The sequence below is a fragment of the Falco peregrinus genome, chromosome 5 (genome assembly GCF_023634155.1).
Source record: "Falco peregrinus isolate bFalPer1 chromosome 5, bFalPer1.pri, whole genome shotgun sequence".
NCBI classification, from domain to species: Eukaryota; Metazoa; Chordata; class Aves; order Falconiformes; family Falconidae; genus Falco; species Falco peregrinus.
The window spans coordinates 10,379,807-10,668,164 of record NC_073725.1 but is presented as its reverse complement, the minus strand read 5'-3'; the positions used below and the strand labels follow the sequence as shown (position 1 = coordinate 10,668,164).

The 288,358-nt window shown below is 42.3% G+C and overlaps 2 protein-coding genes across 12 annotated transcripts; one reads left to right on the top strand and one right to left on the bottom strand.

Moving 5' to 3' along the window:
• The first annotated feature begins 60,847 nt into the window (after positions 1-60,847).
• THRB (thyroid hormone receptor beta) lies at positions 60,848-222,140 on the top strand. 9 transcript variants are annotated; one of them, XM_055804952.1, is made up of 10 exons: positions 60,848-61,083; positions 93,254-93,283; positions 109,638-109,746; positions 170,440-170,504; positions 200,952-201,052; positions 204,835-204,982; positions 206,773-206,978; positions 210,148-210,294; positions 214,809-215,067; positions 216,536-222,140. In XM_055804952.1, the coding sequence occupies exons 4-10, from the start codon at positions 170,498-170,500 to the stop codon at positions 216,775-216,777; spliced, it is 1,110 nt and encodes a 369-aa protein (XP_055660927.1). In that variant the 5' UTR covers positions 60,848-61,083; positions 93,254-93,283; positions 109,638-109,746; positions 170,440-170,497; the 3' UTR covers positions 216,778-222,140. The 9 variants fall into 9 exon arrangements, with proteins under 9 accessions (XP_055660927.1, XP_055660925.1, XP_055660926.1 ...); XM_055804953.1 differs by lacking the exon at positions 60,848-61,083 and adding an exon at positions 61,195-61,289; XM_055804950.1 differs by lacking the exon at positions 109,638-109,746.
• A 38,027-nt stretch (positions 222,141-260,167) lies between these two features.
• NR1D2 (nuclear receptor subfamily 1 group D member 2) lies at positions 260,168-284,636 on the bottom strand. Of its 3 annotated transcripts, none has more exons than XM_055804986.1 (8): positions 284,331-284,636; positions 280,822-281,082; positions 278,754-278,842; positions 277,657-277,801; positions 275,311-275,930; positions 271,700-271,885; positions 267,655-267,865; positions 260,168-263,230 (listed from the first exon to the last, which is right to left on the bottom strand). In XM_055804986.1, exons 1-8 carry the CDS (start codon positions 284,344-284,346, stop codon positions 263,034-263,036), a joined length of 1,725 nt encoding a protein of 574 aa, XP_055660961.1. In that variant the 5' UTR covers positions 284,347-284,636; the 3' UTR covers positions 260,168-263,033. The 3 variants fall into 3 exon arrangements, with proteins under 3 accessions (XP_055660961.1, XP_055660960.1, XP_005234730.3); XM_055804985.1 differs by lacking the exon at positions 284,331-284,636 and adding an exon at positions 283,971-284,154; XM_005234673.4 differs by lacking the exon at positions 284,331-284,636 and having other exon boundaries at positions 280,822-283,138.
• Between the last annotated feature and the right edge of the window lie 3,722 nt (positions 284,637-288,358).

Below are 288,358 nucleotides of genomic sequence, written 5' to 3'. Positions count from 1 at the left end.
ATCTGGGTCTCTCAGTTGTTTATGTGAAGGGAACTAGTTCTGGACTGCTCATGGGCCTCTGCAACAGCACTTGTGATATAACTCTGGGTAAATGAGCTGTGTTTCATCAGCAGCTTAACTTTTTTGACTGATGCATTTTCTCTGCAGATCTACTTCTACAACTCTACAATGCTGAAAATTGCTCTTGTCTTCATCCCTGTACACATTCACTGTATATAACTCAGTGGTTGTAGACCAGAACCATGCATTGGTGCTCTCATTGCTTCCTCATCTGCAGATTACTGCAAGTTTTACATCTTCAGAGTCAAATTTGCTTATTTTGATTGGCAGCATCATTCACGTGGTTTTGTATTGTCTCTTGTAAGTGGAACTGAGACACAAGTGCAAATTCTACCTTATTTTGAGATCAGGCTGTTCCCCTGTGCTTTGCTAGTACGTTTGTTCACCAGAGCACTGTCAGAAGCCAATGGAAGGCAAACGCAGATAAAGCATATTCAGTAGTTAAGAAAAATTGTTTCAGGTTTTAGCTTGGCTCCACTCACAGCCTTTTAACTTCAAATATAAGAAGGAAAGGTCTTATATTTAATATTAAGTGAAAATGAAAACAAACACAGCTGTATCCCACAGTCTTTCTTTTATCAAATTACTTACTGTTGCAGAATCTCCTAAACCTTTTTTTATTTTGCTTTGCTGTTTTGGAGGCTGATCATTTTTCTTACATAGCTCTAAACACAATAAAATCATTTGATCCTTATGCTATAAGCCCAAAATAAGAACTTCTCCTATAATAGTTCAAGATTTTTCTTCAGACTTCTGGTGTTTCAAGATGTGAAGACAAAGGCAAGGCAAGTAGGTTGTTTTAATACTGCTTTGCTTTGTTTTGTTTTGTTGGGGGGTGGGGTGGGGTGTCGGTTTTTGTTTGTTGGGGTTTTTTTATAGCTTATGTATGACCTCTACAGACTCCCGTGATTATGACACAGACTAGAGTTTTTAAAGATCAGTCCTAGGGAATTTCTGTGTGACCATCACACAAAAAATGTGTTCTTAAGCAATCAGCTGTGTTATAATTTCCTGTCAAAACTGCAGACTCTGTGAATTTGCTGTGATTGCACTGCAGCAAGAACTACTGAGAGAGTCATGCAGCAGCCTGGATTTCAAGGAATTAAACTTAAGCAGAGAATCATACTTGCATTTTCTTGGTCTAAGCTAGGCCTGTTTGAAGTGATGATATCTGGAGAGAAAGGCCTTGACTTACACTTATGCTGAGGAGAAAATCAGCGTTAACTGCAGACTCAAGTGGTAGAGAAGGCAAGAGTTTCTTCAGAGAGTAAAGAGATGATGAGTGGCTGGCATTTGGGACAGGCAATTCCTAAGGCTTGCAGGGTGCTCGGTTGTTGTCTAGTAGTGTATAAGGGCAGCTAAGCTCTATGAAAGATGGAAGGAACATGGCCATGGACTTACTCTTCCTTTAGTTAGATTAGGAAAATAGCTGGGCATAAACGTGAAAGGCTGTATATGTATGGAGGTGTTATTTCTGTTCAACCTCAAACTCCCACTGCTTGGATCTTAGTTAATTGTATCATGGTCTATTTGCAACATCTCTCTGGGCAGTGTCCATGGGGAGTGCTGTTGGAACTTGCTTTAATATTCGTGCAGAAGGTACTGAAATAAAAGTTCTGATCTGAAGCCATCTGGTCCAAATTCTGCTTCTTCCAAATACCGTGTGGCGATGACCACAAAGCCTTTGAATCATCTGGTGCTCTGAAAGGGATCTGACTCTGTGCCCAGTGAACCACAATAACCTCCTTAATAAAATATGCAGTTGAAAACTTGAAGTTGAACTGCACCATGTATAATGCCCTTGCAGACTTTACACCATGCCAGGCCATTTTTATAACAATAACAGACAGTGTTTAAAAAAATAGGCATGCATGTACATTTACAGCTATCTTCACAGGAAATCTTACGTTTGTATTTTTTAAAAAATAAAATATTCTTTAAAGAGATCCTTTGCTTTAATCCATTTTGGCCTTGTGGAATCTCTGAGATTGCAGTGGAGAATCTAGTCTTTGGTGACATGTAATGAAATCTTCATGCTGAGGTAACTTTCTTGCTTAATAGCATGGTGGGAGAGAATCCATCATGTATTAAATCCATCTTTGTCTCTGTGGAGACATTCATTTTAAAGTAACATTTTAATCATGGCTGCAGCCTGCAGGGGAAAAAGAAGATACCCAGAGCTGAATAATGCATGTCCAACTACCTAAGGGGATGCTCTATTAACTCTGATTTACATATGACGGCTTGTTTGAATTTGTAATATCACCATTCAGATGGCATTTTGGAAAGGTGAAGACCTGGTATAGGGCCTACCATAATTCAAGGACAAAACGTAAAGAGTTTAAAAAACATTATTTGAAAGCACATCTTGTCAAAATAAGGCTGACCCCAACCACGATCACTTTTCTAATAAATCATCTTCCAGGGTCCTTTGCCTACCTCTTTGACTTAGGAATTGCTTGCCTGGATGTTCTTTACCGTGTCTGTTTTGATGGATCCTTGGCAATTTTAGGGTCAGAAATAATGAATGTCAGTGGAGAGTTAGAATTTAACAAACCTCATTGTAGGCACCCATTTCTTCTAGTCATTTTCTTACCTGATCCAATAGTTCTGTTCAGTTCAGTTTGGCCAGTTGTTTTGAGTTATTTGGTCTATGAACAATGTTCCTAAATTTAGTTTTCAGTAGTATCTCCTAGGTTTTCAGGGCTGTGTGCATAGAGGGAGACATCTTGCCATTCTGGCAGTATTTGTGCATCGCTAATGAGCTGTGCTGTAGTTCGGGAATGCCTGGTTAAATACTTCCCACTTGCTGGACTGGCATTGCCTTCACTGACAGCTCTTCAGCTCTGAGCACTGAACTTCCCACTCCTGCCTTTGTGAGTAATTGCCAGATCCAGTGCCACTTACTGCTGGGTAGAGGCAGCGAATGGTGCTATACACACACAAAATCTGATAGCTTATTCAGAATACTTACAAAGTAATCTTTATGAGAATATTTTCAGGATTTGTTTTATGAGCTGGAAGCAGTGAATACTGTTATAAATGTTAGCATATAACACTCTGAAAGGAATAATTGCAGCCCATAGTTACTTATGTTAATACTATCACATTATCTTGTGATAGCTGTGCAATTAAATGAGTCACCACTACGCCAAAATCTCATTTGTCTCCAAGCACCCCACAAATATGCTGCATTCACTGTCTGTGCTTCGGTCTGATAGCTTTTTAGTCATTGCATTCTCTTTGTGTTTGGAGAACAACAGAGCTGTACAGCCTTTGAAAAGATGGAGCACACTGTTTCAAATTTTATAATAGAAGGATATTAATTTAATGAATGGTTTTCCCAAAATATATTTAAGAAGATACTTTTCTGAATTATATTTATATAGCAAAGTCTGAATGTTAAAAGAGTATTTCAAGAACAAAACCACTGTTGTGAGACAACAAGCTGCATTCTATTTATCCTCTACTCTGACTACAGCCTGTGTACTCAGCAGCCTGCTGAAACAAATACCATTGGCACCCTTTACTCATTTTCAGGTATTCCCAGAAATACATGCAGAAGTTTTGTGCTGAGCAATACAGGAACATTTCAAAAGTGAGGGAATATTCCACCTGAAGAATGATCAGCTCTTGGTTTCTGGTAGGAAAAATAGAACAACAAAAAAGAATAGCAAACACAGAGAGGAAGAAAGTCATCGATGCGGGGGGGAAGCAGGATTAAGATAACAAATATGATTTGTCGCTTTTGTGTTACAATAAATGTAGCAAGTCTTTGGTGGAGAAATTGTATCACAAACGTGGAAGAAAACTGACAGAAAATAATTGCTTTCCTTGCACAGTGTCTCTTCGGTTTCTCTTCCTTATTAGAATATGCAGATTAATTTTTGTTTACTTAAAGATACCTCTCTGGCCTGGAAACACAGCTAGGCCTAAATGTGGTTAGCAATTACACAACTTCCACCTAAATCATTACAGAACCAGAACGTAGCCTTAATGCAAGTGAGAGCTAAGTACAAGCACAACAGCTCCTCTCCTGGTTGCTGTAGCAGCTCAAAAAACAACTGAGGAAAAACAAAGAAAAACAGTTAAGCAGTGCTTGAGAAAATGTTACCTGTGGCCTCAGGACAGTGTTCTGTTCCGGTCAGATGCTGTTAAGGTTTAATGGAACTGAGAAATCGGGAGTGGTACTTTAATACTGCAGAGTTTAATTGTGACCTTTCCTATTTAGGCAATATCTTTTCCCGGCTCAGGAATTAAATGTAGTAGAGAGACATCCTCAATGTGACATCAAGTATCATTCTCCCCCTGAAGAAATAAATGTGAATGATGAAAGCAGGAATGTGGAAATAAAAGTGTTACTTCCACACTTACAATGCCAGCTAGCACTTGTTACCAAACTTGTGAAAATAACATGATTTACTGTAATAGTTTACACTTGACTAGTGAGGTATAAAATATCTTTATCTTATAGCCATATAAACTATGGTTAAATTAGGCAGAAGAGACACACAGAGCAGTTCCCACAAAAGGATTAGGAAGATGAAAGTGTTAGGAATACAAGAGGCAGAAGCAGAACATCCTGTTCAGAGTATATGTTGAATGGAATGGAAGTGAAAGAAATTAAACCAAAAAGAGAATGAGGCAGCTCACCTCCTGGGTAATTCTTAATCCGATACAGAAGCTGATTTAGGCTGAGGCTAAACAAACCCTCTATTACCCTGCAGCATTTTGACTGATAGAACAGGGACCCAAAAAGTGAGAATGGTGAAATAACATGTGATTAGTCTGGCCACTCAGATTTGCACTGAAAAAACAAAAGCTTTTATTTAAACAGTGTAATTTCATTTGTATGTTCTCACCTACCTAATTATTTGCACTGCATACCAGAAATTTCAAAGTTTATTTTGCTTCATTTTCACATCTAGATTACTCAGAAATCTGAGGTGAGAGTGTTCTCTATTCTTCTCTTTGAGAGACGTGGGGATATTGAACTTTCCCTTCCAGATATGGGAACTGGTGGTACAAAAATAAAGTAACAAACTGAACAGCTGAAAACAAACTGAGCTGAAAAAACATCTCAACTGAATTATGCTTTTCCCATTTCCCTGATGTGATAAACCTTACACTCTTACAAGATCTGTCTTTTAAATGGAAAATCAAATGGAAAACCTCAGCGCTTTGGGTTTTTTTTATACATCATGAAATATTGAACAAAAAAGAGGTCATAAGCCATTTTGTTGACTTTATAGGTCTCCTGAGACTTCTTCAAGCTCTCTTCTTGATTGCTGCTGTACATCTGGAGTGAGAGTCAGCCAGAGACAAGATGGCAGGTGTAAGTTGCTCTTGGAGGTGTAATACATTTTCCTCCACAGCGTGCAAGACAAGCACTTCCTTTCCTGTTTCCACCACAATGATAAAGAATCTTTATGAGCCATGCTCTGGCCCCCAAAAGCTAATTGCATTTTCCCCAGAAGTTTCAATGTGACCAGGATTTCCTTATCTGAATTGAAATATGCAACTTTTGTTGTTGGATGGAAAAAAATATTTTAGGAACTAACAGGAAAAAGATAGTTTTCACATATTCTGAAGACTAAGCCACAGGAATCAAGAGTTTTGAAAATAAACACACGTAAAGTAAGATGGATGTGTACACTAAAATTAAAAACATCTATGTCTACAGCAACAGCAACCAAATTACTCAGAAAACATCATGTGAAAGACGGAACAGAAAGTTAGAATCCTTCACAGCATGAATGCTGCAAAAATCAGCTTTATTAGACTCAGCTTTTTCCAAAGAGTACCACCAGATGCCACTGTAGGAGAGAAAATGTTTTAACAGGCCCATGGCAAATGTGATAAACATTCATTTTCATTATTTGGGCACTTGTACATTGCTGAAATAGTATTTTCCTTCCCAGTATACGTGCAGCTTTCTTATATTAAACATTTTTCTTTCTATATAATCAGTTATTAATTTTACTGCTCTTGAAAGTCATTGGGAAGAGAAAATAATGCCTTGCAATCTAGATGTGACACATACTCAGCAGAAGTGCAATGTAAGAGTTGATGGACTGAAATGATTTCATTTTGCTTAGCAAATCTATGAGACTTCACTGTGCAATTCTGTGATAGTTAAATCTCTGTGGTGAGTTCTGATCTCACATTCCTTTAATTTATTTGCTTTAACCAGTAGTACTTTCAGAATGAACCTCTCTAAATTACACCTGTCTGCATTACTGAGTCTCCTAACATTTTTATAATTTTCCTTATATTCACAAAAATCTTTGCAGATAACTCTGCAAACCCTGAGAGCGAGCCCAGACTGTAGGAGTGGGAGCCCATCAGTCCTAGGTCTGCTGGCCAACTCAGTACCTTTCAGACCAGCTGGAGGGTGATTTACTCCGTGCTATATTATCTGAGATCTGATTGATTCTAATTTCATTGACAAGTTGGTCAAATTCCCTAAGAACAAAGCAGGATTCTGGGAGAAACTAACAATGTACAGATGTTAATAGAAATCATAATTAAAAAGAAATTCCAAAGTTATGAGAATTTGCCTAGGAACCAAAAGACAGTATCAAAGCGTATGTATCTCCTGTGTATTATTAAGCTATTATATGTTATTGAAATATGCAAATCATGGCTATTAAGGAGGAATTAAAAGGAGCAGCCAAAACAGCAAGAAGTTTGCAGGTGGCATGCTGATTATTTAAAGATGCTATACCAGAAACTAACAGCAAACATTTACTACTTAACAAAAAAGGCTTTAAAAGGACCACACGCACACAGAAAGCTGGCATGATTAAACAGAAATGTGAAAGTGGCTGTCAGAAATAACAGTCAGTCTTCAAAAAGTGGAAATTATGTTCAAATGAGGAAAACAGAAAAAAACATTAACTCTTCCACATTTAATATAAACCCTTTATAAAGTGGGCCAAAAATATTTTGAGGAATAACTTGTGATAAGCATAAGAGCTAATAATAAAACTTTCTCTAAACACATCAGAAGCATGAATTATGCCAGACAGTTTATAGGCATTCTATACTGTTTGGGATATAAAAGGAGTATTTAAAGAAGATAAGCCCAGAGCAGAAATGCTAAATGAATTTTTCACATTAATGTTCTCCATGGACAAGCTTGGGCAGGTTTCCACAGCAGAACCTTTTTTATGGGGCCAAGTCAAAGAAATTATCTTGAATTGAAGTGTCAGAGAAGAAATTTCAGATTAGATAGAACCAAATGGTAACAAATCACCTAGATGAGATCAGTTTTTCAAAACACTTCTAAAGGAAGTCTGATATATGTGACAAATTATTAACTGCAATGTAACTCAACATGTAGATTGGCCTCTGTTCCAGAGGAATGGAATGTGGTTAATGTGATGTTCCTTTTGTTTTTAAATTCAGGGGAACCTCAGGAATTACGGACCAATAAGCCTGACCTCTGCACCAAGCAAGATGATACCAACTGTGATGAAAAATGGGCAGACGTATAGCTAACCATGGCATAAAAAGGGAAAGGTGATAAAGCTTTTGCAAAGGGAGGGTATAAGGCACAAATTATCAGAGTTCATTGAAAGAATCAGCATGCAAGTAAATGAGAATGATTTGTCTCTATCATACATTATAGACACATTTCCAGAAACTTTCAGCAAGATCCTTCACCAATGCATGCTGAAGAAAACATACATTAAATAAAGCATGTTTTTTCAGGTGTTCATATGTAATTGAAAGAAAAACTTCAGAAATCAGGATAGGGAATGGAAGGGTAGCATTCCATTTTCATAATGGCAGTGGTTTACTCATAGGTGTTCTTCAAAGTTTTATGCTTACACCTGTACTACTTTACATTTTGAATGTTTTGGAAAATAAGTAAATGATGAAGTCATAGGATCAGCAGATGATACAAACCAAGATCCAACTGTGATGTGATGCAGAATGTTCTCTCAATATAGAGCAATTTGGCAATAAATGGCAGAAGAAATCAAACGTTAAATACAGGGTAATGCCCGTTGGGACAAAAAAGCCTCATAATTATACAAGTGCAGCTCTAAATAAGTTATAACAACTACAGGAGGAGGTGTCTGAGTTCTTGGAGAGCTATTGTATGCAAATATCAGATTAATACTCAGCAATGGCAAACAAACAAACCCCCAAAGCATTAGGAAAAGGAAATGGCAAATAAAGCAGAAACTAGGATGAAATTATAACCATGATGCAACTTACAGATCCAGATTTATAAATTTGACCCACATTTTGAAAACTGCATTTTTCTGGTCATGTTTATAAAAAAAAGGTCTAGAATTAGGAACAATAGTAATGATGCCAGTATGTGTGGCCAAAGATAAGGAACGGCTTCCACAAATGATGCAACTTAATAGAGTAGGGATACTTTCATTTGATTTACGAATAATTGCTTGGGATATGATGTAACAAAGGTTATGAAATTATTAGTGGCATGGGAAAAAAGAGTATGGAGGGATTCTTTCTTTTGTCTCACAATGTAAGAACTACATTGCTTGAAATGCTGTTTGTGGATGGTAGGTTCAAAACCAAGAGAAGGGAGTAGGTTTTATTTTCCGTTGCCATGGAACAGTAGCCGCTGTCTCAGCAGCAACTCCTGCTCTATGGAGATTGTAAAAAGCCCACAGAGACAAAAGGACATCAGATAAACAGCTAAACTGTACCTCAGTCAAGTATAAACAAATGTGATGATTGTCTACTGTTCATGAAAGATAGACGTTAGCTTCAGGGAGATCTAGTTGTGAGAGGGGAAAAGAAATCCATAGCCCTGAGGAAATGGTGTGTTGTGTTCATCTAAGAAGAGTCTATCAGTTGCACTGTTCAGTTTTACCACCTTTTTTTACAGCAGTCAAATCTCAGTCAAAATTGCCAGGTTCTAGGAAAACTAGGACTTTTTCAGTAAAATGTTAACCATTACTACTGAATGGGATGCATTCCAGCGAGGTTTTGTGATTTGTAACTAGATATCAATACCCAACAGACAGAACAAAATTCCTTTTTTACACAATAGACAGAAATAGGTCCTGCCACAGGATTTGTCCCATCCTAAAGTACAAGCCAGACGTGTGACTTAGCAATTTCCAGTGGTACCTGTCTTTTTGCATGAGTCTCACTAAAGACGGGGAACGTTCAAGTCTTTGGAGCACCATAGTCCTGTTGTCTTTGCTACAGTTAACTTGAATTAAAGTGATACCTCTGTGCATATTTTATGCAGATACTTTTGTTCAAGACAGTAGGAGAGGAGTTAATGCAACGTAGATTACCATTTAACTTTGCAGTGAAAACAACTTCTACAACCTAAACATCAGTCTTTTTCCCAACGTGTATCTCTGCATAGCATTTGTTTTTTCATAGAGTAAATGTTTTCTCTGGAAAACAAAATGCTAGACACTGTGAGATGCAGCCTTCAAAGACTAATTATGATAAATGTGTGCACAATCAGTGCAGGAGATTGTGAAGCTCTGCGCAGTCCAGAAACTATTTTAGATGGATTAGTTCAGGACCATGTCCAAGCTAGGTCCTGGGAGTTACTTATATTTTTATAGATTTTTAGCAATCACAGGTAAAGGATTAGAAAGTTATTGCTGAGACTCCTAGCTGTTTAATAGCTTAGTCATGATAACAGAAATAAAGTAGGATGGTATATGAAATGGCTTACCTCTGACACAGAAAGGTCATCTGGTTTTGTTAATGATGTAGTAAAGCAATAAACCTTGTTAGATGTGAATCTGTTAAATTAGAGCCTGTGTAGAATGGGAAATAGAAGTGCATTATCAACAAATTCACTGAAAAAAACATTTATAAGGCCATATTATGCTGACACCAAGCATTTTAATATAAGGTTAAGGTCTTATAATACATTTGATAACTATAATGGGACTTGCATGGAAAAATATTTAACTGTAATATTTAACTCAAAACATTTAAAATCCCAAAAGTATTATGGCATATATTACCACTATAACTTAAAATTAATGTCTATATGAGAAGTTTCAAGGGAAAAAGGGGCATTTTTTGACTAATGGAATCTTAGTAGTTCTGTCTCCTTTCACTTGTTCCTGCCAGTGAAAGACATAGCGAATATGAAAGAGAAGCAAATCATTAAGAGGTTTAGCATCTGAACTTCAGCTTTACTTTTGCCTTGCAAGCATAACATATCCCATACTAGTTGATGACTTTCCTGTGATCTTCAGAAGGATGAACATGAAAAAGAAAAAGAAAGTCCAGCTCTCTGAGCAGCCTTTGTCTAGCAAGCAATGTTCATATAAAGGCTGAACTGTGTTATTTCAAGCTGTAGTATACATACCTCACCAAGTAAGGGACCAGCCAACTTATGTAAAAGAATAACCTGCCTCTGAGCAGAGCTTATTAGCTTGGGCACAGTTCCACATTAGCATGTCCAAACAGCTTTTGGATTGAATGTGTCTTCCATTTTGCACCTTAGAAAATGAGCTAAGCTATTCCACAACTGTCTCCACCTGACTACATAGACATGCCTTTATAGTATAGCTTGGACCAAGGCCCTTCTCCAGCTTGCTGACACAAATTGGCTGTCAACTACTTCATTACTTCCCAGATAATGTGAAGCAGCCGCAGCAAGCTGTTAGATATCTATATTTAAATGAAAGTCACTAGATGAGCACTCAAGAACACATAGCGTAGTTTCTGAATTTTGTAGGTTCCTTAAAAAGTTTGGTGTGACAGTAAACAGCTTTCTCTGTTTGTTTACTTCCTTAGAATAAGGATTGTCTGAGAATTGATTGCAGTTAAAACTGAAGACAGAAAAAAGGTAGAAATTCCTGACATTAGCCCTATGGATCATCAGTCTCCAGTGAAATGCAGATTGTGCTTGGATGAAGTTTAGGAACTCTTCCCTGAAAAAACACATCTTCGTCTGCAAAGCACCTATGGTTCAGAAGAGAAGGACCATCCCGTTTAACAGAGAGCCTGCAAGGACTCTGATCTGGTGAGTGGCTGTGTTGCACTCCATAACTGTTGTGGTTCTAGAAGGCTTTACAGGGAACACACACCCTCCCAAATCCCCAGTTCTATATGCACGCACTTCAGTCTGTTATGCTGCTCCCCTGCCTTTCTTCTCAAAACTCAAAGCATTTTGGATTTGACATCTGGAATGTATGTGACAATTTCAGCATTATGGGGATATTTGTGTAACTGTGTGATTACATGCTACAGAGGAACTCGATGCAAGCCCAAAATGAAGGTGGCCACATAAACAAGTTAAACATTAGAAAGAAAAGATAGGGTTCAGCAGCCCAAAAAGAAATATACCTCTCAAAGAAATAGGAAAAGAGAAGCAGGGAAGGAGGAGGAAAAAACAAGAAACAGTTTAAGTAAGACATTGATTACAAAGTTGCTTCATTGTTCCTGTTTGGCTGTGCAAGATGAAGGGGAAAATAACTTTGCAGAATGCCACATGGGCATTAATATTGATGGCCTCATAAAAGTAAATCTGGGTTTCTCAAGAGAGAAGAGTGCAAACACTTCTTTGTCATTTAAAGCTGAAGTTCATGTGGAGGAGGGTCACAAAAGTCTTCAGTCTGTATCACAGCTATTCAATAGACCACAAAGTTTTGGCAATGTGCCTGCCCAACTGAGTGTGTCAGCGCTGCTTGCTGGGTTATGTAAGGGGGGATAGTGCAGCTGAGGCAGTGAAGCGGGAAGCCTGAAATATTCCAAAAGACCAACTGGGATTTCCCCTGCTGCTATTGTCACAGCATAACCACTATTTTTAAATTAACCAGTATACATGAATTTACTTGTCCTTTTCTAAACTCAGTCTGCTACTCAAAAAAAAAAAAAAAAAAAAAAAAAAGAAAAAAGAAAAAAAGAGGGGGGAAGGGGATTCAGGCAATGCTAGTGGGATTTTAAACACGTTAGATTTTAAACACACTAATTCCCTGCCTACCTGCCTAATGGGGAGAAAGCTGGAACACTAAGTAGCACAGCCATGTCTGCCTCATGCGGTATTGTGATGCCTGGTGATGGCGGGACGTACCTGGCTGCGATGCAAATGTGGTAGAAAGCCAGCTGAAGCTGGCAACTCTGCTTGCATAAATTAGAAATGTTTTTAGCCAGCAGTCTTAAGGGGATACATTATAAACAACAGAGGGGGCAGTGTGATGTAATTTGTTATTACAGCAGAGGGATGGGAACCAGGATGCCTTGATTTCCGGTGCTGTCCATATTACACACTGAGGACCTAGGCTTGCCGGGTACTAAATGTTTTCTGACTTAGGTTCTTGTCTATTTGGGATCTTGCTGTGTGGCCTTTCCACCTTCACCTGCTTTAGCTGAACACTTGGACTACAAATACAGTTTGAAATGTCGTTGGCTTGCAAACGAGACGTTTTGCTGAGTCATTGTTTCTAGGTTGAAAGCGTTGTGTACACAGACAAAAAGAGTTTTGAAAGCAATTTTTTGAGAACCTTGAGGTTCCAACAAGATACATTGTCATACTGCTTTTTTTGAGTGGTAATTGTATGCTGCAGTAACATAAATCCTGTGACACATCTCTTCAGCATGTATTTGCACATGAAAAATATACCAAACAATATTGGCTTTACTGTGGCTGAGTTGCTGAGGAAAGGACACAGTAATAAAGACAGTGAAGTGTAAAAAAGTCATACATTAGTCACATATGAAGCTAGAACTAACAGTTCCTGGACTCTGGCCCAGTGTACTTTCCCTTTGGCCAAAGGGTAAATTCGAGGGTAAAACAGAAATTAAAAGTTTAAACATGTCCATGGTTACTTGAATTCCAGGGTTGAATATGTGACCTAGCATATGCGTGACTCAAGAGATGCAGAGGAATTTGGGAGCATGTGGGGAGTACTGGTACATTCTGAAAAGTTATGAAGTGACTAACAAGTACTGCTTGCAAATAGTTGTTTTCCAGAGATTTATAATTTGTTCCATGATTTTCATGGCACATCTCATCATGATCTCCAGCTCCAGTCCTGATATCCCCATTAAGTCCCTTGTTTAGTCATTCCTTCTTCCCTTTCTCCTCCCTGACCCCTAAATCCTACTGTCTCCCTGTCATACATTTTTTACATTTTTGACCCAGTATTTCTTTCTTTCCACAAGTTTCCAGTTCCTTTTTCTACCAGGTTTTCTCTGCAATTTCCTCATGCGTCAACTTCACACTGATTTGTACCCCACACTTCTATCAGGCAGCTTCATCCTTTACCTGTAACAAAAAGGAAAAAAACCTGAGAAGATAAAACCCCAGGAAAAACAAGCTCTTGGTCCTGATCTGTTAAATCCCAAAGCTGCAACTGCAGGCAGAAAAAGGTCTGTCATTCTTGGCTGAGAGTATTGTTGCACCCTTTGGGATTTCAGGTGCAAAGTGTTAGTGAGTCCCTCCTGAGCACTGATGAAGAGATTTTTCAAAGGCTTGGACCCTTGTCAAGTTTCATAGGCTTTTCACTGAACACAGGAAAGGACATACCCATTGCACAGAAATTGTCCCCTTACAAATTTCAGATCAGTTCTCCAAGGTGTGAAGTGCTTCAGCTGTTCAGAGAAAAGGTTGTGAACAAACACAAACCCCTGTAATTTGGCCACGATTTTGTAGGAGACAGGGAGGAAGGAAGGAAGGGAGGGAGGGAGTGAAGAAGAAATCGAGGGAGAGAGGGAAGGAAATATGATTTGGTCTGCAGCAGACTCATGTGACTGTCTAAAATTCAAATGTGCAAAATTTTAATGGTAAAATAGCAAACAGTTAAAGTACTATTAAGTTACAGCAACAGAATATAGGGTACTATCATAGAAAGTGTCAGGCAAACTTAATCATAGCTGCTGCTACAAGCACCACGTCTTACTGCAATTCGCACATAGTAAACACAACCTTTTTCTGTTATAGTTAGGTTTTATATTCCTGAAACACATCATAGGTTGATATTTTTCTTGAATGCTTATGGCCAAAAATAACTTGCTGTTGAACCTCGTGTTTTAGTTGTAAGTTTACCATTTTAAAACTAGCACTGCTGTAAACAACAGAGGAATTAATATAATATTGTGGGAAATTCTAACTCATTAATGCACCGAGGTTTTGTCAGATTGCTAAATTCAGGAGCTTCAGCTATGACTTTAAAATAATTTGCTTTTCTTTCTCTGTGGGTCTAATTCTGCAAAGTATCAATTGCCTTCTATAAAGCAGCCCCCAAATGTGTCAAAACCTTGTGAATCAGGTTCTCTGCTCCTGGAGTACTGAGCCTCAATACGATTTTATTTGGATTCTATAAATGTCTCTTAAAATTCCAGTCTTTTGTCATTAGAATTTATGTTCTTGTATATTCAGATTGCAGACACTGTTTCTGTTGATAACTTAAAACTTTGGCATATCTACGAATAAAACATGCAGCATAATGCACTGCATACCAGATGTGGATTAACTAACCAGTGCTTGTGTTTCTAGAAATCAAGATTCAAAAATGTACTTATGCATAATCACTCAATATAGAAAATCGTATTTTAACATGTAATCTATTTAATCAGTCACTTGCCAGATCAAAAAACATAGTTTTATATGATAAATTAGTCTGTATGTGATAATTTGTATTTTTCAGATGTTTCCAGGTGCTTATTTTAAATGGCGTAAGTTTTTTCAATTTTTCCTTTCATCTGGAGGATCACAAAGTGCTAGACAAATGATAGCACTGAGCAGTAGAACACTTCTGCAATGAAATGTGGCATATACTCAGTGACAAGCAGGAAATCTGTGTGCCATTGAAGGACAGATTTAAAAACAACAACAAAAACCCAGCCCCGGATAGGTTGAAACTATTGGGATGATTAACTCCCTGGATGTGAACCTTTGACCCACCTTGTACCATTCTGATATTTTAGCTGAAGAAGTCAGTTTGCTTACAAAAAGGACAAGGTAGCGCTCATGAAGCCAGGTCAAGTCCTTAGCAGGGGCCCACTGTCTGAAGAACCCTGGAAAGCTCTGCTAGTGCCTCTTGGGCCCGACTTTCTTTATGGCAGATGCTGCTAGGCAAGCTCAGTTCTGAGTAGTCTTGCAATGTGAACAATCACCCTGCAGAAACCAGCGTTATTATTCTTTGTAATCAACAATTATTCTCAGTTTAATGGAGCTTTACAAATACGCACTGAAATGCATTCATTGCCATGCAGGCTCTCAAAATCAAATGGATCTAGCTGTGATGAAGGCAGGGTCTGCTCCTCTTTCTGGGGCAGTCTGTCATGCACTTTGAGAAAGGTTTTTCAGGGAGGAAAGAGTGGTGGTGTGGACAAGATTCTGGAACAGCTCCAAGCACAGCAGTACAGCAGGGCTGTCACATTTCTGGTGGCACCTGGCAGCTTTGTTAGACATCTTCATACATGTTGCTGCTTCTGAAACTAGAGCCTGGGTAGATGAGATCCCAGGGGACAATGCCAACACTAAGCTTTTTGCTACCTGACCAAGACTCCTGAGCTTCCCATCCCTCCCGATCCCATGGCCAAAGCCTGCAAATACTAAAAAAATCCTCTCTCCTATCCTTTCATCCAAAGCTTTTTAACTCCAAACTCTCTTTTCCACTGGCAAGTCTCCCATTCCTTCCAGCTTCCCAACTCGTCTCCAGCCCTGCCCCCAGCAAGGAGCCTCCTGCTCCATATAGCCTTTACTTTGTCCCTTCCTAACTCTTCGCTCCAGAGCTCCCACCCCACCATGCCACCTCTACTGCTCTGCCCATCCAGCCACTGCTAGTCCCCCACCTCCCGCACTCGCCTGCCCTCGCCTTGGCTGCCAGGCACACCTGTGCATGTCCCCTCCTTCCTCGCCCATCAGGAGAGGCTTAGCTCTTCTGATAGGGTTTCACAAGTGCAGGCTCCAGATGTGCTTCCTGAGACTCCTCTCTGAGGGCAGAATTGGAGGGTGTATTCTGGAAAAAAAAAAGGTGTATAAGTAACCCCACTGCCACATAAAAGGAGGCAGGAGGAACTGTGAAAAAGAATGGGGCAGGAAAAAAATCCACAAAAACCATGTATGTAGTGAGTGAGTATGGGGAGGGCAGAGATGGAGTTTCAAGACTTGAGAGAAGATCGCATTGGTATCAGCGACTGAGAGTTCAGGTGATTCTGATGAGGTTGGAGATGAAGGGAAGGAAACAGATGTGCTGAGGCACATCAAGAAGGTTTTGTTCTTGTAATTGTGGGGAACTGTGAGGGAAAGGTAGAGCTCATGTTTTATTTGCTTTCACCTAAAGCAGATTGAACAGCATTATCCTGTGCTGGAAGGGGAACGTGTTTACCCAAGGACAAAAGCTGTCATTTGTGGCATCCAGGAGATCTTGTGTTGGACACCACCAGCAGAAGTCTGCCGGATATGATGCCTGTCAAACACAAAAGCATTTGCTTTTTAAAACTGTCTTTATGAGCCACTCGTAAGTCTGGACAAGGAGAGATCTGACAGGCATTTTGCAAAGTGTCATGGCTGCTCATGCTTGGCACCAGCACACTCGTGTTGTGACACAGCTGCACAAAGCTTGCAGCTATGTCCCTGTGGCCTCAGTAGGGACAGATGATGATAGCCTCCTAATCCACACCAGCAGCTGACTCTGGATTCTTTGTTATGGATCAGGCAATCGCATGACTGCACTCGCTATATCTGTTGTCTGTATCCTGGTTATTTCTGTAGCTATAATCCTAGGTCTGTGTTGATGGCATTCAAATACCCTTTACACTGTAACTTGCCTTTTTTTGCTTCTGGCTTCCATTGTCGTGACACTAGAGGGTGACAAAGATCCAAACGAGAACCACAATGGAACCATTTAGAACTGGAAACTTGAAATTCAGAGGAATTTCTTACAACTAACAAGTCTTCCAGTACAACAGGTGTGAAGATTCAGCACTGCTAATAGCAATTTAATAGCAGCTAGTGACACTTAATTAATTGATTCTTGTTTGATTCAGACCAACCCTGAACCAGATTGTTCAAAATTAAGAAGGTGGTGACCAGATTTTCTGGGACAGAGTTGAAAAGCATACAGTGGCACTGTAAATTTGAAGTAGTGACAGGAAATCTGTGTCCTTAGAAGGTGTGAAATAGAGAGAAGAGGAAAGCATATCATCAAATCTAGGCACTAAAAGTACTGCTTCTGATAGGAACAGCAGTTTTCAGTTATAGGATTATACAGAAAAAGAAAACTTTATGTAATATTGCTTACAAATGTGAATACATTGATTAGGAAATGCAAAAGGTCCAGTTCCTGCCTTTACAATGCTGCGGAAACCAACCTCCTTTCCTAAAACAGTCCATGCTTTGCTACTGCATTTTTATGGATATACAATTTATTTTGCACATGAAAACAGGGTTTGGATTATCTGTTGATCTCTTGTAAACCCATACATGGCAAGAGGTTCAGGATGAAATCAACCATGTTTTCACCTCCAGATGCTGTAGCAATCATGTCAGGCATTGCATCACTTGAAAAATGGTCCACTATGTATGTTAAATATTTAAATAATTAAAAAATAGTAAGAAATGCTTTGTTGAGTACATTTCCTTAGCATTATTTGCAGATTCAAAGTAACTATTTAAGTGGAATTTGCATTATATTACCAGCTCTGTGGGCCTTATCATGAAATTTACTAGAAACTATAATGTACCAGCACTCAGAAATGTGTAAATCAGCTTTCACTTCTACAAAATATTTCCAGGCTGCAAGACAGTGGAAAAAGAGTGGGAAAAAATGAACCTGAATTTCCAGCATCTTAGGTGTAATGAAAAGAAACTTCCTTTGTTATTTTAAAATGTTATTTTAAAATGTCATTTTAAAATTTATTGTTATTTGGAATTTTTTTAGGCAGTCTTGTGATGTTTAGGCTCTTATTCATGACTCTTAGGGCTTGCTGTTGGCAATATGTTGGCAATATGGCATGCAAATGGCACTAGCAGGGATTGCTGACTCCAGTGAGGGATTTACCTCACCCTTCAAAAGGAGCAAAAGACATGTAAACCAGTCTGATGGAAACTTGGGGAACAAGGAAGAGATTTGGTTAAAGATTCTGCCTGCTTTAAGCATTTGGCCAAAAGCAATGGTATTTAGTGGTCAGAAGAGCACACAGACTGTAACGCTTGCTGTCGCCAGCATTAAGCCAGCACTTTGCCTAACAGAGCCAATTCGCCTTTGCCCTCCCGTCAGCCACTGCAGAAGTGCCCTCCTGGAGGATACAGCAATTTTAGGCAGATAGGCTGGGATGCCATTTGTGTGGCATCTGTGCACAAGACAATGTAAAGGTCAGAGAGAGGGTGTGTTTCCCCTGAGGGAGGAGGAAAGCCCCACACAGACTGTGATGTGCATGCTCCACACGTGGGATAGCCCCTGTGGGAGAGGGGCCAGTCACTTCCTTTGGGGCCCCATGTGCTTGCTGGGTGAAGCAAAGAGGGCAGGACCCTGATGTAGGGCATGGGAGTGGAAAAAAGGCCCTTCACATGCTTTCATAGTCCACCTTTTGCTTCAGTTTTCTCTCTAAAATAGTATCCCTGCCATAAAAGCTTTTCTAACATGTTTTGAGATCTTTATGGTCCAACAGAAACACTAGTAAAAGCTGGAGAGGAAGAACTTGCTGTCATAGACCTGTGTAGTCTGAGCAACAGGTCCTGAAATCATCCCACCTAACTGCAGGTGCTTAACCACCATGGGTGCGTTGGGGCTGTAGCTGCCTTCGGTCTCAGCGTGAGTGACTGGAGCCGTTGGGTTTGAACTGGCCCTTCTGACCAGTCTGCAGTTTGTCTTAGTGCCATGTTTCCCGCTGAAAGATGCACCAGAAAGCATTCTCAAGAAAAGCAGTTGCTTTGTGCAATCTTTTCAGTGTACGAGCAGCCCTGATTCTCCGTGGTCAAAAACGAGGGTGGAGCCACCCAGCAGCTGGTCTAAGAGGAAGAGGGGGGGTCGCCTTCACACACTGCAAGGACTCAGCCCTAGGAAAAGGAGGCAATAGCAAACACGGAATCACATAGATGGTTCGCATACCCACTGGCAGTTTTGGTGCAGTAAAGAGGAATAATACTAATATGCTCAAGATGCTGTAAAAAGAGAATCATCTGTATTGGTACCTCAAAGACTGTGTCCAAGGGAATAAAAGTGGAAGTCAATGAAAAGGAAGTAACTCAAAGCTCAGCACAGGTGGGGAGCATGTGATTTTGCTGTGACATCTGGGCCTCTGACTTCTATATGCGGGACACTCAGAAGAACTGTAGGTGAGGGATACCAAAATCGGGGTTAAAATAATGCTGTTGAGGACAATGGAAAGGCATTTGAGTTCGTTTTGCTTGCAACTTTTTTGTCACACTATTAGTTTTCTTTATTTTATTAAGCCACTCAGGCTATGGGTAGGTATGTGGACAGTTGTGAGGGATCTGAGGGGATCTGTTAAGAGTTTAGCAACCCCACAGGCTGGGATGAAGTGCTACCTGTGAGACTGCAGACTCACTGCTGGTGGGCAGGAGTGCAGAGCCATGTCCCCTCTTGCAGAGAGCAGATGGCAGAGGAGCCCCCCCAGGAGCCGGCTGTGGTCCAGTTCGCCACCCTCATGTAGGACTTACTGAGCCACTGATGCTGTTGTTGATGTTACAAAGCAGTAGGCCACCAGATTTTCAATGTGTGCTGTGGAAGTCTGGTTTTACTCACACAAATGGTCCCCAGGAAAGGGCTTTGCTGCCTTTGACAAAAGCCTCCAGTGGAAGGCAGGAATGCAACATCTTGCCAGTTTGTTTTATTCAACAAGCTTATTTTCTTTTGCCATTTAAAGGAAAATGCCTACTTCCTCTCAGACAGTTCCTGTCTGTGGCTATTCTGTTTTTCAGTAGGAAGATGGAAGGCTTTTTCCCCCCCAGTCTCCAGATATTTATCTTTTGGTTGCTTTCTCCTAATTCTTCAGTACTTACCTGCCAAATAACTGCCAGTGTATTTTTCTTCTCTGACCATTGTTTGTGAGGGATTAAAATTATCTGTATCTTGGCATGTAGAAATCTAGAATATTCTTCACCTTCCTCTAAGTGACATTATGCTTTGGCACAAGCTGCAAATTGTTCGTAGCATTATTAATGCCAGTGCTTAAAAAGTTTACCTAATCCTGCATAATAGAAACTATGCAGACACAGCATATTCCTCCAGGAACATAAAAAAATATAGTTCTAAAGAGATTTAATAAAGATATCAAGAATATATAATACAGAAAACCAATAAGGAGCTTGTAAACTCTGAGTACATCTGCTTTTTAGAATCTGATAGTAGGAAGATGATACGCTTACTGGTTTTGATTTCTACAATTATTTTAAGACTCCATCTATTTTTAAAATTATCTGAATAAGCATTGTGCTAAACTGCACATAATCTCATGGTGATAAATTTCTTAAATTCATCACTGTCATCCAGTCCTGTGCCACCAGCTTGAAAACTTGGATCTTCAGCTTGTAAGTCAAAGACAAACTCACTAAGAAGTTGTTTCCTGGTGTGGTTTACCTAGTGATTTGATGGTTAAAGTCATGATTCTTTGTTGTCATTTACCATTTGTCATCACTGTAGCCTTTGTGAACTGGATCTTCTGTGGTCCATAGTCTTCATGTTGCTTCAGAAGCATAATATATGTAAGATTGGCAAAGAGGATGTTGCCTGCTTTCAGAGAGATCCATAGAGGGAACAGAGCAGTGCCAGATTTGTGACCTCTCTTCTATCCCCTCGTTTAGGAGCATAGGGCAAGTGGATCAGGCTGGAGCGTTACTGTGCTCTACATGTGCTTTGGCTGCATGAGAGGTCTGCTAGGAACAGCTGCAGTCAAAGCACTTTGGAAGTCTGTAGCAGCTCTGGCTTTCGTAAGGGAGCATTCAGCAGAGCCGGGGGGGGTTGGGGGTGGGTAGGGGGAAGAGAAACAAAGCTGCTGCATATCCATTTTCTCCCTTTGCTTCTGCATGAGCGTTAAGTGCAGATTGCTAAGAGTGAAGGATACTGTTCCACAAAGTTGTCCGATGATGCTTTTCAGGATTCTGAAGTTCATGATACTACTAGATCTAGAGGTGATGCCCCCAGCATATTACAGATCCTTCTCTTAAGCAAAGCCAAAGGAGTAAAGAAATTCAAATATGCTAGAAGAAGCCATTGTGCAGATCTCATGGATTGACAGAAACATTTGGGAAAGTTTCAAAAAATGGGTGACAAGTACAAAATTGCATGAGCCAAATCCTCATCTGGTTAATATCAATTTTTTTTCTATGAAACTGAAACCTCTAGATTCATTAACACCAGATGAAGATCTGGTCCTTGTCTGAATTTTTCCAGGCAGGCAGCTATTACTTTTGCCCTCGAATACTAGCCCTATTCCTTTAATAAAAGAAGGCAGCCAAAAATTCAGAAATAAAGGAGAAGGATATGAGGGAAATTTCCAATTCAACCCAATAGTAAAAAGTTGCTTCTCCATAATGGTCACATTAAGATGGTAAATTAATTAGATCCTAAGTGTAATTGATGGCAATTGATATGATTGACTGCTGTCAATGTTTACATTTTGTTCAATGTCTGATGTTTTCAGAAGAGTATAAAGGCTTTAGTTTTACAAAGTAGTTAATATGAAGAGTTACAGAGTAGTTAATTACAAAGTTTATATTAAGTTTATATTAATTACAGAGTTTATGTTACAGAGTAGTTAATATTAATAAGAAAATGCGATTTCTTGTTTGTCCCTTGTCTGCAAGAAATAGAAAAATCCTGCTGGTTTTCCAAAAATAATTCCACTGAATTTTGAGAAATCTGGCTAGGGTCTGAAAAGTCTCTTTTTCATTAAAAAAAAAAACCAACATGGGGAAAAGTCAATTTTATTTTTTTCCCTGGTGATACTCTGCTGAGACTCTCTGAGGAAAACGGAGAAGTTACTGTGGTAACTGTACAAGCTGCAAGATGCTGTTCCTTGGAAAAAGATCTTTTTAGCATTCAAGGGACGTTTCTAATGCTTATATACCAACATCTTGCTTTTTGTAATGCATACCTTGTAGCTTTTAAAAGAGATATTTTGTGAATGTTCTTAATGCAAATCTAAACCCATGTATTTCGTCTAGTTCATATAAGCTGGACAAAGTTACACGGAGTCTTTCCTCTGCCTAGTGGTCTGTGTGAGAAATATTGTCTATACAGCATCTTATCACCAAGTGTCATCTACTGTGCTTCCTGTGTTACGTCCTGACACATATTCATCAGTATGTACATTTGGTTAGATTAATATACACATGTATTAGTGGATAACATCTTTAAAATAATGGGTTCCCGTAGAAATTCCCAGTACTCTTAGTGATCTGGACTGCATAGACAAACCCCAATAACTCAGAGTCAGAGTTGAGCCCTGGATCATCCAAATGCACAGAAATATGTGAGAAACTCTAAACACTGCATGAGTCTCTGTTGTAACATGTAGAGTCAAGTAAGGTCAGTGGAAGTTTTTCCCTTGACTTCAGTGAAACCAAGTAAAAAGCACGACAGACAGAAAGGAATCTGTGTATTTTATAGGTTTGGAATTACCCAAGGAATTAACTTCTCTGCAAAAATGTAACTGTTAAGCATCATCAAACACGTCGAGTAGTGTTCTCATCTCAAGCCCACATTATATCCAACTTTATCAGATACTGGTTTTTCATATTTTTTTTTCGATAATTAAATAAAAGGACTTTGTCTGGGAGTCTGAGTCTGTTAGCAGAAGGCCTCAGAACACAACAGCTGCTTGGAGGGGTTTCCTGAAAGGCTTTGTTCAAAGAGAATCACAGCCAAATAAAACATTACTGAGACGAAATTAGTACTATCTACAAAATAGGATGTTTAAGAAACCACACATACGTATCAGGCACCGAAGAGCTGATCACGGACAAGATAAAAGCCATGCAAAAGCAGCCAATTGTGTGAAATACTCCTACCCTCCCTGCCCGCCTGCTTTCCCAGGCTAATATCACACAGTCTGCCCACATCGTGGAGCAGGCTGAGTGGCAGTGATTAGTAATGGTGACCCTTCCAGGCAGAAACACTGCTTTGGACACCTCTCGTCTAAGCATCCATTTCCCCCTTAAAATATAGTAGTAGTGCAAACTCCGGATGGCTTCATGGACTCTCTGACCCGTATTTCTTTTTCTTTTTTTGGTGTGTATGGGAAAGAACAAAATTTCTATGAGAGTTATCTTATTTCTCTGTTTGGTTTTGATGGGGTTGGGTGTTGTGGTTTGTTGTTTGGGTTTTCTTGTTTGCTCTGATTTCTGTGTCAAAAAAAAGCCTTTCTGAGAATGGTTTCAGTGTTGGTCTCCTGAAGTGCAGTTCTTAAAGCAATACAGATGAAATTCCATCTGACAACCCAACCTACTTATTTCTGCATCAGAGAAATAAATGTAGGAGCAGTCCTTATTCAGACAAAACCCCAATAAATTGTGGTGAGGCTGCATAAAACACTGCAAGATTATTTCATAACTAATAAGATCAAAAAGCCTTTGGAATACGTTTACTTGGTAATTTGTTGCTAGTAAATGGTAACATATCAATAGCATCTGGTAAGATATCAATAGCTCCGCAAGGCCAACCTAGGCCAGGCTGCTGCCTGGCAGTCAGATATCTAAGCATGGAAGATAAGAGCTCTCCATAGCCTTAAAGTATTAACAGCTCAGGGGGGGAAGAAAAAAATATATTAAGACCTGAGTCTTCAAATTTACAATTTGTTGAAGTATTATGAGACTTTTGCAAGTAAGCTATGATATCACTGTGCTCAAGAAAGATACTTTTTCGAAGATCCAGCCCTGTTTCTAAACTTCTGTAGAATTAGTGACGAATGAGATGTAGCCATTCCCAAACTGACAATTCATTTGACTTTGTTTCATGCAGTGAATTCTTATTATTGGCAGGGAATTTTCCATAAAAATGGAGGCTAAAATTACATGTCAAGTCCTTTTGGACTATTACATATAAAATTTGGGATTGCTTACAGAATCTTTACAATAATATCTGCATATGATTAATACAGTTCTTCACTGTTGTCACAGATCTCTCTACAACTCATGCAAAAATGCCTCTGGCTGAAGTGCATAATTAATGGCACCATAAAATCTTATTCTATAATATCAGAAAATGATTTATTACAGCAGATATATGCATTCATCCAGAAAACAGTAAATTCTTGTATTGGAGGCACACTGTGTCAGATAAAGTATTGTGATACAATTATCCTTGATACCCTTCAGGTGTTTACTTGAGAACTTTAATGAAAGCTAAATGAAATCACCCTTTTGTACAGTTGCTTTTTTTATGTATTTAACTGGGTACATTAAATACAAAGAGAAAAAAATAAGGGTGAAACTTCCAAAAATTCTTGTCTATTTAGAGAAAGCGAGGTTTAGTCTTTAAAACACATGCATTAATAATAAAATATATAGACCAATTACAATTCTGATTTCATCATTATGGAAAAATACTGTAATATGCCCATTATATTCTGTGTTTTTTCCCCAAAATACTTATTCATTAATCATCACCCACAGTTTCAGTGTGGAAACAGGTGTTTTTCTCCATTCACTATGGTATATTTCAATCCCCATGAAGGAAAATCACTACCATAAGATAAGCAGTTCTACTTAGCAGTTCCAGAAAGCAACAAAAACTTAGTTTATTTGCCTTTTTTCATCCAAAGTATCTGAAAAAAAAATCTTGATTTCTAGGTCTATCATCTCAGGCAGAGTTTCCCCACAAAAAGTAAGTTTAAGTCTCTGAATATCATGTGCAATAGTTTGTTCTGGAGTTTAAAATAGTTCATAGAGTTACAAAAATGCCAGGTACTTACTGTCCAACACCACGGCATAGCAGCCTACTACTTCTTGTGATATTGCCTTTTCCAAAATTCACTGAAGTAAGTGGAAATGTTTCCACTGATTACATGAGTTTTGGAACAGATTGTATATGTCTTTGAGCTGGTTAAGGTTCTGCCTAAGGAAAGATTACAGGACTATGATTCTATTTTGAGAAATTAAGAAAATGCCTGTTTCAGGAGATTTCCATTTAACATTTCTTGTTGGGCAGCTGAGTACTCAAACAAGACTAAAAAAAAAGCTAAGATAAAGCAACAGTCATCTGCTTACCAGACTGCATACTTTTTTGCTCTGTCTTATTATTTTATTTTCCTAAATGACACATTTCTTTACAAATATTTAACACCTAAAAATATTCAAATGTCAAGGAAGAAAACTGAGGGAATTGTTTGACTAATATGTCAATATTACTAATACTTTTTTCAAATACTTAAAATGATTCAGTAAAGGTTAATTAAGTATAAGTAAATTCTGGCATTTGCATTGCAAGATTTAATTGACTTCTTTGACTTACTAATAAGTACTTCCCTTTTCTCATATACAGTCTGTCAGAAAACTGCTGGAGGTAAACTTCTGAAGTATAGAGAATTATCTGAAATTCATGACATTAGTTATGGGCTAATTATTCTGGCCTGTTTAATTTCAGTTTATTCCAACCAGTATTGTAATGTTCATGTTTTGCAATGATATCAATAAATACATTAATGCTAAAGCAATAAACATAACACATTACATTTATGGCAGGTCATTCCTAATGAAATAGATATAAATTAAATAACTGGTTTCATGTCTTTATGATTAATAAGTTATTATATAAAATGAAAATTGTCATTAGAAAATGATACATTTTTCATATGTCATGTAAACAGCGAGATTAATGTACAGAAATTCCACATATGGAGAGCAATCTGTCATTATGATCTTTTTCACTAATGAGTACATATGGTTTTTCCTCATGTTTTTTCTGAACACTTGTACCTAACCCACAGCATTCCAGAGCAATCAGATACTGTGGCAACAAGCCCACACCAAAAAAAGTGTAACTTTGCTTATACAGGGAAATGAAAACTTTGCTAGTGTGTGTGTGTGTGTGTGCGCGCGCGCGCAAAAACTTCCAACAGTTTTGAAAAAAGATCAATTTGCCATAAGAGGGATTGCAAAATGTAGTTGCCTGTGATAACAGAGAACTGGACTAGATGTCTCAGTCTTGTATTGCTATTTAGGACAAGTCTGATTTAGGAATAGAAAATATCTTAGGGGCCCTCTAAGAGTCAGCTGGAAAGGAATTGAATAAAGCTAACTACCGTTTTGTTCATTATCTATATGTAGGCAGGAACTAGTATGTTTGGCATATGTTAAGACTTGTATTCAATTTCTTCTCATGAATCGCAATAAAGTATGCCTTTATAATTACTTACGCATGAGTTAGCAAGCCATGAACCTCCTAAGAAGGAAGTTACTTTCTTCTTTTTACTTGGATGTTGATATAAACGGTATGGTGTGAATGGAGCCCAAGTTTTGGCATTATTGTATTGGCTGCTGCCACAGTTGTGGTACTACGTTGCCACAAGCACATAGGGTACCAGGGTCTGCCCCTGGAGAGCCTCTCAGTCTATGTGCAGGTCTTTACAGGAACCTCAGTGAAAAGAAGGCCCTTAAAAAAATCTAACATGCCGAGGATATAAAACTGTAGAGATCAGTTCTGTGATACAGAGGCTACCTCCTGGTGAGGCTGGATAAAAAAGAAGAAAATCTCTGTGGGTTGCCTGTGCCTGGGATCCCCATCAGCTAGACAAAGACTTTCCTACTCTCCCTCAAGCCAAGTCACACAGGGAGAGTTCCTGCAGTTCTGTTGCATTTCAGCCCCGTTCTTCAGGGCTACTAAGGAACCTGCAGCTGAGTAAAACCCAGAAAGGAAGAGCTTCTCTTCCAGCCAGCAGGTTCATGGCTAGGCTGTCTGGCATTGATCCACCAGCTGCCAGTGCTTTGGCAATAGCGATCTGTAAGACACTTCCTACCGAAGGTCTGGGATGAAAGGGAAGAGGGAAAAGGGGAGGTCATCAGTCTTGCCACAATGCTAACTGGAACTGAGGTGGGTATCCTGCCTCAGTGGACGTACTTCTGGACAGCACCTAGAAAATATATCACTCAGCTCTGAAGCTGAATCCAGATAAGCAAAAGGACGTAAGGCACGTCTTGCATGCTCATACCCTTGCATCACACAGAAAGATGATCTGGAGGAAATGTAATGTCATCATCTGGGGGACGAAACGGTAAGGTGTACTGTTGCAATGTCTGTATCAGTTTATTTCCTGTTGCTTTTACATAATGACAATATTTTGATAATGTTAACAACTTTGTGTGCAATTTTGTTACTCTTCACTCTTTATCATGTGTTTACATAGCAATATATAGCTGTTGCTTTTACGTAACGACAATATTTTGATAATGTTAACAACTTTGTATCCAATTTTGTTACTCTTCACTCTTTATCATGTGTTTACATAGCAATATATAGCTGTTGCTTTTATGTAATGTCAATATTTTGATAATGTTAACAACTTTGTATCCAATTTTGTTACTCTTTATCACGTGTTTACATAGCAATATATAGCACAGTCAAAACAACAACAAACACGACAGGAGTCCAAACCATGCATTTTTGCCAAGGCCATTGCAGACTTTATCTGCTTGCCAACAAGCAGTGAAAGCACACGCAGAAGTTCCAATGTGTACAGGACTCTCTCTGTTGTCTTTCCTCTGCATTTTTTGGTATGAATGTTCAGGCAATAGGTTGTAGTTCATGTTCTGATTATCCTAAGTGGTTGACCCGAAGGCTACAAAGGAACTGCTCTTTTGCTGTGTCCACTCATCTATACTCACCTTCTGGTGGGGTTTGAGGAACCATATCACCTTTTTCTTCTCCCTCCAGGCTGTCTTCCTCTTTCCCCCTATCCTGCTCCTCTCTCCTGTCTCCTTGTGCAGCTGGCTTGTGCCCTGGCCCTTACAGTGGGCCATCTCAATCTTTTCCTATCACAGCTGAGGGTCCTCTCCTTGCAAGCGTTATGTAGATGCCCTCCTACCCCAGCAAAAGATTGTTACCTGCTAGCTGAAGAGCAAATGGAGACAGAGAGATGGCTGCTGATGTTAGGACATGGTGAGAATTGGCCGTGTTGAAGGTGACAAGGCAGGCAGGCAGAGGTCCAGTCCCACACAGTGAGAGCCACTGCCATGTGAAATCAGCCTCTGCTGACTAGCTCTGCATTATCCCAGACTGTCTGATATCCGACCTAGTTTGTGTAAAGCTATCTGGAGTATCTCGCCTGAACTCTCCAATCTGCAGGACGGATATTCACCAAATCACAGTGTTTAGCAGAGCTGGGCTTGGACCAGGGTGTTTTCCAGCCCATCCCTTGAAGTGGCTGTGCCCAAGGCTGCTACAGGGAGAGCTCAAATCAGAGTGCTGCTTATGAAACTAGTTTTTTCCAAGTATTTTTTATCTGAACAAAAAAAAATATTTTCTCCCTGGATTGACTGATTTGTAGGGATAAAGTTAGACTTTGCCTTGTTCCTGTTTTCTTTTGTAGGTGATAGTATAGGTAACTGACCAAGGCATCCTTTCTCTAAAGTCTGAGCTCTTCATTAGTTTTGCAACACTGCTAGCATGAAGAAAGGAGTCCAGATTCCCCATTCATGCCCCAAGTATGTGGACTGGAGTTAAACTGCAAGAAAATGGGCTGTTTTTCAACGATCATTATAGCAGATTTTTCTAAGCTGTGCCAGCACTGTTCTGAAACTACAGCAGGACTTCATGATGAAGTACTTCACTACTAACTTAGGCAAACTTGACTGTAATAACAGTCCATACATTTTCACAGAATGAACAAATGCTGTGAATATTATATTCAGTTGTTATGTCTAATTTGAAGTCATGCCTAGAAAACAAATTGAATGTATCACTAGATCAAGAAACCATCAAACTAGCAAAGGTTTTTTTCTCACCAACTTTTGTCTGCAAATTTGTTACCAGTGATCCAGGCTTTAGTGCTTGTGTGATAGATGTTTTTATCAGCACTGGCGGGAAAGTCAAAAGTGGAAAAAATTACAAGGCTTGTGCCTGTAGCATTTTGGATTGACGTAAGATTTATTATTGTTTAGTAATATTAACGGGTTGACATCAAGAGGGAGATTTATTGGAACTGTTCTAATATCAGGATGCTTCGGCAAACACGAAAATAGATTTAAGACCTGAAGGGTATCCAGATTCATTTCAATGTCACGTGCAAGTTTGTCAGTGCTTTTTACTTTGATTTATCTGCTCTCTTGCTGAGTCCACAGTCTCCAGGACTGGCTCCTTGCTGATTGGGAGAACTGTTTCTATAATATTTTCATAAAACATAATTTCATTATTAAATCATTGTTTATATAATAGAAATTATAACAATATTTATGAATTACCATTTTCTTTAAACTACATAAAATCTTTACTTTTTTAAAAAAATTACCTTTTCTAGACATTTTGTAGCTGCACCAAGTAAACTACAAAAATACTAAACAAAGTAATGGTTACAAATAAATCTCAGCTGACAAAACAATGTATAAATTAGGCTATTATTTTATCTTCCTCTAATATATAATACAGGTTTCACATACCTTTCCTGTGTATATCTAGACTTTTCTTCTATAAAATTTACAGCTACAAGAACTCAGAAACCTCATGCAAGGATTATTTTTGTTCAAAAATTTCACAAACATCCAGTGATTATTCTCTTAGCTGCATGGAGACCTGTGAAATCAATGACCATTTCTGAAAATTGTTGCCTGTCAGAGATGTTTATCTAGCGTAGTTCTGGTATTTTCTAGCTTTCACCATTTCCCCACTATCTGATTTTCACTTCCACTTGAAATATTTTTAGAAGTTATTCTCCTATTGTTGTTGTGTTCTGTAAGACTGTGCTTAAAAAGAAAATTAGTGTTTTTCAGTGTTCTGCTCTGAGCATTCAGCAGCACCTTCACACCAGTTTCTCTTCCCTTGTACGCAGCAACAAGGGGAAGTAAAACCTTTTTAAAAGCCAAAATATGTTTAAAACAGCAAGAATGGATGGAGAAGCAGCTAACGTATGAAAATATGCTTGATATACTTAATTTCTGATCTATTGACCCAAGAAACAACATTCACAAACGCATTTAATGACTTGTTTCTTGTGCTGATGATCTAACTGAATTTATTGTCCATAAGTCCTTCCTTAAAACTCACCTCCACCCTTATGTATACCCTGACCTTTGCAAGGCGACTGGGTAGGGGTCTCTTACTTTATTTAGCCATCCGAAAGGCATGAGCATAGACTAAATGTAGACTAGTTACTTAAGTGCCTTCTGCAGTCAATGGACACAACCACATGCAGAAAATGATTCATCATGTCCTAAAATATGTTGGTTGAATGGCCCATTTAATGTACCTTTCTCTCTCCATGAACTATGGCAACAGCCTAGGCATCTAATACAAAATGCCTTACTTTTATACAGCTAAAGTTAGGTGAGATAAATCCCACTGCTGGTGTTTGTGTTGGATTTACTGTCTTGATTGAGATAGTCTTATTCTTTGTCTAATCTATCTTGTGTGCACTAACTATATATAATCTTATCTATTCTAGACATATGTTCTGGTTTTTTTCTCCTACACATAAACTTTAAGCTGCGTAGAATAGGAACACAAGGTAGTCCATAGGCTTTAACACCCCCCTCCTCCTCAAAAAAAAACCAAAACACAAAAAACAACAGAACAAAACAAAAACCAAGGAATAAAACTGGTGCCGATGAACAATCATTTAACACATATTCTTTAAGCAATCTGTAACTGGTAATTTACTCAGTAGAATTTATGACATCTGTTCATGAAAAAAACCCACAAATAATTTAAAGACTGGAAACTCTTACTCTTACAGTTAGTATTACTGAGGCCAATGGAAAAATTTATATAAATAAGGGTTTGAAATCAGTGAAAAGACGTGCAAAAATAAGAATTGCTTGCATCAGTAAGATCTGCTGAATTGAGTCTTTAATTTACCATCTGCAAATGTGGCCCGATAAAGATGTATTAAGAGTTGCCACCCAGCAGTTACAACTCCAGACTGTGTTATGTGATTGCCCATAACTGAATAAACGCATGGTATTTCTGAGGGATTGTGAAGGGGTATAGAAGACTGCTTTCTTTACTGCTCTTCTGGTGAAACTTCATATCTTTGAACAGTGTATAACTGCAAGCTACATTTATTCGTTTTCCCATTTTTTAATTAAAATTTATGAAGGTGGGAGCCAGAAACAGTATCTCTGGGTACATTAAATAGGAAATTCTTGGCACCTGATAGGATTAAACCTTTAACAGTGAAAATAAGTCTCTGCTCAGAATGACTAAGGATATAACAGCTTCTGAAGTTGTTGATTTAAACAATCCGTAACAACACTGTCTTCCTACACTAAACCTACTAGATTCTAACAGTCCCCATCCCCCTGCCCCATAAAATATATCCACTTTGTGCCAATTCTTGAGAGGGTCCTTCAAATACCATCACACCTAGCTTAGTCTTTTCTCAAGTTTTCTCATTATAATTCAGAATTTCTTAACTTTAGTTGGTTGCAGTGAATACTTTGGCCAGTTGGAATGAAAAGAGGCTTTGTTTCATAGAATCATTTAGAATCATTTGGGTTGCTCCATATGCTTGATAGTGATGCTGGAAGGAGTCTGAAGCAGACTCAGAAAGGGCAATTCCTTCCACCACATCACGTGTGAAGAAACAACCCAGAGAGAACTCCCTTCCTTACTGAGCGCAAGAGGCCAGACTGTGAGGAGCACTGAACCACTGCCAGCTCTCCAAATTTGTCAGCAGCTACTGTTCATCCTCAGCGTTAAACATGCAGCTGTACATGCTGTTGAGCACATCGTTTAAGGTAGTTCCATGGAGTAACTTCTATCAGCTATGACAGGTACTAGATACTACCCGTAATTAAATAAAAATATTAACCCCCTTGACTAGTTATATAGTAAGTAGTTTAAATATCATATTACTCAGCTTTGCAAGAAGAGTGTGTAAATATTGAAATGATAGGTTATTATCTGTGTGATTGAAACATCTACTAACGAATGTGTCTGTGTATTTAAGATACCTGGATCGAACTTGTATTTTTAAAGAGTTCAGAAACCTTGTACTTGCCTTCACAGGAACATTTTAAATCAAATATCTCACAAACTTCATGCTGATGGTTTTTACAAAGCAATCAAGATTACGTTATTGGGGAAATAACTTAGAATAGAATCATAGCACGATATAATCATTCAGATTGAAAAAGACCCTTAAGATCATCAAGTCCAATCAAGTCCAAACTTGGAATCTGAACTTGTTTATTTCTATTGCTGAAGAGGCATTTTACTTTTTCCATTGTGTGGATAGCTGGATCAGCCAGTAACGTCTACGGAGGACTATTGTCAGTGAAGTCAGTGGAGCCACTTTCAACCCAAAAAAGAATTTTTGGATCTGTCCCTTTTTGGTTATATCCAAACTGATTGAAAACTTTCAGTCTCCTGGGGCTGGGTATGTGAATTCATGACCAATTTTCAGTAGAAATGTCACTAATGTGCAGCCACATGGTCCCTAGCCCCAGTGCCCATGTTCCTGTGGAAACAGAATGGAGGTTCACCAAATGGAAAAGTGCTACTGTGCTCCCGAGTTCCACATCTAATTTGGGTGAGTGGACTACCCAAGTTCTGGGGTTCAGGCATGGTGCTGTGTGAGAAATGCATCTCTCTCCTTTCTTCAGTTTCTTTAAAGTCTCATGTTGTTGCCAAGTCAGGTTGTTTGAAATATGTTCTTTGGTGATCAGGTATTCCTTGCAGGACTATCTTATGTAATAATTTGATTGCTTTATATTTACTTTTGCATTTATAAATGATTCATCTATTTTTAATTGAGGTAATGCAGTTCCTTCTACACGGAGACATCTCCCTGTATACATAGGTACATAGATCGGTGGCAATCATAAAATATTCATAAGATTCTCTAGTTGTTTTTTCCTAGGCTATGAATCAGTCCCTGATAAAAAGGACTTGATCCTGCTTCTGTTTAAATCAACACAATAACTTTAAATTCCCCTCGGACAGAGGTGAGCTCATCATGATACTGAGAAAAGTTTATTTGACTTTATTTTCCCTAGCAAAATATATGTTTTGCTATCCTTCTGTAACACTGAAGTATTTGCAAGTATTTAAACTTTATTTAGGCAAAGCTTCCATGAATAGGGATGTCAATGTAGGACCTATTGACTTTTTAATAAAGGGGGGAGGGGGGAACCCAATCAAACAAAACCCTAACATATTTTGCCTTTCTATTAAAGAAAAGCAATAAACGATATTTCTCGGCTCCTTACCTGAACACCTCAGTGCACATGGGTTGTCCCTTAGGGCAGTAGGATGGGTGGAAATAATCCCAAGCCACTGCCTGTGTGAGTCTGGTTAAGGCTGGCCACAATCCAGCAGCCAAGAAGGCTGTGAAGGCTGGTCCCTCTGTGAGCAATCCAAGATGCATTATTGTGTAGCGCAGTACAAAGAAGGCTACAATCCCCTTGGTCTCTCTGACAAACCCACCATGGTCTTGCTTGGTCAATGGCTTGATTTGCACTCTTCCCTTACAACTTTTTATTTCTCCTCTGTCATATTAGGACTTAAGTATTAAAGTGGAATAACTTTATACTTTCCAAATTCAGTGCACGAAACTTCCCTGCCAAGTCCCACAAACAAAATTACAAGGTGTGGTGAAATCTTATACTTAGTAGTTATTAGATCTGTCAAATGAATCATACTTCTGGGGAATCAGATGTTGTTAAGATTTAAACATGCATAGCTGTAAATGCAGGAAAATAATATATCAGAATAAAAGTTTACTGTTTAGTGAATTTGGGCACATGATTTCTTCAACCTGTCCTGTACACAGAATGTAGGAATAACACAAATGTAGTATGACACAGATAATAGCTATCATAGCCCATGCAAAGCCATTATATGACAACTGCAATTTATAATTAATACTGACCCATCTCTTGTGGAAGGAGGCCCTTTTTTGGATGATTTCCAAGTCATTCTTTGTGTCCTAGGCACAGGCTCACTGCTGAGTGCTGCAAAGATGTTTTGGTTCAGAAGCAGAAAAGATAAAACAATGTTAAAAAAAAAAAGATTTTAGAGCATTTGATACACTGAAGCTTAGGACAGATTAATTTAGTAAAATTTACAAAGAAAAAAAACATGTCTTGAAATATTTTCCTGGAGTTCTTTTTATGGTTGAATTCATTAATGGATTTTCCTTTTATCTGTTCTGATGTGTAAAACAGGAGCAAATATATTACTGGGCAAATTTAGACAGTGTAAACAAATTTTTAAAAATGTCAGCAATTACTATTGGATTTCTCTTCATTTGCAAATTCAGTACTAGCTCTGAAGAAGAGACACAAATCCTATTTGTACTGTTTTTTAGGAGATAAAGCCCATTGCAAGAATTCCTTGTACACCAAAGCTTCAGATGGAAATGAGGAACACAGCCTAACTCTAACTCCTGCAAATAAGTGGGGAGTACTGGAATTGTTCAGCCCTTTGGTGGTATCTAGTGTCTGATTCAACAGCCACATTGTAATCTAAGCATGTGAGAGATCTCATTTCTTATCCTATATGCCGTATAGAGCAGGCTGGCCAAACCTGCCCTGGATTATTGAGGGAAGTGGCAAAAGTCCATATTCTGATACTTTTGCTAAGTTTAAGCGGCACCTTCTTTTAGAAATATCTCTCTGGAGCCTGTGAGGCTCTTACACATATCTCTGCTGGAAACTGTATGTCCATACCCCACCTCTACAGATCAGACAGCTCTGTGCTCCAAGGATAAGCATACAGCCGCCCACAGACTTGATGCAATGGCACCGTGTCAGTTAATCTGCTGAAGAGATGACATCAAACTACCGGGGAATCTTTCATCTCTTTCCTATGTTGTCTGCAACAAACAGGAGCAGAATTTAGTAGCCCTGGCTACCAGCATCCCACGGCTGGCAAGCTGCACTGTTGAGCTGGGTCAGAAGTACACCCGGTTTTAGCTGCCTGCTGCTGAGATCAGGGCTATCAGGTACAGCCATCAGTCTGCTCCTGTAGAAAAACCCCAGCCCAACCCAACCCCAAACTTTCCAAATCTTTTAAAGCAAAAGAAGCCTCACAAACAAAACAGTAAAACAATAAAAAGCACCCCTAATATATTGAACAGGCAACTACAGTATTTTTTCCTAGACACCCAGTACTGCAAGCACAACAGCTTTGAAGGACATATAGCACATCTATGAGATTTCATCTCTTTAATTATATTCCCTTTACGCAACAGAAAGTGACTTGGATTTTGGTTTTATGACTTTTCTATTGAGCTTAACTCTGACTAGTAAATTTCCTTCTGCTACAAAATGTTCTCTGATGCTCGCTATTGTAATAACTGCCCTTACATTGTCTGCTTCTGAGTGCATTGTGTTTTAAAATCCATTAACAAGAATGACCCTCCTTCTTCCTTGTTAAATTCATTAAACCCAAGAGACATAATTAGTAAAGGAAATACTTGTTTCAAGGAAATTTAAAGTTCTAAAGTTTTGACTTGCATTTTGTTTGTCTTCCATCTGATATCATTCCAGTATCTTTTTATTGGAAAAACAGCGTCAGGAGACCTTGATGATGTAGCTTGTATTTCCATTAATTCATTCTTGCCAGATAAATTATTGCCAGATCTTCTCAGTCACTGTCTTTATTAACTCAGTTAAATTTCTCCTTTGGGTCATTGTCCAGTAGTTTGTCCAGCTCACTGAGCTGCTGCCAGACTGAGGATCCAGTGTCCAGAAGAGTACTCTAGCAGGGAAGGTGATGAAATCGTAACATTTGTGGGATCACACTTTCTTAAACTGAGAAACAGGTTTATGAAAAACAGTCACTGCAGATGGATTTTTCTTAATTACAAAGGACAAAACAACTCAGTTTACTAGAATAATTCGTTTGGGTCGGACTAGTTGCTTTCAAAGTCGGTTTTCCTTTGGACACAAAGCTTCTATTCACAAGAACAACCACAGACCGCTCTGTTAGTGGGGGGTGGTGCAGTGTCCCTCCCACTCAGCAGGACCCATTGAGAGGCTTAAGGTTGTCTTCTTACTTGTATTTGCTACACAGCTAAAAGCTTCCTCCCCATCTAACTCTTCTTCCACCACGTTCTTACAAGTCTGCGTAATGAGATTAATAAAGAAAGCTTCAAAAGGTAACCAGATCAATAAGACTTTGTACTCCTGAGCTTTTGGTGGTGGTGAAGTAGGTGTATTCAGCACCCTCAACTAGTTCCCAAAAAAATCAGAAGTACCTGGTGCTTCAGATGGAGCCTGTCCCACGCACTACATAGCACCATAGATTACAAACCTATTTTCCAAAAAATGGTGCTAGAAAAATGACATAACCAAATTATATTTTTATATTGTTCCGCTTTGTTCCAGACAAAGCACATCGAATTTCCAAGTGGAAAGGAAAGCTATCTCCCTTCTCAGCCCTCATGTACTAACTTCCCAGTATTGGGCTCTATCAACTTGCTTAGAAGCTGAATGTCATTTTGGATTCTTTCTCTTGTTTTTCCAGTGTGTTGTCACCAGCAGGCCAGTTCCGCCCCCAGAAAAACTTGGCAATCACATTGTCTTCAGCAGCTCTACACACATGCAATGGATTCTGACACTGTACAAGAGAAACAGCAGAATCCATTTCACCTCCTCTGGTCTGCTTAGCTATGCAGAGCTAACAAGAGTGAAAAATAAACCCCAACCCCAACCCCCCCACCCCCCACCCCCCGCAAAAAAATCAGCATGAACACACATGAACTGCAGCAATAATGGCCAAATTTCTGCAGGATCCTATGGGAAGCTGCCCTGCCTCAGAAAGCAACAGGAGGCTGTGCCTATGGAACAGGCAGTCTCTCCCTTACCCACTTGGTCCTCTTCAACCTGTGCTGTTGGGTGCCTGGTCCACTCAGCAAGTTTGGACCTAACTTCTCCTTGGGAATTGGCCCACATTATACATCCATCTTGGCACCCATTCATCCTGCAGTCTTTTTTCTTTGATTGCCAAAAAGCATGCTGGTAATTCAGATCCACTGGTGGGTCTGGGATATGAATAGCTGGCCACTGGGAACAGTACGAGAACTTTATTGTCTTCCATAGCCCATCATAAACCAAGAATGATTCGCCACATTAACTGAGCTCATCTGGGATTTTAAATCCTAAGACATCAAGCCTTCTGATCCATTTCAATTACATATTTTTCTTTCCTTTGCTCTGGGAGAGGGGAAAAAAACCCCAACAACTTCATTACAGAACAATAAAAATATCAGGGGTTATCAAGAGGCAGTTCAGGGATTGTTCGTGGCCTGTCAGGCAGACTTAGGCAGTCCTTAAGTACATCGTCAGCACACCACTGAAAATAGGTCATTTCTGTATGTCTGTTGGGACAAGGAATTTAGCAGGTTTGTCGGATGGAGAGTTATGCAAACATAGTTAAAAAAGCAATGCTTATGTAGACTGCTTAAAAAATCAGATCCAAAATTTGCCGTTCATTCAAAAGCTGACCAGAGAGAGATGGGGAAAGAACACAGCTAAAAATTAAAACACTGGAAGATAGATGGGATTTTCTCTAACAGCGTGACAAAGAACTGACAGTGAGAGTTGACTCTTAGTGAATTCTGCTGTATTATGCTCTCAAAGCCATTAAAAGAACTGTTGAAAAATTAACGACCATGCAGGAGTTTGAGAAATCGCTCAACCGTGTGTTTATTTTTCAGTCCTGACACAGTAATCCACCATTTGTTTAAAATAACAGATTCCCCAGCAGCCCTATCCCTTATATAGTCTAAAAATAGCAATATTAATAATCTATCCATCCAGTTCTCTAACTGGACTTCTAGAATATTCATGTGCAAGACTTGTCTTACAAGCTCGCAGAAGAAAAAGAGACTGTTCTTCTCATAACTGCCAAAGCTATAGGCAGGTTTATGGGTAGTGCCATTGCTGCAGCAGGCCGGCGTGGAAATCAACTGAGCTTTGTCCTTCTGTGTTTGTCCTGGTCCAGGCAGGAACCTCCTCTGTTTTTCTCTACTTCACCTTCTCATGGTCTCCCACAGCCTTCAGTACCTGCCTGAGTATCCTTCAGCAGTTCAACTCCTTACTTCCTTGCCATGTTAGCAGCTAGTAGTTGCTAGCTTTGTTAGGTACGAACCATTATTTGTGGTGGAAGGAGGAGTAGCTCCTCCAGTCTGCCATGAAATTACAGTGGAAACCTGTATGGACAAGGCTGGGTACTGCCCACCTGCCCTGTTTTCAGCCAGTGACAGTTTCCTCTGTTCCTCTGTATTTACCCTTGTTCCTAACTCAGCCACATGTTTGTGTTTTGTACATGTAAGTGAAGTTAGTAGGAGGCTTGCTGCTAACTTCTGTGGGCCTTAAATCTAACCTGCTACCTACGTTTCTGCTTGTAATGTTAAGTGAAAGAACTCGAATTTCAGCAGCGCTTTCACAAACAGAGAGGTGCACACAGTTAAGATCACTGGTGTGAACTTCAAGCCTGTTGCAGTCCATGCGGTAGCTATTTTTTCACTATGCCTCTGTTTAGCCCACACTTGAGAAGAAAACACGCAGACACTGAAGTATTATTTATTTATAATCAACATCAGTTGAAAGAATTCAATGGTGGAAACTACCTAATTGTTTGTATCCTTGGTCACCACTATAAAGGCTGCCTCCAGAATGGCGTAGCATAGAAATAATATTATTCCTTCAGTCTTTTTCTCTTTTCTTTGTAACAGCCTTTTTGGTAATGCCCCCAGCCATTTGGAAATGTGGCAACAGTGCATTAAATAATATTCTTAGTTTTGAGGAAAAGCATGTGCTGTCAGTACTAACCTCTGTTTATTACCATGAAAAAAACACAGTAGCATGTCATGCAGATCTAATTTGAGAATTGCATGTTGAAATTATTATGTAATTTCTTCTGTTTCCACCCTGTTCAGATGTTCTATGACTATTCATGTGTGTTTTGGTTTAAAGTGTTTACAAGGTTTTGTTTAATTACTGTGTAGCGAGATAGTGGATACCGGAACTGATTTTACTTTGGTTCCGTACCACCATAAGCTTGTTATAAAGTAGGTTTGATTGACAGAAAATTCAAATTGTTTCAGTGGTCTTTGCTATGCAGACAATGCAGTGCATTCAGTTGCTCCTTAAATCCACTGATTTGTCTGGTTATTATATTTTAGCACCACACTGAAGTTGCACCGGAATTTATTAAAGTGGTAGTATTTATTGGATTTTGTATGTTGCTTTTAAATGGTTCCCCTTTCCTTCTCAGGGAAAACAAGAAGCAAAGGGAATTAAAAGCCTGCGTAAGAGCACAGAGGAAGATGGTGCAGTCCTAGTAATGCCACTTAAGTCCCTTGGCCTCAGGGCCATGCAGCTGCCCTTTGGATCCCCTGAAGAGAGCCACAGGTACGTTCTACTGTAAGCTGGGCTAGTGGTGATGCAGTTTTGCAGACCTAGCTTTCGATGGAAAATTTCCAGTGCACACATGGGAGGGTGCTGGGCAGTAAATACACAGATTTATTTTACATGCTCAACCGAGGCCTAATACTCTGCTCCACAGTAATTTTCCTACAGCATCCACTCATTTCTGTTTCTGGAAGGTTGAAGTATTACCTCCCTCTTGATATAGAGGTCCACCTGTAAACTATGTAAACTGCTTCGGGAAGAAGATGGAACATAATTGCTTTTCATCAAATATACAAATATATATGTATCTACTTATTTTAGGGAGTTTTATGTGAGTTTTTTTAAGGAATATAAATATATATACATGTATATAAATGCTTAGCTCTGAAACTCAGCTATGAGCGAGGAAACCAACTGGTCTGAGAAGCCAAACAGCCTGTGCAACCAAATCTAAGACTCTCCAGTTTTTTGTTGTAAGGCTTCAGGTGGGTGCTCATGATTACACAGAAGTCTACACATTGCAGCAGCTCCTATAAGAAGTGGTTTCACCAGTTTTGCAACCTTAATAAAAAGTCATTCTATCACAGACAAAAAAAAAAAAAAAATCCTATTGTTGAAACGTGTAGCATGGTTCATCTGTGTTTAAGTTGCCTTTAGGAATACAGAAAATTAGTGTTTTCAGGAACACCAGTCTGTTGCGTAGCTGCTTGTGAGATACCTTATACTGATGTGCTTGAGCTTCCCTGAGCAGGGAACGCTGCTACCTATGGAGCCAGCATGAACTGACCTTATGTAAAAGCATAACACACCCACGACACGGGAGACGGAATAACTGTCCTGGATGTTTGCAGAGCCACCTGAACTGAAATGAAAAAAATGCAGTAGTTCTGGAAAACACACCATACTATGTGTTCAGAAAGAATTTATGTTTCCCTTCAGATTATATGCTGAACATTGGTAGAATGGTCAGTGAGGGTTATTTATAATATATAGTAGTTGCAAAAATTATATCTTATTTATAAGAAATGAAAAAAGAAAGCTAAGTTAATAATGTGGTTAGAAAGGTAAGTTGGTAAATTAGCCTTACCATTTCAGACACCAATAGTCAAATAATTTATGAATAGGATTGAAACCAGTTGAAATACTGGATTTGGAAAGGCTTAATATCCTGCCCCAACCCGCCCCCCCCCCCCCTTTGCTTCTCTTCATTCATTTGCTCACACAGGAAAATACTAACGGGGGCACAGCCATAGGATAGGTAGCCAGAATTTCACTTTGCAATAACTGTCAGTAGTTTCCTCTTTTCTCCTTTTGCAAATGGATCCTCTTATCAAGTGGCTTTCCTGTAGAAGAGGAATGAGCAGGCTTTTTCTTTCTCAGCCTTGTTAAGTAACTTGACGTGCTTTTCCTTTGTTTGTTCGTTTCTGCAGTTCTCATTTCCAAGACATTTCCTGTGGGCTGCCCAAATGCACTTCAAAAATGAGAACTAAGTATATCGGTGCAGTATCCCGCTGTATGTTGGCTGTCTGAAGTGAAACAAATGAAATGACTGACCCATGGCTCTTAAACTAGTTGAGTCCATCCATAACTGTGCCAAGGTTCACACTGTTAATCTTCTTTGAAGCTCCGAAATTTAACCTTATTTTGGAGGTCTGGGGTGGGCTTTTTTTCACATCCCAAACCTCTTTGCCAGCCGAGCTCTGGTCTCGGCCCAGACAAGAAGATACTACCTGCAAGGTGCTAGTTTTTCTTGTTAGTCCAGTGTCAGCCTTCCTCTCCCAGAATCTGAACAGTTAATGTTTTTCTAGAAGAACTGAGCCAATTACATTTATAGTTTCACAGTCTCCCCGCCCCTGAGGTAATTTGCTGGTGTGGTTTTACCCCCTTCTTAGGTTACCTTGTCATAGGTTTTATTTGGTCCTAGCAGGCGTCAGGGTGAGAACTGAGTGCTCTACAAGGGCAGGGGAGCCCTTCCTTGGCTTTATTCTGATTGCCGCTTCAGTTGAGGAAAGAACATAAGACATAGTACTGTCTACAGTATTTTGTACTACACTGTCTACCAGTGATTTGCACACACTCTGATTTCATCTGAATGCATTTTTAACATGGGTGTTCAAGACATTAATAGACTACTTTTAACTTGGACCTCCCGAAATATCCTCACAGTGGTATTGTTACTGTGACAGAACATACTCCTACATGATCCTACTTGGTTAGCCTTAAAAATACTTTAAAAACAGAAAGGAAGAACAGAGTCTTTGTCTACAAATGCTGAAATCTATCTTCATCTAAAAGAAAAACTGTCAATGAATTGCCATGGAAACATTTACTAATTGTCCATGTAGCCTACAAAAATAGTAACAAAAAAAGGTAAGATTTGTCAAGAAGCGACACTTTGTGAGAGGTGACCTTAACCAGAAGAAGATTCTCAACAGAGACAGTGTGGCATAGCAAAGCCTTTTCTTCTCCAGATTCCCTCTTGCACATGAGATCACTTTGGTGTCTTCCCTAATGAGACCACATTCCCACTGAATAAGAGCAGTGTCACCATGTCCTTTGATCCCTACTTACAACCCATCCTTCAAAACACAGGGGTTAGTGGACTGTGACTTCAATCCAAAGTCCTGACACCCATCCATTGTCTATCATAGCCTTAAAGATGAAAGTAGTCACATTTCTCATACTTTTTTTTTTTTTCCATTTCTTTTTCAGTTGCTGTAAAAATGCTGTTTTCCAGTTCCAGGTGTGTATCTTCTAGGCTAGGTGTGATGAAAACCCACTCATAGCTCTCACCTTGTGGAATTTGCAAGGTAATTTAAAAGCTCACAGCAAGTCAGTGCTGTAAGTAGAAGCAGGGAAGAAAAAATACATTCATTTAAAAGTATGTTAGTCAAAAGTACATCTTGAGAAGCCCCAATAGTTGTTTTTGTTGTTGTTTTTGGGGTGTGTGTGTTTGTTTGTTTGTTTGTTTTTAAATAATCTTGAAGTACTACTGCCAGAACCTTATATTCACCATTAGTGCTCCATTGGTGAACCCAGGACTCATTTGGGCTCTTAAAAAACCACACATCGGGCCTCTCTTCATCTTTAAGCTGCTGGTGTTAATTGTCATGTAGCAAAGGAATCTATCCATTCTAGGAAGTATTTCTGTAGCTGCGTTGGTTTCAAAAAATCATGAACAGCACTGATTTTGTTTATGGCCAGTTCAGACTGCCGGCTAGCAGTGGAGTAGTTATTGATCTGACATGTTTGTGTACTACTCAATCTAAACAATTCTTTACTCATTACATGGGTCATTTAACATGGGCAGAAACTAGAACCAAACACAAGGAGTTGCTGTGCTTGCCTGCTTTCCCTCTCTCTTCCAGTACAGAGGATTCTGTTCCCTACCAAGTCCCTGTGTGAACAAACAAATGATGTCTTTTTAAAGCGAAGTTGATTCTTTACTCACTAGCAAAGCTATGGAGCTTAGAATTAGTTTCTGCTGTAAGGCTTTCCTCCTTACTGTGTCTGCAGGGAGTTAGAAGAAATATATGTATATACACTTTGCTTAAAATGAGATGGTATATAGAAGTCTGCCATATGGGCAGTCAGAACACGTATGACAGCATATTACTACAGAAGAAATCTTGAATAAAATTGCCATTTCGACCACTGCATGTCTAATACTGATTTTAAACCAATGAGCCCCCCTAAAATAGAATGATAACAGTGGAAATTTTCAGTGTGCTTTAGATCAGAAAGAAGTAATGAAATTGCTTTACATGTTCCTACTAGAAATGCCACAAGCCTACACTTCTTTACCCTCCGAAATCCATATTCTGAAACACGAACAGCCATGCTTTCCTGGAGGCACAAACCACCTCCTTTTTTTTCCTGGATTTCCTGGAGGATCACATAGAGGCTTAGTTAGTCTCCCAATACTACTTCTTGCAGATTTCATCCAGGGATCACCCAGAGGAAGTTAACTAGAAGGTGAGCGGCAGAGCTGGCAGCCTGGGACAGCAGGAGTGGCCCAGCAGAGCTGTGAGCTGGCCAGAAGGCCAGGCCATGGGTGAGCAGAGGCAGGCGGCCGCCCGGGGACAGGAGCTGTCCAAGCAGCCACCATGGCTTCACCAGATGGGAATCACTGCACAGCGCAGGGCTTTTCTCTTTCTGAAATTTTTCAACTCTTAAACCTATCTTCTCATAATGACAATGCCAGCAGAGTCCATGAAGTGATCTGCACAGAATTTTCTGCTCCTTTGTTTCTTCTCGGTGGATAAACCTTTTCATATGGTGAGCTGGCTGAGGCAAAGCTCATGACAGAAACTTTGGTCCAGATTGTTTTACTAGACACTTGCCTCGAAGGATCATTACACTACAGTTGCTGCTGGTTTAAAGATAGCTGGTTTAAATCTAGTTCCAGTATACATTGCACGGCGGCCACAGCAGTGACTGGCCAGCACATGACCTAGTGAGCTGGAATGCACCTTTCACCCTATAAACTTCAGCTTATTTTTTTTGCAAGTGTGGAGAGGGCATTACCCATGTTCAGCTTCTGTTGTGCATAATTTTTCTGCTAATCTGTTGTTATTCTAACTTCTCAGAATGTGTATCAGCATAGTCTAAAAACAATTGTCAAAGGAAGACTGAATAGCAAAAAAATATTAATATAAACCACACACATTTCACAGAAGCATTTGACAGTCTCTTTCCTGATTTATGTTGTTCTATTTTGAAGGAATGTGTTATGTCAAGGAAAATAATTAATATTAACACAACTTTGTATCCAGGTGCAACATGCATGGATGAAGTATGAATGACATGAGATAAAATATTCTGCTTGATGATTAACATTGAACAATGTTGCACTGAACAAGGAGGTGCCGAAGTTTTTAATATGAAGGCTGATCAACAAAAAATGACAGTGTGAATGATTAAACATTTTGGGGTTCCTGCTGATTCACTATCAGAAAGGTTTAGACAGCAAGACTATTAGATATTAAATGGCACAACAGCAAGATACTGAAGTCTTACTTGGCTAGTAACTTAGGTCTGTAGTGATCACTCAGATGTGGAAGACTGTCTGAAAAGGTCAACTAAAAGATTACTGAGCATGATAGTAATCCTAGGGTTAACAATAATATGCAAAAAATAATTCCAACAAGCAGCCTAAAATTCAAGCGTTGCTGTAGAAGGCAAAAGAGTGCAAAGAGATGAGTCAATCTCAATACCTTGGCAGCAATATGCAAGCCAGTGGGGATATCTAGAAGGAAATAAAGTCACAAATTGGCAAAGCAGCAACTGCATTTATCTGCTTAAATAAGATTCACTCCTTGAAAATCCACAACTTGGAGAGCAAACTGAATATTTAATTCATGTTATTTTCAACTTAACAGATGGATGGGAAAGCTGGAAATCTACCAAAAGTATAGATAGTCATCTAAGAAGCTTGAAAAAAAATAATAAAGGAAACCTTAAACTTAAAAAAATAGCATTTTTTAAAATAAGTGAACTCCTAAGAGATTTTCCAAAGTTGAACAGTATCTTATGTCAGATAGCAACAAAAAAAAAAAAAAAAAAAAAAAAGATAACTGTATCTGGGATACACGTTAGTAATAAAAGCGAAGAGTCTCCTCGGCAGAGGTGTCCCCCGGAGCAGGAACGCATGGCGACAGGGAGCACTAGGACACCCGCCGCGGGCAGCCCCGTGTCCCCGCGGCGGGGCACAGCCCCCGGTGCGGGTGGGGACACCGGGCGCTCCCGACCAAGGACAGCTCCCGGGGAGCGGCGGCGGCCGGGGCGGGCAGCGCCGGCCCCACACGGGCTGTGTGAAACCCAAGGCATGAAACCCCGGGGCGTTTGCGGGCTCCCCCGAGTCCGTACAACACCCCAACCCCCACACCACGGCGCGCTCCCTGCGGAGGGGTGACAATGCTGTGCGCATCCAGCAGCTGCCTCACTCGGTTGCACGGGCTGGCCGGGAGGTTTTCAGTAGATTCACTCCACTCAAGATTTTAAGGGCGAAGTCTGTGGGAGAAGACACGTCTTTTTTGTAAGTCTATACACAAATGGCTGATCTGGTCACTTTCATTTCTATACTTTCAAAAAAATTAATCACTGTAGAAAGTAGCGTGAGAGTCTATAAGGAAGCATGAATAGCAAACCTTCAGATCCTGCTCCAGACGTTGTTCCTCATTACACTGGGCCTTGTCTACTCTAACATACTAACCAGTTCTTCCCAGTTCTGGCCAGTTGTGTCTGCCTGTCTAGTCCTTTAGCACGGGAAAAATAAAACCGCATCAATACTAAATTCCTGTATAGATTAGATATTTCACTGCTGGATGGAACTATGGAGATTCCACAGAAAACAAACCCTTCAAATGTATCTCAAGAAAGGTCTTGAAGGCACTCGTCTTCCTGGATAGTCACCATCCTTCCTTGTGCTCCTGGATACATCACCCCTATTGAGCATTCAGATGGCTTCCCTTGCCCTGCTACATCAAGCTGAAGTTTATGTCCTTACTTGCCTTCACCTTGCTCCTTTGGCATTGATTTTTATTTTTTTTTATCACCATTATTCCCCTCATCTTTTGCCATGTAACAGTGCAGCCTCATCATATCTTTTGTTGGCTTATTATAGTCCTGGTCTACAGACCTTCTCCTATACAGAGCAACTGAACTGGGCCTAAGGGACGAAGGCGGTTCAATCACACCTTATGTATTTGTGCTAGCTGAAAAACTCTAACTTTGTATAAAAATGGATCAATGTCATTCAGTTCATTACCCCTAGCTATTTTAAAGCCTGTGTTTTTGTTCTCTAAAGCAAGAATGATCCTCCCTAGTATTTCTAGAATGCACTGAAACTTTTCTAGATAAGTTTACTACAGTGGCTTCCTAATTTGATAGATCCACAGGCATGATTTGGGGAGACCCTCTGCAATGTGCTACCAGGAGTCCGGGCCAAAGTATTAGATGATCTGAGTAGAGAAGCTTGTTTGCCCACCTGCACTATTTCCTGCTCAGGCCAGTTCATGTTTGTTGAGTTTTGCTGCCACTGGTTAAGCTACATAACTAAAGTAATTTAAATTTAAAATATGTAGCATGTTTTAGCTGGATGATGAAGAGTTGTACAATTTTTGTGTAATTTTAGTGAAGACATGTAGGTATTACACTGTATATAGGAGAAGTTAGACTTTCAGTCTATTTCAGTGTTAGTTATAATTATTAGTTATATAAAATATATTAGCTATAATCATTCTGTTAGTCAAAGAGATCTCAGTTGGCTTTGCAGGGTTGTAATTCAGTGGGAACATCTTTTACATGTAAACTGAGTCCATGATGCAGCAAGCACCGAGGCAACCAGCACATGCTATCACATTTCCAGAGCAGAATCATATTATAGAGGAACAGTGTTCAAGAAGTTTAAATGCTAACCGGGATGGAGCTTTAATCCTTTTACTGCCTTTGAACTGCACTTCTGTCTCAGCTGTGGTGTTATGAGGCTGTGTAGTCAAATTAATTGCATCCCCTAGCAGGAGTCACGTAGGTGCTCATCTTATTTATACATTTCTAATGCAGGCAACACTGTGATAGCTAAGCTGTGCTTTGACTTTGCGTGTTTTTCATTCCTTTTATTCCTTATTAGATGTAAAAAATGACGGTAAAGAAGCTGAAAACAGAAAGAAGCCAATTAAAACCGGTAAGGCAAATGGGCATGGATTTTGGCTGCTTCGTAGCTCAGCCTTCAAAACTGGCCGCTGGTGAAGAGTGATACGAAGGAAAAAAAAACCAAAACCAAACAAAATTAAACCCGAAACAAAATCCTTTGCAATCTGGAAGAAACGTGGTGTTCGGTATCCACTGGCTGTTTGGAAAACTACCTCCAGCGGGACGGAGCCCGAGCGCAGCCCGCCCATCTCGGCAGCCGCGCTGCCCTGCCCCGGCGCTGCAGCGCGGAGCCCGGAGCGGAGCCGCCGCGGGCTGGAGCGCTGCCGGCACTTTGCGGACACCCACAGAGTTCCTGCGCCGTTCGAGCTCTCGTTTAACACGATTAATTTCCCTGCAGTTTTGGCGGGGAGGGACGCGTGTCGGCGGCGAGCTGCCGCGGGGCCGCTCCCCGCAGGCGGACGGCGACAGGGAGGCGGCGGTACCGTCCCCGGCCGGGCCGGCAGAAGCGCCCAGGGGAGGCGGGGGGCGGCCGGGGCCGGGAGGGCGCGGGGGTCGGGCCCTCCCGCGGCCCCTGCGCTGAGCTGCGAGCGCAGACGGAGCGAGCGGCTTCCCCGACGCCCCCCGGGGCCGGCACGGCCTCCCCGGACCGCCCCTCGGGAGGGCGCTGCGCGGCGGCGGGGGCTCCGCGCCCAGGGGCGAGCGGCGGCGGGGAGCGGGGCGGCCCCCGGGCCGGGCCGGGCCGCGCTGCCATGACAGCGCGCAGCGCCAGAGCGGTCACCGGCCGCCGCGGCCCCGCCGCCGCCCGCGCCCGCCCGCCTCCCTCCGCAGCGGAGAGGCGGCCGCCCGGCCGGCCCGGCCCCCCGGCCCCCCGCCCCCCCGCGGGGTCAGCCGGGGACAGCGCCCGCCTCCCGCCGCAGGAAGCGCCGCAGCCGGCCCGGCGCCTCCCGCCCGGCGCTCGCCTGTGGCAGGTGAGACCCCGCGTCCCTCCCCGCTCCCCCGGCGGCCGCCCGGCATGCCCTGCCCGCCGTCCCCCGGCGACGGGGCCGGCGGGACCCCCCGGGCCGGAGCGGCGGCCGGCCGGGGCGGGAAGCCCGAGCGGGGGTTCCGCAGGCGGCCCGGGCGGGGGGCCGCGCTCCGGGGGCGGCGCTGGGCGGGCGCGGCGGCGCAACGCCGGGGATGGAGCCGCCCGGGCGGGGGCGTCGCCGCCGGCCGCCTCCGCCGCCCGGGGCCCAGCCTGCCGCTGGGTGGGGCGGGGAGGCCCCGGTGTGCTGCCGCCCTGGGAGCGCTGCTCCCTCCGCAGCCGTGTCGGGGCTCCCCGCGGTCGGCGGGGCTGCGAGGACCGGGCTGGAGCTGCAAGAGCAGCCTCCGCTACCGAGGGTCCGCCGGCCCTTCGGTTTGCCAGATGTATGTTCTTGTCGCACGGGAAGAACATAGGCTCCAGGAAGGGCTACGTCGTGATGGCTCCTGCAGAGTTCATCCCTCTCCCCCGCCCCGGGAGCTGCGGCGATGCTGCGGGAGAGGCCGGGCCGCTCCCGGGCCGTCCCGGCGCGGCGCGGGTGGGAGCGCGGAGCTCGGCGGGGCGGGGGGGACGCGGGAGGGCGCTGGGGACCCCGGGGACCCCAGGCAGTGCTCTGTGACGTGCTGACAAACCGGGAGGAGCTGTAAGAACCTCTCTGCCAAGGTAACGGCACGGTTTGTTAATCGTACTTGTCCCCGTGGAGGGTGACATACCCGCATTTTTTGGAGAAGCTGGCGCTACCGGCCACCTTGTGAGTGAACTCTGTACCTCGTGGGAAAAACACGTTTCTGAGTTCTGTGGTGTTTCGGTGAGATGCTTCTGTGGGAGAGATGTAAGCAAACTTAACACAGAATACGCGTTTTTGTGGAGAACACATGGCACGGGAATATGGAGTAATTTATCCCAAGTCCCGCAGCAACAGGTGGCAGAGCTGAGGAGAGGAGGGTGCGTGCCCCGGCTCCCTGGCTGGCATAGCACAATCTTCCTCCGTTAGGGACAGAGCTTCTCCTCACCAAAACAGTGCCCAAAGACCATCAGCTGAAGGGAGACAGGATCAGCTCTGGCTTACTAAGGCTGTGATACAGACCTGGTATTAATTTATTATTATTAGACTAGGAAAGCACCTTTGGGGAAAAGAAGAAATGTCCCTGTAACTCGTGCTCAAACCATATGACCACAAAAGCAGTGTTTGGTGGAACTGAGGCTTTCCCGGGTCCGAATATTGCCATGTGCTGGGAGTCACAGAAGGGCGCTCTGCTAGGTCCTGCAGCATGGATCGGAGCAATCAGGAGGCAGTGAGAAGCTAAGCCTCAATGAAAAGAAAGCACCGCAGAACATATCTATAGGACAGTCATATCACAGCTCTTTCAGATGTTAAAGGGGTTCTTTTTTCCCCAGAGCCTATATACCTGAAAGAAAATACTGCAGGGGACTGAAGCGCTAAACCAGTTGCAAAAGGGTGGCAGGAAGATACTGTGTAATATTAAAACCAGTCAGTAGTGTCTATCTATAAAAGCACGATTTCCAAAAGGAGTAAGGCTTAGTTAAGAATTCACAGCACAACAGCATGTTGGGCTGCAAAAGTTTAAGGTCTTGGTCTTTTTGGCTGAATAAATAAACATAAAACAAAAATATACAGCTTTAATATAAACTTCTGCTGAACAGTTGAGATAAAACTTGAACAGGATAAATGAGAAGGCATTGTTAGTAAAAAAGGCTTGGGAAATGGTATCAGGATTTATTAGGGAAATGAAGAAAGACATATTGTCTTAGATTTAACAAGGAAATCTCTTAAAAAATGAGGCCTAGCAGAAAGAAGGAAAGGGAACCTGCTAATACAACAATGCTTGTTTTCATGGAGAAAGCTGAAATGGAAAAGTTGTGAGAAAAAAAGGCAGGGGGAAAACATGAAATCCAACAAAATGTCTTTGATAATGATGGAAAACCTCTTATTAAAAAGAAGTTGAAGTGTTCCAGATAACAAACATTTTCAGGTAATATTGGAGTTAGCTGACCCGCTTAAAAGATTTCAACAAAAAGACACAGGTTAGTGTGACTCAGAAAGAAGCTGAGACAAAGGAGAGGAATTACATTTATTTTCGTCACACAGATTGTCACAATCTGGAGACCAACCTGAGTAAGGCACAAAAAGAGAGGTAGCTTGCAGAAAAGTTGTGGGAAAGGATTAGGAAGAGGGCGCAGGAAACAGAGCGTAAGTAGGTAGCTGAACTGCTACAGACATTCCTGGAGACTTTCATCTGGGAGGGAGGGAGGGAGGGAGGGATGCAACCCTGCTGCCCTCGGGAACTGTGGGCTGCTTTTGCTGTGTGGACCCCAAGACTGTGAGACCCTACTGTTTTATTTTCTGGGCAAATGAAGATGCACTGGAGAAACCTGAGAAATTCTTGAACGTGCTAAGGGCTGCATTTCCAGGAAAGGGGAAAGGACTAAGCAGGAAAACAGTCGATACAGAACGATGTATCTGCCCCAACTGGGGGATGTGAGAGGGAAGGCCAAGAAAGTTAAGGAGGAAAATGTGAAGCTCCCTTACAAGGCTCTGCAAACCAAGGGTACTTATAGGAAATACAGATTTTCTATACGTCTGAAAGAAAGACAAAAGATTGTGAGGCGGTTTCCTGGAAAGTATTACCAACTAGAAGGAGCAACCGTGATAAGGGCCGAGGTTCAGCAGCTCTCGTACAGCAGCACGTACGTGACTGTGAGGTGCGGTCTGTTACAGGATGTCTCTCAGACCAGGGAGCAGCCTATAGCTGGCCTGTACCAAGCTGGGCCTTCTAGGCCATGGCAAAACAGCATTTCATGTAAAGAAAGGGGAGCGATTACTGGCTTCTTCATCCACCCAGAGGAAATGTAGCACTTTTAATGGCCTGTTTGCCACCCTAACAGAGGAAAAAAACCCAAAAACCCCAAGCATGAATGAAAAGGAAAATGCAAGGAAAGCTTTTGTAGAAAGACAAGTGTAGCGAAGCGGTGCAGTTACGAGAGTATAGACAGTTAAAGAAAAGGCATGACATAAAATGAGAGGAAAAACAGAGTAAACTTCCTGACCTTTCCAGGTCAACAAAGCAATTCAGCCACATTTGCAATCAGTCATAAATAACGGCAGCCATTCTAACAAAAGATATCCTTAATTTGGATACATCCTGACATAGACCTTAGACTTACGTCTGACCTTGGCTTCCTGAATACATACCAGTCTCTTTTTACTTTGTTTTATGCGGTTCTTAATACTTCCGTTACAATTCTTCAATTTGCATTTCAAAAAATGTGCTATGGAAGTGAACACTTCAATAATGACATTCCTAATCAGTTAATCTTCTGTACCTACTAGTTTAGAAAAAGCGTAAGGGAGAATCCATGAAACATATGAACCTGTGAAACCTGAGAACCTATGAAACTCAAGCTGAAAGAAAGCTAGAGATATGCAGGTTCTTCCAAACATTTCCTGATTATTGTATTAATGGATTCGTAAACAAATAATGTAAGGGAGAAAAGGTTCCACACAAACCTTCCAACACATTAGCTAAAACATTGCATTTGTCTGCCATGTAGTATAATTCAAATGAGCTATTTGGGCTGCAATATTGAGTGCATTATATAAATGGATATTAGGCGGGTTTTTTTGGGTTGGGTTTTTTTTTGTGTGTGTGTGTGAATCAAAGTTTTAGCTGTAGCTAAGAGATGTTAAGAAGTTTGGTCTAGCAATTTTTGAAAAGTGACAGAATACAAAAGCCAGGTGGTTACTTCAGACAGATGTTTTCCTTCGGGTTTCTAGAAATGGGTGCAGGAGAAGCCCTTGACTTTCTGCTGTATGGCTAGGTCCTGGTGGTTACCTTTGATCAAGCTCCTGGTAAAGTAAAACTTCAGGAAGTTTACCTGTCCTCCTGGTGAAGGTATGGAGATTTTTGTTAAGGGATTTGACTTCTGAATGACAGGTGACTGTTTCAAGCATGAGTTGATGGAATGTAGTACTTTCTATTGAAATGAACTGATGAGATCCAATTTGTAAACTAGCCAGCTGAAGATCAAATGGCAGTGAAAAATGAGTAACTAAAATAGATAGGAAGAACTTAGAGGGTTCTTGTGTCTCAACATTGTAATTAAAAGAGCATTGGAGTGGAAATTGTTGGAAACTTTTCCATGGCTTTGGCAAAAGAAGTTGTGTAACACCACCTTCCAAATTTTGTTAGTTTGATGACAGGTTAATAAAAAAAGTAAAAGGGAACTGTAAATAAGTAAATAAATAAATAAGTAATAAAACAACTAACTAAATAACTAAGTGTAGTGAAGTGGGGACCATTGTGTTATGAAATTGCAGAACAAGTGTACATCTGGAATTGGAAACTCAAAACCTATTTACTATATGTGTGCACATGTCGTTCCCCTTCAGCCTGGCCAAGGTGTATGGATTTTGCTTCATTTACAGTGTTATTTTTTGAAATTTTAGTTCCTGGTCTTCCCAATAAGGATGCATAAATTATTTACTGGTTTGAGATATAATAGGGGATGTACTTAGGATCTGAGATCTGTCCAGTCCTCTGGGATTTGTTTGGATGATCTCATTAGATTCAGAGTCAGTGCAGTAAGTCAAGAAATGTGCAGATGCTAAACATAATGCAGAATTTTAATTATTGTTTACAGTTAATTAAAATGCTATTTTTGTTTCTTTTGCCTCCCTCTGGCATTTTCAAGTCCTAATTAATTCTTAACTGTGGGTGGTGGGATTAGGATTGGCAGCAACACACACCTCAGACAGCCCACCAGCACCTATGGCTGTACGTGCAGTAGTACTGCAGAAGCAAAGATCACGTTCTTGAGATGTTAGATAAAGGTTGCTATTGTTCTTGCCGCCAAGATTATTTTTATCACATTGTCAACATATTTGTTAATGTACAAACATGCAGGTGAGATACAGAACACATGAAACTCATAAAAAGGTGAAGACTTCATGTGCATGTGAAATTAAGAGCACTAAAGATGAGGTCTGTAGAAAAATGCTGAAGAGGAGAAAGTGTTCACTTGACAGATTAAGGAACTTGCTGGCATTGTTCCTTATGGCGAACTGCTTGGTGACATTTATGACACTGATAAAGAAAATCTGTGAGCAAATATTGTTCATTGATGTGGTTCAAGCAGTGGCTATTTGGCAAGTTTCTGTGGAGGTGGTATTTCAGGTGCATAACCACATCATGATTGAGGGTTTTGGTTTGGGTTTTTTTTCCCTGTAATTTTGCAGTTGTTTGAGAGTACAGTGAGGGTTTTTGTCTTAGAGGTGCTGCTGTAATTGGTTTCTAGGGCTTTCTTGATTTGACCTAATTGGACATTTTGAAAGGTTGCCAAAGTATGGGGTAGGATTTTGCTAGTTTTCCGTCAATGATTAATAAAGCTCAGTTTGGAGGATCAGAGTTCCAAAAAGAAGATTTTGAACTGGAGTTGTTATAAAACCAATGAATGCTATTTTATGAATGGAGATTTTCAATGCTGAATGATGAAACATGGCACTGTAATGAACAGTAAATAGACATTTTTTCTAGAGAATCTCCTCCCTTCAGATGATTATTACGTTGTTTCAGGAATTCTATAGTTGGGGTGGAGAAGCACATGTTTTTAATGACATTTTGGGCAAAATTCAAATTGTTTTTAAAAAATCATTAGACTATTAAAAAGTGGTTCTAACGGGTAAGGTTTCCTCAAAGGTTTACTTCCTCTTCACCCTGCTAAAAGTGTAGGTGCCAGCTTTCTAAAAGTCTTTAGAAAGAACAAGTAACTGCTCTTGGTGTGTCTGAAGACCCAGTGAATTGAAAGAAACAAAGCGATAGTTTACAGGGAGGAAAAGCAGGCAGTGTATGCCATCATCAGTTTCTAATCATCCCCATCGCCTCCCCAAGTTCTCATTTTGATAAAGGTAATTTAAAAACAGCGTGCAAGTTGTTCAGCCTGTCTCTGTGTATTTCTAATTTGTTTATTGCCCTGGTAATGAGTATAGATTTGGCGGATAGTTTTTTCAATAGTCAGAGGGCTGCCTAGGCTGGGTAAGTTAATTCCTGCATGTTAGAATTAGCTACTTATCTGCCTCATCCATTGCTTGTTTGTTCATGTTTTGCTCATATTCTAAAGAAATGAGATACCCAGCTATTACGGTACAGCCAGTTTCTAATTTGTTCCAGGAGTTCATAGCCATGGGTCTGAGTGCACCACTGTAGGTGTTTCCAGAATACTTCTCATTGCATTTGGGTCAGTTTTAATGTTATTGGCTTTTGGATGACCAGGTAACTATAAAAATGTGTAGCACTGTCAAGCGTTATGCTATGACTTGCTATACTTACTCTAGAAGTCAAGCAAGAGCTTTTGCTGAAGCACTTCCCTCTGCAAAGATTTATGCACACCGGGCAGCACTGCCACTCTGCTGCAGCATGTTTGTACTGGGCAAGGTCACTTGAAAAGCCAGAGATTTGACTAAAGTAGGACTCTTCCTTGGCAGGTCCTGTAGAGTGATTTTTTAAACCGGCCTCTAAAGCATCTGGGATTCCTAGAAAATCAGGTTTTCTAGGGGAAGCAACTGCTTCTTTTTCCAGACACTGCTAGCATAAATATCACAACATGATGCTTCCCTCTTGTATGTCAGGAAAATCATGTTTAAATTGGCATTTACTGAAATATGACTGTTGGAACTGTACCAGCACTACATATTACACTAAGCAGGTATATATACTACACTATGTGCTACACTTGGAGCAAAAAATGGCAACAACCATTCTAAAATAATAGAATTATAGTGCTATACCATTATAGTATTTCTGCTAGCACTGTAGTAATATTTCTCTTCCACACCTTTCAAGAGACTTTAGGAACCAAAATACTTAAATGAAGACTCTGTGCATGTCTCTGAATTATTCCAGAAATCCAGCTATGACTGGATTCAGGTAAAGTGATCTCATTCACTCCATGTTTTAGGCCTGCTAAAATAAAGCTTAGCAAAATACTGCTAAAACAAGAGATGGAGAATGAATGGAAAGATGATAGTGCATTATTTTACATGTTTTCACTTACTGAAATGAGTAGATGTCTTCATCTTCTCCAAAGAAGAGATATCAGGCTTCTAAGTTCTATTCTGAGCTTAGTATAAAGGTGGAATCTCAATTTCTAGGTTTTGTTATTTTTACTTAGAGGTGGAGGTTGTTTCCCAGCATCTCCATGTTTCTTGCTGTGTTTTCCATAGTGATGCTCACTTATGAAGAACAAGTTGATTTTGAATAAGATGAGCTGCACATTCCCTCCATTAATACACCCACCCACCTGGCAGTTGAGCTCCATATGGTCTTAGATTAGGAATAAGAGAACTTGCAAAGCTCTTGCTTCTGTCAGGCCTCCAAAATCAAGCCTCTCCCCAGTGGGTTTTAGCTTTCCCTCAGAGTAACCCAGTTATAATTATTCCAACTGCAGGAGCCTTTCCAAGCCCTAATCTTTTAACTGAAACCGCAGGGGTTTGGGACAAGGGATCTGGTTTCAATAGGACTTCTAACCATCTTCCCACTGTACCTTCTCTCAGAGCTGCATTCACTCTTGCTTTGATTCTTCTCGAAAGATATGTTCCTTATCCACCATGGAAAGGGGACTCTGTGCAAAGCCTTTGGTGCTATCACGCCCACTCCGAATTACAGACTTTTCTGCAAGTCAGTTAAATGCTGTTTCTTCTTGCCTGATGGGCTGTCCTTACTAGTGTGCCCATCTCACCCTTTGTCCATTCCATTCAGTATGAAGGAAAAGCTACAGTTCTGAGCTAATGAAACCTGACATTTTTAATCTACTTTTGCCATTAATATTAATTTATTAATGTGGAGTTGCTTCTGCTGGGTATTTTTGGGAAATCCAAACTAAGTCTGCTATCATTTTTATGAGATTTGGAACCATTACTTGGATCATTAACAAAATCATCCCAGGTGACAGCATAATATGACAACAATGGCCTTGATCATCTCTTCAGAGCATAACGAGTATGAACCACTGTTTTTGTTTACACCAGTAGCCCATCTAGCCCAGTCGCCTTTGGCTGACTGACAAGTAGACAACGCTTGCAGAAAGACTGGAAGAAATAGGACAAGTGTAGGATTTCCTAACTGCTGGCAGGCAGAGGTTATGGGAATTTCCTGAGCCAGAAATTTCACTGGATTGCATCATCATGTTTACTAGCCATCAATAATAGACCTATCTGTCTATTGTCTGATCTGTTTTGAACTTTCTTAACCTCCACATCATCCTTTGATGACAGTCCCAACAGCCTTTTTTAGTAAAACAGCTTTTGCAATACAAAGGGGAATATACACAAATTCCTATTTAGTCTGGAAGCTGGCTTCAGTGTAGGAGGGCTAAGACTGTTTTCCTCAATACTTTGTTGTTGCAATTTACAAAATAATTTTTGGTGATTTTTCTTTCAGTTCACATTTTTTTGCCCTTGTTCCTTTGGTTTTGTGGACCAAACACTAATGTTCTGTGCCATGTGCGTCCCTGCAGAACTTGAAAAAAATTCCCTGCTGTGTTTTTGCATGGAAGATCAAAAATGAATATGAACTGTGCATTGGAGGTTAGACTGTGCCTCTAGGTTTGTTTCTCTTTTTCTTTCCTTCTTGTTATTTATTTTTGTTTCCTATTTGTCGTGATTTTCATTCATTCATCTTCTGTTCTTACACATCTGCTGTGGTTCCCCTTGAATTCTGATGGCAGGATGGAATTGGATCTCTGTGCAGAAACAAGGTATTATTACATTAGGTTATTTTTAGGTTCCCCAGAAATCTTGAAACAGACATATATTACACTGTATTGTAAAATGGAAATCGGAGAGGGAAAGAAAGTATATAGTATTAGTGGTTTAGTTTCAATTTTTTGCAGGAAATGGATGTTTGCCCCAGACAAAGACTAGAGGATGTTGGCCAAATACCTTCAGTTAACACAAAATTGTTTCATGGCATTTAGAGAAGATTGGCCTCAGCTATCATTAATAGGTGCTGCCCAGTAGTTTTGTTGTGTGTATAAGCTGTGGTTATTGGTGCTTTAAAGGGGGACCCACACAGGATGCTTTCCTGCTGTGCTGACTCACTGCTGGTAGTCTGAAAAATGAACAGGGACATGTACGCTTCCTGATTTCGACATTCCTCGTAAAGTTTTTAAAACAAAATGTTTTGGATTGCCTTAGTCTGCCAAAAGGTAAGGTTCTCATTTAATCAGCAGGCTCCAGAGTGATCTTAAACTACTGACATTTTGTACTGCTTTACCATAACTGTTTTTGTCTTTAATCACCATTTTTCCAAGCACTGTAGTACAGGCTATTTCAGAGGACTGAGGAAATAAGAGGCCTGAGAAATTATAAATAAAAAGAAAACCTACATGTCTCATAAGACTCTCCTTTGGAAAGCGATTAGGGGCTCCTCTGTCCACCAGATAAGGTGAGCCAAGTGGTCAAGTGATTCAGCTGCTTCTTTAGCTCCTGTCATTGCCTGTGCTGCCTGCCTGCTTGTGTGTAAACAAGTTAGTAACACCACTCCTCAAAAAAGAGCACATGAGGTATGTAATACTTCTGAGAAAAACACGGTCATTTGTATCTGAACTGATTTGCCAAGCAACCATTCTAAAATCAAAGATCCATAGGGAAAAACAATCAAAATAACCAGTAACAAGGAAATCTGCCAGGTGATGGCAGATGTAAGTAAGATGTCCATTACCATTAGAAAGCCCAGCTGAACTAAAGTTCTCTCCTGTCTGCTGAGCCCCGAGGTATGAAAGCCAGACAAAAAATACTTAGGAGAAAAAGTAAATTGAGAGCAGTAAGGGATAAAAAGCTGAAATCCACCAAGGTACTGAGTTATGTCTTTGTGTTAAAATGCAAAAGGAAGAAATACTGTTTCATTGGCAAGAGCCTTATGCCCTGAAAGCTGTACAGATTCTCTTCCAGCTCATCTCAGAGCACCTCAGAGGACCTATGCACTCCGGGTCCAGCTCTTGGTCATTTGATGAGGTCAGTGTATAGGTAGCTTTTTAACTGAAAGAAGTTTCTGACTCCTGATGTTTGTGAACAAAGTCACGGCCCGTGGGTAACTGATGCAGTGGCAGCTTATGCCTGCAGATGACCTGAACTTGTGTTCTCAGGGAGGAGGAAAATGTCATTACTTTCCTGGCTGTACAAGCTATGTGCTCCCTCCCTCCACTCCTCCCTCCTGCTGCAGTGTCCGCTGCAGGTCAGGCAGTACAAACAGTGCAGGGTTTCACCGGCACTTCTGCATGCCCTGCAGTTGTGCTGAACCCCCGTCTCACAGTCTCCGCGTAAGAAAAGCATTTTGTGAATGCATGGTAGACACAGCACATCCCTAGTAGCAACAAGGCAAGCAGAGATTCCCTCAAACTCCTGAAGGGAATGAGAGGACCTCTCTTTCTGCCAGGCAGGAGTGGCATTTCAGGCACTGAAACGAGGACCACCGATAGTGAAAGTCCCATCACAGATGGCTTAGGGTCCTGGATTGCCTAAATATGGGGCCCTCTGCTCCACTGGTGTTCACACCATACACTGGACCTGGGCAGCTGTATTGGCCAAAGTCCAGCCCTTTGGCTTGTTACCAAAATGCTGTTGGACTCCTGCCCTGCTTCTGTCCTACTGCGCATCGGGGACTTACAGTCTTCTGGCCAAGCAGGTGGAAGGGAGGCTGTGGACCCGTGAGGACCCAGGAGCGTCTGTCCTGTTAAAACACAAAGCAGGTGGCTAGAGGAGCACTTTGAGATACTCCGACATACCTCTTCCAAACGATGCGGAGAATTGCCATCTGAACATACTAGGAAGCCATACCTCTCTAGTATGCGCAAATATTTGCCGTTGCCACCAGTGAATGGTGTTCCAGATCAGTTTCATTTGATGGGGATGATGACACATTTCAAGGCTCCCATTCTCACCATCACATGGCTTTGTGTCCCTGCATGTTAGTCATTTCAGAGCAGTGCATCACCACCCCACTGGCTCATACTGTGCTCTGTGTTTAGCAGCACATATTTATGACATGGGGAGTGAAGAATGAAGTTTAACTCACGTCCTTAACTAACCCGTAAGTGAGGGATTAGCTGCCTACTGCATTCTTTTACTAAGTATTAATCACTTAACATTATTTTCATTTTTTTGAAAAGCCCTTTGCTTCCTTCGTATGTCAGTACACAACTTGGTTTGAAGTTGCGGCCTTGGAGGGGCTGCTGGTACATGAGTCACACCATCGCTCTCGTTGGCCTGACAAGGGACCTGTTGTGTTCCTTTCTGGGTGAAGGAAAAACTACACATCGATGTGCCACAGCTCAGTTATCAAGGTTTGCTCTCGCTTCACAAACCTGTCTTCCCGGCTGTGGTAGAGTTAAAAAAAATAATTACAATTTTTTCAAAGGATCACCCACATACACATGGTATGAGAGCTCTTTTCTTTGTTGGTTTCATTTTATTTGTACATGACTCACTCTTGGCAAAATGAGTGAGCCTCATGAGCCTGTAAAAATTCTGTTTGGATTAAATGATTTGCATTAAATGATTTATAACTGCAAGAAGGGTTTAATATTCCTGTAATTCCTTAAGGAAAAACAAACCAATCTGATTCTTTCAAGTAGCTATTGCTTTCACGCCTGTTACTTCAGACGCCATGTTGCTCGCTGAAGCTGAGAGCTGTTAACGAGACTCTCCTTCCTCGCTTTCCCTGCCTCATGAATTAGAGATGGGTGGTGGGGATGTACTGTCATCCTTTTCCCGGCACATCTTCCCGAGCGTGACTGAAGGCCGGGCAACGATCTGCCTGCCAGAGCCGCCTGCCTGGCTAGGAGCAAGGGGCAAGTGCCCAGGGCCGAGGTGCGGGGCCGTCTTCCTGGGACTCAGTTTCCCCCAGGTTTGCAGGCCAGAGGCCCACCGGCCTCCGTCCCGCTGCCGGCACGGGCGCGCTGCTTGCTTACGGCCCGCTGCTTACGGCCCGCTGCTTACGGCCCGGCTGCTCCCACCTGGCCCCCGCAAGGGTCGGCGGCCTGCGGGTCCGGGGCCTGCCCACCGCCCGGCCCCGCGGCGGGGCAGCTTCCCCACACCGAGGTGCGGGGCCAAGGGGCCGGGCACCGCTGGGCACCGCTGCCGGGCCGGGACCTCCAGCCCGCGCCCCCCGGGCTGCCCGCGCCCCGGCGGCGGAGGCCTCGCAGCGCGCCTGTCAAAGCCCATCTGGGCAAGGCGGGCGGGTAAATAACTGGGACGGCGCGGCCGGACGCAGAAGCTGCAATCAAAAAGCCCTTTGACTGTGTGTTTGCGCAAAGCCGCGGCCGGCCTGGGTGCCCGCTCCCAGGGGCTGAGGCACGGGCTCCGTGCCTGCGGCGGAGCTGTCAGCGGGGCCGCTGCCTCCAGCCCCCGACCACGGCCCGTGCCCCTCTGTCAGGGCGACCCACGGCCGCGTCCTGCGGCGTCACCGCCGCGGGGTTTCAACTCCCGCGGCAGAGGAGCGCGGCGGCTCCCCCCGCAGCGCCGGCCCCGCACCTGGCCGCCCGCCCGAGCCCCTGCGGGGAAGGGGTGACTCGGCGGCGCCCCGGGGCCCGCCCTGCCCGGGCGCCGCCCGCCCGCGGGGCCGCGGCGCAGCCCCGGGGATCCCGGCCGCCTGCGGGCGCCAGCCCCAGCGGCGCTACAAGTGGCCACCGGGGGCGGCTCCTGCTCCGCCGCGGTTTCCCTCCGCCCCGCGCCCGCCTCCCGGCGACCCTCACCGCGGCGCGGCGCGGAGGGGCCGCGGGGCGCGTTGCGTAACGCTGCGCTGCGCGCGCTCCGCTCCGCCGCGCGTCGCTCGGGGCCGTGGGGAGGCGAGACCAGGCGAGGCGAGGCGGGTCGCGGCGGCCGGAGGTGAGCGGCGGCGGCGGCGGCGGGGCGGGCGGGGCCGGGGGGGCGCAGCGCGGCGTGTGCGCGGCCCCGCGGGAGGCGGCGGCGCAGGCGGGGGGAATCCAGGTCACGTCCGCAGCCAGACGGCGGCTGGCGGGAGGGACGCGGCGAGAGGCACCGCGCCGTGCCCGGCGAGGGGCGCGGGGCGGGCGGGACGCTGCGCGCCGCCGGTAGGTCACCGGGGCTCCCGCCGGGCGCGGAGGGGGGGGCAGCGCTCCCCGGCCGCAGGCGTGGGCGGGCGGCGGGCAGGGGGTGCCGGCTCCGCAGGTTGGCGTCCCGGGGCGCGCCGCGCTGCCCCGCGTCGGGGCTGTTCCCCCGTCCCGCGGAGGGGGGGCGGTGCGGGGCGGGCGCGGGGGAGGCGAGCCGCGCCGCCCGGCCGCTTGCTATATTTAGCCGTCACCGGCGGGTAGAGCGGCGGCAGCGGCGCGCAAACGCCGCCGAGAGAGGGCTCGGCCGGCCCGTCGGGGCGCCGCCCGCAGCATCCGGGGGCGGCGGGGGGCGAGCGGCGGCGCGGGGCGGGCGGGCGGGGAGCCGCGACCCGCCGGCATGCATCACCGCGGGGGGCCGCGGGGCGGGGGGGGGCGGCGGCGTGCGCGTCCGCCGGCGTTTCCTTATTTATTTATGTTTGCAGCGCAGGCGGTATTTCCCCGTTAAGAGTTTATCCATTGAAGTTTTATTTGACTTTCTAAAGCAACAACAACAGAAATCCGTGAAGTTAAAAAGCCAAATGTGTTGATTGTTAACTAAATATGGAAGAGGAAGGCTTGGAAGCTGCGGTGGGTGGATTGATCAGGCAGCATATGAGTGGAAAGGCAGAGGGGAATTTGTCAGCCTTTAGAGGCCGTTTGCTGGTGGGGGCGATCGCACCTGTTCGCTGAGCGGCGGGAGCGCCGGGGGTCCGTGATCCCCAGTTACCGCCCGTGATCCAGGCGCTGGGAGGAGAAACGCAGGTTAAAACCGCTGTGATACATACCGGCTCGGGCTCGGGAGGGCGAACGAGCCTCTCTCTCTCCAGTATGCAGTCTGCCTTTTATTATTTTAACTTAACGCAGAATTCATACATTTGAACTGAGCCATCTGCTAGTTATAGTAATATATTTAGGTTTTATTTACAAAACTTAGTCTGTCGTAAATACATGTTTGCATAATTGATAGACTGTGGATCTTTTTATAAAATGGTTTGCTTTCCTTTTACAGTTCAGTACTACTTCTGTGTTGAGACAATTTACTAGATTTTCTGGTTCCTGTTTTCCCAGCTCCAACTTCTGAATAAACATTTGAGAGGAAAAAAAAATACAGAGCAAAGGGTTTGCTCTTTATAAGAAATTTCTGTAGTAACAAGGTAATTTTCAGGAGGCTTTATCGTTATGCAATTGCATTAGTTAGCAGTGTTGCCATACAGTGAGAGGCTTGAGGTCTCTCCCTTACTTTGGACTGTAAAGAATATAACTATTTAAATATATAGCCTTTTTAAAAGTGAAGAAGCTACACTAAGTCACTGGAAAGTACAGCTCTTCATTTTCTCACAGAACAGCTGTTTAAGGCACAGTAACAGTACAAGTTTTGTGAAACTGGATATGCCTACTTCCTTCCTTGCAAGACTTTTTTTTTTTTTTTTTTTTTTTGTGTGTGTGTGTGTCTTTTCTACTGACTGGCTCAAAATCACCCTTCATATTAGTCCCCAGGACCCTTAAATTAATTTCAGCCTTTCTTCAGTTTGCTTGAATTGGTGACCTTTGGATGAGCTGGTGTGTTCCATTGTTACTTGCTAATGATGGAATAATCTAGTCCTGACGTACCAGTTGTGAAACTGAGGGTACTGCTGCTGCATGGACCCGAGGAAATTTAAATGTCCTATGGTTCCATGTTGGAAGAGAGAGGATTTAGCTGTGGTTTGCATCGGCTTGTGACACTGCGGACTTGGATGCTCACAGCTGAGAGGGCTCAAACCAGAGTCTTGTTAGAGTTGATGGAAAATCTCCCATTGATTTTTAGTGGGTTTGGATCAAGTCGTGTATGAGTTAGTGTTGACTACATCATGGCTACTCCAGATTGTTCAGTGCTTTTGAAATTCTTTGCATATCCAAGTCGTTATGTAAAGTCAAATTTATTGTGCTGTCTCCTTCTCCTGTGTGGGAATGTTCTTTGGCTGACTAGAAGGTGGTGGCGGTGTTTTTGTTCACTCTCTTATATGCTACAGCATTGATTTTATTATCTGATCGTTTCCCATCATGTGAGGGATTTGGGAAAAAGTGAATATGCTTCTGCTGAAGGCTGCTTACCCTGCCAACACCTGTCTTCAGGTCTTTTTTCAAAGAGTTTGCAGTAGTGGGACATGTGAAGTCCTAAGACATGCTTTCTGTGATATGCATATTGTAATTCCCATGTTTGTTATACAGTTGTTTGGTGGGGCATTTTTGGTGTGTGTTTTTTTTTTTAAAGGGTGAAGGGGAGAAAGTTGTTAGTGATAACAGAGAATGGTGTTCCATAAAGAAGCTTGCAGAGTAATACATACCTGTGGTAGGCATAAAACCTCTCCTGGCTTCCCTGTTATTGGTGATGAGCAAGATTTTTCCTCTTGGCTATATTTAAAAACCCAGCCAAGAGAAAAGTAGGGAGGAGAAGGATTGCTAAATCTAAATCATTGAAGTTTGTCAGAGTTTGTCTAGTGTAGCCTGTCTTGAAATTTGATTCTATTTGGAAGGGAATCAAGAGATGAAACCTCAAAAAACCCACCTGATTTGAGGCAGGACATCCTCCAGCAAGAATCTCATTTGCTACCGGAAGGGTGAGACCAGGAATTTTGGCTCCTTGGAAAAGGAAATTCTGGAGCTCATTATCTCTCCTCTGTCATATTCTGGTTTACTGATTTGGGGTTTGCTTATTACTAAAAGTTGAAGAAGGCAGAAGAGGCATGCATATTAAGGAAGCCCAGATAAAGAGCCTGAGATGAGGGAAAGCACGAGAAGGATGGTAGCACAATTTCTGTGAGCCCTCGTGTCTTGGATTTCCTTCTAGGACTTGGTGCTAGTGGCTAATCCAGCCAAACTGATTTGCTCTTTAATAGGAGGTGGCTGTTGTGGCAGAGGGCAGAGCTGTACTGCAGGATGCAGGGTAGCAATGCAGACCTGCGTACTTATTCTGGCTTGTCCTTTTGCATGTTGGATTCCCAAAGCACATGAGAATCTGGCCTCTGAAGGAAGGGAAGAGATACTGCTGGGGCACTGTCCACCTACCTGCAGGGAACGAGGCAGCACTTCTATGCCATGGGTTTCTAGAGAGCATGGTCAGGATCTCAGTCTGCGAGTTTTCTGTCAGCCAGAGTCAGAGGTCTGATTAGGAAAGTTTTTCTTTATATTTCCACAGTTTGTCTTTGTTCCCTGCTTTCCAAATTTCAGAAATGGCTATATATGCAGTCCTAGATTCTCTCCTGCACGGCCCCATTCAAATAAACAAACAAATAAATAAATAAATGCCTTTTAGTAGCTTTTCAGGTTTAGGACAGCAGAATTCTGCTAAGTCATGAAAGTACTCTTCTTCTGTCTGCTTAACTGAAGAAAGGCCTCTGAGTGGCTGAGGAAGTCTGTACTGGAAAATGCAGTGTGGGTATGTTAGTCTGGGGGTCTGCTTGGATTAATTTATCCTATCAAAGAAGTTAGCAGAATAATTCATGTGGCCATTAGCGTGGCAGTACTGCTGCTGATGCTTTTTAAACTAGTCATTGTGCAGTGGAGAAATACTGTCTTCTCAGGGATGAGCTAGGATTTTACATATTTTACAGGGATAACTAAACAAGCAACGCATGTGTTGTGAGAGCCTTTGTTATGAAAATCAAGGGCAGACTATGAAGAAACTTAATTTCTGTGTAAAGATTAAAGAATTATATTTCATTGGAGTTGGAACTAGATGATCTTTAGGGTCCCTTCCAACCCAAACCATTCTGTGATTCTTCAATTCTCTGTTACTTCATCAGTTGTATGTGGTCCAAGAGGACATTTTGAATAAAGTAATTGAATCTTGCCTAAATTGTTTCTCTCATTTAATTCACAACACGTGAATGAGATTGTTCCCATTACTCATCACAACTTCTTTACTTTAAACATGGTTGTGTTAGGGAGGCAGTGCAAGTAAAAAAGATCAGTTGGAAAAGTTGGTTCTGTTGTTAATCTTTTCAGTTTATGGTCACACTGCCAAAGTGCATGTAACAGCCTGCAACTAGACAGGATGAAATTGTAAGTGAATAAAATGCCTTTTTGAAATACAAAAATTAAATAGTGTTTTCAATTCTGAATACTTGTGGTCATAAAAATTCTCATTTTACTCTGACCTGTTGTAGCTTATTAGAAATTAAAGGTCCTGTGAAACTTAAACCAATAAATTAGTCAAAGAATAATGGAATAAACTGCAGTTTAAAAAATACTACTATGTATCCTCAAGTCTTAAATATACAGAATTGTAATAATTTTTACTGATGAACTGAAGCGACAAATACTCTTTATGTTGTAATTAGATTATACGCATGAAAGCAGTGTGATCATTCTAGATTACAGAACTGTTCTGTGTCCTCTGGTGAACCTAACCCAATAAATTAGGGTACTGTTTTCCATTGGAAGAAATAAAGGGACTGATTGTCAAGCTGCCTAATAGTAAGGTAGAAAACAGGGCAAGATCAATGTCTCTTCAAGTGAATTTAAAGTCAAAATGTAAGTCTTGCCTTTGCTGGATGAGGAAGGAGTGAAGTTGGTACATGTAGAACCAAATTGCTTGTATGCATGCATATACAATGCATACTTTTTTGTCTTGGATAGGAGATCATTAATTCTGCTCACCTGCTGAATATTTTTGCCTATTGTAAGCAACAACGTTGCTTGACTGTAGGATGTGCTTTGCAACAACTGTGGCGTAGGAAAATAAAGGAGCTCTTTGAAGAAAATTAGAAGTACTATCCAACTACTCATGTAGTTGACACATTGGACAATTGCTTAGTAACGGGTATCTTAGTGACACACATATGGATGAACCATTTTTAAAATATTCACAAGAAAAATACACTTCTGTGGGTAAGAACAGCTGTTTTCATCACCTTTGCAAGTCAGCTTCCTTGAGTCATGTGTTGTGTTTGCTCTCATTATCTACATCTTTACAATGTTGTTGAACTCTGGGCCTTTTCCTTTCTCATGCTTCATGGATTTGCAGACCTTTACATCTTCCTTCCACTGCCTTGGTCTTGTAACTTGGCCTCCTTCAGTGTACTGTTAACTCCTCACTTCCCACCCATGACGTTGTGTTATTTCCCTTGACTCAGCTGTGCCAGCTACTTGTCACAGTACCTACAGTACAGGCTGTCCAAGCCAAGCAGGTATGGAGTGCTGCTCTACTGCTTCTTGGTTTCCTAACTATAGAAAGAATGGACACTAATGAAGTGAAGATCTTTCTTCTTTAGCATTGTTTTTTTCCTCTGGCCTTTAGCACAATCGTGTAATTTCTGGTCCATTTGCCTGTCTCCTTGGAACTCTTTGACAGGTAGGATTGCCTTCATGTGGCATTATACCATCTGTTTTCTATCTAGTTTTGTGTTGAAATATTTTTTTTTCCATGGCTTATCCCCAACTCTTTTGTTTTGGTTTGTTGGTTTTTTTGTTTTTTTGTTTTTTTTTAATATTTCAAATGCCTTTTTAAAAAATAGGGTGTGTTTGTGTGCAAGGTGTTTCAAAGTGCAATTAGGAGCTGTTGCACTTCTGTATAAGGCTTAGAATAGCTTTGTTCATGGCTTTAGGAAATGGAAAGGTTTATCTTGAGCCTTCATTTTTTAAGTTAGGTGTCTGACTTTACTTTCCATATTGCGTTTATTCTTCTAAAAAAGATAAGGTGAAACATATTATCCACTAGATAAACAAGGAAGGATTCTGTACAGACTTGTATCCGCATAAATCCAGAATATACATGCCCATGCACATATGCATTAAAAGGGTATTGGCCTATAAAATATTCATGACAAATTTCATTTCTGAAGCAAAATAATTACTTCCATTCAATACTAAAGTATAATTTTCTTTCTACAAATACAGAGAAAATTATTTCTGGAACACAGAGTACTTCTGTGCAGTGTTGAATCACGTGTATTTCATGTTGTGCCTGTTTCACCGATGTGACTTACTGAAGTGATTTGGTTGTTGAAGTGGTCTGTGTGATCAGAATCAAACAGCTTGGTTGGCCAGAGGGCTTGGATCAACTGTTCAGCTACTTAAATTGCTGATTATTAAGGTTATAATGTCAAGCACTAAGGAAAAGAAATACCAGAATTAAGGTTGATTATGCAGCCTTAATTTGGGTATCTTTGCATATATGCAGATAAACAAAGGTTTGGAGTCCACGGACGGTACTGCTTTGCTTTTCAGGGTGCTTAGCTGTGTATAGTCATAGCTGTGTTTGAAAATTACAGTTCCTCTTAACTGTACTTGAAACTATGAAACCTCTGAACATCAGGTCACAGGGAATTCAGTTGGTTACATAGAATATGGGGAGCATGTGGTCCTTGCCTATAAATTGTACACAGGTAACAGTAATTTGTCGCTAGTTATTGTGAATTTTGAGTTGAAAATCAGTTAGCTCTGCACCGTGAAGGTATTTTACCTGAATTATCCATCTTAGCATTCAACTATTGTAAACAGTTAAGCTCTCTCCCTGTCATGCCCCTCACCCCAAAGTCCCCTGCCTCGGATACTTTACTTTTTTTTCCTTTGCCAGGAATAGGACAGGGATGCTAGAGGCATTTTCTTTCCTTTAAGAGTTCTATGCATGGAGATGGCATCTTCAAGCTCATTTCACCATAGGACGTCCTGCTGGTTGCCCTGGTTGCTGAATCTGGCAGATGTTGAAGGCAGCTGCCGTGCTTCTGTTGTTGGTAGAGTGGGTTGCACTGTCCTTGGAGTTGTCTGCTGCCTGGTTCTCCCTGACAGGGTCTTGCCACCAGGAGGGAGAGGTCAGGAGTCCTGCTTGCCATTGTGTTGACCAGGCCCTATGCTTTTGCCTTCTCATCTTTCTGCATTACTGTGTTGGGTTCGTTGTTGTTGTTGGGTTTTATTTTGTCCCCAGTCCTACTGCCTTTTGGCATCTCCCTCCCTTGCCCCCCTACTTGGCAGTTCTGCTGTGTATGTGTGGGACCACGGGCATGTGCTGTGAGACTTTGGTGAAAACGGTGATGGCCTCTGAAAGTATGAAGCCTTCTTTCTTACCAAGTAGGCTGCTGCACAAGATACCTTCTTGATGACAGCTGTCTTCATTTCCATTGAACTCTAGGAGAACCCAGAGACTGCTCTGGTAGTCAGGCCTCCTGGGTAGCCCTTTTGCTTTCATCCTCTGCCCAGAGACTGCTCTGGTAGTCAGGCCTCCTGGGAAGCCCTTTTGCTTGCATCCTCTGCCCACGGAAGATGAATCTCGCCCACTGTTACTCTCCTAGTAGGATGCAGGGAATGTGCTTGCAGCCATTTTGGCCGCGCCTTTCCAGCTGGTGGATGGTGGGAGTGCATTCTGCGAGGCAGAAAGACCTTCTGCTGTGATCGCTTCAAAAGGCCTCGTGTCGAGACACCCTTCGGTTTTGCAAAGGTAGAAGTGCTTTCTCTGCTAGGAGGTTAGGCATGGGTGGGAATGGTGTGGCCTGGGGCAGGGAAGTGCTGGATTCCCTAATTCCCGAGTGAGGGAGGGCTCTGGTCATGCCTTCTCTGCAGAGCTGCTCCCTGAGCCAGCCCTCCTGGTCTCTCTGTCCTACCTGCAGCGATGGGGATAAGGTGGCTTGCTGTGGCATGGGATACATGGGAGGGGGACAGCTAGGCTAAGGTGCTTCCTTATCTCCTGCTCTTCCCATCGCCTCTCCTCTGCCTTACTTTCTCATTAGGGCAGATTGCCCATTCCTTGTGTGGGCCTACAGGTGTTCGCCTTCAGCCCTCCTTTTGTGGTGCAGCTCTGAGTGCTGTTGGTGTTCACCGTTTATCATCCAGCCTGGTTATGGTCGAACCTGTCAGCTCTGGTTGTGGCGTATTTCAGCATTTTCCCCCCCACCTGCTTAATACTAAGTCCTTCATTATCATGCTCTTCTTTTGCTTTCTTCATGAGAGACAGAAGGGTTTAGTGCCCAGCAGCCAGGCTTTGGGAGTACTCTTGTTGGCATCTGTTGGTGAGCAGCTTTCATAGCTCCAAACCAGAGGACGTGGAGTAGATGGAGACTTGCCAGCCCGTCTGGGTCATGGTTCTGGTCTGATGACTGGAAGAGGAGGGACAAGCAGGCCTTCCCCAAACTTCCCCAGTCCAAGGGTTGGTGTGTCAGGCAATTGTTCTCCCTTGGCCTCTGCTCCCTTGCCCCAGTCCATCTTGTGTTGCCAGGCTGCAGTCTAAGGCACAAGGGGCAGTCACTGTGGACGGCTGGCTGGCAAGGGGCTGAACTTCTGTGGGCTCACTGGGCTCTCCTGGGGGAGAGGGCAGACCTGGCCACACGTGTTTCTGCAGCCAGCACCATACCTCTGGTCTTCAGGCTCTGCACTGCATTCTTTACAGAGCCTGTTTCCTGGCATGGAGCTATATATATATGGAGAAACATATATATGTGTATATATATGTATGTATATATTGCTTTCTTCTGTTTTCAGTGTCTTCAGGTCTTCTGAAATACCTGATAGCTAGTAAACTCAAGAATCTGAATGAAATGTAATTTTTCCAAATGCTATAAAAAATTTTGTGGAGCACAAATAAACTTGGGCAAGTTGCTCTCCCCCATTTTCCCTTTCTGACTAGATTTTCACAGAGACAGCAGGATTAAATCTTGTCATAAGGGCCTTGCTTGCCAAATTACAGGTTCTCTTCCAAGGAGTAGGAGAACTCAAGTAGATGAAAGAAAATGAGTCTAAAATTTTGCATAGAGAAAAAACATTTCCTTTGACTACTTCTGCAGAAATAGCAGGACCATTTTGACTGGCTGAACTCCGGCATGCATTGCCTAGAGAGGTTGTGGTGTCTTCATCCTTTGGAGATCTTAAAAACCTAGGTGGACAGTGCTGGGCAACCTGCTCCAGGTGACCCTGCTTGAGCAGGAGAGTGGACTAGTAGTCTCCAGACATCCCTTCCAGCCTCAGCCATTCTGTGACTGAAACTTTCTGAAAAAACTCATTTTGAGATGGAGATGGGCAGAATGATATGGGGAATTGCAGCTCCCTTGGTTAGAGATGAGTGAAGGAAAAAATAATTTAAGACAGTCATTTAATGGGAAATGTAGAGCTTGCTTTAAAAATAAGCTGGTCTGCCAGGCTTGGCCTTAAGAAATTCAGGGGAGTCAATAAATATACTATGAATTCATACCAAAATAACAGAGAGCAAATCTTACTACTTTGGTCTACACAAACAACTTAAGCTGCTGTGTAACTTCAAAAAGTGCTCTAAATGCATTTTCCATGCACACACTGAAGTTGTGAGCTTACTTAAAACTTCAACCAGAACTCGTGCTCTCACCTTGGCACATAAGGGGCCAATGTTCAGGATCTTTGCCTTTGATCCCATAGAAAGAGTCACATGGGCATTAAATGTAGCCAGGACTTGGCCGCTGTTCAGGAGTCATTTTCTGATCATGCTTCGCTCATAGGAAATAAGTGTAAAAAGCCAAATTTACATAAGCAGACTACTCTATGGACCCTTGCTCTCCCTTCTCCCTTGACCTTTGCTGCACAGTTTGGCTCCCAGAACTTTTTTGGAGGTCTCTTTCTTGGGTTATGTGTCTCTCCAGCGGGCAACCCAAGTTCTGAAAGCAATGAAGTGGTGGAATTGCAGCCACAAAACCTGAACTCAAGCGGACTGTCTTCCCGCTCCCATTACTACTACACCTACTCATGGGGCAGCCCTGTGGGGACCAATGTGGATGCTGGCTGGCAGCCAAGGCATGTACCAGACATCTTCTTACCTTTAGTTGCAGTTCAAGCTCATCCACAAATTGCAGCTGAAAATTCATGCCCATAATATACATGCCCATCCGTTTAACCCATGTTGTGCGGCAACACTGCAGGTTGCCTTTTTTTGGTAAAAACTTTCTATTTCTCAATATTTGTTACATATTTTATTTCCTCAGCTTACAAGGACTAGCAGGAAGGCTTGTCAGCAGTTTACCTTGGAGATGGAAGGCAAAGGGGAAGTGAATTGCTGACAGGATATTGCTCGCTGTCTGGACAAGCATAACATGCAGTAAGACAAAAAGCTTGGACTCCCTTTTGTGAAGTTCAGCTGCAAGCCAAGTTATAACTTGAGCTCAATCTCTTCGAAACATGTCTGTGTAGATGTAGCCGTAGTCCATTTTGATGATTATAAGTCTGCAGCTGCATTAATTGATGGTGCAATAAAGATATTTAAAGGCAGACCTTTACCATTTATAAGTCCGGATCTACAAGATCAAATCTACAGTCTTGATTATTTTATTTTAGTGTTTTGTTTCTAAGGGTGCTTCCTGGTACACCATGCCTAATCTTGTCAATATATTGCTTTAGGTCATGCTCCTTTAAATAGCTTTGGATGAGTGGAACATCCCATACTTCTGCAAAGATCTCCTGAAGTCAGTGAAAACTGTTTGTGAATGCAGGCAGCTGAAAGAAACCAATGTGTTGTGTGCCCTGCACAGTCGTAAGCCAGTCTGTGTTTGGGAAGTGAAAGTAATATAGTATTACCGTGTTTGCTTTGGAAAGTAATCTTATCTAAAAGAGCTTGAAACAATTTGCAAATTAGGATTGTAGAAACCTCAATGTCATTTTTTTCTTCTTTAAGAGAGTAAGTATTTAAGTCCAGAAAGAGCAGTAGGCAGCAAGAATTGGACAGATTCAGCCTGGCAGATGTTGCAAGGCGCAGGATAGAATAGGACTGAGCTTTACCTGTGGCTCTGTGGAGGTTAAGAGCTGCAATCTCTGTTAGGAGATCCAAATTTCACAATGCTTAGATGATGGTGTAACAGGAGGAAGGGTGTGGGCAAAACTACAGAGCGACATATGAGTAATTCAAGACCTCACCTGTTTTCCCATCTGGAGAGCAGGGCTAAGTGGGGAAAGCAGATGGGCAGATCAGAAGTTACAGTTTAAATACTTACTTTTGCTGAGTTTATCTATATTGAGGATAATCTTTGGGGATTCATGTTTGTTGCATGGTTTTTGTATTTTTGGATGGATGACATATAAGTCAGAAAAAATTAGGTCTGGTGTTACTCCTTTTATATACTGGGGCCAACATAGCAAATCTGAGCAACTAGGTTATAGCCAGCAGATGCCAGCAGTCTTTGTGATACTTTGCTGTTAATTTGCTTGGATGTGTTTTCTTCAATAATGTTCCTAGTAGTGAGTGAGTGGCCTTTTTAATAACATCAAAGGGGTGGAGTTACTGTCTCATTTCCATGTGAAGAAGTCTTGGTGAATGTCAAAGGCAGATTATGACCTTAAGGAGCAGTACCCAGAAGTTATATGCCAGAAGGAAAAAGTTATGATCCCAACAATGATTTCTGAAATTCAGTCAACATTACCTGTGTTTAATAAATACACATCTTCATGCAATGTTTGACATCAGGGGTCAGGACTCCAAAACGAAACTTGATACGAGATTGCCTTCAGTGGTTATTACTGCCAGAGAAATGAGAAAGGCAAAAATAAAGGTTGGTGATACAGGCTTACTGTTTTCCAAAGTTCAGTAGTTCTGTGAGCAAAATGATCTGCTTACAATGTGTTTTTAACATTATGGAAATAATTTTGTGTACAGTACTAGATTTGTGATCAGTATACCCAGCCATCTGCATCTATATATATGGCAAGCATAGTATCTTGATTTAGGGATTAAATTTATACCGTGTTCTTGTTTGTTCTTCTTCAGACTTTTGTGATATCACTTGGGGTTGTTTCCCTGATGTAATGTGGAATCTCGTTAGTTAATTTTGTTGTATTTCTTGTTTACTGATATCTTTATGAAAAACTTGGTGAAAGTATGTGAAAGCTCAGTATGAGTCCTTATACCTTTATATGTCAGTTAGCCAATGGTATTAATATTTAAAGCAATTAATGCCCTTCCTTTTTTAATCCAAGCTAATGTCTTCTAATCAACGTTATGTAATGGGACAAATATACAAAACCTACTGAATTATGAGCCTGTACTTCTCTGGATGTGCAGCATAGCACATATTTTTGTATCTTTTGAACATTTTGCAGATCAGTAGCTGAATATCTGGTAGTAAACGCATTATATTTTTGAATCAATAAACTTAATTTTCTGTCAACATGTGTCTTCAAGTTATGTTTCTGCTGTATTACCCGTTGGTAATCAAGAATAATTTTATGGCTTTGGTTAACATAAGAAATTGGGACATTATTAGGGTGTTGGCATTGATGTTTCCAAAACCGGTTAGCTGCTTTGATCTGGCTGTGTTGACAGTAAAATTGGGTCTTCTGCTTGGACGTGTAGGAGAAATACGTGTTTGGTTAGACCGTTAGCAAACTGGAGGAAGTATCTAGAATAAGTAAAGCAAAGACAGGCACAGTAATAATAAAAAAAGAGAGAAAAAATTAAAAGATACAGGGTCATGTAAGAACACTGTTGCATTGGTGGTATAATTGGCTGTAAAGAGAGGTCATGACATCATGCCACAGCAACCCCAGCTCTTCTCAGCTTTGTACTGATTTCCTATGGCTCACATAAGCCCAGTCCTGGAACACTGCATTCCCTTTTGTGTAGCCCTCGTTATTTATATTTTTTTCTAAACAGAAGAGATTAAACAGAAGAGAATTCAGGGAAGAGCTGGAAAAATAATAGAGGGAGTAAAAGGAAAATTATATTAGCAAAGACTGCAAAGTGTCCGTGTATGCTTGTTGGTGAGATGTCTCTGAATTGTCTGAAAGTAGTTGTAAAAGGTAGATGTAAAAAATGAAAGTGATTTTTTAACAAAGGGACCTACTTATTAGAAGGGATGGGTCTAAGACTTTGGTCTGTGTGTGATGGTGTTATCACCTTGGAAGTGATTGACAGGAATCTTAAGCTGTGTAAAGCATCAGCAGCTGTGTAACATGGAACGATACAGCTCTGCTAGAATGGGGGACAGGCAGCTACTGAAGGCCCCTTTGTATGATAATTTTTGATAGTTGTGGCATGTTCTGGTTTTGAACACTAAATAATGCCTTTGACCTAATTTAACTCTAGTATAACAACATTGAGAATATGGAATATTTGTATCATGAAAAGAAAAAAGGAAAATATTAATGTTGAAGTATTTCCTATTCTTAGTGGTGTATTTTTACTTAATTAAACATTCTCAATAATATAAAACAAAATAAAGCAGAAACAGGATTCTGTTGTATTTGCCTAATGCAGGCATATATAGTCTTCTAAGTGCCATGTGACATTTTAGATTTTATTTCATTTTCCCTTTAAGCTTCAGACTGGCAGTTAAAGTGCCCTAAAGGGGTTTTTAAATTCTCCAGTTGCTCTCATCTTTTCTTCCTTTTCCTTTTCTTTATGGTAGTGTTTTAAGTTTTGTGGGTTGTTGGGGAAGAAGTGTCGTCTTCTCTATTGTGATCATGGGCAGCTAAAGCTACTCAGTGCCTTTTCAGTGATCTTAACTTTCATCAGTCAGCCAAAAAATGAGGATTACTTTGTAGGATTGCAGGTTACATGTAACCCTGCTTCAGAAGTGTAAGTGTCTGTAATTTAAGAAACTTGTAGGACAGGTTGTGTGATCCATTCTGTGGTTGGCCATCTCACTAGCTATCGGGTTCTTCTCTAAAAAAATGCTATTTAAAATGTCATGACAACGTTTTAGAAACTTGTGATTTAAAGTGACATAGTCTCAAAAAACTGAACTGTGAATAGCTCTATGGAGGTTGTAGGTTGGTCAAAGCACAAGAGATTACATTTCAAGACCAATATGCTAGGAGAAGTACACAGCGAAGAAAGGGGAAAAAGCACCCCTGTCTCCAAGTCAGAGCTTTACCAGGTTTGGTGTATGTTTGCCTAGTTGCTTGGTGGTACCCCAGCTGGACAGCACTCCCCAAAGTATGGTGGCTGTACCCAGCCTTGAATGGCGGTGTCATGGTAAAACTTCACTCCTTTTCCCAGCTTTCCAAGGTGTGACTATTCAATCATCATTAAATTTTCAAATATATCCTGGCTTCCTTAATTTCAGAATGTAGTATGTCAAGTAAAGAGCTTTAGTCCTAACATTTGGACAGCATCCATTTCAGCTTTCAATCTGGATCTTTTTCTAATACAGCGGTGTTCACAAAGAAAGCAGGTTATGTCCATGTTTTTTCCTGTCTCCATATAATTCCTTATTGTCCTTAAATATTGTATTTATTTATTTTTTTTTTAGAGTCCAGGTTGTTCTGCTTTAGTCCTTACAAGTAAACATTTTAGAAGGTTATAGGAAACGGCACAGTTACAGTAGAGTATGTTTATGGTCTTTAACTCTTGCTGTCACTCCAGAGCCACCACTCTCAGTTGCTGAGATGTCACAAGGGTCACTAGCTTGCATTTAATTTTACTTGTAAGACTGCTGATGAGTTTCACTAGGTGCTTGGAGAGGCAGTGCGGAATGCCTGGCAGCAGACTGTTGTAGGCAAAGTCCTTCAAGATGAAAGGTGTTTTGAATGGACAGGATATAAGCTTACTTTTTGTAGTCTTTATTCTGCCAGCATACTCCCTAGAGGGTCTTTTGGAGCCTAATGGTGAACTTAGGAAGGTATAAGGTAGCATTAGAAATCAGATGCATATAGAAGCAGCAGTAATGAAGGGGAGAGTATTTCACCGCTGTCAATGATTGTCAGGAGATGAATTCCCCAAGAGTAAATTCTCAAAGTGCTAGGAGGTCGTCCGATAGCGTATAGTAAAAATGAGCCGTTTACTTGCATGTTGTAATTACAGTGTTAGATTTGCAGTACTGCTTTCCTGCCTAATTGCCAATATGTAGCGTTTCAATGGTCTGCATTGTTTACAAAGGTAGTGTAGTAAACCATCAAGAATGACAAAATAACCGTGGTGTTTGTGTTGTGTCATCCAAATAAAAATCCCATTTGTTCCTGCATATATTTAAGACTGCATTTACCCGTTTCTATGTCTATAAATGGTGCTTTACAGTTATATGAAAAGAGATACAGTCTTTCCAAGATCTTCTAACATATTTTTATCTAATTATGGACTATTTTCTATAGCCTGTCTAGTTCTTAACACTTTATTAGGAAAAATGCACGTAAGTGATTCAATTTTCAGTGCTGTCTGTTTACCCGTGTTAGAAATTATTCTTTAACTCTGTGTGTTTGCTTTTTTAAGGATATCATGACTCATTATTTACTCATGGGTAATCATCTTCAGTAAACAGTGCATCTTGTAAGAGCTAGTACAGAGTTTTGTGTGTATCAGTTAGAAAGAGAACCTTCGATTCAGAAGTTCCTGCCAGCTGTCACCTCCACTGCTAATATCACCTCATAATGTGGAGCTAGTTATGAAATACCAAAAATGATGTTTGTGTTTAGAGAAGCAGGAAAGCTTGCAAATAAACCAGAACTCAGTAACATGTATGCCTTCAGGGCTGCAGCAAAATACAGCCAGGCATATAATAATACAGATTTCTGTTCTGTGTCTGATAACTTACTGCTACGTTTGGTTGGTATTTTATACTTTTTCAATTAAGGAAAGCAAAAAAAAGGGCAGAAAATAACTTAATCCCATCCTTTTTCTGTTAGGAGGAGAAAATACACTTTGTCTCTGTTACCAGTTGCTTTCCTTAGAACGTTATCCTAGGTTTAGATTTTGAATCATTCCCTAAGTGATGACTCTCTTGTTTTGTCTTCTATTTATAAAAGAAGTGAAAAGATTTAGCTCATGAATTTTTCATATAGGCTACAGACGTACTGTTTGGGGCCAAATGTTGTCCTCTGTTACAAGTCAGTGTCATCAGTTAGCTGTCTGAATCAATGGCAGCGTTGTGAATGTATTTCAGCGTAGTACTGACTCTTAGATGTTTGTTTCTATTGTGCATATGGGGGTAGGAATTAAGCAGATGATAGATAAACTGATTATAAAAATAGATAGGAAATAGAGGTTCATTTTCCAGTCCAACATGCTGCTGCCAGTACTGAAACAAGAGTAAAACCATTACTCACTGCCCCGCGGGTGCTGCACCCTGCAATGAATGAGTACCATATTTTTAAATATCTAGTAACATCACAAAAAACTGAAGTCAAAGCAGAAGTTCAGATCTTAATTAGTGAAGCTGCCTTTCCTCCTTTGGTGCTGCCAGCTGGAAAAATCTGATTATTTTTAAAACTTTTTAGAATGGGCTTTGCCTTTTCACTTCTTAGGTTCTATCTGTGAAACCAAGAGTGAGGAAAGGTGTAGTACAGGAGGCAGCTTTATGTGCCTTTGTCACCTGGTTTCATCCCTCTGCAGGGCAGCCCTTACCCCTTTATTCTTGCAGCCTCCAAGATTTTCTGTACTTTGAAGCTAAAAACCAAGTTAACCTTTGACCAAGAATTTCAAAATCACTTGATGGAAGCCCTTCCCTTTCTGCTGCCTGCTGAACGAAAAACTCCTCTGCTTGCAGGATGCAGAAAGCCTCTGTAGAAAAGACATGAGCCTTTATTAATGCTGAATTGCAGTTTTTCTGGATGATTCTTTTTAGAAGGAGGTATCCCCATTAAGTGTTTGAAGCTCTTCCTTGCTTTTTGACCCGGAGAATAGAAAACTGGGCAAAAGTAATTAGAGGGAAAAATGTTAGTAGTGCTGTCATGGTGTGAGGAACTTACCCACAGCTGGGGTCTGCCGGGTAAACAGGAGATTGCTCTCAGCCTTACTAGCTTGAGACCTGTCTGAAATAAAAGGAGAAAGCAAACCCAAAGAAAGTAAAATGGAAATATAGCCCTTCCTCCCTGCACTGCCCCCACCCCCAGCCTTGGCACTGAGGCAGCTTAAGGTTGTTTTTTCCCATTGCTTGTCTAATTTTGCATCTATTTTTCTGAAAAAGGGCAGAGCACAGTCTCTTGCTGCTTTTGCACTCCTCTCCAGCCAGTGGGCACAGGCAGTCTTCTGAGTGCCGGTACAAAACCTCAGTGGAGGACAGGGAGCATGGTCTGGTTAGGGTGGATGGCATATCTTATATTTGAAATTCCAGCCACTGCGCCCTGCATGAGCATCATCAGGTTTCTGAGTGAGTTTGTTAGTAGTCTCATGGATTTCCATCCTCCTTGTGTGATGCTTTTCCAAACTGTCTTCCGGTCCTGTCGTTGGGGAGCTTGCAGGCACACTTGTGTGGTCTGCTCTGTCTACGGGAGGGTTTAGTGTCAGAGGAGAGTTGGGCATCGGTACTGCCTTCATGAGCCACCCCGGGGTGCTCAGTGAGCTGGCACGGTGACTGCTGCTGGTGTCACATGGAGGCAGCTTTCTGTCAGATGCATCTGCTAGTGTCAGCAGCATGGATCAGCAAATGTGCAGCTCTTCTTCCTTGAGAGAGGCAGGTTTCCAGGCTGCATCACAGTCTGCAGAGCTGGTCAAGTGGTCAGCGTCTGTCGTGCACCCATAGGTAGCGGGGCAAGCTCTGTGGTGCTGCCTGTGCTTACGTGCTGTATGCTCATGGCTGAGATCGGGAAAGTCAGAGTTTCCTGCTCATGATCTTGGCTCTGAAAGTGTCAGGGTAGGACATTTTTGTACCCTTTCGGGAGGTGATATGTACCTGGAAGGGACATTCTGTCTGAGGCAGGCAGCATTGTTTATTGTGGGATACGCAGTGTAGCAAGGCAGGTGTGACATGAACTATCTGTTACTATCAGGATAATGCAAGATAGGTCTTTTAAGAGAAATCATAAACATGTTTGACATATATAAAAAGTAAAGTGTCTCCTGTAATACTCATTCTTCCAGTGTTGCATAATCAATTTGGTATGTTGTTTTTGAAGGCTTGATTGCCTTTATGCCTTGCATCTTCTTCTGGTACTCAGATGTCTGGCTGATGAGGCTTTTTGGTGCTACGTGCTGTATTTATAGTCCTTATGAACTTCTCTTGAAAAATCACTAGATTTTAATCACTCACTGCTTTGAGTACTGAATCCTAAATGTGCAGACTTGTTGGCAGTTAGAGGGCTTTATTTGTCTATGAAAATATGTTTAAAAACAGGTCAGTCTGTTGGAGCTGGCTATCTTCAAAGGGTTAGGATTAAGATATCAGCTTTACCCAATGGCAGCACTGAGGCGGATAACAGTAGATGGATGGACAGGAAGATTGGGAAGGAATTACCTGTTAAGTATCTTGGAGTTACAAACTGATGTTTTACCAGAGCAGATCTGTCATCATCTGTTTTTCTGTTTCTGCGGGCAGTTCCTCATCCCTGTAAGTCTGCTGCTGAATGCCATTTTGAAAATCTTTTCCAGGGTAATTGCTGCCGCTAAGGTAGCACAAATGCTTTATGACACCTGGCTTACAAAAATAGTGATTTCTCTAGCTACCCATTTCCTTGCTCTTTCACTTTTTTCCTGAAATTTAGAAAAAGAGGTGTTGGGGAATGACACCGGTAAAATGGATTGACTATCCCTGATTTTTGAAATCCCAGCTTTTCTTTGTGGAATTCCTTGGAGTTTTCTTTACCTTTTAAATTACTTTCTACACTCAGAGAGGTTGTTTGACGTAGAATATGAGCTATGCTAACTAAACAAATAACAGTTCCTATTGAAACATGTCTGAATTTATGTCTCTGTGGCAACATAAACACAGAACAGAAGAAAACAGGAGTTCTAGAAGGAATCTCAAGAATCTGATAAGTCCCCCCTCTTTTGCTACTAAAATACCTCAAAAATGGAGAGAAAGCTGATAAGGTACTGTGTTGGAGATAGGCAAGGTACTGTATAAAAGCAAAAGTTTAGCTTTTGGCACACATAATAGATAGGGGGAAATGCTACTGTAGATTATACTAGTTGCACTAAATGCTTGTCTATTAAAACCAGTTGAGTGTTTTTCCTGCTGTGCTGGCATGCAGAGCTGCTGTCTTCTGTGCTGTAGCATTAAACCAACAAAATTTCTGCTGCGTTGAATTTTTTTTTTTTTCTCCAAAAGTCTGTCAGTCACTTCACAGAACTTGCTAGGAATTATGAACATAAAAGTTGTGTGACAAGGAAGCAGGCTGCTGTCCCGCCAGTCTCTGCTTTTCGGCATCTTTTCATATGAGGGCAGGGTTTTGTGCTGGGCAGCAGAAGCAATTGTACATAAACCGAGGGCAAAGCTGAATTTAAGAGGCTTTGAAATGTCAATTCTTCAAGCCTTGTGTGGGCAAACTGCTACTTATGATAGTTTTTCTGAGTAAATTTTTGGGGATTTTGACCCTTAGTATTTCTATTCAGTGGTAGAAATATGATATGTTTGGTTTAAACTCCTAGAGGCACTGTTCTTGAAATGGGCTGATGTGGCAAACATAGCACCACGTCAAAAAACTAGACAAGTTTTTGTTACCACTAGTTTGATTTTTTTTCCCAAAATACAGGCCGAAGTTGTTTAATATGTGAGAAATCTAAAATACAATTTTTTTTACCCCATTTAAGAAAGAGGCTTATTTCTCTGTGTGTTTGGTTTCTTTTTGTATTTTTTTTAACTTGTCAGTTGAAAATATTTGCTGTGGTGTTTTGTTTTATTTTGTTTTATGAAAGAAACTAACCAAAATGGGCATTTCATTTTCTCCAAATTATGGTCCTACTCTGATAATGGTTAAGAAATTTATATTTTGCTGGTTTTTGATACTAGATACAGGGTCTTAAATTTTCAAAAGTGACTCATGCTTTGGCATAAGGCCATTTTAGAGTGCATAACCTAAAACATCTGAAAGATGGTGTTCAGTTCTTACTGGAAAAAAGGTTCCATTAGAGACATTTCAGTTTGTCAGCAAAATGTCCATCCAAAATCACCACTCATATGTGCAAATAGAGCTTATTGGATTTCCTTTCAGGCTGTGATTGAAAGGTTTTCATAATTTGAAAAAATCAGAAGATTAAAAGCAAACAAATTTTCACATCTCTCTGTAATTACATAATACAATGTGATGCAATGATATTATAATTTATGATATAAGATAGTTAGTTGCACTATTGCCTGTATTGCAAAGGGAAGGCAAGCAGTAATAACTGACGGCTAGACAGTGTGTTAGATTTTACTAATTTGTATACTACAACCAGGCAGATAGTGTAGTTGCATAGCTATAAGCTATTATGTTCAAGGCTTCCAAAACTCTAGACAATTCTAGCTGGATAATAGGATCCTTTGTAATTTTCTCTTTAAGGTCCTTATAACACTGTTATAGTGGCTATTTCGTAGAATGGTTTGGGTTAGAAGGGACCTTAAAGATCACCTAGTTCCAACCCCCCTGCTGTGGACAGGGACACCTTCCACCAGACCAGGTTGCTCAAAGCCCCATCCAGCCTGGCCTGGAACACTTCCAGGGATGGGGCATCCACACCTTCTCTGGGCAGCCTGTTCCAGTGCCTCACCACCCTTGCAGGAGAGAATTTCTTCGTAACATCTAATCTAAATCTACCCTCTTTCAGTTTAAAGCCATTACCCCTTGTGCTATCACTACATGCCCTTGCAAGGATTCCCTCTGCAGCTTTCTTGTAGGCCCCTGTAGGTATTGGAAGGCTGCTAGTAAGTGTCCCCAGAGCCTTCCCTTCTCCAGCCTGAGCAACCACAACTCTCTCGGCCTGTCTCCATAGCAGAGGTGCTCCAGCCCTCTCACCATCTTCATGGCCCTTCTCTAGACTCATTCCCAACATGTCCGTGTCCGTCTTTTGCTGGGGCCCCCAGAGTTGAATGGAAAAAATTCCAGGTGGGGATTTTGCGAGAGTGGAGTGAAGGTGGAGAATCACCTCCCTCAACCAGCTGGCCACACTTCTTTTGATGTGGCCCAGGGTACGGTTGGCTTTCTGGGCTGCAAGCGCACATTGCCAGGTGATGTTAAGCTCCTTGTCAACCAACACTCCCAAGTCTTTCTCCTCAATGCTGCCCTCAGTCCATTCTCTGCCCAGCCTGTATTTGTGCTTGGGATTGCCGTGACCCACATGCAGGACCTTGCCCTTGGCCCTGTTGAATGCCATGAGGTTTGCTCGGGCCCCTCTCCCAAGCCTGTCAAGGTCCCTCTGTATATCATTCCTTCTCTCCAGTGTGTCAACCACACCACGCAGCTTGGTGGTGTTGGCAGACTGCTGAGGGTGGAGTCAATCCCAGTGTCCATGTCACCAACAAAGGTGTTAAACAGCGCTACTTTCTCTATTTTTGCTTTTAGTTGGTGATGGAGCTGCTGCAGACCGGTGATTAGGCAACAGCAAACATCAGTTTATGAGTCTGTGATTCCTTGGGGCTGTAGTGGGGGAAGGAGCAGTCGCTGGGTGACCTAACATAAAAGGGGTGGCGTAATCTTACAGACCAAAATGTAAAACCTAGCAAGGATTCTCTAAACGGCAGCACCAATATCAAAAGTGCTATTTCATGACAATTTATGTATCAATAGGAAGAAGCAGTGTTGTGTTTATTCCTGCCAAGGAGACATTTTTTAGATTTTTGTCATCAGTAAATACCTGTGAGGATAATCTGAATCAGTACATTGTCACCAAAATACATTTACAAAGACAGTCCTTAAGCAGGAGTTTGTTGGTATTTTTGTTCCCAAACACTGTCCATTTCTCTTCACTGCTAAAACAACAGGGAAGATCATTTGAACATCATAAATAAAAAGGTCTGATTTCAAATAGATGAGACTAGCACAGTCAGCTTTTGTGTTTACAGCATCGCTTTCAGCATAGCATAAAACGAGAAATTGAAAAATGATGTAGGAGTTCACCATGAGTACATCCTATGGGACAGGTTTACACTTCAGTATAGTTTTGAGTGAAGAAACCAGGTACAAAAACACAAGGAAATCTAAAATGGTTCCATGAAACAGGCAGATGTTCATCAAAATAACCTGATAATTGTCAGCATTCAGTGGAAGACATGTTCATAGTTAATAATTTTGATTCTTCATCGGTGAGGAAACCACAGACTATTCTGTCCAAGTTGCTAACGGTGCCATCCAAAATGCTGTCCAAGATTTGATTAAAACAGAGTATGCCTTTTGCACAATGAAATGTTACGGCTGGATCTAATTAACAACGAACAATTGGAACCACAGGAAAACAAAATAAAATAATGATCCAGATAAGTAATAGAGCTTTTCCATTACATAGTCCATATGACTGATCCCAAATATGAAAGTCATAGATTGAAAGAAAAAAAACCCCAACCAATGTTGAAATACTATATGGAAGAAAAACTCTTCTGGTTTGTAAAATGAAAAATGCTTTCTGCTCCGTTGTTGTTTAGCTGCAATACTCAGTTGCTTTGTCATATTGTACTTCTGATACATTTGCAGAAGAGAATTCCTTCCTTATAAGCAGGAAGCAGAACAAGTATGAAAGCCTTTTCTGAACAAATTAAGGAGAAAGTAGGATATTTTGTGTCTAGTATTGCCTATGGACATGGAATCACTCATCAGGGTGATCAAGCTGGAAGACTATAAACCTCTGCCTCTCTCCCATATTCTCTCCAGGTTGCTCCTCTGCCCCTGTCCTCTACCAACAGGCTTTAAGCATCTCCTTTCACCACTAGCTGGATGCTGATGTGGAAGGATAGTGGAGGTGATGCTACCCATTCCTTCCTCCTGTCAAATCGGGACCACTCAGCCACCTGGTGCCATGGGTTTGCTGCGTGTGCCTCATGCCACTTTGTTTATCCCTGCACATTCCTGTTACACAGTCTTCCTGCACCCCTGTCTGGTTCAGGGATCCATGCCAGAAGTCAAAACATTATAATTAATCTATGAAAAAAAACCCCACAAAACTTCTACATGGGAGACATGCTACTTGTGATGTTGATGTCTGTTGCATTGGATCTGGATTTCTCTTGACTATCTAATTATAGTGCCTGTCTCCATCAAAGCAGTTCATGATAAACTAGTGGATTTTTTGTCATATATACCATTAGCAACTGTTTCAGTGTGTTGAAAGGTCACCTTCAAAATCCAGTAGATAACTCTGCATGCTACTGCCCACCAATAATTAATTATCTCCAAAATTTAAACTTATGATAATGAATCACTGATCTTAGTGAAGTGGTTTGGGAAAGTAATTCCCATTTTATTTACTATAGTTTCTTGAGTAACAGTCCAGTTCTCCCATTTTAGTTGAATAATAAGCCAGTAGGATCAAAATCATCTCAGGATAACTTTGTGCAAAATTTTTTGACTCTGTGATTCCCAGCTCAGTGTTTTATTGTGAGGAGATGTAAAATCCTTCCTGACTTGTAACAAGGGCAGGAACTGTGGTAGCCATCGATAACTAAAGAAAGAATGTGCACCGTATTGTAAGATAACTTCTCAGCTATGTTCTGTTCATGGTATACATTGAAGTAAAACCTAACATCCTCTTTAATTCACAGAGTGGGATACTTGAAGTCATCTTTGATTTTGTGTTTTCCTAGTCTTGGGACAAGCTGGCTGGCAGTTCACTTCAGAGCATCCTCAGATGCAGCTGTAACTGGTGGATCCCCTGGCGAGTGCCGTGCAGCCAGCCACAGGCCTCTGGTGCATAGGGAGCGCCTGTCCTCAGGAGGCTGCCGGTGAAATAAGACATCCAAAATACTGTCTGCATCTGCCATGGGTCAGGGCATCCCACTTCGGTGTGTCTAGGTGCCTTTCTTGACCAGACAGACCAGTGCAAAGGCAAAACCAAGGTCTTTGCTCTCAGTGGTGTATCACTCAACTGATGCATTGTTGTTCATATGGCAGTGGCCTGATCAGTAGCCAGAGTGGGCTCATCAGGCAGTTGTTCAGCTTGCGCTTCTTGTGCAACCATGTGGCTGCTCAGCATCAGCTGGTGGGGACTGTGGGCATCACCTTTTGGTCTCTGCTCCCGTTTCACTGCAGCAGCTGGCATACTTTGCCTGGTTGCTGGAGAACATCATCTACCTTTAGTGTGGTTTTTGCTTTGGGCTCAAAGTTTGCTCTGCTCATTTATCATCATTTGCTAACCGTAAAACACGTATATTCTACAATTCAGCCTACGTAGGAGAGCTTGGCAGAGACTTGACGGCATCCTAAATGACATGCATTTAAAGTCCCTTTTATGGTAACATTATAAAAGGGTCCTTAGTGTAAGTGGGGATAATGCTTAGAGGTTTTCTTAAAAAAATATTCTGCATATAGTATAGTCTTTTAATATATCCTCATGCATAAACCCTCTCAGTATAATTACAGCCTTGTAAATCCCCATTATTTGTTCTCTATTTGTAACAAAGGATTTGTCTGCTGAGTTACAACTGCAAATTCCTCATAAGCCCAGCAGCTGTGTATTATCTGTGATATACTGGGGGGGCGGGAACAGGCAAATACCACTGGCTTTCTAACAGAAACATAAATTAAGCTTTTTTTATGGAGCATCCAAAAGGGGGAAAATATGTTTCCTCATTCCTGCTAGTTGTGCGTTCAGAAGGTTTCACTGTGTTTTTGAATTTGAGTACTTGGATAGATGATTTTTTTTTTCCTGATCTCCTGTGGTAGAAATAAACATCAAAGACAATTGCAACAGCTTAGCTTTGATACATTGTTACATAGTTACTAAACAAATGTCTAAATCTGTCAGTTTCTCTCCTGTTGGGAGTTTAGCCCAACTCCACCTTTCAAAAAACCCTGAAGCTTCAGCGTGCTTGACCTTAGCTCCAGAAAACAAAGCAAATATAATTTCTTAAGGCTTTTATCCTGTTAGCTTATCCAGAGAATCTTCATTCCACGATATTTTGAATTTAGTCATAGTCACTAGCAAACAGTGTCACTGTCAGGAGCAGCATGTATCACCACCTCTCCGCAAATGATGAAGAGAAGTTGGGTTGTGCCTGCACGATTTAAACCTAACTGTGTTTCAGTGCAGATTTGTGTTTGCTCTATATACTGGGCATAGGGAGACATTGTCCAAAGCCCTTCTTAGAAATACTTCTGTTTCATTGTCTATTTCTTATACAGACAACCAAAACTGCCATTTGAAAAATACTTCCCCATGGAATTGCTGGCCAGATGATTATACAGTGTTGTACAATACTCCTTAAAATCTCTACTGTACCATAAGAAGAAGTTATTCTCTAAGCTTGCTTTCTCTGACTCTTACATGGCAGATTTTGATTTTATTTGTTCTTAGGGTGGTTTTCATAGCTTTCAAAATGTATGCAGAGCTTAAGGACATATTCCTTGCTCAGATCACGCAGCCTGTGCCACAGGTCTGAACTGCATTGGGATGATTCACTGGGACATGCTACACATGGGACTTAAATGAGGGCACGTGCCATACAGGTAGGAAAAAAAAAAAAAGAAAAGGAGGAAGAAATGTAATAAAAAAGATCTTAAAATCAAATATAAAGAAGTTAACGTACTACAGACAGTTCACCGTGATTTTTTTTCCACATTAGAAGCATGTATTAAACCTGTGCTTTCATAACTTTGTTGCGTTAGTTTCGGATGGAAATACTGTGAGAGCTGCATTCCAGCATGCAGGTGTGATGGCTGTCGTCCGCCATACCAAACAGAGCATGGCAGAAAAAGTATTGGGGGAGGGCAGGGGGGGAAGTATGCTTTCTGGATGTTTGTCACAAGTTGGAGGCAGCCAGGCTTTAAGGTCTGGGGTGTGTTGGGGTGGGACTGGTACCCTGGAAAAGGTAACATAACAAAGTCCGTTGTGTTTTATTCCAGGACTCAATAATGACATTCACTGGGTGAGGATATTGTGCAGCAATATTTACTATACATTTGTCCTTGAAGATACTAGGCTTTTTAATTCTGCCATCCCATAGAAAATGAACTAGCATCAATAAAGGCAACCATAATAGTTCTCATGTCAGTGGGGTGATTATAAGCAGAAAAATAAGTGTTTTCAGATACAAGGTTTGAAGGTCCAAGTCTTACTTGTGCTGTAGTTCTTGCTTACTCAGACATACAGGCATTGATTAAAACCTGGTGTAAAGTGGTCTGAATCTAAAGATGAAGTGTCTCACCTGGTTTGGGCTGTCTTAGCTTGTCTGCTTTCTGAGTTCCTCTTCAGTAAGCTGGAGGAGGAAAGGAGAAGACTCCAGGGTGCTGGCTGCACCACCAATCTCAGAGTGGTGACTTCCACCAATAACTGCCGTATATGGTTAGACACATTTGGGAGGAATATTCCTGAGTCTCAAAACTTTCCATTTCACCACCTTCATACGTTGCATTTAAAGCTTGAAGGTTCCCCTCACATTTGACTATTGTTAGTTTTCTGTGAAGTTTTGGGCAATACTCAGAAAAGCGATGAACATTGGTAGTTCAAAAATATGTATGAAAGCTTGTTTTCAGCATCCTAATGCCTTTTGTAATTGGGTTTTTGATCCTAGGCAAGGTTTCAAGCCTAAGGTGGATGGAGGGTTTCTCATTGACTGCAGTGTGCATCGTTGCACTTTGAGTGGCACTGGGCCAGGTCCTATGGAGATGCCATCCTTAAATACCTTTCAGAGGGGGAGAATAATCGAGTTTAGGACTTGTGATTGTTAGGCATAGAGAGAATAGCTGCTCTTTTCTGAGATCTGCTTAGTTCTCTCAAATTCTGTGAATCCCTGTGTTACAATAATACATTAGCTTTTCCTTTTAATGACACAATTTTTTACAAAGACTAGAGAAATATGTTTGAGGATTTGAAACAATTATTTTAGTACAGTTTTTGTTTTAAAAGTAAATTAATTGATGTTTGTCATTTTTTAAATTCAAGGAAAATTCTGACACTAACGTGTATAATGTAAATAAAATGTACTGTAATAGAACTTGAAGGTCTACTAGCGAAAGTGTATTCTGATCTTTTTAATTCTTCATTAAAACAGAGCATTATAATGGAAATGCTGGCAAAACAGGATTATGAGCCATTGCTGTCTGTGAACTCACCATTTACTGGGGAGGATAATAGCTTCTGGACAGTGCATTCATACCGTTTTCAGTAAAGCAGCTGTGAGTTTTTAGCTCCTTAGGATGGTCTCTGCAAACGTACAATGGTAGCAATGGTGATTTTTGTTTCCTCATTATTCCACCTCTGAACAGTTGGGTCAAGCTACCTGGCTGAAATGTAAGACTTCTTAGACCCAGGAGGAGGACTAGCTTCCAAAAAATCATTGAACTGTATTTCTATGACAGCCAGTCATCAAGAGCAGTAACAATGGTGGGGTGAAGAAAGAGGAATGTGCCTGAGCATTCAGCACTTCCCTGGGGAGAAGGACAGATGTGAGACAGTGGCTCTCGGACTGGTTGTGCTGGTGGAGCAGCAGAACATGGACCACATACTCCTTTTGCTATTGGCAGTTATATGTAGGCATGTATAGCTGTGGGTGGGGTTATGTGCAGGTTTTTGGCAACAATGGTTGATTTTTAATCTGTAGGTGTGCGTTATATGGAACTATTTATGTGTTTTCTGCCTTCCAGCTATGATCTTGTCTTTGCTGTCCAATCTAAACATGGGCTTTCTTCTAGCCTTTTATCCTGCAGAGAGTGTTTACCCACATGATAATTATGATTAGCATTGTGCTGGTAGTAAACGTTCTTAGGATGCATCTGTAGGTCTCAGAGTTTAGCCTGTGCATGCAGACCTATCTGCTGTCTTGCTGCACCTGCAGAGAGTTGAGTCTCCCTAAGGAAGCACCAGACGATCCAAGGCATGCTGTGTAAAGTTTCAGAAATGAAAATGCCTGTCACAGATTAGACTTTGTCATGCCGCAGTCATGGCTTTTCACTCTACAAAGTTCACGGCACAACTTTCTAACTACTGCAAGTGCTGGAACTGTGAAATCAAATGGCCTTGAGTCAAGACTGGTGGGGCAGGAAGAATTAAATTACATTTCTATGCCAGCAGAGTTCCCTGCATCTTGAGGAACAACTCTGCTGAGGGAGGTCAGTGGGTCAGTGAGATTTTTCTCTGTTGGGTTTTTTTTCCTAAGTTAGGGTTTGTTGGGTTTTTGGTTGTTTGGTTTCGGTTCTGTTTTTTGGGGGGGGGGGGTTTGTTTGGTTTTTTTTTCCCATTGACTGCATTTTAATTCTTACTGGGAGCTGCTAAACAGCAGAACTGAAAGCCAAACTTATTGGAATGATTTCAGGAATGGATTTATCTTCTGATCGGGATTCTTGATCCTCCACCCCTTTCTTTTTGCTTTCTTGACTCTGATGGAATGAGAACTCCGTGGCTTTTCCAGGCCTGGTTGGCTTTCTGTGATCTTTTGTGAAAAAGGAAATTCTTGTTACTTTGCTCAGTCAGTCTCCTTGTGGACCTCTGAATATCAGAGCATCCTGTGGGGACTACAAAAATAAACTGAAGCAAATCCTGGGGTGATGGTGAATCTGTCTAGAAGACTGAATAGATTTGCATCTTTTGGTAACTTTAAATTATTTTCCCCCTACCTGTTTTTTAAATGAAGATGTCTGTGATGTATTTCAGGAGCCTAAAAGTAATTTTTAATAGGATGAATGGGGTTTTGTTGGATAATAATACATGTACAAGAGGAAGATCTAATATGTCATCTCTAATATGATATCTGTTCAAAGACTTATGCAGAGTATGTAATTTATATTTAAATTTTGGAAAGTGCACCTGGATGCCTTTTTCTCCTACCGTGTACCGGATAAGTGCTGAATCATTTGGAAATAAATTGTTTTCACTAATTGGGTATATTCATTATAGGGATCAAACCCATGTTTTTGTTAATGGCAAGATACATTGCCGTATCTTCAGCTTTGCAATTTCTGCTAAACAGCATATAATAGAAAAGACAAAATAATAATGACTGAAATAAAAAGGAACGCTTTTATGTGTACAGCTCCATGCAGTCAAGAATTTTCTGAGTCTGGGAAAGGAGGAAATATTCATCTACATCTATTCTGCAGTCTAATCCATTTGGCAGTATTAGTTTTCTGTGGTTCGACTGGAGTCAGTGGTGAGTCTTCTTCAAGAAGACTCATGAACAGCATCAGCAAAGTACATTGTTACAACAATCTCTGTACTTTTTTTTTAGTGTTAGTTTTGGTATTTACAAAACTGCTTCATAAGGAGTTGTTCTGAAAAAGATGGAGCTTGCAAAAAGGTTTTATGATTTTATTTATTTTTTTTATCTGAATTGAAAGGATAATGGTAAATACCTCGTTGAAGTTACGGAGTCTTTTGGCACTGAGTGTGGGCAGTTGTCTGCTTAGTTTAACTTAATTGTATTGATGTGCTTTTGAGGCAGTCTGCTAGAATCCCTCCGGAGTGCATCCAAAGTTAACACATTTGGTGACTGGCAACAAGTACAGTTTTTACTGTAGAGAGGCATATGCTTAGAAAAAATGACACATCTGAATGTTGCAATAAAAATTTCTTCCCTATTTTGGTAGAGCTCTTTCCCTCCATCTGAACAAGGAGGTCATTAAGCATGAAGCAGTGCAAGCAGATAAGAGGAAATACATTTTTATGTGAAAGCAAAGAGCCCACGTGAAACTCTGCCGTGGTGTCAGAGGGAGGTAAGGCAGGCAACCTGGCAAGTCTTCTGCAGGGACCGTTGAATGGTCGGAGCCTCACTCACCCAGTGTGGTTTTGGGCATGCTGGGGTGAGGATTATTTCCACTTGGAGAGAAGCCAGATCATCGTAAAATAAAGGAAGCTTCCTGCTACCTGGTGGAGAGCAATAATGGGCCCTTCTTTCTCTAGGACATGATTCTCTTGGACAATTGTCTATTGAGACCATCAAGCTAGGCAGGCAGCAGGGCCTGTGAGAACATAAGATGGGAGGTGCTCATGGCCCTCATTATATCTTGTCCTCTTATCAACAGCTAGATCAGATAAGGGAAAGTTAGGCAAACTGTTTCTTTAAGCATGCTAGGATTTAATTTTTTTTCTGGGAGTCATAAACCGTGCCAAAGTCAGCTTTCATTCTTCTTTTAAAAGTACGTAGGATGAGTTAAATATGCTTCAAAGCAGCCTGTGCTGTGAGTGTTTCTAGCATAGAATACTGCGTTTCAAAAGCTGTGGATCTTGTCACAAGTCCAGGATGACTTTTAGTCTTCTTCAGACTTGCCTCTGTACCTGCTTTGTGGTTAAAACAGGCTATCCTGTAAGACATTCCTTTCCCTTCCCACAAAGAACCATTCTGGTCCCATAAACTTGGTGCTGTGGACCGCTGTAGTATTGGGGCAGGTGAGTAATAAAGAATCAGAGACATAATATGTCCTCAGTTGCACTCTGGCTAGCTTCAATGGATGTTTTGCATGAGAAAAGTAGGAAGGATTTGGCTCGTGCTGTAAGAAATCCCACTCAATCCTGTTGAAACAGTCATCCAGTGACACAACGCCTGCTGGTTCTGTGCCTTGATTCCTGCATGCAGAACCTTGAAGTTACCTTTTGTGGGTGATGCACACATAAAGCCAGATGGGTAAATGTGAAGTGATTTGGTGCTGATGTATGTTTTAATAGCTGATTATCACAAAAAGCTGTAGAAAATGAAATCTGTGAGGTTTTTGTATATTTTACTAAGTGATGAAATGACCTTATAGTTAGTTCTCTTCCTTTAAAGGTAAATGTGTGCAGATACTCTGCTGTGGGAAATCAGACATTGCAAATGTCAGCTCTGATGAGCTGATTCATAAAAATGAGATCTCATGCCTTTTTTCAAAATGGATGTTTAATTGAATGATTTTCTGCACTTCAGGAATGTCTCCTTTTAAGTTTGCCTGTTCCCTTTCTGAAGTAGGCTTATTTTATTGGTCTCATAAAATACTAACTTAAGGGAATTCTACTTCTGCTATTCACTTAAGCTTTGCTTCCCTCAGATGGACAGATTCACAGCCGTTCCTTGAAGACTGTAATTAACCCCTCTGTCCCCCAAAACAGTATTTGCATTGTAGAGAGGGAAATTAGTCTCTTCAGCTATTGCAACTGACCGCATGCTTTGAGGCCAAGCTTTGAGTTCATCCTTGGCAAAGATGAACAAGGTGTCTTCTTGGTTTCCTTCATCTGTATATTTCTAACCACACTGACTAATGGCTGATGAGGTGTACAGAAAGTGCTAGAGGCTGAGATGCTTTGCCTGTGACTCAGCATGATTTTCATTGCTTTCCAGCGAATACTAATAATTGTCAGATTTTATTAGGCTTGGCTTTTTGTTTTCTATTTCATGTTATTATGCTAATTTAGAAAATGAAATAAGATAATGTGCGTTTCTGTTCTTGCATATATTAGTGGCAAAAAGTACCCATTTACTTCAGAGTTACCAGAATCCAATTCCCAATTATAGTGCTGATGCCTGCAAATAGTTCTCCTTGGTTGTAAAGGACTGAACAAAAGTCACAAAGAAATGAAAGGTTAATTAATAATTTTGCAGGCCTCAAAATGTATTAATTGTTTTGAGTCATGCTGGAACTTTTCAGAATAGTCTTAAAGCTTTTGTGGTTTTCAGATCTTGTGATGTATATCGGTAAGCTATTGGCAAATGTGTCATTTAGAATGGCTTAGTTGAAGCAGATGTTTAATGAAATGACTTCATGCTTTCCTTCTTCTGCAACCACTGCTGACCCTACAGGTTTTGGGACAGAGCAGAAAACAGCAGATTTTATAAAAAACCTTCCAGGCTGGGAAACTCTTTGAATGAGCATACTGCAATGCAAGTCCACCTAATAATAGGAAATATCCAGTGTCCATTAAAAATAAGAGCAATACAAATACTGGTTATAAAGTTCTGCTTGCAGTGAAAATAAACCTACAAAGTGTGCCTAATCAGCCTGCAGTTTAGGTCATGAATTGACTAGATCAGTTGTTTGTATTGGTATTTCCAAAGCATTTGAAATGTTTGCTTAGAACAGCTAGTTATGATAGTAAATAAATAAAGGTCTCCATTCCAGGGTGTTGAGAATGATTAACTCTCCAAAATAATGGGAATTAGTTTCAGTTATGCAAAAAGAACACCATAGTTTTGGTGTTAACTGAAGTGAAAATAAAATAATAACTTCAGAAAGTACTTTTTTACCATGTGGACCTTTAATACAAATTTTTTTACTCTTTTCAGTGAAAGAACAGAACATGAAGCTCTAATAAGGTAAGATTTTTTTATTCCACTTTACCTACAATTAACTTGAATATCGTACTAATTTTTAACAAATAAATTCAGATTTTGGAGTATGTCCTAGGCACAGTGTTGGTCAGTATGTCCAAGCAAGAAAAGGAGACAATATTGCAGAATAAGTGTAACGACATTTGACTTTTTTTTTTTTTTTCTTTTATTGTTACTAAGCCACTCTTTGGTCATTTAATCAAAATAAGATACCTGCATAATTTGGAAACTTCTTTTTGCTTATAAGGAGTTCACAGATACCTATTTTTCAGTAGAGACTATAGTTTTCACTACTCCGTCAGTTAAAATCTGATTTATAAGGAGCACTTCTTTGCAGTTTGAAAATGAAATATTAGACTATATGCTGATAAAATAAGTAGCTTTGCGGATTTTTTTATTTTTTTTTTTTTTTTGAGATGTGGTGGTGGGAGTTTGACTTACATAGTTAAATAAATGTATCCGTAGAGGAGGGGTGAACTCTTCTAGAGAGTGAATATTTTCTCCTATATAACATGATTCAGGCTGGAGATGGATTCCCTATGCATCTGCTAGATGAGCAAAAGACAGAAGAATGTCTTTTAATACATTACCAACATCAAGGGGTGTTCAAAAAGGGGGTTTTATCTTTCATTGCTAGTGAGGATGCTGACATTCATGTATTGTGTTTCTGTTCATATAGAAAATGAAACAGCTGTGTCAAATAACATGTCCAGGTGTGTGATAGCAAGTTGTTTTGACAGGCAGCTGCTGTATGATCCTGTTCAGAGCATTACAGAAATTTATCATTACTTTTCAGTCACAGGAAATCGTTTCAATTTTAATAACCATTCACAGGATACCGAGGAAGGGAGGTGGTGTGGGTTACTGTTTTCCTTTCCTGCTATTATTTACCTGGTTTGGTCTTCATTGGTGGTTAAACTGAAAGCTTGCAGAGTGGGATTTTGTGCACTTATTTCAAGTCTGACACCTTCCAAATGGAAATGTATTAAAAGGAATGTTTTTTAAACCTACAGGCTTCCCAAACCGTTAAAAGTTGATACAGCTACATAAACTATATTCCTGATTTGCAGATAGGCATCCTTGGAATAGGGAAGAGGGAGGCTTAAAAGTTACACAAAATATAAGCTGTTTGAAACGACAAGTGAGTGCTAATGTGAAATATTAATTGAAAAAGCACAAGTGGTGTGAAAAAGCAATGAGAAGTCATACCACATTTTTGTGGTGATACATCCACATTTGTGGAAAATTTTGAAGTGATCTTGTAAATAGCAGACAATCTAGAATTGCAGTTCTTGCTTTGTGTTAGTACATGGAGAGAATGTGCGTGTATTTGCAGTTACAAAGGTGTGTGCATACATAATATATCTCTGAGACAGCAAGATGCTGCTGTTCTGCACCAAATCGGTGTGAAGGACTGAAAGCCCGTCTGGAATAGGGGTGAGGAAGCTAAGGAACTTTATAATGTGTTGAGAAACACATGGGTAGTACAGGGATTTTGTAAATGCCAGAAGGGGTTCTAGTTCTGAGCAGTTTGTACATTGATCTCATCAGTATCCATGATTCAGGGAGGACACAAGTCCTCTTTCTGTCTCATTACCACGATTCAGCTATTCAAGAACTGGGCAAATGCTGAAAAAACGAATTAAGCTCGCTGGGTTTGTAGTTGATCACCTAACACAAGAGAGCCTTATGTGGAGCCTCTGAATGCTGCATTAATACAAATGTCTAAGTTATATAGCATGACAGCAGTAGTGGAAACTTACTCATTTTGTTTCCCAGAGTCACAACTGGAAGTATTTTAGGGTACATATTGCTCACTCCTGGATTTCTGCCTTGGCAGTGCCTGCAGTAGTGGTCATTCTGTTAGCAAGAATTTTATGTGATTTTTGACATACGAGTAGTAGAAAACCACCTGCTGTCAGCTGCCTATTTCTTTAACTGTAGTGTTCGGTAACTACCGATCCAGTTTGAGCCAGAATTCATCAGTTAAGGTAAAAATTAGACTCTGCAGATTGCAGTGCTATTTATCCCAAATTTCCAGGTCTTACAAGTACTTGGGTGACTGCTATGGAAGCTGGAAAAGCTTGTTAAAGAGGATGCTCGGGGCCTTCCCTTCGCACTTGAATTGACTTTTCTCTTTTAGTCTCCATAGTCAAAAGCTATTTATAATACCACCGCAGCTGCTGTGCGTTGGATTCAGGAATCCCTGTTTTGATTTGCCAAGCAGGCAAAGCTATTTATCTCAGGTAAGAGAATTCTGAGGTGTGATGTGGTTAATATCTAAAAATATCTGTGTAGGGAGATAGGATAGGGCTCCAACAGACAAAAACACGGCAAGATAAGCAAGAGGAGTTCAGCTTGGAAATGCGATACTGTGGGTGTAATTAACCATTGGAAATGCTTCGAAAGGAATGTGGTAGATCACTTGGAGTAATTAAATCAAGATTAGATCTCCTACTGAAATACCTTCTAGTAGAGTTACAAGTTCTTGTACTTTGTAAAGAAATTGCTGCGTGAGGTATTATGGCCTGTGCCAGGCAGGAAGTCAGACCAGATTATCCTAAGAGTTCCTTCAGGCCTTTTAAATCCACATCTCCACCAACAAAGGCTCTTATGTGGTGCAGGCAGCCACAGGATTTCCAAAATCGGAGCTGCAGCGGGTCACTCTTGTTTCAGTGGTGAAAGGTTGAAAAGTCTTTGAGCAGATGCTTGAAGGAGCGCAGTGGTGGGCACGGCGCTGCTGCGTGGGCGGCTTGCGTGTGCTGCCGCCGTACAGACCGTAGTGAGCCCATTTCTGCTCGCCTCGGCGGCCTGTAGGCACAGCTTGCTGCATCGTCTTCTAATATTCCACCTGATTTACTCGGTAGCTTGCATTTTGTATTGAGTTCACTGAAAAGTAATGATTTGTCTGTGGTGTTCATTGAGTCTTTCCTGTGATACCACTAAAGTCCTGAATGAGTTTGGAATTTTCTGCAGTTACTCAGTGAGCGTAATGCTATCACCTTTAACACAGGATTTTCTATAGCTAGTCTTTATACCCATTTGAGTAGAAAGGGTAGGATACATTTTTAGCAGATTGTGTAGAATTCCTGTACAAAATAATCTGCTTTCCCCAAAATTGAAAAAGTATTAAATTGTATATTTGCTCTGGGACCGACGTGGGATACTCAAGAAGAGGGGAGGTCACTCGTCTTTCTGTTCTCATCAACATACCTGTTTACTGGGTAAAAGGCAGCAGATCCTTTTCATAGAAAATACCAAAAAAATGGTTGATCAAAAAGGTAATTTTATACTAGAAGAAACACAGAACACTGTGTTGAACAAGAATAGCCCTGACTCCTTTTTGTTATTTTGATAAGCTCATTAATTTCAACATCCAAAATTAATTGGGAGTTAACTGTGCAAAATCTTACAAATGGAAAAATCTGTCAACCTGAGCTCAGAATTCTGTCATCCTGCTGCACTTACATAGCATAGCTTCTCTTACAGGGATGTACAGTGAAACTCCACAGTAGTGTGACAGGAGGAATGCCAAAGAGTTGTGCTGGCTGTATGTGTGCATAAAACATTATTCAGGAGAGCCTTCACATAATTCTGGCTCTCTTGAAAGACCTGTGAAAAAGCTCTTCTGTAATACTTTAAGAAACTAGAGCTGTCCAGGGTAATTTGAGGCTGAGGCCAGGCATATTGGAGGATTTTGTGTTCCAGAATACCTGATACCCAACCTGCCAGCAGGTGGTGGGCACTTGGTACCTGGCTTGTTTCTGTCCTCTGAGCATCCCTACTGCTCTTCCTCCCTCCCTGGGCTAACCTGTACGTATCGTTTACACTTGGCAGTCTAAACCTGAATTGGGAGAATTATGAGACTAAACCAATAGGAAGACTAAAGTAGAGAAGAGGAATACCCTTGTGTTTGATAACCCAAAGGAAGGTGGCTGAGGTGAGTCTGTGTCCCTGCACATGAAGGCTACATCTGCTTTCATGGACATCCAAGAAAAAGGGAAAGGTGAGGGATGGCAAGAGATTGGAAAAAGATAAAAAAAAGGTTAATTACCCTTGCCTAGTAGGTAAGGGATTAGCGGCTATGGTGAAATATAAAGGAGAGAAGGCTTTGGTTAGTCAGGAGTCAAACGTGTTTGGCTGGTTGCTATGCAATAACACTTGCGATTTTTTAGTGTGAAGTTTCTTATCCACCGTCTCTCCTGAAAATACATTACATACCTATGGTTTTGACAAATTCCTGATAGCCATAATACTGACTGTGGAGAGTATTTAAAAACAAACTTCAGGATGCCTTTTTTTCACGTTTTTGCTGCTACTGAGTCACTGTTAATGGATACTTCAGTTCTGAAAAGGAGTGGAGGAGGCTGTGCTATGGAAGAAAAAGCAATTGCTGTCTCCATTTGAGCCATCAAATTGCTGCTGTTTTCCTTCATGTGAAAGCTTGTGGCTAGTCTTTTAATGTAAAGGAAAACAGTCTTTCATACCACAGAAGGAACGCCTCTGCTGGACAGTTGTACACAACCTTGCAAAATTGATTTTGGTTGTTGCTGAGAGCTTCCTTGGCATTTCTTTCTGTTCAGGCAATGCTGTAAAAGTACTCAACATGACAAAAAGAAGGAGTTGTGTTAAGGTCTGGGGAGTTCTTTTGGCTCATTTCCAATGCACTGCTACTCCCGAATTTGTTATTTATATTGTAGAACTGTACTTGCTGTAAAAGCTTAGTTTTACTGCATTTAAAAGCTATTGAATTCAGTTTCCTGCATTTTTGTTTACTTAATAGCCCCCATACAAGAATCCATGATTTGCTTGGGTAACTTGTTGTTCTCTTCCAAGAAATAAATGTACCTTTTGCAAAATTTTTTAAATTCACATGCTGTTGGAGCACAGTTTGCTGTAAAGTACCATGGTGCTTATGCTGTGCTCGCAACGTCTGCTCAGATAAGAGTTAAGCATGCTGCACTCACTGTTACATAACTTTGCAAAAAGTGTCAATTCAGGGAAATTCTGCTGCCGTGAGAGAACAGGAGCTTCAGGAATGTTCTCTCCCACTTAATGGAAATGTGGCTTTTGGTGACTAGTTCATTTAGAAAATAGCAGATTGTGTGTATGCACTCATTGACCGAGTCCAACTTGAACATCATGATGGGTGTTCAGGGCAGCAGATCCTGCGGTTTGCTGCAGCCCTGGGAGGGTGGCTGTGGCTCCAGTAGTAGCAGGCTGGTATAGCGTATGTCTGGCTGCTACCAGAAGGGATTTGCAGCTGGGAAGTGTTTTGTTTTGAGTAACCTTTAGAAGATTGCTTCTGAAAAATTGCCAGGTTGGCCAGACAGATCAAGTCCCATCAGCGGGAGGGACAGCTGTTCATTTGGATACATCTGCATCATTTGGCTGCGTGGGTCCTAAGACCCACCTGCAGAGAAGGGAGGCAGGTAGGACAACATGCATTGTGTCAGAAATTCTGTTTGTCTTTTGGCATTACAGAAATGGCCTTGCCATATGGATGTGGTGGACGGGTAGGTCACTCATCTAATTTTTCTGTCTTTGCCATTTTGCCCAGAGCCCCTCTGTTTCAGCCCTGAGAGATCCTGTTTAGTATAGAATATTTCAGATTACTGTACCCTGCTATTAGCACTAGCCAAAGCCTCCCTCCCCCAATATATATTACTGTGAAAATATGGGTAAGAAGGTAAATAAAAAGTTGGGGAAGCCAATATTGCCTGAATATTATTAGTCCTAGTCTCTCTAAGCAATTATATCCATTTTCTGCCTTTTTGCCCACTTCAAGGGTCTGAGACTTTACAGAAAGCCTGTCTGGAAGCTGCTACAGAACTACATGGTCGTAGCTAGATTTGCTTCTAGGTCGTTCTCATTCAGTAGCATCCTCATAGCAAGCTTTGCTTCTGTTGTTTGATTTTCCTCATCTGTGGCTTTAATCCAGTGCCCTTTCTTTAATCACTTCCTATATACATCTGTCCTTTGAGTCCCACAGCTCTCCTCCTCTCCAGGTTTGGGGTCTCTGTTGTTTGCACTGTTGTGCAGGAGACTCTGAATGATTTAATTTTGTCAATTGAAGCAAACAGACAGTAAGAACATATGCCACAGCACAAAATGTTCTCTAACCACTTATTTGACAAGTGCAGTTTAATTATTTAGCGTAGCTTTTAAAGGTAATGAAGTCCTAGTAACATGAGACTTAACACTCTCCTATTAATTTTTCCCTGAGAGATGGGAAAAGACTGCTGTATTTTTGTGTGCAAACTGAGAGTGTGCAAACTAACGAGATTTGACTGAGAATGCGTAAGAGGGGCTGGAACCTTTCAGTGCTTCTTAATAGTTTTTCTAATAGGTAGTAAATCCAAGAGCATCATACGGTTAGATAAGATTCTGCCTGTGCTGGCAAACCAGAAGATGCCGTCTGATGCTTTGCCAAAACAAAACAGAGTTTTCTTGGCCCAGCTGTATTTTGATTGAACGTGTAACTTGGTAAGAGGAAAAGCTGGAAGTCACAGCCTTGTTGAAGACATACCGTTTAAAATAATTTTCTGTAGCATGATAGATTTCATGTTGCTACAAAATAAATATTTAATCAGCGCTAATATTTTTGGTTCCCTTAGGCAGTGAGAGATGTAGAAGTTCTAACCTTTTACTCAAGTAAGTACGAATGCAGTCTAGCAGGAAGTTCAAAGTAAAATGCATGTATATCCTAGAGTTCTTTTTAAAATGGATTTTATGTGCAGCCAGCCAGGATCGACGGCTAATTTTGTTCACAACAGAGAACAGTTTATCTCAAAGTTAAAAAGCCGCCCTCCCCCCAAAAAACCGAAAAGATCTCAAAAAGATAAATGTAAACTGAGCTGAAAGCCACCATGCCTGTTAAATTGATTTGAGTTGTATGGTGAACTAGATTTGTTAAAATTACATTGGAGGAAAAAACCCAACACACCAGCCTCAAATGCTTTGCTTTTCAGTGAGAAAGCTGCCTCAGCCATGCCCGCCCAGCTCAATGACGGAAGGGGACGGTCTAGTGGCTCTGGAGAGTCACACTTACTGGTTAGTTTCTAATTCCTTGATCTTACGTGATATACCGGTCTCTTTATTCAGAGGCTTCACTTGTGTAGTACAAAAGGATATTGTGCGCAGGGAGTATTTCTTACCTGAGCTGCTCTGTGAAGAGCCGTGGGAGAGTTTGGCCCTTGGAGGGCACGAGCTCTCTGTGGGTTCTGGATACTGCTGAAGTCGGAGTGTGGCTGGGGGGTCAGACATGGCTTCCTATGAAAGGTGCAGCTCCTGCAATCTTCATCAGACAGGAGAATGGGAGACTTAAATTTCTTGCTCCTCCTGTAATTTCACTTGAGGGGTTTTGTTTGCAGAGGGAGCTAGGGCTAAATGGAGTCTACTGTATTTTTCCTTCAAACGTGAACTTCTGACCGAAGTTTCTTCTGCTGTTTCCCCTTTCTGCTCAAGAGTCAGTAAGAGCTCTTCCCTGGTACCATGACGGGCAGACCTGTATTTGTAATGAATCAGTCCTGAGACAGTCATCGTGCTTGCATTTCAGAAACAGGACACATCTGCTCATTAATCCTCTCTCTCTTTTCATCTGTTAGAAGCTTGTTTCCATCCTTCTAGTCATCAGCATCTTTCATTGTCCTTTCACAAATTGATTTAAAAACCTATCGTCCCTCTTAGATTTAATAATCACAGAAAAAAACAGAGGTAAAGATAAAATAATAAAATTTGAGGGAGGGAAATGTAAATTTTGAACTTAGACTTGGTGTACACACACCTCACAGAGGGGCAGCAGGTTTCCATAAAGGTCAGCCAGATACCAAGGAAAAAGTTCTCTGCCACATCGTAAGTGCCACCACGGTAAAGAAGTACTGAAATTTTGCTAACTGTGAGGTTGTCGGTTTAAAATGTGTCATAGTCCTTTACTTACAGTAGATAGGTGGTACTGAGAGACTCCTATTGAGCAGTTATGACAAGTGTTGACATTTCCGACTTCCATAATGTTAAGATGCTAACCATGCACACCATTAGTCTCACCCCCTTATTGGGGCTGATGCAGAGCGCCTTACATTTTACAGTTACAGAGCAGATTTGTGAAATGTAGAGACATACAGGACAGTAAAAAATTCAGTGTCGAGCCACTTTAAGATACAATGACAGTACTAACCCATCAAGATTTCCAGATAAGTAGCCACAATGCAGATGTTCACTAGCTCTGAATTTCTTGAGATATAGGAAGTTGTGTTTTTTCTGGCCAATATTCCATTTCTGAAAATAAACTGATTGGAAAATATTGGGATTTATAGGAAGAGCTCCAGCCTGGCTGGCAGCAAAAGCTAAGTGAAAATGGCAGGCAGTGCTCACTTTGTTCAGCAGCCTGTCCTCAGTGGGAAAATGCCAGACCCCGGTGTGTTCCCATTCTGCATGGGTGCATTTGATGTTCTGTTTCCAAACATTATCTAAAGGTAAAGCTTTCACATATAGGAAGAGGCAGAGGCTAAACGTGAGACTACTGTAAAATGTATTAGTGTTCATAATTCTGTTTAAATGTTATTATTCCTTCATTCTTTGAAATAAAATTAAAACAGAACCTGCATTGATTTCTTGTTCTTACGGGATCCTAAATGCTGGTTCTCATTGGCATAGCATCGCACTCATTGTATCAAAACCTTTTAGATCCTCTTAACTTTTTTTGCCTTCCTTAGAATGCAAGTACAGTTTGCTCCAGCTAAGTCTTAAATTAAGTGGAAATTGCACAAATAGGAGTTATTTGAAGCTGCAGAATGATTTTACAGTCATGCTTATGCAATGAGCTAGAGCTGCACAGCTGACCAGAGAACAGTTCTTAGTTCACGATTCCAGCCTGTTTTTCACTTCAGAAGCTTTTTAAACTTCCCTTTAGTCTTTATGCATCATTTTATGTGGTTTAACTAAAATTCTGAGGAGAGGAAGGAAAATGAACCATGGACCTGAAGAAATGTGCAAGGACAGATGAAGAGGGAGGTTTTGTGTAGGAGAGGGCGTGGAGAAAGCAGTGCTGTAAGAACAGTTTGATCAAAATGCTTGGGATGGTGAAGTGGCATATAGGAAAAATTAGATTAACTAGAAAGAATGCATGTCAGGAGAGATGCAATTTATTGGACTAGAAAAGTCTTCCTCAAGGTCAGCAAGTGGCATAATTTTCCCAAGAAACTGCGTCTATTCTTTGGGAATTGAAAACTTGATTGAGTAAACACTAGAAGATGCCACTATAAGAACTGTGCTGCTGGAGGTGAGCACTCTGAGCAGAAATCCTTTCCTACCTCTGTATTGTGACTTGCTTGAGACAGCTCCATGAGTCTGGTTCAGACTTGGGATAAAACCATAAGGTATGTTTTCTCTGCTCTCTCTTTTCCCCCCTAGATGTTATTTTACTGCAGCTTGGCTCTGTCCACATAGGCTGGAGCAGACTGTGTTGTAACTTGCTTTAGCCGCTGCTGAATTTAACAGCTTTTGGCTTTGTAACCAATGCCTTAGGAGAACTCTTGCTCATCTGTTCCCTGAGCCAAAGGAAAACTCCTCCAGTAGCTTTCCCAGTGTTTTCTCTGGCTGGAACGCATAGTTACCAATTGCTAGGTGAAGATAAACTATCTTTAATCATCTTTTATTTTTGTATTTTTGGTTTGTCCAGCTGACATATTCTAAGACATTCACTTGGACTAGAACGGTAAAAGAGCCCTTTCACAATAGATTTTTTTCTTTTCTTTTCCTTGTGCCCCATGTAACTGAAATCTCCCACTGGTGGGGAAAAATGCTTTGCCTTGATGTAAATGTGTGGCAAATAGTTGAATTGTGAACCAGTCAGTCACATTTCTCCCTTAAGAGTATTTTTCATAACAAAAGGATTTATCTTTGGAATCTTGTTCAGAAATTTCTTTACATGGGTTTCCTAGTCCTTCACGATTGGCTCTCAGGAAACCAGATCCTATTGGCATTTAATGTGTTGCTAGAAATGTGTCTGCTGGGAACTTCTTAAACAGGATTGCAATAAACATTTGGATTATATTTTGCAAGTACAAATCACTGGCAGATATTTGCATATTTACTTGTTGAGTTTCAGCTTCCACTTCAGGTTAGATGAGACATAAACAATTACACAGCACCTCTGGCAAGGAATTGGTCTAAAAAGCATGTCAAAGCAACACTGGGAATTCAGAGGAAGATTTCTGAGTTTTAGAAGGAACTGTGAAAGGCTTCCACATCATTTTATCTCCATAAATTTTGTATCAAGTATGGAATTAATGTTGCAGGCTTTTACTCTGATACATCTTTTTTGTTTTACTCTGATATATCTTTCTAAAAAAATATTCGTGGCAATGCTGGTCAGAGGCAGGGACTGCACGATTGCATTGTTAAGGGAAAAAATGACCCTAATTTAAAGCCAGCTAAAAGATTGCTGGTTTTTTTTTGCCAGAGTCTGTGGATCGATCTCTGTATTGTGCTTTCTAATGGAGGCCACAGGTAAGTGTGATCTGCCAGAAAGGTGTTAGTAGTTTCTGCAACTAGTTCAGGTTATGCTGGCACAGTCAGGTGAAGTGTGACACCTGCTGTACTGCTGACCTGCCTGGTGATGATACACAGTTGGAATCTCAGAGGCATTTTCTGGCAAGAAATGCCTAGCAATTTCAGACTTCATGGTGGTTTGATGATGATTCCGAGAAAAAAATACAGCCTTCAAACTAATTTTCACATGTCCTAAAGGAGCTTTTGGCAGAGGTCTGCCAAGGTCAGTAGGCTAGGTACAACAGCATGCTTGTCACCTAGCAGAGGAAATACCTGGTGAGAAGTATTCTTGGCCTGCTTCATTTTAGGAAAATCACCGTGGAAATTATGAGAGAAAAATAATGTAATTATAATTAGTATAGTGTTTATAGTGGATACACATTCCAAAATCTTTAGCAACAGTGAAGGTGTCTTCATAGTTTTCAGGAACTATACATTTACAGAAGCAATTAGATCACTTTGGCTAACCTTGAATATCTTCTGAACTTGACATTTACTGTCCATTTGCATCTTTGAAAGTCCTCCCAGTTATTCACAATTACATTTGATGCCTGGCTGCTTGTTTACATGAAAATGATTGACATATCCTTTCTGTTTGTGTCTCTGTGCCTTACTTGTTTAGTAACATTGCTGGATTTTAAGTTCTGGAGATAAAAGAAGGCACTAAGGGTACAAGGCTTTCCTGCAGTTCATTGCTTGTCCTTTTTTGCACGTGCGGATATGCAGGGAAGCCTTGTACTGAAAGTGAAACTGATAAACTTCCAATTCTCAAACAAAGTGCTATTTTTATTATATAATAAAAGAGTTCAGATGACACTCTGCTTTGTACTCTGTTCCTACACATCCACATGTCTTTTGAAGATCTGTCCTTATTATTTGTGCTATAAAATCTGTGTTGATTCATGGGAAGAACTCAATAAGGTGTGGTTTAGGTTGTATGATCTAACTCCTTAGTATGGTTTCACACTTTGATGGGAATAATCAGGGGTTGGAGTCTGTACTTCAATTTGGAAAAAGGTATCCTTGTTAAATCCTTTAACATTTTCTTTTCAGCCACATGCTTCAGTAATCATTTCTAATTTTGCAGAAAACTATAATAATTCTGTTCTGTATCTGAAGTTCATGTATTTATTTTTCTTTTCACAAGCATGAGGAGTTATCTCTTAGTACTTAGCCTCTTACCAGAAAATGAAGATCACTCATCTGTTCATCCATTTTTCTTTAAGTTGTAGTAAAGCTTCATGTACAAGAATTCCTGCCCTACATTGTAATAATTCTTTCTTTTTTTCCTTTCTCTGGTGTTTGCAGGACCTGTTTGCAGTTTTCAGTAGGTTAAACTTCTTGTAGCTGAAGGATGTGAAGGAGGTTTTCTGCTTTTGGTCATAGCTGAAACCTTTCACCTAAGGGAGTTTCGTTCAGGCTGGGCAGATAACTGCCTTTCCGATGTGGCCAAAAATTTTGAAAGTCAGTGGCTGGAGGAGGCCAGCGTGTAATGAAAATTTGGAGCCTGGATGGGGTTTGTCTGGGCTGTTTATTTTTCCTTGAAGGCAGAGACAGGGAAGGATGTGCAATGATAGAGCGCTGAATGAAGGATAGCAGAGAAGACACTGAGACTGGATGCAGGAACAGAAGATTTGCTTTCTTCAATGTTACCCGATAGGATCTATTTTTATATAGAAATGTCACCTGACAGAAGTCAGGAGAAATAATATCCAGGTAGTTTAGATGCAGCTCAAGGCTGGGAGCTAAAGACGTGAGGGAGAAGAGAAGAAGCAGTTGAGGTGATCTGAATGCACAGCTGTATATAAAAATAGTAGTTGGAAGGGAGAGGTCTTTGAGGAAGCTGACCACAGATGCATGTGGTTCTAATCACAGCATAGAGGCTGGCACTAATTGGTAGTGGAGAAAAGAAGTGAAAGACTGATTTGTTGTGACGGAGAGCTCAAAAGAAAAAGGGAAAACAGATGACACCAGAGAAGAGTGGCACCAGAAAAAAAGGAGGGTAAGTTGGAGATAACTGGAGACTTAAGGCTGAGGAGGAACAAGGATGTCATTAAAGAACTGGGGAGAGAAACCAGCAGATAGTTGGACAACAGCAGGGGAAACGGGGAAAAAAAACTCATCAAGATCTGGGATTCCTAGTGATATGAGGAAGATGCCTATGTGTGTGTCTGAAGACTCCTTTTCTTTAGGTAGAAAGACACATCCATCAGCAGAGCTTAGCTAGCAGGAGAAAGAGTGGTGTTTTGTCTTCCAGGAGCAAAGAAACACCATACAAACATGAAGCTGAAAACGGTCCTGAAGAAGAAACTTGAGATAAAGATCTCAGCATCTCTGTTAGAACAAAACAAGGATTTATATGTCAAGCCAGAGAAAAGTCTCCTAAAAGCTGTGGCTGGTGTGGTACCAGTGGAATTACTTTGATCTCAGAGAAGGAAGGTGAGAGAATGACAAGCTAATGAAGACTACAAAGAGTCATGACAAACTCAGGGTCATGCAGGCATTAAGAGGACTTCATGCAATGGGCTTCTCTGTACTAGTAAATTAAATGGTCTTTGGAAGCATTCCCAGGCCCTGGAAATCAATTGTCTCTACTGTTAACTGTCCCTGTCCTAGTTTTAGTTTATATTTACGGGAACTCACCTGAACTGTTCCCAGGTACAGTTTGACAGTTATCATGGGATAACTGGTGTGCTGAATGACATCAAGTGTTCAGCTCTTCGGGATATCAAGCCCACACGGCAAGCTCATCTGAAAGAGCCTATCTCCAGACCACGTATGTTGTTTCAGACCACGTCAAACTCTTGCATTAGTTTTTTCACGGTGTGCTGTGTTGCTGGAGCAGGATTTCGTGGAGAGGATGCAAAATGTGTATCAAGTGTAATGTTGGGAAGTGTTTTGGGTTTGTGTGGCTGAACTTGAATGCGAGGTGATAATAACACCTCCAAATTGTGACAGAAATTAATTTTAATGTCTTTTTTTGTTTCTGTTGGCCTTTACATGTTTCTATAAATGCTGTGTAGTTGAACGAATACCAGACTGATGAGCGTGGAAGCCTGCCTGTCAATGTCTCAAAGGGAAAACCTTCAAATATAAATAGTCTTAAAAATATAAATAGTGAAATCTCTACTGTATTCATCACTGACCACTTTCTTTTTGCCTTTCATTGCGTCTCCCATTTTATTTTTAGCAATGCTTACTTAAAATAGTTTTGCTGCTTTCCTGTTGGCGATTAGAAGGCCACTCTGGAATCCAAGTGATTTCTAAGCTGGATGGTGAGGAAAGTTCCTTACTTCGAGCAGCATGAGCCTGAAGTCATGTCTGTCCAGGCTTTCTTTGCTGAAGCATCAGCTTTGTCTGTTCTGTTGATTTCACATACATATTCTTGAGTTGGTTTCAAAATGTGATTCCAGTGTCGTTCAGGACCTCCGGTTCTTCTTACATCGATGTTACTCTGTGTCCCCCTCATAAGTTTGTAGCTCTGGTCTTAGCTAACTTACTAAAGTCAGTACTCTTCACAAATGTCACTATGTTGGTAAGCATAACGTTTGTAGATTTTATTTTTTTTTAATTCCACAAAATCTAGAATGGGCACATGCTGGTGATCACCTCAGCTGCACACAAAATAACATGAACAAATTTAAATTTTTACGTCCCTTGGGCCTTAGCCAGACTTCACTGTTAAAACTGCAGTATAGTGTCCACTTACTGTTTGTGCTGTTAAATTCTTCTTCTCTGTGTGTTAATAAATACATAATTTTAAAGTAGGGTTGAACCTAGTGTGAGCCACGCTACTGTTTGGTGAGGTTTGCAGGCCAAAGCTGATCTTCCAACACTACTTGCTTGAAGAGGCTGCAGATGCATCATGACTTGGTTGGGCTTTTTTCTCCTGAACTGCCTCAAGAAAGGGAAATAAGTCTTGGGAAGGACAAGCTGGTTATCTATACACTGCTTTAACCATCTCTGCCTCAAAGTGGCAGGGCAAGATGAAGTAGTTAGGTGGGAGCTTCCTACAGGAGTGGTACTCACCAGACAGCAGCGTGGTCAGTCCAGTAGCTGGGAACGAGGATCCACGCTGGAGGATTTCTAGAGAAGGGTTGTATGGAAGGCATGGGTTGGAGTGTGCCTGCTGCACGGTATCATGACGTGGATACTGACAGCCAGCAGCAGCTCCTGATGGGCTTGAGACCAAGTGCAGGGTCACCCAGCTTCTTTACTGGGGTGCTTCGAAGGTATCATCGAGGTCAAAGGTTACCATGGGAGCATCTGCTGTGCCCCGTGGCTGCTTGGGCAATGTGACGGGACAGTGTAGAAATCCATTTCTTTAAGGCATAGAAGGTCACAGTTGGTTCCTTGTATGTCTGACTACATGCTTCGGTCTCAGCCTGAGATGCTGCCATGGGAAGGAAGCAAGATGAGAAGTCTTGTGGCAGAGAGAAGCAAGACTGGTTTTATGTCCACATCAACAGCAGAAACAGGCTCCCCGGCCCTTCAGCAGCAGCAGCGGTTTCCTCTCATGCCAAGCCAGGAGGCCCATCTGTACAGGTGGACAAGCCCCAGGCTCAGCACGCACGTCAGCCGTGCCAAGGTTTTTTGCTTCTGTTTCTTGTGGTATTGGTGGAGTCCCAAGATCTGGGAGCTGAACGTCGTTAGGACAAGAGATGTTGCTGCCTCTGCCGAAAGCTTTGCTACTGTGGTCACTCTCGTGAGACCACTTGTACCTTGAGCTTCTTGCAGCTGTGGAGAGGCAAAGAAAGGAGCAGAAATGTGTTGTGCAGCTGCCTTTGAGAGGTGCAGGAGGCATTGCCGTTAGTTAGGAAATCCCTGAAATGGCCAGCTGCTGCTCGTAGGTTAAAGCTGTTTTCCTGCCCTTGTTAGGGGGGGGGTATTTCTCCTGCTGGTAGGCTGTCCTGGAGATGCCTCAGCTTTACATCCAAGCAGATTGCTAATGCATCCAGTCAATGACAGGTAAAATGGTCTGTGTTCATGTGGCTTTGAGACTTTGGGGAATCGTGGAATCATTTAATCATCGATTTTTGTATTTATGCTTCAAGGCACGCCAGTGTCTGCAAGCTTTTTGTTAGTTTTAAATGCAATTTCTGTAGTTTTATTTTTATACAGTGCCTTGGGATGCTTACTGTGGAAGGCTCTTAAAATAGGTGTAACTTAATGTGCTGTTCAGAATTCTCATTAATCTGCTTGTCTTCACTCTTACCCAGAGGTAAAATACAAAGCCTACAGAGTAAGGAGTTTGGAATAAAATGATAGAAAATGGGGCTCTGAAATAAAGACATTCAGCACTGAGGACTCAGACTAACGGTGGAGGAAACAGAACAGGATGTTCAGAAAGTCCAAGCCCTTTGGCATGAGTTAAGGAGCTTGGAAAATAAGCAGGGCTACAGTGAATTTGTGAAACAATGTTTGTCTTCCTAAACTGAATGCTGGAAAGCATCCATTTCACACTTTGCCTTTGCCAGCGCCCTGATACCTATTGTAGCACTCATCTTCTGGCCTCTTTATTTTCAGAGAAGCGTTTGACTTTGTGTTTAGAAGTTTCCTGCTTTCTTGTGGTGCTAACACGATCGCGTTGTGGCTGTGGGACTAAGCTTTGGAGTCTGAGTCTTTGGTCCTGCTGTACCGCCCTGTTTCTGATGTTTGTATTTTAACTGCAGGGATGGGCTTGAAAGACTCCTCTTCTGCTTTGCATCAGCATTGCTTTGTCTGCATTGGTAAATTACTCAGGGCCACGACTTGTATCTTATGATTGTCCGTATTGTTTAATTTCTAGCACATTCCATGACATGGTTTTGGCCCGTGCCAACTAGCACATTCCCAGATGACACCTGTGGCAGGATGACGTGGGAGAGGGACTGTTCTCAGCAGGCATTACTGAAAAGGTAACGGTGTTCTGCAGGGGAAGAGAGCATAGAGGCGCAAGTTTGAGCTGGCTGTGCCATTTCCCCCCAAGCCTCTGGATATCAATGCATCTTATACACTAGAACAGTCTCTCGGGCTTAGCATTTGAGAAGGATGCTGAAATACAAGCTTTTGCTTCCTAACTGCATCACTAGTGCCGTTATCCACAGCAATATCAAGCCACCTCCCCCTCCTCCCCATGGACCATCTGCTCAGGCTTACAGCACCACTTCCATAGCGCTAAGATCTTTTCTCTTTGAATAAGAGTCAGGTTAGGGGCACAACTGAAGTTTTACGTCAAGCTGGCAATACAACAAAACCAAAACCTGTGAGCTTGAGTGAACTTTCTGGAGAGTGAGTGGTCTTCGACCGTGCAGCTCATTTGCAAGTTCAAAAAGCCAGTGTTGTCACAGGCCCGCAACAGCAAGTTAGAGAAATAATTACTGTTCTGGTATGTATATATTTACTTATCACACAGGGCCATGGTAATTGCACATACAGAGCATACATTTGCTTGTACGCATGGATTTTTTTTGAACTTCACGCCTATAGTTCACCCTTCAGGCTTTGTTTGTAACGCTTCATGTGAAAGTAGGTAGTGTTTACTTGCCTCTGTGGGGCTTCTGGTTTGTAAAGCCCTCTGCAGTTCTCTGTTGAAAGGGATCATTGAAATCCTGAGCACTGCTGGTGCTTTGGCTGATTGTGTTGTTCCAAAAAATTGGTTGTGTAAGATACACCTATATATGCAATGCTCTTTATAATCCTTGGTTGCTCCCTTTCTGACTTTTTCTATTGACTGAGATTTTAGTTGCAAATGGAGATGTTATTAAAACCATAGTCTTCCTCACTCACCCACTGTTGAAAGTGTTCTTTTCATTTAGGTAGCACATGGTGGACTAGTAGAATGTACATCACTAGTAGCTGTGGACTGCATAGACTTGGGGGGTTTTGTCGTGAAAATTACAGGATTGGCTGCACCAGTGAACATCTATTTAGCATCAAGATTTAATCTCCTGAGCTGGTTCTTGGTGCCTCTGGAGCAGGAAAGGAAGAAACCACCACTGAGTTATTGGACTAATCAGTATAGCTTTTCTTCATCATTACGCTCTCTGTACAGCGCTGTTATCGTGGGGATCAGAAACACTGGGCAAAAAGGATTTTGTTGTGTCAGTGTGAGGTGGAATGATGTTGTTACAAGCTGGTTTAGTGAGCAGTTTTATTTTGAGGCTAGTCAGGGCCATGATGGTAACAGTCGCGCAGAAATTGTTGTGAAAAACAAAAGGCTGAGAGAGGTGCAGAGCCTCCTATGTAAACTATGTTTACGGTTATTGCCAGTCTGTGTGCTGCTTTCACTATTTATTAGCTGAAGAGACCAAAAAATCAATCTGGAAGGGACTGTGCTGACTACAAGATTTTGTAGCCTTTGGTGGTGCCAGCTGCAAAAATAGGCAAATTTGGCTGCAGTGGAAGGGCGTGATGGGGCAGCTCCAGCCCAACTGCTACCCTGGAGGCGTTTTGGAGGCTTTGGCTGGGAGCCGTGAAATGCATCTCCCTGGGGAGGACTGCATTGCAAACAGACCTTGCCCTTCCCTATCAGTGAATTCCTTTGGCAGTAGGCTGGCACTAGAACACCTACAAATATCTATGATAAAGCTGCAATGATTTTTCCCCTCTGAGATCAGGACGGGGTTTGCATTGTGTTCATCAATACTTATCTCACATAGGACTCTCAAAAGGTCTCATTGTAGCAGCCATTCATTAGTGGTGGCACTGTACCTGGCTGAAGGCCAGGTAAAAACAGGTTTCTCAATTTCTCTCTCTTACACGGCCTAAACCAAACGCTGACAGCTCCCCATTGAGTTAGGTGGGTGTTGGCTGGATCAAGCCAGTCTGTTATAGGGAACAGGACTGGAGGAGTAGCTCCTGTGTCTCCTTGGAGTTTAGCTTTCTTAGAGAGCAGAAGGAAAAGAACTGAAAGGTTCTCTGCACCCCAACCCAAAGACTACCTTTGAAATAGGATACGTGTTTACATATATGAAGAGATTAGCGTTAGAAGTAACTTGGAGGTAATAAAATAAGCCTTTATGAATGCTTCAGAGCACTTTCTCTTTTCCAACGGAATTATGGTCTCGGTAGCTTGGTCAGCTCTGTAGGAAGTGTCTTTGTGGGAAGGGGTTAATGCACAGGGAGAAGAGTCTGCCGAACAGAGCAAGCTTTCTGCTACAAATTAGAAGTTTAAAAAAGTCAAAATTGCTTTGTCATCCTTTTACACTTTCTTAAATTGAGTTCATCTTTTTCAGGGAATAATTAATCTTTCTTGTTCATTTTATTTACTTATTTTCCCTTTCCTATGTAAAGTGTTGAGATCGCTCAAGGAAATGACAGGTCTCAATAAGAGCCAATCTCTGCTTCAGGCTAGACCAGTGCTAGTTCATGCGGACTGTAATGACAGTTAAATTGTTGCTAAACTAAGTATGCAGGTCAATGGGTAGGTTTCTCCATCCTATACTGGAGCTCATCCTGCTGTATGGTTTACTGCTTTTAGGGCCTGCAGTAGCAAGATTAAAGAAAGTGCTGCTTTGCCTACCTAGCTCCTTCTTGAACACAGGGGGAAAAGACTTGTGAAACCCTGAGCACACAGAAAACAATGAGAGATCCACGCTTACCTTGTTGCAGTTATTTGTGGGCTTTTCCATGCTTTCCTGCAGGACAGATTGCTGTGTTGCCTCAGTTTCATTAGTGTTGTTCAGACATCAGTTATTCAGTCCCTACCCTTGCACAAGTGCCAAAAATCACAGATGTGGAAGTCTTGGACACTGATTTTTCACAGTGTTCGTGACAAAAAGGCAGCTGGCTTCAGAGATCAGAGGCATCTTTGAATATGAAAAAATCCTCTTTAATGTATGCTTTTTTTGTAAAGGCAGTTGCTCATTCAGAAGACCACAGTCAAGTGCAAGTACCCTCAGCTGGAACCCTTGTCCCTCTGCTGCAGCACATGTGGTCTTGCTGCTGTTTAGAGTCAATGGGGTTGTTTGAGCCACTGCAGCTCCTTACCCAGGCTTATCATTAGCTGCTGAATTTTAAATACTTTCTGGAGTTTGCTCCCTTAAAAATATGGTAGCCGTCAGTAGAAAAACTACTGAAATAACAAGTGTCAGACTTGTTTTCTCTTCTAGGTACTATATGGTTCCATAACAAATAAAGGGTATAGATTGTTTATTTTTATTCAAATAAATGATTTGCAACAGCTGGAAAGGAAGGGGAACAGCCATGAGCTGGAAATAAAATTTACAGCACAGTTCTGTGTATGTTGTCGGGAAATCATTCCCATGCAACCCTGCAATGGCACAGGGATTTCAGGGATTATGTTCAGATTAAATGTCAACAAGAGCTGAGCCTTGGCAGTACGCCAGGAAGGTCATATGAGGCAAGTCCCAAACTTTTACACTCAAATAAAAATGTGTTCTGCTTAATACCCGTAATATGCTGCAAATGTTAACACAGCTAATGACTTGGGTTAAGAAATCTCATCACAACCTGATTATTTTTTAATTATTTTTTTAAATTTAGATTTAGGGCTTCTTGCTGCTTTTTGGTACTTAAGACTTTGTCAACAATTTTATTTGGGGGTTATGCCTCTATGTGGAAATTTTTTCTTAGTAGCACAACATAAAGGAATAGTCTAAAACTTCTACAAGTCCTAAAACTACAAGTTTCAAGTTACACATAAATGGAACAATAACCTGCTAATACTTCCACAAGGATTATTATTTCACAGAAACATCCCTATTATTTCTAAGATGAAGTCTAGGATGCTGTATTTCCATGGCAATTATGGGAGAATAGTTTGTTATTAGGAGGTAATGAGAAAATAAATACCAATATGTAGTTGAGGATTGTTCTTTTATTCATCTGCAGTTGGTCTTTGCCATTCCAAAATACCTGTGCAATTATGAAGGGATATGCTGACAGTCTCATACTGCGTTGAGATTGTCTTCTTTTGGTTTAATCTGATCTCTGTTTACAGTAGATTGGTTTTAACTACAGAAGGATGTTCTTACTCTGAGGGCTATCTACACGTGGAGTTGTAGGGCCTTAGCTATACTGCTTGAAATCAGTACTCTTTTAATCTACTTGCCATCTCTGAAAAAAGCTGAAACTATTATAAAATCGATGTATCAAATCCCTGAAGTACTCTAAATGTGATCCTACTAGTGCATACTATTAAGGGTATATGATGCTTTTCAATGTATCATTTCATTTGCTCTCTAGCACTAAACCCTGCAGTGGTGTGAACGCACCTTCCTGATGCCCCTCCTGGGAACTGGGGTTTTCTGAGAGAATTTTCCTGAGACTTCTTTTGGATGTGACCAACGTGCTGGATCGAACCACAGCGGTTGGTTTTGGTTTGCCAGTGAGCTTCAGTATATGCTGCATTGTTCCAAAATGTAAATGGGAGCAAAACTTGGAGTCATTAGCTAAAGCAGCTGATGATTCTGTGGATTCAGGACTCCACCTCTCATTTCAAATTATATATACATCCCACTGATTATAGGTGTACTGTATACACATGAATACATACTTATATACAGAGATACGCATGTGTGTGTAGACATATGTGTGTATGTGCATGCTGAAGTTTATTGTTCCCTTCCTCCTCCTGCCTTTCCCCACCTTGCCTGCTGCAGTGAGGCACAGGGGAGGGGAGAAAACTGTTTTAGCTGACAGTGGCCAACATTGCCATGGGGGTTGTGCAAACTGATCTGCAGTTGATTAAGCATGGAGGTTGGGAGAGAACAATTAGAACTGTCAGATTCTGGAAAGGGTCCCAGTGATAACATTGGGGTCAAAAATCAAACTGAAAACCCCCAGGAGATGTGGCTGGCTGCAGCAGCAGGACACTAGGCTGGGTGACCAGGGTCCTGAGGCAAGAGGTGCCGCTGAGTTTTGCAGTACAACAGATACAGTCGGTTTGTTGTTTCTGAAAGGTATGGTATGCAACCCTCAACGTATCAACGCTTCTTTAAAGAGCAGATTTAAAAATTGTGGTTTAGAAGTCAGTCCTTCAAATACTATTTATAAATAAAGTAAATTAGTGATTATTTTCATGAAGTTACCACTTTGTAAAAGTACCACTTATTTGTCCTGAATTATGAAATTGGTAGGATTTTTTCCATTACTTTTACAAGACCTTTTTTTGAAGCTACAGTCAGTGCAATTTTACCATCCTACAGCCCAAAACACACGGAAATAAATCAACCCTTATTTCCTTATTTGTTTGAAGCTAATGTGACAACAAATAGTTTGTTAGCATACATTATTTCTTTGTACTACAAAATATGCAAATATTTCAATAATGATACTTTTATCTCTATGATATTTTAAAAAACATGATACAACATGTTTCTCCAGTAATTGAGTTACATAAAAGCAGCTTCACATCAACATATTGCTTTTACAAAACACTCCCTCTATTTCAAGTTAAAATGTGTGTTCAGCTTGGGAATATGCTCATAAAGAAACTTTGTTTACCTTATTAAGAAACACTTGTGTATTCTCTTAAGTTTCAGATATTTATTTTTTTTTAAAATATTAATTTTTTCAGTTTCTGGACTCCTGCCTGCCCAGGCTGTCCAGGGCTGGCAAAGGTTTGGTAAGTTACGGTGCTACTGAGTTCTGCAGTTAAATTGAGTTGCTTTCTTGTTTATGAAGGATGCGGTTTGACTCCCTTGGCCTTTTTTTTCCCCTTCTGTGAATATTTTCTGTAACTGGATGCTTGTTTTCTAGTATTAATCCTTAGTGGCTTGACCATGACAGTTTTCCCTCTAAATCTGGTAGAACCATCAAAACTGACATTATCCTCAGCAGGGTTTGTCCAGCTTCGTACCTGTGCAGCGCTGTGTTGCTGGCATTTATTTAAGCAGGGTTGTTTTAAGGGACTGTGAGGTATTTTGGCTCAGCAGCCGCGCCAGCTCAGTGCAGCCTCACTCTCCCTGTGTCACTGCACTGGTGCCTTCTCAGAAAGGCAGGTGGTGCGGTGCCCATGATGTCCCGAGGACCGTGAAGGCAGGTGTGCTGCTTGGTACCTGTGTGCTGGGGCAGATGGGGGTGACCCACGTGTGCTGGCCACCCAGCCTGGGTTCCTCAGGTCAGTGCTAGATGAGGATTGAGTACTTAGGGGTGAGTAAGGTTGCATCGTTTGTATCCTGAATTATTTGAAGTGTTTTATCTTAATGTGAAAAGCACGATGCGCTAGGGAGGAGTAGGGGTTTCTCCTTCTTTCCCAAAGAATGGAAAAATAAACCACATAGTGATAGAAAAATTAATTTCCTCTTAACTTTGGCTGTACTGTCTCAAGGCTTTCTCCTTATAAAACCAGGTAGCATTGCTAAACCTCTGTTTGCTGGGTGAAATAGCCAGGTGTGCTTTGTGTATAAGCGATGGTAGCCTGAAACATTGCTGCAGGTGCTTCATGAGTCAGATCGTTCATGATTGCAGTAACGAGATTATTTCTGGTAGGCTCCGCATTGTGACAGTGGTCCTTTGTTTGAAGTCTGCGTTGAGTATGTGTTATACTTCCGATTTGCAGATTGCTTCTTTGCTAGAAAACAGCATTGCAGCAGGGAACTGAAAGTGAAGGTCAGTGCAGCTCAATTCAGGATGTTACTCAGTGCTGGAAATAACTGGGAAGGTTCATAGTTGAGTTAGAAGCTTTAATCATGACTTTCATTGAGATGATACTGCTTCCTGTTGTTTCTGAGGTTGGTTTTTTAATTTGTTTTTTAGTATGTTGTCTTTTGGGTGGGTTTTTTTTGTGTGTTCTGTTTTTTAAACTGTCTGCTGATTAGAACTGGGTAGATACTGCCAAGAGTGTACTCATAACTGTGTAAGAGGTGTTCTCCTTGATAGTGGTGGTCACTTACATATAATTTTGTCTGAGGAAAGGAAGAAAACCCCAGTGTTTTGTTCATGTTTGGATTCAAGTTGATTTTAATATTTACCTGCAATCTTTAAAAAAAAAAAAAAAAAATGCTTGTTTCCATATAATAACTGCTATTAAGTCCCTTTGTTACAAGGTGATTATGTCCTATGGCAGGGTGATTACGCTTTGTGGTGGAACCGTGACCAGAGTGTTTTTAGGCTTAGGCAATGTTTCTGCTAGCTTATGGCTAGGATTTGTCTCCCGTACAAATGGCTGGTCAGACTGAAACCAAGGTGTATTGTGCTCCCGATCTTTCCCCTGAGGGGAGCATCCCTGTGTGATATTCCTCTGCCAGGTGCACAGGGTGGCTGGGGCACCCGTCCCTGGTGAGGCAGGTCAGGGAGCAATTGGTACCAGAGTCTTCCTCCTCTTGTGGCATCCCATGATGTTTGCAGGCAGGTCGGGTTGCTGCGTGGAGAGGAGGCTACCTCTGCCACATCTGGGAAGATGATAATGATGAATCAGTGATGATGGCTGTATGCAGTATTCCAGCTTTCCCTTTTGGAAATAGGAGGGGCCATCCCAGTGCGGGGCCAGGACTTCAGAGGGAATCACCAGAGCTGTTTGCTGCTGTAGAAGTCTAAAATAACCATGTTTCCCATGGAGGGTGTCAGCAGCTGGTAACAAAAACACAGAGCAAGCTGGGTTCCTGAAGAGCATATCTGAAACTGAAATAGCCCTTTTGTTTTTAATTCTCTGATGCCAGATTTTATCCTTGGAGCTCAGAGATTTCCTGATGTTTTCATTTGAAATGGTACTGCTTCATGCAAGGTGAACATGGTTTAAAATAAATCCAGTGCAAGCATTGCAATGACTGTCCTGTGCTTTGATGTGTGATTTTAAAATTTTCCCCTCAATTACTTATATATTCTACAGGAGAGGAATGTTTTAGGTTATCTGTGTTAGCTATGAATTTTCAGCGCCAGTGTAAATTTGAATTCCAAGTCATTTTGTTGCAAGTTAGGAAAATGTTTATACACTCACTTTCAGTGATAAAAACAAGCGGCAGTTAATTGTTTGACAGGAAGAATAAACCATTTGACTGTTCTGTATTGTGCGGGGCGTTATGACAGATTTCTTGTGATTGTGCGACATTCAAATTATACATCAGTAGGGTAACATTAAATCTGCATTTCTACAAGGAATTTCAGTATTTGAATAAAAATTTACAGGGATCTGAAAGCCACTTCGTTTTATATGTAGTAATAATCATACATATTCAGTTTTGTGTAGTTTTATACAGAACTACATTTTCTGCATCCTATAGCAAGAGATAGATTGCTATTACTCTTGGGATACTTGACAGGTAATTGAATATGAAAATTGAGGTTTTTTACTGAAGATTTTGGTGCTCTCCGAAGGTATTCAGATTTTCGGTATTTCAGTTGCAGGTAGCAAAAATGCTTTCACTGTCATCACCAAGGTAATCAATTTCAGGTTACTGAAACGTAGATCTATTTTTTTGAGACTTAGTTACAAATAAGATTAAGTGGAAACATGGCTTAATAATACAGTTTGCCCTAAACGGTTAAAGGGTCAGTGTTTACTGATTACCTTTTCCATGCATCTAGATTAGGGCTGTTTAAATTGCAACCTTTAATCTAGATTGGGACCATGAGTGTATTTGACCTTGCTACGGCTACATAAAGTTCTGAGATATTGTTGGAAATGTGGCACTCCTTACTGGTTTTCCCAGTATCTTAGAGAGCAGATTTGCCGCTCGTAGGTGTCAAAATTATGCATGACTCTTGCATGGCCAAGAAGATGCAGATTGAGTGCACCACAAGTAGCTGAAGAGTTCTTAGTAAATTAACTGAGTAATGCAGATTAATATAGTGTTAACTTCGTATTTTGTGTAAAAGATTATTTTTTGAATGAAAGACAAAAAATCAACTGCAGGATCCTGTTCCAAATGAAACTCCTTGATTTGGCAGTTTTATAAAAAAACAAAAGTCCTAGTGTTTTTCATGAGAAATAATTTCTATGAAAGCATATAAAACCTGTGTCTTTATCAGAACTTAGTTACTTAGTTTAATAGGTGTTGATTTAATGTTTAGTATGCCACGCTTGAGGAAGCCCTAAGGATCTTAGGTTGATTATAAGCATTATGAATGTTAGAAAATATATTGGGAGTTGGGGGGTACTGACTTCTGACATTGTCCTTTATTTGTGAAAGTGCAGAATGAGCCATAATTATATTGTGACTGTAATGAAATGTGTAAGCTGTAACTGTAGAGATGGGAGAAGTTCTCCTTGGAGTTAATATCAAATTTCAGTTGCCTTATTTCTTCTCATGTTTTGACAAGTTCACAGATTTGCATTTGTGGTTCTATAGCAAATACCAGATTTAAAACTCTTTTTCAGCAAAACCACTAATATTGTTACTGCATGTTCACAACAGAGCAAAAATCTTTAAAACTCTCCCATTTCCAGTTTCCACAAAACTCTTTAAAGTTTCATATGAAGTCATATGAAAATATTTTCTTAAAATTGTTTGACAATGCCATTCAAAATGAGATGGTTTGTTATCCTACTTGTTAGTTCAAGTACTGCCAGATAATAATAATTCTTAGACTTGTGATTATTCATTGATAAATTTATTAATAAATGCAGCTATTTTATTCTCTTACAGTAGCTTTCTAAAGCAATCAATGTATTGCAAGGCAGGCTGCTCAGGTTTTCTCTTTTACCATCATAGTGTGCTGCTTTTTTTAATTATTATTAATTATCATATAGAAAAGGACATGAAATTTTATTATACAGCCTTAGTAGGGAAGAGTAAGGAGGAGAGTAAGATAAATTAGCCCTGAAAGCAGAAGGCGACGTGAAGACTAAAATCTCAGTAAAGCTCTTAACTGAACTTTGAAATATTTATGTAGATCAGTAATGATTTTCTCTGAGCACTGTAAAAAAAGAAAATCTGGAATTATTTGCCTAATGTTGAAGCAGATCAGTACTAGAAATATGTCACTGCTATCTGTGGACCATTCAGTGGTCAGTATATAGCAATCATCTTTCTCTTCAAAGTTTTGGGTTTATTTCAGTTATATCAAAATTTGCTCCTTAAGATCTTCACAAACGCTGAGGAAAGAGGGATTATTTTTCTCTTTTTTTAATGTAGTGGAATTAAAAAGAAAAAAAGCACAACCACTAACATTTTTTAAGTATACTTTTAGAAGAGCTTGCTTAACACATGCTTTTAGCAATGCTTTACCCAAAAGCATCTCTTCCACCTCTCTCATTTTTTGCCAGTGTCCGGCGATAACTATAGCTCAGGGGGTGTCTTCACTTCCTTCCTACCTTCCCTTGGGTTTGGGCTTATTCCTGCCATGAGCGGAGACATCAAAATACTTGTCTACTGAAGTGTTTGTTCTCAAGACCTCTGGAAATCAGTCTTGCCCTGAGACTGAATTGGTCCATTGTTCAACTCAACACTAAATAAACAAAACATCTTCATGCTTAGTAGGGAAGGAAATGTATTTCCATGCTCATGAACTTCTACAGAGAAATCCATTTGCTCAACCTTCAGTGTAACAAGATTGTTGACGCAATCTCTGAATGCTTAACATCGCTGTTTGCCATTACCAGAAGAATTTGGAACACGTGGTAAAGGTCATTGTACCACACTGTATTAAAGCTGTATTTCCCTATAATTCTCTATCTGAATAATCCTGACACTGAACAAGTGAATACCATAGCTCTGTACCATACCGGTGAAATATTTAAACAGTTACAAATGTGAGGAGGGGCTCATCTAACTAGTTTGAGCAGGAGATGACATTATTAGATATTTTGCATGTACACACCCTTCTTAATCATTAAAATTTTCATAAGGGGTTTTTAGATTAGTGCGAGAGCTTGGCTGTAGCGCTGGAGTAACTGACGTTCGAAGCTGAAGAAGGCCTTGACATCTATCTGGCAGTTTATCTGCTGTACACTGTAGAGATGATCTGAATCAAAACTTCTCTCTGTCGGCAAGTTTCAAAAGAATGAGTAAAAGTAATAAAAAAAATCAAGACTGAAAGTTCAAAACTGCTTTCATTTTAAACTGTCACACTTTGAAAGATACCGGAACGTCTATTTAAAACAGCACCAAAGCGTGCATTGATCGAGGCAGGTATCTTGCTAGGCAGAGCCACAGAAAACTTCTGGAAGCATCCTTTCATCTACTGGTGCAGTGTGTGTGGAATCCCCCAGAGATTACAGTCATTAACTACTCCCACGAGACTGCTGATGGAGAAGGATCTTCAACACCAAATCTGAATCAGAAAGCATGCCTTGATTGATTGTAGTCTCACGTTTGGGACTCTACCTACCATCTTGATTCAGCTGCCAACACACTGATGCCCAGTGATACTTGAGATGTTGCAGAGGGTGTCCCACTTGGCCGCCAGCAGTGGCTCTAGAAGGGTGTCCTCTGTGCGACACACGCCCTAATATTGAGGTGGTGCCTCGAAACAGGCAGCGGAGTACGGTAAACCTTGTGTTATTTAAATTCATCTGAGAATTTGTTTGGGTTTTTTTTTCTTTTTTTTACACTTTTTTCCTTTTGCCTTTGACTTTTTCCTCTATTATAAATACGACTTAAATGTTTATGTAAAAGAGGACCAGACTGACAGCAGAGATACCGGCCAGTTCTCACAAGGAAAGAAATGTTAGTCTTGGTCTTCATCTGGTGTAGTAATGGCCAAATGACCAAAACATAGTATTTTTTCTTTAGTCTTTTTGACATGGAGATTAGCAAATTAAAAAATGTCTTCTACTTTGGCTGGTGATCTCCTCATTATAAAATTAAAAGCTTCTTAGGGCAGTTCAATAAAGCTTGCAATGTGTTTCCTCTTGGATGAGAGCCAGAGGATTCCAGCATGGTCGTTCTGGCACAGCTGGTGTGTTTTATAGAACAGGTGTCTACATGTATGTAATAAATCTGGTTCTGCTGATAAATCTGAACAGATAATTTCAAAGTATGTGTTACAGTTAACAAGGCTGATAATTTTCCATGTCAACAAAACAAAATATGAGCAGCATTTCTGTAATGTGTGTAATGTACAGTAATTTTGTAATGTAATGGTTCCATTGTGTGAGCCATTTTAAAATTCCTGTTCAAGATGTTCTTGATCCAGATGCTCATATATTTTCTTTTATTACTGTCTTTCAGTTAAAACCTGCAAAACTAATTCTCTTTTTGCTTACAGTGGTATCAGCCATCAGGTTAACCAGCAACAGTCCATGCCAAAGGGTATAAAATTAATGAGGAGACAGAGAACTGAACCATACACATTAAAAATATATGTAGTAAACTAAAATAATCAGTAGGGTTGCATTACCGAAGAGTTGCTTTTCCAGGTGATGTTCCAGTCTGTTTGTTGAAATCAGGAAAGCTTTTTAATCCTACCCATATCGCTTACATCAGACTGTTGCTAGTTAAGTTACTAAGATTTAGCAGTGTCTCAGGTGTTCTGGAAATCTTAGAGAAACAGACTGGCTGTTGTATTGCAGTGAATTTTTATCACTAGCACTGTGAGTTTTTGAGGGTTTTTTACGCTTTTTTTTAACAAATTTTTAAATTCTCAGTTCTTATTTCAGATTAATGCTCCATAGGATTGACATAATTATCACCATATTCATTTGGAGTCCTGTGACCTCCAGAGAAAGGTAGAGGATCTTCAGTGTTTTCTAAAGCTCACAAACTGCTGAAAAAAAAAAAAAGCTGAAATGCTATAACCTCCATGATTACCCTTATTGAATTAAAAAATGAGGCTTTACAAGGAGATAGTTATATTGCATTTAGTAGTTAGTAAAAGTTCTTCTAAGACCTGAAGGATATGCTGTAGTTTGGACTCTGTTCCTGAAGTGCCTGAGGCTTTCCAAGGGTTGCCTCCAACTGTGGGAAGAATTAGCAGCTGTGAGCAAAAATTTCAGAGATGCAGGGGGAAGCGCTACAGAAGGTCCTGTATTCTCCATTGATTTGAGGTTTTCCTTAAAGGCATCCAGCCTGGATACCTATAAGGAAAGTGTGCTGAAGTTGAAGGTCGGTTAGTCAGGATCTGTAGATGAGTATCTGTATAGTATAACTATATCTGTATAGTATATCTGTATTGAATCTGTATATTTAGGATCTATGTACGAGTGGATTATTTAAGGGATGTGGCCAGCATAACATGTTAAATGATAATGCAATCCCTCGTTCCTTTAAATGCTCTATTTGGAAAAGTCCAACATGCCTAAGAGGCCACCTGGATGTGAGTTGATAAATAGGATCGTAGCAGGCTCTTTTCCCTCTCTGGGATGGTTTCTCTTTGTACGCGAACCCTGAGAAGACTTACCCTAAATGTCTGTGCGCCCCGGTGCGCGCACATTGCTCCTGCTGCCTCCCAATGTGGTGACGCAAGTCGAGGCGGACTTAAAAGAAACACTATGTCTGTGTGGCTGGGTTCGGACAAAATGGCCTTTATTGTTTATACAAACTATTTATATATCTGAGACAGTACAGGCATTAGACCCTGATAGGTTTTTGTGTCCTTCTTCTTTGCTTGCTATTTGCTGTTGCCGTAGGTGCCCGTATGCTGCGGTTCTAAGTTCCGGTTCTTCACATCCTGTTTACATACCTGACAATTTGTGGCCGTCTTAAAGGTACACGGCTAAGTCTTTGAGGTCAACTAACTTGTCTGCAGACCCGCTGCAGATCCCAACATCCCGTCCTCCTGCTCAGGATACCCAGCCAGAGCTAAAGGCAGCTTAGGTGAATTAACAGCTTTTTCACTTCATTTTCAGACTATTTTGATCATCCTAAGTTTAGGAGTGTAAATTCCCCATGGGGTCTGTCTGAGTTGCCGGATGAGAGTGCGGGGGGTTGTTCAGTGCACTGTCTGAAAAAGGAGATACATGGAATCTCTTCAAACTGGGAATACCATTTCAAGCAGAGCACTTCCTTTATGTGTCCTGATGCAACGATGGCCAACGATGGAATCTAGTTCTCTTAGCTGTGTATTGTGGGGAGTCTGCAGATCTAAATTCAGACATCTAAAGAGCATTCAGATCTGTAGATAAAAGGCTGGATGCATGTGCAAAACACTGAGAACAATTTGTGCATTGTGCTTAGATTCAGCTGTAATTACATTTTGTGACCAAGAGGAGGGAAGGAAGTGTAATTTACAGTGTTGGAATTTGTGATGTTTCTCGTGAGTTTTGGCACTGCAACAGTATTGGGGCTCTTTTATTGTGCACTGCAAATCTCCCCTAGATGACAGTAATAAGGATGAAAGCAAGAAAATCATGATAACAATGATAACAGTACTTATAAGGCATTTATACGACTTGCAAGACAGTTGTGTGATAATCCATTCTAGATCAAATGATGATACACAGTAAATAAACACCACAAAGAAAAAAGCATTAGGATGCCTACACTTGGGTGAAAATAACAGTGAAATACCCTTTCTGTGATACTGTATTTTCCTTGATTGTCATATGTATAAACTGAAAATAATTGCACCTGAATCAGTGAAATTATATTACAGCTCAACAAGAGATGGGGATTAACTCCTGCTACTTGTTTACTGGAGACCTGAAAAGTTCCGGTACCCATTTTTAAGGCAGTGTATGTTGTGATCTCACCACGCCTGACATGAATTTGAGTAGTTAAGACATGGAAATTGTTAGCTGGTGGTACAAATCCATGAGGAGCGGCCGATACCTAAGCGGCTGCGCTGCCCTCAGCGAGGCCTGGGCAGGCTGGAGAGCCGGAGGGAAGGGACCTCATGGGGTCCCACAGGGGCCAGCGCGGGGTCCTGCCCTGGGGAGGGACAGCCCCTGCACCGGCACAGGCTGGGGGTGGGCTGCTGGGGGGCAGCTCTGCGGGGAAGGGCCGGGCGGTGCTGGGGGACAGCCGGTTGCCCGCGGGCCAGCGGTGGCCCTGTGGCCGAGAAGGCGGGTGGGAGCCTGGGGCGCGTTAGGGGCAGCATGGCCAGCGGGTGCAGGGAGCTGATCCTGCCCCTCTGCTCGGGCTGGTGAGGCCCATCGGGAGTGCTGGGCCCAGCGCTGGGCTCCCCAGTCACGGGAGACGGGGAGCTGCTGGGGAGGGCCCAGCGGGGGCTGCGGAGCTGGTGAGGGGCCTGGAGCACCTCCCTGGTGAGGAGAGGCTGGCAGAGCTGGGGCTGTGTAGCTGGAGAAGGCCGAGGGGGGTCTCACCCGTGCGTACCAACACCTTAAGGGTGGGTGGCAGGAGGACGGGGCCGGGCTCCTTCCAGTGGTGCCCAGCGACAGGACCAGGGGCAATGGGCACAAACTGCAACACGGGAAGTTCCAGCTGAATATGAGGAAAAAGCTCTTTACTTGGAGGGTGGCGGAGCCCTGGCACAGGCTGCCCAGGGGGGCTGTGGAGTCTCCTTCTCTGGAGACATTCAAACCCACCTGGGCGTGATGCTGTGCAGCCTGCTCTGGGTGAGCCTGCTTCAGCAGGGGCTTGGGCTAGGTGATCTCCAGAGGTGCCTTCCAGCCCCGACCAACCTGTGAATCTGTGGTTTGTCATAGTTATATGTTTGCATGCACGGGATGATTTAGACTTTTCTATATGAAATACGTGTAAATCAAATAATATACAAGTTTGTGTATATGTTCTTGGGTTTTTTTGTGAAATCCAAAGTACCAAGTTATAAACCTATTGAAATATTTTTTTCATGCAGAATTAATGTTAAACTCTGTACTTACTACCAAGTCAACACATAAAATAAATGGATCACTTCTACAAACATTCTGCTTACCATTTCTATTCTCAGAAAAGTTTGAGTTTTTATTGCCTCTGTCAGCCAATGTGTAACGACCCAGCATTTCCACTGCTGAAGAAAATTGATTTGTTGTGCAAAAACTGATACTAATTAAGCTGTTTTCCGTGTCCAGTCAGTGTAGTGCTGATGTGTGGGTAGGTGACCAAGTCTTAGGTGCCTGAACTTCTTGAAGTAAATCTCAAGAGTGTGCATAGGGTACATCAGAACGTGGCTGCAGTATGCCGTGGATGTTATGCTTGTAGTATCTTGGGCTGTATTTGAATAAAAATATTGGAGGCTTTATCCCTTACAGACTGAAAATGAGTGGAATGAATGAAGAATTGGACCAGAGTTGAATTAATTGTTCCAACACCAGCTTTCAAGTGAGGCTGGATTGAAATTACTCTGCTTCTGATTTAGAAATGGAAGAGTTTTTAGAAAGCAAAACTAAACAGTAACAGAGGATCGAAAGTTACCATCTGGTTCATGGAGAACAATCCTATGCTTTTGGCAACATCTGCTGCATATATTCTCTATAGTAACGTGACCAATTTAAAATAGTTTGTCACCATATATTAATGTCTGGTGCTTGCACAGGTACAGCCTTTGGGCTGCACGTATGTGGCATCTGTAAAACAATGACAGACAGCAAATATGACACAGACCAGATTAATGAAGGAACAAAAGAGGTTTTATTGATGATATCTCTAGTATTCAGAAAGAATTACACCTTTTTTGTCACTGTGAAATACGTGCAATACTAGCAAGACCCTTCACGCTAGGCTTGCCTTGTGATTTTTTTCAGTGATGATGCACGCTCTTTTATACCAGAAGGGAAAGAAGCTAATTAAGTCCTTTACAAATACACGTGAAACACACAATAAATAAAATCTTGCAAGAGTGCTGCTTAAGATTATAGTGTTCATCTATCAGGCTTGGAACAGAATTCCAATTAGAATCTCAGCGCGATGAGTGGTTTATGTTAAGTGTGTAGTACAGGCATCATAATAGTTTTCCTTCTCTTGATATATTGGTGATTTACTGAATAGTGGCATGAGGTACTGATTGGTTTTATGGCTGTCTAAGAACATGGTATAGTGTTAACGCTCCATGTTCTTCAGACTGAAATGGTTAGGATGCCTGCTGTGTTTTAATGAGGTCTAGCACTATATTTAAATTTGTTTTACCATACTGATTCATCGACTTTTCATAACCATATTTGAATTGTCTCAGATATCCTCCTATCGCAAAAAATCTAGCCTGTGTTACAGTCCCTCAGACACCAAGTCCTGACAGCTATGTGTCCTGTACGATCGTCTGTGCTTTTATTCTCTGGTAGAAAGTGTAACTAAAGAACAGTGATTTAGCTTTTGGGTTGATACCCACTTCAAACTTACTACAATACTCTTCTCTCTTCATCTGCTGCTGTCGTCTTATCCAAGTATTATAAATATCTCTTATTTCTCTCCAGTTAACTTTCTAGCTCTCTGAGTTGGAATGCTGTGTCCATTAGCCATATAAAAACTTGTTGTCTAGGAGGGGAAAGAAGAGTTATTTCTCTTAGCCTAGTGTGGGAATTTGGAGAGACAGACTGTAATTAATTATCAAGCTTGAATTTTGGCCAAGGCTCTGTTAGACTGAGAGTTACAGTTCATGAATTTCTTTCATTCTTGTGATGATAGGAGGAGCAGGAGGGAGACAAGAGAGTGGGATTTCATGCTAACGTAGAGAGCTTGGACTCTTGCTGTGGCAACGTGTTTCAGTTGTCACAATTTTAAGCTGTGCTGCTTTATGTGGCTGTGGCAGGAGGATGGGGGGTAAAAATGATAGCAGAGCTTCATATGACATTATTTGCAGGGGAAAAAATGGTTAATTATACATAAATCAAGCTCACAAAAAACAAACGGAGCATGAAAGAGCTACAGTGCATGCCCTCTGCCTTTCAGACCGTTTCCAATTCACTTGGTGCTTTGTGCTGCTTTTCTGAGGCAATTCTTTTCACTTTATGTGCATCAACACACATTTTGTCATAATTTGTTGATGGTAACTTTTGGGCAGATCTAGCAAGTCTCTAGTAGGCTGTTTAGCAATTAGATGAAATATAAATTAAGAAGTTGCAGTATGAGTAATATTATAAATATATTTTGATTCCTCTGCTAGCTCTAGAGTTATTTTTTGTAGGGAAGAAGTAATGACATGACAGTGGCAAGTATTAAAACTGATGCATCCAGAATTGGGGGGGGGGGGGGGGGGGGGGGGGGGGAAGGGAACCTATGTATCCATCCACCAAGGCCACTCTTCTGCCACGTTATTGGGAGCTTATGCCACATGAGCCAGCACTAATGGGAATAGTTTTATTCAATGGAGAAATAGGACTAGAGAGAAGATCTTTGATGAATACATTTCTTCTGTAGTTTCAGTTGTGTTCCTCTTCGTGACCAAAATTTTTCAATGTTACCTAATAATTCACATTTAAATGATGGAAGAAAATTATTCAGGGTCCTAACTTTTATGAATTTCTTGGGTTTATATATATGTCTTCTTAAATGCATGGTATGCAAAGTCCTAATACGTTTCTGTTCTTAAGTAATAAGAGAATTAGATCTGGTTTTCTTCTGTCTTTAAGGAAATGCTTGCATCTGAAAAGGTTATAGCATTGTGCTGTGTAATGGTTCTGCCGTCCTTGTAAAACAAGATGTACTTTGTCCTGTTAAAATTAGAACTACTTAAGAGACACAGCAATTATTATGAAATTGCAAATCATCTCTCTCCTGGGAGAAGGTGATTTTCTTCGCTGAAGGAAAGTTGGCATTAATAAGCACATAATCAGTGAAAATAGTGTTGTCATAATGGGTATTGAAGTTTATGTCTGTGGGAATAAATGATATTGTAGGGGGTAGGAAAAAAAGCAGGGTCCAGCTGCACAGTCAGCATTCCTTTTCATCTTCTGCCTTTTTGACTAATCCATGGTATAACCAGCTAGTTGTGGAAAGTGGGATTCAGTGCTGAAAGGAGAACATGTGAATGACCTAGGAAATGAGCTGAAGAGTGGAAACCCCCCCCCCCCTATAATCAGTTATTTAAATTATTGCATTTCTATGTCTATTTCTATAGTATAATTTCTGGGTAAAACCTTGAACAGCCAGTCACAGAAAGTTTTCTGCCTTATTTAGTTCCATTTCGACTCCAGACCATGATGTAGTTGCATGCGCAATGCCCACTCAGTATTGAGCAACCAACACAAGAAAGGTAAATGATTAACCAACGCTTACAGTTCCTTTCTGGCTATTGCTCAAAAATCACTGCAGAAATCATTGAAGACCTTCAGAAATTCTTGTGTGCTGAGGCCGAGTACCCGTCCCCGTCGCCTGCCTGCAGAGGACAGCGGTTCAGGACTTCCCTGTCTTTGCCGCTGCCTTCTGGCAGGGTGACCTTAGGTGCACCAGCGTGTTGCAGCCGTGGTGGAGCAAACACGCTGGAGCTGGGTCAGAGCTGTGGCTGCTCGGAAGGCAGGGGATCTTGCCCACACCAACTCTGTGCTGCTGCTGCTGCGGCTGGGTAGTAGGTGGCTAAGGAGGTGTGTGCTGGGTTACACAGTAGCTATAGAGTAAACACAGTGTTTGTCTTTCCGGAGGGTTTTGTTTAATGTTTTGTTCTCGGTCCTGATTGGTAGCTCCAGTGTCCTTTCCCTGGGACTGCTGAAATGATGTTTATAGCTGGATTTGTTAGGAAACAGGGAAGATTTTCAAAGGCATAGATTTCCTTAAAAATCTCAGTAAGAGCTGTCTGCCTGATTGCCATTTGTGGTACTTCAAATAGTCTTTCTCATATTTTCTATATAGGTTTCTAATCATGGAAACAGGGGCATAAGTTTATACACCTTTTAAAAAGAGGTGTCTTCTCCTGATGAATAGGGGTTTATTTCTGAACGACAGTTATGGGGATACGTACAGTCTGAATAACAGGATACCTGCAGGAGGGTGTCAAAATATTTAGGAGCAACATGTTGTAGTTGGTATCTGAGAACATTAGCTTCATGTTGACAATTTCTGAGTTACTATATTATGCTATCATTTTAAGTGCATTTTATTCTGATGTAAGTACTGTGCACACACAGCACACACAGTTTGCAAAGTCAAGCGCTGTACCCCACCAGTGACCCTGTCTGGCTGTTTCTTTTCATCATAAACTCATTATCCAAGTCACTTCTGTCAGCTCATTAAATCCTTTTCTTTTTAACCTCTTCTTCAGGGGATCCTACTCTGTTCTCTGCAGAAGTGGTCTGTATGGGCCAGGTATACGTTCTTTCTCCTGTTTTCAGCAGGTTTTCCTCCCAGGGGCGTGCGTCAGCCTGGTCCTGCTCTCAGCGCTGCCTGACCTGCATCCCGGGCTGCAGCAGGGGCAGCAGCAGTGGCAGGGAAGGCATCTCACCTTCCTCTCCTCGTGTGAGGATGGAACTTGCAGTGTTACCTGGCATTAAACCCCATATCCAGCGCCTCCCACAATTTTGCAGAGGTTGGTATGTCGTCAGGTATGAACTGGTTTTAACTGGCCTGGCAAAAGCAACTTCCCTGACTAAAATGCACCTTCTGCCTGTTTAAAACAAGAAGGATATTTGAATTCTTGAAGGAGGAGTTACCAAATATGTTTTCTCATTGTAAAACATTGTCTTTTTTTCCTGGCTTTTATCTTGGAAATCACTGAACAGTTTTGGCTGGTGCAAGAAAAAAAATAGCCTGAGGCATACATCCAACATGGGAAGTTTGAGCCTGGACAATTAGTCTGGCAAAATTATAAGTAAGTGAAAATCGGATCTTACAGGAAGTATTGGATAATTCTTAGTAACAGGCTCTGTGACAGTTCCCACCTATGTGTATTGAATTTGCTAGAACACTTTCTTTTCAACATGCATGCAACTTGCACACACTCTTATCCAGTGTATTCTGCTGAAATGCATATCACTTAATTAAATAATCCACTTAATGTGCCTAAGAATCACTCTATCTTAATATGACTGCAGCTAATCACATGTGTTGTTAAACCTGTTAATTGCTTATCATGTATTTGCCTAGTTTGAGTTTTATAACAGCAAATGGAGGACCAAATGCTCAGTGTCCTTTATAACTATTACTACTAGACATGTTAGACTAATTGTAAAATTTTTGTCCATCCTCAAAAATGTACACTAAATTTATCATATAAAGGTCAGTAATTGAAATACTGTTGTGACGTAGAAAGCTGTCTTGCTATCAATGATTCAGGAAAACAATAACTTGGTGGAAAGCCTTTAGTCTTCATTCTTCTAATGCATAAATTTGGCTATTTCCATATTGAGTTTTTCACAGTGGGAGTCAGAGGAAGGCTTTGGCTGGATGTTCTCTACCGCTAGTTAAGAGCCTTTGTTGTGTTTTCATTACGTTTGCCTCACATAATCACTCGCTGTTAATTTCAGAAAGTCTTTGATATTTCTCTTTGTGTGCATCCCATAAACAATAGCCTGATCCAAAATGAAACGTGAATTACTGCCTTCTGACCTTACATACAGCTTTTCCTTGTGGAAAAGAGCATATGAATCCAGATGTTAACTGCATCTTGAGCACAGATAACTTCCTTCTGTGTACAGTGCCCACATTCCTAGGCAAGGTCAATGATCTGGTCAAGTGAGGCTTTTTTGTTTGTATGACTTCTCTTGGCCCTATTCCTTTTAACCATTTTTTTTCCTATATTCAGGTATGCTTCCCGAACCAGCTCAGTCTTTGTGGAGAGGTCGTGGTATTTACCGTGGCCGCAGGTTGGTGGTGCATTGCATCTAGCCTTAGTACTCCTAGGACCAGATCGAAAATGCCAGGGTGCTATGGCAAAAGCAGCAGTAAGCATGAACACCTTTCCTTCAGCTTGTTTCTTCTGATGGGTTCATGTTGTGTTCATGGGACAAGTCTCGTGTCAGGGGTGCTGGGGCAGGAAGGCTGAAACTTCCCAGGGAAATGTGGAGATGGAAGGTGGTGTGCAGAGAACACTGCCTTAAAGCTTATAATTTCCAGAGGAGCTGTCTGCAGGAATGCTGTAAGCATGGAGGAATGATACCTCAGAAGATCACTCTGGTTGCACCCTGGGATGTATACCAATTTATGGGAGGAGTCTTCTCACAATGGAAAAGGTAGAACTCTATATTGAGCAACCTAACTGAACCCGGAAATCCTTGCCCAGTTTGATTTGGGTAAAGGAACCTCTGCTACTAAGTTCTGTGCTACTTAGTATCTATATAGTAGATACTTGCTGCTGAGGGCACACAGAAGGGAAAGGATTAAAAGAAAAAAAAGTAAGCCAAGCATTTGGAAATTCAGTATGTGTGCACAGCACAAGTCATCAAAGCCTGCTAGAGACCCCTTGTGAGAAGAGGTGTGCAGTTAAAATGGTAATTTATTGTTTGGGCAGGTTCTTTGGGAAGGAGGAAGGTGACTGAATCTTCAGGTGATCATGGTGAGAGTGGTGGTGGTTACTCTTCTGGCTCTGCTCATTGTCCTGGCTCGGCCAGTTTTTCCTCTGCTAGTCTTCAAGGTGGGCAGAGCCGAGAATGATTTTGCCCCAGTATGATGGCACCATGCCTTGCAGTCAATTCTAGTGTAAGAGGAAATGGTAGAAGAAAGAACAAGAAGGAGGCAGTGATGGGTCGGGGAGAGAAGAAGAGAGAATACAGTGGTACTGTCCTGTTTTGTGGGAGCAAAGGCTTGTACATTAGGGGAAAAGCTGGGTCTCGTGTCCATTGAGATCTGCACCACACATCCTGATCATGGCCAGTGACCTCAGGCATGTGCAGGTCTGGTATCACAGTGGTTAATGTTTGCCAGCGAAGGACTGATGCTGGAAGAAAGTGAAGGCTGACTATTTTTGGCAGAGAATCCCCACTCTTTGCAGAGTCACTTGCAGACTTGTGAAGACCATGAATCTTACAGTCTTTTCTGTTGCAAGGCTTTGAAGGTAGATGGCAGATGGGTTAAGTTCATCTTCTGGTTATTTCGTTCCTCAGCTAAACCTGCTTTCTATTTGTGCCTGTGTGAGCTCACTCATTTGCATTCCTGTACTGTGCTCTCTCTTTCTTATTTCTGTTTTTCCTGGACTGTCTTATTATAGAGTTCCCCAAACCCAGTATCCTGCTAAGACACAGTGGAGTGGTGATACCTGTTCCATGCACAGGCTGATGGGAATGCCCGCGCTCCTGTGGGAAGCGTCGCGACCATCTGTGTCAGCGATTTAAGTCTAGGCTGAATCCTCTGTTGCTGCAGGTGCTCTCAGATGGATGCAGGGTTGTCAGGATGTCTTATCTGAACTAGGACTTCATCTGCAACTCAGCCTTTCTGAGCCAGGGAAGGGCATGCTAACAGGAACCGAATGGGCTGCTCTTTCCCAGCAGTGCAACCCAGCTCTGCCCAGGACGTGCCAAAGCTTCATAAACTTCTCATGCCTGCTGTTAACACAGTTCTGGGATGGCAGTGGTTGATATTTCTGTTTAGAGCGATGGGTTTTTAGGTTCCTTTAATAGTTCTGCATCTAGCAGTCCTTACAGTATACTGCAAATATATATGAAACTTTCCGGTTTTCCCCACAGCTCTGCAGTAAAGGTAGAACTGGTGGCCCCAAGAGATAGAGCATTTTCCCGTAAATTCTTTGCCCCATCTGTTTTCAAGTTAACTGATGATGAAGGAGAGGGAGGATGAAGGGGAAGAATAGTATAATAAAATTCCTCTGTTGCATCACTTACAATTCTCAAAGAATGTTTGTAAAAATCAATGTTGCTTCTCTTTAAGCTGCTGGGGGGCACAAGTCTTTAGTCAATTAAATCCTTGGGTTTGGATATATTTTTTTTTCCAGCAAGGCTTCTTGAATATCTTTGTTCTGTTACATGTGCCTGGTGTCATTTTACTAGCTAAAATAGTGGGACAAGTTTTGTGTATATTAGGTATATACTAGATAAGCAATAATGGGAAAAATGAAAGCATGGTTCAGATTAGGAATTAGAAGTTGATGTAATCTGAATGTGAGCCACATGAGTCTGAATTGTCTGACTAGTTTAGATCATGCAGTTGGGAAAATAGTGGAAAGGAGCCCTAAGTACAGATGACCTCCCAGATGCTACATTTGGTTATTTTGGATAAAGCAGAATGTTACCTGAAATTCTGTATTTCTTTTTGTGATCGCCCTTTCCAGTCACAGGAGGGCAATCAAGGTAAAATAGGATCTGTGAGCTGCCATTTTCCATGCTAGCTCTGAAAAAGTTATTCTGGTAATTTGTTCTTGAGCAGGTAAATGTGGCTGTTCTTATTGTAGTCCTAATTTTCATTTTGAATAGAGCTATCAATCTGGCAAGCTGTACTTGACACCCAACAACTGGTGGGATATCTATAGACCAGATAGGAATAATTTTGTCTAAAGATACTAGCTCCTTTAATAACAAGTCATCCCTTCTTCTCAGTGTAGTTTATCCCACTGCTTTTCTCTTCTTTTCTGACTCCACTGAGGGCTGGTATCCCGAGAAGACCTCCACTCCTTGTGCTTCGTGCCTGACCTCCCAACAGTAGCACTTGTTTACCTAGAGAGATAATTGTTTTCTGGAGAGCATCCAGCTGATAACTTACTTTTTCATTAGACCCCTTTTTCCTATTAGTTATCTCCTGTTAGTTGATCTGTGTCATTTGATAAAACTAATTAGGTAATAAAAGACTGCTTCTGAACTCCTCCCTTTAATTTTGGCATGGTGAAATGTACTTCTTGGCACCTTGCTCTTTCCTCATAAAGGCAGCCTTCAGTTGACAAACAACATTAATCCAAAAGTAAACAATCCAGTTCACGCATCCTCTCTTGATATATCCTGGTGCCAGAACGAAATAGTTCCTAACAAATTATTTGTACCAAAGATAGTGACATAACCCTGGCTCTGTTTTAGAGTTTTGCAAATGTTTGCAGAGCATCTCAAGAGGCCAGGCTAAAAATACTCAATGAAACCATTCAGCATTCTGCTAAAAGCATTTTGTTTCCTAGGACTTACCTCTGTTCTGAAAATGCTGCCCCACAGCTGCATTGCATTTATTAGAAGGTGATGCAGGTTTAAGGTAGGAACATCATGTTTTGTATTTAATTTTAAAATATAGCCTAATTTCCAGGTTTGCTTTTTAGATTATGTGCTTGTTTTGTTAAAAAGAAATCTCTGTGGAAGAAAAGTTTATTATTAGCTTCAAGCTGGAGTAGCCTTCTTTATCCTTCATGAAAGTTTTCAGTGTGAAGGTCTGAGATGTGATGATATGCAGCTTTTCCAAGACAAATAGCAGAAAAAATTCTATATGGCCAATGGCCTCCGCTACATCCTAATGAGGTAGAAATTGCCTGAGGATGCTGGTGGATTTTTTTTTTCTTGATTGCTGCACGTGTGCATCGCAAGAGAAGGAAGGTCTCAAAGCTTCCTTTGAGAAGAATATGGAATATGCTCTGCTCAGATGTGAGATCTGTAGAAATCACTGTGGTCATCTTCTGTTTGTGGTGCTCCAGAACCTGGAGAAGAAATACATCTGGGATCCTCAAGGACTCTCAAGGTCTGAATACCCAGCCCACCAGAAGGCAAAGGGAAACAATTTTCCAGGTTTCAGGTGTTTTAGGGATAGCAATCAGGTCATGGAGGGATGACTGAAGGTATGCATCTAGCTTGGCTGATGCTACACGTGGCCTACCCAGACTCATACGGGGTCCAGAGCAGCTGGTGGAGGCCAGGCAGGACAACTGAGGTCATGTGTGGACAACTGAACTGAACTCTTACATAGTCTTGGTCTCTTATTTCAGCACGGTTTCAACCTAGAGAAAATCTATGAAAGGCCAGCAGAAGGTTCTCTCAGAATCTGGCCTGTGTTTTACACTCAGAGATGTCATTGCTCTTAAAAGAGTAGCTTCTACCTGTTGATTATTCAGTGTTAAATGCATCCAGCACTTCGGTCAGGTCTGAAGAAGTGTGTTGATATTAGTTGCATATTCACTGTGCGCTGGATTTGCTTCCATGTCAGAAAGATGTACCGTGGGGATGCTCAGAATCCATTGTGCTCACAGAGGGTTGGAGTACTACATCTTCAGGGATGTAAGAGCCCCAAAATAGTAGCATATAAAATTTTAAAATCAGTGATATGATAAACTCCGACAGTACCAGCCTGTGTTTGAGTGAGTCATGTGATAAATAAGTTATGGGAGTGATAGTGAGATGCAGTTACAGCAATAAGAAGTAACTTTTTAAATGAAAGAGAAATTGAAGTTTGTATTTAATTTGGCCTAATTAGATTCGGGAAAAGTTTTGACTTGCTTTCTGCCCCTGAACATTTTTTTGTATCTTCTCTAGATGCACTTATAGCCAACTCTGACTCAGGGGCATTTAACTAAGATGACTGAAATGGTTATTATCCTCTGGAGCTGCTGATTTTTCCTATCAGGAACACTCCTGAGCTATTGCAATTTATAACCTAGCATAATGTCAGCTAAAACTTTTGGCTATTTTGACTGACGTACCTTGTATTTCAGGCAGATTTGGTTCTGCATTTCTATCATTAAACATAAGCTTTCCAAGCAATTGCCAGTTACTGTTCCTAGTGAATTGAAAGCATGGACTAGCCTGCCATCATGTCAAATCTGATAATTACTTTTTACTCATAAGTGGCTCTGGAAATCCAAACAACTAAGCCTGTTTGTCCTGTGTGCTTTCATTTAATGTACTGGTTCATTTTCACTTCAGGTAGTTTCTCAGCCCTCCTGGCTGATGTTTTAACACCACGAGAAGACCCTATCGGTCTTGCATGAAGTGTTAGTGCTGTGCTTAGTGGTGCATCGGTGAATTGTATCCTGCGTGGCCTGACTTACAGTTTACTGTGAACAAATTACCCAGGGTTATAGATTTGCTAAGAGGTAGTGTTAAGAGTCTCTGTATTTATAGGCACCATGACACCCGTTTTCCCCCCGGGGTCCTTTCCCTGTCTGGGTTGTGTGCTGCCTGCCCCTGCCCTAAGTGGGATGTGGAGCAGTGCCAGAGGTGCTCTTGGCAGCACGGTTATGGGCTCTTTCTGGCCTGACCCCAAAACAAGGGCACAGATAAGGAGCAGAGGAGGCTACAGCCTGGTTTTGAATGGAGTTGCTGTTGGTTTCTCTGCCTCGGCTCAGTGTTTAGCTGTGGCCTCTGTAACGCTGTCAAGGTCTGGTCCATGGGAAGGGAGAGACTGCTCCACTGCTACAGCTGCAGTCCTGGTCTAGGCACCGCAGGTATAAATGAAGAGGTGCCGCTGAGCAGGAGCGATGCTCTGGGTGTCCTGGCAGGAGAGCGCATAGCACCTCTGCTGCTTTTTTGGCTGGACCAGACGGGAAACCTCCCCACCTTGCTGTCCGCTTGGGCTGCCAATGGATGCTGTCTGTACGACTAATGAGATAAGCAAACCTCTCCATCCCTACCCTCGTGTGCAAAAGCAATGCGCTTTAATATAACGTGTCATTTCTATTGCATATTAAAACTAAGCTGTTAAAATATTGTGGATTAAACCGTTAACATCCACTTTTTCACTCATACAGGATCCACAAACACGGCCTATATAAGGGATTAAGAGTGCATAGCTCTAGGTGTTATCAGTGAACAAGGAGAGCTGTGTTCTTACTAGCTAGCAGCAGTGCAGCTTCTTCTGAATTCACGAGAAATCCTTTTGCAGCTTGTAAGCAATTGCAGTCATTTTTGCAGGATTTCTTCTATAATAGGAATTGCTGTTGTGACATTCTTAGTTCTTCTCAGGTTCAACCAAACTGTACTTAGGTGAGGCAATTATTGTATTTTTTTCTGAATGAACATGCCAAAGAAATGCCTAAATCCATCAGAAGATTTTAAGGGGAAAATCCCACCCTATTTAACTGCTGTACTAGTGTGAGCTTTGCGGACAGTTCAGCAGTGGATTATGTTTTTCAGCGATTTTGTCTGGTGCTAAAAAAAACAAGCTCTCTGATGTATGCCAAAGTTACACGGAATACATATAAGAGCTAAAATTGAGCATACCTCTTGCAAAGGAAAACTAAAATTGGAATGAAAATATACTAAACTGTGGTGTGAGTGAAATGTGACAGTGACTTACTTCTATGCAAAAATTTAAGCTAGAAAGTGAAAAATGGTAAAAGCTGAATAGTAGCTAGCACAAGTAAATAGTATTTGTCTTCAAAGGGCCATAGGGATTTTCCTGCATTTCAGAAGATCCATAAGATGGTTTGGCTTGACTTTCAGGTACTGCAGCCGAAGCAAAGAAGTTGAGTAACTGTCCGTAGCAGGGCTAAAATGAAATTCAGATATTCCTGGTCTCTCCTCTTGTTCTCCAGTTGCTTGACTGTCAAGGCAGACTGACACCAAATTGTCAGGAAGATCTACAAGTTCTTGTTGATTATTTTTTTTAACTTGTTTAGCGACTTTGTCTCTGTAACAGACATTTGTACCACAAATGCATAAAAGTGGTTTGAGCATGTCTGCTTCTGAATATATTTTATTTTTAGAAAAATTTTCCCCTGTTCTTACCATTTCCTGTGGTTTTACTCTGGAGCATGATGGATGAAGAAGGCTACTTGTGTGATTAAGATATAAGAATAGAAATTGTATGTCCTGGGTGTACACATGCAAGTCAAGTGGGATGGTCAGTGCTAACAACAAGTGGACTTACGCATCTGTAAAAGAATGTTTGTCTTATTAGAAGCATGTAGAGGTGAGGCTGCACCGAGGTTTGAAAAGCCCTGTGGGATCCATGTAGGAAAGTGTCCATAAAAGTGATGTTAAATCGGTGAGAGTGTAGAAACAGTATGTTCACCTGTAGTAAGCAGTGAGAGAGTGGAGTTAAACAAGAGCGAGACACACTGGAATGAGTGTTGACACATGGAGTTAATTGAGGACAATTAAGTCTGTGTGTAGACAAGAAGTACATAGTCCATTTGAATTGCATGGTATTATGTGAGTAAAGGGTGCAGGATTAGACCCATTGTTTACAGATTTACCTAATGCTTTAAACTATTTGGATGAATGGTGTTACACAAATGTTACTCATAATTATTATTTAATTATGACCACATGTTTACTTTGAACGTAGTCCTATACTTAATATGTAGGAAAGCCAGGATAATATTGCAGCTTCAGTGTGTGAGCTACTGTTTGCCAAGCAGCGTTTTGCTAATGGCTTCTCTTTTCGTGTCATGAAAATGCCTCCCTGGCCTGTGAAGTTGCAGTGGTTACGGTATGTAATAGACAAATAGCTTTCACAAAAATACCTTCAGCTAGAACATTTTGAAGCAGTTGCATCTGAGATAGAATGCTAACTTATTAAAATTAATACTATTATATATGCTGCCTGTGTATTGTTTCAAAGTATCTGAGATGCCAGTATTTCATTCTGGTTACATTGAGAGTGCAGAAAGCAAATTTCATAGCATGATTCATAAGATCAGGAGTGCTACAGGATTTCTATAATTCATATGTTGCTACTTGCATTGGCATTTAAATGTTTAAACTGTTATAAAATTTCAGGTTCTTTAAATTTTAATCTAGTTTTTTTGACTCCTAAGCAGAATTAAGTTATTCCCTCTGTAATTCTGTGTTTTGAGGTTTTCCTTTGCTCAGATCTTCCACTTCAGATAGTGTGGAAAGCTTACGATAGTTTTATGAGTGGCTACAGATATAAGCAAGGAAAAGAGCTTAGTGGGGGGTTTGTATCTTTTCATTTTTGTTCTTTTTTTAAGGAACCTGATAAGAAACATAGTTCTGAGTGGTATACAGTATATCCTAGGTTGCAAGAGATGGGATGCTGTTCTGTCCTTTTTAAGTTAATTCTTTTTTAAGAGACTAAAGACAATGGAGAGTGTTAACCTTTTCTTTAGAATGCTTTTAGTGCTTTGGATGGAGCTATCTCAGTCCCTCCACACGTGGCGTTTTACTATGATTGTTGGGGCTTCTGAGAAGGAAAAAAGACCTCTCTTGAGCACAGGGCTGTGCGCATGGAATTGAGAGATCAACCCTGTTAATTCAAGAAATATTAGTCTTTCCTTTAACCCAATACAGGAATCTTCTGAATCCTGACTCTCTCAGTTCCTGAATCCTTTATAGTGACTGCAGCTCATATGTTTCTTGTTTTTTAAAAGCACTTGTTTTTCCCTGTGGGCCTCCCCTGACATGCTTGCCCCTCGATAGATGAGCTTGTGAACCCTACTCAACGCATGTAGAAGAAGATCCATGAGTCTTCTGGCCATGTCAGGCTTAAGGTGGCATGACACTTAGCGTGTACACCAAAAAAGCTTGTGTTTCTTCTGTGTTTCTGTGCATTTGCCCTGAACGCCTGTTTGCTTTGGGGGGAAATGACTTTTCTAATACTTTTTTTTTTTTTAATTGAAATATTAAATCATTTAATATAGATGTATTTTTTCTAAGGGGAAAAGGGGAGACATTCTGATTCCTGTTGGAGAGAAGAAACTTTTAAAAAAAACTTGTAGGTGTTCAAAGTTTACTTAAACTTTCTTTCACACAAAAAGACATTCTGTTCTAGATGACTGTTTCTACTTGAAAACAAAGTATTTTGATAGAATAAATTTACATTGAATTTGAAATTATTTCTGAAAGGAGGCTTGGTTTTAAGAAGCCACTTTGGCCCTTCAATTTATTATTTTGGTGTAGAAACGAAGGTAAAAATAAATTGTGAACGCAGTTCCCTTGCATAGGCTTGAGTCTCTGCCCAAGGCTCAAGCATTCCTTTGCCTTCCTCTGTGTTTTTCCAGCCCTGCCATAGGATTGAATGTTTGAATATTGTAGTGTCAACAGCTCCTTGTATTTTCGCTTGATGCAGTTGAGCAAAAGTTTTGACATTCAGCTGAAATGTTTGAGGAGCCATTACCAGCATAATTCTGCTTCTTAAGTAAATCTCATCTTGGTGCTTGAAATCTAAATGGATTAATATTTTTAATGTCTTGTTTACAATGCTGCCTATGAAAGCCTGTATTTGTCTACTTGCCAGCCTTCCTTCTTGGCCAGGAACTGTTCTGGCGTGAATCTCCATGCTGGGCTCCCATCCATTTTCCTTGAGTCTCTCTGGTTCCCTCCCTTTTCCTCAGGGGCTCTCTGGAAGATTGTCAGAAGGGCTTTAATTTCTTGAGCAAGTCAGCTTTTCTTGACTCCTAAATATTTCTGCCTCAGCCCTAAATTTCAGAGTTTGCCAGCCAACCACAGATGGCTTGCCCTGGTGGTGTTACAAAAAAAACACATATTTTCTCAGGTTTTGATGAAAACAAACCTAAAAACAAACCAGTGTTCGCTTTGTGAGTGGGCAGAAAAAGATGGTTAAGAAAAAAGAATCTTGAGTTCTGTGCATGTATGTGTGTTTCTTCACAAGATGCCCAGCAGTCATGATGGAGTAAAGGTGAGCTAGTAGATAACTCCCAATGTAGATTGTATACATTATAGCATACTACAGTATTTACCAGCAGAGCCATGCTAGCTGGGAATGCCAGGAAAACCCCAAAAATCCACAAAAAAAAAAAAAAAAACCAAACCAAAATCGTGCAGTCTGGTGGCCCTGGCTTAGATAAGATTCTTAGATTTAGATATAGACTTCAGGGGTAGGCAGGTTCGTAGAGGAGAGTCAGGAGACTTGCTTGAGTGTGACATAAACCCAAGTGCTAAAGCAGCACGTAAGTTATTAGAAAGTAGAAACCAGGGGTGTATGATATCAGACTACATTATGGTAAAATTATGCAGCTGTAGGTACGGTGAACCCTGACTTCTGAGCAGGCCAGCAAATCCTCACTAGTGGTTATTTTGATATGTGATACCCTGATGCTAATCTAAGGAGTTGAATGCAAAACCAGAGAAACGCCAGCAACAATAACAACCCTTAGCCGAGTGAGGAGCACTTGGCAGTGCTCGCTGCCTTCCTAGGAACGGAGAGTGAGCACGAGCTAACTCAGTGACAGGGTGCACGGTTCGCATAGAGGGATCGATGGATCCTTGCACAGTCCCCTGAGTCGGGTACATGTGGAGGGAAGAGGTGGTGTCTCCGCATCACGACTGAGACTGGTAATCGGACAGCCCCCACAGGGCAACAAGAACTTCTGCTTGGTCTGTCTTTGAATTGGGTGGGGGTTTGGTGCCCGGTCTGGTGTTGGGAGTGCAGCGGGTTGGCAGCCCTGGAGGAGCAAAGCCTGGCCTGGAGACCTGTTTCACCGGCCTGCCCCTGCCCTCAGACCGGCCGGAGCTGCTGTGACCTGCGGTGGAGGAGCAGCCACGTTGTCCTCTGCCATCGGCACGGCACTGGCCTGCCTCCCGCCCATCATCTCCATCAGGAGCTGGGCTCAGGCCTCCTGGGAGCGTCCAGTTGCGCTGGAGGTGAAGATGGAGGCGCAGATGAGAGGAGACAGCTGAACTCCTCTGTGCCTGCCTGCAAGGGACTGCAGGGGACAGCCGTACCCCAGGAGGGAGGGAGGGAGCGAGGGAGTGAAGGCCTGTTTGTGCATGTAAATGCTGATTTCCAAAGAGGTTTTAATTTCTGGTTCTTAACATGCCATTTAGTTTTGAAAACATGGTATTACTCAAAATGAGGTGGATTGGTGAGACAAAATCATCTTGACAATCTTTCATTACAGATACACAAGATATGTAAGTACCCTTAACATTTTAGAGACTAGCATGTCTGGCACTAAAAATTTATGAGAAATATAAATAGCAGGGATAAGGGAAAAGGAAATTTGGATTTAATATGCAAAGTGGCCAAGTATTTGGCTACCCTTTATCCATTACTGATCATTCTCTCTGATGTTCAGAAATTATTTGGAGTTGGGGTTTCTCAGGGTGGTTTTTTTTTAAAGCATCTTTGACTTTCTCAGACATCAGGATTACGAGATGAATGTGCAAACATGAGTGTGTGAGTCAGGAAACATGGCAGCGGAGGTGGCTGTGTGAGTGAGGCTGTAGGTAAACAGAAATAAAGTTAATTGGCAGTTTTCTTCTATAGCACGGGCAGCTGAAGTCCTCGCTGGAAGAAATTTTCTTTTCCCATTATCCTTTAGCATTCTCTTGGAGGGATTGTCTCAAGGGAAGTGAGTGAGTCAGAAAATATGCCAAGTTCATGTCATGGCTGTTTCGGCATTTCTTTCTCTTGCTGGCCTCCAGGAGCTTTATTGGCAAGTGTTTTTAAAGGAAATGTTGGCACAGGAAAGCCTTATTGTTTATGTCATGAAAGTCTCTTGGCGTCTTCTGCCTTGTTATTTTCTCCCTTAAATGGGGAAATTGGGGGGGGGGGGGGGGGGGGGGGGAGGCGGGGGGAGATGGGACTGAGAAAGGAAAAGAGGAGAGAAGCAGAGTATTAAGTTCGAGACTGTTGAGGGTTGCTACCACAACTGTTCTCCCTACATCAGGATGTATCTTGGTGAGTCCTTTCTTTTTCTTTTTCTCTGTTGCTGCTTTGCAGGCTCTGCTGCAGCCAGTGGATCAATTTTTAAATGTTTCCTCTTCATGTTTTTCAAGATGTGGCATTTACAGAGCTTTATGAAAGAGAGAAGCCAGCAGTTTTCTGGTGGGCTCTCCTTTGCCAGAACAAGGCAGGGAGAGGCAAATGCAGAGCCCAGCCAGGGTCAGCTCACTGCCACCTTCTCACACATGGAGCAGGGCCGTTGAGGGCCGTGATGGGCCGTTGAGGACATTTCATTAAATTCTTTTCTGTTTCGTGTAAGGTTTGCATACAAAATACAATGTGATTTACAGAAAAAAAAAATAATCGGGAAGTTCTGTGGAGCAGATGCAGTGGGTAAAGACAGGAACAATAGTGAAACGCTGCATGGTCAGAAATGCTGCTCGTTGAAAACCAAAGCAAAAAGCAAAAGCATTCATTTAAATGTATAAGCATTCTTAAAAACAAAACAAAACAAAACCAAAAAACAAATCAACCCCCACCACCACCCCTAAACTTATTCATATGTACTTAGGCAATTCTGGCATAACATAAAAGCAGACAAAAAAAGAATTATGTCCAGTGCAGCAATAAAAGTTGCTGTAACCTATTACCCTCAAATTAGGTGAAAGTTGTGAAGTCTCTGAGGATGCTATTAAAGAATTAATTGTTAACATTTCAAAGAATGTTTCAGTATTTAGTATTTTGTGATTTGGAAAGTAAAAAGTTAACTCTGCTTGTGATATGTCATGGCAGAAAGTCTGTTTCTAAACCAGGTTCATTTTCATCTATGGTATTTGCCTCTCTGATATTTATGTGTGCAACTCAAAAGATAGAGAATGAAAATTCTTTCAGGTTAAAGCAAAGATATGCACTGATGCACAGAAGGTGCACAACCCTATTTCTTCTGGATTTGCTACCAGCAATAGAAAAAAAAAATACTAAGGCAAACTTATTTTTGTGAGCTGAACATAGAGAAAATGACATCTGAACAAATTTTGTTTGTACCCAGTTAAACTAAGGGTTGTCTGTGGGATTAAATATGTATTTCAAGACTGTGATGCAGTTCATGTGATGTCTCTTCAAACACTGAGTATTTGTTGGTACATAATACATCTTTTTATTGTGGCATCTTGCATTTTAGTGATGCTTTTTTGGAATGCTCTTTTTCAAAGGAAAGAAAATGATTAATCTTCACTCTTAAAACCCACATTGTTTCACTTTTCAACTCTTTCTTGTGATTTTGTTTTCTGACTTACCTATTTGTGGGTCTATGCAAAAATATGTAGTATATAATAGTTCAATTTGTGGAAGTTTTTCCCTCCCCCCACTTCCAATTTTGCACTTTGATTTGCTCAGACCTTGCCTTCACTTTCTTTGAAAATGTATATACAATCAAAGAACGTTACTTTAGAGTAAGACTTCTCATGGAACATGCATTTCTAGACCTGAATATTCTTAGAGCTTGTTATTTTTTCAGATTTAGGATCTTGTTCAGACTGTTCCAGGAAAAGTAACTGGCTGCCAGCATTAGAATCCAGGGAACTAGAACCTGGATTTTTTTTGGAAAACATCTTTAGGAGAGGTGTCTGTGGCACTTATATTCCTGCTTTCAAGTATTTTTACCAAGGTTGATCCTTAAGAATTGGGTTTTTTTTGTAAAATTACAGTCATAAAGCCAGGAAAAATGCCCCTTCTAGTAAGCACTAGCTGATTTGCTTATAATTTCTTTGGTTGAACATCAATCTGTAACAATATAGTCACTTTTAAAAGGACATCCTAGTTGCATATGGTATCTTGCAAGTGAACCATTTTCAGTATGTTGCAGTTGTTACCTAGAATAAGACGTAAGATTTTCGTGTTTTTCTCTGTATGTCATTACATGTATCTGAACCTATGAATGTATTCGAATAGTTATAAGTATGTCAAAAGCTAAGCACTGTAATACTTATGAGACCGTGGATTTTTCTTCTGTTAGGAATTTCTCAGTTTTAGCACATAGAAACTTTTGTGCTGTGTTCCTTGCATCTCATGTCATAACACGAGAAAAACCAAACCATAAAACAGGGTGTGAATAACTGTACTTTGGCCTTTGTCTGCTATCCACTTAACCAGTGAGCCAAAATTCTTTAGACGTGACAGTAAAAGCGCAATATTAAATCATCAGCCTACACCTACTGCTCCAGTGTCAGATACACTGTGACAATATTGCTTTATTGCTATGTGGGAACATGAAGTGAAATACATTAGAGCTCTGTTAACAGAGTGTCACAATGACATTTTGAGTGGAAAATTACAATTTTTCTGAATGAAAAGTTCAATTCAAAACCTCCTGGGTTAGGTAAGCCTGTGCTAGACTCAGGGGACAGTTCCCTCATGACCCTGTTTCATCCTGGCAGACTGCTCTGTGTGAGGTGTCTGGCGTTGCCTAAGCCAGCGGGTAGGACACGCTCCCCCAGCACCGGGAGCCGCTGGCCCTGTACCCCCCGGCTGTGCCTGAATATCCCGGGGTCCCCAGTTGCACCTACATTTCAGCTTCTCTGAGAGGCTGCAGGTCCAGGGGGTGCATGACCCTGGCTCCCCAAACTGGGTTTTCTTGAAACTTTGGCTTATGAGACATCAGCAACAAATATAACATCAACAGGGAGGACTTTTGTCAGATGTGGAGAGAAACTATGCACAAACCCACCAAACGGTGCACTGCAGCCCGCTCCCTCCCAGCTGTGCTGCTGGTCACCCCAGGCTGGGTGCTGTCACTGTGTCCTCCTGCTCCTCCTCCAGGCTCCTGGCCACAGCTGACAAGTGCTGCAGTCCTCCCACCATCCCGCTGGAGGGAGGCCCTGATGGCTTCTCTTCCCCCACGTCCAGCTCCCGCTTTGCCATGACACTTGCCAGAACCTGCAGGTTTTTCAGACTTCAGTGTTCCTGTCAAGCTGGGTGAAAGCCATCCGGCAGGCAGAAGGTGTGGATGGGGCAAAGGGAGGGAAGGTGATGGTGGAGTAGCGCACAGCCACTCCAGTAAACCTTGTTTCCTTAGGGAATTGCATTGGAAAAATCCTCCTCTGTCCCCTGAAGCTTTGAAGTCACCTGTGAGCTTGGAAGCCCTCAATGTGGGCTGCTTCATTGGTGTTAGGCTTGTTGGTTTCCTATGCAATGAACTCTTAAGAAAGCTACCTTCTCCATTTTGAAAGCTTTCTCCCCTCTCCCACACCTCCATGCATTTTTATTACATTGAAGAAAGAGGGAAATAATAATTAAAAAAAACCAGATATGGCAAATAACAAGCTTGTAAAAAAATGTTTTTTCCATAATTCATAACCACTCATTTTCTGACAGCCAAATTCTGTCACATGTACGTAAAGAGCTGATCAGGATGATGAGTACTGTCAAACCACAGCTACAGTTTAACTCTGCGGCGTGGAATGAATGGGAACAGGGAGTCAATTATAATTTAGGATTGTGTTGTTCATCGTGCAGGCTAAACAGCATGGCTTAACAGGGAGAGGTCAAAATTCACACGTTTACCCGGTTCTCCAAGGGAGGCAATGATTTGCAGAAAAAATGTGATCCGGTTATAATCTACTTGGATTTCCAAACATTTTCAATAGGGTTCTTTCCTGAAGGCTTATAAAGAATTAAAGCTGCCGTGCGATGAAAGGGAAACTCTTGTCATGAATTAATAGCAGGTTAAAAGTTAGGAAGCAACGAGGAGTAAATGGTCAAGTTTTACAATGAAGGGAAGTCACCAATGGAGTCCCGTAGGCATCAGTCCAAGCATCTGGGTGGTTCAGTACCTGAAAAAGGGGGTTAATATTGGAGTAATAAAGCTTGCTGACAGAGCTACAGTCAACTGAGAAGAGCTGTAGAAGGATCTGACAGTATTGAGTGTGACTGAGTAATAAGATGGCAGAGGAAACTCAGTGACAGTAAATGTTAATATTTTTAAAAGAAGAAGAATTGCAGTCATAGTGGACTTGCGACCACTTAGGAAAAAAGTGCTAGTGTTTCATAGATGCTTCTATAAAGGTAACAACTGAATGCCCATCAGATGTAAAAAACAAACGGAAGTTTTCAGGAAGGAGACAGAGAAAAATGCCATATTCTCCATGTTTCTCTGTGTAGGACTGCATCCGAGTGATGCGATCTTCGTTCTGACCTTTTAAGAATTTCTTGTCTGTAGTGTTAGAGCACATACAACAGCACAATATTTTCCATCTTTAGATGCATCTTTTTCTGACATGCTCTAGAAACCCTGTAATACTGAAGAACAAATGAAGATAGACTCAGAATTTTATTCCTTTAAATTTTTCCAATATGAATTAGAGTATCAATATTGTTAATCTTACTGCTAATTAAGAAATAAAAGTATGAAGAGCGTATCTGAAAAATAAAATGTGTAAAGCCCTATCTGTATGAAATCTCATGCTGGGAAGAATTACAAATGTAAGTAGATTTATACTAAATAGAAGTTCTCCTTAATAAGTAAGGGTAGGTCAGCTGGGGAGCGTTCTGCGTACTTTGCTGTAGCGTGCCTGTCTTCCATTATGTTTTATTGCAGGATGTGTTAGTCTCGTAGAGCTTTTTGAATGGGTGGGTTCAGATGTATGTGCTCACAGCTCTTACACCTATCAAACCCTGTACTTATTCCTGAGCAATTTTACCCAGGATAACTTGTGCCTGTAGGTATTAAGTATTAAGCACCTGTATCGTGTCCATAAATATGTAAAATTTATGAGTTTTTCATAGGTATTTCACAGGTAGAATAACTTATGTATTTTGCATAGATTTCAGTTATTCTTTAAGTTACAAACTCGTACATTGTGTGGTATGTGTACTGCATTTAGTGATTTCCACTTCTTCCTCCCCGTCTGTCTGAAGGTTTCAGATATTTAACAGGAGAAAAATATTCTAATGATACATTAATGATTTCATTAGTCTTTGGATCATTTGTTTATGATTTTATATGATGTTAAAAGTTCCCAATTTTTAACAAAAATATCTGCAAAATTCTTTGTCACCTACAAAAGGCTTGAAATCATTCTGACCAGACTGCTCTTCAGAATTATGTAGTGGCATTCAAGTAGCTTAAAAAATAATTATTGCTTCCCTGATACAAAAAAAAAAAAGATAGGTTATGCTAATGTTGTTCTAATGTTCATTTAATATATATATAGAAATAATAAGTAATTTTACAATTCACATATACACTCCGATTTAAATAGAAAAAGATTGAAGTTGAAGAAAAGCAGAATAAACTTTGATTGATAATCAGCATGTTTTTTCATGGAAAAAGTAATGCAAAGATTGCCACTGTATAAATAGATTGTGCATAATGAAAGAAAATGTTATTTCTGCATTACTTAATTTCTCATTTTTCTTCCTGACATTTTGAATCAAGCATTAGTCTGGAGAACAGATTCAAAATATCAAGAGGTAAAACAAAAAGCTAAACTTTGTCTTCAGGATGTAGTTTCATTAACTTGATTGGGCATTACTCAGAGCAGATCCATTTTTAGCATATTGCATTTGCATACTGACCTTTTCTGCACTGTGAATGAAAATCGGTGCTGTGATGTGTTGATTAATCCCGTAAAATAACATTTAAGATTTTATTTAAATATATTCTTAGGTGAACAATAATGACATCAAATCTAGTACAATTAAAAAAAATCCATTACAATAATAAAAATAAATCTGGATGGCTTCCAGATAGTAGAAATAGATGGTCTTGCAAAGCTAAGTCTTATTTTCAGAAATGCTGACTGACATTCTCCTTCTGCCTTTGGTAGCCATCACTAAAGTGCAGAACTGTTGGAAGTTTAACCATCTTATGCAGGATAGATCTAGACATTAGGTCTGAAATGGGGGAGTGCATACATTTGCATGTGTGCATATACTGACAACATTAATTTGGAAAAATACTGGCTAACGACTTGAGACAGAGTAGCTACTCCAGGTGAGCTACATAAATGGACACTTTTATTCCTCTTTCAATGTGATCTCTAGATAGTTTAATTTAAACTGAAAGCAGACTGACTCCAGAGGAAATAATCTGGAATAGTTCAGGTGTAGATTGCCCTAAGTAATGACTGAGAAATACATATGTAACTACGTTGTCCTCCTGAGGTCCCAGGTGGAGTACCCACTCCAGTTTCACATCGTAGGAGAAATAATGAGCAACAGGAGAGAGTCTAGGCAAGAGTGTCGAGAAGTATCAAAGGCATGGGAAGCTTGAGTTCTAAGCAAAGTTTTAGCGAAGCACAGCAGCTTAGTTTTGCAAAAAGATGATCGGGAAGATCATGATAATAGGTGACATGAAATGCATAAAAGTTAGCTGCGAGGAGGGAAAGCCAGCATTGCCTGTGGATATAGCAGGACACTGGGAGTTGAATTTACAATAAGAGAACTCTGTATTGGGAAAAACACTCTTAACTAAAGGAAGAGGTGATCAATAGGAAGAGGTTGCTTAGGATAGGTAAGGCGTTTGAAGCTAGCATAAATGGGCATGGATTTACAAGAAACATACACCAACTAGCAAATCTCTTAGTACCCACATGGTGAGGTGTTCGTTTTGTCTCAGGTAAGATGTGCTAAGGTAGTCCTGATAGGTAGCCTCCAGTATACCAGAATTTATGTAAAACCCTGTAAGATGAAAACCCTTTCAAACTTTTCTGTCCCTTCACCCTGCACTTACGGCAAATCCTGCTTATGAATTACGGCAGCACCCGCCCTGCTAGCATGTCCGTAGGGACAGGCGAAGTAAATGCACCGCTGGACTGGAGCTGTTGCCTTTGAATTGAATTGAATTTGAATTGAAAGAATGAACTTCAGACTTACCGAAATGCTAAAAGCTTGTTGAAAGCAGCAATTAAATTCTTAATGCAAGGCTTGAGGATGTTTCATTGCTGTACACAAATTGGGAAAATACATGCAGATTGTACTGTTTCAGAGAGGTTATTCGGTGTTTAACTTTCTGCTATGTTTCTTGGAAAGAGGAAGCAAGTTTTCCGTCCTTCACACTCCGACGTTCATTATGAATGCCATTTGCTGTACAGCCTACTGTGGCACCTTCTTTAATTAGCACTTGCATTTTCTTCTCCTGGAGAGGATTGTGATAGTGGCAGATTTGATGTTTTTATTACCAGAGAGATGGGAAAGGCTCCTGTAACTTTTATAACTGATCAGCTGAGGCAGCCTGGTTGCCCGTGGTTCCTAATGAGCAGCGCATGACACAGTGCAGAGTATTGGCAAGATTAACGAACCCAGGCTTCCTTACCAGCAGACTGACTTGTAATAGCAATATAGAGAAGGAGCGAGAGCATTAGCACATACCCAGTAATGCAGCATTACACTGAAATGAAAATCCTTTGCAACCAGCTACAGAAACATGCTAAAACACCACGTTTGTATTTGCAAATAGTAATTCATGCAAATGGATGCAGACTGACCACTGCTAAAAGACTGAAGCCCTAAAGGGGGAATCAGCTATAGACCCTATTTTTGGAAGGTATTCCCATGTGGGAGAATAGATCAGAATATGCTCCCCTCCAAAAATGTTCCAGTTCTCTTGGCAACAGCCAAGGATATTTTTTCTTAGTTAAAGCCCTTGACAGTACCTTTGTGACATCTTTAACAGCTCCCCTTATTTTATGACAAGAAATTATTATCACATAAAACCCCCGAATCAAATAATAGTAATTCCAATGTCTTCTAATCAGTGGATTCCTGCAAAGTTTTCCTCCTTATTGGTGAAACTTTTTTCTGCATTCTTTTGTTTGGAAAGCCAATGACACTTGTTATGATTTCTGACTAAGAATTTGCAAATACCAGATTTTCATTTGAAGTTCCTGATTTGGCGATACAAACAGCTCTAAGGAAGCATAATCTTTTGGTAATCTTGAAATGGTGAGGACACAGAGAGACTCATTTGAGTTGAATCACGTATTATAACCATTCAAGTCATACTTTGGCAAGTAAAGTGCTTAAAAACACCCACTGATTTCTTTATATTTCCTGACTCTTAAGGAAGACCAGAAGGATGAAACGTTAGGAGTCTGTATGAAGGGGAGATGAAAGAAGACTAACAAACTAAAGATGGGCTTTATCCTGCGGTCCCTCAAGGAGCTGAGCACCTGCCCACTGGAGGGACCAGTGACTTTATCTGGAGATCAAAACGCTAAGCACAGTACAGGAGTCCTTTGTAGGTAAATGCATGAAGGTTTTGCTTTGTGACACCTATTTCTCAGAGCCTGAAGATTATTTCAGGCTCAGTTCTTGGGGTTCCTTATGGCACTTCTACATGAACCCCACTCCAGCTGCCCACAGCGAGACATGCCTTGGAGAGAAGTGAAGGTAACTCCCACCCCTAAGCTAGTGGATTGGGGCTGATAGCACTCACTTCTGGAGCCAGGCAAGTCAGATCTGTCCCTGTCTCCCAAAAGCAGGAGGAAATGCCCTACACACAGCAGATCAGGTTTGCAGCAGTGAGACGTCCCTGTCTCTCCTCTTCTGTGATCTGATCTCCAGCTCTGTGCCTCCTTGCTAGGAAGGTAGCATCAGCCACGGTGGGGGTCTCTCGGTAGCCCTGCTGAAGTTGTTGTTCTTTTTATAAAAAATACTTAAATATTCCCTGAAACCACAGAAAGAAAAATGTCAGTCTCTTCTGGGAGAAATCTGCGCAGCGTGAAACTGAAATCAGCCTGGAGTTGTTTTACATGGATTTAAAAAAAAAAAAACAAAACAAAACAGAACACAACAAAATAAATATCCATCAACTGTGAAAGAATACTGAGAAAAACAAATATTCACCAGCATCAAGTGAGGGTTCGTTTGGTGAATGCGTAAAAAGATTTCTTCAGGAGGTGAATTACATGGTAATACAAATGTTGTAAGGTGGAAGAATATTTCAGAAATCAGTTATCCAGTTCCAGAGCAGCTGAGACTTACAAACAATGACTGCTCAAAGCCAGCTAAAATTTCAGCTGAAGCCCTCGCTGTTGGTCAGTGCATTTGAGTTGTGAGACAGTGTACCAGTGAGGGCTGCGGAACTGCAAATGCGCAGCGCGCTGCTCTTCTCCTGGGTGGTGTAGGCAGCTTTCTGCTCCAGGCTGCTGCCTGCCTTGCCTGCTGCCTGGAGCTCTCTCTGGTTTTCCATGAAAGAATATAAGCAGTGGGTAGAAGTTCTCTTGAGTTAAAGGGAACAGGATCAGGCTGTGATTCAGGATCAGACTGCTTGTCGGTTTTTTGCTTTTGCAAAGTCAAAGTTGGGGATCTTGTCTTTATCTAGCCCATCTGAAACAGGGAACCAACAATCATTGTAAAGGGGAGCTTCGCTTGTGATCATTCTTGTGTACAGCTACCAAATGTTGTATATGGGCCCCAAATAAAATCTGAGTTTTAGAACAAAAGCCTGGAGAACCATGATTACCCCTGCCTAAGAATGACGGAAAGGCATTTGCCCGTATATTCATCTTGATTTTTTAAAAATCAAACCAGTGCAAATTCTTTCCATCTGATATCATTATTTTAAAATCTGTTGGGAATTCAGTAGTTCATAATAAAAAACAAAAATTGTTTTACCTGCATGTCAGAAGTTTTCCCCATGCAGTAACCATTTTAAAAAAGCATACAATTTATTTTATGTTATTTTATCTTCTAAATGTGATTGTTGACACTGCATGCAGGTTTATCTACTTCCAAAGTATTGGCTATTTCAGTGATGCACAAATCCCAACAAAGAGAGCTTTTTCTGTAGCAGCTTAAAATTTCGTTCCTATTAAAAAGCACACTATATATATAAAAAAAGACCCTCTTCATGCGAGAGCATTAAAAAAGAATGTATGGTACTGTTAAATATTCCAGTGGGCTGCTAAACCAAACAAGAAAAATGCTGGCAATGGCTAACATTCCAAATCCCAGATTCTTCTTAGGAGTGCCTGCATTCACCAGCGTTACACAGCTTTGTGCAACTGTGTGCATTTGTAGCACTGAACGGTGCTTTGCTCAGTTGTAAATGTTCTGTGAACACAGGAGGTGCTATTCAGCGGAGATTCATTTGCTGCCTCTGAGAAAATGGAACAGGTTTCATAAAAAAATCCTTGTAGTGAGTAAGAGGCAATATATTTAGTGAAGTTTCTGAGTTTGTATCCACTGTAGATGTCTTGTTGTGGATCCAGTCAGATTTCTTTCTGCAAGTTGGTCTCTGGATTCTGTTAAGTCTTCTCCTTAATGAACAAGCCCCTTTTTCTTCTTTTTGTCTATCTCCAATTGAGAGTTTTAGGACACCCTTTTTATTTTTGAGGATACGGACTCTCATAGATGAATTCTTTTTCCTCTCCGGTATCTGACTTCATATTCGAAGCAAACTTCAGAAGCGTAGCCAGCACCCGAAGGCAGCACATCTGTCTGCTGGAAAACTAAACCTTAGTTAATTCACCCATCAGCATCAGTAGTCTACACCCTCAGTGGGGGTGTTTGGATGCGTATCTCTATAAGGATAATGTGCTACATAATCTTTTTGAGGATAATTTGTGCAGTATCTAAAGATGGTAGTATTTACAAGGAAAACCATGTCTGTATAAAACCAATTGAAAAAAGAACTAAGGGTTATTTTAGAAAAGTGCCAATGGAAAATACAGTTGGAAAGGAAGAGACTTCTGTTTTCACCTACTCCCTATTGTCTCAAAAACAACGCTTTCAGTGTAAGAGTGCAATAATTTCACGTAGCATTTTTCTGAAGAAATATGGGTATTTCGGTTTCATTACCCTCTTGGCTGCTCACTGAATTTGAAGGCGTTAACTCCTTCTTTGGGACTAGGCAAGCAGTGAAGTGGCTTTGGATGATTTTGCCGGCATACATATGTTGTGTAAAGGCATATAAAAATAATCATCCCCTCCTAGCCAGTGAAATTATCCTGGCAAAGCCCCTAATACATATGAAGCTATGCCAATGAAAAAGTGCCGCTGCCTCTGTCGGTTTAGCTGAAACCATTCTGGGGAGATGACGCGGTGTTGGTGGGAGAGGGTTTCCTTCTGCTGGTGTGTGTGTGAGGAGGAGGTCGGGAAGAGGCTGACACTGTCAGGTCTGGCACAGGCACCACCACAGCAACACTGGATGCTCAATCCATCCACCTGGGATGTTCCCCTGTGCCCATCCTGCCTGGACCTTCCAAGCACTCCCAGCAGGTCAGCACACACGTGTGCTCAGAACAACAGGCTTGGTCGGTTGGTCTGATTTAGGACAACAGGCTGCAGTGGTCAAGGGCATGGCCACCTGATAGATACCACCAAGCAGCCCCGGTTAACATTATTTGCCTCTGCTGTTACCCCTTTTGTCATGTCTTGACCCTCCTTTTTGCTGCCCTTGTGTCTTTTTTCTCCACTCCAGTCTCTTCCCAAATAAATAACCCGCCCTTATCTGCGGTTTTCCCCTTTGATCCCATTTTTTCCACATTCATCCCAACTCGGTATTTCAGCCACGATTGCCTAGGGAATCCTGGCCTTAGGTGACGTGATGGGTCCTGGTGGCCCTGCGTGGTTGTACTCCCCAGCAGGACCTTTGCCCTCCCCTCATCTGTGACATTCAGCCATTTCTTGCCAAGCGTCCCTTCACCCATCAGTGAAATCCAGCTGGCCATCACTTTTGTTGGCAGCATTGCCAGCGTCCTTCTGCCCGCCTGGTGTCCTTCCCAGAGCTAGGAATTCCCACCCAGACTTCACAGGTGGGCTGGGATCAACATCTGGGACCCTACAGGAAGCTTTAAAGCAGACCTTGGGCAGCGCCATGGGAGCAGGAGAGCAGTGATCGGAGCAGTGCCAGCAGCCCTGTGACCTGTGGCCGAGGGCAGCAGCTCACGTCAAAACGGCAGGCGTGAGCCAATTTGGAGAGGTGTCAAAGGGGAGCTGGGTAATGTCCCTAAATGATGTATTCCCATGGGCAAAAGTTTTCGGCCCAATTTTGAAAAAGCCATCTTGTTGCCACTGTTACTGCTTCCAAAGGGTAGATGTCCAACAAAGGATCGACCTCTTTGAACCTGGTGAAGGAAGTAAATAAGAGGCTAAAGTGAAGGAATAAACTTGGGTGGGCAGAGGAAAAGGCTATCCTTCATAAAATACAAAAGTGTGGCCCCTTGCCCAGGCAGACTGCATAAAGTAAAGTAAGGTAAAAGTTGTGTAAGGGTTACAGGAATGATGGTCCCAGTAAACTTTACTGAGCCTGCTCAATAAAAATGAGTGCACATGAAGAACAGAATTTGGCATGAGAAGCTCTTTGTGTCCTAATCCGTGCTGGAGGAACGTGGTACAAAATAGCTGACATCAATAGAAAGATGCCCTCTACCTCAGTGGGCCTTCCAGCAGACCTTTATCTTTTCTCTTACTATCTTAATACTGGCAGGATGACTAATACAGGCAGATATCCTAAAGCTGACAATGACATCTTAAATCTGTCCTGGAAGATTGAACAGAATATTTGTTTCTACAGCTGTGCAGGGTTTTCATGAATTGTAGCCCATTACTCAACAGAAAAAGTGTAAGGATGAATAAAACCAAAATGAAATACATATAAAATGTAGTAAAAGGATATATGATTTAAAAAATAATTTAAAAAAAGAGAACTGGAAGAGAAACATGTATTTTGGCTGTAGCTGTTGACCACAATAGCTCACAAATAAAGCCCAGCGTGGCTGTGAATTTTAGCAGATGCATGGGTTTGTAGTGATGTCAGTTTGTTCAGGAGAGAAGAGATGTCTGTGTTACTGAAGCATTTCCAATCATCCAGCACTGTCAACTTCAAGCGCTCAAGAACTGTGAGTCAGGTCATTACTGGCAACTCTACTTTTTCATTCTGAATTTTTAAGACTTTTTTTTTGTTTCATTTTACTGTCGGTATGTGAGCAAGGACAGCACTTTATAGTCTGCTGTACCCTGACTACAAAGCTGTAGTTTCTGTGCCTGTTCAGAAAATCCTAATAAGTATACCAGTCTCACTTTTGAGAGATCTACAAAGATGTTTTTTAAAAAATAAGCAGCTGGTTTTAAAACATACCTCATCCTGTTTCACAAATCTTTTTTTTCTGTAATTTGGTTAGGATACCTCAAAGAAAATTCTAATTTTAAGTCATTATAAATAACTTCTTATGTAAGATTCTTCAGCAACTTCACAGATAGTGAAAAATAAGCCCTCTTCAGAAGCTAGTGCATTTTGTGCTTCCCTTATAATCAAACTGCTTTGTTGTTCAGGCTGAAGCCTCTCAGTGGATGGCAAAACATGAAAATAAATCTGGAATCCTGTTTTTCCATAAAAAGCACCAAAAAGTTGGTTGCAAATACCTTTTTTTGGACAATATGAGGTGTTCTCTCATTCTGTCAATGTTTTCAGGGGTTTTCTAGTTAATCTATCTGTTTTTCTTAGTGAAAATACTGTTTTGAATCTCACAAAAGAACAGCCCAGAAACCTCCATGCTGTATTTTTTTTTTCCACAGAAATTTCACGATGAGCTTTTGCAATCGCCACATATTGTATCTTGGCACAAAACACTACCTCTGCTTATGGTTTGCATCATTAAATATCAGATTGGCTGCTCACTGTGTTTATAGGATACAACAAGAAATAGCCTGTTAAATCTGGCTGGTTGGTAAAACTGGTGTTTGTTGAATCATTGCACTACTGTGTTCCCACATCATACAGAGAACAAAATCCCATAAAACTAATAAGCTGTAAAATAGAATTGAAGTCAATGGCAAAGAATATGGCCAAATGTAGTAAATAAATTGAGAATAACTTTTTTGAAGTCTAAAAATGTGATCCCCAAAGTGTAAACCTGAAATGCGATCTGTAAAACTTTTTGAAGTAAAAAATGCATGCCAAGCATATATAATATTAATAATAGCAGTTCTGATGGCTTATCTGTAGATCTTACTGGCATACTGTTGTAACTGAAGTATTATCATCTCCACCTTATGGATGAGGAAGCTGGGTTACCGTAAAAATAAATTTTCAACACGGAACATGAGGCAGTGCTGACTCCAATTCCCACTGCAACTCCCAGCTTTAATTATTTTTCTGTGAGCTTCATTTGTTTCTCTTCATGATACAGAACTCGTTCTTTCAGCACAAGGTAATTTGGGTAACGTTGAATGTAGATTAGATCCATATATTAATACTTACGAAACTTAGTAATTCTAAAATTGCTCTGATAGATTAGCTCCTTCCCATCATTGGATGGGGAGATGTCTACATCCTTAATTTAGATCGGTGTGTCACTTTTGACAGTATTTTACTGCTCAAGCCACTATGGAAAGCAACAGGAAAAGACCGTCTCTGATGCTTTTTTAGCACATTTCCAGATAAGCCTGATGGGAGGTATGTGAACTATCACTTTTAAGATCGTGTATTTCCACTGTCCTTTCCAATATCATGTGATGCTGCTGAGGTAAATCATGGGAAGCCTCATTATCAACAGCGCAGAGATGACATACCTTTCTGCTTCTCCTGATTGATGAGAGTGGCATAAAAACTGGCTCTGGGTGTCTGGCTAAAATCAAACTGCATGTTAGTTAAGTAGAGATGATGCTAAACAGAGTTAAATCTGCTGGAAAAGTAGCGGTTTCCATCTTGCCGTGTTTGGGAGTCATTTTGCTTGTGGCTTCTCCCTTGGCTCTCTTTGGCTTCTTCATTTTCTGCATTTTCAGGGCAATTTTTCCTGAGATAAGCAGAGAGAACTCATCTGGTAACTTCACTTGAATAATCCACACATTTGTATCTTCTGTCCCTTACTAGTGCAGTGCATTTACATAGAGCTTTGGAACAGAAAACTGCAATTCGTTGAATCTATCCAGTATGCTGCGCCACTGGAAGCGCACCCCATTTTATCACTGTCTTGCCCCTAGGGCTCCATACCAGGGCAGATCCAGTATTTTCCTGCTAACCTTTGAAGTCATCTGTGCTGGATGTCTTCAAGTTTTCTTTGAATGGTGGTTGTCCCTCTTTGCAAGCTGCATCCCTGAAGGATCTGTTCTGCAGATGGCAGATACACAGGAGCAGGAGGCAAGGAATGAGTCATTAAGGCCATGGCTTTGGCGTTTGGTAGTGGAGCCCCCAGATCTGATATCCTTGGGAATGAAATGCAGCGTCCAGTTTTCCTGTTAGACATTCACACAAACAAAATTTGAAACTAGAACAGAAGGAGAGACTGGAAAATTGGCAAATTGGAAAGGAGGAGAAGGGAGAGAAGCGAGAATTATGTTTTAAAAGAAAAGTCCGGACCATTCCACTAACTCAGGAGAGCAAAGAAACTGATGCCACCCTGGTGTTAACTCGATCACATACCATTGTGAAGCAGTATAGTACTGAGAGTTTAAAGAACTTAGTAAAAGGCGTGGATAAGATCCCCCCTTGTATTTTTGGTGCACTGTCTGGGGAAAGTGGGTCTGCTCATACCAGGGTTTTGCTTAGGACAGTGGGAGGATGCTGCTTCCATAGAAACTTCCCTCTGCCCTCCTAGGACCCCCAGTGCTACTGTTTTGACAAATACATGCCTTAAGTCCCAAATACTTTACCTCTGTTAGGGGTTGAATGCAGGCAGTGGTGAAACTGGAAAGATCTGAGGGTACAGAGCCAACAACTGGCGAACCAGGGAAGGCGAAAGAGCTGCAGATGTCCAGCTCCCACCTTGAGCAAAGCTGGTGGTGCAGGACAGGGCTTTACAATTGAATTTCCCCTGCTTGTTCTTTCCCTGCCATTCTCCCGGAGGCTTGGGCTGCTTGTGTGTTGTCTCCAGCGTGAACCTCTGTCTGTGTGCACCTAGGCGCAGGCCATCACAGTGCTCTGCTTGTTTCAGTGATTTGGTTTTCTCTGTCAGTCTAAGCTTTTGGAACATCTGCTCAGAGCCTTATCATCTCAAGATCGGTCACAGATGGGTCATATAAAGATGGGTCATATAATATTAAAGAACATTCAGAATACAGCTGTTAGGAATATCTTTCTGAGTCTTAATTCAGTTCCATTGCTGCATCTTTGCCCCTCCTTTCTAAGCAAATGCAAGCTTTCTGATTGCATCCTTCCTCTCTGTACAACAGCTCTACCTATTTATTGGGCTTTTGATGGCTTCTGCCTGACAGGCTGTACTGTCCCTGAAGACCAATCCAAAGGCTACTCATTAAAAATTTAAAAGCCACCACTGCGCCTTCCATTCTGCTTTGTGTCGTTCTGCAGTTCCCTCATCTTCCTCTGCACCTGTAAGCTTTGTCTCGCAGTGGAAGTGCTAGAAAAACAAGTGCAGATGTGGGGTGCTCTGCTGAAGTAGGGTACAAAGACTGGGGGGGTGGCAAGGTGAGCTCCCCAGGCACGCTGCCCGTGGAGGTGTGGAGCTGCTGAGATCGGCGAGGAAGGCGTCGGGTTGAATGCAGTGGTAGGAATCTGGCAGCAACAAAATGCTGTACTGGAATCTTCCAGCTGTTGAGTCATGTCTTGGTACCCTGTAGCCAAAGGTAAAATGCATAGATGACAGAGCAGGCTGAAAAGGTTGATTACAGCTTCCTCACTGGACAGAAAGAATGTCTTTTGGAAGGGTTGTGTAGGTCTTATTAAGGTGTGCTCCATAAACTTGTGTAATTTTGTAGACTTTTTTTTTCTGGTGGGAACAAGGAAGAAAATATTCAACATCTAGGCTAATCTTGGATTTTAGTATTATTAACGAATTCCCAGAACAAAGTCTATGTGGGAAGTCCAGCTTGCTAAATCTGCCAGCTTTCATACGTGGTCTTTATTATTTATTTGACCAATAGTTACGTTTAGGTAATTTAGCAAAGGTGTGGACTTGGGTTCTTGCTGGAAATTTATTCTCATTTCTCATCAGTACTAGATTCTTGGCTTTATTTAGTACTAAAGGGAAATCGACCTTACCAATTGATATTGCTGTTCTCTAGAACATGCAGCAAGGACTTTTTAGTGCCTTTCTTCAGTGTATAAGGATCCAAATACAAAAAAAAAAGTTGTAATGGATTGTGTTATCTTTGGGGGTGGAGTTTCCCCCCAGTTCAAGACTTACAATCTTCAAAGGTGTTTCAAAAACCTTCAGAAATCATTTTAACGATTAAAAAGTAAGTTCAGTGCACAGAGTCATAAATACTCTAGTTGATTGCAAAAGGCATAAAGCCCTGGTGTGTTCCAGTGGGGTGCCGTTTTATGAGACAGGGTGACCCTCGTCTCCCTGCCCTTCCCTCCTTGCAGGGTGGGCTCCTGCCGCTTTGTGCCAGCTGCGGTGCTCGCCCACCACCTCACAGGGCTCAAACCCAGCACAAAATGAACCAGCAAAGAAGTGGGTACTTTCTGCAGGGTCGGTGAAGCGAGTCAGGTCATGCAAGGGGTAGAAGGGGAATGTACTACAGAGAAAAAAAAATCTTTTATGTCCATCCTCAGTTTTTATGGTGTTTTATATGAAGGTATTAAAGTGTGCTCTCTGTCGTCCCCATGCGTAAAACTCCCTGTTCCCCATGTGTAAGATCTTCTCTATTCCCTTTATTTGAAGCTTTTAATATAAAGCGTTGCATTTCATGGAGCTCTGCTATGCAGCAAAGTAGGCATTGTGGTGATAGGTATTTTCTAGAACTATCAGCATAAGTATTTCTTTATTAAAAATGATTTCAAAAAACAAAATAATGCCCAGTCTGATTATATGCAAGAAACAAAAAATGCCCTCCCACGTTTGCAGTAAACTTTAATCCATTAGACATTAAAACAAAATCACCTAAGGAAAGCAGCTTAACTCTTCTTTATCTTCAGCAACTAAAGCAGTTTTGCAGAGCCACCTGTAACTCAGAGTGGTTCAACAGCTCCCCACTCATGACCCCGTACAACCATACCAGGAACTAAATAAACCCTACTTACTAGCAATTAAAGTGATTTAATTTAAAACGCAATGACAGATACATAATGGATTAATTACAAAATAAGTAATTAGCAAATAGGATGGAAAAGGTTAAAAGGTTGTGGACTTCTGTTGTTTGTTTAAGAGAGATAGCGAAATCATCAGCGATTAAACTTTTTCTTTATTTTGGGGCCTGACTATTATTGTTAGCTGTAAATGAAGCAGCAGACGAGAGGTTCAGAAAAAAAAAGAAGAAATTGCTGTTTTATCGGACATACTGAAAGGCCATTGTTGACACTGAGGCTATGTGATTTGTTTCTAGTCTGCACTCAAAATTAGGTTGGCTTCTATAATGTTTGTATTTAATATTAGGATATATGCCTCTTCTGAAAAGAAGTAGTTGTCCTCTCCACTCTCCACAACGAAGCCCCAGTGAGGGCAGGAAAAAAGGTGCAGGGAGCGAGAGAGGTTAGAGCACACCTCTGAGGCAACTCTGCTGCCTTAAAGAATAAATGAGTGAAGTTTTTTGTTGGGAATACACCATAATGTGTTTGTTCTCCAAAAAATGAGGATAAAGAAGAACAGGACTTTTAATAGGGTAACTTCTGAGCTGTGAAAATCCTCAGCTGAATTCTAGTTAACTTCATGCGGTTCTGGTCATATATACAGAGCCATTGCAGAGGGTGCAAGCAATCTTCTGTTAAAATAAGCAAGGTAAGAGCTTCTGCTTCATTTTCACAGGTATTATTCCTTCTCTCCATGACTCCCGTCTGCCCAAAACCATAAGCAAATGGGCGTTTAGATAGTTTTAATAGTCATATTTTATAACCACCAGCTTATTGCCAGGTAACTTGAAACCCTTTATTTATTTATAATAATTACAAATATATTTATGTATCTACAAAACATGTGGTTTATATTTTGAAATTTCAGAGGGGATGTTTGCAGAAAGCTTTTTCTAACTTGAGCCTGATTGTTAGTGAAGTAATTGAATTTTTTCTTTTGAAAAATAAGCTTTTGGGTAAACCTCAGAAATATCAATATGGGATTCTCCATTTCAAAATATCAATTAAAACCAGGCAGGAATTCTCCTTTTTAAATATAGCTGCCCTCTAACCTAATCACATATCCACCAGCAACCGTTAGCATAATTTAACCAAATTTTCCGTAACAGTCACATTCTTCCAACATCCCTTGCTCTCTTTTGAGCACGGTTCTCATGCGCTCACTTTGCTGTCACTTTACCAAGCCATAGTTAACTCTCAACCGATACATGTTAGTCCAGCCCCTTAATCATTTAACTTTACTGTCCGTACCTCCTTTTCTATTATTCATACTTTTTTTGTGTCTCTGGTGCCTTCATCGTGCCTCCAGGGATATTATCTGCCTTACTGCTTGACATGAGACCTGAACCTGCACATCCAGAAATGCCCTGTCCCCTTTTGGTGTGTGTCGCGCTGTCAGCATCTGTCTTATGGGCATTTCCCTTGAGCTGCTCCTGCAGTGGCAGGCAAAGGCTCCAGGACCACCAGTTCGACTTGCAGAAAGGATCTGCACAGACTTTTAGCTAGCCTTTACCCCCCCCTACCATAGGTTTTGCTGGCTAGGGATACAGATTTCAGAAAACAGCTAACTTCTTGTTCTGCTCCGTTACCTTAATGTTGTTGAAAATAAGCTTCTTCAAAGTTTTCCCCCACTTACAACTGAATTTAAGCCATACGTTTCAGGTCTGGAATCTGTGTAGAACATTTCAGAATTCAGTGGTTTTGCAGTTCAGCTATCAGTTTTTAGGACATACAGATTCAGGTTTGGAAAACTCGTCAAGTTGCAAAACCCATGAGGCTAAATCCATAACTGTAACAGCATCTCTTGTTCTCTTTTCCAAGGGTCTCTGCAGAGTTCTATATATTTGCACAGTGTAATTCAAGGCCCACAATACAGACGATGAGTTTTCAGTATTTAGAATTATTTTTTGAACTAAGTGGTGGCTCTTTGAATGTCTGGTTAAGAAAAGCAGAAAGCCTAAAGCTGCATTAATTCTGCTGTTCATATCTGAGTCCCTAAGAATAGCTCAAACAAATGCCAGTACCAATCTGTAGGGTAGTACTTACCCCTATTCAGAGTGACATTTGTAGTTTAGAACATACTCACTTCTGCTTCACTGATTTTTTAGACACAGCGTATATAAGATGCATGGACAAAATGCATTTCTGTTAACAAGATTCATCCTGGTATCTCCCCTCCTGACATTTAGAAAACACTCTTTTTTTCTTAATCCATTTCATCATGAGGGTGGAAAATCACCAGTTTCAATGAAAGTCTTTGAAATTTAGTATCTTTGGGATTATCTGCTGTTAGTCAGTTGTAGGGATTTACTGGGTAATTCAAGACAGCCTTCGTCTAATACACGCTTCGCAGTGAGTAATAAGAGAAATTAGCATTGAAGATAAAACTGTCCCTGGTTGAAATCTCAGGGAAAGCTAATGTTTCATGAGTTGACAGAACAAAACAAAGAAGAAAAGTTTTATGTCTAAACAGTTGTGTGAATGGAACTCCCATACGCTGGAGGATGAACACGTAAGCCATGAACACACAAAAAACACAGGAATAAACACTTAAATATGAGGCCTTTATCCCTTTTGCTTTTCTAGCATGCTTGGCCCTCCAGGATGCTTGTTCAGCTGGATATTTATGCAAGTAGGTAGAGGTCTTTCTGAACTAAGGTCTAAATCTGTAACAGTATAGACATAACTTACACAGATCAGCTACTCTTTGGCAAATCTGGCTAGCTTGCACTGTACCACTTCATGTTAAGAAAGTCCCCCACAGGGAATAAAGCACTGGTTATCAGAATAGTTGCTAAACAAGGCTGCTTCCAATTCTGTGCTCCTCTCATGCCCTCCTGTGTACACATGTAGTAGGCCAAAGCAAAGTGCTAGGGAGCTGATGTTTCTGCAAGGGGATGAAGTAAAGCAAAGAGAAGGCTACGGTCCACGATGCTGACCAAGTTTTAATCCAAATATAAGAAGACTTCTTAGAGCCCTTACATCTTAGGGCCAGTTGACAGCTCCGCACCGTGATAATAAGTGATTTGAGATACTCTGTAAGTGAGATAACATTACTCATTTCTGTAAGTCCAGGACTAGAGAACTGTTACGTACTCAGTTTTCTGCTTGATGCTTAGGTGGTTTAAAGGTAATGTTGCAGTCTTCCCCCGTGCACTTTCGATGATACCGATGAGACTACCTTTCTAGTGTGTCCAAGCTGCTGGGAAATGGACAGAAATGCTGACACTCTTTTTGGCTATGTCAAAATAGATTATTATGTTTTCCATTAGCTTATAAACAGATATATTTACCCAAATACACTAAGACATTAAGTTTTGATGAATTCATAAAACCAACTTTTATCTTGCTTTTATTTTGCATTATTTAATTTTGTGGTCCTCTGTCTATTTTTTCTAGATACATTCAAAACAACAGCTTTATCATTCAGCCTGTCCTGCAAGCCGTATGCCAGAACTGAAGTCCCACCAGTGGGGGACTATAGGAGGAATGACTTCGTCCATCTAAATTAACTTTGCTCATCCTGCAGTTCTGGTTATTGAAGCACAAAAGCTTTCAAAAGACCCTGTAAAGCAGTGAGGTTACCGTTATTATTTATCAGGCTTATTGTCTGCATATAATCATTTTCTGGCTTTCATGCTGTAAAAAAGCTGCTGATGCCTGCACAGAGACAAGGACATACCATATTATGGTCTGTCTGACGCAGAGCATCCATAATCTTGACTTGTTAGTGCTCAGCCATTTTTAGAGCATTTAAGAAGCAAGTTTAAATAGGAAATTCTGAGCCTAAAAGGTAAACCCAGTACTCTGTTCTAAAGAGCACATTGAGTCTGTGTGAGGAGGAAAGAATAAGGTTACACAGAACTACTGGACATTCATGTTAGAAAGCTTAGTAGCTCCTTGCCTTTTTGATCGAGTGTTTCAAGATAGATTGCAAGTGTTTATACAGATAGTGCACCGTGGTTTTGATTTTATGCCTTACTGCATGTTTTTGTGTCCTTGTGAGTTGAACTAGACTAGTAATAAAAAGCACGAGTCGAAGTCCACTTCTGAGCTTGTGCCTACAAGGGAGTTCTCATGGGGGCTTTTTGTTAAGCATGTCTAGAAATCTAGATAGGTTGTCATTTCTCGTACAAGGCACAGTTGTTCAGTGTGTTTTACAAGGGAGAGAATACTGCTTGCTCATTATATAGGTACCATGTACCATAAGGCATAGTCTAGTACATTTTTCACTGAGTATGTATTAATTCAGAATCTTCTGTATAACTCTGCTCTAAAGCGCTAATTTTGCCTTGCTATTAAATATTGAAATGTTAAATATTGAAACAAATCTGAAAGTTCAGTTAGGCATCAATACAGCCTAAAGGCTACCTTGTCATTTTTCCTCATGTGGAGTTGCTTCTTTGATTTTTCACTAAAGATGAAGTTAAAAGCGGGAGCAACTTTCATGGGAGGGAGTTTGCAGAAAATGTTTAGATGACACATCCCATAATTCATCACTCCCAAGCCAAAACAGCCCCCGAGAAAAACAAAAGTGCCATAACTTGTGCCAGGGCAGAGTGTGAGGGGCTGATGTCCTGGGGCACTGGGTCTGACTGCTGGAGCTCTGCCCTGTGCCCCGTTACAAACCCTGTGTGCTCTGCTATCCTGCTCCTCACCCTCGCCTGCTCCTCGCTGCATCCCAGGACCTGGGCCCGCTCCCACCCACCCCCGGGGTCTGCCAGCAGCCCTCCCCTCCTCTGGGCACAAGGCTCCTCTCCCTGGAGGCAACCCAGCTCCCAGCGAGCCAGGAAGGGCGAGCGTTGTGTAAGTGTTGTGTAAGAGTGCCGGGGATAAGCCAGACATTGGGTCCTTCAGGTGGGGTTACAGGAGGGACTCAGGTGGAAGATCCGGGTCTCCCGTAGCCCTCCCTCTGGCTTTTGAAAGGGGATGTCAAGGGACAGGCTGGTGAGGGGCAAGGAGCTGGGCGGCTCATCAGTGCTTCTGAAAGGTGCAAAATCCCCTTCCCCGCCTGTTGCTGCCTTCAGAAGAGGTGGGAAGCAGCAGCGCTGGTTCCCCCAAGCTGTGCCAGGGCTTGCCGGGCAGCCTGCAGTTCACCCTGCGGGCAGGGACCGGGATTCAAATGGCAAATTGCTGTGCCCCCCTGCCTACAGACTGGCAGCTGCCATTAAACCTGCAGCAACAGGGTAAGGTCAGAAACATCCTCATCCCCAGAGCAGCGCAACCCTTTATATAGCCATTGGTCATCCAGTGCGTTTGTATGGAGGAGGAGGCACTTGGTGAGAGTGGGAGAATGCTTAACCACACTCATTAATGTTAGTTGGTTAATTGCCTTTCATTATGGGAGAAGAAGTTTTGCACTAATTGGTGGTACAGCTTGACAGCATTTCTAGATTGGAGACCAAAGCCTGAGAATTAGTTCCAAATAGCACCTTTTCAGGCCAGAGGAGATGAAGATCCCAAAGATGTATTTTTTTTTTTTATTTGGGGCAAAATAGGGATATTCTTTTCCTGATGCAGGGCTGTAGATCTGAAATGTAACTTGGTATCAGAATGGAATCAACATTTTGCTACTTTTATTTGAGGTATCCGATACAAATGTGAGCACTACCTTGTTAAAGAAAAGCAAGAAAAAAAAGTAGGATTGAACTCTGGTGATGGAGAAAGATCACACTACCTGCTCCGCGGCCTCGGCTCTCTTGTGGGGAGATCATGTAGGATGTGAGATAGCAACCTCTGAAGTTAGTGCTGCGTGCTCAGGGCTTGTGACTCACAGCCATGAGACCTTGGGTAGCTTTGTGGGCAAAGAGTGCTTGACACACAAAAAATAATCTAATGAAGCCTGCTCTCTGTGATGTTAGCAAAGCTTACCCGTAAAAATTGTGTCACTTCTGGCAAGAAAGAAACTTACTCTGCAACGTCCATGAAGACTCCCAGACATTATTGGCCTGATGTGGTGGAGCCTCGCCTGTGACTCACGCGCGCTCTTCCCATTTGTGTCTGTTCACGTTGTAGACTGAAGAAGAACCTGATTTCCTCCAACGTCTTCCACATATGTGCCTTCAAGAGAAGTTTGCTGTAATTAATGTAGACACCAGTTACTCTGCTTGCTCATTTAAAGTAGCAACCGTGCTGGGCTTTCAGAAGATGGTCAAGGTTTTGGGTGCCAGAACAGATAAATAGCTCTGTACCTCCACAGTGTTTCTGTCCATGCGCATCATTCCTTAGAAGGAAAAAGCAGAAAATTACTTATGGCATATAAAGTGTGGGATAAAGGCCATTCTCTTAGAGAACATTTAAGATTATTAAAATCACCGTCAGGTACAAAGCAGGTGTTACAAATGAGCTCGTTTACTGTGGTTCTTTCGGTGGTTGCTAAATCTGCCTGGTGGAGGTGCTAGGTAGGTGGGATGCTGTGCATTCACAGCACCACCAAGACCTGCTCCGAGAAACTTAATGTCTGGGAGGGTGCGAGGAGAAGAGGATGTACTCTCTCCATTTTAAACTGTGGGACACAGGAGGACTGTGCCAAAGCCAGATACGTTAGTGTAATCCTTTAAACAAAAGACTATCTTTTCCTGCAGTCATTTCATAATTAGTTTTTTTACACAAGTGACAGCTGCCTTCATGCCAAGTCCTGCTCTCATCAGGGAAAATGGCAAAACTCCCAGGATAGCTAGAATATTTTTTTTATACATAATTCATTGAATAACTTTGTATTTCTCCTCCCCCCACCCCTTTTTTTAATAGATCGGTGCAAAACCAGTAATTTTAGGGTAAGTAACTAATTATTTACAGGATGAGCAGCATTTTTATTTAAAATGCTCAATTGTTTACTGCAAAAGCACTTGTGTGTCACTGAGTCACCAAACCACAATGAAATTCTGGGAAATGGCTCATTGTTGAGGTTCACGGGGTCCCATGACATGGGGGGTGTGTGTGTGTGTGTGTGTGTATGTGTGTCAGAGTCTGATTCTAATTGGGAGGCCCGATCTAAATTTGTATCCTCTTTAATCTTCTGATTGACAGACTGTGAAGGATTTTGAAGTTCCACAAGATGTCAGCAGCAAAAGAAAGATCTTGTGTTGTTGCCTCTGGTCGTGTTGTTTGTACATGGCAAATACCAAGCGGAGTATTTGCTTTTCCCTGAAGAGTTTAAGGAGATACTGTCTTTTCTGAGAAAAGCCCAGGCAGTCTCGGGTGGTTTCCTTGGGAGAAAAGACAAAGAGATAAAAATACGTTGTAACATGTGTGCTGGAGGATATTTTACCAGTCCCTGCTGTAAAACTTTTGGTAGGTTTTACCATGCGCTTGCTTTACAAATACAGTCAACATTATGGGCTGAGGTTCCCCCCGCCCCCCCCCCCCCGACCCGCCTTTTTTTTTCTCTTGGGTTTGCTTTGTTTGTTTGTTTGTGGGCGTTGTTTTTCTTTGTGGAGTGTTGGTGTTATTTTGTTGAATCCTGAAGCAATTTGAATCTTGGAGGAGCAATTAATTTAGTTTGAAGATTTCCCAGATATGCCCGGCTAATGTAATGAGGCATAAAGCGATGAAAAAGACAGGGAGCACATTACGGAGGAGATAATAGAGCTGTTAATTGAGAGGGTCGGGGTTTGGGTGGGAAGCGCCCGCCGCAGCGCTGCGGTGCCCCGCCGCTGCGGGCTCCCCCGCTCCCCTCCGGGCTGCTCCCGCGCCGCCGCCAGGGGGCGCCACCGCACCGCATCGCACCGCACTGCGCGGCGGCGGGGCCGGCCGGGGCGGGCGGGGCCGGGGCCTGTGCGTGAGAAAAGCCGCGCAGCGGGGCAGCACCGCGCCCGCGGGCCGCTCCGGGAGGGCTGGCTGCGGTTCTCCGCTGCGGCCTTCCGCTGCGGCCCCTGGGTTGGGGGAAGGCCCTGGCTCCCGCCCCGTCTGGAGTAGCGGGACGCCGAGGGGCACCTGGGGCGAGGGGCCGGGGCGGTGCGGGGGCCGCAGGGCGCGGCGGGGCGCCCGGCCGCCATCTTGTGGAGCCTGCGGAGGGGCCGAGCTGCCGGCAGCCTTCGGCCCGGGCGGGGGGGCGGGGGCTGATGGGCTGAGGTGGAACTGCGAGGCAGCGTCCCAGATGCATTAATTACACGGTACATGCGATTGCTGCAATTCACCTGCTTTCTCATTCTAGCGTTGTAGTCTGTGACTAAATAGAGCAGCTGTCCTTTCAGCCTGCTGTTCGTGGAGGGTGTTTACTTCAAGGACAAGGAAGGGAAGCGCTCCCCGTGTGAGGGGAAATACTGACAGGGCTGTGGTGCTGCTTGGATGGCGAGAGATAAAGATCAAAAGGTTGTTAACGTGTACCAAAGGACAGTTTCTTAACGTAAAATGTCGATCAGGGCGATCGAAGAGAGGTTCTGCTTCCCCTGTGCAATGTCACTTGCGTGCAGACGTTAGAAGATACGCGTTTCCTGACAATCAAGCGAGCGTGACTGATCCCAGGCTAGTTTTCCACTGGCATTAGTGGGGTCAGTTGTAGGCCCGGGATTTCTTATTTAAAAATTCTAATGAGATCTTGTCTCTATTCTGGAGTAATGCCTTTAGGATTGTCTCCACTTGGATTGGATTGTTGGCGCTTAAACCAGGGAGCGAGCTGGGATCATCCAGCAGCACACTGTGTTGTGGGCTGGGGTGGCTGAAGGAGGGAGTGCTGCCTGCGATGCCTCTGTTTGAAAAACATGGCTAGTATGAGTACAGATACTGCAGAGAAGTACGATGCTGTGACTGGTATCGGTGACTTTCTGTCCTGACACAAAATTAATGTGCAGGCCTTCAGACTTTGCTGCCAGACAGAAAAGGAGCGTGTATGTATGGACATATGAATGGGGGAGGCAATCTAAATACTAATACCATGACTTCAGGATGCCAAATACAGTTCCTTACAGCTGCAATTATCTCCTTAATAAAATCAAAGATGCCATTGTTCAGAAGTAATAAGCACATATGAATTACTTTTCTGCCAAATGAGTAAAATTACTATTTACATCTCAAAACTTGTAGAAGTTGATAGACTTCAGGTTTTCAAATGATTGAGGAAGAATCAGTGTACCTGTAGACAGCGAATTTCTAATCTCTGAGTCCTCTATTCTTACTGCTATACCAATGGGAGTATATCATTAGAAACTCTAAAATAAAAGAATCAGCTCCTAAAGTTACTCATTGGACCTAAAGGAACTTCTGCAAAAAAAGTGAGGTGAGGCAAAGTGTTCCATGAAGTGGGCAGATGCATTTCTTTTCTACGTCAGTAGCCACCAGCTTTTTGACCTTACTTCCAAATCCCTGTTACCCGCAACTCTTCCAGTCCACCAGGTTTTGGACCTGACTTGCACTTATCGCCTCATGCAGTTAAGCAAGGTGCATTGAATTTAATTTGTTAAGCCATCAAATGTGGACCGTGGTATTCAAGATCCAAAATGTTCCATCCTGTTTAAATGTTAATAGTATTCTGCAGATTTGCATTTATGGATGTATTACATGAGATTTTTTTTTCCTTTTTTTTTTGGCAGGTGATATCGGTGACGGAGGAAGAACGAGAATGATTACATATCCATAACTCCCAGCAGTATGTCAGGTAATTGTATTTTGTAAAAGCATCTACGCAGTATTTCTTGCTTTGCTGGAGTTATTATTATTAAATGTTTACTGCAAAATACTGCTCTAACAAATTCTGAATGCATTGGTGCTGGGAATTTAAATTTTTCCTCTACCCAGAGCATGGAGGTGTGAGGCACATAGTAATCTTCCCAACATTTTTCTGCTGAAACTCTTCTCGGTTTTCCTTCAGAAACAAAGTTGTGTTTTGTTTCTAACGCACATTCCAACTTCAGGTTTTTGGCTGAAACTGCCAGTACAGTGACAGTTTCTGCTGAGTACCTTGGCCTAAGTTATTTTGTAACGTGGACATATCCCCTGAAGTTCAAAGCGAGACAGTCAAACTCATTTTACATAGATTACCAAATACTCTTCAGACATAATAATTGACTAGGTCTGCAGGTGGGCTGAAGACACAGAGTTGAAATGACCATTAACCATTTTAAGTCTGCTTAACCATCTTAATGCTGCCAGCTGCAAAGCATTTGAAGGCTGTACATAAACTGTGTCAAAACCCCCATATATTCTAATCCCAGAACAAAATGTGTAAAAAGATGTACTTATTAGAAAGCCAGAAAATTTCAGACTTCCAGATTTTTTTTCAGTATTCATCAAATTGCTTAAGAAAAGAAAATATTCTGCTGATACTGTTTGTCAATGTATATTTCAAGAGCCAAATGCCATAAATGGGACTTTAAAAGCCTGTTTGTAAAATACAGCGTGTGCTATATAGGGAAAATTGTGACAAACGAGACTGATTCCTGGTGTTATGCTCAAGGGATAGTTTATTTTTACTGACTGGGCAGATCAAATATCCTTTCCTTTTTCCCTGCAAGGCTCCCATCCTTTTGTATTGGCCAGCAAGGGGTAACAGTTGCATTCACCAGCAAAGCTGGTCTTTTAAGTTTAGGGTCCTAGATATGAGGTAGAAAGTAAAACTCATGGGGAGAAACGGAGTATAATTTAAATGCATGCTTTCAGAGTAAAATGTATTATTTGATAATATGTAAAGATGTGTCACCTGACTTCTGTTTTTATGGTTTCTTTGCCGTCCATTGAAGCTGAGGTTAGGCACAAGATGAATGTAAGATGGAGGCAGAGGGCACTGAGGATTTTCATGGAATGAGGTGAAATACCTGACCCTTGGTTGGTGTGTTGGGCTCTGAATTAGCATCACTGCCACATGAGTTGGGAAGGAATTAGTAGCCTTAGGCTGCACTGGCAGGGCCACTAGAGTGTTTTTGCATTGTTCTGCAGGCATTCTAATTTCATTTAGCAAATACCTGGTTTGGAAGAATTCAGAGCATTGACATGTAACTCAGTCCCTCCAGCTCTCTGTTGTGCTCTCTTCTGTCTCATGTTAAATTTCGTTCTTCGACCTTTTGCTACAGGGCTTGATTTTGCTGTGGTTTTGGAGGGAGCAATTAGTAGCTTGTGCTATGTGGTGGCAAGAGATGGGGAAGGAAATGCAGTACAGGCGCTTTAACCCCACCTTACCTGTTTGGAGTGTAGCTTCCTATGGAGGAGAGTTTTAAGGAGGATTCCCTTTAGCAATCTAACCAGACCTGTCTCCCTGGACTTCCCTCTGGCAGGGAAGCTCTGCTAAGCTTGGTGAAACACAAAGCCTAATTGGGAGGACCTACATTTTCTGCATTATTTTTTTTTTTTTTTCAAACAAATGGGCAGAACAAATGTGTGCAAAGAAAATAATTGCCAGATGAAAAAAAAAGGTTCAGTGCAGAAGACGACTGTTGGTACAGCTGTAGATGCCCAGCACTTTTCATTATAAGCAGTTCATATTTTCTGTTTCTCATTATTGGAATGAAATTCCCTACATGAGTGTGAATGTGAAAAGAAGCATGGATGAAATAAAAATCTTTCAAACTCCATAAAAATGGCATAAATGCCACAATCCAGAGCCAGACAGGACTCCTTTCTTAATGAATGGAAATGAAAGGTTAGATTCTGTTACTGAGTCATTGGAATATGAGAGCAGAATCTAATCCAAAACCAAACCAGTTGCCTAAAATAATAGGCTGTAGTATTCTGATTTTTTGATAATTTCTCTGCCCAAATGTTACATTTTTGCTGCAGGAAGAATTTTCCTCCTCTAGGTACTGCCCAAAAGCCTCCAGTTTGTGCATCTAGAGGAACTTTTCTGACGGAAGACTGTAGAATTTGGCCTACATTTTGCAACTGCCATAGGAAAAATATTTTGAATATTTTGACATCTCAGCTTTAAAAAGAAGTACCGGTGTGGCAGTTGTGCTGTAATTGTATGTGCTTACACTCTTAATAGAGAATTCAAGTTTTCAAAAATTATTTTGGGAACTTCAAAGTTGTGGGTAACATGGAAGGATTTCAGAAGTGTAGAAGCCCTTGCTTAAAAGTAAATAAAATGAAAAATAAAAAGCAAAAGGAATGCACCAGGTGCAATCTTTGCATGCGAAAAGATAAACTGAAAGACAAATGTTGAGTTAATGAGGTCCAAACTACACTTCCTTTTTCTTAGAATGCAGTCAAAATAGAGTTCACACAGCAATACAGGTGGAGTTAATGAACACCTAATATTGGGTACTTGATGACGTTAGAAGCTGACATGTGAAAAGCTGGACCTACAGGTTTTGTAAACAGTGTGTTTGTCAGTGTACTTTTGCAACTTTACCAGTTGTAAGTGTCACAACTTGCTTAACCAGTTTTATGTACATGTAACTCAGATGATAACCAAACACTGAGAGAAAAGGATACTTCTGGACAGAGAAAGCTGGACATACCTCTTGCAGTTGAGTACTGAGTATATGCATTCTGTGCTCATAACTGAAGCTTAGTACATGGCTAAAATAAATAGTTTTCAGATGAGTGATCACACACATAAATGTAACAAAGCAAATCTGAAAGTTTACCTTTCCTGTTTTGAAACCTTATTTTTTTAAACACTTGTCTTTTATGATAAATGCTGCAGCAGATCTGATGCTTTTTAAGAACAACATTAAAAATGCATTTAGGAAATGTAAGTACAATACGTTTGGGGGTTGTTTTAAGTAGAAGTAAGTGGAAAATGACTGATTGGCCATTCCCCCCATCGTTCAGCAGCAGTTTTACAGTTGACACCAGCAATTAACTGTCCACAGAGTAATACTGGGGAAAAAAATCATAAGCATTTTAAAAATTAGTACCATCTCAGCAATAACTACAAGTTTTGCCATACATTTACAATAAAATAGAAAAAGAAGTTGGAAAGTATTACTTTCTCATTGAGAAGAGATAGTACTTTCAAATAAGTAAGTATCTAACATAGTTCATTAAAAATTTCTGGCTGTTTAAAAACTGTAGTGAGGCTTCTGGCTTTAGCACCACTATTCACTGGCAATAATCTATCACTGAATTCTTCTTTCTGTACATTTTCTCCCAAAATTCAGGAGAAGCCCCGAGAAAGACCTTTATCTTACTTCATTTACCAGAGTGAGAACTGAAGAAGGAATTCACGAATGGGTTCTAAAAACCAGAAAGTAGTATTTGTCAAGTACAGTAAATCTCATTAATTTCACCTTCGTGGCAGATGAAGACTGAATGTAAATAATGTAATAACGGTGTCAGTGAACTCTGCAGCAGCTCTTTCACTGACTTCAGGAAGGGCAGGATTTTACTCTGCTTTAACTTGGAGTTTCATAATTGACTCAGACTTTGTGCTTCTACTCTCCAATATTCACACGGTTCTATTTGATAATGACTGTAAAGTTAGATAAAGGTAGGAATTACAATAAAATTAAGTGCTTACATTAGGGAATATAATTTAAATGTCATAAATGCATATTTTCAGTAAGTAGCATGTAATATGCAGCATTTCTTGTAACAGGTCACTCCTTTGGAGAATAAAATTAATCCTTCTTTGTGCAACAAATCCATTTGAAACCCAGTGTCTCCAAGGGTGTTGCATGTACTTTACAAGAACTGAGAAAAGTAATAGGATAGGAAAGGTACCACCTTTTCTTCATTAGTCTTTTTCACTGTAACACTCGTTACCCTGTAAACTTGCCATTAATTCAATTGGAAAATAGTTTGTTGTGTAGCATCCGTTGAGAAATTATTTCTCCTGAATTTCTATAATGATTTTCCTAGGATAATTTAATTTGACATACACCACTGTCTGTCACTTCTTGTCTGCCAGACCATGATAAAATCCAGCTGACTCAAGTGTATTATTTCTTCTAAGTAATGGACACTTTAGAAGGACAGTAAATACTTTAATATAAGGTTTTGTTACGCCAGGATTCAGCAGCTTTGTAATGAGCTTTTGGGGATTTTCAAAAGGTTAACAAGATTTATATTGTGGGATGTTTTTGCATGAAGCTATGAATCACTCCATGATGGCTCTTATTACTTAGAAGCGTATTTTTGAATATGCAGTTAAAAATATCACACTTGGTAAGTTCTAGGTTACAGACATTCTGGTTTAATTTTAACTTTTTTGTTTTAAACTTTAATGTTTTTAAAAGTGCTTTCAAAAATACAAAAATTTCAGAAGGCAAGTAGTCTGTATAACATTTTGTAATGTTCCAATTTTTTATGCAATTCTTTAGTAATGTGATGGGGGTTTCTTTCCCATCACGAGGGGGGGAAAGGCACTCTAAAGAGGGGGGGTTTTCTTTAGGAGAAACATGTTTATATGTCTGTGTTTCTAAAGGTGTTTAAGTTTGGTATTTACAACTCAATGGATACCTGCTACGTTTTCCAGATAAGATACACATGTGTTTCAGAAAATTTGGATCTAGTTAGATTTCACAAAGAACAGAGAAAAAAAACCATGTATTTTTCTAGCTTTGCAACATCTGCTAGCCATTTTCTTAAGTATGTTTCATTATGTTAGTGCTGATGTTTTTTTCCTTTTAATAGTCCATCAGTATACTTAGTCCCTTTCTAAAGTAATTGTATTTAAACTAGAGGTGCTTCTTTTTGATAATCTTCTTTCTGAAATCTATTTCTGATGGGAGCAGACTGTTGTGTTTGAAATTTTCAGTATCATTCTTGGACTGTAACACTGTGTTTCACTGCTGCCGTCAGTTAGGAGTACATAGTGCTGTCAATATAAAACATACTTGTTGATTTCACAGGCAGACACTTTTTAAAGTATTTAATTAAAAAACCCAAAAGGTCCTTATGCTTTTTTCTAAGTCTTCTCCATTAGCTTATAAAATAAAACACTTCCCTTTGTTGTGCTTGCCACAGGAGTTGCAGCTTGCCGTTTTATGGCCTTCATAAGCCTGACCACAGACTGCTGTTCAGTTTTTCTGATGATTGCATGTCAGAGCAATGAACTTACAGTACTTGTCCTTGATATACAGTCCTATAGGTAGAGAGGACTGTAATTATTTTGTGCCAAATATAAAGCTGCCAATGAAATGTAGGAAAGTTACTTTCCTATCAGGCATTTTCCAGTTATTTCCATATAAACAAAGTACCTTTTACATTCCCTAAATGCATTTCTGATGATGTTCTTTAAAAGCATCAGATTTGCTGCAGTGCTTATCATAAAGGAAGGTAGATGTTTAAGGAAATGCTTAAAGGTTGCCAAACATGAAGGCCAGGCTTTTAGATCTGCTTTGTTATGTATGTGATCACATGTCGAAAACTGTTTAGACCTGCACCAAGCTTCAGCTTATTTCAAGTTTTGAAGAATTCTCTCCTCACTTCTCAGTTTTTCTTTCTGAAGAATTCTTTGACTGCATTATTTGGGCAAGTATTGTTTTTTGTCTTTCACAAATAACATATTTGTCAAGACTGATAGTTCTAGTACCTCTTTTTTTTACCTGACCATTGCTCAAACCTCAGTTCTTGGACAGGAGGTGTTATTTCAAGACACTGGGTATCTCTTAAGCAATTCTAGAATTAAAATAGCTTGAACTGTTCCATCACCTTGAGAAAAAAAAAAAAAAAGCTTCAATTATGTGCACATATCCCCAGGATTTGCTATTAGTAAACAGTGTCCAAATAGATTGTCCATTTCTCGGTGGGGAAGGGTGGAAGGTCTAATGTGGGCTTGAGGAGAGACCATGTGAAGTTGATTTGAAATCTCATGGCAAGAGCAGTACTCAGAATTGGGATTTTACAAAATGGTGGTAGTGATTTGTAGAAGTGATTTGAGTGATTTCCCAAATGGCTTCATTGTAATTTACGCATGTCTAAAGGTCTGTTTTATGGTATTTTGATCCATAATCTGGAAATGTTGTTTTGGCTTCTCCTATTTTAGTAGGTTCCCAGGCATAAATCACCTAACATGATATGGAGAGAGTAAAAATCCATTAACATTCCCATATTCACACAAGCAATAGTCTGCAAAATGAGTCCGGGACAGGTGGATTGCTGTCAGTTGGGCATCAAATTGATATTTTTTAAAAAAAAACAGAGGGACGTGGTTCTACACATGAGAGACAGACAGATAATGGAACTCCTTGCCAAAGGGTGTTGTGACTGCAAGAAGTGTATGCAAGAGGAGACTGGGCTTCACTTCAACGAGAGATCCCTTGGGTATTACTGCAGTTTAGGTAGGCTCCAGGGACTCGGGCAATCCCTTGGGCTGACAAGTAGCTAACGATTGGGAGGCTATTGGTGGGAACTCTCATGTGCTTGCTTTGTTCTTACTGTTGCCTGGGTATCTGTTTATGGCTTCTGTTGGAGAACAGTAACCAGGTGAGCCATGTGGTTTAAACAGAGCTGCCATGCTCAGGTGTACCTTGTTCTCAGGAAAACCCCCTCCCCCATGTTGTACAGAGCTATGAGAGGGTCAAATGTATTTAGCATCTGTGTGGCTGTATTTGTTAACATCACCTTTCGAGTTCCGTTGGGTATCCCAGCATCTTCCTGCTTTTTCCGATATAGCTTTGGTCATTCATTTCTTTCAGTATTTTTGTTGCATCTGTAGCTGTCAGAAGATCCCATGTTTGAGTACACAGCTCTTATTCATTCCTTTAAGGAGGGGGTTTCAGATAGCTCTGTACATACCAAAACCCTGAACCATTTGCTTCTCTGTGCTCAGAACCTGCCTCTGGTTAACTTACAGATGAGCTGTCACATTCTTCTGGATATTCTTTTCCTCTGATTAATTTTTTCTTATGTTTAGTAATTTGAGCATAATGTCAAGCCCAGGTTCTTGATGAGATAAGTATATGTCTAGTATTACTTTAATAGTTAATAGAAATTCAGTGTGGTTTAAAAAAGTGATTAGACTGGTTCATGCTGAAGACCTCATTAAGGTATCTGTCAGCAAGAGCAAGGATAAAGCTATTACACTGTATATTACAAGTTTCTTAATGTTACCTTTTCTTACACATTAAAAGCTCTTAACAAAGTTTATTGCAAGATCTGCACACTCTTCTTTTATGATGATGTAATCTTTGAAAGATTGAAAATATTGAAATCTAATTTATAGTGGAAGCCATATTCTAAAATGTACTATTTAAATATTTTATAATACTGCCACTGCTGAAGTGAGTAACAGTGCAAAAGTCCTGGCTCTGTTTACTTCCACAAGCATACGTTTCTGAAATACTGGAAACCAGCCAGTAGTTTCAGTAAGACATCACTGGTTCCAGAGTCCCTCTCTCTCATTGTAACGTTTTTTCTTATAGTCAGTCATTTTTACATTTTAAAATTTAGGAAAGAAATCTCATGTTTTCAAAGATTTTATTTAGCACATTATATGAAGGCAGGGTTTGCATATTTATAAGGAAGAATCTGGCTAGTCTGTATTAGCTGTGTTCTACCCTTCTGCTGATTCAAGGATCACACATACCTAGTTTAAAGGTTGAGACACTCAGTTGTGAATGTTTCCCTGTTTGATAAGGAAGAATAAGGAGAAAATGCTACAGTGTTATTTGGGAGGAAGGAAGAGGAGAAAAGGGGAGGAAGGGAGAGGAGAAGCAAAATAATGGAAAGAAAATAAAATGCTGTGAAGAGACTTCAACAATAATGAGAATAAACTAAACCTTAGCCTTGTCTGGCAGAGATAATTTTATTACTCCCAGCACAAACGTGCATGAAAACTTCACATGCTTTTACTTACAGTTACTTTGCGTGCTTTAGAATGTTTGTACAAAACATGAATCGAGTTTTAATTTTGCTGGGGAGATGTCCTTTAATTGTAGCTTGCTTGCTTTTTTCTGTAAGTCGTTAAGTAAAAATCATCTAGTGATACTGGACGGGGTCCACACAAAACTAGGCTGCTTGATCAACCTACTATGCACCCCTCAGTCTTAATCCTGATTACATTTGCCTTAGTTGATCTCTCTGAAGCCAGCCCACTTCAATGTCCTTAGATGCTTGCATACTTCAATGTCTTAAAAAAAAAAAAAAAACAAAAAAAAAACAAAAACCAACAAACCAGGAGTAAAGTGCTGTTGCCCTTGCTGCTCTGTTTTCAGTAAACTCAAGGAGGCAAAACTTTACCTAAGAATCACTTTTGTCAATTTTTTGTTTTACAATCAAGTAACTTTAATGACAGTTCAGAGACTGCTAATGTATTTACCTACTGCTACTATTTTGATTAGCTGCAAGCTGAAATTCTTACAGACTGAGAGCAATTTTGGAATGCAAAGTAACTCTTTGTTGTGAGAGGAAGAATCTTTGTAACTGTAAAAACAGCAATAATCTGGCATCCCAGAACCTGTTGATTTACCGTTTGCTTCAAAACTGGTAGCCTGTTGCTGAGGGTGAAAAAGAAAGGTTTGCAACTCCCCAAAATGTGTGAGCAATGTAGCCTCTGAGGAGCGGGGACTGCCTGTGTGGTCACACAGCAGCTTTCATCGCCAATGGATCTAGCTGTCGGCTGGAGCTACTGCAGTATGGAGCAGTAGTGGTATTACTGGGAATACAAATGCCAGCCTTGAGTGTAACAGGGAAGATCCTGAGCTGGGAAAAACAGGTGTAGCTGTCAGGGCACAGCAGGGAGGATGTAATGCGCTGCCTCTAGGGTTGTTGTGGTGGGCACAGGGAACAGGCACACTTTTCGGTGTGCTTTTTGGTCCTGTGCTGGGCACTGTGAGTTTTTATCAAAAGTTCAGGATAGGTGCACAGCTCATTCCAGCAAGAATGCTGTCCTCCTGGCTGGCTGGCTGCCACCTCCATATTTCTGGAAGTAACAAGTTAATGGCTCCCTTCTCTTGAGAAGTACTAAAGAAGGGAGAGGCTTTTTGTATCTCTTCCTTTACCACTGTTGGCAGATACTAGTAGAGAGGTAAGAAAAAGCACGTATAACAGAGATGAAAACAAGTTAATTGTTCCATTTTTTTATAGTCTTTTATATAGTGACATTCAGATAACACTAAATATCTGAGAACAGGCCAACCTTTAAGTCATCCATTAGGAGTCTTGGCCTGCAATAAACAATTTCTGAGAGATGCTCCTCACCTGTCCTTTTAGTTTAGCTCAACGAGCACTTCATCTCCTAAAATTTTCTGCTCCCATAAAACAGACTTACCTGTAAAGTCAGTCTGATGGGAACTTGAGAAAGTCTTTTGAACTGTTGACTGCTCAGATGCCAGTTATTGCTACAAAGTGCTGCTTTTATATCTCTCAGATTATTTGATGATTCCTTTACTTACATTGACAACAAGAGCTCTAGGCCCTTCTTATTAGTCCCTCTTTACCCTGAAAATAGGGCCTGTGGTTTCAGTCGTGATTCATCCCAGCAGGCTGCACTGCTTTCTGCCTTGATTATAGCCATTTTAACAGTAGCTGCAGGGAGAGAGAGACATGCTTCTCTTACATTTAGGGAGCTCAGACAAAACTACATTATCATCCTTTATCAAGAGTTTGGGGTTGACAAAACCAAGAGCAGATCAGGAGATTTAAACTGCATTCTCTGTTGGGGGTGGTGGCAAGTTTTTGAGAAATTCAGGCAAGATATGTTAAAACAAAAGGAGTAGAATAAATAATGTATTCCTGTAGTGAAACTGTAATTTAATGGTTTAATAAGCTGAATGGTAATTTAGGACATACATTATCTGCTGCATCACAGTATAGGAAGTATAAGAAAAGGAGACAAATCTTCCTTCAGCAAAATTTGAATGTTGGATGTCCCTGATGACTAAAGGGAATTTGTGAAATAAAGTGGAAGCTTGTAAAATTAAATAAATAATGGCTATCGTAAGAGTCAAAATAGTGAAGACAGATTTCAGAGGGAACTGAAAGGAAAAGAGGATAAGGCTGCTTGAGGTTGGGTTAGTGTTTGCAGACTCTTGCCTGGGCAAATTCCAAATGATGGAAGCTATAACAGAATTGGTTTCTGCTTTGAAAACACAGAAATTGGAGAATGTGTTTTATTTTTTAAAGTTAAAGAGGGTTTTAGAGTTCCTTGCTAAAGTTAAAAATCTGTAAGCCTTGTGTGACATGCTTTCTGAATCCTTGGGGAGCAAAAGTTTTACCATTGCAGTGAGTCTATGTTTTTTAATTAAAATCGAAGGTAAAGCAAATCCTCATAGGCTAAAAGACAGCAAAGATGACCTTTAATACCAAAGATAAATTTGAGAAGAAAATAGAAGTTTTTGCCTAACAAGATTGAACAGCCTGGATTATGAATCATTGATCTCATTTCCAGGACTAATAACAAGACCTGAGTAACTGAGGATATAACTGACTTCTTTAAACAGGGTCGAGAATTGTGTGGCATCAGTGGTCTGCTCAAGAAATTGACAGAGCAGTATCTATTTATGAATGAATTATAGGAGTGCCTGTATTTGTTATATATATACATTGCACATGCCCAACTCTCAGGTTTATCTAAAGATGCAATATTATCCATGCAGGGCGATAACTAGAATGTGAAGGAAGACAAGGAAGAGGAGAGTAGCCTTATACTGAAAGGTGCATTATCTGAGATTATACAAAGCCTAGTGGAAGGGTGAGTTGTAGTGCACAGTTCCTCTCTGTGCCAAGAAGAGTAAAGCAGCCAAGTCTGGTTCAGATCTTACAGGGAAGTTCTGCGCAGCCCACGGAGGGACCCCAGAGGGTCTTACCAGAACAATCCAGCCTCTCCATCTGAGTTTAAATTTATTATGAAGTCTATAAGATATGGCAGTGTTCAAATTATGAAAAAAAGTTTTATATTCTGTTCTTTCGATTTTTTAAATTGCCTAGTATTTTCTGGGTTACTTTCACTACTCTATTTTAAATCTGATTATCCTCCTACAAGTGATATTCTCTTTCCATATTACCTGCATTTAGTTACCTTTTAGTTTTACTAAGAAAATCAAATCTGAACTAAGAGCAGGTCTATAAAGCCAGAAGTAAGTCGGTAAGTGCAAATTCTGTAGTTAACTTACCTGCCCTATGCATTGAAGTCTGTGATGCCAGATAATTTCTCATACAAATTCATGTTATTGATGCTCAACTGAGATACAGTGAGTAGGAGGAATGGACTTTTAACTTCAAATATCAGGTGAGCTTACTCCCAGCAGAAAAAGTTATGCATTTACATTTAAAATTAAGTAAGATATTGAGGAAAGCTATATAAACTACCAGGGATTAACACAAGATAACAGTATTTAATATTAACCATAATTAGGTCTTCTGAATATGTCCTATATTAGCAACATTCCACTTAGAAGAAGTCTTAAGACAAAACTTTCAGAAACAGCAATAGTATGTATTCAGCTCTGGTAACTGAAATCCAAAGTTATTTTTTATGGGTTTTGTTTATCAGGAAATTACTGACCTAGTGTGCATGTATTTACTAATATGTATATGAATTAGTTTAGTTAGTGAAATGTATGTAAAATTAACTCTTAGGTCCATTAAAACAGCAGAACCATACCTTACCATGATTAAACCCACAGTGGATATCAGTCAGCAAATATCTGGATTTTGCTATTTTCTATTTGCAAGTTAAAAAGCTATTTTGTGTTTGAATTTTGATACATATGATATAAAATAATTTCTTTGAATGTGGAATACCTATGATCTCTAATGTGTCATTTCTACAGCATTTCATTTTGCTACCCAAAAATAGAAAACAGGCTGTATTTAGTTTTACAGATTTATTAACTAATGGTATCTCAGTTTCTTCTATATCAAAGAATAAATAAATTTGCTTAATCATTATGACTAATCAGATCAAATCATGCCACTTTAGTACTGTTCATTATCTACACTGGACCCAAATGTCCATACTCCTGTGATAAAATCAGTGTTTCCAATTCTCTACAGTGACCACAAGTAGAGGAAGGCAGTAGGTAGCAAAGACGGAACTGCTAAGCATGCCCACATAAGAATGTCACACTTAGGTAACAGAGTGTCCCTCAGGTCAGCGTACGATAAGAGCAAAGTCAAACAAGGCTGAATCCTTGATGTTTTGTGTTTTAAGTATCTGAAAATTGTTCACGACCAGCCTCGACCTACAAGACCTCAAATGATCATATGAGCAAGGCAATAAATTGGTGGTAACTTGCCCTGAGGCCCATGTTGTAGTTGTGATGTTGTGAAAGTTACATCTAGTGTTAGCCTGTCCACGTAGATCTGCCTAATTGTTCAGGCTTCACAGACAGGAAAATTTTATATTTACTTGTACCGAAGTGGAACTATGGTGGCTGAATGGGCATGGCTGAAAGGCTCTGCATCGTATCAGTGCGGTCAAGTGGATATGCACGGGAATGCCACGGCGTCAGGAGAGCCGGGGAACCACTTGCTTTCCAAAACTCCACACCTGAGCAAGATTTTGGCAATGCCAACAGTTTGTAGCTCTGCAGTATTTGCCAAACATCCAGGACGTGGCCTCCTTTCATGGGACAGACTGATTCACCTTCCTGACAGAAGTCAGAAATGGAACGTAGTGGGCATAGCGGAAAACCATTTGTGTAGGAAAAGGCACTCCAAAAATTATGATATCCAGAGGAATGGACAGCAGCTTTCGCAATGTCTACATGCTTCAACTTGGACTAGCACAATTCTACAGCCAGGCCATACAAAAGCAAACTTTCAAGTTATGTCAAGTGCCCAGGAATACCAAAAAGAAGAAAAAAAATTTAAAGGTAACTGGCATTATTATGCAGAGCACAGAAAGCACTGCATTAAAAACAAAAAAAACCCAAACCAAACCCACCAGGTTGTTATATCTTTGTTTACGGTCAGGGGTTTGGCCATTGGTAAAAGCATTATTATGTGGGGGGTGTTTTCTTGTTATCAATTTTTAAATTTTTAATTATTTTTATTTTCAGCGGGGATAATTGTAGTTTTTAGTATTTCTTATAATTCAATTTTATAGCTTTGTTAAGAGTCCTGATGACAATGTAATGAGTACTTACTGGGGTCTTCTGTGTGATACCTAATACAAAACAGTATCTATTCCTTTAGCCTTCTAAAAATGTATTTGTCTCTCTCTTTATGGTCTTGATAAGCTCATCAAAAATCTTTTCTGAACCCGGTCATTTTAAATTAAGCATATCCTTGATACATTAAAAATACAAAGGCAAACAAAGCATTCTTTTACTACTTCCATGGTGTTCGTCTCTCACCTGTGACTGTGGTGTTTGCCTTTTCTTCTTTCTTATTAAACCATCCCCAGAGCCTCAGTAAGTGCACATAACAGAACTCACATAAATGGAATTTCATGTTAGGAATATTCTTTGCCTCGGTAGTCAGGAGAATTAACCATTTTCTTTCAGGTAGCGTTTTTTTGTTCACATCAGCGCAGCATTGAAGGAATTCCTTTTAAGAATCACAGTAGCTTAGGTATTAGCACAAATTTAGTGCTTAAGTTATTTTTATTCCTTTTTAAACTGCGGTAAATAGTTCTTTGTTGTTCTTCACCTAAAAAATAATGACTGCATATTGGGAGGGAGGGATTACAAGTTGTTTTCTTTTACTTAAGTCTTGCGTCACTCCAGGAGGAAAGATTACAGTGTCAGGCAGGATATCACCTCATGAAAAAGTTAAACTGGTCTAAGTACCTGATTTCTTTAGATTTAGTTGCTCTTTACCTCAGAATGCCTCTTTGCTAACAGATGTCAGGTGTTGATCGCTTTAACGTCTTACTAAGGGCTGTCAGGAGGCTGCCAAACCCAGACAGTCCCAGCCAAGAGTCTGTTAATTATGTTGTGTCAAGCTAAATTAGCTAGCTTTCTGCTCGATTTTATTTTTGAACAAATGGAACTTTTTACCTTGAAGTTTTCATGAGGAGTTGGAGTAGGGAATGACTCAGAAATGTTTTAAGTATTGGTGGTTACTTTCTCAAGAAATAAGCTGTGTAATTAACCGATGTTTGCTAACAGGGTCTTCCAATTGTGATATATGGGGAGACTTAACAAATTGGGTTGTCTGCGTCACAGGTCTATAATGTCTCTGGGCAAATATTTGCTCAGAGACCATCTTAAAAGTTGTTGAACGCTGTTCAAGAATTTTGTTAGCCAGGCTGTTGGCAAACCTCTCGAGGAGCAAATGCTTTCTGACAACACCATGTGCTATGTACATGTGTCATGAAAAGTGCAAGGAGCTAGTGCAAGAAAAAGCAAGCCCAAACCCTTGAAGAGTCCTGATGGTGAAAGAGCAAGATCCATTCTCTTTTAACCAGATGTATTCAAGGTGTCAAATATTTTCAGGGATAACTGGATTCATAGTGAATCTGAACATTTAAATATAAACTGTGACGTTCTTTGTTACCCAAACAGACTAATGAGTCTGAAGTGTTTCAATAAAAGGCACATCACACTGGCATTTTATGAGTCACATACGAATTTAGTGGCGTGTCATAACCGAGGTACGGCAGGTTTTGTAAGAGAAGCGGTTTTAGAGAAAGAACTAACTTAATACCTGTTGAGAAAAGAGGTGTGCTATTGTGCAAGTAAGATTTTCTTCAGGTTTAAAGCAGGGACAGCTAGCTGGAAGCTTGCTGCGTCTGTTGCAAACCCAAAGAAATTATTTTATGCCAGAAGGCTTTAGCTCTTTTTCTCTCAACTGTATCACTTGCTATAATAAATATAGTGTAGACAAAATTACAATTTTTAATGTCTTTGATTCCAGTGAGACATGCTCCAGGAATTGTCAAATGCTGTTGTAACTTTACAGCGCTAGCATTCTGTAATACTACATACTTCATGATTTAGTCACAAGTAGAGTTTTAAAAATAAGGTAAATACTATATAGTGTTAACATTCTGTTCTTGTAAATACTTGGAATTATCTTGGAGTCTGATTTTTGAGGTTTTCTTAGTTTAATCTGTAAGTTTGCATAGTTATATTTTTGGGGGACTGTTTTGAGCCTCTGATCAAAGTACGTAAAGTGAACGTATAAGGTAGTGCAAATATATACCTTAGAGAGAGGTGGTAGCTCATCTTGTGGGCACAGAGGTAGATGTATTTGACAAATGCTGTGTGTTGCAAAAAACATGTTAGTACTTCTGATCAAAAGCTGTTACAGTTTTCAGTGCATTTTCTGTATGATAGGGGATCGGGACTGTCTGGGATGTGTTCCACGTTATCTAGTGTGAGCCCTGAAAGCGCAGATTTGTGTTTTCCTTGAAGAGCCATGATCTAGGTTTTTTTCCCCCATGACCTTCATCAGAGGTGGCTGAGAGAATGCAGGCAACAAGAAAATCTTATAAGTAGGAAATGTTACGGTTATTTTGTAATGTGAAAATACGTATTACAAAACTAGGGGCTGATAACACAAGGTACATAACTGATAAGAGTTTAGAAAGGCGTGTTTAATCCTTGCAACTACATGTTCAAATGTGCAAAACTTTTTGACCAAAATACTGGGGTTTTATTCATCTGTATCCACAAAGCGTGCACACAACCAACATAAGATCCTTCCATTTGGTCCTTTAGAAGCGGCACTCTGCCCTGACTAATTGGAATGTTCTGCAAAACCTCCCACGCACTGACACTGCCGAATCCTTTAGAAGCGGCGCACAGGGGCCCTAACTGCGGCATTGAGGTACCCAGGGCTCTAGACCAGGGGTGCACGGTCTGGTAACAGGAGAACGTGACTCTTGCAGGTAATACGCCACCTGCACATTCATGCTGATAGCAGAGGTACGCAACCGAGTAGACTGTGCTGAACGACCCTTCTTTTTGTGTCAGGGGTGGCAGTTGGTTGGGGTGTGCTGTCGGGAGGATCATCCACAGGAATCCTGTCTTGCCTTAACATTTCTGTGGGTTCGTTTTGGTGGTTTTTCTAACTGGATTAAGTCACAAGAGAAGCGCTTTAGTGGGGTGTTTGATTATTCATAATCAAAAGTTTTAGTCAGAATTTTTAAAATGGGACTCGGTGAAGAGCTGCGTGGTCTAGCGTAAAGTAGTCTGTCTCTCCTGCAGACACCTCCTTTCAGGCATTCTCAGCCTGACTTCTGCCCACCCCATGTAACATCACTGACCGCACTACACTTACTTCTGGTTTACATCAGGGTGAGTATTTCAAAACCTTTGGGACATTCAAGACTCATGTTCAGCAAGTAATTCCTGCCTTTTTTAATACAGTGAACTGACACCTTGGACTGTGGAGGGTTCAAACTTCGGATCCTCTTCTGCTGCAGTATTAAAGTTTCTGTTTTATCACTGCCCTGTTTCCTTGTACTGGAGGTTTTACTCTGCTAGCGATTAGTTTCCATGTGTTCACATAATCAGATGTGAACTAATAAAATTCCAAGTGTGATACTATATTGCTGAAGGCAATGAAAGCTCAACATGACATGATTTAAACTCTTATATTCAAATCAGAATACAAAACAAAGAAAAGCTGTTCATACAGCTTTCTACTCCGCTTTCAGACTTTTGATAAAGACCCCTTCTGACTGTCTTCCATCAGATGATTAAATTCAAAGTGATACATGAAAGGGACCTGCAGGATTTGACCCTAAGAGTTTAATATAAAAATATTTTAGGAATATTTCAGTTTTAATAAGGATGTTAAATCTTTGCACTGTTTTTTGAACTGATTTGTTTCCAAGGGAACAACAATCTGCAGTGCTATAAACCTCTTTAATACGAGCACATTACAGGTAAGGAAATTCTATTCCCTGGCAGTGTTTATCATTCTTTTTTTTTTTTCTTTTTTTTTTTTTTTTTTGGTCAGAAAGGGCTGTCATCCATTTTTCTTTTTCTCTTCATTTTTAACATAATTTAATTTCCTTGCAGTATTACAGTAGTTCTGACAAAAGTAGTATGTATGACACATTTCTAAGCATTGTTGACATTTCTTATTTTCTATTGCTGAGGGATTTATTCTGGAACAGGGAGTAAGTCACAGGCTGTGCTGTGGTGAAATACTATATCCTCAGGTGTCATCCTGGCTGGGATAGCTCTGTCTACATACAGTTTCAATTCTGTTTAGCTTTTCAGTAACAAACCTAAAGTAAATTGAGGAGAAAGAACAAGAGAAGAGAAAATTTGTAAGAATTTTGACTCATCTGGCAAAACAAATCCACATGGGGAAAAATTCCCACTAAGAACTCAAAACCTATTTCTCCAAAGCTTTTCTGTGTGATGTAAAAGAATCTAGGTATTCTGCTCTGCTAATCTGTAAAAAACCAACCTCATCTCTGTGCAAGCTCTCACATAAATTCCTGTTCACTGTACAGGATCGTTTTCTGGTAAATGAACAATCCATATATTGCACTTGTGGAATGTTTTCTTTCTGGGGAGTGCCGAAAAGTAAGCTTGGCAGGTTGTATGTGTCACATTTGTATGTACTACAGTATTACCAACCGATCACATAAATCGGGTATAGTTTGGGGGTTTCTGTGTAAACAATGATTGCAGAATTTCTTAGGAAACACGGGCATGTGTTTGTGAAGTGCTGAACATCCATTCTTGAAAAATCAGATCTTGCCTAAGACAAGCTTTTTATCACAGACAAAACTACTGTTTCTAAAATCTAGATCATGGGCCTGAGCTAAAATGAAAATTAACTTTTATGGTGTGCTTTTTTATGTATTTCACAAAGCTATTTGTTGAGTTAGATTTTTGGTAAAAACAGCATGGAGAATGAGGGTTTATTTGTGTTTCACTTCTGGGATTTCAGTAAGTATTAGTGCTTTTAACGAAGTAAGATGATAAGTTTATCAGAATTTTAGCAGCGTAAGGTAATTTTCGAAGCAACTTCATTGACTTCAGTAGAATTGATCTTGATAGAGTTCATTTTGACTTACCAAATGTATTATTATTTTCTGAGCAAGTTAATAAGAAATGTGTATTAAACATGCTTCTTTTATAGTTAGAGGAGGAAAAAAAAAAATATCCAAGGATGAATTTTAACTTCTCTGGTCCTCAGAAGCACTTTTCCTGAATTCTGTTAGCCTGCACATCAGGTGCTAATTGACAGTGTTTCTTGGTTAGATATGTTAGTTACGCTTGTATGTTGGAAGGGAGAACATTTCTCCAGCAGATCTTTGCATTAGATTGAAACAATATTGGATAGGGAGAAATATGTGCATGTCATGCCCAGTTCTTACTTACGTCACTGAATTTTTGAGGACCGTTTGGTGTGTGTTTGTCAGTGTTGTTAGATGTATACTTAAGATCCTAGAAGAAAAAGGTCCAACTTTACTGTAATTTTGGCGATCATGTAAATACAGTGAGTGAAATAAAAAAAAAGAAAACTTAAGACCTCATTATCAGATCAGTAATAATTCTGCTTCCTAAAAATAAGAACAGACATTAAAGAGGGGATGCCATCTTGTTACTGACTTTACAAGTTTTACCATATTTTAGCTGTGCTGTAAAGAAAAAACATCTTTTAAAAGCCAAGTAAAAAAAAAAGTAGCAGCTAATGTAAGTTAAAAATAAAATAATGTCTTCTCGATCAAAAAGAACGGCAGATTAAACAAGGTATGTTAACTATATTGAAAATTGGGGTGCATTAAGAAATTTTAAGGTCCTGTACTTTTTGTTGTAGTGGCATTGATACGTTCATAGCTCATAGGTGAGCCAAAATGAGCAAAAAACCCCTCCTTACTCTATTCAGTCTGTTGTAGACAAAGATACACTTCTACAAGCACTTCGTTACTGAAACATAAAAGATAGCAAAATGTAATAGCAAGGCAATTAGCTTATTGATAATCTTTAAGCAGTGGGGTTTTTGCTGATTATATTATTTTGAAGTTTCCCACCTGTTGAACTCAATAGAAATTACCTCCCCAAATCACTGAAGTTTAGAAAAGCTGTTTTCCTGTAAATGCATTACCAGGCAGTGGGGAAGATTGTGTATGTGTGGAAGGCTGGGTTGATTCATGCATGTAATTCTGTAAAACAAAATCAATAAAGCTGATGACAGATTAAGTTGCTAAATTTTGTAAAACTAGACTACTGTTTGGGTCATCAGCACAGCGCTATTGGATTTTCTAGGTTTAATGCTGAAAAACAGGATTATTGATTTTAGGATTTTCAGTGTATCCCCTCTGGGAGTTCTTAAGCAGTCTTTATAATGCTTCACACTTAAGTTGACAACTACAGTGACATAACTGTGTCCTCGCCTTAGTAATCATTTTCTAATCATATTGGAAAAGGCTGGAAATGGTTTATAAAATGATTATTCCACACAAACAGGGGAACAGGAGGGTTGTCGGGATGTCGCTTCTTTGTCTGGTAGTCATTGCTACCTGCCTGCCATCTTCCCTTGGAATTAACTTACAGTCACAGATTAAGACCTTTGACTGTCATAAATCTGCTTCCCAATATGTTTGACTGGCAGGGGAGTTCACAAGCCGTCCCAATATAAATAGGATTTTAGCACATCAGGTGCTGCTCCAAAGTAAAACGGGCTGTTTTGCAGTCGACTTTGTTGGTGTATATTCATTGCTCCTCTCCCGTTCCATGTGTATGCATGCCTGCGTGTGTATGCATGTGTGTGTGTACGTAAAGTAGAAGCTGAGATAGGGTAACAAAATGAACTACTGTATGCAAGAAATATATGAAGTGCACCCAGCTGCTGGTAGCAATTGCTACATGCAGTCCACTGATTATTGCACATATATTGAAGATAATCAGGGTTACAGCAGTTGTGATGCTCAGGTCCTGCACAGTAACAACATATATATGGAACAGGCCTGGGCGGTGAATCAGCCTTATACCTGTAGTTACCCTGGAAACGTGTTTAAAAGCGAGTACTCTGACATGGACATGGCCCTGAATCAGTACAACCAACCTGAATATTTCACAGAAGAAAAACCTACTTTTTCTCAAGTGCAGTCGCCATCGTACTCTCAGAAGAAAGGTAGGGGCAATTTATTTGAATAACAAAAAAAAAAAAAATTAATCTCTGCTTTTGTTTTTGTTTTGCTTTAAACTTACAGTTGCATCAGTTGGCTCAGATACATCTTTGAATGTGAAGGCTGCCTGTTCAAAATTGAAAGCAGCAGTAACATAGGTTGCTAGGTGATTGTAAGGTTTTCTGTGAGCGATAAGGATTTCCAAGCACTTTTTCTTAATCTATAAAAGACATTTGCAAATATATTGCTTGTTTTCTGCTTTCTGGGGCTATTAAGTCATTTGCTATTCACAGTGAGCTAGATAAGAAAGTTTCTCTTCTGAAATGCCGTCATTATATATTCTGCATCTTAAACCTCTGTTTCTGGTTACATACAAATAATGTGTGTTGAGTCCTTGTTATCAATAAATGTGAACTCTGTTTACTCAGGAACTCAGGCAAAATATTTTGAAAATAGAACTGTAAATATGTATGGGAAAATTACTATGTTTAATAGAGTTACTGTCTTCTAAGTGAAAACAATGTAGTTTCTGATTATGCAAAGCAAAAAAAAGGCTGAAAATTCAAGAATATGCAAGAAGGACTCTTCTGTATCCAAAAAGTTAAATCTAATCGATCTGTTTGAGATGAGGGAGCAGATATTGCACTGATTTTAAGGTTAAAGCGTTGCCTGTTTTTAGGATTTATTCTTTTGCTTTCAAGTAAGCAAAGCAGATTCAAAAAGAGCCCAAAATACCAACAAACACTTGGAAATGTTTTCAGTGTTATTTGTTCTGTACTCAGACAAGCAAGCTGATACAGAGTATACATTCTCTGTGTTTCTTTAAAATCACATTATTAAAGAATAAAAATACAGTCTGGTGTACCAGCATAATGTCCTTTTTCTATTGAGACCAGATTTTCTGTGTGCAGTTATCCAAAACTCAGATGAATCTGATGTAACTAGGTAGATAGAGAAAACGGCATTTACTACTTTTGAAGTGGCTTTGTTGTATAAAGTAGACTTTTTAATCTTATTAACTACATGGAAAACAAACATTTTCTTTTGTGCTGGCAGTGTTCATGAGCGCTTGGTGTGATAAATCTACATGTTCGGTAGACAATGTCTCAATTTTATACTTTGAACAGCATTGTATTCATAAAAAAGGAAATATTTTTTAAATGTTGTTCTAGGAAGCTGTAAGAACATGGTCAAATTGTAGACTAAATATAGTTGTGAATAATGCATGGTTTTGTATTGTGCAACATTTTAATGCTTTTTAAGGCTATTAATCTGCTATTGGGTTTTAACTAATGAATCTATAACACTTTCTAGACTTTTCCCATGTCTTATTTTTAGTTAAAGAAAAATAGTACTCAGGATTATCTTAGAGAAAATAAAGAGTTGCTATTGCAAAGTCAGTAAAGGAGTAAGTTTTTCATAATGTTAAAGTTTATAAATAATAATTGATACACCTAGATCAGAGTTTTAATTAAGTTATTTCAGTACTCAGGCACCTGACATATGCTCTGTTCAAAGTTTTTGTATTTGTTTGGTTGGAAGAATGAAGAGGTTTTGTAAAAAATGCTTGACTGACCTTGTTTTCTACCTCAGTTTCACTAAGAAATGACAGTGAATTTTGTGGAAGCCGGCTCTCAAGCAGGCTTTTAATAATTGATCATTCATGGAGACTGAGCAACGTGCTCTGGGATTCTTTAGAGCCTTATTACTGTGATAATCAATAAAAAGTTGCCTCCCTTCTGGCAATCCTTTGCAAATTCTGAGTTTGTTAAGCAGAAGAGATCTAAACTGTGTGGGACATGTGCCTCTGCTCTTTCTTTTTTTTTTTTTTTTTAATTTTCATCTTTTAACCAAGCTATCATGAAACTAACGAATCGTTTAATCCTGTCCTAAGAACAGAAGGCTCTGCATAGGGCATGTGTGTCTGTATTGATCCAGAATTGATTTGGGGGGTGATGAGGGAGTTTGTTAGAGACGCCTCGGTAATAGCCCATTAAAGCAAAATTAAGTCCCTAAGCAGGTGTTCATGAGCAGTCTTGATTGTTGCAGTTGGTATTTCTGTTAGTCCCCTGAAATTTGTAGTAATCTCAATAATATGCTGTTCAAATAAGATTGTACTTTACAATGGCACATGGAGTCTTTTCCTATCAAAACTTTTGCTAGTTATTAAATGGTTAAAGTTTTATTTTCCTTCTGGGAAGAACAAAAATCAATATTTTATATGCTGAAAAAAAATTAATTTGTGAAGGGGAGTTTAATTACTTTTCTATCTTTAGGTCACTTTTAAAGAATTCATAAAATAACTTTAAAAAACAAGAACCAAAGATCTCAACAATGTGTCACCAAAGGAAAAAAAAAAAGTATTTAGAAAGTATAGCCAGTTGTTTTAAAATATGAGAGCACTTAAGCTGTTGCAGTTATTACAGTACATTATAAACCATTATTTCCTGACTATCGGTCACAAATTCTGATGAAAGACTTCAATTTTAAAGGAAAAAATTGTGTACCAGAAAATCCAGAGGCGGAGATACGGTTTTAGCTTTGGATCTGCTTGTTGCTCCATTGCCTTTCATGCTGTAGCAGCACAATATTCATGCCAGAGCTTACTGGTTTATTAAGGAAGCCCTTTTGGACCTGATCCTACCATAGGAGACAGGCAACCAGATACACTTTGTTTTCCACATGAGGCTGTGAAATCTGATGAGCAAAACAGGGCTCATCATTATGAGAACATGATGCTATTCCCAGTTCTGTCCCAGAGAGGTTAAACTGGAATATTTTTCCCCTCTTACAGTTTAACCCACCATGGTGAGCTTGCAGCGCTGCACGCTGGACAGGTGATGCTCCAGGGAGGTTATGCCACCCTACCATTGCCCAGAGGCTGAGCAGAGAAGCAAAAGTAATCTCCTCATGCTGCCCATACAGTGAGGAGGAATACCCAGTGACAGGGTAGAATAGTGCAGTCAGGAAAGCACAACAGAAATATGTCCAGAGTCCAGAAACCTCAGTGTCCCCACGTTTGGTGTGTGCAAGTGATTTGGCCATTTGGACCACGTGGGAAATAGGTCTGCAAAGTCAAAGCTGGGATGAGAGTTGGCTTTCGCTTCCCTTCATGCAGTTATTTCCAGGACAAAGTTAATAAAAGATGCCCGCAGGTGTCTGTCAGGTTAGGCTTTAACTCCAGGCTCTGTGAGAGCAGACCAGAAGTAAACCAAGGGTTTGCAGGTGGGAATTCCTGAGTCGGGCTGTAGCAGTGCCGGCTCCTCAGCCCTGCATCTCGCCTGGTTTTCCAGGTACAAGGTGAGGTTAATGCCATCTTCTTAAGGGCTCTTGGTATGGTGGGAGAATGGGGCTTTAGAAGTTAATATTTTTGTTACTGTAATTGTCATTATTCTTTCCCTTTGTATTCTCTCAGGCAATTTACGTGCAGCTGAGAATACGAACTGTAGGAGTGCTGGAGTATGTGACTGAATTAGTCCAAACTGAGTTCTCAGCGGTGTGAAAATGTTAGGGTACTTTCTGAATAGCTAAGAAAATGCAACATGGAGATTATGTGAAAATGTCTTCTCGTAAGGGCAGGCAGTATTTGTGCATATAATCAATGTAAAAAAACACTGATCATTTGTCGTCTTGACCTTTGCAGCAGAGCAGCTCCCAGTATGTTAACAATTATTTTGGGCTTTTAAAAATGATTAATTTTTCTATTGACCACCCATGTAAGGAGATAGCACTGATCAGAAAAATTGCATCTTATCCAGCAAATCATTATGCATTTGGAACGACACATTTCTTTTTTAATAAAAATGTCAGTGGAAAAAGTGTTTTCAGCTCCTTTACTGCAGCCTTTCCACAGCCAAATGAAGGATGGGAAAGTGAACTAAGTCATACTTTGCTTTTGCATCAGTAGTAAAACTGATGTTCAGCGAGTCTTAGACTTCTAAATGAGTTACTTGCAATGCTAACCTATGATCTCTGAAAACATTTAAATAACTTGGGGGGAGGAATGAACCCTGCATGGTCTGCTTCTTACAGTAGTGCATTTCGTACCTGTAATTGGTAATGGATGCAAGTACGGTATTGATCACAGCAGTTTAAGTGATAACACAGTTTGGGCTAAAATATGTTCAGCGTGTCTGTGCAAAATGCACTGATGTTGATAAGGTTTCTGACTCAGCCCAAAGAACAGAGTTAATACATAGTAAAGTCACTGAAGGAAAAGACACTATAAAAAAGTTCCATATGTTCTATCTTTGCAAAATCTCTTGCCGATTTTAGCAATTCCATAAATCAAAGAATGTAGACAAAGGTCAAAATTGGGGACAAGCAAGGCAGCTAAAAACATGTGACTCTCTTTAAGCAGCATTCTCAGTGCTGCTAAGCTCAATGGAGAAATAAGCAATTTTTCTCAGTAGGAGTAATTTAAAGAAAGCGGGAAACAAGGATCAGTGTATCAGCCCAGCCTTTCAGGTCAGTATTGATAACAGTGCAGAACAGAATGCAGTATGCTTTTTCTCACTCAGCTGTATGCTTTCTCTGATAAACACTCTGTTTAAGCTTTTTCTACACAAGTGTATCCAGGATGATATCTGGATGGCTCTTGTAATTTTTTATGATTTTAAAGGGTTACAATGTGACTATGGAATTGGTAGAACAGCAGTATGAATTTTCTTTTCATTTCTAATACAGTTAGGGATTCTCAAGGTAGTAATTAATTTCATCTTTTCCATTTTCATACTGCAATGTCTAGTAATTGAATAAGACCTTACTGATAAGTCCTAAACTCCTCATTTCAGTGAGTGCTCTCTAGTCATGCAAACTATACCAGATGGGGGAAAAATAGATTTCAGGGAATATATTTAATACACGACTCTGCCAGTGTGCAGTGAAAATCAAAATACTGGATGGTGGTCTTAAAACACAAGTGTCCCTGTGCAATAGCAAAAAAATTACTTTTTCTGCTTGCAAGGTGTAAGCCTATGGTGGGTCAGGCACAAGCTAATAAGGAGCATCTGGTATACAGACATAATTTGTTTGTGTCAATGGCACTCATACCTCTGTTTGGTAGTCAAATATGTTTTGGGTCCTAGATTTTTTTTAAGGTGTGGTTTAATCCCTAAGCCAATATTACATTGTACAGAGAGAGACCTGGACATGCAAAGACTGTGCTACCATACTTTAACAGAACTGAAATCAGTGCTTTACTTTTCCCAAAACATTTTTTTTAATGTGTGCCAGGTACAGAGGGAAAAAAACCAGTATCATTTTTCATGGGTTGTTTTCATTTAAACAGTTTTTCTTTGCCTCGTTGTGAGGGGCAAGAATAGCCACCAAGTGTCTCATTTGTGTCTCTCCAATCTGTTAAATAGTGCAGAGTCGCATATGCTGCTTTAAGGTATCATTCCTGCAAATGGTAATTTGAGAGTGTAGGCATACAGTATTAATGAAAGAGAGTACCTTAGATGACTGCATAGATTAGCAGATCTGGTTCTGTCCTTAAAACTGCTGGGCAAACTCATTGCGCATTTTCCTATCGAAGGGAATTGTTTCTTGCCATACCTCTACAAAGCTACAGTTACAATGTAAAAGATACTGTAAATCACCATCAAGATGGTTATAATGGATTGTACAACATATTCTTCTAGGTAGGGGCAACTGGTCCTGCTGGGTACTTAACCTTGCCAAGGCAGTAAGATTAGGTGGACTGGCAGGTGGGAGTCTGGGGAGCAAAGGAGTTACTTTAGGCTGCGGGGGAAACCCAAGACATGGAAGGTCAAGGTCATTCATTGGTGTTCTCCACTGAAAGCAAAGTTCCAAGGCGGGCATTGGGATGAACAATGTTAAGTCATACTTGATAGTTACCTTTGAGGATCATACAGGATGCACCGAACGATAGTCCGGGAGGTTGCTAGAATACGGCAGACAGAGGCTTGAAAGGCCAAGGAACAATATTGGTTATTGTTGTACAGTCCGGTGAGGTTGGTGTTGCTTTTGAACGGTTCCTCTTCACTATGCATTTGGTAGGTTTTGACTAAGAAATAAAGGATGAAATGTGAACACCAGAAATAGGAATCCACCTGATGTTCCCGTGAGATTTGTCATCAGACATTCATAAGCAAGTACCTGGGTTAATCTGTCCAGACAGCATCTGCTTTGTCCACATAGGAGGTTTTATTTTTGGATCAGAGTTATTAAACGGACAAGATGCCAAAGTACTGCTGATGTGAGAGAGAGGTCCCTATTAAGTCTGCCCCTCTGCTTTTTTCCCCCCAAGCGCTGCAAGGAGTCAGAGAAGTCTGTTGCTCAGCTTCTTCCTCAGACTATCCAACAGACAACTCTGTTGCCATTCATGGCTTCCCCAAGAATCTCCATCGCGCTATTCATAGCTTCCATGCTGGTACCAAGTTTAGAAAGGCTTTTGAATTTCCATCTGCTGATACTGTGTCTAATTCTTAAGTAGCAGCAAAAATGCACTGAGGCTGCTTATCTGCACGTCTTACAAATGAAATTGCACTGAATTTATACAGAGGTCAGACTGGATATTTCCATCTACTAGAAATTATTTACAGTGGACAGTATGGTTTGTAAGAACTGAATGTAAAGTCCCTTATTCCTCTTGGCGCATCTGTTTGTCTGAATTACATCTTTTTAAAATCCTGCTTAAGGTCCAATTTTCCTACTTTCTAGCAGTTTCAGCTGTTGGAAGGAGGGGTAAAAATATACAAAAGCGTGGATATCACTCTCAGATTTGTAACAAAAAGAAAAAATATGTTTGTTGCACACTTTTATTACCAATGATTTCTTGGGATAAGATTTTTCTATCTGTGTTTCCTGTTGAATCAGTAGAAGAGTTCAAAGAGTGTGCTTACCTTGTGACGTGGGCACCATGCTGCAAAAGCGATGAACATAATGTTTAACGTTTAAGTAGCTTAAATAGCTGGCACTTAACACTTCCGATGCAGCAAAATTGGGAATGTGGTTGCATGTAAGGATGCAGTTTCTAATTTCTGACTAGAGTGCCTGCAGGAGATTTGTCTTTTCTGCCAGACTGGAAACTGTTTCCTGGGTTGGATAAAGTAATGAAACTCCAAGGAGATGGACAGCAGTGGTCTCATGCTCAAGCTACTGTATATATTTAAGGAAGCCGTTTAGACAAGTGGTCTCCTGCTGCCATTACATGAGCAGTGCTAACCAGATTATATACTTAATGAAACATCAAGGCATTTAATTCAGAAGTAATTCTTGAGGAAGCAAACCAGGGACACTGAATTTTAGAGGATATAGTCTATGCTATGCTAAATCTGTGTGTCATGAATAGCAGTAACCAGCAATAACAAGAAGCCATTAATCTTTACGAGAAATTTAGTGGAAGATTATGTGTCCCTTTGCTGCCTCCTCTACTGGCTCCATGTTGTGTATGTGTTGCATGTGCAGAGGCAGGTGTGAGCAAAAGGGGGGCAGGATGGAGATAATAGCCTCTGCTAATCCCCCCAGGCATAATGTCCATTAGAAGTCAGTGATGTAAATTAGTGTCGAAACCCTGCTGTCTCTCTTCCCTCAAGGTCACAGAATCAGCTCCATGTGTCCACCAGTCTTTATCCAAGCACAACTTGTTCATCATGGAGGAATGTAACTTGAATCTAAATCTGATCTTTTGCCATATTCTAGACTGGTAGGATACATCGGGAAGATCTCGGCTCATTCCCCCACTCCCCTTTCAGATGCCAGTAAGGGTATTGGCAAACCTGAGGCACAGGTACTCAGGCATGGTTTCAGAGTGCTCCTGCTTACCAGCTTTATAGAAGAGGGATATATGTTCCTCTGTAATTTGAGGTTCTCATAATTATGATCAAATGAGACATATGAAGTAGACTGTACAAATACTTCCTGCCTTCTTGCTTCTTTACTTTCTCCTAATCCACTCATGAGCCCCTAGAAAGTTCAAGTATTTTAAGCTTAGTTAATTTCAAGTGTTTTCTCTATGATTTGGGCTTTTCTTTCTGGAGAGCCTCTGGCAAGTGTAGCCTTGGGAAGGCAGTTTCATTGAAGCTGTCTGTTACTGAAGTGGCCCTCTGGTACGTTAGTCACAGGAAGATGATGGCCACCACTCTTGCAGCATCCTCCAACAGCCTTCTGCTGCCCTGAGTCTGGTTGCTCCCCATGTGACTGTGGTGTGCCAAGTCCCCAAGGCGTACCAAGCCATACTGGTATGAGGGCTGCATAAGGACCGCAAGCTTGGAGTCTAGTCTTAACGTGTCGTGCTACAGATGGGTTCAGCAAGCCAGTGGCAAGGGGTAATGTTATAGGTAGCCACATTGAAAGGACTGTCCCTCACTGCACTCATAAACTGCACTCAACCAGTTGGTGGATGATGCAAAACTGGGAGGAGTGGCTGGTACGCCGGGGTGTGTGTGCTGCTATTCAGAGTGACCTAGGCAGGCTGGAGAAATGGGATGGGAGGCATGCCAAATCCTGCTCAGGGGCAGGAGTAATAAATGCAGCAGTACAGGTTGGGTCCCAACCAGGTGGAAAGCACTTCTCATTGAAGTTCTTGGGGGTTCCTGGTGGTCAGCAAGTTGAACATGAGCCAGCAGTGTGTCCTTGAGGCAAGGAAGATCAATGGCATCCTGGGCTGCATTAGGAAGATCATCACCAGCAGGTTGAGGGAGGTGATACTTCCCCTCCACTCAGCTCTGGTGAAACAGCTGTAGTGTTGGGTCCAGTTCTGGGCTCCCCAGAGAGACGTGGACATACTGGAGAGAGCCCAGAAAAGGGCCACAAAGATGATGAGGGGACTGTAGCATCTGTTCTATGAGGAGAGACCTGGAGAGCTGGGAATGCTCAGCCTGGAGCAGAGAAGGCTCAAGTATGTGTGTGGAGTCTTACCGATGTGTATAAACACCTGATCCCCCATCAAGTAGAAGACGGAGCCAGACTCTTCTGAGTGGTGCCCAGTGACAGGGCAAGAGGCAATGAACACAAATAGAAATACAGGGAATTCTTCCTGAAGACAATAAAATAATCTTCACTATGAGGTGACCAAGCACTTGCACAGGTTGCCCAGAAGGGTTGTGGAGTCTCCATCCCTTGAGATTCTCAAAAAACGTCTGGACATGGTCCTGGCCAGCTGGCTTTATGTGACTCTGCTCGAGCAGGGGTGTTGGACCAGACGACCTCCAGAGATGCTTTACAACCTCAGCCATTCTGGGATTCGGTGAAATATTTACTACTCTTCGGTAATCTTACATGGTTACGCAAATAGCTGCACTTTCCTCTCTCCCCTCAAAGTGAATCTGAGATCTCTGTGTTGCGTATTTACAGAGAGATTTTTCAGAAGGAAGAGTTATGTACCATAACCTCATTAATTATGAGTCACAGGAACACTCATTTTGAAAGTTTGTATTTTTCCTCTGTTTAAAAGTTCTCTTTAGTTTAGAATTGCCTTTTGGTTACCATCAGAATGGTTTTGGGTTTTTGCTCAAATGGAAAATATGTTTATGTTATCAAAACAACTATCATTGTGGGAAAAGAACTAAGCATTTCCGATGTTTTTCATAGCAGTAATATTTCATTTAACTTGTTGGGTGTCTGGTAGACCACTTCAGAAGAGAAAAATGTCATTCTAACGCACGCACGTACTCACACTCACGTATTTGAATGCCCATGTATTTTGCCCTAAATTCAGGCTATATTAAATATTGCTGCAGAGCACACCCAGGTCAGGTATGATCAATACACCTTGGGATGTCTGTTGCTGGTACATCTCTAACCACACCTGTGGAGCTGTTTTGAAACAAAGGATCTCTCAGTAAATATTTCTTACTACCAAGTCTCGTGAGGCACCCTGCAACCTGGGACCTCATCTTCAGTGTCCAAGTATATCAGGGGTTTTGTGAAACAGAAAAGAGATATATATTGTATGTCTTGTTTCATTTTTTCACGTCAAAGCTTTTGGGGTAAAAATAAATAGATTTGTTTTTCTGATATAGTTTATCACTCAGGAGAGAGAAGTCACGTTCCAACTTCTCCCTCTTGGCCAATAGATGCTGAAATAGTCTGAAAAGTAGACTATGGTTAAATAAGTCTGTAACAGTGTGATCTTTTTATTTAGGAAATTCAGTGAGTTCAGAAATATGGGGCTGGTAGACAAGATCTATAGTGGATTTAAATATAATATTTTTATACCAAATGTATCATTTCATATTGAATTTACATGCCACATGCTCTTTTTCTTTACAGGGTATATACCCAGTTACTTAGACAAGGATGAGCTATGTGTAGTATGTGGGGACAAAGCTACTGGATATCATTATCGCTGCATCACTTGCGAAGGTTGCAAGGTAAATGGCACGGTGGGAAAGTGGGAATCAGAAATAGCTGTCCAGCTCCTCCATTATACAGATTTCCTGAACTGTGCTGTCAAATAAAACAAAGACAGATTAGAAGCGTATAAGAACATCCAGTACTGATGATAAGCTGTAACTGGCTATGCTGCTGCTTTTCATATGCATAAGGAATATAGTTGATTTTTGCAGTGTTTGCTTCTGAAAAACGAATGAGAAATTTAGATTTTTGTGGTTGCTGTTTAACTGTTAGCTTTCACTATTTCCATTTTTTAATGTTCCTTTGGTCATGTTTCTGAGATTCTGCCTATGGCCGTTAAGAGTCTGTAGTGATTAACCATGTTCCAGTGCCTCTCATCGTTACTGTGAAGAAGTAGAAATCAAAATCCCTTCCACATGCTCATACAACAGTAACATCCATCACTTTGGGAAGCACTGACACCCAGTTAAAACAGTTTCAAGAAGATTTTGACTTCTTTAACTTGAGCATATTGAAATGTGCTTTCAGCCCTAAATTGCATCTACAAAGCTACATGCAAAATTAAAAAAGAGATTGCTTTGGGCAAGTAAATAAAAAAAATTGAGTAACACAATCAGGCACATCTTACATGATTTCACTGCCATAAATTTGCCTGAATAGCTTGAGATCCTGTAAGAAAGCTATTCTTTCCTGCAGAAAATAAAAAATAATTGTTTTTCTAAACAAATGGGACCACACATGTCATGGACTAGTCTCATGGGACTAAGCCACAGAAGTCGTATTCTGTTCATCCACAAAGTCTGGAATATTTGGATTCGAGATTTTGGGTTTGGATTGGCTTTAGAGCCCGACATCACAGAAGGTCTTTTGTTGAAGTAGTTCCTTCAGTTGTACAGCATTGCCCTGAGTTACATTTATGAAATGCACAAAGGCCTGAATATCCTATGTATAGCAGATTCGTGGTAATATTCATAACAGATTTATACAAATACATACATAATGTGTATTAAAAATTATTTGTATCTGAAAAAAACTGTGGAACTAAACAAGTGATTCCCGTACGCATCCCATATACCAGATGATAACAATACATAAAATGTAAGAATATGACTTAATTCAGATATAATGAGAAGTAAGCAACACTGTGGCATTATGAAATACCTTTTGCTCCAAGCTCTCTCACTAGCTTTCCTACTAAGATTTTTGTTACTCCAACTGAAGTATTTCTTTTTATGCCTACCAGCTATTTTGGAGATAGAGCATACAAAATCTACTTTTATCTTCAGACACAGTTCTTCTATCTGATTTTATCTTCAGATACAGTTCTTTGGTAAAATTTAAAATAATGCTTATGTGCACAAGGAACTAAGCTAAAAATTTGCAAAAAGTAATTAATTTCTTCTGCTTATAGTTGGCTTACAAAGAGACCATTTTGTTTTGATTTGATTTGTTGTTCTTCTTGCAAATGTATTCATTCTACAAGATGGGGTTTTTTGTGTGGACAGTTTCAAGCCATACTTTGGAGGATCTGCGTGCACACTTCAAGTTGTATGATTTATCAGCAAAGTTATATGTAGTCAGTTCTCAATGAATTTGACATTTACTAGTTGCTTCCATTCAAAAGCACTTTAATTTTGTAACAGCATTAATCAGGAGTGACAGCCAAAAATTTGCTTTGGCAAGTGCTTTCATGAGCAAAGCATCCTCACACATGATTTCTGAGGAGTAAATTGTAAAGACTTTAAACATAAACCAGCAGTGAGTTCTGGCATCACAAAATATTTCTCCAGACTGTACCCATTGCATCTATTGCCCTATAGGTGCATAGTAAAGGAATTTAGGAAAAGAGTAGTTGTCTTGCAATAAAATACGCGTTCTTTTATTGGTGAAAATAACACTTCTGTGATAACGTTTTTAGACAAATACAGAGAGCAGCTTCCTTATCACATTGTATCTAGAGATGATCAAAGAGCTTTTTGTAAAAGGTTTCTGAGAAGTGCAAAGGAATAGGAAGGTGAAATGCGCTTGTCCCAACACAAGTGATGAAGAGCTTTGCCATTGTAAAGCTAGAGCGACGTTAAGTGACATGCAAGGTTTGGAAAACAGAAGTTCAGTACCACTTCCTCAGATTCATCAGAGATTTTTCCATATTTTCTGGAACTAGAGATACCCTGTGGCCCTGGTTGTCCAGAGCCAGCTTTGACCTTCAAGGAGGAGACGGGCAGGTCCTGTCTTGAGGAATTCATCACAGATTTGAGACTGGATCCAAATCCAGTTGTTGGATGGATGAGAGTTTGAGACCTGATCCAAACATAATGACATCTTGCCTGTGATTTCTTGAATTTGGGCTCAACCCAGTAGGTTCCAGTCTTGCAAAGGCTCACACACATGCTTTATGCAACTCAGTTTGATTGGTATTTCAGGTCTTAACCGTTACTAAGGAAGAAAGACTTATAGTCTTAGCTCGAGCTGGATCTTGTAAGATAAAACTCCAATGAGGACAAGGCTCTTTATTGTCTTCACTGGAGGTAGGAGCTCAAGCTGAAGTACAGACTTATCTGTACATCTTAGTTCAACAGTCTGTGTTAAAAGAAATTACACACTGCTGTAAGATTTCACCAGGTGTTATTTAACATGATTAAAAAACAGACCTTTTGCCTAGTGAAGTGAAGAAACTATTCATTAGATAAAATTCCAGCTGGAGAGGCTGTTCATAAGGTAAAATCTCACTTTAATTTTGCCGTTGTTTTCACTGAAACCAAAACCATTCTCAGTGGCCTTAGTCAGACAGGACCAGGGTCCCAGCGTGTTCTCTATGTCAAGGTGGTCCTAAGCTGCATTGCTGGGTGTAGATGGTCTCAAATGATGGTGAAACTTGAAATTAAAGTGAAGTCTAAATTTCTTGCTTTACAGCCTATCTTGTCTGTATCTTGCAGTCTTGGGAAGTTTGTCCAGCTCTTGAAGAAGTCAGTGAGAAAACTCATATTGAAATTAGTAGCAGAATTAGGTCTGTAATGTTCAGAGATAAGTTGTATCTGATTTCTTTACCTAAGGCCAGAGTCTATGAGGTGTATAAATCAGTGAATTCAGTGGAGCTACATTAGCTCATGAGCTTGGGATCTGTTTCAATTGACAATAGAGATCAGTATTATGATGGATGGATGGATAGATGGATAGAATGAATGGATTTGTATGGAGACAGTGTTATCGGTGATGGTTTTTTTGAATACAGAGGTAAATCTGTGGTAAATACAAATCAAATCCTTTTCTCAGAAATATAGATAATTTAAAAATTATGAATCCATTATTTAGAACCAAACTCAAAGATTGTGTAAATTGTGTTTGCAAAATTCTTAGTCTTGCCCAGATTTGGCTGGTTGGTTGGTTATTTGGCTTTGATGGGCAGAAAGGAGTAGAACTGTTCTTAATCCTTTCGTAGCACACATGCACAACAATTCTTACTATTTGCAGAAGTCAAACAAAACAAAAATGTAACAGACAGAAACATTAGACTTCAAGACATGTAGACAGTTTTCTTCCCTCAAGACAGAATTACTTATGCCTTTACTTACCTAAGATGTCTGGTTTTAATTTGTAGGGAGGAAATGTTTCATGAAACTCAGAAGAGAAATGTCATGCACTATGAAACTGGTTCCTTCTTTTCCTCTTTGAGAGTTTCATGGAATGACGTTTGTTATCTTGCAGACTTAGTTACATTTCTACCAAACCAAAGTGGCTCCCAATCTGAAAAAATTGCACAATGCTAATGCTTTCCAATGTATTTATTTATTGCACTTAGGGTTTTTTTAGAAGAACCATTCAGAAAAACCTCCATCCAACCTATTCCTGTAAATATGAAGGAAAATGTGTGATAGACAAAGTAACAAGAAATCAGTGCCAGGAATGTCGCTTCAAAAAATGTATCTTTGTTGGCATGGCAACAGATTGTAAGTATATTTTCCTGGTTTTCTTTCTTTTTTCTTTTTTCTTTTTTTTTTAAACGTGTGTGTTTGCTTACAGTGTGTTGATTAGTGAAGACTGTTAAAGTAGAGCAGAACTGCTAGCACTTTATTGTTTTTAATAACTTATACCAGAGAATTATGCTCACTGCATCAAACCACTTTCATAGGGCTGTAATTTTTTATCATTCACCAGATTGCACCTTCTCCTGGCCTTAGCAGGCTGAATAGCACTAGAAATGTTCACTCTTCAGAGGAGAGGAGGGAGAAAGGCATCTAGATGGACACTTTGCTTGAGAAAACAAAATCTTGTTTAGAAAATTCTGGAGGATGTGAAATTGAATGTCGTTGTATGAGTCATCCTGCAGTTGTTTGTTTTATTTTTAGCCCTGAAGAAGTTATCTACTGCAAAGAATGCGACTCTCATTCTAAAGAACTAGAAAATATGGCTGTAAGATTAACTCTTAGGGGTCATCTTTTCCTGCCATTGCACAGGGATTTACACCAATAACTTCCATTAGTGCAAATGGGAGGAAGTCACATAAACCCCTCTGTGCATTAATGTTAATGATTGTTGCTGGTGTAATCCTCTGCAGAAGAACTGACAGGAAAACAGGCCCAATAAACAATGGAAGAATACTCTAATGGTATTTTTCATTGTTTATGTAATGGACAACAGTGTCTTCTGTCTAGAGGGAAATGGAAGAAATGACACAACTTCATTTTAGCCAGGTAGACCTTCAGGAGTGGGGCTGGATAACCCTAGGTCACCGGTTTGCATCCAGCCCAGTCTGATGCAGCAGGCAGTGGTGAGCATCAGCCAGGCAGTGGCTGTACAGAGAAGTTCCTCTGAGCCTGGCGGTGACCAGAAGGTGCCATTGCCATAAATCTGCCGTGGCCTGTGTGGGCTGCGCTTGCGTATGCACCGAAGGAGCCATCACTGAGCGTGGCAGAAGGGCCAGCTGTCCCCTGCCTCAAGAAGGGTTTCTCCCACCTTTGAGTTAAAAGGTGCGAACAGAAGCACGTAAGCAGGGGGTTTGTTGCTCCTGCCTGCCTGCCACCAGTTGTGGATCAGAATGGTCCTCCTCTGCTAAAGCAGGCCAGTCTGTTTAAATGGCATATTCATGTTGGCATGGAAAATGGCCTAAAACTTTCCATGGTGGTCAGAGATGCACAGCCCTAGGGCCTGGCATCACTGGAAGTAGCAGGGTTCTAGGGGGATGCTATGGAACGGCACCATTTTAGGGCTTATGGAAGGAGCCGAAGGCAGATTGTTTCCGATCATGTCATGCAACAGGTAGTCGAGCCTCCTGTGAGTAAGTACTCCCACTTCCTTAATCGACATTACCTTCTGCTGGTTTACAAGAACACATTCTACACAATTCAGAGCACCAAGAGTGCTGATAATACTTTAAAGAAGACAAAAGTGCATCTTTCCCAACATGGATTACTCCAAGTCTGTTGTAGGAGCACTTTGTCCAAGTCCTCACACAGCTTTTACATATTAGTTTTATTAGCGGAATAAGCCACTGAAGGCAGTGGCAGCATACAAAGTGTCACCAGAAGGGTAAGTCGTTCTTTGCAATCCAGGCTTCTGAGAGGTGAAGTTTGGAGGGAGAAGTAAGAGAACTGTGTCAACTGTGGGTCTTACCAAAGTACCTCTTTACTGATTAGTTAAGGTGTTTGTAATCAATTAGTCCCTCAGGCACACAAAAGACCAGGTTTCAGACAGCCTTAAGAGCTTCCTGCCATTTTTGTATGTTTTTTTCCCCTGCTAGTGGTGTTGGATGACAGCAAGCGGTTGGCAAAGAGGAAGCTGATAGAAGAAAATCGAGAGAAGAGACGTCGGGAAGAGCTGCAGAAAACCATTGGGCACAAACCAGAGCCAACAGATGAGGAATGGGAGCTCATCAAAATTGTTACTGAAGCACATGTGGCCACCAATGCACAAGGAAGCCACTGGAAGCAGAAGAGGAAATTTCTGGTAAGGGCTGTAGCCTTTTACACTGCTCTCGGAGCCAGGTTCCTTTCTTTCCTCTGAAGTTCCTTCCCAACATTGCCACCCCAAAGTGGATATATCTGCCAGTGTATGAAAATGGATGATTTTTATAGTTACTACGTGCTTATTCTTGCCTGAAGCTCAGTGTTTGATCGGACCATGTATTTCAAGAGATAAACAGCATGTTGCTAAGTTAAGGCTTACCCAGCTGGATACTTTTAATGCGCTATGATAAGAAAAAGCAGCAAAAGCGTTTCACTTCTGATTAACAGCAGTAGCAGTCTCTAACGCATACCAAATCTTTTTTTATAAATTATGTCTAGGGACAGTTGTCTTTATTAGGGACTAGCATAAACCATACTGTAAGTGTTAAAACAATGTAAGTTCTAGGTGAAAGCTGATATTTTTAATTAGTAACTCATGGGTTTTGCTTCCTTGTTCCAAAGTGAACACATTAATTACAATGAATTTAGCAAAGAAAAATTACTTTCAGTGAAAGCAGGATGATACATAGACTTATAGCATTGCAATTGCAGACCACAAGACAACGTCAGCTTTCAGTCTGTAACTAAGGATTGGAAAATAAATGGTGATTTGTGATGCTCAGCCTTAGAAGAGGATTTAGTTGATTTTTCTAAATTGATTTTTAAAGGAAAGAAGTGCAGAATGCAAAATGCTTCTACAGCACAACAGAGGGATTGTAGACTGCATTTCAGGAATACACAGAGGTCTTTAACCGTTTGTGTATACCTAACCAGATAGAGAATGCTCATTTTTTGCAGGCCTAGGCTCCTGCTGCTTAATTCACCGTGGGAATCCCAACCTACTGTTAAATTGCTAAGAGACATTATATATTCAAACCAGCTGATCCCTTTTATGACGTTCTGATAATTTCAGTGGCACTGTCTACATTTCTGTATGAATGGCTGCATATTCGTAGTAGCGTGCCATCAGGAAAGCACAGCCAGTGATCGCTGGGGAGAAGCAAGAGAGCACTTTCCAGTGGTGCTGCACGGTGAGGTTTGCAGCAGTAGTTTTAGCAGATCAAGAAGCAGCTGCAATAGTGTGTTTTGTTGCTTAGACGGGATCGCTGTTCTTTGGGTATTGCCTGGTTTGGGATAAAGCATGGGGAGCTTGAGGGCGGCGCTGGGAATGAGGACAGTAGGCCACATAAAATGTGATTGTTGAGGGTCTTCAGGCTCTGGAGACAGGCACAGTGGTGGGGGGACCTCCAGCAAAAACATAACCAAGGGCATGAGGTTATGTAATGAGTGGGCTACTGGGAAAATGGCGGGGTGGGACAGAGGCAGGGGTGGCAGCTGTAATGGGCAGTTCAGAAACCAGCTGTGGCTTCCACAACTGGTTCCTAGGCCAGATCAAACTGCTGTTGGCACAGCCCTTGCTGCAGGGCCTCCTGCTTATTTGCAGAGCTAACATGCTGAAGCCCAGTGGTTTCAAGGCAAGCATAGGAAGCTCACTGACACCTCGCAGTGAGCACAGAAGGGGTAGTCCAGGATGGCGTGCCAGCCCCAGGTGGAGGGCTTTGAAAGCCCTGCCACAAGCTGTTGAAGAGCCAGAGGAACTGATCGCACACCCCAGGAGCTGTGGGTTGGTCCTTAGGCAGCTGAAGCTGGTTCTTCAGCAGCGGGACCTCCTTTGAGGTCTGGACTTCTTTTCCTATTGAAAAGGTGAGTTAGGTAGCAAGGGCTCTCCACTTGCATTCCCTTCTGGAGTGTCATAGCTTTAGGTAGTGATCCTGACTTCCCTTTCCCAAGAAAGTGCTGTGTTCTTTCTTTTTCCCCCTAACAATGTTATGTGTGGTTTTAAGCATTTGGTCTTCTTGCTTGGAAGTGATGAAGGTTGTTTATCATGAGCACACAGACAATGTGGTTTAGTTTCCCAAGTTTCAGGGAGGGAGGGAGCCTAGAACTGGGATTATTTGAGTTTTTTAGTAGGAACTGTCAGATAATTGAGCCCAGTCCTCTTCATTGTTACTTTACAATTGGTGCTTGCTTTATTCACACATTGCAGAGTTTTTTCTTGAAAGAAGTTAGATTTGGATTCAGATAGGTGACAGCTGTGGAAGGATCCTTTACAATGGGTTGCTTAAACAAAAATGCTGAGCACAAGGTTTTATAGACAGCACCTCCCCTGTTTTAAGTGCACTTATATAAATGTATTGAATTCCATCAGTCGTAAAGACCTTCTTCTCTGGGTTTTATCCAGTTTTTTACTCTAATGTAAATGAAATGGAACCTCTGCATGGTGGCTGGCAGGTCTATTACAACCTCAAAGCCACACTTCGTGAATGGAACAGTTTTGATATGCCTGTTTTTAAAATACATGGTAACACTGACAAGCTGTCATAAAAATCACGTGAACAAACTGAAGTGCAGTTGGAGAAAAAAAAACCACTCATCACGGATTCTGCTTGAAACTATTTTGTTGTATATTCCTGTTGAAATCCTCAATATACCTTTTTTTTTTTTTCATTTTGGGGAAGCCTTGAGCTGAAGTCATGATTTTCAACCAATATTTTACCCAGACAAGTTCAGATTTTAGTCACTTTATCCAGATTAGCTTTGTCTTAACCCATTCTTAGTCATCAGTTGTTCTAGCCTAGTTTTGGAAACAGGCCTTGGCAGTTGCCTGGAGCTCTGTGATACCAGGCAATCTGTTCTGAGGAGGATTTCAGAACTTCAAGTAGGTGAACGAGCCCAATTCTGCAAAGCTTTCAGCATCTTCTTGGGGGTGAAAAGTCACCTCACCTCCCTTCACTTTCAGAAAAACTTGAGAGTTCTCAGCACCTGTAAGAAACAAGAACACGCCTATATTTTAAAACAAAAAATGTGTACACTGCACACACAAAATACTCAGATACAAGCACAATGAAGAAACTGCATGCGCACAAAAATGCCCACACAAGATGGGTTGTGGCATGCCAGTCACCCATTTCTCTGTGCACTCACCTCTTTTAGAAATGCCTTATACAAACAAATAAATTCATGTTTTGTGGTATAATGGGCATTATTTATAAAGCGAATAGTGTTATTTTTTTTAGCGCATCCTCTGTCGCCAAGCAGGACTTTTTAGAGTATAAAATGCTTGCTCTAAGATAGATTGCTCCTTTAAATATCTTTGTTTATATCCTTAGCCGGAAGATATTGGGCAGGCACCAATAGTTAATGCCCCAGAAGGTGGGAAAGTGGATTTAGAAGCCTTCAGCCAGTTTACAAAAATTATCACACCAGCGATTACAAGAGTGGTGGATTTTGCCAAAAAGTTGCCTATGTTTTGTGAGGTAAGAAGACTTCCTTGCACTCCTCATTTATATGCCTGTTGTTAAAAACTATTCAAAATATTCCTGGCATGGAACTAAAAAATTCACTATGTTTAAACCCAGAAAAATTAAAGGGATCCAAAGCTGATAGGACTAAAATCTTCTTGATTTTTATGAGATTTCTTTTTTCCTGAGATTCCTGAAATAGTGATTTTGTTCGTCTAGAGGTCGTCATGGTTCATTAGGGACTCGAATGTGTCTTTAGAGGTGGCCAAAGCAAATGAACAAAAAGAGACTGTCTGGAAGCATCTTTGATACATTTAGTCAGATCTTCCAGAACACAGTTCCCCTCTGTGCTTTCTGGCTCCTGGGCAGGTACAGTATTGTGGAAATGGGTCTACACAGTAGCAAAGTCTTCAAATTCAGGAAAGTATCCCTGTCCAGGAGTGGCACTTGCCTCATTGTGTTCCTTAAGCATGCTCTTCCTGAATGGGGGAGTTGTGTATAAAAGAGTCTGTAAAAATACTGGATTGTCATTCCAGGTAGATACTCACATGTTAAATGTCAGTAAATATTGACTCAGATAGACTTGGTTGCCATTAGGAATATAGAGGCCCTAGGCTCATCTCATTTACACCGAGGTATCGTTTTTACTGAAGGACCAGATGCAATGGCTGACAGGATTTTTTTCCTGACTTAAAAAAAAAATGTTATCAGAACTACAGCCTGAAATAATATTTCAGGCTTAGCAATCTTAATATTTTAAGATATTAATTTTAAGTCTTGTGAGTCACTTAGGATCCACAGCCATGGGAGTTTTAGCGTGGAAATATCCCAGATCCAGTCATGGAAGGATGCTTGCCTGCTCACCCACACTGCAGAGCAACACTTTACTCTGCTGTTGAAATGCCAAGTCAATAACATTCAAAATGGGAATGACCGTGGTCAATGAGTTCGTGGGACTCCCTAACTCAGGAACAGTGTTTCCTCCTAATAGCTAAACATAAGTCAGGAAGGACATTTAAGGCAGCTGTAGCATTTTACTCTTCTGTATGTGGCAGCTTTTCTTTAAGGTCGGTCAAGGAGAGAGCTATTTTATGTCCTCTGGCACCTACAGAACAAGAAAAGGTAAATATCAATAGTTGGCATAGTGTAAATAGCCCTCCCTGGCTAACCTCAGCATTGGCTCCATCAGCCAAGAAAGTATGGAATAGTGGCCGAGCATGAAGATTTCCAAATACAAGGAACGTGTCCATAGATCAAGAGGCCCTCGCAGCATTCTGTGTCTGAGGGAATCTGTCTCCTCTGATTAGGCATTTGTTGGTAGGAAGTTGCAGTGACATACCAAGGTAGTCTTTTAATTTAGAAGGTTTTGCCAGTCACACACAGACTGCAGTGCCCATCTGACATCTCCTACCCCTCCTGGCTACTGTGGGCCCACTTGTGTCAGAACCGGGCAGGAAGCATGGATGGAGAAGTCAAGGCGTCATTAGGCACAACCTCTGTAGGTTATGCAGCTCAGCTAGGACAGGCTTTGTTTACAGCTGAGCCGCCGTGTAAACCTGACACTCCTGACAGCAAGATCTGATGGCAGAGTGAGGGACAGCTCCTCATGAACACAAAGGAATAGGACAGCTGTCCTCCGAGTTGTCGTGTAGCTCCTGCTGTATCATAAAGAAAATGACAAATGTTTGCTCCTTTTTGAAGGGGCACTGTCTTGTTAACTTTGTTTCAGTTACGGTTTTTAACCCGTATCTTTTTCTTAGAAGCAATGCTGTGTGAGCTGTGGATCTGTTTATGAGAAAAAGCCCTCCGTTCTCCTGTAGGACCTGCAGAACCTTACCTCAGTGCTTAATTCCACAGAGGCATAGGCTGAGAGTGTAGTAAATCCCTGTGGAGGAGGGGCATGGCAAGGAACATCCATAGCCACTGACATATTCGTGGCTACTTTTCCTTCTTTTTCTCTTCTTTGGACACATGCGCAAGCCAGCAAAGCACTGTGCGTACCCAGCTTAGTTTGTGTGCATCCATTGGCCCGTGCCTCAAAGAAAGAATCTAATCCCAGGGTGATCGAAGTATAAAGAAAACTTCATTTACTTCTCAGAATTTCTGCTGTTGTTTCCTTCTTGTATTTCCTTCTGCATAGAAGATGAAGACTGAGAAGCATTTAATCAGTTTGATGTCAGTTTCTAAGTGTCACCGGCATCAGTGGTTTCATGCTGGGTGAAGCTATGCAAATACCTTTTTAGGGAGCTCAGCTCAGCTCAGCTCACTTCCATGGTGATGCATTACATGTGTGCTGGCTGCCAGTCTGTCCTGCAGAGGTGAGCATCTCAAGTTTCTGCCTTTTGGCTTTTCCCCCAGCAGAGCGAGAAGGAAAAGACATGTGGCAGTTAATCAGGCACATTTGTTAACCCCACTCCTGGAAGGTGCCTCTGGTGGCAGCGCTCAACCGATGAGTATAGGCAGCACTGAACCCCGCATAACTGGGAGCAGAACTGATGTACAAGACCCCTGTCTTTGGTAACTGCTGCTGCTGGCAGATAAGACCTGAGGCTTGGCATCGGTGAAACAGATGTCCCATCTATCCTTCAGAATTGGGAAGGAGTATGAAGGACGGGCATAGGCAGATCACCACTACCATGAAGAAATTTTAAGAAGGTTCAAGTAGGAAGAAGAACTCTCATTGGTTTAATAGCTCACTAATAAAACAGCTGAAGTGTCACAGTGTCTTCCCTACTGTTACCTGTCTGATTCTTTTCCACCATTCTTCCCTCTTCTTAGTGTTTTTTTCCTTCATGTCTCTTTTCTTATCCCTTCTCCCTTCCTTTTTCTTTTGTGTCCCTCTCCTTTTCCCTTTCCTTTTCCCTCTCCTTTTCCCTCTCCTTTTCCTTCTTCTTTCTCTGTTTCTGTTCCCACTTCAGTCTCAGCAGCCAAAGAGTGGTGTTGTCACTGGGTAGCAAGACTGCCACTGTGGCTGTGCAGCCTTCTCCATGCTACTGCTGAGTGTGATCCACAGAGAAAGTGATTTGCCCTGAACTGGATGAGTCATTTTTCTTGTGTATCAAACACTTCACACCTGAAGTTGGCATTGCTAGAAAAATAGCTGCATGATTCAACTCCTTTTTCTGACTGTGGCTGGCTTTGTGCTTAAAACTTTTCTCTAACAGGGAACTGCTTTCCACTTGCATTAGCTAACTGTCTGGCATCCACTCTGCATTATTTTAAACCAAATCAATGTACTTGCTTTGCGAGTACACAGTTGTCACATAAACCTTTATTTAGTGGGTTTTTTTTTTCATTTTGAATTGCAAATCAGGTAAATATAAGAACTCTACATGAATCAGAAATGGATAGATTTATGCCTCTTTTAAAGCCAAGTAGAAATGAGTTGCTTTTTCATATATGTGACCTTTGCTGTTCATTTAGTGACAGTCTTAAAATAGTCTTGGTGGGTTTTGCTATAACTGAATTACCTGTGAAAACATAAAGACTTGCTTTATAGAACGCGTTCTCCTAACATATAAGCATCCTAGTTATACTTTCTAAATACAGAACCTACCTCCACCAATTCAGGCAGCTTAGCTTTTTTAATATCACGGAAAAGACATGTCTAGCCTCATGCCCTGAAGACCATGGCTTATGCACCAGCATAAAAGCTAGAGCTATATCATAGATTTTCTGTCTGTCCAGCAGTAACATAGGGAGTCTAGGGAGATCAGCCTTACTAAGTTAAATGTAGCTTACTAAGTTCTGTGTTGTTTAAATGGACAGTGAGCGTTAAGAGTACAGTAAGTTTCAGCCCTTTTATTTAAAAAGCAGTCCACACTTAACAGGGCCTCCCAAACGTCTGGTTTTTCCTCTGATCAGGTAAGAAATAAGCCTGGCTGGTAGTGAGTTTAACCAGGATGGATGAGGTCTGTACCAGCCCCAATTATAGTTTACTGTATTATGCTAAGTTGTAAACTGAGGGAGCTCAAGAGGAGGAAAGAGAAGGGTAAACAGCTGAGAACCGTGACCACGTTAGCCATCTCGCATCCACTCATGATGGGAGACAAAACCAACGGCGTATGCTGCCACCAACCTGGCACCTGGTAGGTCTGCTTCACCCTTCACACTTTCTGAAATGTTCTGCAAGCGGAAAGCTACATTCTTAAGATTTATTGGACTTAATTTTATAATGCTCCCACAATCTGAGCTGTCCCACAGAGAGCAGCACTTCTGCAAGTGTATCTGAGTCAGCCTGGCTTGCTTTGAGTATCTTGCCCAGGACCGTTTGCCTAGAGCTGTCATCACTAGATTTCCTAAGGGTGTGTGGGGATGTTAATCTGCTGGCAGTGTCTGAAGGCAGGAATGCAAGTCTTGGAGGTTTGTGCGGTGCAGTCAATCGGCAGCATGTTTGAGGGTAGCTGTGCTATGTGAGGTAGTGTCCTGGGGTGTGAACTGTGACTTCATGCTCATGGATTTATTTTAGTTGTAAAACCAACTCAGTTTGAAAAACATATCTTTTTCTTTACTGTTTATAATTTCTGCAGCTGCCATGTGAAGACCAGATCATCCTTCTGAAAGGCTGCTGTATGGAGATAATGTCCCTCCGAGCAGCGGTTCGCTATGACCCTGAGAGTGAGACTCTAACACTAAATGGGGAGATGGCGGTGACAAGGGGCCAGCTAAAAAATGGGGGTCTTGGCGTAGTGTCTGATGCCATTTTTGACCTGGGCATGTCTCTTTCTTCATTTAACCTGGATGACACCGAGGTTGCCCTTCTTCAGGCTGTTCTGCTCATGTCATCAGGTGAGAACAGAAGTATGTTGAGACCCCAACCATTTGGAAACTCTTTAGTCTTTGTCACAAGCCTCTTCTAAAAAGAAATAGGATACGTTAGATCTTGTAGTGCTGACTAGAGTAATGTGGGAGCAATTTTCTCTGAAAATCCTGATGCAGCTTAGAATTAGTTTGGTAAGCATTAGGAAAGACATTCAGGGTATTCAGAGACATGGGCATAAACGTGGCTTTGGTAACATGCCTTGGTCAGTTTAGTGCTTAGGGAGGAGGCAGGGATGATCATGAGAAAGAAATTAGAACTGGTTCTGAGCCGATTTGCCTTGCATGAAAACTGGCAATTTAGCAACAGCTGTCCTTACAGTAAGTTCCCTCTTCCCCTCGGTACTGTGGTGCACTGGGCAGTTCATACACATTTCCATCAGTCTCATAGGCTTACCTTGACCTGCCATCTGGTTTTCCTACTGAACAGCACCGCTGCTGGCTGATGGGCATTTGAGAGCTGTGCTGTTTCCCCACACTGGGACCATTTGCAACTCGTCTCTTGGTGGCATGATACGGAAGCAGCACAGACCATTTCGTGTGATTTCCAAAGAGTTTCTAACCTTCTCAAATCAAGTGTGTTTTAAAATATGCTCCCACTGACTGTGCCAGCCCAAAGAGGAAATTCCATTCTTGGGCAGTGGCAGATTTAGCAAGATTTTGTTTTAAGACGACTTTGAAGACTGGGCACTGAGTAACAGTACACAGACAGTGATTTACAAGCATTAACTGCATCTGAGACAGAAAGGTTTCCACATTAATCGCAACACGGCACTTGACCTTCCTAATCAAAACATTTTTATTTCGGTTTTTGTTCCCTACAAAATGATACGTGAGTAGGGGTTTCAGAAGGCAATTCAGAGGACCTGCTTTCCCAGAAGTGTCTCCTGAAGAGTGACTTACAAAAGGAGCTTTTCCAGTGCCCATCTGGGTGCCGGTTGAGACACTTGGCCAAACTTTTGGCCTGTGCTGTTCCTTGGTGCCCTGTAACAGTTTCCTTTGCAGCTCACCTATGGATCAACGCTTGATCAAAGCATTGGTCAGACCACAGAGAAACAGATAGGAAAGAACTGTAATTTAGATACTTGACAAGGAATTTTTTTTAGTTCTTCATTAGTTGTTTTACAGAAGGTTGTAGGTCGAAACTTTAGCTGAGATCAGGGACCTGTTGCTCTAATCACTGTAAGCAAACACTTTCCAAACAGTTATATTCTAAATGGGCAAAGCAGACAAAAGATGAAGAAAGGATTATCTCCTTGTTTTAACAGGGATAGTACTGATAAGTGAGGTGTCCAGGGTCAAAGAAGTTGTTTGTGGCAGATGTCCTTGGTCTCCCTCCTTTTTTTCCTAACAACAGTATCATCCTGTCTTTCCTGATTTATGGTCAGGAATTTGTTAATTAAGTAATAACTATAATTCTGCTTCTTTGTATCTACAGATCGCCCAGGCCTTGTTTGTGTTGAGAGGATAGAAAAGTGTCAAGAGGGTTTCCTCCTGGCATTCGAACACTACATTAATTACAGAAAACACCATGTTGCACACTTTTGGCCAAAACTGCTGATGAAAGTGACAGACCTGCGAATGATCGGCGCCTGCCATGCCAGCCGCTTCCTGCACATGAAGGTGGAGTGCCCCACAGAACTCTTCCCTCCGTTGTTCCTGGAAGTGTTTGAGGATTAGAGAGACCAGAGCGGTTCTCCGCACCCCCGTCGCACTACTGGCTGTCATTTCATCCCGTTGCCCGGCTCTTCTCACCTCTGTTTGTTCTTCTTTCGTGCTCTTCTGTTTCTTGAGGTGGGGTTGGGTTTTCGTTAGGGTTTTCTTTTGGGGTTGCTGGGGGGCAGTTGTGTGTACACATGGATGAAAACATCCCTTTAATGCGGGTACTTGTGACTATTGCAATTTGTTCTTCAGTCCTTTGATGTGAATGCTTTGACAGCTTAACAGTGAAAATAGAAACAGGCCAATCTCATTCACCAGCACTTGCATGGTCACCAGCTCACACACATCATTGCTTGGAAAATACGGGAGAGAAATTGAAGTGGCAGAAAATAAATTGGCCTCCAAATTGAAACGGCTATTGTTAATTTGACCCTGGCAATTTTGTTTAGTCTTTTACCTCATTTTGCAGGGCACAAGTGACCGATTCATGAGATGAAATTTCTAGTCTTCATGGTTGTTTCTATTGTAACAATCACCATTATGATCTAGGATCTTCATCATCACCATGATCCCATCATTATCTGAGGATTGTTCAGGCAGATGCAGTTCAACAGTTTAACTGTGCCCCATAAATCAAGTACTTAAAACAATGCAGAGTGTTAGAAGGGATTGACTCTTTTTTTTTTTTTTTCCCATGTGTATAAGAAATTAAGATACTTCAGTTTTTACTACATTTGAACTCCACGTAACTTCACTGGAAGGTAAGGAGGGGAATTTGATCCTCTGAGGTGCTTTTCCTCGGAGTGGAGAGGTCTGCTTTTTCTGAGGTGTGTGGAAAATTTGTCACTCTGAGGGAGAAGGCTCCTGTCAGGATAGCAGGCTTTCCTCCAAGTTATTCAGGGATATGAATGCTCACAGAATGATGAAAAGGAGAACGAAACATACAGGGTGACCTTCAGATGGGACGGAAACCAACCGTGTTATTTATGACACTCAAGACTGTACAGCTTTATCCCAGTAATACAAACAGTGTTGCTTGGCAGTAATCTTTTGGGGTTTATATATATATATATATAAAGTTTATATGCACGTATATATATAATTTTATATATATATAATTACAAATCTTCAGCAGATGTCTTAAACATATTTCCATATTTTTCTCGTCTCACTCTCCTCTCACCCTCTCCTGTGCGTGTGTGCATTTATGTGTGTTGATCAGCTAGGTTCTCCCTCCTTGGTGTCTGTATGTGTTTTGTTTGGCTAGATTCTCTCTTGATTCCTTTAATTTATTTCAACTAACTGCACTAGCAGGAACCGAACTGAGCAATGACAGGATGTCCTGCTGCCGAAATCTGCAAGCCAGTACTCACAGTCCTGGAATGTTTGGAGGCCGGTGATGAGGGCATTATAGGTAGAGGTTCCTCTCTGTCATCCATCTCCATTCAGGGGTGTTGTCCCTGGATTTTATAAACTTGGTATTAAACCATTCCCTTAATTTGTATGATACATCAAAAGCATCCTTCTGTTCTTCCTGGGAACCAGAGACTTAGTTCACATATTTGCACTTCTTCATACCCCACGTTCTTTCGTGTTGTGCATTCATTTGTACCGGTTTCTTTCTCTGCTATTTATTGATATATTTGCCTGGCAAGTCAGTGGGCATTGTTATGGTGGATGTGTTGACTTTCAAAGCTCATGGCCTATATCTAGTCCCGTACAGTAGGTGTTTACCCCCTCATGAAAACACGATACTCAGGAAAACGTATCTTGTAGGTGGAACACAGTATGTGTGTGTCAGGGGTTAAATTCTTTCCAGCCCTCTTCCCCTACGTCATTAAAGCATGTGGAGTGCTATTGGCTATGTTTTCAGGGAATCTTGTTCTCCGTATTCTTTGATACCATATGCACCTCTGATGAGTTGTGAGCAGCGATGTTATCACTTAAGGGTTTGTACCCGTAGTTTTGTGAGAACGCAAAACACAATGGGTTGTTTAGGGGTTTTTTGCAGGTAGCAAGGAAGGCAGACTATTGGAAATTCGTTCTTACATGTTTGCTGAAGTTAAAGAACCTCTGTTGTGGGCTGTGTTTCTTCCATCTTGAAGCATATGTGTTAACAACATCAGTCTATCCAGATTCCTTGCAGAGCACTGTGTCTTAGGGATGAGTTAGAAACTTTCTAGCTTTTGGAACAAGGGGCCAGATAATGTGATGAACTCACATGTACTCATGCAGAATCTCAGATGGGCAGCATCCATAGTCAGTAAAGAGTGCTAGATACCTGATTTGGGGGTGGCTTGGTAGAGAGCTGGTAGCATATAGGGAAAGCAAAAAACCAGCTGATCCGTTACTTGCATCTATACCCACAGTGGCTTGCAAAGAAAAAGAGCATGTCTTTTGGAGTTCTGTTTTGCCACAGATCTGAGCCAGCAGTTCCCCCTGAAGCCTGTGCAAGTATCTCACCTGTTTGCTAAATCTAAGCTTGAATTAGCATACAAGCTTTTCGCTATGATGCAGATGAGACCCAGGAGAAAAACCACCACATTTCTCCTAGTAGTATTCACAATGATCTCACTACAAGGTCCGTAATAATTCGTGTATTTTTCAGGGCTTCAGTTCCTGGAGTTGTGCTGCTGCTTGAGAGGTTCCGTCTGTCATTAAGGTCAACAATTCTTATTCTTTGGGCTATGAGGAAAATCAGTTGCCTAAGTGTTCATTATTTAGATGGGAAGTCACTGTGCAACAGTGACTTAGCTCGTAATTATTGGGACACTCGTAACTGGCTTTTGAACACTTGGGATTGTCAAGACTGCATAAATCAAAAAGTAAATAAAGATCAGAAGTTAGAAAAAAATGTGAGAGTTACTGGATTAACTTGGGGAAGCAGCAAGAGATGAAAGAACTTGAAACACCCTGGACAGAACTGCAGTTTGAATCAGTGCTGAGAATTAATGCTTTGTACACTGGCTGCTTTAAAAATCTTTGCTCATACAGGATCTTGTTCCCCAAGGTCTACCATGGCAACTTACAACATTCTGTAACAGCTTGCATAATAAATAGATGTAAGCCGCATTTAGGCATCTGAGCTAATGGCCTGGCTTACCAAGATGCTGATGCAGTTTGGAGTTGGGCTTAATCAGGGTTCAGAAAATCAGGCCTCCTTCCTTAGGTGATTGCAGGTGCACTGAAGTGCCTAAAATCAGGCAACCAACTTTTGACAGGTTTGGCAGTACTCTAAGCAGAAAGGACACACTTTCCGAGCTTTTTAGATTAAGTTGGAGTCTGGCACTGATCAACAGAGCGGGATTAGTGGTATTCCTCAATCGAAAACTAAGGCCAAGCTCTTAGTTTGACAGATTTGATGTACTGGCATCTAATGGCCTCTGATCTCCTATCAGTCTTACTTTGTGTGACTTCATTTACTCCCTCAGTACAACTCCTGCTTTATGTGATCATGAGAGCAAAACTAGATCACATGAGGATGCTCTTGCAGACTCTTACCAATGGATACTGACCTTGGTTCTGCAAAGACATACTTGCTTTTAAATATCAGTGATCTCAAGCCATTGTAGGATTGAGCTGCTGGGTTGACCATCTGAGTGGCAGACATCAGGACTGCAGCCAGCAGCCTTTGTAGTAGCTGGCCTTCTGTGTGAAATAGTAAACGTGCACTTCGGAGTCTCATTTCTGATGGTGCCACATAACTCTCACGTTTGCTCTGTGGTTTGTGTGGTTCTACATGGAAGATTCTTCCTGTCAAACCTGATTGTCACCATTTGTGGTTTTGCCCTGAGTAACACGTGCATTTAGATACTCATTTCATGTGTAATCTCAGTTAAGTTATGATATTTATAATTACATATATAGTGTGTGATAATGATTTTTGTTTACATTCTGCCAAAATGTAGATGTTAGAGTTAGACCTCCAAGGTCCGAAATCATCCTTGAGCAGACTGCTTGCTTCTTCAGAGGTAGGCATCAGAAAGAGGAAAAAACTGTCCAGAAAGACCATTTATGTCCGAAATCTGCCAAGACAGGGCTGTTGATCACAAGCAGAGCATGTCATTGCTAGTGATGTATTTTTATGCTATGGAACTCTAACCTGTATGTGTCATATTGACTTCTTGCTGCATGAATCATAAATTATAAAAATCAATCTTACGGTTTTGAGATGTAGCCAGCATTCCTAAGGCTAAACCTTTTTCATTGACAGAATCAAAATCCACAACCAAGGAACGTATTCCTCTCACTGTGAGAGAATTGAAGGTGTTCAACATTTATCTTTTCACAAAGGAAGAGGTGACAGGACCTCTTAATGTGTCTTGTTATTGTGATCATCTGGAAATGATTGCCAGACGTTTCCTTTTGATACAGCAATGAAGTGATCCGTATTTAAATTTTATAGAGACAATTTTATTCTAGTGTGATAGAGATTTATTTTCCACTTAAAGACTCAAAACGGTGTGAGCACATTTTTTTTACTATGGTATATTTTTGCTTTAAAATTAAAAACAAAAAAAAAAGGTTTGGCCTTATCACAAAGTTTTAGTATAGGTGTTAGCAAATGCAAACAGTATGCATTATTTGTGTGTATCCACATTGACTGATGTCGCCTTCAAAAAGCAATATTGTGCAGGTAATAAGTTGTTTGTGACTGTCCATTGCACAGTTTACCTTCTTTAAAAGCTAACCTTGTTTATGCACAAGACAATCAAATGTAAATCTGCATCGGCACCCGGATGTAGATTAAATTTATGTAAATTACTGAGCACAATGTAAAACATTAAAAGACACTTTATTTAATTACACATTTAATGTTGGTAAAGATAGTATCAGGGCATGAACTAGCTGACATACTGTAATTTCTTTTTCTCTTTTCCTACTTCCTTAGCACTCTTCAGTTTTAGTTTGCTCATAAATACATCGAATTAGTCATTCATAATTTTTTTGAAGAGAAGGGTGGTTTGGATTGTTTATTTGTTTTTATGATGTCGGTTGGGAGGACTTCTTTGTCTATGTGGTTTGTGGGGGTTGCTTATTCTGTTTATTTTTTTTATATCAGTTTCATGCCCTGAGGGTAAGGCAAACATTACACCATACAGTAAAAAACAAAGTACCTTGGATGATGTATTTTTTTGCAAACAGTGTTAAGAGTTATGCTAGATTGGTAATATTTTTTCAGCCTAAAATATATTAAAAAAAAATCTGTGATCACAAATGTTTTAAACTATCTAAAGAGAAAATTTGTATATTTGGGGGAAGAAAATAATTTTTACATAGCTTTTGTATGCAGATATTAAAATGTAATTATGAATATAGTGGGCATAGATAACTGTGTAAGCTTGAATTCTAAAAAAAGAAAAAGCTTATAACTGAAAAGCTGTTCTGGTGTATCCGTCTTTTTGTTGCGGGCTGTTTTGTCAGCTTTGTCGCACGCTTCCAAGCCACTGGAATGGGAAAAATAGGACACAGAGGACAAGTTGTATCACCTCTAACCTGTTTCTACTCTTCTGCATCCCTTTCATTGCCTACCTCATATCTTATCTCCTCTCCTCCCCTCCCTTGGGCACCCAGCCAAAGGTTTTCACTTCTCCACTGTTCACATTACCCAAACTGAATTCACTCCAGTGAACTGACAGTTATGTCTCACTCAATTACATTTTTTAAGGGAATGCCCTTTCTGTCCTTCTCCATTCCCAGTCTAGACAGGGATGGTGTCACAGGAGCAATAGACGTCGTCCCATCTCTTCACACTTTCCGTGCCTTGGTCGCCTACCTGTTGGAGAAGGTCTCCTCGTTCAGATGTTATCTCTGATATTCCTTTGCAGTTTTGATTTCTCCTCCAATTCTTTGATTCCCCGCAGGAAGAAAGGCAAGACCCAGTGCTTGGACCCAGAAGCGTTTCCTGGGCTGCCCCAGATGGCAGACCTGCGAAGGCTGTTGCTTCACGGTGCTCTCGGCAGGCATCCGCTGGCTGGCTGCCCGCTGCTGTCCCTGGTCCCCTTCCACGCGAGGTGCTGGGAGCCTTCCAGTGGGTGCTGAGCTCCCTGGCCTCCCTCTGCCTGGCGGCCGTGGGAGCGCCTCCCCCACGCCAGGCTCGGTGTCCCGGGGCAGCGCCGTGCCGGCACCTCGAGGCTTTGTTCCCACTGTTGCCCGTGGGAGCAGGGCCTGCCTTCAAAGGCAGAAAGGCCATCTGAGGAGCCCGAGGGAACGCGTGAAATCCACGCTCCGCCTCAGATCAAAGCCCTCGGAGCACTTCAGCTCGGGCCCCTGAGTGCGGAAGCCTTGCCAAGGCCTCGCTGGGTTTGCCCCGAGCCAGCCGTGACGGGGGCTGCTCAGCCCCTCCAGGACCAGCTCTGCGGCGGGGAACTGATTTGCTGCAGAACAACTTGTTCGTGCAACGTGAAGAAATAATTCTGCTACCACAGACCCCGGGGCATTGGCTGTGACATTTTCGGGCTTCCTTTGTAGGGGTGAAGTCTGCGTTTATCAAAAAGTAGCGCGAGGTCTGTGGAGAGGAGCAGTGTTCTGGCAGCAACATATATTTGCTTCAGTGTGCGCTTACCACAGCAGAGAAGGACATAAAAGATGATCATCTCTCCCCTCTAAGCACTGGCACTGCCAGCAGGAGTGTGTCCTCAGTCTGTTGTGAGCTGCCTGATGCATCCTGGGCTTGTTGTTGAACGTCTTGGCTGCAGTTCATCCTTCCTCTTAGGAACGGTAGGTGAAGGGTTTCTCTCCTTGAAAACTCAGCCGTGTCTGAAGGATTTTCTCAGTGGGAACTTAGGAGTCTAACATTAAACAGCCGTGTGTCTTATGGTCATATGTTCTGTGGGATATTTCCAATAGCCTCAATGGTTTCAAAATGAAGCATGTTCATAGTAAGAGTGACTGCAGACACACCACCTTTGAAACAAGTAAAGGATAAGAACAAAAGTCTCTCCACTCTGTTTATCATATTGCAGTTCTCCAGATTGGATCACAGAGCATCCTTCTGTCCTCTCCTACCTCTCGTGTCTGGGGGGAGCACTGACCTTGCAGGTACTGACTGATGTGAGCTGCCTTGGTAGGCACAAAGACAGATGTGCCAGAAAACCCTTTTGCCAGGATCAAGGAGCAGTTTTCAAGGAGAATTTAAAAAGATAAGGAAGCCCCTTTGAATCATTTATGAGAGCTTTGAGATTCTGAGGTCAAGGAATACTGAGAGACTTGGGATCTCCGAGTCAGAGGTCCTAAAGGGAATAAAAAAAGGCTCCTAGGTTATCCTGACCTTGTGGTGCTTAGAAAATCACAGACTTAGGGAAGTGGTAGAAGTTCTGTACCCTGCTGAGCAGAACCAGGGTGGCCTTCTACAGTGAAAATAGGGTAATCTACAGTGGATTGTGTTTGGAAAACACAATGTAAAAAAGTAGAAAAGGACATCAGCATATCAAAAGCAAAACCAGAAACAAGTCAATTCCAAAATGCCACTGAAATTTGAATTTCCAAGAGGCTAACTGCATGGGTATAGGAGTAGCTTTGAGCATTTCTGTTTGGAAAGACAGTGCTTTAGTTTCTAGAAATAAAAGTAGTTTTGCAAACTCTAAACAATAAAGTGGTATTTAAAAGGGAAAAAATTATGTTATGTGTAGCTGCAAGTTCTTGGTTATCTCCCTGCTCAGAGGTAGGACCAAAAAAGGGGGAGACGTCTTTGCTGGAATAACTATAGAGGCAGAAAGGTTCACTGCCTGATGTAATGTTTAAAATAGAAATGAAAGCTTGGGCATACCTTGGTGTGTATATAAAGTTGCAATAGGAGTTGCTATGGCTGAAAACACATTTCACTTTGTATGTGAAATCTCAAAGATATTCTCCACTCTTAAGGAGCAGGAGCCCAGGAAAATAAAATGTTAAAAAGTTAAAGACCTGAAAAAAAACCACAAATACAGCAATATCTGAGGATGAGACAATTCCTGGCAAGTGGATAAAGCACTTAAATGGAGACTGATGAAAGAAAGAAAGAAAGAGGAACAGAAAGATCAGAACAAAATGCGTGCCCAGGGGTAAGCAATTCAATGTGCACAGGGACTTCACATCGTCCAGACAATCCTAGATTTGTTTGTTCATGATGAAAACATGATCATTATTCTGTCTCTCCAGAATTAGCCTTCTTGGGAAAAGGGAAAGGGTAATGTAAGCTAACTTTGCACCTTCGATCAGTGTTCACTATGGTGTAAGAGAGCAGCTGCGATAACTACAGGTAATGGCCTTTGCGGCTTTGTCAAAGAGCCTGGCTCTGACCATGTCTGGCACCAGGGCCAGCTCAGCCGGCGTGCTCTGAGGAGCAGCAGTGCTGGCAAAACTGTAAGGAAGATCTGGAGAGAGGCTGAAGGGTCGAGCATCGTCTCCTGCTTTCGCACTTTACAGGCTAGCATCCTTCAAGCTGGGACCCTTACCTGATGAAGAGTGAAGTATGTTGAGTTCCTGTGTAGTCAAATTTAAAAAAAAACAAAGCTGGGAATAATTAATGGATCTGAGAGGCCAAACCTTGCACCCCCTGAAGTCAGAGCTGTAGATAACGGCAAAAGGTGAGAGCCAGGCTGTGGTCTTGGAAAAGTCGTTCCGTGCTCCTGTGAAGTGTAGGAGAGATCACAGGTACTGTCAGTCGCTTTCACAAAAGGCACACGAATGTGTTTGACACAAAAAGGTAACCCACGATTTAAAAAGAGCACATCTCGGCAACGTGGCTTAGAATCAGTGAACATGAGCAGTGGAGAGCCTATAAGATACAAAGCCATGAACACCCCAGAGGACAGAGAGGCATTGGGAACATCTAACAAGGCACTTGCATTGCCAGGAGATCCTTTCTGGGCAGGAATTCCTGTCTTCTTCAAAGACTCAGAGGAGTCTGACAGGCATCAGCTACCAGTGTCTACCCCTTCCTTACCCTCTGCCAACAGCGGGTAAAGGTTTTGCCCTGGAGCTCCCCTCCTGCATGCCCTGGGTCCCCCAGGCTGAGCGCGTGGGGTTTATCGGGGCAGCCTCTAACTGCCACCTCTCCCCATCTGGCATGCCTTAAACCCAGCTGGCAGCAAGCCCCGTGCAGCTGCTTGTCTCTCCCCCCCCAGTGGGATGGGGGAGAGAATTGAAAGGGTAGAGGTGAAAAAACCTGTGGGCTGAGATAAAGACAGTTTAACAGGTAAAGCAAAAGGGGGGTGATCACTGCCCTTGCCCCGCTGGCCACACTGTTTCTGATACAAGCCAGGGTGCTGCCGGCCCTCCTGGGCACACTGCTGGCTCGCGTCCACCTGGCTGTCAGCCAGCACCCCCAGGTCCTTTTCCACCAGGCACTTCCCAGCCCCCCTTCCCCAGCCTGTAGCGCCGCGTGGGGTTGGTGTGACCCGAGTGCAGGACCCGGCACTGAGCCGTGTTGAACCTCATACAGCTGGCCCTGGCCCATCGGTCCAGGCTGCCCAGATCCCCCTGCAGAGCCCTCCTGTGCTCCAGCAGATCAACACTCCCACCCAACTTGGTGCCATCCGCAAGGTGACTGAGGGTGCACTCAGTCCCCTTGTTCAAGTCATCAATAAAGCTATTAAACAGGACTGGGCCCAATACTGTGCCCTGGGGAACACCACTTGTGACCGGCCACCAACTGGATGTAACTCCATTCACCACCACTCCTTGGGCTCAGCTGTCCCGTTAGCTTTTACCCAGCATATAGAGTGCGCCAGCCCAAGCCATGAACGGCCAGTTTCTCCAGGAGAATGCTGCGGGAGATGGTGTCAAAGGCTTTACGAAGGTCCAGGTAGACAACACCCACAGCCTTTCCCTCATCCATTAGGTGGGTCAGTTTGCTGTAGGAAGAGATCAGGTTAGTCAGGCAGGACCTGCCTTTCATAACCCCGTGCTGGTTGAGCCTGATCCCCCAGTTGTCCTGCACATGCCCCATGATGGTGCTGAGGATGATCTGCTCCACAACCCTCCCTGGCACCGAGGTCAGGCTGACAGGCCCGTAGTTCCCCAGATCCTCCTTCCTGCCCTTCTTGTAGATGGCCATCGCACTGGCTGACCTCCAGTCTTCTGGGACCTCTCCAGTTTGCCAGGACTGTTGATAGATGGCGGAGAGTGGCTTAGCGAGCTCCTCTGGCAGCTCCCTCACTGCCCTCAGGTGGATCCCATCCAGCCCACGTACGTAAGTAAAATAAATACATTTTTCCTCATATTCAGCTGGAACTTCCCGTGTTGCAGTTTGTGCCCGTTGCCCCTGGTCCTGTCGCTGGGCACCACTGGAAGGAGCCCGGCCCCGTCCTCCTGCCACCCACCCTTAAGGTGTTGGTGCGCACGGGTGAGACCCCCCTCGGCCTTCTCCAGCTACACAGCCCCAGCTCTGCCAGCCTCTCCTCACCAGGGAGGTGCTCCAGGCCCCTCACCAGCTCCGCAGCCCCCGCTGGGCCCTCCCCAGCAGCTCCCCGTCTCCCGTGACTGGGGAGCCCAGCGCTGGGCCCAGCACTCCCGATGGGCCTCACCAGCCCGAGCAGAGGGGCAGGATCAGCTCCCTGCACCCGCTGGCCATGCTTTTTCTAATGCACCTCGCTTCTACTCACCAGGTCAAGAGGTACAGAGCTTGAGAGATGGTCACAAAGGTCTGCCTGGATGGATATTGTGGTAACAAGGCAGGTGGTGACAACGAGGACAGATCTACTGCCTCTAAAGCCTGTGTGCAAAGCTCAGGAGCAAAGTATTCTTTATCAGGAGTCTGTAGTATTAAAATGGGCATCTGGTTATTATAAAAACCTGGCATTCAGTTGTCTGTTCTCCTAAGAACTATTCTGTCATCAGACCTGCAAGTTGTGAATATTGTTGCCAAGACCCAAGGGCGAAATGAAAGTCTGTTCTGCCAGAAGGAGAGGGGTTTGGGCACCCTGCAGATTGTGTGTTCACACAAATTTGCACTCAGCGCATGGCTAAAACACAAACTGGGCTGATCTCTTCCCAGTATATACCCCCAAAACCCTATGCTGAAACATAGGTGCTGATTGCCCTTTGGATCAAAGGTCTTCTGGGAGTGACTCTTTGTTTTGGGAGCCGAGGACAACTCCGAGCCCTGGGCTGCCCTGCACTGAAGGCAAGGGAGCACACCAGGCTGGGAAGGGCTGTGCCGAAATCTCCACCTGCCCCGAGCAGCCGCGGGCACGCAGCCCGCTGAGCCTGGAGCAGCGTCAGGGCTGCGCGGCCACCGGGGCTTGGCTGCTGGTCAGCACCCAGGGCAGGGAGGGCACACACAGCACTGGGGTGCGAGGCACGGCAGCCCTCTTCCTGTCACTTTTATTTAGAGTTCTAATAAAAAAAAAAATCAACAGTGAAATCGAGAAGTCATCCCATGTTAATTATACCTTGTCACATTTCTAGCCGTGCTGATCTGATTTGCCTCTAGCCTTGGCGTCAGACAGTTGAACGCACCTACACGCTATTTTTCCCACACATGTTTTTTCCTGAACTGGGGATGATGACAGTCTTTCAGCTTCAAAACAAGGCTCACAGTCTCCGTTTCTTTTTTATGGTGGGAAAGAAGGTGGTAATAAGGATTTTCAGCAGGAGATGCCAAGACCAGGTAGGGCTCTAGGACAGGACAGCAGGCTGAACTAATAAGCCAGGATTCAGAATCACTTTCATGAGCTGCAATGCCACACTTTTATCCCCCCACAGCTCCAGGAGACTGATCCCAGTAATATTATCATTTTCATCAAGGAAGTAAATAAGATTTTTCTTTTTTTCTGGGCTACAAAAGAGAAAGGAGATGCTTGACTTCCTCAGAGTCAAGATGTTTGACTTCTACAAAGTAAAGTGAGCCCCTCTCAACTGTTGATGTTTTGTGTCTGCTGCAGATGAAACTCTCCTTCTGCTCAATGTATATTTTAAGCAGAGAGGTTGATCGGCAAGAGAGAACACTTGTCTCCGCTGACCATTTGGCCTTCACTCCTACATGTCCCACATACACACGCTAAGTCCTGGGCAATTTCTTTTTCAGCATGTGGTAGTAGCTCCTGCTCTTGGATCGAAGGTCAGGTGCCAAGGTCTTGTAAGAAGGAGGACTATTCTGGGTGGATGCCATCACTCTTCATAGAATGGAAAATGCCATCACTCTGAAAGTGCTGCAAAAGCTTATATTCTTTGTGAGAGGGAGCAGATTTTTCCTATTGCATGAGTTAAGGATCAGTTATGAAAACCTCACTCTTCTCTGCCGTTGCAAGCTGTGGGATAGCTCAGGACTGCATTATTCTTGGACCAGTTTTGAAGTAGTCTAGCACTGAACACAAAAGCACACTCTGAGCTCTACTTTGCTTGGCCCTAATTTTAGAAGTTGATGTAATATTATTGTATTAAGAAATCTGCTGGTTGCCTTCCCTCTGAGATTCCATCATGTCCTTGAAATGGGTACTGAGTGGTTTTTACTGAATTTTCCCATTTTTTTCTCTGTTACTTCAGACCCGCTGGATGTAGGGTGCCAGAAATAATTTTTCTATAATGCAGAGTAACAGATGACTAATAATAAGACCCAAGACTTGAAACTGTTTTCGTAATTCCCCTTCTTTAAAGAAGAGGTCAGAAAAAAGTATCTTTCTTTCCCTCCTCCATCTATATCCATGCATCTAATACAGAAATGTACGTATCTAATTCAAAAATGTATCTTTCTGCATTGGTGCATCAAGTATTTTAATGACTTAAGTGCAAATATGGTAACTAAGATGAAAACTACAGCCTGCAACAAGTAAACAGAGATAGAAGTGATAGCTTAAGATTTGTCTAGTTTAAAGACCTGACCTAAATGATGATGATGGGGTGGGTTCAGACCCAAAAGCTGTTCAGAAATCAGGTGGCTGTAGAAAAAGCCTTACTTGCATATAAGAGCCATGCCCATAATTTATTTCAGGGGAGATCTGAGTGAAACATCTATTTTTTTTCCCTAAAGTGGACTTAACAGCATTGATAAGTGATATCATATGATATTGATAAGCGATCTCATATCAATGAGAGAACTTTGGCCTTTTTCACCAGTTCTATGAAGCACAGGGAAAGGGTTAAAGGGCAAGTCTTGCTAAACCTCTGCCTCTGCAGTTGGACTTACCCATGACAGCAGGAGCTTGTCTTTGGCAAAGTTGAGCCTGTTGAATTTTGTGTCTGGGTTAAACTTCGTCGAACAGACAAAAACACCTGTGTAGAGGTTCTGCCCATGCTTCAAGCCAGTTTACACTCCTGAACTAGGCACCAGTTTAAGCTACATTGAAACAGGTGCATGTCTTTTCCCCAGCCACTTCTGCTTGGCTGGACTGACTGAATGAAACCAGTAAAAGCCTAAGGACCAGAGACACACCTCAGCCTGCCCGAGGGGGTTATTTTCACCCACAAAATGGGTTTCTAAAATGCTAGCAGGGAAGAACAGCAGTACGACCTTGGCATCATTCACCTCAAAGCATATTAAATTACACAGCTCTGTGGACTAGGATGATAGTTGTGTCAAGCATTGGTGAAGTAGTAACACTTGCATACCTGTGCATGGCATCACCTGGAAAGCGGGCACTTGCGTTGCACCTTGTTACATGGCTTCTGCCTCCAAGCCCACCATCCTTGCCTCCCCAGAGAGTCCCATTGTCATCAGTAGAGCCACTGAGGCACTAAGACACTCGCAGAATGGGCGAAGACATGAATCTGGCCCAACTGTGGCATTTCAAAGACGATAATTTCTATGGGTGGCAAAAAAAAAAAAAAAAAAGGCAAAGAGGAAGAAACAGTTTTGTATACAAAGATGCTCAAATAGCATGAAAAGTCAAGCATATACAACAATCCCCTTTGAAGAAAAGAGCTACAGAAGACTGAAAATGACCCCATCTGGGAAAACAAAGGAAACAACAGCAACTGGAGGCTTGTCTGTGATCTCTGCTGGTGATTTAGGATGGGAGAGTGTTTTGCTGCCGTGATGGCCATGTAAGCAAAGACTGCTGCTGCTTTGAGCCACAGCACTCCACACCACCCAGCCCCTCTGTGCAGAGCCTGTTTGTGGGGGCAAACCCCCAAAGGAACTAGGTTTTACAAAACATCTCATTTGGTTGAAAAGCCAGCTTTCTAGCTAACCCAGTCTGAAACATCATGTTCCAACCAGCCCAGTGCACAGTCACAGATCAAGTTACCAAATAAAGTGTTGGTTTTTTTCCAGAGCCCCGATTTTGTGACAGCAGCCTGTATATAATGCATTCCTGGTGAGCTGGGTGCCTGATCAGACTGTGCTAGCTGTAAAGCAGGGCACAGTGTTGGCACCTTGGTTGTTTAAAATGTTGGGACTCTTCCTATGTGGAAAGGATGGCACATTATGCCACAGACATTGATTTTGCACCTAGGCAGTAAGCAGTATCTTCTGCAAGAGATGCACCGATGAATACCTAGAGGAAGCCATTTATTATCTAAAATTTCTCATCTAAGAAATACATCCTGTGATGTCCCAGGATTGCCGTCAGAGCTTCTGCAAGGGCCAGGGTGATTTTAGTCTGATTCTGCACAGATGTTTTTTGAACCACTCCGTGGTTCTTGCAGCACACTGCTGGTGTGGACATGGGTGAGGGAGGCAGGAATTTTTGCTGCCAGAAGATCATATCATGTTCACAAGATAAACATCAGTTACGTGCTTTGTAACTGGCCCCTGCAGACAGGCTGAGCTTGTCCCTTTGAAAAGAAGTGCACAACTACTCAGGTAGTTGTTTCCTTTGGATCTTCATTTCTGACCACACTGGGCTGGTTGGAAGATTGCATTTCAAACTGGGTTAGAGAGAAAGCTGGTTTTCCAGCAGAACTAGATGTTTTTTAAGACTTCCTTCTTTCCAGCAGCTTTCTTGATTCTGCAACTCAGGCATTCTTCTTCAGACACAATGTTGCAGTTTATCCTGGGACTGTAGCATGGGCATGAGAACTGTGAAAAAACCCCTTCAGCTGGAACAAAGCAAAAACTGGTTTTAGAAATACAACCGTAGGATCTTGTGAAGCTTGTTGATAACTGTCTCCCTAGCCAGGCTGCCTCTTTCATTCCTTATCCTCTGGCCTCTTTGCACAATGCTAGAAACTGTCAAAGGAGCTCCAAACTCAGCCTTGTCAGCAGAATGGGGACACATAGCACCTACACCATGTGCTGCTTGGAAACCTTCTCTGACATTCCTGATAAAGTAACTATAGGAGACCGCAATTCAAAGCTTTTCTTTCAGCTACCTTCTTTCCCGAAGTACTTTGCCAAAACTGTTAAAGTCACAGAAAGATGGAAAATCCAGCTAATCTAAACTAGCAAACCTCAGGACAAGGAGCTTGCCAGACTATATGATGAACAAGATTTAGAAATTACCTACTTAGGTTTACTCTTCTGTCTCCTCTCCACGGTCATTTGATTTCACAAGTTTTGCTAGGGAGATTGTAGTTTAAATAGAGGAGCTTTGCCCAAACCAGTAGCAAAAAATACTGGAGAGCTCAAAGTGAAAAACAGGAAACTTCTACACCACAGGAATCCTGAATGTTCAGTTTAAAGAGAATTCACCGATTGGAAAACATTGACTTGAAGGCAATAAGAATGCTAAATGATCAAAGAAGAGGACATGAGATCAATTAAAAAAAATGAGAGGTACTCTAGCTAAGAAGCATGGTTTGCCCTTTGAGGAGAAAAAAAAAAAAAATCAAAATCCTGTGACTGTGCAAAAACGCTGGGACAAGTGTTGAGGACTTCACAGGCTGAGGAACTCCATTGATTACTAGGCTTTATAAGGCCCATAAGCTTGAAAAGAGACCGGGAAGCCATGCCATGAAGGCCAGAAAATAGCCATTTGCTCCCAAGTACCAGACAGACCATCCGGAGACTGGACTAGACCTTACATACCTGTCACAGCCACAGCCTTTTCTGCCTCCTCTCTGGGCACCCCCCAGAGCTAAGCTGAGTGCTGCTGGTGGTGGTAGGCAGCAGTGAACCCTTCCCTGGATCCCAGGCTCGTGCCCACCTTGCTGCTCAGCAGGAGGCTGGCCACTGGGCAGGGCTCTGGCTCGGGTTTACAGGAGCAGACACTCCTGCTCAATTCTTGCACAGCCTGGGCTCAAGGATCTGGTACAGTGTTGACTGGAAGGAACACCTTCATCCTCTTCCTGGGGCAAATGCTTCTGCCCACACTGGTCATCTTGACCAAGTGAGCCAAGGAAGTATCAGGAGGGTTCGGGGAAGGAGCAGCTGCTACACTTTGTTCCTTCTTGGGTTTTAGAAGGCTTCCAAAGTCAGGTTGAAGGCTGGGGCACACAACCATTTCTGAGCTCTCCTGCCCTTTGAGGAGCCCACCTGAACCCCAGGCTCAGTACTCGGCATGGGCTGATACCCTGGACCCCATACCATTGCTGCACCTGAGAGGCAGGGACAGCCTGTAGCTCCTGTACCACATCCTGGTGTGTTCAGCTCCATGGGACCACACAGACATACAGCTCATCAACTCCACCTTAACAAACTTAAATCTGGAATTGCCACAGGGACACAAACACCTTCCCCAAAAATGTCAGGGAGTTCAAGCTGACCCAGAACACACAAAAGACCTCTCCAGCCTGAACTGGAACTCCATGACACTCCCTGGTGTCCATGGCTAACTGGGGATGTTCTTCCCATCCTAGGAAGACATCCCAACCTTGTCCTGAGCTCCAAAACTATCAACTTGCTAGTTGAAAATACTAATTCCTAGCTGGCCTGTGCCATCACAGGGCCTCTTTCCAGCTATTCCAGGTAGGCAGAACCAGTGATGTGTTTTCATCCAGTCCCTACTCCATCTTCTGTCACAGCACTATCAAAACTATCAAGCTGCAGTAAGGCTTCTACCATCACATACCAGGTTAACTTCAGTAAGTAGTTCCCATGCCTTGCTTCTTCTGGATCTCTCTTCATCCTGTGCTCCTCTTTCATCCCCCTTAGAGCTATTTAACTACTTAGCAGGAACCAGCCACAGCTGCACCTTATCCACATCAGCCAACCCACCGCCCCTCAAGCCAGCCCACAGCTGTATATTATTAATGTTAATTAACCTGCCTTCATTCCCCTCTAATTCTTCTACACATCTTCTAGCACTGAGACTACGCTGCCCTGCTGTACATGGGAAAGTCACTTCTTTATTTCACACAGCCCTATTTATTCTGTCTGACCTTTGTTGATTTTTCTTACTAACTTCATTTTGGTTTTCTGTAAAATGTGGTGTGTTCTATTTGCTTTCCTTGACAGGGATAATACTGTAGTTTTTAATTCTTCTTAAATGTCCTGTTGCTGTCTATAGTAATAAATTGCTCATCATGTATGGTTTTGCTTTTATGATCATGTGCTTATCCACCTTGAGAGAGTGGGATTTATGCAGAAATAACTGAGTAAATTTACTCTCGAGGACATCTTATGTAGAACTTAATTATTTCTTTAATACGCCTTTGTACTTAAACTTTAAATCTTCAAAACTGTAACACAAGCAGTTCCTGTTCTTTCTCACCTTTTTGTATGATAGGCTGGCACCTGTTACAACCAGGCTCTGTGCCAGGTTTGCCAGTATCTCAAGAACATGAAAATCACAATCCTCACCTGATCCTGTGTGTCATGGAAGGAGATGCCCTTCCAGGTGGGCATGGCAAGTAAACTGCAGGCCCTCCCCCCCAGTGCTCTGGCTTCTCTCTTATTCTCCATCTCTCTTGTAAGATATACCCATCGACAGACTGCAGACTAAGCCAACTAGCCTTTTCTGACATGTGGGATCCCTGACAAAAAAGAGCTCTCGTCTCCTTTTCAATACGCTTCGAAGAAAAATAGTAGGCTGGAGCCAACTGATAGTCTGTTCCCAATACGTGAGATGTGACAAGTATAAAAAATATATGGAAAGAACTGGTAAGACTTTGTTTATATGGCAGTCAGGACATCCTCAAAGCAGACCTGTCATCTAGCCTTTTCTTGCTGGTTTGGAGCAATTAAGTGCAAAGAAAAATTATGTAATGAGGCCCAAAAAATGCCATTGAGAGCACATACTCTCAGTAATAACTCCTGATCATTGAAGATGAAGACGGCAGGGTGATGCAAGTTCCCTGAGCTCTGTTACAGCAATGACAGTAAATATAACACAGACTTAGAAGCCAATTTCATTTTCATTTCTTCTTTCTAAAGAAGACTTGGAAGGAATTTTTCTAGTAAGACTCCAATTGAAATGTCCCATACATATGGTCAGGAAAAGAAACATACTGTGGGGAAAGAGTTGCTAATCTCAGCATAGAGTAGAGAAGGTGTTTATAGTTTGGCAGTCTCTCATTTTTTCCTCTTAGGATGTTCTGTGTTTTACATTGTAAATACATTAAGTCCTTTCTCACATGTTTGGAGAATTTAAGAGAAAGTTGGGGAAAATGACAGATATTTTTAAAGAACATATCGTCAGCAAAAAGATTGCAGTTTAGCATCAACAAGATGAATTTCTTTAAACTGTGCAAAACCAGAAAGTGTAAACTTTTCATTGCAGCTTACACATTTGCACATAAATTGCCAAATACATCTCTACTGCACTTCTATTCCAACAAAAGGTAGTAATTTTTCCCTCAGCTGGCAAGACCTTTACTTCTCCTATGCCAGAGTACCAAAATTGTAAAAAATCTGCTTTCTTAAAGGATTGAAGTCTCCTGATTCCTGACTTTCTTCCTCCAATGTGTTACTTAAAAATCCTGACTTTGAGACCTTTTCCACAAGCCACTCCTAAGGCATATTCCATTTGCGGAGTAATCTGGCTCCACCAAGCGACAATTGTTGCGATTGCCAGTCTTCACCTGCACAAAACCAGCACGAGGTACCGCAACAAGCCACCAACATCGAATTGTCACTGGCGAGCTTGCTTTCAACTCCGGTAATCCGAGTCCCTTCGATTATTTCACTGTAATACCTATGGAACAAATCGTGGTGGGGTAGAAGAGTTGCAGAAAAGCAAACTGTTTCCCACAGACCAATTTCACAGCCTTCCAGATGCTGGATGAGGTACCTGCCTCTAGAAACGTGATGGGAATTTGAAGGCAGTGTAGAAATGATGATGCTGTGTGGCCTTTTTCGTACAGAGGTCTGAAAGAACATACACTGGAAGGCTCAGGCAAAGAGGAGAAGCTTGCTGACACACAGCCACGAGGCAGGATGTTCTCGTACCCATTATACATAACCACTTCTGAAATAAAAGGTACGCTGAAAGAAACGAGTGAAGAGGTTGAAGGCCAGGGACAAACCATGCATGAGACAGTGAAACAGATTGCTTTGGAAGCCGTGTTTATGAACCAGCTCAGAGATCCTACACATAATCTTTTAGAAGTGTGGGTTAAAGTAGATGTGCTCAGACCTGGAACAGCTAGAACTGGATGTTGGCATTTGATGCTTTTCCAGCATCACTTGTTTCCTAGTCTGTTGTAAATTTTAGACAGCAGGATTTCCTCTACTATCATTATTATTTGCATTTTTATAATTTTGGGTGAGGGAGGCTATGGAAGAGTTGAAGCCAGTTGCCTTTCTTTAGTCCAATGAATAACCAGCAGAGAGAGAAGGTGACAGGCAGCACTGAGCAAAGGCGTGCAGGCTAGCTGTGAAATTAACTGTTTTCTACCCACGCATACAGACCTGCATGGGTCCACCCAAGCATACATATAACACTCTCAAAAGATGTATAGGCCATTATAGATGTACTTAATATCTTGGTATTATAGTTCTCTCTGTCATGCTCCCTAGCTGCAGTGGAGTATATCGGCATGTGTGTACGGTATCACAGATAATGCTAATTTGTGTGTTCTCAGCTACACGTTCCTTTGCAAAGACTGCATGAGGGGAAAGAGAAGGGGAAATAATCCAGCATGCTCCAGGGGGGTGAAAGTCAAAACCACAAGAAAAAGTGGACAAACTGGCTCCAGAAACAATGGAAAGAACTTTCTGGACAGGGCTAGGCAGAAATCATTGCTACTCAATCACTGAGTTGGCTGGAGTGACGTCTGCTAAGACGTGATAATCGGGACAAGAACTGAAGATGCTCTTTTTTTGACATCAATTTTGTCCCTCTGAAGAACCAGGAAAGTTTTATCCTGTTTCTTTACAAGGGTTGGTCCAGAATTCTGTCCCTGCCATGCTCAGGTATTGCTTGGTTTGGGTACAGGCTGGTGGAGTGCTGGTCAGTGGGAATCCTTGGGATTTCGGGCAGTACAGTAAGACTAACAGCACCACGTTCTGCTGGTCCATCAAGACAACAGCCCTAGGGTTAAAAATCCTAACTATACCAAACTGAAAACTGAGTGTTGAGGAAGTAGCACCCAATATTCCGAAGCAGAGGGAGGGCTGTTTTACTGCCAATGTGCACAGAGAGCACTGCTAGCAACGTTCCTGTTCTTCATTGCATTACGCTGTGCCACCAGCATCCAGGTTTCTGCATGCATTCACTGCACGGTTACTGTTCAGCTCTCGGGTTGTGACAGGTATTTACAACAGCAGCTCGGTGCTAGGATACTCTGGTTTGCCTACATGTGACCTGCTTTCTGTTACGTCGGGTTTCATCATCTCTGAGGTCCACTTCACAGATCAGAGATGTTTTTGTTTCATGATGCCACTGTTCTACTTTGAACCACTTAATTACTAGGAATAATGGGGAATAAGTAGTGGAGAGTCACACATTTTTAAATTTTTTTTAGAAATGTATTTTTAAAATATTATAAATAAAAAATGTTTTTATAATTAATGTTCTGTTCAACAGTTACTGGGGGATAGGGGGAAGAAATATTACAAGTCTTTTGGCCATTTACTTACTGAAGTCTTGTTTCATTCATGCAGGGACAAGGGTAATATGTCTGTGTACATTTGGGGGGGTGGTGCTTGAAACATGCTTTGAGTTGAAGGTACTGGGAATTCCGTGCTTCCTTGCTTCTGGCTGTGTGTTTTATTACTGCTGTGTAATGGAGAAAGTGAGGGATCTAGTGAACTGATGGATAATTTAAAGATATACACTCTGTGGAGGAATTCAGAAAAGGTAAAGAGCAAATATACATTTTATTGACTTCTGTTTCCCCTTTGCTCATTATGTATAGTAACAGTACATCTCATTATTGTATTACTAACAGTATCAATGTTACTAATTAGTATATGTATTTCTGTAATGGTGCCATGAGATGAGGATATACCTGTGGCATTCTAGATTTTATCTGAACTTAGACCAGAATATGTTAAAGTATTAATAATAAATTGTGTCTGTAGTAGAAGAGACAACTGCATCTGACCTGTACAATACCTCTGAATATATTTTTCTTCTTTGGAATTTCTTCCATAAATAGATCAAAATGTTTATTAATCTTTTACCTATTTATTTACACTAAACTGGTGAATAACTTAAAACATTTTAGAATAAATCTGTACATCAAGAAGACAGCGATACAATTAATTGTGGCTATGATGATTTAGAGCATATGCACTGTACCTTAATGAGACATATGTTGCCTCATATTAAATTAACTCATACTTGTTGTGAATATGCTGAAGTAGATCAATGAAAGAAAAAACATAAAGAGTAAAAAAACCCAAAGTCTGGAAAAATTTCAGCCATAGGAATTACAATAATATTCTGTAACTCTAAAGGTAACTGACAGCGCCACAGTCCTGCTTGCCGTTCACTAACCAGTCTTTCCTTCCATCCCGAGGTGGGAAATGAAAGTGCCCTTCCAACTAAGGAGCGCGAACACTTTGCAGTGTAATTATGTTCAGTCATACTCTTAACAGTGTACTATGTTTACCTTTATCCTCCATCCTCACACTTTGCACCTTGTTGTGTCCATCACAGTTTTCAACTTGGCTCTTGCTTTGATTAAGGTAGTGACATGTGGGTCATATCTACAATCCTGTCCAAGCCGAGCTACCCTGATGGGTTTACACCATCATTGTCATTGCCTGACGCAGGACATGAGGCAGCTGATATCACGGGAGGGGTATCTTGGCTGACTTTCTGGAGAATATCAGGCTGCCTGGATCAACAAAAGCTAGCTATGAATCACCCGTACATGGTGGCCCTTCTGCCTGTTTATTCTCTACATGATCAATGGGCATCACCAAAAATGAGTTGACAAAACCAAATACAGTGGGCCTAATCATTTGACCTGTAAAAGCCATTGAAATTGCTCCTGTTACTGAAACTAGTAGAAATCTTTAAATCATTTTCTACACAAGGACTGTGTTATACAAAGAGAATTAGGGGCCTGGAGCACCTCCCTGGTGAGGAGAGGCTGGCAGAGCTGGGGCTGTGTAGCTGGAGAAGGCCGAGGGGGGTCTCACCCGTGCGTACCAACACCTTAAGGGTGGGTGGCAGGAGGACGGGGCCGGGCTCCTTCCAGTGGTGCCCAGCGACAGGACCGGGGGCAACGGGCACAAACTGCAACACGGGAAGTTCCAGCTGAATATGAGGAAAAAGCTCTTTACTTGGAGGGTGGCGGAGCCCTGGCACAGGCTGCCCAGGGGGGCTGTGGAGTCTCCTTCTCTGGAGACATTCAAACCCACCCGGGCGCGATGCTGTGCAGCCTGCTCTGGGTGAGCCTGCTTCAGCAGGGGCTTGGGCTAGGTGATCTCCAGAGGTCACTTCAACCCTGACCAACCTGTGCCTCTGTGATTACCAATTCATCTTACAAACATCCAATAGAAATGTTATAATTCCACTTCTTTGAAGGCTTTGATCATGGAAGCAAACAAAACAATTAACATTGCATAGGATATTTCAGATCCAATTTCTTGCTTAGACGAGAAAAGCAACTTTCTGACTTAAAAGCACTTCACTTAGACCTCTGGTAGCACATGTTGGACAACAGCATGTAGCATCAGTTTCAAACTCTGATGAGAAGTGTCTGGAATGATCCTAGAATCACAGCTCCAATTCCTTTAGTTTAACGTAACTATATGATGTAACTCTAGCCACATGACTTAGTAAAGTGAGATTAAACCTGAGCTGAGGTTAAATCTTTTAACCCTCCTCCAACTCATCACTGTAACAACTCTTTTGCCATATGAATACACCTACCTGCAATAAACTAATCTTCTTACAGCAGGCAGTCACTTAAGCTAGAACTATTAACTACTTGAGAAGATTCATTATAAAAATACCAAATAATACAGAGGAGGTAGCTTGCAGATTAGCTGATACGGTAACAAAGAAATACAAATGTTTTAAGAGATGAGTAATCTAGAAATGAGCACAATTTGGTAAAAGTGTGTCAGTACCCCTAAGACCAGAAGTAAGACAAAGGTGATGAGAAATTATTTTTTCTTGACAAGTAAACTTCAGGAAAAAAAGGAACAGATAACTAGGACTGCCTTTGGATAGCCAAGAAGAAAGTAGTCAAACACAGTTCATTGAATCCCAGTCACTGTATTCATGTCAAGCAAATGGATGACTAATGGCTAAAAGACCTTATCAGTATCGCTAGAAACCACTAACTGCTAGTTGGCCAAATGCAAAATATGTTAGCCATAAGTGAGACGAAGTTTACAGGGAAAAGTATTATTTTGGTTAGACCACTTGCTATTTGGCTGGAAAAACTAGAAAGATTAGTCTAAATGAATTATTAATCAATTAGATAATTCTAGAGGCAGCTGTTTGCAGGGGGGACACGTGAAGATGTTAGTGTCTGTTGTATGGAAGGATACGCCTAACTATTGGGGTAAAAAAGAGTGGAAGGTTCATAGGATGTTCGGATGAATATATTTGTACAATATCATAAAACTAGTACTGTGAGAGCACTTGTTCCTTAACATCCAGTAGAGCCCTTTTTTTATCCCCAGCTTGCAGGGGCTTGGAGCTTTTTGAGGTTTGTTTGGAAAGAGGCTGACAGATGTTTGGAGGAGCTAGGAAGAAAGAGCAGGGGGACAGAAAGCAGAGGGGAGGGAAAGCAAAGAGAAACTGAAATGCTGTTTTGGCTTTCTGTGACACTATGAACTAAACCAGAGGCTGCAATTACCTAATTTGCTCATCATTTTTCCTTTTGAAGCCTAAGAGATTGTGACTCTTTATGGTAGAGTCTCAAATCTCAAAAAGAGATCCTTACATTGGTTAAGGAAATGTGTTCCCAGCTTTTTCAATGTAAATCAAGAATAACGTCAATAAAATAAACAGATTTACAGCTCTGTAAAATCTATACAGACAAAGCCAGTGATTTTGAGGTAAAGAAAAAACAAATACAGAATCTTCCAAGGACTGGGTACACAGAAATGGATATGTAGTGTGACTGCGGTTTCCATTCTTGATCCATAAAAGGCTTTTCCAGCTTGAAATATGTCCCTGCCCATGGCAGGGGGGTGGACTAGATGATCTTTAGAGGTCCCTTCCAATGCAAACCATTCTATGATTCCAAGATCCTGTGTTCTGAGTAGTACCTTTTTTTAAACCTGTATTTACATTTGAAAATACTGTACAGTATATTTATTTTTCTGATTGGAAAAGGGAAGGAACCCAATGCTGTGGAAATTATTTACTGTCCTAAAAATTCTGTTATTCATTAAATTCTACCTTTTTTCCTTGAAGGTCTTCCACAGTGTGCTGCTGGAGATGGTGAAATACTTGGAAGTGAAACAGAGGTTGATAGTAACAGAAATGAGCCTTCTCATTTCATTTCAGAGGTCTGCCAGCAATCTGACAATGCCACTTTCTTAATGAAAATGGCTCCAGACAAAGGTAAACAAATCTAAGTAGAAATTAGGCATTGTTTCTAAAACATAATTACTTCTTTTGAAGTAATTGTGAAGTAATTTTCACTTATTATCATAAAAAGAGTACGTTAATGTCAGTAAGGGATAAACCTTTGAATGGAGATGCCTAGCAGAATAGAAGAACTTGAAAATGGGCTTTCTTCTATCTGCAGTCTATTTTCATTATCTACCCAGCAGTTCAATAGAGACAACTATTGTTCAGTGGTGCAATTAGTATTTATGTAATCAACAGCTGTTACAAAGTAAAAGATTCAGAAAACCTATTTAGAAAAACATGTGGCCTGCAGCTAAAATTCCCAAACAGCAGTAGTTTAGAGGAATTCTTAATCAGTAGTCTATTTATGAGTTGCTTTCTGGAGGATGTCTTAAAGATTATTTTGGTTACTACATACTGGGTCATACAAGTCTTTCTGGAAAAATTTTATCAGTCTAATTGTTTACAGGTTCCAAATATGAACAAAACTCCATTTATTTATTTTTTTAATTTATAAAGGACATTTGTCTGGACAAAGTAGTGTCAGAGCTGGAAGATGCTTTTTTCAAGTGAAGAAGAGAGGCTAATTTACAGTACGTTCCCAAAAAGCATGCCCACTGTGCACTGCTGTTCAAAGAGGAGAACTCAGGATGTACTTTGTACATGCGACTTGGACCACTCGGAGATACCTGATACAAGAAGAGAGTTTTCTAACTGGGGAGCAATTGAATTGCAAGTCTATGGAAGTGGACTGCAGGAAATATAATTCCAGTATTTTTCTAATACATACCCAGGATGAAGCAATTGGAAGTACAGATCAGGAGATTTTGAGAGGGTAAGTGTAAATATTTATTTAATCTTACATGAAAGTTGCCTTTATGACATACAGCTAGGAGCTTCTATCTGGCACCTTCACAGGCATTGTCTTTTAAGATCCACATTTGCCTGAACCATCCTGAGTGCATAATGCTGCAGCATTTTTGAATAGGAGAAACTTCTGAGCTATTTTCTAGTGTTGTCAAAAGTGCTTTGTCACTGCAGTACGGTGAATGCACATGAATGTCCCAGAAAGCGAAGACCCAGCAGCTCCAAAAGGCATGTGCCTTGTGCCCTTACTGCCTCTCTAGAGGCAAGTGTTGAAAGGAGCTCTCTTAGTGAAATTAAGATGAAAAGTAAGTGCATCAAGCTATCTTTAAATCCAGGCTTGGAGGGAGAGATAGTTAAATATGAAAAACACATTCTTAATTAAAACATTTGCAGAAGGATTGGGCAATAGCAATACAAAAGAATTCAAGTAGAAACAGACTTCCTACATTGCCTAATGTTGTGTTTCATGATCTACTACCTGTTGGAGAAGGTCTCCTCGTTCAGATGTTATCTCTGTTCTGATATTCCTTTGCAGTTTTGATTTCTCCTCCAATTCTTTGATTCCCCGCAGGAAGAAAGGCAAGACCCAGTGCTTGGACCCAGAAGCGTTTCCTGGGCTGCCCCAGATGGCAGACCTGCGAAGGCTGTTGCTTCACGGTGCTCTCGGCAGGCATCCGCTGGCTGGCTGCCCGCTGCTGTCCCTGGTCCCCTTCCACGCGAGGTGCTGGGAGCCTTCCAGTGGGTGCTGAGCTCCCTGGCCTCCCTCTGCCTGGCGGCCGTGGGAGCGCCTCCCCCACGCCAGGCTCGGTGTCCCGGGGCAGCGCCGTGCCGGCACCTCGAGGCTTTGTTCCCACTGTTGCCCGTGGGAGCAGGGCCTGCCTTCAAAGGCAGAAAGGCCATCTGAGGAGCCCGAGGGAACGCGTGAAATCCACGCTCTGCCTCAGATCAAAGCCCTTGGAGCACTTCAGCTCGGGCCCCTGAGTGCGGAAGCCTTGCCAAGGCCTCGCTGGGTTTGCCCCGAGCCAGCCGTGACGGGGGCTGCTCAGCCCCTCCAGGACCAGCTCTGCGGCGGGGAACTGATTTGCTGCAGAACAACTTGTTAGTGCAACGTGAAGAAATAATTCTGCTACCACAGACCCCGGGGCATTGGCTGTGACATTTTCGGGCTTCCTTTGTAGGGGTGAAGTCTGCGTTTATCAAAAAGTAGCAGTGGGGACCTCTGCAGGGGCTTCCAGACAGTGTCAGAGCAGGGCTGTGCGTCTGGTGGGCAGCAAGAAGGTATGTGAGATGGATGACAAGAAGTATGGGGAAAAGATGAGAGACAGCACTTGCGCTGTGCACGTGGGGTTTAAGAAGCTGAGTCAAACAGCTCTGTGCCAGCTCCGACCCTGCTGCCTGCGAGGGCAGGAGCTGCTCTGGCCGAGCGGGGCTGCTCCTGTGCTGGAGGCTCCCGCTATAAGTGCCAAGTGTCACCTTCTTGTCTCCATGATGCCCAGGTTATCTTTCCAATGGAGAAGCTGGTGCTGGAAGTGCAAGTTGCCGCTCTGTGGTAGCCCTTGAGGCCAGTGGGAAGTGACCCGGGCCCCCCAGCCACCAGGTGCTTCATGAGCCATCTCCGTGTGGCCAGATCCAGAGGCGCGGGGGCTTGACACCATCACTGCAGTGCAAAGAGTGAAGGCCTTCACCACGCTCTGGGTGACTCTGGTAGGACCAGCTGAAGCCTGCTTGTGGCTTTTTTTCCATAAGTCTGGGCATTTCCTCCATGTGACCCAAACCCCCTTCACCAAACACGCTTTGGCCATGAGGCTGTGCAGGGAAACGCATCGCTGGGCTCCCTGAGGCACCAAACGTGCCTTCGCTCTTCTGCTCATGTCCCTGCAGATGGAGCCTGAGGTTGTCCAGCGTGACCCCAGCAAGCAGGACAGGACATGACCTGCCCTGGGCTGTGCTGTGCCCATGGGTAAGAATTGGGCCATTTTCTCTGCGTGTGCCTTGAGGAGCTGGAGGTGTGGGGCGTGTAATAGCCGGTAAGCCTCCCTGAGAAGTGTGGCAGGGGAAACGCATTGCCGAGCTCCTGAGGGAGCCAAACTTACTCAGTAGTGCTCTGATCTGGGACATCAGCAAGTCCTGTGAGTCTTGCGACACTTCAAAGACTGGGTTGGTCAGTGGAGCAGAAAGCAGAGGGACACAACGGGCAGCTAATGACCCACCGGTGGTTTGGCTAGCAGTAGCTAACATCCCCCAGGCTTTTCTGATTGCCTTTTGGATCAAAGGTCTTCTGGGAGTGACTCTTTGTTTTGGGAGCCGAGGACAACTCCGAGCCCTGGGCTGCCCTGCACTGAAGGCAAGGGAGCACACCAGGCTGGGAAGGGCTGTGCCGAAATCTCCACCTGCCCCGAGCAGCCGCGGGCACGCAGCCCGCTGAGCCTGGAGCAGCGTCAGGGCTGCGCGGCCACCGGGGCTTGGCTGCTGGTCAGCACCCAGGGCAGGGAGGGCACACACAGCACTGGGGTGCGAGGCACGGCAGCCCTCTTCCTGTCACTTTTATTTAGAGTTCTAATAAAAAAAAAAATCAACAGTGAAATCGAGAAGTCATCCCATGTTAATTATACCTTGTCACATTTCTAGCCGTGCTGATCTGATTTGCCTCTAGCCTTGGCGTCAGACAGTTGAACGCACCTACACGCTATTTTTCCCACACATGTTTTTTCCTGAACTGGGGATGATGACAGTCTTTCAGCTTCAAAACAAGGCTCACAGTCTCCGTTTCTTTTTTATGGTGGGAAAGAAGGTGGTAATAAGGATTTTCAGCAGGAGATGCCAAGACCAGGTAGGGCTCTAGGACAGGACAGCAGGCTGAACTAATAAGCCAGGATTCAGAATCACTTTCATGAACCAGCAACTGCAGTGCCGCACTTCTACTCAACTAGTGCAGCAAGCCAAGCCAGGAATTATTTCAGGACTTTTTTTGCAATTCCCCTGATTTTACTGGAGGTAAATAAGACTTTCTTTTTTTCTTTTTGGGGGCCTCAGAACACACTTAGAGGATGTTTGACTTCCACTTGTGGAATCCCTTTTTGTGGTGCCTTTGCAGAGGAAACGCTCCTCCTGCTTAATGAGGATGTTATGCAGAGATTTATCTGTAGGGGAGACACTTTTCTGCACTGTCCATGTAGCCTTCATTCCTACCTCTTACACACGTGCATACCCTGACTCCTGGGCATTTTTTTTTCTTAGCAAGGGTTTGTAGCTCCTATATTTGGATTGGAGGTTAGATGCCAGGTTTTGCAAGAGAGGGGGCTATTCTGTGTGTATGCCAGTGCTCTCCACAGAATGGAAAGCATCCTCACTTTAAAAGTGCTGCTTTTGCAAAAATTTATGATGTTCTTCATCAGAGAAATAAAGTTTATCTGTTGCTTTTACAAAAAGCCAAAGGAAGTAGAAGTGCAGATGCTAGTGAAGCCTGACTTTGCCACAAAACTGTGATTCATGACCACAATGTTGGGTGCTTGGTCAGACCATGGCAGCTGTGGGGCAGAGCATTTGCACATTGTTCAAAATGTTCCTCTCATGTGGAATTGCTGGGTTGTGCACCTATGCAACACAAGCAATAGCTTTTGTGACAGACATACCTATCTATTGGTGACATTTGTCACCTAAAATCTCCCTGCTGAGAAATGCAGCCTAGCTGTGAGTCCTGATGCACCTGCATTCATGTCCAAGTTTCTGTAAGGTCCAGGGTGATTTTAATTTGATTTTTTCCCAGGCTTTTTCATACCACTCCATGGTTCTTGCAGCGCACAGCTGGTGTGGATATCACGGGCTGCCTGAAAATCACATAGTATTTTTTAAGGCTGTAGGCAGATGACTATGCCCTGACCTGCCTTTGAGCTAACTGAGCAGGACATAAGAAACCACTGGGCATGACATGAGCAATTGCCAGACGTGACAGCTACGGATGTAAGAAGCCAACAAAAGTTACGTATAACACCATGAGGAATGGATGGATTTCACAGATGGTTAAAAGTGAATTACATGAGGAATAACCAGACCTCACAGATAACTGTAAGGGAGGGCTGAGGACCTTCTGGGGAGTGGAATCTTGCAAGGCCTACAGTGCCTGTGTAAAAGTATCTGTAATGTCATATAAGGTCAAGATGTACCTACATATCATTATCAGAAGTACAGAATTTCGGTACAGGTGGAGCCAAATTTGAACTGAGAGGGAAAAAATAATTAGGGGTAGCTTGTTTATTTGGGAGCAGACTAGGGTGGAGAAAGGAGAAGCAAAACATGGCAAAAGAGCTAACAGGTGTAAATGACATAATCATAGCCGTCCATGGGTACCTGCCCTTTATCACTACAGCCTGGAGCAGGACAATTAGCCAAACCTGTTCTGATCATACCACACATGTCTAACTTGTTTCCAGAGTCAGGAGACCCAGAGTGCATTCAGTTGCCAGCAAAAGAACACCCAGGATGGACAAATCAAGCACCCCAGCATCGCCGTGTTGGTGTCTGTTCCAGGCTTGATGGTATCAGCATCTCCCTATCAGCCTAACATCAGTATTCGTGATACAAGTGTTGATTACATAATTCATAGCAGGTTGATTGCTCTGCTGCAAAATGCTGTGTGTGTTTTACTGACTCATCTTAGAAAGTTTCTTGTTACTCAGCCAAGATATAATGGGGAGAGCAATGACAGTTTCCAGGCAGGGTCTGTAGGACGAAGCCTGCAGTTGTTCCTCTGAGGACTCCGGACACCGAAATGCACCGAGCTCTGATAGTTTTTATGTTGTTGCCTTCGGATCTTTGTGACTCCAGCTAATCTAAACTACAGCACACCCCAGGACAAGGAGCTTGCCAGACTATACAGCGAACAGGATTCAGAAATCACCTGTTCACATTTACCCTTTTGCTTCCTCTCAGCAATCTTTCAGTTTCACTGATTTTGCTAAATTAAATAGAGAAGTTTTTCCCAGGCCAGTAGTAAAAAGTACCAGAGAGCTATAAAAAATTCAAAGTCCACACCACAAAGGTCTTGAACTTCAGCTGAGCACTTTGGTCGTACAGCGTACCAGGTGCTTGGCACGGGCTCATTGCTGCACCCTGTATGATGGATGCCCCTTAGGGCACTCCGTGTCTGGAGAGCTGGTCTTGTTCATTGCTTCACTTACCTGCTCGTCACGAAATGAGCACTGAGGGGGGAGGACAGGGCTGTCCTGTCTCAAATACGTTGTTTGTAAATGGGAATCCAGGAGTGTAGTTCAGTGAGAAGCTCCTTGAATAGGGGTTTCTTCATGTGTTTCTTATTCAGCTCCTGGGCCTTGACCACCCTGAGTGAATTTTGCTCCCAGAGCTTCAGCTTGTCTCCCCACAGGTGCTGAGGCACACTGAGAGGTGAAGTCTGCATCACCTCTTACCCACTTGTCCCTGTCTCCCTTTGAGGTCTGGCCTCAGTCATGCGGCACACTAGGGTTGCCACTTGAGTATAGACTCTGTTCAGCGTTAATTGAGAAAGACATAAGAAAGAAGTTGATGATGATGGGAACTGGAATTCAGGAGGTCCAAAGTACATTCCCACCTTAGCCAGGGATTCGTTGTGTGATTGCGGCCATGGGTCTTAAGCTAAACTGTCTGCAAAATGGAAGTAACTTTCCCTGCCTTCCTGGAGCACTGATGATATAGAAATAGCACAGTAATGAGAGTCATATTTACCTCTTGAAGAGCAGTGTAGGACAGCCTGGCCTCTTCCACATGTGTCACATTGCATGTCACCCTTTGGAAACAACACTGTTAGCAAAACTCCCTGCAATTGCCTGAGTCAGCTTTGCTAGTTTGAGTTCCTCTGGATGGTGGATTAAAAACAGCCCATTTTATCAGGCTTTCCTAGCTTTCTGACAGGGTAATTAATAGCAGCACACACAAAGCATTAGTAGGTTTCGCATGGCTCTTACTGTGAAACAACTGTAATGATGAAACATTTTCATCTGAAGACCTGAGCACGGAATCTATAGGGTGTTAGTAAAATTAATTGAACAGAGTGAAAAGCATCTCAGGGAGGGCAAGACCTCTCCTTCTGGCAAGCACAGGTATTTTGCAAGTGAGGTGTGCTGTTCTGACAGAGGAATAGAAGCAATGAAGTAAAAAAAGGCTGTTGATTTCCAGGCAGAGAATGGTCTGGTCCTTGTTTTCCAGCCACTTTGTCATGTCTGCAGAAGACAGAAGTGTCTTGAACCCCTCCCCAGCTCCCTTTTCTCAGTATGCTCCAGTCTTACTGACGTGTCTTACTGCCAGGAACAAGTCGTGTGGAACAGAAAGGTTGCTCCTGCCTCTGCTACACTTGGTGTTTTTCTTTCACAGGTCAAGTAACATAAATTCCACTGGTATTTTCCCTGTGGTTTCTTGGGCTGTTGCATTAATGGTCATGTATTAATGCTGAGGGAGAAATGCCAGTCATAGGATCAGGATGTACTTCTCATTACAGTAATTGATGTCTGACAGTGCTGGCAGGGTGAGGTCTACAGTTCAGTCTGAAAATGGATTTATTATTCTGCCATTCAGGAGCTTGGATAAATTGTTGTCACTGTTTTTATCTCAGGAAAAGATTAGCCTCCTTGAGAGACTGGCATGGTCATGCTTGATGTGAGACATAACACATGGAGTTGGAAGAAGGCAAAAACACTACAGGTTGACTGTGGATGGGAATTGAATGTGTGGCAGCATGGAGCAGTTCTCTGTCTCTACAAGTGTCCTGCAAAGGACAGCAAAATTAATTCTGCCCTGCAAGTACCAGGAAGATGAGGGAGGCATAGGCAGCACGAATAAATGAGAGAAGAAAATGAAACACTCAGGAACTAAAAAATATATTTTTTTTTAAAATGCCAGTTTCTGAAGATGCTTGCAATCATGCTTTCTTTTTCTCTCTCTCAGGTTTTGTGTACCTCTGTTGATTTTGCCCTTCCCTCCCATCAATAAGTTTTAACTCTTGGTGTTTTCTAGAGGAATTGAGAACTCAAGAGTGCCTGTCAAGAAGCCTCAAGGTAGAGGAGGAGCCCTGTTCCCCTTACTATGGTGAAAGACGAGATCAGTGCTCCTTGAGCAGAAAGGCTTCCATGTGGAGGGGAGAGGAGAAGCAAGAAAGTGGATGAATGCCCGGATTGCCAAAGTGCTTCAGTTAAAGATTGCATGAAGTCACAGCTAATTATCTATGGGCTTGTGCAGCTGTGTAGTGGTTTTGAGGGATGTGTGGCATCCAAGTTGTAGACTTTGGAGTCTGAAGAGGGATTTGGATGCTTTTGAACTGTATCTAAATATTATTCCTGCACAGTTCTGTGGTTTCAGAAAGTTCAGAGAAACAGTTTACCTTTGAAGAGCTTTAAAAACAAACTGTCAGGTGTATTTTTTTAATAATTTACCCCAGCCCTCAAAGTGTTCTAGATATTCTGCAGATAGGTAAGAAGGTCAGGGGGATGATTCAGCAACCTTTATTCACATTAGCAGCCTCAACAGTGAGGCTTACTCTGAGGGATTTATGATCTCTTTAGAGAAGGGCCAGCTAAAGAAAGGAATACAATAAAGTGATAGTGTGGGAAAACTTAGGGGTGTCTCCCTCAGCCAGTATCTTCTGGTTTGATCTCACTTTGCTGTTAATTTTTATATTTATATTTGGCATCTTTCTGAAGTGCTTCTTATCACAATGGAAGCACAAATCATGTTAATTAATGAGAGTAGCAGCCAAAAAAAAAAAAAAAAAAAAAAAAAAAGAACTGGCATTCCTTTGCCATAGTCAAGAGCTCTTGAAAAACTTGTCCTTGACATTGTTTCGGCTGAAGAAAAATTAGATGCATGATAGCCCTCAGACTTGATCAACTTGATTTTTCTTTCTATTACACTGATGAAAAGTACGTGGCAGGAATTCTTATTCTTGTACAACTGTATTGCCACATACACATATTGCTAAATAGCCAAGCATCATCTCCTTGACTTGACCATCTATCACCGAGGGCATTGAAATGTCTGAGGTAGTCCGCAATAGCTTTAGCATGATGGAGAAGAAATCCTTCCTGTTGATGTAAAATCTCTGCCAGGCACAGAATTAGGGTGTGATGTTGTGAATCACCACAGCACAGCTGGAGAACCCATATGTTCAAAACCTTTGGCAACTTCTCATACTCATCTGCAACCGTCCAATGAACATGAATTCAAAGAACCCTCTTCCTAACCTCAGGTCACAACTCACGCTGCTCACTGTGGGATGCTGTCCCCCTGGCCACACACCAGCAGCCAGGTTTCAAGACACCATGAGGTTTTTTTCAGTCACAAGCAGACAACAGTGCAGCATGTAGATGCCCACCCCAGCAAAGAAGGGTGCAACTAGCAAAGCTGTCAGCAAAGGCTGCCTTGTGTATCGTTAAATTCGTAACCTATCATTCAGCGGTTGCTCCCCGACTCACCCATGCCAGCTGAACACTGTCTTGTGGGCTCAGATCTGACAGTGGAAAAGAAATAGAAAATTTACCATTTATCCAGTTCCTTCTCTATCTTCAGCTGACAGAAAATGAAAATGATGTATCCGGCTCACTCACCACCAGCAGCAAAGCACTGCAACTGGCTTGGCAGGGGCACATAGTTGTTCTCACGAGTAAGATGATTCTTATAGCTCCTGGATAAACCACCTGTTGCAGGGGTGTGGGGTGATTATGGCAATTTAGACAAAACTAAGTAAGTTTTAACCTTTCAAATCTTTGCAAATCCTGTTGGAGCTTTTGAATCATTCTTTGTTTTATGTATCATCTTTTTCAGTGGCCTTCTGAATGTCCAAGGGTGGGACGGCTGGGGGTCAGTCTTCTTGACCTTGTAATACGCACACTAAAAATCTCTGACGGACCAAGAACCACAGGAGATGTACCACAGACTACAGAGAGCCAGAAGCAGAGGGAGATGGCAGCAGATCCCTATATGTGAGGTGAAGGTGGGCATAGAGTATGGCAGGGTTTCAGAGAGGTTTGGTTTGAAAGCCTCTCTTGGCTTGCTTTATTTTCCAGCTGAAGGAAAAGGCTGTGGTTATCCAGCAGTACCAGCACCAGCACACCCCTGTGACAGACACGTGGCATCTTGCCATGGAAGCTATTTCTGACCTGCAGATCAGTCCCAAGGGGCAATATTGGAGTCAAGGGGTATCTGAAGGACAGACTTTCCTATCTGCTGGTACTGTTCATCTCAAAGCTGAATCAGGATTATATGTAAACAAGGAAGAAAGTAAACTGGGTTTCCCCAGCAGCAAAGCTCTATGTAGCCTGAAGATTTTAAATGCAAGACTGGTCCTGAAGATTCACTTAGAAACTTTCTTTAGAAGTTTGCCATCATTCAGAGCTGCTGTCTTGGCATGAGTTATGTGGAGCAAAGCTGGGTTCTTGCCCTCCCACCTGAACAGAAAATCTCTGAGATCTCTAGTACGGTAGCTCGGTGTTGAGTCAATAGGTAGAGAAACCAAGATACTTTAAACGGTTGACTCACCTTAAGCAGCTTAAAAGCTGTAGCTGAAACAGCTTGGTCTATGGCATTACAGAGCTGACAGTCATATACTGTTCAGCTCTTGACACACCAGTTTTCTTGGACTTATGACAAGCCACTCCTCGATTCTTTCCCCCCCCCTCCCCTTGTCACTTTGCCTTTAATAAAACACTTGCTGTTGGGCTTCCCAGACACAAGTCAGAGTCTCAGTGCAAATACAGGCATCTCTGTCACTAACTCTTGACAGTGTCGTGGGGTGGTGGGATGAGAAAGGCTGCAGGGGATTGCATTCATTAAGGAGAGGGAAGTGGAGCTGAACAGCAGCAAGCAGGCAAGTGCCAGTAGGAGGGAGAAAGCTCCAACAGCCCCGAGTCAGGCAGCATGAACTGCAGAAGGCGGCCAGACAGGCCGGACGCAAAGGGATGAGGCGGAGCAGGTCTGAAGCTGGTTGCACACCTGCCAGCAGGCTACTAGAGGGGGTTTTGGCAGGCACTTGAGGAAAGGGCTGTGTGGGGCTGCTCGGGGAAGGAGTGGGTAGGTGACTAGAGGTGCTAGAAGATCAGAGCAGAGGTCTCTGCTCTTTGACGAGCAAGTGGGTAGAGCTGGAACAAAGTAAGCTGTAGAAGATACAATGCAAACATGGTTACGGCATGTGGCAAGATTGGGAGGTATTGCTGGATGTGGGCCTGCATAGCTGGGGCTTGAGAACAGGCACAGCACAGCTGGATTCTTTCCTCTCAGCTAAAGCCCAACCACAGAAGACTGCAGCAGCACCTCTGGATTTGGGGCCTGGCATAAGCACATTAAGAGCTGCTGTTGATGGGAGCCAAAAAATAATGCAGGGGGCTGGCTCTGCAGCTCCCATCAGTCACACATGAAGCTCTGTTTGTATCTTCCTACACAGCCAAATGAGCTGCGATTAACAAACACAGACCACTTCAAGCATCACAGACTAGACTTGCTGTTAATTAAAAAAGGGAATGGAGAGGAAAAACAATGTTTTCCAGCTCCTCCCTGTGTCTCATCTTTGTCTTTGCTTTGTTCTCACTCTCTTGCTGACAGTCTTTGTGCCCTGTCTCCCAGCAGTGATATAAAGGTTATTTGATTATACGAGGACTGTTTTGTCTTACAGGACAAACATCACCCTCTGGGAAACATCGGAGTTGCTGGCGTTGCAAGTTCATTCCTGCATGCCCACAGCTGATGGTCTGCATCAAGGCCCAGGAGCTGGATGTGTGTGTGAGAGAGAGAGAGAGAATGTGCAGATGTGTGTGCCTGTGCACGTGAGTGTACTCACACCGTGGTTGGGCAGGGGGAATATCTGGGTTTAAACATGAAAAATTTAAGTTGTGAGCCCTCCTGGTTTGGGAAGACAAAAAAGAAGAAACTCAGAAAGAGGTGGATCCTAACACACAGCTAAAAAAAATACATCAGCTGAAAAAGAAGAAAATGAAAGGTATCTGGTGGTATTATTTTCAGGCCCCAGATTGAGAGGAGGCACAGAGGCTGGTGTTGAGCCCCATTTTCTAAGGGCTGCTTGCTCTTCAGGCTCAGGCCCTCACCCTTCTCTAGCTGGAAGAAACTGTGGCTGTGAGGGGAGATGTGGGGCAGGAGCAGCAGGTGACGGCAGAGACTGACGGTACAGAGGAATCACCCTCACACGCAGGCTCTGAAGCTGCAGCATCCTCCCCTCCCCGGGTGCCCAGCACCAAGAGGGGTTCAGTAGACTACACTGTAGTCCCGACGATGCTCAGTAGTGATTTAAGGCTCTTCCCGTCTTTTAATTCCCTCCTGCTGCCTTGCCCTCGCGAGGGCCTGTGCCGCAAGCGCGGCGCCTGCTTGCAGGGCTGATGCTCTCAGCTTCAGCGCAGAGGCTGCAGTGAGAAATGGCTGTGCATCGCTGAGCAGCTGGAAGCAGTTATTAACCGAATTTGGCATCCAAGCTGAACTATGAATGCATCTGGGTGGCTTGAATTGTTCTTAATTATATTTTTGTTTTATTGTTTTCATTTCGAACTGCGTTTTACCATTACTCTCTGTATATCTCTGTGCTGTACATTTGCTTCGCTTCCAGCCTGGGGTAATTGCTCCTTGCTGTGCTGTGTTTGCCATTTTAATTTTTTATCATCTTGGTTACTTTCTTTTCTTTTCCCCTTTTGATTATTTGGTTATGTCATTCCCATTCGCCCTGACATTTCAATAAATTCACCGCTACATTATCTTTGTCCCTAGAGCTGCAGTTTATCCTTCTCTTCTAATGTCTCTGTCTCAAAGCTGGGTATAAACTGTTTATTTTTTCCTAACAGCCTCCCTTCTGGGCTGGGGAGCAAACAGCATCAGAGCGCAGCCCTGCCGCAGACAGCGGCGTGCCGTGTTGCAATCCTGGTGCCAGAGCGCCCCCTGCCAGGAATGCTGGGGAATAACACGTCTCCCCTTAGGGGAGGAGGAAAAACCCGGCAGGACCCGCAGCTGTGCCTGGCAGCAGGTTAATGCCCAGGTACCCAGATGCCATCAGCTGAAAGGGTGCTGGTGCAAATGGCGTGTAAGGAAATGAATTTTTTTGGACTCCATTTGCAGGCTGAGGAAATGCCCTTTATCCTCTGGGTTTTGCACTTCTCTCTCCCCCTGAGGTGCTTGTATTTTCCTCCGTCACGCTTTGTGACTAAAAGCTCGCAGGCAGGGGGGATGCTGGGCAGTGACCCCGGTGCTGGGCAGGGAAGCGAGCTCTCCTCCTGCTGACGCTGTGCATGGGGAGGCAGCTCTCCTACGGGAAAGCACTTTTTCCCTTTGCAATAGCTGGTTCCACCCCGAGCAAATAGTTTCTGTTTGTCAAGACTTTGGGCTTTGGCAGGTGCTGACAAATCTTGCTCTGTGGTTCAAGACAGCTCTGAGCTGGCCAGTCCACCCACGTATGGAGGGAACCGGCCAGTCCACCCACGTATGGAGGGAACAGCCTTCCTCGCCACATCAGTAGGGTGGCACGAGCGGAGCAGCTCATGGGCCCCAGCTTCAGCTGCTGCAGAGCAACACCTGGCAGCTCAGTTTAAAGGGGTCGACGGAGACGGGGTTTGGGTGAGTTATTGGGCTTTGTGCAGAAGCGGGGAGGCACAGCCAGGTACTGGAGCCCTGTGACTGCTGCAGGGGTAGCAGCATCTGGGGGAGATGCAGCATAGGTAGCTGCTGGGTGGAGAGGCAAGGGGGACACAGGAGAATGATACTTTCTTGATTTGCCTTTTATTTTGGACTGGGCGGTACTTACCGTGTCACCAGTCTCTGGAGCAAGGTCCTCACAAATGGTTTGGTTTCTCACCAACAAACTAAGACCTTGGGCTGTGGTTTGATGTGTGAGTTCACTCCAGCAGCACTGCATATACAGCCCTTTCTAAACTGCTTGCATAATTCTTATTAGACTTTATTCACATATGAGAAACACCATTTTCCTTCAAGTACTCCTTCTAGACTTTAATAAAGTCCTAGTGTATTAATGAGCTGAGCCGCTGGAGTCTTGCTCTCATATCTTTTAACACTGCCCAGAGAAGACAAAGCCCACCTTGGTAGCTACTTGCTCTAGCACAGGCAGGTCCCTTGCTAACGCACAGCAGCTCTTCAGCACGTTGAGAAACACAAAGGCTCCGGTCAAGGCTCTCCCAGCAGTCAGCTTACATGGCTGAATGAAATTCCATGGTATTCACATGTGGTAAGTTATGCAGCAATGGAAGCTCAGGCAGAGCAAGGGTACGTGCCATGTCCACGAGCACATAACAAGGACAAACTAGAGACCAAACCCTAGCTGTTCCTCTCTAGGCCTCACCTTTACAGGACCAGCTTATCATTTTAGGCCATTTAGCTGCAATGACACCAGGAATGTGACCCATGGCCACGCAATCGCCCACATTCAGGTCTTCCCACTGTGAGCCTGGCCAGCCAGAGCAGCCTTGCAGGCTCTGATGCGGCTGCCTCAGGAGCCGATGCATGCTCCTGAGGGCACCTTCCCATCCCCAGGCCAGCCGTGTGGCTGCTGAGCCTGAGCGGGCACGAACGCACACACGCTGAGCTGGAGAGCACCGGCAGGATGAGGCCAAAGCCGATCCCTCCTCCATGGAAACCTCAGCAGCTGGTAGACATCGGGTGGTTTGTCATCAGTGGGCAGATCGCTGGGCTGAACTAGCCCCTGAGCCTACATTATGCGAGTCTGTAAGCCAAGAGGCAGTCGTTGCTATCAGTAACTATGTGATAGCAAGGGCGGGTATGCGTGTCCGCAGACAGAAGTGAACAGGCAGGGAAAGCTGTGCCCCGGTTCTGGGGGCCTTGTCGTCTTTCTTACTGTATTTCTCATGAAACACTAGGACTAAACAAGGAAACTGTTGTGGCACTAAGGTGGCTCTGTTGTAACTCTGACAGCACTGTTTCTGGCCATTTTGGGTGTAAGATGTGTAAAGAGGCAAAGCAAATAAATGCTTTTTTTTTTTTCCAGGGTTTGGGCTTGAGCGTGTTTGAAACCCACGCCATGACTGGAGAGCCACAACCACAAAGTATAGCGTGGACATCAGAGCCTGCAAGCACGTTGCTCTTCAGCTCCAGGGCTATTTTTAAAGATCCTGACCTGGTTACGGACTTACAGAAACCTGGCAGGTGGGAAGAAGCAAATACAGGGACCTTCTCCATGATTCGAAAATAATTACTAGCTGTGGATGTAGTCACCTAACCTTATTATCCCCACCCACCCCGTGTTTGTCTTCTCCTCCAACCCTCTGAACGTGACACTGTCTTGCCTTAGCTTCAGTGCATTAGGAGGCTTTTCAGGGCCAGAAGTGTGGTCTGAGCACGGCCCAGGAGCTGTGGTGCCGTGGGGCAGCCGGGGGAGCCGATGCTCTTCCAGCAGAGGAGTAAAGGCTGCTCATTTATGCCAAGGAATTCCTGGCTGCAGGTGCCAGGTAATTCCTGGTATCACTGGCAGGCGATCCTCCTGGCTTTCACAGCAGCGCTTTAATTCAGCCCACCTATGCTCACACAAGGCTCCTGCGCAAGAACAACCCCGTGCAGAGCTTACATGGAGTTAGCTACCAGAAAGTTTCATATAGAGTGAAGTTAAAAAGCGACACCCCACTTTGTCTTAGAAAGCAACGGAGGAACCTCTCCTACGGTGAAGCACCTATAAGAAAAATGGTACTTTTTTACACCCAGGTTTATCACAGCGTTTGCTGCGCACGGATAAATGAAAAGAAAGCAGCCACTGACCGAACTGGGTTTCCCAATACATCACTATTTTAGCAGAGCTCATCTGCAAGGCACATGGCAAATGATTGTAAATAATTATGACTAAATTCTTCTTGTGAAATGTAAGAACCAGCATTTGTTTTCTGATGCATTAACCCAGCAGTTTTGTTTATACTCTTATAAAAGGACTAACAGGACAGATGCTCCCCTGCGGATGTCGGGGGGGTCAGTTTGGACCCACACCAAACTAGCAACAAGGGGAAGCCTGTGTGTGGGCATGCAGAGGGCAAATGCATACCACACAGTAGGAAATGGGGCTGCCAAGCCACGCACACTGTTAATCAGCATAAGGCGACAACGGAGAGGTTGGTATTGGGCAAGGATAAAAAGGTGAACAGAAAAAAATCCTCCATGCAGCATGGTCTAATCTCTGCACTATAAGCCAGCCTAAGAGGTACTAGTTTAGACATCACAGAAGTGCAGCATTGTTAAATAATTTGTATCATCTGCCACTGGGGACCCAGATGCATGTTAGGTGGCCATTTATCCATGTGCTTTCCCTATCCCAGAGTGTTGTGCAGAAGAGAGGTCACCTATCAGGATGCCACATCTTTGCACAGATCTGGGTTGCTTACCAGGGCTTCTGTACCTGCACTTGGGCCAAAGGAGAAGAGGGAAAGGGACCAATGGGTACCTGAGGTTCTCCTTGAGATCTTACCATATTCTGGGACTAAGCAAGAACTGAGTCAGTCTCCAGCCTAGGTCAGAGGAAATCTTCAGCATGTGTTGACGACTGAACCTGTGAAAGTGGCATAAATGGGGGCATTAGTGTCAGCCTCATTTTAGAAACCATCACCACTGCGTATGTATCACACAGCTTTGAGTCTCTGCTTTAAGTAAACGAAAACCAAGGCAGCAATTATCCAGCCTTCCAGCTAACCTGGGGCTGCCGGCATGGGGTCTGTGGAGCACCACAGTGGAGAAGAGCTGTCGTACAGCAGTAATCCAGCAGGCCTGTCTAGACGTGCTTGATTTTAAGCTGCAACTTCTAGGCCAGATGGGTTTTTAACACATCATATTGGTCTCTGCCTTTGTGCCGTCTTGTAAGTAGCACTCAGTGCTGCTGCATCAAATAATTTGAGTCACAATCTTCTAAGCCTGAGGTATGGGGGGTAGGGGGCATGGGCAGAGAGAAAAGCTCTTTGAGAAGGTAGTCCCCCCAGTTTTAAGCATGTAACTTTACAAGTAACCCCCTGAGGGTTCTCCTCCAGCCAGAGGCAAAGGCTCTCCCGGAGAGCAATGCAGGGGAGCAACCGTCACGGATAACCACGCAGCCTGCCTTGGGGGTTCAGGCCGGGCAGGAGCAGTTGGTTTCCACGGCTGCAGGAGCCAGCAGAGTTCAGCCCCGTCATTGCAAGTTCTGCCTTAGAACAGAAGTGCTACAGTGTGGGTTTGCAGCAGGTACCAGCTGCTCTGTGAAGGGGCAGCAGTGCCTGCACGGAGAGAAGCGTTGTTAGCGCGGGTGGACCTGCCTGTTCCTGCCAACCAGGAATGTGCAGCCTTGCAGCCGCCATGCATGCTGGCTCAGCTCCTGTCTCTTTCTCTCGCTAGCGATGTGGCTGTGTCCTTGACCAGCTTTCCTGCCCAGTGAGCACAGCCTTCACAATGTTTTTTCCAAGCTGCCTATTACACCTCGGTCAGCTGCCAGCAGCAGGTGTCTCCAGGCTCTCCCATACCTGGATGTTCCTCTCCCTCCCCACTCCAAGCTTCAATTTAGAAAAAAGAAAAAAAAAAAAAAAAAAAAAAAGAAAAAAAAAAGGAAGGTATTTGCTGATGAAGGCTCTGGCAGCTGCTCACTGTACTCATCAAAGAAAAGGAAGTGTCAATTATTTCCTTGTACAAACTGTTTCTGTAATCAAAGCACCCTGCAGTTCAGCTGTGAATGCCGATTCCCTCCCAGCCGACACGCTGCCCATGGGAGCACCGAGCAGGAGGGCAGCTGGCTGCCCACACCCGCATCAGTTTCTGCTTCCAGGGACACTCGTACCTCTGTTTGCCTTGTGACATTCATCACTCCCTCACGGAGTGAGGACAGAGACGGGGCAGGCTGCTGCAGGCATGTTCACACTCGAGTCTACGCCATCGACTCAAAGCCCAGCAAGTTACCCACAAACAAGCACGAACACCTCCTGCCCCCATCCTCACAGCATCTTGCCAAACCTGGAGGCTGGGAGAGGGGGGAACGGAATCGTCTTTTTACAGGGAAGCATCCCTCCCATCCCCCCCATTTGCTGTGGTAAAGCTCTCGGCAGGCAAACAGGGAAAAAAATCACCCATGGCCTACCTGCAGCATCCCAGTGAAAGCTGGAGAGAGCTCTTCCCAAGGACCTCCCAGGCTCTGGGACTCTGTGGCTCACAGCCCCGCTCACAGGGGCTCAGACTGGGTGGCAACACGGGAAGCCATATGCAAACATGCCACCAGGGAACACATGCCAAGAAAAGAAGAAAGCATTTTTGTGCTGTGATTTTTTCCAGTGCTGGCAGTCATAATTTTGCAGTTTTGGGGTTTGTTTTTTTTTTTTAAACACCGATAGATACAACATTTCCTGGAGAAGCTTCTCTTACCTCCTAAAACAATAAACATTACAAACTAGGAAACAGAGCTAAAAAATCAAGCAGATCTTTGCCCTTCATAAGCCATCTCCCATCTACCTCTCTTGTAACCTAGCCTTAAGACTGTCTTCACCAAAACCTAAACCATATTCCTTTTTTCAGTTACAGTTATATTCCTGAAAGCAACGAAGGTGTTTAAAACTATCTATTTTAATGACACTACCCAAACAAGTCCATTAACTGTAGCAAACCAAGCGCATCAGAAACCCCCACCGAACCACCTGGCGAGAGCGCCCAGTACCACGGGCGGGCTGAGACGCCAGCTCCCAGCCACCGCACACCAGCACAGCCCCTGCAGCCCTGCAGCAGCTGATGCTCTCATCCATCACTTCTGTTTTGTTCATCTCAGCATGCTGTCCTCCCCTCCAGATTTTGTACAGAAAAATACAAAGAACACAGAAACACAGTTTAGCTTGCTGACATAATGCCCATATTTAATCTTTTAAAACAAGAACAAAATCAAGAATAAAATCAAGAATAAAAATTTCATTTAAGTCATACAGTACACTAATCTTTCAGCGATGACCCAGTCTACAGTACTCAAATGTCTGGCATGAAGTCTATTATCTCAGCGTTTAACAAGTGTATAACCAGTGACACAGTAAAAGAAGAGCTCACAATACACAGCTAACACAATGAGTTCAGATTTTCTTCCAAGAGTCCAGCTAGGGTTTGTAATACGTGGGTCACTTTTGAACCGTACTTTAATCAACTTTTTTGTTCAGTCAATCCGTTTGGGGCTTTTTTTTTCTGTTATATGAGTTTTTCCATTATGTACAGGAAGATTATTTCAAATGAAATTGCACAAGTTACAATATCTATCTATAGGCATACATGGTCAATCTAACTAAAAATTTAATAAGCAGTAATTACTCAGTCCTGGTTATACATTCCTAAAGGCTTAATAATACAGTTTTAAGAAGGAAAAAAAAAAAATAAAAATCAAACCAAACCAAAACACAACAAAACACAGTTGTAGGGTGGCAATCTCTGCAAGAAGCCTCCTTCCCTTCCAAAACAACCAAGGGTTAACTGTACTTTCCACATTTGAAATGGGGTCTACAAAGAAGTCATTCCAGCCCCTAAATAATACAAAACGTGACTGTGTCCTTTCTAAAGTCTGAATGGTTCAATGCATAATTCAGTGAAGCTCTCAAACAAATAATACTGGTAGGATGCAGACTGTTAACAGAAATTAGGACAATATGCCCCGACAGCACATTTGGATGGCAAAACTGTACGTTAAGGGGCCATTATCCAGTGGTTAAAGTAGCTCAAAGCAGGAGGACAGCTCTCCCTGCAGCAGCTGTGGAGGAAAGGGTGGGCTCTTCTGCTCCTCAACCAAGGCTAAAGGTGAATTTTCCCCAGCTCTTACTCAAGCATCTGCCCCCTTCTGCTCCTGCCCCCCCGGCCAGCACTCCCTACCGCTTTCCGAGGGGAAATTCCCAGCGCCGAGGTGACCGGAGCTGTGGCAGGGTGCAAGCCTCCCCTGCCCTGCCCAGCTGGCAGTGCTCAGGGGCAGGCACCAGGGCTCCGTCCGCTCGCTGCTGCGCCAGAGCCATGGCTGCACGGCCAGGAGCAGCGATGCGGCCCGGTGGCTTTCTGGCTCCTCAGCTACCGCGTACAGCTAAATGCGGTAACAAAGGGAGTCAGCGCTAGAGACTCAGAGGGCTACCTCCCAGGAAAGCTAACTAAACACAAGGGTAATGGAGCATCTTCTTCCCACATAAGCAAAACATAAACATAACTAACTAACAAAACTGCTTTGACTTTTTTTATCTCTCTTTTCTGATGCCAGGCCCTGCTACAAATGGAGAAAACCCATAGAAAGCTGCTTTTCTAGATGGAAAAGCAGCAGAATCTTAAGCCTTAAGGATCTGCTTTGTAATTTGCTACTGGCATAAACAACAAAAAATGTCCCATTTGTTTGGTTTTTGTGGTGTTTTTTTTTTTAAGAAAAAAAATCCAGACCATCCAGTGCACCTTCTCTGCGCATACACACACACGCACATGCACCGATGGAGAGCTCCAGAAGAACAGGCATGGGAACCACAAAGCCCAAATTGTGAAAAGACATGGGGAATCTCACATTTCTGTTTTCAATTCTCATTTAGCAATGAAGCAGCGAGATGATGTATTGCAAGAAATAAACTGTCACAGAACACACATACACCCAAACGCAACCATGGATACATTTTTCCCATTATTTTTCTTTTTCCTGATAGATGCTGTTATTTATCAGATAGTTTCTTTCTGGCTGTGCTGAAGTTTCTGAAGAGCATCTGGTGCTTCTTTAACCTTTACCAGAACGTAAGAACCTCAGTGGCAGCAGACAATCAATTCTATTAGTGCCACAACCAACCATGTCCACCTGAGATTCTCTACGAACCCCTTCTAGAAGTTGAATCTGACCCTGCCCCTTTGGTGCCACTCTGGTGGGGTTTTTAAATTAACAAACACAGCATATTAATGCAAATTTGATGTTTTCTAAAAATTAGAAATGCTCATATAATTAGTTCAGCAATATGCAAAGTGCATCTATTTGGTTCTTTCCATAGATCACCTTCTCTTGTAAGTTTAAATTCCTTCACAGTTTAAAATATTGTGAAGAAATTATATGTATACTTTATGTATAGAACTATTTATATACATACACATATATACACACAACTCTGTACTTTATATAGCCATAAACACTCATTACTTAACTATTTATATTATATACACATGGCATGAACACACGCTCAGTGAAGAGTTGGTGCAAGCTGAAATCATTCCATTGGGTTTAATGGAATAACAACAGTGAAACCATGAGTGAGTTATCAAGAGACACAGACATACATCTATTAGATACGTGAAAGACCAATTAAATCAGCTCTTCCATTTTCCCATTAGCACAGGATTGTTCCCACCCCATTCCATGCTCCATATGCATATACACAGCTATTTTGTGTTCCGTTTACATGAGAGGGCAGCAGTGGTTCTTTTTCCTAAATGAAGGAACAGTCCATATTTATTCAGGCTCATCACAACCTCTTCTGCAGCAGTGCAGCACAGCTGGGTCTGGAGGTCTTGGAGGACTCCAAACACTGTGCTGCCGTTAGCTGAAAGCACCTGCTGAAGCGTTATTGCATGGTTATGGAACAGCTATCAATTGTTCACAGTCTGTGAACTCTCTCTCTCTCCAACAAGTGGTACAACTGTATAAATACATATTTTAGCACAAAACAGTTTAACACCAGGCAAGTCCAAGTCCAAATGAGATCTAAAGGCCTATGGGTGAACTTTAAAGGCCAAGAGTTCTTCAGAGTGCATGTTGTTTAAGGAACGCAAGTCAGGTAATTTCAAAAGAAGTTTTGTGAAAATAGAGGCTTCATTTGGGTGATTTTTCATGATTAAGGTCCTTAATGCACGGATTAGTGTTTCCTGAAGTGCCTCCACAGAATTGACATTTTCTATTCCGGAGCGATCTAAAGATAAGGGGGGGGGACATGACAAAACACACAAACAGAATAAAAGAACGAGAGGGGTAGGGAGGGGGGGAGAAGAAAAAAAAAAAAAGAAAAAAAAAAGCTGAACAGATGTACTTTGCAACATAAAGCCGCTAGAAAAATCACTCATTGATGTAACAAGCACAAGAAAAATTAAAATATTTATGCTAGAAATTTCAAACCCACATATCAAAAGTCTTTCAAACATTATTTAGCATCAGCTTTGCAAAGTGTTAAGCTCGTGCCAAACTGGCAGCATTCAAACACCTTTTCTGTAATCACTTACCCACGTTTCCAGAAAAGGACAGGTTGAAGCACACACTTAAGTATTTTGCTGAATCACAACTTGCAACACAAGGAGAGAGATAGGGCACACAGAAATAAGAATTTCAAACATTTCTCAAGGCTGGACACAGAGCCCTAAACTTAAACTGGAGGTTCATGTTTGAGGAGGAAATCCCACTCCGGGCCAGCCACACTTGTATCTGCACAGTGGGAGCCCCAGGGGCTAAGGGAGTATAAGCCCTGACACGACTGAGCACTATTTCTGAGCGCGTTCTGAAGCACTTACAAAATGAAACACAATGCACCCAAAAATTCCCAACTGAGGAAGAGAAGCAGAATTTCAACATCAAGAAAAATATTATGCTTTGACATACCGCATTCGCCCCACACCCGGAAGCATCTCTTTCAAGAGAGCTGTATTTAAGAACATTCCTGTTGTCCTTAGGTGGAACATAAGCAAGCAGCTTAAAAGGATGAATTTTTAAGCACAACATCTCACCTAATAACCATGCACAGTAGCTGGTTTTTTCCAAGCTGTAGCCTCTCTTCTTAAACACTATGTAAATTCAGCAGGGCACACACATACACGAGTGACGGACATGAACAGAAATGTGCTTTGATGTGTGCATGTACTTAAGCACTTTGCAGAACTGGGACACGGAATGACAACAGCTTTCTGGAGTAACACTGAGTCACATCACAGAGTCAGAGGGGGAATCCGTCCCTTATGCTGCCAGTGTCAATCCAATTTGACTTCTCAGGTGAAAAGCCTAGGAAGTCCTCCTGGACTGTTCAGTGCAGTTCCCTACTGCTATGGGGCAAAATTATGACATAATTCACTTAAGGATCCATTTTGAAGCAGTTAACGTGTTTAGTTCCTTTAGATTGTTCCAGAACCACCTCCTCTAACGATCGGGAACTTCGATTAATATCAAATTATGTTTATTAGCACATACTCCAGTCTTCTGTGAAGACTGTCCATTAGGTTTGATAGCTGTTCTCCAAGATGGCACAAGTGAAGAGATGCCTCCCCACCTTTATTTGTGAAGATATCTATCTCACTTGCCCTCCTGCTTTACAGAGCCTTTAGGTTTGCTCTATCCTGAGCAGGGATGATGACATTTGCACAGAATATGCCAGCTGAGGTTTCTCAAGAGCTCTGTACAATACTGCCTTGCCTCTGAAGGCAGAAGAATGCAGTCCAGTCTTCCCTGGCTGCCTCGGGTGAGTTACTGTAGTCTCTTCTCTTGGATTAGTCCAAGTCTTTCCCCTCTTAGTCTACTTCCAGTTGCTTCCAGTGGCCAGCAGTTTTTGCTAGTACTACCCCAATAAGACAGAATAATAGCGGGTGTGTATTTTATATTCTTCTACAAAACATCACCTTCAGTTAAGTCTTCACTTGGTCTCTATAGACCTGCACGAACCACATTCATACAGCTTTGCTTCCACCTTGCTTCTTCCTTCATCAGTGCCTTCATCAGACCCATCTTGCCACCATCCCTCCATCTTCAACACATCCAGCTAACCGAAGCCAGAGGTGAAACATTCTTTTACTTTGTGAATGTAATTCCTCAGCACCACCAGAAACACTCCCACATTCTCACTGTATAGCCCTGCTTTTTCTTTCTTTGCCATATGACACCACAACAAGATGTACACAGTTACACTCATTCCTTGCTACTACCCCTGCACATTCTAAACATCCCTCCTAAGAATGGTTATTTGTCCAGTGTTATGTGGAATTGTTTCTGACAAGTGTTCCCCCACTAGCACTGTTTAGAGACAAATACTGCTTTTCTTTTTCCACAGGCGTTTTTAAATTTTAAGCAACTGAAAGTCTTTTAAAAAGATTCTTAACTAGTGCAGCATGGTATTTTATATTCTGGATCACTTCATTAGGATTCAGTAGTCACACACTGTGGTGTCTGCTTCTGGAACCGATGTAAATCTTCACTACTCCTTCCTTTCAGTCTCCTCTTCAATAGCATTCATTCCAAGGTGAAGAAGTCTTAATGGCCTTGTTCTTCCACCTTCACTTCTTCCAGTTAGGGCATCTTTTGCCTTTGTCTGCATCTCCACTCTCTCAGATGGTGTTCCTCAACTCTTCCTCCTTCTCTAACTGAGTTCCGCTTCCACCTGGGAAATGACTCTCTGGGTCACACTCCTCCTTGAGGGGTGGGGTGCAGGTGATCTGCTCCCAAGATCTGTTAATCAACAGGCAGCCACAATCCTTCAGTTCTGCAGGCACCTTCGCTTCCTGGCAAGCCCTCACACTGCAAGCATCTTCCCCAGGAGCTCTGCTGGGGGTCCTTCTGTTCTTCTTGGGTACCGCTCAAGCGTGAAGCTTGCTGGCTTACTTGTGCAAGTAACAGCTGCAGTATTTCAGTTCAGTTGCAAGTTACAGAGTGAAGTTCATCTGAAAATTGCTGGACTTACAGTGACCGCCAAGGTTACTGTTGTGTCTGGAACACAGTACAAATGCAACTTTGGGCCCAAACGTTAAAAGATTTATGAAATTGCACTTTATAAAACCCTAGAAGTATTTTGTGAAGATGTCCGGGAAGGCTGTGATCAGATGCAGATCAGATCACAAGGTAGCAAAGACAGGTAGCAATAATGTCCAAAGCTATGATCTGAAAAATCCTCAGCAGCTCCAAGTCTGAATACCAAACACTTCTCTTTTTGTCCTGTTGCATGGCTCTGACACTACGTGCTCTACAGTTACATACCATCCCCAGGGCTAAGCCCTACTGGGAGCTAGCAACAGCACGGAGCAGCACCTAAAAGGCTGGGGAGGGGGGGAGGCGGTGGCATTGTGCTAGAAGCACATTTAACAAAACAGATACAGCCACTAACATTCAAAACAGGTGGCACAGACTGTGATATTCTAGGGCCCAAGAGCTGAGCGAGAAAGCAAGGAGAGCGGCTGTAGCCTAGTTATGACTGCACAAGGAAGAGGCCTGGTTCTCAGTCCTTATTTTAACGGTTATCTACAGTTCTCATCAATTTAGTTTTTGAAAGATAAAATTTGTAGAACTGAGTCTGGAAAAGCAACTAAAATCCCAGGTTTCTCTCTGCTACCTGAAAATTTTCACTAACAGACTGCAGTGCCATGCTTCCTTCATGCTGCCATTCGTTCTGGCTTTTGAAGCTTGCAGTCTCTGTACCACCCTCTGCTCATTACCACTGCTTGCCAGCCGAAGAGGCTACCTACAGCTGCCCCATCACATTTCAGTAAGGCCATGCACAAAGCCATTAGACTGAACTGTCCTACCTTGTTTACAGAGGCTTCACCTCCCTGGTAAGAAAGATGTAGGTCTAAACCACTTATGTGGAAGAGATGCACTGGTTCAAGAAGTGAGTGGCCCCCAAATGCCGGCTTGTTGTGTAAGCAGGCACTACTAGCATTTGTGCTAGCCACCTTTAGAGAGCTCCTTACCCAGCAAGCAGGGATTCTGCATCTTGTATTCCAGGCATTATATGCAGAGCTAATGTGCCTAATTTGAGGCTTTAGATAATACTACAGAAGTAGGTGCTTAATCCTTCTTTGAATCTGGGCCAGGGTGTTCTGTGTATCCAGGGACTGAAACAAGATACGAGGCTGGTGAAGATGTTAGTGGATTGGCAGACCTTTAGCAGTAAGAAGTCACGATGCAGATGAATAGGGCTTTCTTGCTGACATAGGCAGAGATCAAACTGTTGGATTTAGACTTGAGTAAGACACGCAACAGACTTCAATGACAATACTTGGAAGTAAAAATACCACCTTATCCCAAGACTTAGGCTGTGCAAATCAGGAGTAATTTCATTGATGCTGTCCTGTGAAACCTAGATGAGTCAGACAAACAGCTTCTAAACAGCTATTGGGCAGCTATGAGATATATTTTTGCATTCTATAGAAAGTAGTAGGAAAATAAAAACCATTGTCACATTTTTCCAAAAGGCGGCATTAGAAAAAGCAGGTATGTAAAACAAGTAAATTACAGGCTGCTAGTAGCTTAAGACCTACTAAATTGCACTTCAACACGAAATAATAGGGTATACATTTTACAGAAATCTTTTCGTACAGAGCTATATTCAAACTTTGGCAAAGCTGCAAGTTAACTTTCTGTTCTTACCGGCAGATACCAGGACAACCGCTGTAAACAAACTCATTTCCTCATCACTAAGTTGCAGGGCATTTAGTTTTTCACTAAATTCAAACATTGAGTTGAGCAGATCACCAGCTCCCATTGAATGCAAGTCGTCCACACTGTACTTCTTTCCACTCAGGAAGGTGACGGTACGTTCCTTTGCATCAAACAAAGACGCAAACCGTACCATTAAAACCTGGTGAAAGAAAACAAAACAAAACCAAACCAGGTTAATATAGGTGGATTTCTAGAAAGGCCAAAGAAACAAGTTAACCCTTTTAATGTCATTCAAACTGTCTCATTAACCACTGCACAAACATTCTATACAGAAACTGTCAGCATGCTACCGAGCTGTAAAAATCAGTGCAAGCTCTGGCCCAGTAGCTGGAGAAACAAACAAGTGAAAAAGGTAGTGAGTGGATGCAGGGGAGGGGCTACCGCACATGAAAAGGAAGAAAATTAAAATTTAAGCCTCAGACAGCCTGAGCCACAAAGACAATGCCATTCGTAAATATGCCAGTAAGACAACTTGTTTAAGCCACTGAACAGCCAAAGGCATACAGAGCATTAAAAGAAACGTTTTCTTGGCCGCACTTGCGAAGAGCAAAAAGAAGGTATTGAACCAGATTCTCACTTGGCATCAACTGGAGCAGCTCCATTGGAACAATGCGGACTTACGCCACCTGATGATGCGGCCCTTTAGGCATTCTCTGGGAAAGTACCATGCCACATCTCTATACCCACAGGAATGTTAATGAGCTCTGGTAGAAAGGAGCCACGTGTACAGCCTCCAAAAGGCTAGAGAAGCAGGGCTTGGAACCACACCTGGTCTGTAGCTGCAGCTGGGAATACCCCTTTGGTATAAGCACCTGGGCTGGAGCAGTTGACACGTACTGAACTTACCCCTCTGGGCTGAAATTTCTCCTGTGGCTTCTCAGTCGTACTGTGAAATGTTTCCCTCTGGAATGGCTTGTAAAGTTTCATTTGCTCATGTTCAACAACCTGATTTACATTTTCAAGGTTTAAGTTGCACAGAACAGCCTTCTTATTTGGAGAAAATTAACCAACTGGCATTGGTTAGAACTTCAGACTTGCTGTAATCTCTTCGTGTGACAGTCAGCTCTTCCCACTTACCCTACATAACTCCATTAATTTAAATGTTTACTACAGATGAGAGGAGAACCAGATTTTCTGCAAAGACTAGTGCCTTTGACAAGCTTAATAAAGGAGGGTTCAAGAAAAAAATGAAAACGTTTGAGAATTCAAACACCACTCATGCATGTTACAATGACTTGCTTGTAAGTTTTAACAGCCAAATGGCACGCAGCGATCTCGATGGACACATGAGCACTATGTATTATTCACCTTTGTCAGCCAAGCTGTATGCCCTTTCACTACATCTACAGAGTGCAGAAACCTAGGTGCAGAAGCCCTCAGAACACAACAAGAAGAGAAAGGGCAGACACACAAAGCTGAACTCATGCATTAGCACAGACCCACCAGGTACTCAACAACCTTTCACTTCAAAATAGCATTCCCCTTACAGAACTGGGCTTTAGAAACATGAACTTACATAACGAACAACCAGTATGAATGCTGGTATTCAAAACTGAAGCCCATGAAGCTGTGTTGACTTATGCTAAGGTAAAGACCTTGCCTATAGATTTCAACGTCACCATTCTAACCCATGGAAGAACAGTTTAGACTATGGCATAGCACATGACTGATTCATCCCATTTCACTTGAAGCCAGACTCCTATTTGTGCATGCTGAGGATATACCTGATCAACCCTGCCACCCGATCAGAGCAATAGAAACACATAAAAACCTCCACAGAGGCAACCGCTTGCTCACTTCCCTACCACCTGCACCCAAATAACCAAGTTCGTGAGTCTGTGGAGAGACTGAGCCACTACCCCAACGAATCCAAGGGCTTTGTTAGCTCTACCATCAACTATATTTGGACTGGGGGCTTGTGGAGGTGGGGAAGGACCTGCTCAAATCCAGGAGTTCTTTATTTTAGGCTCACTGCTGTTTCTGAGCTGGCTCCCATAAAAGCCATGTAAATGCCACCACAATATACCGAGCGCCCCAATACTCCCAGTTCCAAGAAGACTTTTTACCTCACATGAGTATGAATATATAGAGCTATGCTGCTGCTTCACCAACATTGTCTCCATGCATCTTCTTACCCCCAGACAAGCACTCCTTCAATATGAGCTGCTGGTAAGCACAGTTTCAAGACAGCCACACACTGGTGCCCAAGGGAGCCGTAACAGGCTCGGAGGTAGTACTTTTACTGAGGTTCTTCTATTAACAGGCGGATGTTGGGATATCCTAATTCAGTTATCCAGAAGACAGAAATGACCTTGTATGCATCAGCTTTTCAAGATGCTTTTGCCTCTATTGCAATCATTTCATTAATACTATTGGGGGGGGGTGTCCCCCCCCCACTGCTCTCCAACATTTTTTATTGGTTCTTTTCTGTTATTAAAATGCCACACAGGCCTTTAACTACAGGTAGAAGCTCACTAACCCAAATCATTAATGTTTCTTATTTATAAGTGAATAGGGATAAGCACGCAGCCACACATTATTATTGATTTCCCTGGATATAGAAACCTCCTTATCAGCAGTGCTTGTAACTGGCAAAAAGGCATACCAACAAAGCTTGAGAAAAGCCTGAAGTGAAGAAAGGCCAAGCCAAAACATTTTACTTGCAAAACATGAATGTCTGGCTTTACATTATAGGAACAGTTCAAGGTGGTTTTTCCATTCTCCTTGAGGGCACTGGACAGTATACCACTTTGCAGAGGAAGGAACCAACATTTTTGTGTAATGTGAACAGCAATGTAAGAGGCTGTAGCTAAAGAAGTGAAAATACAGCCCTTAAGTTACCAAAGTTGTAGATGAATATCAAAAGGTCAAGAATAACAGCAAAAAAAATACATGACAGCAAAATGGAAGAAACAAAGAAAACTGTCATGCTCCAGACACCAAGTCTTCCAGTACAACTTGTGCCTTTCAACCCAACAATTACACATTTTAGAACCAGGCTGTATAAATGCAGATAAAAGACCTGAAACATTACACAAGACATGTCAGGTAAATATGAAATCCAGCACCCTCTTCAATAAGAATAAATCAAACAAGAGCAAAAGTATTGCCAACCCTGCCCTCCCCAGAAAAGCACAGTAACATTGAATACTTGAGACTTCAGCTCCTCTGGCCTTCTATGTTTAAACTTCACACTTGAATACTTTTAAAATGTGCATGGTCTCCAATAGAGATACAAGAGTCTGGAAGAGCGACTGAAACCTGAAGTAAAGGTCCCCTCTGGTGAAGGTCACTAACAGCACCAAGCTCTCCGGTATCATTTCCAAATTAACACCACTAATCCACATGTGTGTCATGACTGCAAGTGGACCATGAGGGCCCGGTGGGCTTCATCTACAGTACATCAGGCTGCAGCTGGCACACGGTATCTACAGAGCTGCAGCAGCACGGCTAGTTATCAGTGTCACTGCATTGGAGATAGAGACTTCAGCAACCTGCAGCTGCCACCAAAGGCTAGTGGTGACTGGTCGGGATGGATGCTCTGGCTTTGGCAGAAGGACATACAGAGCAATAAACACATTCCTCTACAAAACTGGTACGTCAATAGACAGCTTTCTAAATTACCCACCTTTCTGGATGCAGTATGCTTCTTTCCAGGCTAAGCAAAGGTAGCTATCACAGTACCCGCTGCTACACGAAACCAAGAAACTCCTTAAGAGTCATTTATTAATGCTCAGGGAAGAGGGAAGGGTAGACTGGCTTACCACTTTTGAGCTGGCTGTACAAGGGACAGCTCAACAAGATCTGACCAAACAGAAGCACCGGACACCATCAGCTTAAGGAAAGCTTAGAGCTAGCATACATGAACAAGCTGGTTTTGCCTGCTATAACCCAGTTTGTTTATTTTTGTTCTTAAGGGGGTCAGACTGATGCAAAGCTTGTCAGGTCCACAATATACACACAGAGGTCTCACCTCAAAGGTCCCAGCCTTCAGAAGATTAACCTGGTCATGTTGGGAGAGATCTCGGAAACCTGGGATGCGCTTGGCAAACTCCACCACTTCCTTCACCGCAGGGGTAAAACTCAGGGAAAACTCTTCCCAGACTTCATGGCCAGACTTGTTTGGGTCCACATGGGGAGTCTTACTCATTGGGCAGACCTGATGTTTACAAAACATACACAAAAAATAACTCTTAAAGACACCCTTCCAAATACTGACAAATACTTCAAAGAACCATGTTTATTCTTCAAGAAAACTTTGCAATAATGATGCACAGAGGAAAAAAAAAAAAAAAAAAAAAAGAATCAGTATTCCTCAGTCAATTCCCAAAGCAACTGGATTTTCCCCCTTCCCTTTAAAACAAAAAACCAGCAAAAAATCCATGGCAATCCATCAGTAATCTGTTTCTAGATTTGCTGACCTTGGAGACTCCAACACTGTTTACAACAAAAGACTTGAGAGAACCCAGGTTATGCTATTCTTCCTTGATCTCAACTCATGCCTGACAACTGGATTTCTCTTGTGTTACCCCTGTAATTTCACAATTAATCATGATTTCACAATCAATCAATTTTAATTCCACAGTCACTTCTACATTAATTCTCATAGATCTTCCTTGCTTTGCAGGCAACTAAAGTGATTCAGTCAAGGTGACAAAGGTACTAACGTCAGAGCAAGGGGCCAAGCCTTGGTTTCCTGAGCCACACATTTACACCCTCATTACTGGGACAACCTTCCTCTCCTATGTGTTTGCTTTTATTTGTATCACTGAAGAAGGACCACCAAGGAACTGGTATTCCAATTTTGCTCAGTCACAAGATGACAAAATGCTCTTTTTTATACAAACATGCAGCAATTTTTTACAGGAACATCTGAATCCACTACAATGAGATCAGACTTATCAGTCAAGGCAGACTGCCAGTGAATTCCTTTTGTAAAACCCAACCAGACACTCTTGAGATACTTTCAGTTCTGCTTTCTAAAATTTACATCTTTTAATGACATTTAAACCTTTTAATATTCACTTCAGCTGTCATCACCAAGGACAAGAATTCCTTTAAGTATTCCTCACAAGTATACTAAATAGTGCAGGTAATCCTGCGTAACGTCAGCAAAGCAAAGAGAAAACAGTGAAATGAATTAGTAATTCCTCAGAGCTATGTTGCTTTTGCAGAGCAACTTGAATCTGATAATTGCCTAGGAATTCTCTGTGTGGAAGGTCCCAAGATTACAAGAATATCTTCAAGAATTACATTACAAGAATATATTATACAGGTATATATATACATGCATGCATGCGTGTGTGTGTGTACTTGGCAACAGCCAGGGAAAACAAGGTGGAGGCAGATACAAATTTCTATGGGTTCCCCCCCCCCCCCGCCCCAAATCCCAGTTTGTAACTGGGCAGTCAATATGCAGAAAGGTCTCCCCTTTCTCTCTCCCCATCAGACAAGGAATGGAATTGTAGATTTCTTGGTTCAGCTGTGAATCACATCACCATTTGGGTGTCTGAGGACAACACCCAAAACCAAATGATTGCATGTGGGGTAGAGGAGGACCCTTTCCATAAACTGAAAATCATGACATATTTTGGCAAAAGGAAATGTTTAGGCACACAACTAGAAGCATGGCAGAAACCAATCACTGCTCTATCTATGATATTGCAACAGTTCACATATGCATTGTTAAAAATACAGCACTCCAAAAAATAAGGAATCTCTGGTTCAGCACCCCACTCTAAACGGGACACAGCACCTCAACTTCTCATCCTAGATTGTTTACCCTAAACCCCCAGCACTGAGTCCCAAAGGGAAACTGCCACTTTCCCCCCACTGTGTATTATGTCCAAGCTGTCTTGAGAGACCTCTTCCCAAGATCATAGGATCACAGAGTATCTCAAGTTGGAAGAGACCCATAAGGACCCATCACTCCCTGGTCCTTGCAGGACTATCTAAAACAAAACCGTACGACCAAAAGCATCATCCAGACACTCCTTGAATGCTGATAGCCACTAGCTCTCTTTAGAGGAACTTCTTCAGGAATGACCTGTTCTGCTTTTCTGGTTGGGGGGTATTGACAAAAAAAACCAAACCCCTGAACATCTGTCTCCACACTGCTTCAGAGCCTAGTTACACTCCCTTATGGCTACCGACTCATTTTAGTCGGATCCTGATCTCATTGACTTCTCGGGAGTGCCAAGAATGCTGTTGTAGTGACTTCACATACTTTCCCTGCAAGGAATAAAGGTTGGGAGTTACTACTATTTGTCATGGTATAGTGCCCAGAGTCTGCAATTAAGGTCAGAGCCTGCTAGGGATGGCATGGTTCACATATGCAGTAGCTGAAGGAGGAGGGAGAAAAAAAACAAACCCCAAACAAAAAAAATTTAAAAAAAAAAATCCAGCATCAAAATAAATAGCCTTCATGTGGATACTTTCAGGGGTCTTCAAGAACCTATGAAGAATCTGTACAAACTATGAGGAAGAAAAACACCAGCAGCTCCAAGTACACCAGAAAGGTCAGAGGCTTGTGCTTCTCGACAGGAGCACAGGATGAGAATGAGGATGTTATGTTCCCTCATCCCAGGCGGTTCCAGTGATAAAGAGAAGGACAATCTATTTTAAGGGGCTTACAGAACCGGTTGCCTGAATGGCAGAGGAACAGCAGGTGCAAGGCAAATGGGAGGGACCTGTTAAGGGGAAAAAAAAAAAAAAAGAAAACAAAAAAAACCAACCACAAACCAACCCAACCCAGAACCCACATGCAAGAAAACAGGAAGCATCCTTTTTAAGAATTCAGTGAGAAAATGCTCTAGCAAAGTCATCCAAGTTACCAAGAAGTGTGTTTAGAGCCTCACTTGTGTAAGTACTACAGAAAAGACCTTGAACTTCTCTCAAGTGGTTTAGCTGTGCATCTTCCTCCTGCCTCTGTTCCAATCTGAACACGTTCTAGGGGAGAAGGATGCATAGCCTGGGGGTGCCATTGAGCCTGTATTTTACACTGCCTGTAACAGAACCACCCTATCCCCATAAAAACCAAACCAAACAAAAACAAAAAACAAAACAAAGCTTACCCAGCAAGACAGGTTTTAGAACACACTAATAAGGCATGCAGACTGGTTTAAAATCCTAGCCCTGAGGTGCCACCCCAGACATTTGCTCTAAATACCTTTAAGGAAAATACAGCATATCCAACTGTGTAGTCTATTTTAAAGTGAAGTCTTCAAGAGGATTGAGTAAAGAAAGGAATTTATAAACTCCTAACATCTATTTTCTTTTTTAACTCAAGCCAGTTAAAAAGCCCGTGAGTTTGTTCTCTTCAACCAATGTTCTTTGACACTAGCCTACTTTGTTTACTAAATACCAAGCCAAGAAACTCCATCACTTACACGATTTCAAATCCTCAGCGCAACCTGAGCCACTATTCTCCTTCATCACGACCCGTGCTATCAAACTTGTGTCACTATTTTAAGTTTCAGCGTTGCGCCAGCTGTGTGCAGCTTCACTGACTAAAGAGGCACAGCTGGATCACACCCATCACTAAGACTTTCACCAAGTAAAATTAAACAATGAATATCAATATACCAGATGCATTCTTCCTCCAGTGCTGCAAGAATAAGTGGCATTCTTGTTTGGAGAAAAGCCGTCTTCTGGGATCCTATCACACAGCTGCTGAGTATAACCACTCGTGAAGTTCATACAGTGGCCGTTTGTAAAACACATGGTGTGCCCACTTGGATAATGCACTGCGCTTCTCCCTTTGTACTGTCCACCAGCAAGGTGCTGCTCACTTTCAGGGTACTGAGGACCACTGAGCCCACTAACACGGTGCTCGCTGCTCAAGATGTACTGCTCAGTGTTCTTTGACACTCTCTCCCCAGTCTGGGACTGCATCATCTCTGCTGGGTTTTGGGACTGTTCTTGGTTGTACATGAAAGTGTCTTTGTGGGCCCTAGTGACCATACCAATCACTTCTTCCTTAGCCATGTCAGTGCCAGGAGGGGGAGAAGGGCTTTTGATGGTCTCCCGCTCTTGTTTGGGCTTGGAGGAAAGGTCTTCTTGAGGTGCTTGATCTTGAAGTTCTGTTAATGCTTCATTGGGTAAGTGACCGCTGAACTGACTGTTCATCATAGTTTTCATGGCACTCTGCATTTCAATCAGCATCCTCTGTTTTTCACGTTTGGGAATGCGACCAAATCGAACAGCTACCAAGGTGGAGAAATGAAAAGCGGTGGGAAGAAAAAGAAAAACAGTCAATCCTGAAAGCGGTCGCACGCGCACACACACAGAATACACATTGCTACCAAAAATCTTGCCTTTTAACAGAATACTAACTGCTCTCACCAATACTACAGCAGGGGTATTACCAGTGAAATCAAGGAACAAACTGGGCATAGGATAGGCGTGAGATATGAAACGTATGCTGTTGTTCACAGTACACAGTCTCTAAAGCCTTTTCCCCTTTTGCTACAAACCTGGCCATGGACTATACCAGGGGTCCTCACATTTTTTAACCAGGGGGCCGGCGCGTGGATGCAGTGGCAGGCAGTCATCTGCGGCTGCTTGGTTTCCCCCCCCAACCCCCGGCAGAGGCGGGGGGGGGAGGCGGGGCGGGGGCGTCTGTCAATACCCGGGGCTGGATTGAGGACCCTGGGGGGCCGTATCCAGCCTGCGGGCCGTAGTTTGAGGACCCCTGGACTATACACACAGGTGAATTAGTTAATTGTCGGGTTTTAAGATTGGATCAATTAAATCAGTTCAACTTTGTGAACTGACAATTAGCTGAATATAAACATGGTTCATATCATAGAAGTCCTACACAACAGCTCCTCATGGACCTATTATATAACCTGGCAAAACGGTTAAGAGAATCAATGCTGAATGCAGCTTACCTTGGCAAATTTTCCTGATAACTTTGCCTCGACAAGGACATTTTCTGCTGGCAAAGGGATGGGCATCATTGCGGCTGTAGCGCTTCTGATCCTGTCCTAGGGAATCTACAACTACCTCTACTACCCTGTTCAACCACAGCCTTACAAGGGCTTATAACCAGTTTCGACTGATGTAATTACGTTCATGCAGTAGCCCATCATTAATGTAACTAAGTCTGTTTCATTAAAGCAGGTGTAACCTTATGCACAAACAAGCGCCTAGGGGATGAAATAACTCCTATGCATGACAAGAACTCGGAACAATTATTTAAAATAAGTTTTAACACTCCACCCACTAAATTATTAACAGCCCCGGATTCCTAGTTATTGTGAAATAAACACCCAGAGAAAATTAAAAAGTGAAACAGAAGGAAGAGTTCTGGTTTGTGACAGTAAGTCGCAGCAGACTGATGAACTATACCTTCAGCATTACATTTTTAAAAAGTCACCAAGGAGTGGACAGCCAGCAAGGTGGACAGAGACACAGCTCAACATTACCCTTTCCTCCCTGCCTTCCCTCTCCTTCCAAGAAAAGGAAAGGAGGCAGATATATCCTCACCCCATGCACCCAAACCTAACTGTTTACGCTCTATAATGATTAGTCTAAGGCTATCGGCTTGAGCAGAATTCCATTTCATTGAAAAAGCAACAGTTACAAAACAAAGAAGAGTTTTGTTCCGATTCATGCAGGATACAGCTATAAATATTAACTCATTAAAACAAAACTGAGACTTGTTATAACCATTCCTCTAAGAGACCACTGCAGTGCCTCCCGCTGCATTAGCCTCCAGAGACGGACAGCTCTGTGGCCAGTATTACATTACCAGTTCAGAAGAGTCACAGAGCTAGAAGGCAAGCTGATCTAAATGCTCTTGGACAGGGAACCTGTCCCTGACAAAAGGGCTGGCTGCATTTTTTGCCATTAAGACCCTTAGCAATCAGTGTTGAGGTGGGCAGCAGACTTCCTCTCAGAGGATCACTGCTCAGTAGAGGAACATACCATCTCTTGACATCCCAACTGACAGGCATTTTTTGAAACGACACTGCTGGCATCTGTTCCTATTCATTCTCATTATAGAGCAGTTGTTATTCTTCAAGCACTTCTTATACTGGATGTTTTGCTGAATGCTCCTTCTGAAAAAACCCTGCAAACAAACAAGAAACCACAGCAACTATTATTACAGCATATATTATATCCTGCCAAGGTTCACCTCTCTGCAAGCACAGAAAACCCCACTGCATCTCATCAGCTTCTTCAGAGCCATCAGCCCCAAGTGATTTTAAAGAGCTTGCTACTCCTCATGACTTACTTCCCCATTGTGCGTGATCTGTGTATAACGCAGACTAGTTATGATTTCTAATTATAGAAGATGCTAAGTTGTTCCTTGCATAGTCAGCACCTAAGAGCAGAATACCTCCAGTATTATTTCTATCACTGTACTGACAGTTCCTAAGATACACCCTCAATCTCCGGTGACATCAAGTGCAAACATGAAAGTCAAAATCAGATCTTTTGACTTCAATCTCCAGTTTGGCAACAAAACCATACTGTTGCACCATATGACCTCCAAAGGTGGCTCTTTCACATAACCCTTAAGCCGATAAACTCCTTCACATAAGGTAAGATTTGCAGTGTTACAGTATCAGAAAATACAGCTCTACTGATGCACGAACACCCAAGCACCCAGCTCTGGCTTTCCCTGTGGTAAAGCATTGCTCTTCCAAAGCTGTTTTGCTCTGCGTTCCAGCCCTGGTGACAACTCACACCTACTATCTCTTAATGCAATTAACATTTGCATGTCTTGCGTTACATGGTCCTTACCACCTCTGTCTCCAGTTCTCATTCTCTGCCATGCACTCCAGGTCAGGCAGGATTGGACATGGGGCGAGAACAGAAAGTACTGCAGAGTTCGAAAAATGCTGTGGATTGCTAAGTGGTCTGCCTTTTCCTACAACTTATACATTGTCTGAAATCTATCAGATTTAAGTTTGAACAGAGAAGCGTACCGCTACTTTTTCAGCAGTATCACCCCTTTTCCTCTATGGGGAGAACTCGAGCATTTCACCAGCAGAAGGGTAAGCAGAAATACAGCTCACCTTGCAGCCTTCACAGGCATGAACACCATAATGAAATCCTGAAGCGACATCTCCACAGACTTTACAAAGAAGAACCATGCCATTAAATTCTAGAATCAGAACAGAAAAGTCAGGGATATAGAAAACCAGTGACAACTGCAGGAACATGTTTCCAGCTTTTAAAACCTGGACTGAAAGCAATATACATCAGGTCAGCTCAACATCCAAAATACACAGCAAAGGAACAGACAAGAAGAATGCACAAAACCCCTGAACAGTTCAGAAGGTACCAGTGCAAGGGAGGGGGTAAAAAAATGTGAAGCACTCAACAGAATAGCGAGAAAGCATATATTCACTGGACTTTCAGTCACAGTAGCATTATACTCAACTGTAGAAAAAGAAAGTCTGCTTGCATTTATGCACTTTTAAAAGTAGCATTTAGTTAACTAGGCCACGAAGTTTGGGCTCTATTTTTTTTCTTTCCATCAGGACAAGTAAGCCCTTATAAAGGCTACAGTTTCCCCAACAGAGAATAAGCATCTTTTCTTAAAAACAGAACTACTGGACACTTTATTTTCTTATGCATTGTAAACAAGCCATACACTCTACCTATTTGATGAAAGTTTCAGACTCAGCCACATCTACATATGTACAGACTACTCATTTCAGTGTATATCCAGAATGGCACACTTGCACACCTGAACTTGGAAATACCTTCTCAACACTGTAAATATGCTCATGGTGTGGCTTTTTTTAAGTTTTTGCCCACGTATTTTACTTCAGCTTGTCAACAAGCGTTTTTTGCAAGTCCCAAGTGCTGATCTACCATTGGTTTCACTGAAGTCAATGGGAATTTTACCAGTGACTTCAGTAACCACAAAGTTACCTCAACAGTGAGTAACACAGACAGCTGGAAATACTCCCACAGAATCATATTCTACGAGAAAAGTAGATTATTTGACATTTGGGTTTCATTTATAAAGAGGAACTAAAACTCTTATTTTTTGTAAAGTTTTGAAAAAGAACCAAACCACAAAAATTTTAGTTTGCTCTTTTCTTTTTTTCTTTTTTATTTTTTTTAAACAGAGCTAGTACTGAGCTAAAAATGTTATCTATCTACCTATACATCTGAACAGTTTACAACAGGTTTCATCCTCAGGAACCCCTGCCCTGATACCAAAAACCTAGATGCAAGCAAATTTCTAAGAGGAAGTAAAGGTTCTTACTACAAACTTAAGGTAAGAGCTCTTACAATTTTTTTTAAAAAAAAAACTTTTAAGATAGAACTGTGAGATACTAATTCTAGCTTCATAACAATTCAAAATGATAAAACAATTCTGCCAATAGAAGAATGCAGCCTTCAAAAGACTAGTCTGAATTCCAGCTGTTTGTTGAAACACTCATTCCAGTACCCAGTTTGATTCCTGCCCTTCCAAAACTGTTCAAATGTAGTTCTTTATCGTTGATCTTCTCTGATTACCAAAAAAAAGTGCAAGAAAACAGCTGGAGCTGGATTGTTACATGCATTTTAAAATGCTATCCTTTAGTTCCCGCTTATGAATACTTCAGTTTTAATATCCACAAATAAAGACTTAGAAACAAAAAGATAAAAATCCCAGCTACAGCTATGTAAATATAATATAATGGTTTTGTTTTGTTTATTTTGTTTCTCAAAGAAATGTGGGGGGATGAAAGGTGGAGGGGTAGGGAAGAGAGTATGAAAAAACAGAGAAACGAGATTTGCAAGACAGCTCCATAAATACTCCTAAAGGCAACTTCTGATTACTATTACCTTTACTTCACTGCATCTTTTTAACCATGTGTTGGATTTTTATGAAGATCAGTTTTCACTAGTGAAAATGTGAAGTAAATCTGGACTGTATTTATGGACTGTTTGAAGTTAACAGCAACGGGACCTCCCCTCTATTAGCATTTGTATGGCAATACCATATGTATTACCACGCATATAATGCAAAAAAATTAAAATGGAGGCTTTGCTACGTGCCTTCGCAGCAAGCCACGCGGAGGACCTGGTTGTAAATATAAAAAGGGGAAAAATGGTGGTTTCAGGAACCGGCACCAAACATACTTGTGACTCCATTATGGCCTTTTGTCAAACCAGCAACACTCGACTGGTTTGTTTTAATAGTCTCCTCCAGCCGATCACTCTTCGGTGCCCCATCAGAGCCCTCGCTGCTCCGGCCGTTGCAGCCACTCTCTGAAGAGGAGCTGTTTGGAGAAGATGGTACAGGAGAAGAGGATGACTGGAAACCGCTGTCTGAGCTCTCGCTGTGACATGAGGCTGGGCTAGATGCCGAGCTTGAAGAGCTGATGTAAGCTATCACACCCCCTAAGGCAAGAAAAAAAGGCAGCACGTAGTGACATAACAAGCAGACATGCACCGCTGCCATGTGAGCCACGCCATGACCCAGCACACCAGACCCAGCCATCACGTGTTCCTGGGCACACTCCTTTCCCTCCCTCGCTTAAGCTTCCTTCTCTCCATTCATTTTCAACGGCTGACCTCCCAGTCTGCCCCATCCCCTTCTCCCATCTTAACAGCCTCCTCTGATCCAAGTCAAGATGAGCTGGCAGAACCAAAAGATGGAGCAACGAGCCATGGTGCTGGCAGGATGGGGCAGTGGGGAAAGGGCACAGGGCAGCCCAGGGAGGGTTTCCCTGGCCACCCTCTGAGCAGAGCTCGCCTGGAGCCACAGCAAAGACAGGATCTTACAGCGCTGTGGAGCCAGAATGCAAACAAGCTAGGTTAGGGACAGAAATAGGGCAGACAGAAAGACTTCATGCAGGCTACGCGCCAAAGGCACAGAAAGGAAGGGCTGGGAGATGCTCACGATGCAGAAGGGAAGGGGGCAAGGGAAAGAAATAGCGCTGCAGCCTGGTTAGCCTACTGAATGCCATTTGTCCAACTACAAGCCTTTGTAGCATTTCTAGCAGCACCTAAACTCTGACTGCCGGGCTGCTACATGCAAACAGTCTCTGTCCTGCCGCATCGCACAATTTGACACACTTGAGAATCCCTCAGATGAAACAGCTTTTTGCCCTCAGGCAGACCTGGGAGCAGTTCTGGCTTTTCACAGGCTCCTTTTTCTTGCTTGTAAGCCAGAGAAATTGTTTTCACTTTGTTTGACTCCAAGACTCAGCATTTCAAAAGTTAATATAAAAGCATCTGATATTTCATACCAAAATTTCAACAACAAAAGCCACGCAACTGTTTAAGGAAATTACTCTCTGCATCTTTGCTGTTTTATGCCTGTATTGCTCTGTAGAGTCTCTTCACTCAGGACATTGCAACAAGGAACTCCAAACACCAGTAAGAATTAAAAACTTTTTAAAGGGCTGTGCCCTGGCTTCCTCTGGAGGAAAAAAGCATTGGTGTCTGTCGAGTCCTCTGTCAACTGAGGAGCTGGCATAGCAGATTGGGGCTGTAGCCCCTTAGATCAGCCATGGTCTCCTCACAGTAAAAGGCAGTGGTGTTATACAACCCTGGAAATATCACTGCTTGCAGGTAGGAATTCTGACTTAGAAAATGTCTTCACCTTTATCAGCTATAACAGTCCTCTCAGCATTTCTGCAGCATCTTTACTGGCCCATTTGTTCTTTAACATTTCATTTTTTTCTACCAAGGAAACTCCCACCAGCCCCTTAAGGAGCATGCAGCCGAGGAGTCCCCAGCAGAGCTGCTGCGGAGCAGAAGTCAGACCAAGCGGCTGCACAACATATGCGCTACAACACATACTGCTTCTCACATTCCTGCACACCGGTGCCCCTACACCCCACCACTGCGCTTGTTCCTGCACATTTATTTTTTTTTTTTTTTAAAGAAATCCTCCGTGCAGCATAGCACGCGTTCAGGATCCGTGCTCTGGGGAAAGGAGGATTGCAAGGGGTACATGAGTGCAGCAACAGCATGAGAAAAAGCCATCATCAAACACCCGTGGGCTAGTGTAAGACGCCACCGATTTGACAAAGGTCCTGCAATCCCCTGGCGCCGCACGTGCCTCTGCCAGGTGCCAGGCCAAAGCTCACAGTCCACCTGGTCCACAGGAGGCACGGAGCTCCTCAGCAGGCGCCATCCTTATCTGCAAGGGGCAGAGCAGGGCACGCAGACATGGCCCTGCGGGGAACTCCACGTTTCGCCAGGCTGCCACCTCACCCCGCTATCTCTAAGCTCTGCCTCATAAAAAGAGATGCTCTTTTCCCTCAAATGTAACACCGATGTCATAGGAGGGCATGGAAAGAGTATGTCTACGGGGGTTTTCACCCCTTGCCTTTTGAAAGGCTGAGGAGCTCCAGAGGGCTGGGCTGCTCCCATACCCTGGGGAGCTCAGCAGTCCTGTCTGTGCCATAGCCAACATCCCTAATATTTTTGTTATTTTAGAAGTTACATCTCCCTACGAACCCTATTTTTGCTCGATCAGCAGCCAGGAGTCAGATCTCGTGCACCGCACCGGGTGACACCTCGAAACAAAGAGCACCGCCATCCCCGCGCACCCACACGCCCCCCGCACCCCACGGGGCACCCCGATGCCCGGCGGGTGAGGCAGCCCCGGCTCCATACACCGGCGGGGCTGCGCTCGGGGGGCCCGGCGGAGGGTGGCACAACCAGCCCTTCTGGCCACGCCGAGCCCGCCGCGGCCGCACGGGGTTCGGAGCCGCGGGCCCCGGGGCTGTGCTGGGGGGCGGGGGGGGGTGCGTACCGCGCCGGTGCTTCACGTACACAGCGACGCAGGGAGCCCTATGGCCGCCGGGGCGGTAAGGGGGCGGTGAGCGGCTACGCGGCTCGTCCGTTCACCGGGCCCCGAGGACGCTGCTGCGGCTGCCGCCGCAGCCGGGGCGCCCCCGGCCGCCCCCGCCGACCAAGGAGGGAGGGGAGCGGGCAGCGGGAGCGGGGCCGGCGCTGCGGCAATGCCCGCCGTCACGCGGCGCCGGGCCGCAGAGGGCCTGCCCTGCCCCCGGACGCCCCCTCCCCGTTACACAACGCCACCCCCACGCACCGGGCCGGCCCACGTGCGGGCCCCGCGCCCCCCGCCGCACGGCGCCGAAGGCCGCCAACTCCCCCCCACCACCACCGCCGCCAAACCCCGCGCTCCTCCGCGGCCTACGCGCTGCGGGGGCGGGGCCGCCGGCGCCGCGGGGGCGGGGCCGCCGGCGCCGCAGCGGCGCGGCCCCCACGTGTCCCGGGCGCGCCCCGCCGCCGCCGCCCCGAATGTAGGTCACCAAAACAGCGGCCGCCCGCCCGCCTCACGTGTCCGCGCCGCCAGCCGCCCCGCGCCGCCGCCCCGGCACTATTATGCAATCCGCGCGTCACCGCCCCGCACGGCCAATGGGCGCGCACGCCGCGCGGAACGTAAACACAGGGCGCACATGGCTCGCCCGGCGGGTCCATGTGAGGCAGCGCGCGGCCGTCCGGGCCACCGGCGGGGCCGGGGCCGGGCAACGCCGCCGCCCGCCGCGCTCCCCCCGCGCCGCGCCGCCCCAGCCGGCCCCGCCCGCACCCCCTCCCCCAGCCCGGCCCGCCACGGCGACCCCGCAGAGCCCCTCCCGCCCGCGGCCCGCCGCGGCCGGCCCGCCGCTTACCCGCGCAGACTTCCATGGCGGCCTCCTCCCGCAGGGGCAGGGGCGGCGCCGCGCTGGGGTCCGCCGGGCTCGGCACAGCTGGGTTGCCCTGGGCTGGGCTCGGCTCCGCTCGGCACGGCTCGGTCGCTCTCTCTCTGCCCAGCTCCGTCCCCGCCGCAGCCCTACATGCGGGCGGGAGGCGGCCGCGCTGTCGCCTGTCAGAGCGGCGGCTGCCCGTCCCCGCCGCGGCACCCTCCCCTTTACAACAAAAGCGATCGGGAGCCGCGCAGAGTGCGGCACCGCCGGCCGGCCGCCCCGCCCCGCCCCGTCCCGCCCCGCCTCCGCCCGCCCCCCTCACCCAGTGACACACTTTCCGCGCCGCCCGGGCCGCGGGCGGGAGCGCTCACGTGCGGCGGGCGCGTGCGGGCGGCGCGCGGGGCGGCGGGGGCACTGCGGCGGCGGGGGCTGCCCTGGCACGGGCACTGCGGCGCTGGCGCGGGACCTGCCCGCGAGCGGGGTGCGCGCGGAGGACGCCCCCCCCCCCCCCCCCCCCCCCCCCCCCCCCCGCCGCGGGGCCGCACCGCACCCCCCGCCCGCGCCGGGCGCGGAGCTCGCGGGGCCGCCGGAGTCACCCCCGCCGGCCGGGACGCGCCGCTGCCGCAACCGGCGCGGCGCTCGCCCGCCGCCGCTGCGGCGCAAGTATGCCCGCGCCCGCGGCGCCGCGGGGCCGTGCCGAGCACGGCGCCCCGGGCCCTGTCAGCCGCGTGTCTGCTGGCTGCGGGGGCAACGCAAAGCGCGGGGCAGCCCCCCCGCCCGCGCACCGCTGCGGCCTGGGCACATGCGGTGAAGCCCCCGGGCACGGCCTGCCGCCCCGCAGCGGGGAGGGGAGCGCCCCCAGCGACCCTGCTGCACCCGGGGAGTAAAGAGGGGATGTCCCGCTCCCAGGAGGGAACCCACAAAGAAAACCCACCGCAACAAGGGGGGGGGGGGGGCGATGCGGGGTAAGGCTCTCCTCCATTAACTGCACGCAGCGCCCGAAATGAAGTGCTGCCCTCGCTCGGCCCCCAGGAGGCAGAGGGACATGCAGGGGGACAGGCAATGCAGGGGGACATGCAGAAGGACATGCGTCGCCTCACGGGTGTATTTTGCCCTCCAGGATGAGAGGGAGGTGGTGGGGTTAAACCAGGTCAGCAAGCGGAGGTTAAACACAGCTAAATGTGGCTTACCGCCTCCCAATTTGGGTGAGTTTCCTCTCCTCTCAAATGAGGTAAACAGGTCAGTTTGGGCGAGCTTCCTCCCTTCTCGAATACGGTCAATGGGTGAGTTCTCCCATTTTTCTGGCTGTGGCCCAGCAGCCAGGAGGCATCTAGCTTGCCTTCTGGTCCGCAGGCAGCGCCCACCACCGTCTCCAGGCCCTCCATCCCCCTGCCCCAATTTCCTGTGGCAAAAGCTTCTGCTCTTCCTCATGTTCCCAGTTCTCCTCATGCCAACCCCAAGCTGCGTTTCCTAGGCCCTGCCAGTTGCCCTCTGGCCCTCTCGCACAGTCCCTGCCTGCTCAGCTAGCCACCACGCCGTGCTGCTGGCCCGGGCATGGCCAGGTGGGGGGCACGACGTCCCACCCTCCCTCTGCACGCTCAGGGCCTCCATCCCCCTCCTCTGCCTTGCTGCTGGTCTTCGGGGAGCGAGGGCAATGTGACGTGTTTAAGATAGCCTATCCTGCCATGTCAGACCTCTCAACAGCCGAAATCGTCCGACAAAGGAGAAGATAGTCTGTAAATCAAATTCTCTTAGGAAGCCAAGTTGAACATCAGAAACAACAGCAGAGCAATTCCTCTCTGTCCGTGCATTCTGCGTCTCCGGGATATTATTTTGTTGTTGTTGTTATTTTTGGATTTTAGCAAAGCAGATGCTTGTATAATATCCACCAACCAGTGGGTTACCAACCCTAGATGTTCACTGAGGCTGCTAAAAAAAAAACCCTACAGAACTCGAGCACTTGCTGTTGGACAACGCGGGAGTCTTCGGTCTGCAGGTGGTAGAGATGAGTCTGCAGGCACTGGCACTCAGACCAAAGGTCCACCTGGCCTGCAGGCAGTCTGTGGTGCTCAAGGGAGGCTCCAGGTTTTTCGGGTCCATGGACTCCATTCCTGAGAGTGGCCAATAAACGGAAGGACTGCTCCTCCACTTCCTTTGTGGGCAAGGACAAATGCTGCTGCTCCTGCCTGGCCATAGGGAGAGGCCACCACACTATTGCTCCCAATCTCAGTCTCTCCTATTTACCACCAGGACAGGACTTTGTCCATCCCAGAGGGATTCCAGCCTCTAGTATCTTCTACCATCTGCTTTTGAGACTCTCAGGGATCATTATAGCAGTTTCAGCCTGCTCTTGCCTCTAGTACTGCACTTTGCAGTCCCGGAGCCACCCCACACCCACCTTAAGAATGCCTTTATTTTGCTTCTCTCTCATCTTAGATCAACCTCTTTTTTAATGACCTTGGACTGCTCCCTGTGCTCCCATACTACACCCTTTCTGGTTCCTTCCCTGAGGTGGCTCCCCACAAACACACAGGTTGCAAGAGCCAAGCACTTCTTTTTAGGGATGGAGTACAGCAAAAGCAAGTAATGGGCCCACCACCCAGCCTTGCACTCAGGGTCCCTGTCCACCACAATCAGAGGAAGCCGAAAGGTGTGTTTCCTGAGAAGGTCCAGCAGATAGAGATGGCTGTGGGCAGCCATGGGATGGCGCAACCCAGTGTAACTCCATCCTGGAGTTCCTGATGGAGGAGGTCTCAGAAATGGCCCTGTCCACTCCTATGCTGTAGGTCTGCTGGTCAGCACAAAGTGATGGGCTGCCACAGCAGCCCATGAGAGGCGCTTCAGTGTTTGGAGGAGAAAACTGGTTTCGCATCGAGGTTTTTATTCTGCCTTGTAACCTGGGGGAAGACAACACTCTGCCAACGGGCTGCAATATGGGAGCCAGGTTTTTCTTGGAGCCCCTTCCCACCTACCTCTTCTAAACCCACACAAACAAACACTTGATATAATAACCTGTGGCTCTGGGTGCTGACCAAGTCATGGTGCCTGGGCTGCTTCTTGAGGGCTTCTCTTTGACCCCCGGCTTGGCCGCTAAAGCTCTAGTGTTACTTGCTGAGCTGCAAGTAACATTTCCATCCAGATGTGATGCTCAGTGGGTATTCCATGATCCCCATGATGAGATGTGATTCCCTCCCTGTTGTTCACCCTTCCATCAAGGGCAAAACAAATCCTGGCATTACGGAGAGGCAGTGTACTGCTGGCATTTACAGTGGTGTGGCATCTCTCCAGCCCAAAGGTCAGGCGGGCACTGGGACGACCACCTGAAGAGCATTTGGGAATCCATGTGTTTGATCAGTCCTTGGAATCCTTCAGCCTCTGCTCTGCTTACTGAGGGTGCTGCTCTCTGCAGAAAACTTGTGGTTCTGGGAAGACTGAACTGAAACATGTGAAGGGGCAAGAGAGGGGAAAAAGCACAGAAGGTGGGACAGAAAACTTCTACAACCCCCTTCCCATCCCTGGGAAAGAACACAAACATTTCCCTCTCTTTTCTCTCATCCCCCACACATGGAGGAGCTAAAATTGCATATTTAAATTCCAGAGGTTGCCGAGTGACTCCCACCTGTGCTACAGACTCTCCTACCTTTGGATGGGAGATGGCACAACAGTGTTGCACCAACTAATGCTGACCTAACTGTTAAGTGCAGTTGATAGCTGGATGGTGGGACAGGATGCACTTTGGCCACCTCACCAGAGGTATGTGGAGGCTGATGACTCTTTTTCCTCAGGCCTGAAATGCTGGTGGTTGCTCAGGTCAGGACAGAAAACCTCCACCTTTCTGTTCCTGTGGAGAGGCCCTCCTAATCCCGGTAAACATCCACGGACCAGCCAGGAACACCAAAGCTTCCATCAGCAGGCATTTGTCTGCTTTTGGATGAGTTGGATTTCTTCAGTGCCTGGCACATTTACAATAACATTAATTTGATCCCCAAACAGCTACTTCGCAAAGAGAAAAA

Coding starts and splice junctions, on each gene's coding strand:
- THRB (XM_055804954.1), top strand. CDS start 183,096: ATGGTGGCTGAATGGGCATGGCTGAAAGGCTCTGCATCGTATCAGTGC. Junction 204,983..206,772: donor TGTTGGCATGGCAACAGATT/GTAAGTATATTT, acceptor TTCCCCTGCTAG/TGGTGTTGGATGACAGCAAG. Junction 215,068..216,535: donor TGTTCTGCTCATGTCATCAG/GTGAGAACAGAA, acceptor TTGTATCTACAG/ATCGCCCAGGCCTTGTTTGT.
- NR1D2 (XM_055804985.1), bottom strand. CDS start 284,139: ATGGACCCGCCGGGCGAGCCATGTGCGCCCTGTGTTTACGTTCCGCGC. Junction 281,083..283,970: donor GGCGGGCGGCCGCTGTTTTG/GTGACCTACATT, acceptor TTCTTGCCTTAG/GGGGTGTGATAGCTTACATC. Junction 277,802..278,753: donor ATGCCTGTGAAGGCTGCAAG/GTGAGCTGTATT, acceptor GTTTGTTTGCAG/GGTTTTTTCAGAAGGAGCAT.